Consider the following 276,849-nt stretch of genomic DNA (forward strand, 5'->3'; position numbering starts at 1 on the left):
TCCAGAAGTTTTGGTCATCCTGAATCCCTCTGTCTCTTCACACGCCCATACCTACATGGTTAACAAATTTTGTTGGTTCTACTTCCAGAATCTTTCCATCTCTCCAGTGCCCACAACGTGGTCCATCTGTCACCTCCCACCTGGACAAACATAGCAGCCTCCCTGGTCTCTGACCCTACCCCCAAAGGCAGTCACAGGGACTCACCACTTCTACCCCTCCCACACACACAGGAAGCAGGTGGCCTTGTCACCAGCAGGGTGATATCCGCTATTGCTTGCTTCTCTACTCCCCCACTGTTCCTCAGGACTTCTCTGGACCAAAGCCTTTTGCCAGACCCCTTCTAGCCCCTACCCACCATGGCCCCTTCCAGTGACATCCTGTTCCTGCTTTTGCTCCCAGGTGAAGCCAGTGGCTATGGGGGGTGGCAGGCACGGTATTTATGAAAAGGGTGGCTCAGGTGGCATCTGAAGGGAGGGGTGCTGAGAGCAGATCCTCCCAGTACCCCTTCCTTCCTCGAGATCCATTTGACTTCAGAGGCTGGTTCTCTGGGGAGAGAAACGGAGTCTGGAGCCTCTGCCTGTTAATCGCCCCATCTCCCTGCTGGGTCTGTCTCTACTTCTTCTTCTGATTTCCTATCTCTGTGTGTCTTTGGGAGCTCCCCTTCCCATCTGGCCGCTTTCTCATCTGCTCCCTCTGGAATGGAGGTTGCTTCTCAGGACACCACCTTTCCCTGCACCCTGTTTTGGGAACCACCTCTCCCTGCTGACCCGCCTTCCCTCTCTTTTCACAGTGGCTGTGGCTCTGACAACCCCAGGTGAGAAATCAGCACTCCTTCCCTTTTGCCATGGCCCTTCAGGTACTGCTTCTGTCCCTAAAGTGTGGCCTGAGGGTCCTGGAACACCCCAGGTCACCCCCTCACCTCTCACCCCCAAATCAGAGCCCCCAGAGGACCTGCAGCCCTCTCTGGGTCCCCGTATCACTGCTCTCATCACCAAATTGAAGCCCCAGGGACTCAGCCACCCCCCAGCCTTCTTTGGGAGTACCCACTAGGCCCGAAGCACCACCCATGTCTCTCTGTGCTGGGACACCCCCACCTGTCTCCAGTCCTCCACCTCCCCTTTCATCCCCCAAGTCAAACCCAGAGAATCTCAGACACCCGCCCCCCACCCCCCACACACCCCAGGGACTTCCTCTGTCCCATATGCCCAAAGTGCAGTCCTGAGGGTCTGGAACCCCCTCCCCCCACCTCAATCCCCTTCTGTCTGGGCGCCACCCACCAGGTTCCTGTTCCGGATGTGGGCCCCCCTCCCTGCCGATGCTGGTAGGCCTCATGGCCGCCGATTTGGTGGTGTCGCTGCTGATCGTTGCTGTGGTGTTTGTGTGTGCTTGCCCCCGCCGCAGGCCCACCCAAGGTGAGGGCAGAGACAGGATGGGGCCCGGAGGGGCTGATGGCCCTAGGGAGGGGGTCCCCAGGGAGGTGTCTCCCAGGGAAGCCCTGGAGGATATGCTGGGGAAACCCTGGGGGTGGTGCATGGGGGAACTCCTGAGGAAACCCCTGAGGCAGGGGGTCCCCAGGAAGGTGGAGACGTGGGTGGCTGGTAGGTGGTCAGGCCTCATGCTTTCTCTCCCCCCACCCCCAGAAGATGACAAAATCTACATGAACATGCCTGGCAGGGGCTGACCCCCTTGTAAGTGACACCTTTGACTTCTGACCCTCTCATCCTGCATTGTGTGTGGTGGCACAGGATACCCACTCCCGACTTGGGTTGGAATAAAGCAACTGAAATACCTCTAGTTCTGTTTGTTTGTTTGTTTGTTTTTTAAGATGTTTTGGGGGGGGGGCGCCTGGGTGGCTCCATCAGTTAAGCGTCTGACTCTTGACTTTGGCTCAGATCATAATCACGTGGTTGGTGAGATGGAGCCCCGCGTCTGCACTGACAGCTCAGCACCTGCCTGGGATTCTCGGTCTCCCTCTGTCTGCCCCTCCCCCACACTCTCTCAAAAATAAATAAATAAACATAAAAAAAAAAAAAAGATTGTAAGGGCGCCTGGGTGTGGGTGGCTCAGTCGGTTAAGCATCCAACTTTGGCTCAGGTCACGGTCTCGTGGTTCGTGGGTTCGAGCCCCATATGCTGATAGCTCGGAGTCTGGAGCCTACTTCAGATTCTGTGTCTCCCTCTCTGCCCCTCCCCTGCTCACGCTCTATCTCTCTCTGTGTCTCAAAAATAAATATTAAAAAAATTTTTAAAAACAATTTAAGTCATCTCCACAGCCGACGTGGGGCTTGAACTTACAACCCTGAGATCAAGAGTTGCACGCTCTTCCAACTGAGCCAGCCAGGTGCTCCAAAACACTTCCAGTTCTAAGTCTTCCTCAAAGAATCCCAGGGTCCCCAGAGCTTCCCTCCCTCCCAGGAACTTCACATATCCCCTGCTCCTTCAGCCCAGAGATCTGGAATAACTCAATAGTGTTTTTGTGTGCCATGTTTATTTGGGAGCAGTGGTGGAGAAAAGTCTGACATCTCAGGGAGAGCACTCTGGATCTGTATCTCGGTGGGAGGAGGAATAAGGTGCTGGGTAGGCATCAGGAATGACTGGATCCAGGCATCAGGTTGTTGACTGCTGTGGTTTGGGCTCATTTGTAATATGGCCTCTGTGTGTTGAGGTCACTGTAGACATCTGACCTCTGACCTTGGAGCTCCTAATGGGAGGGACAGGGTGGGAACCATTAGTGGAAGAGGTACACTGAATAAACTTAAAACAAAATTCATTCTTCTCCCAGTAGCCTGTAAAGCTCCTAGCAGCTTCGTCCACCTTGCAACCATGGAAGACATCTGGATTTTAATCAAGTGCATTCAGTCTTTCCCCTCCTGCTCTGCCTCACCATCATGTCCCAGCCTCAGGGCCTTTGTGTGTGCTGTTCTCTCTGCCTAGAACACAGGTTTCCTAGATATTCCCATGGATGGTTCCTTCTCCACCTGCAAGTCTCAGCTCATGTCACTTCCTCAGAGAAGCACTTCTTGATATACCCCATCTCATTTCTCCCCTCCACACGCACACCCCAGTCACTGCCACACCAGCTTTGTTTCCCTCGTGATACTTCCCCCAATGATATTATGTTAATTTGCTTCAAGTCCATCTCTCCAACTAGTACGTAAACTGTTGCTGTGTAGGTGCTCAACAAATTCTACCAAAGGGTAAATAAATTAGAATAACGCTTTCCCCCAAAATTTCACCGCCCCCGGTAACTGAAAATCTCCCTCATTCTTCTGGACCTCATGGAGCCAAACTCAAGATCCTTACACCTTACAAAAAGACTTTTTAATCCACAAGGGAAGCAGAGCAAAGCTGGCTGCAGGTAAGTAAGAGATTTCATAGAACAAGGCTCACAACTGAGGGGGAGGTTTATGGTCCAAAGAGACAGACTTCAGACTGAATCCCTGAAATCATATGCAAACGACTGGTCTGGGTGCACACCTCGATGGGAAGGGGTCTGTTCAGCTTCCATTAGATTCTCGCAGGAGCCCATGACCCCCAAAAGGGTTGAGAAGGACATTGACAGAGAGGCAAGAGAAGGAGAGATGCCTCCGTCTGCATGGGTGGTTCTTAAGAAGGGTTTCAAGGGTACTTGTACCGCCCCTAGATTATATGTACGATTTTGTAAATTTTTGTGTGGATTTTCTGAGGAATCTCTAGCTTTCATCAGCTTCTCAAAGCGATACAGGATCCCTCCTTCCAAAAAATTCTAAAACTCCTCTCTTCAGAGTTACTGAATTAGAGCTGAATTATATCCTCTTGCCCTTCTAAAAGCTTCTCCCAGAAATCATTCTGTCCTGAACAATTCAGTGCCTGCCTGAAGGTTAAGGCCTGCATTTGCCCTTGCAAAGGTAAAGCCATCCCTGGGTTTTCTCACACATTTTAAGCTGTGCGTAAGGTCATGATTGATCACTGAAAGCCCTTGTGGACAGATCACGAAAGCCCCGTTAGTCTTTGAGGGTTTGAAACGTTGCTGAGAAAGTGGCTTTAGGGTCTAGGTCCTAAAGGGACTGGGGAGGTGTTTAGGACAGACATGCACAGGGTAGGAGTGAGATGTGAGAAGCTGGGTTTCTCACCTGATATGGCGACTCTGTCTCCGTAATGCGCTGTTTCCTGGTCACTGCTGGGGGATGGGGAGTAGTGCAGGGTGCAGAGACAGTTAAGGTGGTGAATCAGGACAATTTTGTCCCTCCATCAATGTCCCTTTGGATGGTCGTGACTTGGGAGCTTACCCCTCCCTGCCAGGCAAGTCCTCAGAGGGCCCCAGGCTCTCCCCTGCCGGCCCCACTCACCGTCCACAGCCCCTCGCCCCCGAGGGAACAGCCGGCCCAGGGAGTACACAGCCAGGGCGATGAGGAGGGTCAGTACCAGGTCCCCCAGCACGATCCCCGCCAGCACACCGGGACTCACCACGGAGCAATTGCATTCTGAGAATGTGGCACAGGGGTTGTGGGGGCGGTCAGTGGGAGTTGGGAATTGGGAGGAGGTGTCAGCAGGGGTAGGTTTGGAAAGACTGGGGAACAGAGATGGGGAAGTCTTTGGGAGGCAGGGAGGGGAATTGCAGGGTCTAGGCCTACCGTTCTGTGCCTGGGCAGGGCTAAAACCTGAGGAGAGAAAAAGAAGGTAAACTGAGGCCTGGGGCTGTGACTGCAGGGTGGGCACAGAAGCTGGGGGGGCTGGGTCCTGATAGCTAGGAGATAAGAGTGGAGAATGATGTCTGGTGGGACCTGTGGGTCAGCGTCAAGGCCCCTGGACTGTACTACTTTTACCCTGACCTGCCCTGTTGCAACACCGTTAGAGCCCCCCCACCCCCGCTTCTGCCAGAGGCCAGATCTTGGGGGCCCAGGCTCTGGGAGAGACCCACAAGTTTTGGGGAGCTGGGATCTGCTTCCCTCCACCTCCCTTTTGATTCTCCTTCTACCCTGCTCTCTGCTCTGCTCCAAGCTGAGCCCAGGGATGGGGGAGGCAGTTGCAGAAGCCCCCAACTCACCACCCACAGTCAGGAGGAGAGGCAGGAACAGGAGCCTGTTGGAAGGTCCAAGGACCCCCATGACGCAGGTGACGCTGCTGGACACCAGAGTTCAAGGGCCGGTGGGATATGGTGTAGCGTCCAACCAAGTGAAGGAGGAAGTCTGAGGTGGGTGGTGGCAGGAGGGAGGAGGGGACAAGACAGGAGGAGGGACAGAGACAGATAATGCCAGAAAGAATCAGGCCAAGACGCTCCGGGGGCCACGCTATAGCCCCTAACTACCGGAACGTAAAAGGAAATGTGCCAACCCACCCCCACTCAGGGGTCAGCCATCGGTGTGACGGGAGAGTCAGTAGCTGTGACTGCCGTCAGCATTGCCTCTTCCTGGCTGGGCAGCCTTGAGCAAGCCATTCAACCTCTCTGGTCCTCAGTTTCTTTATCTGTAAAACGAGGAGTAAAATAGTACCTATTTTGTAGGGGTTTATGGGGATGGAATGAATTAATGTTTCTCGAACAGCGTCCCACACTTGTCAGCTTTTTATAAGCATCAGCTATAATTATTTGATACTCAGAGCCTTGTGGTGTTTACAGGATATTAAAAGAGAGCCATCAGGATATGGGCACTAATGAGCCGCAGGCACTCTGTCCTAAGTGTTAACTCATTTAACCCCCACAGCACCCTTCTGAGGTAGATGCTCTTATCCCCATTTTATAGAAAGGTAAAGACACTTGCCCAAGGTCACACAGGAAATAAAGGTGATAGTGAAATACAGGACCCAGGGACAGATATTCGACCCTTAGAAGAGAAAGAAAAAAAGAACCAAGACGAAAGAAAGATAAGGAAGGAGAAAGAGATGGCGAGGCTGAGAAAGAGAGAGAGAGAGAGAGAGGCAGGCAGTGACACCAAAACACACAGCACGGACACAGGATTGAGCGTTTGGGGTGAGGCAAGTGGGGGGACAACATGGTGACCACTGGGCCAGGCTGGGCTGCCCCACCAAATGAGGAAGTAGCTGGAAGTGAGGACAGAGGGAGGGCACCCAGGGGGAGACAGGGACTTCTAGGCCCCTACAGGAGCCTGAGCTGGGACTGGCTAGGAGGAACCTGAGGTTAAGGCACTGGGGGATGGGCCAGCGGCAGGAAGCCCCCCTCCCCCATCCAGGCGTCACACCCCGCGGCTCCCTGGGCCTGGGCTTAGGAGAGAAAAGGGGAACCTGGATGCTGGTCATGGGACAGGCTCCGAGTGGCCCTTTGTGGTGGGGGGATTTGGAGGCCAGAGGAGGGTCAGGGCCCAGTCCGAGGGAGCACCGGCTGCTAACAGCCTCCATCGCCCAGGCCTGGCCAAGTCTCCAACACCCCCACCCCTACCACCGCCAGGTCTGGAGTGAGCACGGAGAGAAGAGGCGAGCTGTGGAGGCCCTTCCAGCAGCACACTAGGCCTCAAGGTGGCTGAAGCTGAGCGAGCCGTGGTCTCAGTCAGCGACCACAGGAAGCTCTCAGCCTGGAGGGTCTTGAATCAGGCGTTTGTGGGCTCCCTCTGGCTGGGCAGGGGGAGCACACTGCAGGGGGCAGGGACCAAAGCAGGGGCCAGGCTGCCGCTACAGTCCAAAATATTGAGAGGATTTTGTGACGTCTACCGGAATAATGCCCGCGTGGCACCCTGTATGTGCTCAGTGAATATTCATCAGTATCCTCATCATTACAGTTATCGTCATCAGTACTTCAAGTCTCCAGTTCTGGGCTCCTCTTGATGAAAGTCCTCCCTCAACCCTTCAAACTCAGCCCCGCAACCCGGTCCTCCCGGCTCCAGCCAGGCCTGAGCCATCCCCGGAATCCAGTCTGACAGCGCGCTCATGCACCATCCAATCAAGCAGCTGCGGCCCTTGGGCTGGTGCTGGGTTCGAGTCCCAGAGCCTCCCCTTTCCACTGCTGAGATGTGGGGAAGTCCGAGCTCTCCCAAGGGAACTGACTGAGTTAGTGGCAGATATTTGTGGGAGGTGGGGTAGAGGCTCTTTACCAACCAGAAGTGAAGTATTTCAATATTTTAGCATCTCGTATGATCGCACCAGTACGGGCCGCAGGATGCTGGCCGGGGCTGGTCGGGCTGGGCTCTCAAGGGTGGGCGAACCATTGAGTGAAAGAAGGCTGTGATGGGGGGCACCCAGCTGACTGCGAGCCACCCTCACAGGGTGCCAGACTCCAGGAAGTGGGGCTGTTTCACCCTCCCTTGAGATCGGTAAAATGTCTCAATGTCTCCTGGCAGAAGCCCAAGAGTTGGGCAAGGCCCAGACTGACTTTGCCAGAAAGCAGGCAATGTGCCTAGCCTGTAACAAGCTTGCCTCTGTGGAAGATACAACCCCTCCTCGTGCTCCTTGCTTCCACTTTTGCCCCCTACAGCCCATCCTCCCCGTAACAACCAGAGGAAACTTGTAAAAAAAAATTTTTTTTAATGTTTATTTATTTTTGAGGCAATGCAAGAGACAGAGTGCAAGCAGCGGAGGAGCAGACAGAGGGAGACACAGAATCCGAAGCAAGCTCCGGGCTCTGAGCTGTCAGCCCAGAGCTGGACACGGGGCTCAAACTCACGAACCGTGAGATCGTGACCTGAGCCCAAGTCAGACACCCAACCGACTGAGCCACTCAGGCGCCCCGGAGGAAGCTTTTTTGAAAAGGCGGAGAACCAGTTTTGTAAATGGCCAAAATATTAGAACAGATAATGTCACAGAAGAAGGGATGTGAATGGCCCATAAGCCTGTGAAAAAGCGTCCAACATCATTCGTCATTAGGGAAACACGAATTAAAACCACAATGAAATACCACTACACATCCGCTGAAATGACTAAAATTAAAAAGACTGACCCTTGGGCGCCTGGGTGGCTCAGTCGGTTAAGCGTCCAACTTCAGCTCAGGTCATGATCTTGCGGTCTGTGAGTTCGAGCCCCGCGTCAGGCTCTGTGCTGACAGCTTGGAACCTGGAGCCTGCTTAGGATTCTGTGTCTCCGTCTCTCTCTGCCCCTCCCCCACTTGTGCTCTGTCTCTCTCTATCAAAAATAAATAAAATGTAAAAAAAATTTTTTTTAATTAAAAAATAAACAAAATAAAAAGACTGACCCTCTCAAGTGTCAGCAGAGATGTGGAGCAACTGGAAATCTCACACTGCTGGTGGAAATGAAAAAATAGAAACCTTATAAAGGTAAATATTCACCTACGCGGAGATCCAGCAATTCCACAGAAGCAGGCGTTTACCCAGGAGAAATAAAAGCATATATTTACATCAAGACCTGCCTATCTTTCTGTCCTCCCTTTCTCCCCCTCCTTTCCTCTCTTCCGCGACTCCAGCTACACTGGCCTTCTTGTTGTTTCTTGTATAAGTCAAGTGCACTCTCACCTCAGGGCCTTTGTACCTGCTGTTCCCTCTGCCTATGATGGTTTTCCCAAAGTCCATGTAGAACTGGCCACTCCTGGTCTTTCAGCTCTCAGCTCAAATGTTACACCCTCCCAGAGACCTCTCCCGCTCAAGTCACCCACCACCATCAATTTCATTTTCTTCCTGTATTTATCACACCTGAAATTCTCTGATTTATGTGTTCCCATTTTACTGTCCGCCACTTCCTCTAGAATAGAAATTCTATGAGAACAGGAACCTTTCTGCCGTGCTCACCGTTGTATTCTCAGCACATAAAGTAGATGCCCAGGAATTTTTTTTAAAGTTTATTTCATTTATTTAAGTAAATAAAGGTTATTTATTTATGCAGAGCTTGATCTCGCAGACCTGTGAGATCATGACCTGAGCTGAAATCAAGAGTCGGATGCTTAACCGACTAAGCCACCCAGGCTCCCCAGAAAATATTCTTTCAATATTGGACTAAATGGCCACCAGGAACAGGTTGGATTAAACGTGGCTCCTCATGTCTGCATCATGCTCTAAGGGTATCCCAGACATGCCCCCTGTTTCTTCTTGAATTAATCACTTGGCAGATAAGAATGCTAGGGTTCCCCCGATATCCTCCCGCTCCTTCTTCCACAAAATTTTTAGCAAGGCATCTGCCCACTAAACTAAAAACTGTATTTCCTGGCCTCCTTCGCATTTAGAGTGGCCATATAACTTTTTTCTGGCCAACGGGTAGCATGGGAGGTAAAGTGGCGATTTAAAAGGCAGAGCCTTTGTGGAGGAATGCACTCTACACTTCTCCCTGACTTTCTCATTTGCTGGAATTGGAATGTGGGAACCTTGGGACAAGTGGATGAGGGCAACATGACAAAAATGAAAGAGTAAGAAGATAGTGCTCATCACCTTGGAAGAGCCACACCAACCCCGGACTCTTACGTAAGGGAGAAATTTCTACCTTGTTTAAGACACTTGTGGTAGGTAGTCTCCAAAGATGGTCACCAAGAATTTCTTCCTCCCAATATGCACACGCCATCCCCCATACCAAAAGGTAGAGTCCCATTTTCCCTGCCCTTGAATCTGAGCTGACCTTGCAACTTGCATTGACAAAGAACGTGGTGGAAGGGATGCTGTGTCCGTTCTGAAGGGAGGCCTTAAGAATCCTTATAGATTCTGGTTTTGCTTTCTTGGAATCCAGCTGCCATGCTGTAAGGAAGTCCAAGCTCCCTTCCCAGAGAGTGAGGACACACAAAGAGGCCTTGGAGGTGAGACACCATGTGTGGAAAGAAAGGCCACTAGGAGAAGAATCAAGGCACCCCAGTCAACAGCAAGTGCCAAGGCCCCAGGAAGGTGAAAGAAGTAATCTGGATCTTTCTTGCCATGCCAGTCACTAGCCAAATGCAGCCACCTGAGTGACCCCAGGCAACACCATGTGGAGCAGAAGAGCCACCCAGTCGGCTGAAAGAATCATGAGAAATAATAAATTATTGTTGTTTTAAGTCCCTATGTTTTTAGATGGTCTGTTAGAAAACAATAGACAATGGAAACAGCACTGTTATTTTGGGGGCTTTATTACTACAACCAAATCTATGCTCCACCGAATACAGTTTCAAAAGCCCAACTTGAACTAGTTGAGGCTGGAGGGTGAAGATTGTGAAGATGTGGAGGTTAATACACAAGTGCTCTGAGGGAAAAACTAAGCAACCTAAACATCAGAGGAGAAGGGATGATGGAACGCTGGACAGATCCAGACTGACTCCAAGATTCTCCATAGCTTGCTTCCGCTTCTCTCTGGGCCAGCTTTGTTCAGCCCTCTCTGTTTCTTATGGAACTGCACAGTTTCTGTCATCAATAGCTCACTCTTGCTGAGCCAATGATTTAAAAGAGGAGAGGAGAGGAGAGGAGAGGAGAGGAGAGGAGAGGAAAGGAAAGGAAAGGAAAGGAAAGGAAAGGAAAGGAAAGGAAAGGAAAGGAAAGGAAATCCTGGGGGAGGCGCCTGGGCGGCTCAGTCAGTTAAGCTTCTGACTTCAGCTCAGATCATGATCTGGCAGTTCATGGGTTCAAGTCCTGAGTCAGGCTCTGTGCTGACAGCTTGGAGCCTGAGGCCCGCTTCGGATTCTGTGTCTCCCTCTCTCTCTGTCCCTCCCCCACTCGCGCTCTGTCTCTCTCTTTCAAAGATAAATAAACACTTAAAAATTAAAAGAAAATAAAAGAATCCTGGGAGAGGACTCAGCTTGGCTCAGCATGTATTCCCTGCATTTCCCAAACCAATCACCTGTGGCTGGTGTGGGGGGCAAAGTCTGTAAGAAAGTGGCAGGGTGCTTGAGAACACTGGGTTGGAGATGAAGGAGGACTGGTCCCTAAGCAGCATGTGGGGAATGCCCTTGGCTCCTCCCCCATACTCCCTCAGTATTCTCCACTTCCAGGCACACTACCTGGCTTACAACTTCCTGCACTGTGACTGTCTTCTCAAGGCCGCTTTCTGCAAGTTGGAGCTACCTATGCTCAGGTCCTGGCTCTGGTCATTAAACCAAGGTGACACCTGACCCAGATATAGCAGTCACAATTCTTCATTGCATTCGGTAGATGCCACTAACTCGTTTAAACAGCAAAGTGGGTGTGTTCAAGGATGTTAGGGAGACCACTGAATCTCTGGGAGTGCCACAGATCTGTCCCGGGGCTACACAAATCCTAATGCCACCCAGGAGTTTCTGCTAAGACTTCCGCCGCTATTCACATCGGAATCGATTTTACAGGTTGCTTCCTTTTTCTCTTCACTCTTTCAGATAAAATTCTGATGCAAATACCAAAACATTTACCGATAAAATATGCTGCATGACCACACAGAGGGGGAAAGGATCGGCCCTATGTGAATGGTCGTCGGGGTTAGAGAGATGGTTCAGGATTCCTCACACTCTTGTCTTCCTTCATTTCAAAATTCTCCAAATTAAAAATTTCTTGAAAACGTGGGTGCATTCGATTGGCAAAGTGCAGGACACATGCCTGCACACAGCTGCAAGGAAGGCCGGGAATTTCTGACTTCTGGACTGGGGAAGCTGAATTCATAAGGTAGGACATTCCCAAAATGTAGAGAAGATGTTCAAAAGACTCCAGACATCTGAACAGAAAGCATGAGAGATGTCCACAACACCAAAGGCACCAATCCGTAGGGCCTGCCTTCCCCTTCCCCGGCAAGATGAGAGTTTGATTCTTTAGTCAAAATAAAATGGAAAACCACAATGATATACCACTGCACATCTATTAGAATGGCAAACAGCAGGGGCCCCTGGGTGGCTCAGTTGGTTAAGCATCAGCTTCGGCTCAGGTCACGATCTCGCGGTCCATGAGTTTGAGCCCCAGGTCGGGCTCTGTGCTGACCGTTCAGAGCCTGGAGCCTGTTTCAGATTCTGTGTCTCCCTCTCGCTCTGACCCTCCCCCGTTCATGCTCTCTCTCTCTCAAAAATAAATAAGCGTTAAAAAAAATAAAATAATAATAAAAAAAAAGAATGGCAAACAGCAGCAGTTCTGACAATACCTAGAGCCGCCGAAGATGCCTAACAACGGGAACCGTCCTACACATTGCTGGTGGGAACGCAAAATGGTTCAGCCACTTAGGAAAAGTGGCAGTTTCTTATAAAGTTAAACACACGCTTATCATATGACCCAACAATCCTATTCCTAGATATTTACTCAAGAGAAGTCAAAACTTAAGTTCACACAAACACCAGTATGCCATATAAACAGTGGCTTTATTTATAATTGCCCCAGACTAAAAACAAGCCATGTTTTCTTCAGCGGATGAATGAATCATGGTACATCCACACAATGGAATACTATTCGGCAAGAAAAAGGAATGAACTACTGATAAACCCACAGGAGCACAAACAAATCTGAAGTACATCATGCTATGGGAAAGATGCCAGACTCAAAAGTCTACATACACAATTCTATCCATAGAACACTCTGGAAAAGGCAGCCTGGAGGGACAGAAATTGGATCGGTGCCTGCCAGGGGCTGGAAGTGGAGGCAGTGGTTGACCACAAAGGGGAGTGAGGGAAATTGGGGAGGGGAGGACAGTAGAATTCTCTATTTTTCTTGTGATGATTTCATGGTTGCATGCGTTTGTCGAAGTTCATAGAATAATACACTAAAAAGGATGTATTTTACTCTACGTAAACTCTACCTGAATAAAAAATTGTTTTAAAAAGATGAAAATTGGAAGCACCAAAGAAACTGGTAAAGCGGTTTCATGATGTCTTTATTTCCTACCAGTTTCAGTGTTGACAACTAAACAGATGTTTCCCGCTTTGGCTTGTGGGAAAGTGCTAGCAAGGACTGACTTGCAAGGCAAGTGAAGCACCATGCCAGCAATCAGCAAATATTGTTCTCTTCCCTTCTTCTATTAAAATGTAATTGGTAATTGGACATCTGGTCCCCTGGCCAAGACTGTGTTTCTCAGCCTCTTTGGAGCCAGATGAGGCCCTGGAACTGTCTTCTGGTCAATGGAATGCGGGAAGAAACAACTTCCAGGTTGTGTCCCTAAAGGCAAAAGTGTGTCCTCCCTTGCTCTATTCTCCCTCTTCGCAGGAATGTGGCCCCGACACTGTCAGTGAACAGACATCCTAGGCCACAACAGCTGGCTTTATATGTTTGTGAAAGGAAGGCCTTTAAAATATAATTAAAGCAATGCTCCATAGATTTATCAGTTGTGGTTCATCCATATCATAAATGCAGTCATTATAAATGAATTAGAAATCTACAATTTTAAGCCCCATGCAGGGCTTAAAATTTAAGGCACCCTTGGGGCGCCTGGGTGGCTTGGTCGGTTAAGCGTCCGACTTCGGCTCAGGTCATGATCTCACGGTCCGTGAGTTCGAGCCCCGCGTCGGGCTCTGTGCTGACGGCTCAGAGCCTGGAGCCTGTTTCAGATTCTGTGTCTCCCTCTCTCTCTGCCCCTCCCCTGTTCATGCTCTGTCTATCTCTGTCTCAAAAATAAATAAACGTTAAAAAAATTTAAAAAAAAGTTTAAGACACCCTTTACATTTGTTTTTTTTACAGAGAGTATCTTTAACTTATATAATCATAAATAAATAAAAATATTTTAATGTCAGAAAACACAACAAATAAAGGCAGTTTTGTGGAGGAAAAAAATACAGGACTTCTGCTGTCAATATTGGTGTTCTAAGAAATCAGAAAGCACCCTCCCCTGAAGAACAAATAAAAATATAGGTTTAGGGAGGCATCTGGGTGGCTCAGTCGTTTGAGTGTCTGACTCCGGCTGGGGTCATGATCTCGTGGTCTGTGAGTTCGAGCCCCGCGTCGGGCTCTGTGCTGACAGCTGAGAGCCTGGAGCCTGCTTCAGATTCTGTGTCTCCCTCTCTCTCTGCCCCTCCCTTCCTCATGCTCTGTCTCTCTCTCTCTCTGTGTCAAAAATAAATAAACATTAAAAAAAAATACAGGTTGAGGGGCGCCTGGGTGGCTCAGTTGGTTGAGTATCTGGCTCTTGATTTCGGCTCAGGTCATGATCTCACAGTTCGTGAGTTTGAGCCCTGCATCGGGCTCTGCGCTGATGGCATGGAGCCTGCTTCGGATTCTCTGTCCTCTCTCTCTGCCCCTCCCCAACTCATTCTCTCTCTCTCTCTCTCTCTCTCTCTCTCTCCCTCCCTCTCTTTCTCAAAACTAAAAATGCAGTTTGAAATATATAGGAAAAGTTACTAAAAGCAGCAAAGGACTAGTAAGAGGGTAAGGAAATAGCATCCAATATTCAAAATAAAACAAAAAGGGAGCCCAGAACTCAAATGCCTTCAGAACAAATGTCTTCACTATGTTCTGAAGACATGGTCCAATCCAGAAGACAGTTAGGAACTAGAGAGGCAAAAAGTAGAGGCCCAGGTCCACCCAGACTGGAGAGTGTGAACATCACTCTTCATTTTCAACTGGGATCTGAAGGCTTGTCACACTCAAGGTAAGAGTGAGCCAGAAATCACCTAGCCTTCATGTGAACTAACAGCTTATCCTTGTAGTCAGGTAAACCTACCTAAGTCAGGTAAACCTAGGTCTTGTCCTGGATGAATGTCCCCTCTGGAGTAACATACAGCCATATTAGGTCTTCAGATTCTTCCTACAAATCTTTTTTAAAAAAATTTTGGGTGGTTGGGGGTGCCTGGGTGGCTCAGTCAGTTAAGCATCCAACTTTGGTTTAGGTCATGATCTCATAGTTCATGAGTTCGAGCCCCACGTTGGGCTCTGTGCTGACAGCTTAGAGCCTGGAGCCTGCTTGGATTCTGTGTCTCCCTCTCTCTCAGCCCCTCCCCCACTCGTGCTCTGTCTCTCTGTGTCTCCCTCAAAAATAAATAAAAACATTAAAAAATTTTTTTAATGTCCCTCTTCCTACAAATCTAAGATATCATGAACAAGAATAGGCAGGATCAACAAAAATGACAACATACATGGAAACACTTCAGATGTCTGACCTATCATCCTGCCAATTTTTGCAAAGAATTTGTATTACCTGGAAATAAGCAGCTATATTCCCTTCGACTGCTCATCTATGACCTGACCTTATTGTTATACATCTGCTCTTTGCTCTGGAAAGTAACCCAGAAGATGACCCTCACAGTACAGAGGGCAAAATAAATTAGACACCAAAGCTAAGATTTCATTTCTCGGGGCTGCCTGGGTGGCTCAGTCAGTTAAGTGTCTGACTCTTGATTTCAGCTCAGCTCATGATCTAATGGTTTGTGAGATTGAGCCCCACATCAGGCTCTTTGCTTACAGCATGGAACCTGCTTGGGATTCTTTCTCTCCTTCCTTCTCTGTCCCTCCCCTGTTCGCACTTTCTCTTGCTCAAAATAAATAAATAAACTTTTTTTTTTTTTTTAAGATTTCAAGGTGCCTGGATGTCTCAGTTGGTTAAGTGACTCTTGGTTTCTTCAACAAATAAAAATAAAAATGTTTAAATGTTTATTTATTTTTGAGACAGAGAGAGAGAGAGAGAGCGGGGCAGGGGCAGAGAGAGAGGGGGACAGGGGATTGGAAGTGGAAGTGGGCCCTGCATGGATGGCTTCAGCGCTGACAGCAACGAACCCGATGTGGGGCTCGAACTCACTAAATCGGAGACCTGAGCCGAAGTTGGACGCTCAACTGACTGAGCCACCCAGGCACTCCTCAAAATAAAAATAAATTTTAAAAATATATTTCATTTCTTGGGGCGCCTGGGTGGCTCAGTCAGTTGAGCGTCCAACTTTAGCTCAGGTCATGATCTCACAGTTCGTGGGTCTGAGACCCACATTGGGCTCTGTGCTGATAGCTCAGAGCCTGGAGCCTGCTTCAGATTCTGTATCTCCCTCTCTCTCTGCTCCTCCCACATTCATGCCCTGGTTCTCTCTGTCTCTCAAAAATAAATAAAAGTTAAAAAAAATTTAAATATATTTCAATTCTCGGTTCACCTACGCTAGGAAAGAGCTGTGAGGTGAGTCTCCATTTCCCTTTTCTCCTTCTCACTGCCTGGAATGTGAGTGTGGTGGGAGCCATCTTGGGCCACGCAGGCCAGGGCACTCCCCTAGGAATGGTAGGACCATCGGTTAGACAGCCTAGATCTCTGATGCCATGAAATCTCCATACCATCACAATGAAACCCTGGACTATTTATACTTCATCTATTGGTGAAAGAGAAATAAAGTTCTACTTTGTTTAAGCCACTGTTATATTGAATTCTATTACAGGGTTCATATCCTACCTAACCTATATCCTATCTAAGTGTTCATTACACATGAGCAATTTCTCATGTTCCTAAAATCCCCTTAGAAATATCAGTCTAGGGGCGCCTGGGTGGCTCAGTGGGTTAAGCCTCTGACTCTTGATTTTGGCTCAGGTCATGATCTCGAAGAGCCTGCTTGGAATTCTTTCTCTCTTCTCTCTGCCCCTCGCCCCACCTCAAAACAAATAAATAAACATTTTTAAAAAAAGAACTATAACTCTTAATGGGTTTGTAATATTATATCTTCTTATTGAATTTATTGAATTTATCAATAACTTATTGAAGTTATTGAATTTTTATTAACTCGTGCATGTATTCATTTATTTAACACCTATTTGCCCAGGCCCCTGGATGGGTGATAGGTATGTAATAGTGAACAAAACTGCCCTCCTAGATCTTGGCTCCTAGTGGAGGGAGAAAGGCAATAAAGAAGAAAACTAATAAATATGACATTTCTATTTTCAGAGATAGCCAGCATGTTCCGAAATCTGTGGCAGAGACTGGCTAATTTGTCACTAAAACTGCTTCCCTCTGCTTCTTTGCATACAGCTGGACCACATTTCCCATCGTCCCTTGTACAGGCAACAACTCGAGCAAATGTGTTGTGATGGACCTCCAGGTGTGACCCTGAAAACCTCCCACTTGTGGCCCTCACCTCTTTCAACACCCACCGGTAGAGAGGACTGGGGGCAGGGGCAGGCCGACTAAAGGAGCCCAGAGCTGCCAGATGGGAGGAGCTTCAGTCCCAGGGTGACTCAGGGACAGAGACCCCCTACTGATTGCATTTACACTATGGTGTGAAGGAAAGAGATTGTATTAAGCCACTGAAATTTGGGCGTCTTTGGTTAACAAGAGCTTGTGGGGTGCCTGGGTGGCTCAGTCAGTTAAGCGTCTGACTTCAGCTCAGGTCATGATCTCCCTGTCCAACCTGAGTTCAGGCCCCTCATCGGGCTCTGTGCTGACAGCTCAGAGCCTGGAGCCTGTTTCAGATTCCGTGACTCTCTCTGCCTCTCCCCCACTCACATTCTGTCTCTCTGTCTCTGAAAAATGAATAAACCTTAAAAAAAATTTTTTTTAAATAAACTTAAAAATTTTTTTTTAAAAAGCTAGTAATTTGCCTTACCTAATATGTTCCATGAAGCAAAGATTCTGGAAGACTGCAAAAAATGGCTGCAATTTTTCAACCCTCTCTGTCTCCCTGCCTTTCACCATCTGACTTCAAGGCAACTCCCATCAAAGGGTGGAGTCTATTTCCCTGCCTTTGAATCTGAGTAGGTGTTGGGAACTGATGTGGTCAACAGAATGAGGAGCAAGGAATAGCAGGACAGTTGCCAGCGATAGCCAACTGATTCAGGCTGCCTGACCAAATAAATCCGGCGGGGTGGGGGGGGGGGGTGGAAATGCCTAGGAGGTCCCCCCACCCCTTCCCCATACAGTTATCATGGACTTCAGCATGCTGATAAAAATTCCAACAAAGCAGCTCGTCTAACTTTATTCAAGCCAGCGTTTCCCACGTTTCTTTTCGCAAGGAATCCCTTTACCTTCAAATGACATCCCATTTGATGGGGACACGGGATTATTTCCAATTTGTTTTTGGTTTTGGTCTGTTTTTTCTGTTATTATTAGAAAATGGTGCCATGGAAATCTCTTCAGTGAAATCTTTTCCCACTTGCTGGATTCTTTCAGAGGCTAAATTCCTAGACGTATAAATGGTGAATTAACAGATACACACATTTTTAGGCTTTGAACTCAGGCTGTCCAATCCTTCTCCAGAAGGGTCATTCCCATTCCCATCCCAACCGTGGTGAATGAAATCTCACATTTACCTGAACTCTCCTCAGCTATAGGGAACCACATTTCAAACATCTTTGCTGATTTGACAGGCAAAGGGATGTGTTTCAGTATTTCAAGTGGCAATTATTTGAACATTACTTTTTTTTCTATTTGTATTTCTTCTGTGAATTGTCTTTTCCTCTTATTTGCCCATCTTTTGGGTATTGGATTTTCATGTTAATTCCACATTGATATATTAATATCTTCATTACAATATGTTAACCATTTGCCAGTTTTGCCTGTCACGAGTATTTTTCTCCGGTATTTGCATAACCTCAATTTTAGTCATGCCCTTTTTGGACACATGGAATATTCAATTCTTTAAACAGTCAAATCCATCGGTCTTTTCCTTGGTGATTTGTTCTCCCGTTTTGAAGTTCAGGTAGTCTTTTCCAACCCAGAGGTTATTAAATATTTATTTCATCTTCAAGACTTTTATTGTGTAACTTTCTTCCCAGATTTTACCCTAGTCCGTCTGGAATTTATTTTTATTTGTCATGTAAGATGAGGCTCCAAATTGATATCTTCCCCCAAATGGCTGGAATATAAATCCAACTGGTATGACATTATAGTTCTGTTCTATAATACATTCTTGCTTTCTTTATTCTGTCTTTGGCCAGCCATTCCGGTAAGATACCCAGCATGACTGCTAGTTCATGGAAATCACATTTTAAGTTAGGTGAAGTCCGTGATTTTGTCTGCTTTATCACTCATGTATCTACAGGACCTAGAACAGAACCTGGTGCACAGCAGTTGAGTATCTCAGTGAATGTCTGGTGAAAGAATAAATGAGGGAATGAATGAGTGAATGAAAGAATGAGGGGATGAATGGATGCCTACAATATGCCAGCCTTAATCTGGGCAGTGAGTTTATTTATGTTGGGAATAACATCCTGCCCCTTTACTCCATAAGGCCCACAGAAAATAGGAAATAGTTCACTCAGCCTCTATCAGGTAGCTATTGCTGCATGACAAATTCCCAAAACTAGTGGCTTAAACAGCAACTATGTTATTATTTGCTCACTGTCCTGTGTTTTAAGAATTTGAATTGGACCCAACAGAGATGGTTTGTCTCTGCTCCACATGATGTCAGCTGAGGCTACAGCATCCAAGAAGGCTTCTTTATTCATGTTTCTGGTGTTTCAAGAAAAGCTCAAACGGCCGAGGGACAGCTAGAACAGAGGTCACAGATTCGGGGCTATCAATTCTCGCTATCTGGCTTCCTCAGTTCTCCATGTGGCTTTTCCACGTAATCACTCTGTGTGGCCTTTCCATGTGGTCTCCCCGACAGGGAGCTCAGCGCTCCTGAGTACACGAAAGCAAAAGCTGCCAAGCTTAAGACTGAGGCCAGAACTGGCAGAGGGTGACTTCTGTTACATTCTGTTGGTTAAAACAAGTCACATGTCCAAGGCAGAGGCAAGGGAGAGGACTGCGGGAGAGCGTGAGCAGTGAGGTATAGTTCTTTGGGAATCTCAGTATAACTGACTTCCACAATCCATTAAATGGCTCCTTACTGACCTTTCGCAAGGGTCAGGCAAGAAACAGATGCAATGGTGGGCCCCACAGACGCACTCTCCTAAAATGCAGTGAATGTATGGGCCCAGGCCGTTACTGGGCCCTGAGGCACGTGCCTCTCCCAACCTGAGACAGTACATGCTCAGGAAGGCTCCCAGGGAAGGCTTCCAATAAAGGTAACTACACACCTGTGTCTTAAGAGTAGAACACAGTCAGTGGAAGAGCATGTACAAAGGCACATAGGTAAGAAACCACTTGTGGGAATGCAAGCTGGTACAGCCACTCTGGAAAACAGTATGGAGGTTCCTCAAAAAACTAAAAATAGAACTACCCTACGGCCCAGCAATTGCACTACTAGGTATGTATCCAGGGATACAGGTGTGCTGTTTCAAAGGGACACGTGCACCCCCATGTTTATGGCAGCACTGTGGACAATAGCCAAAGTATGGAAAGAGCCCAAATGTCCATCGATGGATGAATGGATAAAGAAGGTGTGGTATATATAGACAATGGAGTATTACTCGGCAATCAAAAAGAAGGAAATCTTGCCATTTGCAACTACGTGGATGGAACTGGAGGGTATTGTGCTAAGCAAAATTAGTCAGAGAAAGACAAAAATCATACGACTTCACTCCTATGAGGACTTTAAGAGACAAAACAGAGGAACATAAGGGAAGGGAAACAAAAATAATATATAAAAACAGGGAGGGGGACAAAACAGAAGAGACCCGTAAATATGGAGAACAAACTGAGGGTTGCTGGAGGGGTTGTGGGAGGGGGGATGGGCTAAATGGGTCAGGGGCACTAAGGAATCTCCTCCTGAAATCATTGTTGCACTATATGCTAACTAATTTGGATGTCAATTAAAAAAAAATAAAAAATAAAACAAGTTAAAAAAAAACTACTTGGTGACTACTTCAACCATAGACAGCAGGAGAAGTGATGCTGTGTGACTTCAGAAGCTGAGTCAGAAAATGCTAAGCAGTTTCTTTCTGGATCTTTTGGGACACATGCTCTGGGAGAAGCCAGCCACCATGTAAGATTGCCATGCTGGAGTGGCCATGTGTATTTGCTCTGGTCAGCAGCCCACTGACCTCTCATCTGACGGTCAGCAACATTGCCAGATATGTGAGTGAGCCACCTGGGACACCAGGCCCGTCGCGTTTTCAAATGACTCCAGCCCACTCAACATCTGAGTTCAACCATATGATGGACACCAAGTAAGAACAGCCCCACACTGAGCCCTTCTTGAATAACGGATCCATAAAGTCAGAGGGAAAAGAAAATGGTTGACTTAAGCTGCTTAGTTTTTGGATAGTGTGTTATGCAGCAAAAGATAACTGAAACACTGGGGTCGCAAATTCTACCCTAACCCTAGTCCTACAGCAGCAAGACCTATAATGTGACTCAGTGAGGTGGGGACACCACGGCATGGTGGGGACCCTGGTTTGTCCGGGACCCCGTGCTGTACTGCTCTAGGCTGTATTTGCCCCCAGACCTGTTCCTCATCCTCCCCTTTCTGCCTGCATCCCAGGCCAGTTTCCAGCCTCTCCCTTTATCTGGATTTACCTGGGGTTCTGCCAACAGGAAGCAGTGGCAGGAGCCCAGCGAGTGGGAGCAGCAGGCCAAGGCAATTCTTCCCTCTCCCTGTGGTTGTGCCTCCCCACAGCTCCAGCCAGCTAGACAATCCTTCTGGGTCTCCAGCTTCTATGAGGTGACTTTGTCTCTGGGTCTGATGATGGTAACTCCTTCCTTTGTTCCTCCAGCCTGGAGTGACAGTGGCTTCCCACTGCTGCTAATTTCTGATTGCTTCACTGGCTCCTACTTGGCCCCTTAGCTCCTCCATCTGGTGCATAACCACCTCCATGTGTTAACGTCTCTCTTTTCTAATATCTGTACCTCCATCAGCTAAACCTTCATAGGTTTAGCAGCTCCAGCCTACTGTGCCCAAGGAGAAAAATGGCCTCCAGGGGTGCCTAGGTAGCTTAGTCAGTTAAGTGTCCAACTCTTGACCAACTCTCACAGTTCATGAGATCGAGGCCCACATCAGGCTCTGTGCTGATAGCACAGAGCCTACTCAGGATTCTCTCTCTCCCTCTCCCTCTGCTCCCCCTCAAAATAAATAAATAAAATACATAAATAAACATAAGAAAATAAAAGTGGGCTCCAAGTTGTCAGATATCCCAACACGACAGAAGGCAGAAATCAGGAGTGTCATCGGGGTGTTCCTATTTTTCAAACACTGTGGACGCCAGTGGTCCTCTGACTTCAGAGTAGGTAGAAGCCACAAGAGAGACTGAGGAGGAGCACTTCCTAGGTCAGTGAACAGACCTATCTTGAGCACCTACTATGTGCAGGTAGGAGCTGGGGACAAAGTGGTAAGCAAGAGAGGTGAATCCCTGCCCTTGTATGCTTACCACATTTAGTAGAGGAGACAAACAAATGAAGAAGAGGAAGAACAATGTGTGTAACATGCCACGCAGAAGGAGAGGTGGGTGATATGTGAATGTGGGCGTCGGGGAGTCAGGCTTCAGCTGGAGTGACACAAGGACAGCATTGAGATGGGGCATCTGAACTGAGAGACCTGAAGGACAAGAGAGCTAGACCTACACTACAAAGATCTGGGAGAACTCTATTCCCAGAAGAGGGGATGGCCATCACAAAGGCCCCGAGCCAGGAAAGAGCTGGGAGTGTGTGAGAACAGCGAGAAGAGATGGCTGGGGCCGAAAGAGTGAAAGGGAAGTTGGAGGACAATGTGAGGTTGAGGAGGCTGCAGAGGTCACGTGACGGAGGGCTGCAGCAGCCACAGGAAGGAGCTCGGAGTTTACTGTAAGTGCAGCGAGAAGCCATTGGAAGGTTTTACGCAGAGAAGTAATACGATCTGATTTATGTTTTTGAAAGACACCCCTTGCCCCTCCCCTCAAGCTGTGGTGAGAGGACTACAAGTAGGACACAAGATTAGAGGCGGGTTTGTTAGCAATTGTGGTGGTCCGTTTGGTGCCGAATGGGGCTCAGACCAGGGTGTTAACAGTGGAGGGGTGAGAAGTGGGTGGGTTTGGGAGAGTACTGCATCACAGAACGCAGAAGGGGAGTTTTCAGATGGGATTGGTCTGAAGGACTTGTTAAAATGCAGACAGCTGGGTCCTATATCCCCAGGGATTCCAGTTCAGTGGGTCTGGGCAGCAGAGAATTTGCAATTGTAACAAGTTATCATGCGCTGTTGCTGCTGCTACTGACCCAAAGATCACATTTTGAAAATCGCTAGGTCGAAACAATGCTAATAGAAATATAATGTAATATGTTTCTAATAGATTTATTTCTAGATATATTTCTAATAGAAATATAATGTATATAATAACATGTGTTATTTAAAAATCTCTAGTAGCCACATTTCAAAAGAAAAGTGAAAGTATTTTGACAAAATATTTCAATCATATATTTTATTATTAATATATCCCAAATACTATAGTTTCAATACATTATCAATGTCTTTAAAATTCTCAAGACATTTTACATTCTTTTTCTTTTTTTCTTTCTTTCTTTCTTCCTTTTTTTTTTTTTTTTTGTAGTAAATCTTTGAAATCCCAGTATGTATTTTATACTTAGAGCACATCTCAATTAGGACTAGCTAGCCTACTGTGTGACTAGTGCCTACTAATACTGGCCAGGACAGGATAGGCCCATCATGGCAGGATCATTGAGTTAAGGATAGAGAAGTGACTCTTGAGTTTGGCAATAGGGAAGAGCTTTAGCAACACAAAACTATTGGGGTTTTGTGTGTGTGTGAAAGAGAGGGAAAGAGATGAAGGGGAGAGCATGTAGACACTTCCCTCTTAAAGTTTGGCTGTGTTTTTATAATGGATGAGTCAGGCTGACAACTCTCAAACCCAACATGGATATTAATATCACAAGCAAAGAAACATCCAGACATTATTATGTGCCTCCTGATCGAAGAACTCAACATCACCCATGAAGCCTACTTACCCCCAAATTAAACCTGAATCTGGGGGTGCCTGGGTGACTCAGTCGGTTTAGCAACCAACTTCGGCTCAGGTCATGATCTCACAGTTCATGAGTTCAAGCCCTGCTTTGGGCTCTGTGCTTACAGCTCAGAGCCTGGAGTCTGCTTTGAATTCTGTGTCTCCCTCTCTCTCTCCCCCTCCCCTGATTATGCTCTGTCTCTCTCTCTCTCTCTCTCTCAAAAACAAATAAACATTTTTTAAAAATCAAAAAACAAAACACAAAACACCTGAATCTGACACAGCCTCTACATCTGTTTGCAGGATATACAGGAGACAGAAGAACATAACGAAGGACACCAAGTGCAACCAGCCAAATCAGACAGGTACCTTTGTGAGAGGTACCAACAAAATGCAATGCATAGATCCTGTTTGGATTCTGATCTGAACCAGTCAACAGTTAAGACATTTATAAGACAATCAGGGAAATCTGGAGACAGGTTGGATACTGAATAAAATTAAGAAATTATTTGTTTTTAGGTGTGATAAAGGTGTTATTTTTTTGAAAGAACCTTGTGTTTTAGAGATACATATAAAAGTATTTGTGGATGAAATATGCCGTCCGGGATTTGCTTTACACTAATTCTGCAGGGAGGGAGGCAGAAAAAATAAAACAGGATTGGCCATACGTTGATAATTGTTGAAGAAAGGTGCTGGGTACCTGGAGGGTCATTACCCCATTCTTCCCGTGTGCACGGTTGAACATTACCATAACAGGGTGGGGTTTTTGTTGTTTATTTTGTTCGTTTTTTCAAGGAGGGAGAGGGGGTAACTGTGAAGGAAAAGAGAAAAGAAGGGGAAGGGATTGTTTTCTTTTAAGACTGAAGCGCCTTGAACAGTCTCGAGAGCCGGCAAGGGTTAGTGGAGATTCAGGAGAGCCGCAGGCGGCTGAGCTGGCTCCAGGGCATACACAGCGGCGGGGGTCTGGTCTCGCAGTTCCCTGAGTAAGGGATTGCGCAGCACCCCACGCCCCCACGCCGTTGCTTTAAAGCGGCGGCGACTCCCGGGACTGAACAGCTGCTGCCCCTACCCACCCGCTAAGGTCCATCTGGCTAGACCAACCGCCCGCGCCGGCGCAGCATTTCCTCCACGGGGCGCGGGCCTCCGTTCCGCCACCCCACAATTCCCCGCGCTGCTCCGGAGGCGCGCTCTCGGTGGGGGTGAGGTCTCAGCCCCCAGATTTGAGCAAGGTGAGGCAGAGAGTGTCGCGTGGCCTTCTGGGAAATGCAGTTTACTTCCCAGGCTGGAAGCACCGCTTAAACCACCCACGAGACTACGTGCCCCACAATGCGCCGCGCGCGCAGCGGCTGAGCGGTGTGTTGCTGCCCCCAAGTGGCGACTGAGGGGTTGTGTCCCGACCTGGGAATAGTGCTGAGAGGAGCAGCAGCGGGGACGGGACTTGGGGACTCGGGGTTGCCCTGGGAACCTCTGGGAAGCCCATCCAGATGGTGAGGCTTCCAGACATGGGCCAAGGAAGAGTGGTGGTGGTGAAGAAGTTGGAGGTAGGGGCCACTACGAAGATTAAATGAAATCAGGACAGTAACTGTTGGCTCTATATTATCGTTATCATTATTACAGCTAGTACTTACAGAGTAAACACATCTGTGCCAGGCACTGCTCCCAGCTTCTTACATGAATTATCTTATTTAATCCTCCCAACAGCCATATGAGGTGCTATCAGCCAGCCCGCCTCTTGAAGGAATGAATGAAGAATGAAGTTGAGGCCCAAAGAAGGGAATAATTTGCCCATAGTCAATTCAACTGGTCTGTAACAGACCTGGGATTTGAACTTAGACTGTCAGGCTTCAGAGTCAGTACTTCTCTTCCTCAAGACTGCAACACCCTCTGATCATTCAGTTAAGTTATCCCAAGATACTAATTAGCACATGAATCAACTAAAAGTGGCTATTAGCATGTGGATCTTTTTGAGTTGGTAATTGTTGGTTGGTGTTCCTGCCCAAGTTTGTGATTTAGCCCTGCTCCAGGACAGAGTTTACAGTCAGCATAGATTTACAGTTTGCACATGAATCAGCACAGGTTTGTGTTCACAGAGATCGGATTTCTGATTAGCACTTGAGTCAACAGTGGTTTGTGTTAGGAGCTGGAATCATTAGGTTAATGATTAGCACACAGATCTGCACAGATAATAGATAGATCACACAGATAATACAGGGATTATGTTCAAACCTATGTACCCCCTTCTGGTCCAGGTGACTTCGTCCTCAAATGTTGCCCTCATCCCTTCACTGAACCTCCACTCCCAACCCCACCATCACACACAGGCAGGCAGACCTGGTGATTTCTTTGTCCCTGCCCTCTCCCCAATCTTGTTCATAATGGAATATCACAGTGACAAACACAGGTCCAGAAACTACCTGTTCTCTTTCTGCCTTATGAGGAGACAAAATTCCAAAGCCTGGACTGTGCCTGATTCACAGGTGTGTTCCCAGCACTGGGCCTGGCACATAGTGAGGGCTCAATAAATGCTTGGGGGGAAAAAAGTGTTGGATACTCACTATCATCTTTCAGCACTGACCTAGAGATTTATCAAATCAAGCCAGATTCACTTTGCCCTCAAAGGAGTCAAATTTGTGATCACCCACCCCAAAGGCCGGGACCAGGGTAGGTGGGTGGGTGGTCAGCGTGGGGCTGAGACATCTCCCTGGAGCAGGATTCGCTGTAGTGAATGGAAGGAGATCCCACAGCCTCTTCCTGCTGCTTCCCCCTGAGGTTGTGGATCTGGTGGTGGTTGATGTTGGGTCCATTATCATCCATACACTCTGCATAACTACGATGGCAGGAAGCTGCCCAGCCTGGGGATATGTTCTCAGCCCTCCTTGCATCTGGGGTGGCTATGTGATTAGTTCTCTCCAATAAAATACGGGCAGAAGGGAGGTTTATAGAGGGTCACTTCTGGGCCAAGCTTTTTAAGAAGCTGGTGAAACTTCTTTACCCTCTCTCCTCCCATTTGCCAGGTGGAAGCAGATAATTTGGAGCCCCAGGAAATGATGGAGGCACAAGATTAACCAGTCTGCTGTGTGAGTCACCAGATGGAGGACAGATGCCAACCAAGCAGGACACCTGTGGCAAGAAATCAACTATTGTGTGAAGTCACTGAAATCAAGGGAGTTCTTTGTTACAGTAGCTGACATTACACTTACTGATACTCCGACCCTTCCTCTCTGGGCCCCTGATATCAATAAACCTTGAGCACCCCCTGTCATTCTGTGAAATGAAACTCTAATCCCCAATTGTGGTGTTCCGGCTTTCACATAGCGTTTTCATACAGTGGCCCACTGGCTATATGTTTACTAATTAAAACTCATCGGTATATTCCACTCCATTCTTTGCCCAAATGTAAACTTGCCCCCATGTTCTTATGGAAGTCTTCTTCCACGTTGACAGGTGGAAGTCATTAAAGCAGACCCTGAGCCTCACGTTAGGTCTTCCACCATAGCTAAGCAGAACCTCATACACAGGATCTTGTGGTTGCCCTGTAGAAGTCAGTGCTTGCCTGGAACCCATCAGTCTGATTTACGGTGGTGGCTAGTGTATATGTTTGGGAGGGTGGGGAGTATGCACTCGTCTTCTTGCCCCTCTCTTTTGACCCATCCGTATGGAAATGCACCTTCCGACCTAATCTTTAAAGCCAGTTCCTAGTCTGGGGCATCTGGGTGGCTCAGTCTGTTAAGCATCTGACTCTTGATTTCAGCTCAGGTCATGATCTTGTAGTTTGTGGGTTCAAGCCCCACATCAGGCTCTGTGCTGATGGTGCAGAGCCTGTCTGGGATCCTCTCTCCCTCTCTCTCTGCCCTGCGCTCATGCTCTCTTTCTCTCAAAATAAATAAATAAACTTAAAAAAAAATGAAATGAATTCCCAGTCCTCAGTATCAATTCATGTGCTAATTACAAAGCTGAGCTAATTCCAATGAACCCCACTGGCTAGGCTTGGGTTGGCAGGGACTAGTTGAGGATAAGGGGACACCACCTCTATCCATGATTGCTCAAACAACCCCCAACTTGAAGAGGGCCTAAGTTTATTTGTAAAGTGATTTTTTAACAGACTTCATTGATTTGAATACCTTATAGGTATTTGATACGACTTTCTGAATGTTTCTTGTGTATATATGTGGGAATGTGGCTCACGCATGCAAGAGAGAATCTGTGCAGAATGTGTTTTTACACATATGATCTCTCACATGTCTGAGTGTGAGTCTGTGCATGTGTGTGTCCCCTATATTTGAACAGGAAGCCAGGTGTATATGTGTTCCATGCGCCTGCTGTATCTGTGTTCTGGTGAGCCTCTGAGTACGTGATGTGCATGTGTGAATATGGATGTGTCCCCCGTGTGTATTTGTGTATATTCAGGCAGATTCTGTGCATGCATATGAGCAGTCCTCTTCCCCCAAGGCCCCCTCAGCTCTCAGGCAGCTTAACCTCATTCTTCCTGCTGTGGCTGTTTCCGCTGCTTTTGTCCCCTTCTCCAGATGTTGTAATTAAGTAAATGCGGCAATTGAGTGGAACCCCCCAAAACACCATCCCATCAGGATACCCTTGCAGGAGCTAATGAGGGGTTACAGCACATGCAGACACATGCACGGTACTACTCGGGTATCGCAGGGACCCCCAGACTGCACATGCTATAGAATGAGGGCACACAAGCAATATAGAGGTCCCTTTGCCCACCTATGCTGTTCGTACTCATCCTTCAGGTCTCAGCATAAAGGTCCCCTCTCCAGGAAGCCTCCCTGACTGGGGCCTAGGGGGTGGGGGTGCCTAAAGGGTTGGATTCTTCTCTGGGGCCCCACACCCTTCTGCTTCCCCCGTCAGGAGCCCTGACCACTCTGGCCTGTGCTTTGCCATCAGAGTATTACTTTGCCCTGTGCTTCCCCTGTCACACCCTGGCCACTGTGGCCTGGGCCTCTGACATGACAGTCCCAATCTGTCTAGCCCAAGCTTCTCCTAGCGCAGCCCTGACCACGCTGGGCTGTCTGGAGATGTGTCTTTTTCCTTTTGAAATTTGAGCTCAATGAAAGCAAGACCTGACACTGCCTTGGTCACACTTCTGCTGCTGTGTCATTTAGCACACAACCATGCCCAGAAATCTACAGTAAATGTTGAGCCGGCATCTCTGCCTCTGCCCCTCTCTGCTCCCAAATCCCTCTTTATGTCTCTAAATATGCTGGTTTCTCTGGCACACACTTAAAATGCTAAGTCCCCTCAGTCCACTAGGTTTCGGCACAGCTGTGGTGGACAGCTCCATGCAGGTTGCAGAGCTCCCTGGTTTAACCCAGCGGTTCTCACAGTGTGGTCCCTGGACCAGCAGCATTAGCATCACTTGGGAACTTGTTAGAAATGCAAACGTTTGACCCCGCCTAGACGTATCAAATCAGAAACTCTGGGACTGGGGCCTGGAGATCTATTGTTAAGTTCAAGGCGATCCCCAAACAACTACAATGTTGAGGACCAGCGGGTTTAGTTCATGCAGGGCATCCCTCTCTGCTTTTCTGTCTCAGATCTCAGATGGCTCTCAGTACCACTCTCTCCCACCAAAGACACAACTATTACCCAAAGGGGTAACAACTGGTGGATAAATGCAGCAGGAAGAAATCTTGCAGGGGGTAATAAAAGAGGGGGGACCATCATTTTGATGTGTTCTGCAAGATTCCTTAATGTTCCCCAGCTGAAGTAAGCCCCAGTTGCCCAGAGCGGTAACCTGTTCTTCACCTGCAGCCTCTATTAACTTTCTTCATCCTCTGCCTCATTCTCCCCCAATCCCCTGCCCATTTCCCCCAAATCATCCAGTTCCACTGAACTCTAATTCCAGTGTGCTCTCGGATTGTCCCCCGGCATTTCCCTGTATCTCCCCCACCTCCACCACTTCTGTAGTGTCTCTGAGACTTCTACATCCTCTTTTTGAGTGTCTGAGTAACCAATATCCACTATGCTGGCCCAGGAGCACTGATGAACTTTGCTAATGATCTGGAAAGGCGGGCCCTAGAGCTGAGTTAATTTTAGCTGCAGTTTTTCAATACACATGAGTGGAAGGAGCCAAAAGTCTGTTCTGAAACCTTCAGCAGAGCTAGGGATGCCAGGGTGGATGTGCATCGATGTTCCTGCCCCCAACAAGGTTGCTTTACTCCTCTACTCAGAAGGGAGATCCCCAGGGGTGGTTTGTGACCATTCAGGTTCCCCCAGGGTTAGGGCCATGACCAAAGGCCAAGACTGTGTTCCCTTCAGACCAGGGGCCCCAAAGATCAGGTCCTCCATGTTGCTATCACCAAGTTCCCAGGGCAGGCATGCGGGCCACCACCCACATCTGTCCTCCTGCAATACCATGTGCCGGGAGACGTGTGGAACGCCCCACCCTTCCCTCCACTATCTTCTCACAATAGTCTGGACAGGCAGGCCCCACACCTGGTGAGTCATGTGTTAGTACATTTCTAGCAGAGTCCTCTGTGGGGCAGTGAACCTGAGTCAGTGAACCTGAAAGGGGAAGGCAGTGGACACACTTTTCTGGGTCAACCTGTCCAGCCCCCTGCCTCTGTCCCATTTCCTATCTTTTTCTTCCTCCATGGGATATCTGCCCAGTGTGTCTTTAGGTCTAAGCTATAACTCCAGAGGGCACAAGGTAGGGGAGCCAAGTTTTCCCCTTGCAGCCAGGGCAAGGAGGCTTGGGAAGGAGCAGTTTCTTCTCTGGCCTGAAAGATCAGGCTTGTTGCTGAACAGGGTCCAAGTAAGGAAATGCCACCCAGGAAAGGGCATCCCAGGGAGGTGGTGCTGAGACAAGGGGACAGGAGAGAGGCTTGGGGGGCCCGAGGCTTTGGGATGTAAGGCATATCCGGGGCTATGAATAAGAACTGGACACACACACACACACACACACACACACACACACATACACATAACCCATCTTCACAGTTGAGTTGCCCCAGTTCAGTATCTGCTACCCCCTCCCACCTACCCCCTCCACCCACCCATGTCTCTGTCTCTTTGACTTTTTCTATGTCTCTGTCTTTGTCTGTCTCTGTCTTGTCCTTATCTATTTCACTGTCTCTGTGTATTTCCCTCTCTCTTTGAATATTGTATCCTTCCATCTCTCTATCTGCCTCTCTCATTGTACTCCTGTCTCTCAGTCTAAGCCTGCTTATCTTTTTGTCTCTGTCTCTCTCAATCTGTGTGTCTCTTTGTCTCAGTCTCTGTGTCTCTCTCTGTGTCTCTCTGTATCCAAGGATTTTTTTCTTGCTCCCAAGCAACGCCAGGGCGACTCCATGGGAAGTGGGGCTGGAGGCGCGCCTTTGAGAGAGGGGGCTGCCTACACCTTTAAGCGCGGGCACGCGCAGGGCCTGCGCCTTTAAGCGCGGGCGCGCGCGAGGCCCTAGGTTCCCGGCGAGGAGGCCGCGGGAGCGCCCGGACCCGGCTTGCCTGCCCGGCCCCCGCCCGGCCCCCGCCCCGGCCCCGGCGGGGGAGGGGTCTCTGAACGCGGCCCCTCCCCCCTGCGCCCCCACCTGCGCTGCAGTGCCTCCACCCCGCGTGTCCCAGTCTGTCCGTCTGTCCTCGCCCAGGCCTCGCCCCACCCCGGCCCCCGGGGCTGCCTTGCCGCCCTCCCCACCGCATCCGCCCCCCTCCCTCCGGGTCAGTCCCCGCCGCAGCCCGGGAAGCAAGCCTGGACCACGCTGCCCCAAACCCAGGGCCGGCACCCCGACATCGGGGGGCCTGCACCCCGAGATCGGATCCAGAGATCTGGAAACCTGAGCCTGAGACCCTGATCTGGGGCTGGGACCCCAAGACCTGGAGCCTGAACACCTAATATCTGGGGCTGGAATCTCAACTTCAGTCTCTGGAACCCCAAGACTTGGAATATGGACCCCAAATTTTGGAGTCTGAACCTCAAGACTTTGCATCTAAAACCCCAAATCTGAAGCTGAACTCTGAATTCTGTGCCTGGGACCTTGAATCTGGGATCAGATTCCCATACCTATACTCTGGAACCCGCTATTTGGGACCTGAACTCTGAGATTTAGGCCTCAAATTCCAAGATCTGAACCCCGGTATTCCAAGGGGCCTAAACCTGAGTTTGAGCCTGAAGTCCTTGCTGCAAACCCGAATGCTGAAATTGGAGGTCTCTAGACCTCCAAATCTTGACTCAGCACCCCAATATCTGAACCCAGCACCCAAGTATTGGATTCCAGGACTGGGCTTGAGACTCAGACCCTAGACTCTTCATTTGGCTGTTTAGCATCCCAAGACCAGAGCTAGGAGACACTCGCTCTGACCAACCCAAACTGGAGCCTGGGTCTCTAAAATTGGCCCTTAGAAGCCGTGTATTTGGAGATCTAGGACCCCAAGTATCAAGGTCTGCAGACTCCATGGCCACAGATCTTGGCTGAGACACAGCACAGTCCCTCTGCAGAGGCCTTGGGGACAGAGAAGGGATGACCAGGTGCCCCCTCCAGAGACCTAGCCCCTGACCTCTTGGAGCCTGAGGACTCTGCTCCCTGGGGGGGGGCTTCCAGCTCAGGTAAGGCTATTGGGGGACCCTCATGCGGGGGAGGGACTTGGGAGGAACTTTGTGGCTGGGGGTGGAGGTAAGTGAGGGCTAGGTCCCCCTGGGCACCCTTGGGGTTTCCCCAGGAAACAGACACCCTACCACCACCACCAAGGGTTTGCCTCCAGCTCCTGCCGTGCCTCTCTGGACATTTATTCGACCAGCATTGCCCCTGTGACCTCTTCCCCAGTTGTTGGCACCTCCAGGTCTCTGATCTCTCACTCTGTTCTCCAGTTTCTTCCCACCATCTGTCTCATCTGTCTCTAGACACCTCTCCTAGCCACTGCTCCTCTCACTGACCATCTCTGTTCACCACTCCTCGCTCCGATCATCTTTGACACTTCTGTCCACCGCTTCTCTCTCAGGCCACCTCTGTCTACTGCTTCACTCAGTGACCACCTTTGACATCTCTGTCCGTCGTGCCTCTCTCTAATCATCTTTCACCAGCTCCTCGCTCTTGTCCACCCCTCACTCTAAGCGTTTGCCTGTCTCTGACCATCTTTTGCCATCACTCTTGCCCTCCGCCCACTGCCTACTCTGACTGCCAGTCTATGGCCATTCCAACCATCTCTGGCCCTTACCGACCACCTCTCTTCTCTCTGTCTCTCTTGAGTACTGGAATTCCCTAATCATTTCTAACATCTCTGGCTGCCTTTCCTCTCTGATGACCTCTCCCCGTACTCCTCTTCCTAATCAGCTGTCCTTATCTCCAGCTGTTTCTGACATGTCTGTCCTTTCCTCCTCTCTCTGACTGCCTCTCTGGCTTTTGACCATTTCTGACCATCTCTGATCATCTCTCTTAGGTCTCACCACCCCTGACTATGTGCCTTCCTTTGTCCACTTCTCATCTTCTTGACCATCTCTAACCACCTCCCTTCTCTGGTCATGTTTGACTACTTGTAGCCATTCCCACCACCCTGACCACTTCTTCCTTCTGGCCAGCTTTGGCCATCTCTTTGACCACATTTAAAACACTCTGGCTTCCCTTCTGCCCACTCCCCACCATTGTCTAACTGTCTCTGACCATCTCTAATTACCTCCCTTTCCTCTGACCATTTCTGCTCCCCGTGTCCCTCCATGACACATCCCTCTGAGTCTTTGACCATCTCTTCTGCCTTTCGATGTGTCTGACCACTCCCACTCCTCTCTCTGACCATCTTTGACCCAACTCTTTTGCTCTCAGCCCACTGTGACCTTCTCTCCTGGTCTTGGACCACCCTAATGCCCTCTGGCACCCCTCTTCTGGCCGCAGCCCGCCCTAATGCCTCCCTTCTTCCCTGTAGGCCGCCCTGCCCGAAATGGCCGTCCTTCCACTGCTCCTCTGCCTGCTGCCGCTGGCCCCCGCCTCGTCTCCATCCCAGCCAGCCGCACCCAGCCCGTGTCCCCGCCGCTGCCGCTGCCAGACGCAGTCCCTGCCCCTGAGCGTGCTGTGCCCGGGGGCAGGCCTTCTGTTCGTGCCACCCTCACTAGACCGCCGGGCAGCCGAGCTGCGCCTGGCGGACAACTTCATCGCGGCCGTGCGCCGCAGGGACCTGGCGAACATGACCGGCCTGCTGCATCTGAGCTTGTCGCGTAACACCATCCGCCACGTGGCAGCCGGCGCCTTTGCCGACCTGCGCGCCCTCCGTGCCCTGCACCTAGATGGGAACCGGCTGACCTCGCTGGGCGAGGGTCAGCTGCGCGGCCTGGTCAACTTGCGCCACCTCATCCTGAGCAACAACCAGCTGGCAGCCCTGGCGGCCGGTGCCCTGGATGACTGCGCCGAGACACTAGAGGATCTCGACCTCTCCTACAACAACCTGGAGCAGCTTCCCTGGGAGGCTTTGGGCCGCCTGGGCAATGTCAACACACTGGGCCTCGACCACAACCTGCTGGCCTCTGTGCCCGCTGGCGCCTTTTCCCGCCTGCACAAGTTGGCACGGCTGGACATGACCTCCAATCGCCTGACCACCATCCCGCCCGACCCACTTTTCTCCCGCCTGCCGCTGCTAGCCAGGCCCCGAGGCTCACCTGCCTCCGCCCTGGTGCTGGCCTTCGGTGGGAACCCGCTCCACTGCAACTGCGAGCTGGTGTGGCTGCGGAGGCTGGCCAGGGAGGATGACCTGGAGGCCTGTGCCTCCCCACCCGCTCTGGGTGGCCGCTACTTCTGGGCTGTGGGCGAGGAGGAATTTGTGTGCGAGCCCCCTGTGGTGACTCACCGCTCGCCACCGCTGGCAGTGCCTGCAGGTCGGCCAGCTGCCCTGCGCTGCCGGGCAGTGGGGGACCCTGAGCCCCGTGTGCGTTGGGTGTCACCCCAGGGCCGGCTGGTGGGCAATTCGAGCCGTGCTCGTGCCTTCCCTAATGGGACGTTGGAGCTGCTGGTCACTGAGCCGGGCGATGGTGGCATTTTCACTTGCATTGCGGCCAATGCAGCTGGTGAGGCCACCGCTGCTGTTGAGCTGACCGTGGGCCCCCCGCCACCCCCCCAGCTAGCCAACAGCACCAGTTGTGACCCCCCGCGGGACGGGGATCCTGATGCCCTCACCCCGCCCTCTGCTGCCTCTGCCTCTGCCTCCGCCTCCGCCAAGGCAGCTGACACTGCGCCCCCTACGGACCGTGGTGTCCAGGTGACTGAGCATGGGGCCACAGCTGCTCTTGTCCAGTGGCCAGATCAGCGGCCTATCCCGGGGATCCGCATGTACCAGATCCAGTACAACAGCTCAGCCGATGACATCCTCGTCTACAGGTGCAGGGTCCAGGCAGTGGGTAGCTTGGGTGGCAGACTGAGGTGGGGGGAGGGTTGGAAATACATCCATTGACACCCCAGGTTGCTGCACAGCTGAGAAATGAGGCTGAAGGTAAAAGAAATCTGGCAGCAGTGATAAAAAGAAATCAGGCAGCAAAAGTAAATAGTAACAGATGTAAAAAAGAAATCAGGCAGCAAGGGTAAAAAGTAATCAGGCCAGAAGAGTCCAAAGTTAATGGGGGGAGCCAGGTAGAGGGGTACAGACAAATCAAATATAAAGATAAAGAAAAACTAGTTGTTTCCAGATGACAGGGCTAGATGCAAACCGTGCTGTGAGAAGAAAAGGAGATCAAACAGGAAGGTACAGAGTTCACGGGGAAAATGAAATGAGGGGGCCCTGCTGCAAAGGAACTGAGGCCAGATTGAAAGGAAAAATGGGGGAGGAGGCTAAATAGGCTTTGGGTTTGTGCAGTGTGAACTCCACATGTTTAGTGTTCTAATGTGACATCTCAATTTTTGATTTTCTAAATCAAATCAAACCTAGTTCAAGCTCCACCTACTAGGTGAACAGGAACATTCACTTTGCCACCGTTGGGGATTCCCGTCTCTGTTCAGTTGTTGCAAACAGTAGAAGAAAACTTGGGGCTTATAAGCCCCAAGTAGTGGATCAGTACATCTTCTGCCCCCGAGCCGAGAGCATTTGGAACATCTGCTGTGGCCACATGTGGCCAGTAGTGGTGGCTCTGACACAGATGCTGCTGACACTTCTCACCCAAGTCTAACTTGCATGGATGGCTATGGACGCTTCCCTCTTCCCGCTGCCAGGCTAGGCCAAGGGTGCAGTCCCTGAGGCCTGGCTGTAGAGGATCGGGCTTCCCAGGGCCTGGGGCGTGCACCTTATAAACCCAGTTCCTGGGTCCACTTTCCTTCCCCAGGGGCCCACATCTCAAGAGATCGTCAATTGATTCCCCTTTCAGTCCTGGAAATCTAGTGAGCTATTCTGTTCCTTTTCTCAGACAGCAGCACTCCATGTAGGGAGAGTGGGCTCCATGGAGGGCCCCACGCCTGATAATCACACAAATCCTGTCCACTTTGCCTGGCAAGGATGAGACAAGTGCTCTTCTAGATAGCCACCCTCTCAGAGACAATCACAGAGTTCCCTGTAACTCCCTCATTAAAGCAGTTGAGGAATAAAGCAGGTTATACAACAAGTTAAATCTCCCACAGGGTGCTCTGCTGCAAAAGGAAATAAGTAGAGTTGGGTGCTAAGGATAAAAGGAAATGGGAAAGGTAAGGATAAATAAGAACCAGGCAACAGAGATAAGAAGGGAATCAAGAGACAGAGCTGGAGGAAGAAATAAGGCAACAGGGAGAAAAAGAAATCAGCTGTGATGACTGAGGCACATCAGTTTCATGAAAACGGAATCAGCTGACAGGGCTCACTGGAAAGCAGGCCCTAGATACAACAATAATAATAATAAGGCAATGGGGCTAGGGGGACATTCATTGGCAGGTTAGAAGGAAATCAGGCATCAGCAGCATGGGGGAATCGGGTGGTTAGATGAGAGAATTCTAGCTGTACGCTGGAGGAAAATCAGGCAGTTGGAAAAGGGAAATCAGGCCCAGACTGGAGGAGAGGCAGATGGGAAAGATGGGAAGTTGAGCGAGGGTGTAGAGAGAGACTGGGGGGTGGGACTGGAGGGAAGTTGGGCAGTGAGGCTCCAGTGAGGCAGCAGAGCAGAGAAACAGTGGGCAGCAGCCTGGGAGGGAATCTGGGCACTGGGGCTGGAGGGAGATTAAACTGGGGGATTTGAGCAGCAGGCGCCAGGAGCATAAGATGACCCAGAGGTTATCAGTCAGGCAGCTGAAGGGTATCAGATGAAAGGGAATTTGAGCAGTGGTGAGAGGGAACTCGGGTAGCAGCAGACTGGTGTGGGGGGGGGGGGGGAGGATTCGCCAGACTGCAGGGTTGGGGTAGAGTGCAGGGTGGGTGCCGGGCAGCCAGAGACCTGACCCCTGCCTGCCTGTCCCTCCAGGATGATTCCCGCCGACAGCCGCTCCTTCCTGTTGTCGGACCTGGCATCTGGCCGCACCTATGACCTGTGCGTGCTAGCGGTGTACGAGGACGGCGCCACCGGGCTGACGGCCACACGGCCAGTGGGCTGCTCCCGCTTCTCCACTGAGCCGGCGCTGCGGCCCTGTGGGGCCCCGCACGCACCCTTCCTGGGCGGCACCATGATCATCGCCCTTGGTGGAGTCATCGTGGCCTCGGTACTGGTCTTCATCTTCGTGCTGCTCATGCGCTACAAGGTGCACGGCGGCCAGCCCCCCGGCAAGGCCAAGGCACCTGCACCTGTCAGCAGCGTTTGTTCGCAGACCAACGGCGCCCTGGGCCCCACACCGGCCCCGCCTGCCCCTGAGCCTGCTGTGCCCAGGGCCCACACCGTGGTCCAGCTGGACTGTGAGCCCTGGAGGCCCAGCCACGAACCCACGGGACCCTAGCCTCACACCCACCTCTACGGCCCTTCTGGCCCCAGGGGTGGAAGGACCCAGGCACCCTGTGGGACCTGGCCTCAGACTCACCAAATTGCTCACGGTTTTTAAAACTCTGATGGGGAGGGTGTCGGGGGCACCGGGGCACAACAAGAAAGTCCTATTTTTCTAAGCTTGGGCCTAGGCCCTTGCCCTTGTCTCTGTCTGTGGGGTTTGGGGGGGATTGTGCAGGGGTCTGGAGTTGGGAATGCCTCCTCTGGGGAGAGACCCCTGCTCCATTCTGTCTGAGGTTCCTGGATGAGGCTAAGGATGGTCATCCATTCAGTCAACAGAATTCCCTGAGCGTGCTCCCTGGGCATGCCCTGTGCTGGATGATGCTGCCATGACCTAGACAGCCTCAAGCCCTTCTCAGACAGTGACAGTTTGGAGTGATCCAAGATGTGGTGATGAGGGAAGCCTAGGAGATTACGGGAGCCCAGGAAAGGTGCCTGACTCAGCCTAGGGTGTGGTCAGGGAAGCTTCCTGGAGGAAAGATGAGATCTGAGCATGACCTCCGAAGGAGATAATTAGGCCAAGAAGAAAGGGAAAGCTGTTCCCAGCACAGGGCCCAACACAAGCAAGGACTTAGTAAATGCCAGGCAGTGGAGGTACTGTGGTAGAAACAAGGCAGGAGAGGTGAGCGGAGTCCAGGACCTCCAGGCTGAAGATATCAGACTGGCCTGATAGTATTGGTGATCCATGGAGGATCTATGCAGAGGAGGGACAAGGGAGGGACTGGGCTTTAGGAAGATCTTTCCAGCTGTCATGAGGAGGGTGGACCAGAGGGGAAGACTGAAGCTGGGAGCCTGGGGGAAGCCAAGGCAGGCACCCAGGTGGGTAAGGACAAGGCTGGAGTGGGGCAGGGCTGGGGGAAAAGAGTAGGGGGTAGGTGAGAGAGGAAGCTGAATGGATGGGTTATGGAGCTGAAGGGCTTGTGGGGGAGGGAAGTGTCCAGGGTGAGGCCCAGGGCTCTGGCCAGGGGAGGGGACAGTGGAGCCACCTGATACAGAACCAGGAAGGACGTGCAGGTTTGGGGAAGATGCTGAAGCCAGGGGGGGACTTGGTGAATGTGGGGGGTGGGGACAGAGGACATCCGGGGGTGGCGGCCAGGAGACCTCGGGACCCTGGTCTGAGGCTGGAGCTGGGAACAGAAAAGAGGCTCTATCATCCGAGATGGGGAATGGGGAATGGAGACCATCAGGGTCATGAGACAGCCTATGGGACTTCCCATATTTAAGGGACAGGGAGAAAAACCTGACAGAGACTAAGCAGGAGCAGCAGATGGAGGGACAGAGTGAAGCAAACCAGGCAAGTCAGACCCAAGTGACAATTGTGTTTAATGATACCAAGGCCACAGTGACCTCAGTGAGAGCAGTGTCAGGGGGCTGGTTGGGCAGGTGCCAGATTCAGCTGATTTGAGAGTAGGAGGTAAGAAAGTGTAGTTAGGGAGTGTAGACCCTGTGATTCTGTGGGCCTAAGGCCTGGTCCAGATCAATCTATGTCTCTGCAAGGCTGGTCCTCACTCTGTCTTGGGCTGCCCTAGGTCCCTCTCAGGCACCAGACCTGGAGGTTTGGAAGCCCAAACCCTGGGCCTTGGTAACACCAGGCCTCATTGGAGATCCAGGAATGAGATGGGCAGTAAAAGGAATAGTGTTCTCTGGCCCCAGACCACCTGTGGTGGTGGGTCCAAAGGCAGAGATGGGGGTGGGGGAGAAGGACTTAAGTCCTCTGAGTGTTCTCTGGAGTGATGCTAGTGTGAGGGGCATGGTGAAGAGGGCCCAAGACTGGGCTGGCGATCCGCATGACCTGGTGCACATGACCTCGTCCTCATGGGAGAGAACCCTAGATTCTTTAACAGTTTTCTTGGTGGGTGTAGGCTTTGAAAATGATCTTCCATTGGCCATGGGAACAACCTGAGTCCCAGGGACCTGATCTGACTCCTGAGCAGCTCCTCCAGCAGCATAATGAGGTCCTTGTTTGTTACCCTCGGTGGCTGAGGTCAGGTGAAGCCAGCAGGGAGCGTCAGGTGTCTTGGCCAAGGGGGGCCTAGGGAGGGGGAAGATTGGAGATCTAGTGCCAGCTACAAAATACCAGTTGCTGGCATGAGGGGGAGCCAGAGCGCACCGTTCCTCAACCCTTTTTTTAAATTTAAACAATTTAGTGTGTGCCTACTCGTGCAGTGTACTGGGAATTCAGTACTGCGAAAATATAGGCACAGGTCCTGACCTCACATATCTCACCATTTGGTGGGGAAACAAATGTTAAATAATCACACAAGCAAGTGTAAAGCCGCTGTGGTGACGGGGAGGGGAGCCTTCAGGAGCGATTCATGGGAACTGTGAGACCCTATAACCAGGAGACCTGACCCAAGAAGAGAGATTGAGAGAGGCTTCCTGGAGGAAGTGACTACTCAGCTGAGATCTGAAGGATGCTCAGGTTGGAGTCAACTACACAGGGGGTGGAAAGGGTACCTCGTGCACATGCTGTTCAGAAGTGTAGGGGCTGAGGGATGCAGGGTGAATAAAAGGGACTGAAGTGGGTGCTGAGGTGGGGTGAGGGAAGGATGCTGTGTTGAGGCTGGAAAGTGTGAAGGCGGAGATGATGCAGGACCCTGTAGACTGCTGGGAAGAGTCCAGATTTTCTAAGTGATATGAGAAGCCGTTGGAGGTTTTGAACAGAGTCGTGCCCCCTGATCTTCAGGAAGCTCCAGTGGTAGGTCTATTTGCACACGGGGGACAGAAGTGAAGAAGGGAGCCCAGGGAAGGGGCCACTGTGGTAGTCCAGGCAGAGGGCTGACCCAGATCAGGTTGGGGCCTGAAGTGGATGGACTGGAGAGAGACTTGAGGCTACCTCACCAGAGGCCTCTATCCCCTATATGGAGGAGGACAATGTGGACCCTATCCAATAACCTAGCTCTTAGGCAAGACTGCAGAGACTGGCAGGAAGAGCTGTAGGGCCCTGGTGTCTGATACCAAGGATCCAGCCCTTAGATGAGGAAGCGTGGGAATTAAGAACCTTTTCCAGGTTCAGGTACCAAGCAGACAGTGGACGTCGGCTCTCCAAGGCACAGGCTGTGGCTGGTTGGAGGGAATGTGGACACGAGGAAATGCAGGCCTGGAAGGGGACACACACCAAGCAGTAGCTAATTACAAGTTTGGAAGAAAGGAATGTGGGAAAATATACATGCAGGCAGGCTAGTTCCTCTAGCATGGACCCCTCTGCCTCCGCAAGAGGGTGCCTGGACTATCCCCCAGCACCATGCAGGAACAGTACTACTATGGTCAAATGGTCACATGTATCTAGACTTTAAAGTTAAAATGTAGCTTGTCCAACACCGCCCGGCGGGGTGCACCAATTTCCTGAACGTAGGGAGGGCTACTACTCCTTCTGCGGCCCACCCCCTGTGTGGCTTTCAGAATGCCTTGCAGATTTTTGAGACCAGGTTCCCTGAAACCAAAGTTCCAGGCTATTGGAGCGTTTTCTCGAAGTAACTGTAGTCCTGATACCAGGACATTCCCCCGTCTGCATGCTGTCACATTCAACCTATGTGTCTGAGTGCGGCTAATCTAACGCAGGCCCCGAGTGTCTCGGTGTCTGTGATCCCTTCCTTGCAGGGCCTGAGCTAATGCCAGGCTTTCACAGCTCTGTCCATGGGCACATATATGGGAGAGTCAGATAAAGGGATCCTCCGAAAAGGGATGTTTCTCTTCCGGGTTGAACATGAGCCTGGCCTCTGCCTTTGATTCCTCCCTAGTGTCTGTCATGCTTCACAAAAGCAAGGATGGGTGGTCAGTGCTTGGTGTTGCCCAGACCTGTACAGGGTGATGCCGGGGACACGGTGGTGACCAACACAGCCCCACACCCCACCTTCACATAGTTCCAGTCCAGTGGAGGAAATACATCCTCACCAGGCAGTGGCATCCCAGGGTGGAGAGTGCCGGGATGGGGGCAGCACAGGCAAGATTGATTAAGACCTGTCTAAACCCAAGGGACTTTGGGAGCCCAGAATGGGCTCCTTACTGGGCCTGGCATAGGAGGTGGGGAGAGTCTATGATTTCCCGAATGCAGGGCCAGCTTCATAGCAGTATGACCTGTGCAGTCCCATAGCACCTCACATTTAGAAGGGCCCTGTGCTTGGCTGAACGCCCTGCTGTCGCCATCACAAAATTCTTAACAATTTTTGAACAAAGGACTCCACATTTTCATTTTGCACTGGGCCCTGCGTACGTGAGGAATACACAAAAAGAGCCAGGAGAAGAGAGGGTCTCCCAAGAAGAGAGAACATCGTGTGCAAAACACAAGAAAGGGAGAGAGGGTTGTACTCTTAGAGAGCTGGCCGAAGTTCTGTGTAGCTGGAGCACAGGGCAGAAGAAGGGGGGGTAGTGATGAGTGAGCCCAAGGAGTGGGTGGATGCCAGCCACCATGCTGAGGAGCTGTGACTCCTTTCCAGAGGCACTAGAGAGCCACCGGGGAGGAACTGGGTCAGGTTTGGACTTTAGAAAGATCTAGCTGTCTGTGATGGGAAGGGTGGCTAGGGACACATGGCAAAGAACAAGGCCAGGGTGGGAGGCTTGGCTGCCTCTGGAAGGGGTCACTGTGGGCAGGCTATGAAGGGCCTTGAAAACTTGGGTGACAGACACCCCAGTGCACCAGGAGACTGGCCAGGAGGCTCAGTGCCACAGACTGAATCTAGACCTACATTTTCACTCGAAGATTTTCACTGTTGGGGGGTTGCACAAGGGTAGGTTAATGGGTGCCACTGGTAAGTACTTGAAAATCTTTATATGAGAACTCACATGGATAGGCTGATGAAAGTGAATGCAAAATTGGCAAGAATGGAGAGTATAAAATGTGAGACTTCAAAGGACTTTATTCTGGGTATATTCTGGCTTCAACTCTGTGGAACCCCTGGAGTGCACTTCAACCCTCCCCAGTCCTCTGGTTAAAATGTCAGATCTTTGGGAACTTCCTCTTCATCCTAAATGCTGTGGCCCCCAGGGCTGGGAACTGATCCCCTTCCTGCTTCCGCGGTCACCTCCTTCTGGGGCGTCACCTCTCCACATGGCCCCAAGCTTCCGTTTTCCTTCTCTGCTGATGACCCCCACATCTCTGTCCCCAGCGCTGGCCCCTCTCCTAAACCTGGCTTCCCTCGGCTTCCTGGACAGCCCCCAGGCGTCTCACATCCACTGGATGCCTCATTGGCCTTAACCTCTTCCCAAACCTGCCCCTCTTCCCAGGTCCTCTCAGGGCAACCTCCACTCAGCCTCCTGAGCAGCCTTCCCACTTATTCTTCCTCCTTTTTCGACCCACTCCATTCTAGCTCTGGCCTCAACCACCTGGGTCCCTGCATCTCCCCCGTCCTGGGCCCCTGGCTTCAGTCTCCCACTCTGGTTCATGGAAACTTCGTAGAGCCAAAGCTGACCCTTCTCCACATAGAACTCTCTATGGCTCTCCTGGGTTCCTGGGACCAAGAGTTCCAGTTCAGCCTGGCGGTTTAGGCCTGCCCCCCTCCCCCTGCAACCAGCTCCCAGCTGCATCTCTAGCACATATGTTTCCTACCTCAGGCTGGAAGGAAATAAACACTCCCTGAAAGGTCCACCCTTTTACACACCAACGCTGTTCCCTGTGTCCTTGGTGGAGCCTTCCTTCACCTCCTCCCCTGGTATTGAAGAGAAGGGGAAGGATCTCAAGCAGGTGAGAAATGAAGCTATTGAGATAATTCCTTCCTGAATTCTCCCCCTACACTCCCTACCAAAGGCAAGGATTCTGGGGGGAGAAGGGAGCTAGGGCTGCAGGCTCCCAGAACCTGGGGGAGAAGGGGCTGGAAACTGTACCCAAGGTCCCTTGCCTTTCCTTGTCTGGAGTTCTAGCCTTGTCCGTCCTCCCGGATCCTCCATGGAGGGTGCAACTGCATTGTCCTCCAGCTCAGGACGTTCTGGAAGGAGGGGAGTCACGTGGAAGCCATTGTCTTCCCTTGGGGAGCTCCACCCCCTATCCTCCAGACCTCTATATCCAGCACATGGTGTCCTCTCTTGCCTCTGTCACTTTCTCTGCCACTTCTGCCACCTAGGAGTTCAGGTCCCCAGTCCCCTCCTCCCTCAGACACAGAAGTCCAGTGTCTATTCCCCTTCTTCCTCAGAATCTAGGAGTCCAGGCTCCTGCCCCCTCCTTCCCAGGACCCCAAAAGTTCAAGCCTGAAGCCTCTCTGTCCTTGGCAGGCTCAGGAGTCCTGTCCCTCTTTTCTTGGAAGCCATGGTATTCTTGCTCTGCCCACTTTGGTTTCCTAATTCACCTCCCCATATCTGTCCCTCCCCTTTTTTCTCTGTCCCTCCCCCTCTATTCCTCCATCTGCCCCTTCTCCCCGCTCCCACCCACATAATTAGACCTCATTACAATCGATGGCACCAAGTCAGAACGGAGCCAGTACTGATGGGGACATCCGGGTGTTGACCCAGGGAGGATGCTGAGGGCCAGGCCCAGGCATCTGGGACTATAAATGTCCCCACACTGTGGCCTCAGTCCAGCTCCTGCAGGTGAGACCTCCAGCCTTGCCTTTTTTTCCTGGGCTCTGAAGCCTGAGCCCTTCTCTGGGATTCCCCTTGTACCCTCTTCTGCTGCTGCAGTGCAAGGGTTTGGAGGCAGACTGGCAGGAGAGACTGAACCGACTGACTCATATCTGTCCATCCCCCTCCCCGGCCATGGATGCCCTCACACCTGCCCTTCTGTGCCTTGGTGCCCTGGGTTTCCTGTGGGGTAAGTGATCCATGAGGGATGCAGAAAACTGGTGAGCTGGTCTGGATCTGCAGCAGGGGACTGGCTGTGCTGGCTGGGGTTTGGGGCTGCCTGACATGGTTCTGTTAACAGAAGATTGACCATGGTGGAGCTTCGTGGGCCCTGGCCAGCTGAAACCAGGGACTATTTCCGTAGACTCTGTGGCAGGGAATTGGCCGAACCAGTTGTGGGAAGGGGGCTGAGCAGGCCTTTCTGCGGCAGATGGTTCAAAGGAAGCAACATTACTTTAAGTTAATATTTACCGGATATTGTTCCATGGCCTTTACATACATTATCTCCCCTAATATTTTCATAGCTCTGCCAAGACCTCCTTTTACAAATGAAGAAACTAAGGCCCAAAGAGGTCAGGTACCTTGCCCAAGTTGACATGGCTAGTGAGTGGCAGTCAGGATTAGAACCTGATGTATTTGGCGGCCAAATCCAACATTGTGCTGACTCCCTCCTTTACTCTCAGGCCCAACGGCTGCAGTTGTGGATTTCCAGGGCCGTTACTTCATCACGGCTTTCTTGGAGAATGGGGGCGCCGACAAGCCCAACTTCCGGCTGTACGTGTCGCCACCCCCGAAGGGGCCCCCGACGGCTGTGCAAGTGAGGGCGTATCCGGTGGGGGGACCGCCCTTTCGACGCGCGCTGAGCCTGCTGCCAGGCATCACTGCGTTGGTGCGGCTGCCCGGCGCCGTGGAACTGCAGGGCTCGCGGCGGGAAGCGGGCGGAGCGGTGCGCTTAGCAGCGTCTCGGCCGGTGGGAGTGACAGTGGTGAACGCACGTGGACGCGCATCCCTAGACACGGCACTAGCGCTTCCGCGCCGCCTGCTGGGTACTCGCTACGTGGTGGTGACGCCGTCGCTGCAGCCCCACGACCGGCACAAGGAGTTTGCGGTGGTAGCCGGCGCTAGGCCCACGCGCCTGCGCCTCACGCCTCCCGTGCCCATCCTGCTGGATGGCGTCGAGCATGCTGCCAGCCGGCCCCTCCTCGTACATCTTGAGCCCTTCCAGGCGCTGCAGGTGCAGAGCGCAGGTGACCTGTCAGGCACCCGCGTCGTGGCCACTCATCCCGTCGCGCTGCTGGCTGGCCACAGTTGCCTGCAAGCGAGAGATAAGGCCTGTGGCCACGTGTCCGAACAACTGCTGCCCCAGGATTACTGGGGCCGCGTCTACGCCGTGCCCCCGTTCGCGCCCGCGGCTCCGGGACCCAGAGATCATGTGTACGTGGCTGCTGACAGTTTGGGCAGCCTGAACTTCTGGGGGGGCGGTGCCAAAGGGGCGCGGGCTCTGGGCCTTGGGGCCGTGCTGCACTTCGCGGTGGACCCAGTGCGCCCCCTGGTGCTGCGCTCCTCCGCCCGCCTGCAGGTGCTTTTCCTGGCTGCGGCTGCGGCCCGCGGGGGCGTCGCATACAATCCCTTTTTCGCTCTCTTGCCCCCGGTGGACGCGTTCAGCCGCAGCTTCGCGCTCACCGCGCAGCCGGGCTTTTCCAACGTGGCGGTGCTCGTGGCGCGTGAGCCCACCCTGGTGCTCCTAGATCGGCAGCCGCTGCCCAACCTGCACTGGCGCCTCATCCCCGGCGGCCCCGAGCCGCCTCACGGGCAGCATTCTGGTCAAAGCCAGGCCCCCACTCAGGGTTTCGCCTGGACTGAGGTGGCATACGGGCCTGGGCAAGGAGTAGTGCACTTCCTGGAGACTCGCGGGACGCCCGTGGGAGTGCTTAGCTTCGGCACCGCCCCGGGCGCTGGCTTCGGGACCCAAGCCTCGCGGCAGCCAAGCGTGAGTGAGCGGCTCTCGCGCCCAAGACAATCGGAAGGTGAGCAGACGATGGGATTCCAGGATAGCAGGGGCGGAGAAAATCATAACACTACCTTCAATTGCTGACATAGCAGCCAGAGAGGCAGGTTTTAAATGCAAATCACTCCCTCCTCTACTCAGAATCTTTCCACGCAATTATTATTATACCCAGCGAAAGCAAAGTCCTTACAGTGTTTTATGTGGTCCCATACAATCTGCTTTCATTACCTTTCTGATCTCATCTCTTCTCACTCCTGCCCTTCCCTCACTCCATTCCAGCCATACTAGCCACCTTACTTTCTTCTCCCTCCTCCAGGGCCTCTACACAGACTGTCCCCATGATGTCTTTATGATAGTTCCCTCACCTCCTTCAGGTCTTTGCTCAAATGCCACCTTCTTATTGAGCTCAAATTGCTCAATTTAAAATCGTAATTTCTCATCCCTTACAAACTCTAGCCGTTCCCTGATTTCTTTCACAAGTCATATCACTTTCCATATACTTACTTATTCTTTTCCTCTGCCACCCATTAGTTCCTTGAGTTCAATGCTTTTTTATTTTAAGTAGGTTCTAAGATACACAATTAATTGTACAATTTTAAGTATACAGTCTGATGAATTTTTGCTCCCTGGAATTAGGGAGCTCCCCCCTCAATCTCTCCCAGTCTGGAAAAACAGTGGGGGACCAGGGAGGTGAGAGAAAAGAGAGAGAGGATAGTCAGAGAGAGACTGGAGTTTCTTAGAAATGAAAATGTGGACTTCAAATCATTTATTAAAATTGGCTTAGAGTTGGATTTTGGATCCAAAAGGCCTGGATTCAAATCCTACTACAAGCTGTGTGATCTTGGGCAAGTCAGGTCACCTCTCTGAACCTCAACTTTCTCCTCTATTAACTGGGGATAATAATACCAACACCTTCATAAGGTTGTTGTGGCATTAAAAAAAATGAGTTAATTGGGGTGCCTGGGTGGCTCAGTCAGTTGAGCGATCTACTTTGGCTCAGGTCATGACCTCACGGCTCGGGTCATGATCTCGCAGTTCCAGCCCCACGATGGGCTCTGTGCTGACAGCTCAGAGCCTGGGGCCTGTTTCGGATTCTGTGTCTCCCTTTCTCTCTGCCCCTCCCCGCTCATGCTCTGTCCCTGTCAAAAATGAGTAAGTGTTAAAAAAAATTATTTTTTAATGAGTCAATAGAAGAGTGCCTGGCATGCATAAATGTTTGCTATTATTAATTTTCCACATTTTTTAAAGATTTACTTTAGGCTAGACCTGTTCTAGGCGCTGGAGATGCAACAGTGTACAACGTAGAAATATTCCTACCCTAGGGAGCTGTTACTTTAGTCCATATTCTAATCCATTCCAAAACTCTGTATTCCGTTTGAATGGGAAATATGCAAACCCCTCAGAACAAAGTTATTTCTTAAAAGTTCACTTTGTATATATCTAGCTTCATGCATCAATAGCTATGAAAAAATAACTCACTTCCTGGGAAATAGGGTGATGGAGTGACTATATCCTCACAGAGCACACATGCGCGCGCGCGCACACACACACACAATTCTTTTGTTGTTGTTGTTTAAATGAATAGGTTTTTAAATTTTTTATTTAATTTATTTTTTTAATTTACATCCAAGTTAGTTAGCATATACTGCAACAATGATTTCAGGAGTAAATTCCTTAATGCCCCTTACCCATTTAGCCCATTCCCCCTTCCCACAACCCCTCCAGTAACCCTGTTTGTTCTCTGTATTTAAGAGTTTCTTATGTTTTGTTCCCCTCCCTGTTTTTGTATTATTTTTGCTTCCCTTCCCTTACGTTCATCTGTTTTGTATCTTGAAGTCTTCATATGAGTGAAGTCATATGATATTTGTCTTTCTCTGACTAACTTCGCTTAGCATAATACTCTCTAGTTCCATCCACATGGTTGCAAATGGCAAGATTTCATTCTTTTTGATTGCCGAGCAATACTCCATTGTGTATATATACACCACATCTTCTTTATCCATTCATCCATCAATGGACATTTGGGCTCTTTCCATACTTTGAAACAGCATACCTGTATCCCTTGGATAAATACCTAGTAGTACAATTGCTGGGTTGTAGGGTTAGTTCTATTTTTAATTTTTTAATGACTTATTTTTTTAATGTTTATATTTGAGAGAGAGACAGAGCATAAGCAAGGGAGGGGTAGAGAGAGGGAGGGACACAGAAACCAAAGCAGGCTCCAGGCTCTGAGCTGTCAGCACAGAGCCTGATGTGGGGCTCAAACCCATGAACCGTGAGATCATGACCTGAGCTGAAGTCAGATGCTTAACCAGCTGAGACACCCAGGCACCCCTCTATTTTTAATTTTTTGAGAAACTTCCATACTGTTTTCCAGAGTGGCTGCACCAGTTTGTATTCCCACTGGCTGTGCAAGAGATCCTCTTTTCTCCGCATCCTCCCCAACATCTGTTGTTGCCTGAGTTGTTAATGTGAGCCATTCTGACAGGTGTGAGGTGATAGCTCATTGTGACTTTGATTTGTATTTTCCTGATAACGAGTGATGTTGAGCATTTTTTCATGTGTCGGTTGGCCATCTGGATGTCTTCTTTGGAGAAGTGTCTATTCATGTCTTTTGCCCATTTCTTCACTGGGTTATTTGTGTTTTGGGTGTTCAGTTTGATAAGTTCTTTACAGATTCTGGATACTAACCCTTTATCTGATATGTCATTTGCAAATATCTTTTCCCATTCTGTCGGTTGCCTTTTAGTTTTGCTGATTGTTTCCTTCGCTGTACACACACACAATTCTTTTTTTTTTTTAACGTTTATTTATTTTTGAGACAGAGAGAGACAGAGCATGAACAGGGGAGGTGCAGAGAGAGAGGGAGACAAAGAATCTGAAACAGGCTCCAGGCTCTGAGCTGTCAGCACAGAGCCCGACGGGGGGCTCGAACTCACGGACTGTGAGATCATGACCTGAGCTGAAGTCAGACGCTTAACCGACCAAGCCACCCAGGCGCCCCCACACACAATTCTTAAGGCTGCTAGACGTGGCAGGCTGGAAGCCCTCACTGGCCAAAATCGACCCACAGATATGTTTAGATTTACTGGCACATAGACTTTTAAATAATTAATGTGGTGTCTTTAGAGGGAGTGTGTGCTCTCCAGCTCATCACAGCTCTGTTCTGTACCCACGTTGTGTTGGCCATTTCTGTATTGTCCTTCCGCCCCACCCTTCTCTTTCTGCTGATATAGGCCCACTTCATTTTAGATTTGGAACCCTGATAGCTTATGAATGTTGAGTCTCCAATTCCAGGAACCCTGGAGGCCTAGAGCATAGAGGCAGGAAAGGGATGAGGCCAAATGCCAGGATCCAGTTCTGTTGCATCATTTCATATCATCTCATCCCCAGATATTCTGAGTGAAGAAGATCTGAACCTTCCCACAGAATCCTATCCCCTCATAGAGTCTTCTCTGATGATGCCACTCCGGTTCCCAGGATCCTGTAAGGACCACGCATGCTCCGATGGGACCACATGTCATCTTGTAAAGCACAAACCTGAGTGTGTGGCCAGCACGAAGACCACATTTGGGTCTGACATCGTGTTCAGTTCCAAGACAATATCTCTGAAGGACCTCGAAACAGCGTCCATCTCTAGCTCTAAAACCATGGCAGTGGCCAAACCAGGATCAGAAAGCACACCTGAAGCAGAACCAGGACTTGTAGCAGTGACCATGGCTTATCCAGGGTTTGCACAAGAGGCTTTGAATGAACCTCAGCCTGAATCTATAGCTTTGGTTGAACCAGAACCTGGACTTCTGTCTGTAAAAGAACCAATTCCCGAAACCCTGACTGTGGCTTTATCGGCACCTGTACCTTTCCCCCTGCCAATGCCCATAGCCGAACCAGAGTCCAAACCCAAGATAGCGTCTGGGTCTAGGTCAGAAACTGTCTCAGTGGCCAAGTTGGGGCTCAAGGTGGTGGCAGGGACTGAACCAGGCTTAGAGGCTGTGACTATGGCAAAACAAGAACTTGAAACTGTGTCTGGGTCCAAAATGGCGTCTCAGGCCAAATCAGAGACAGTGGGTGTCTCTAGTAAGAGGCAGGGGGGCGTCCCAGGGGGTACCTGCTGGGCTTCCGGGCTACCATACATCTACACTTTTGATGGCTACTCTTTCCCTGTGCCTGGGGGATGTACCTACATCCTGAGCCATTGCCCTCAGGCCCTACCCAGTGGCCTCCCTGCCTTCCAGCTGTGGATCGCCTGCTCTGGAGGGAGGCATCCCCTGCGCTTTGTCACAATGCGCGCTTTTGGCATCACCATCACTGCTGTCAAACATGAGTTTGGCTTTGTCCGGGTAAGAATAATTATGTGTGGGATCCTGGGAAACTGTATCCTTGTCTGTCCCTCATTTTTGTCAACTCTACAGTGGAGGCAATTATATAGGTCCACAGTCCCTTATCCAAAAGGCTTGGGGCCAGGTGCATTTCAGATTTTGAAATTTCAAATGGTCATACCGTGCAAATGCCATATGTTATATGATAATCCCAATGGATGTCACATAATTACAAACATTAGTATCTCTGCAGTGAAATATCTGAATATTCACACTAACTGGGATAAATTAAGACCATAAGCGGCCATGTCATGAGTTCAGGTGAGCTTTTGGTGCCAATTACATTTTAACATCAAACACACGAAACATCTTTCAGTCTTCAGGCCGCTTTTGCATTTGGGGATTGTGGATAAGGGATAATGGATCTCTAGCCCTACCTTAACAGGTTCCTATGAAGCAGGAATAAGTTAACATATGAAAGGCACTTGGAACAGAGTCTACCTCATGGTAAGTGTCATATGAGGTGGGTTTGCTATGTTTATTGTCTCCTGACACAACTGGAACCTCTAAGTCCCCTGGGCTTTGGACGTATCCTAGGACCACATGCAGGTATGGACAGTGGCATGTCCACAGTTTCTCCTCGGGAAAGGTTTGAAGGCATTGCTCTGATTGGAAGGTTGTGGAGACTAGACTACATTTAATCAGGATTGCTAGAGAAAGCAAACCTATGAGGTTATGGACATACTGAGTCACTCCTCAGTACCATGTTAGAAAGAATGTGATCTAGAAACCTGATGGCCTGAGTTCAAATCCCAGGTTGACCACCTGTTATCTGTATGACCTTAGGCAAGTTATTTAACCTCTCTGAGCCTTAGTTTCTTCATCTGTGAAATCAGGATGATACAAAGACCTAAGTCATCAGACTGTGGTATGGATCAAATAGGCTCATGTGGGGCGCCTAGATGGCTCGGTCGGTTGGTTTGTCGAGTGTCTGACTTTGGCTCAGGTCATGATCTCACCGTTTGTGGGTTCGAGCCCCACATCAGGCTCTGTACTGATAGTGTGGAGCCTGCTGTTTGGGAGGCTCTCTCCCTCTCTCTGTCTGTCCCTCCTCCACTCATGCTTTCTCTCTCTCTTTCATAAATAAATAAATAAATAAATAAATAAATAAATAAATAAATCTTTTTTAAAAACGTTAAAAAAATAGGTATGGAAAGCTCAGAAGTATATGATGCTAGGACCTGATGCATGAGCCATGATGCTCCATACTCCCCTCCACATGCCACTTGGGAGCCCACCCTGTCACTCAGGAGTCAGGAGTTCCCCAAGTGCTCTTATGGCTCTCCAGAATCCAGCACCCCAACCCAGGTATCCAGTACCTTCAAATTCTCAGGACCTCAGATTTACACTGTCATCAAATAAGCCCCCATCTCCCAAGTACCTGACACTCCTGAGTTTCTTCATCAACTAAGGAATTTTTTTAATGTTTACTTATTTTGAGAGAGAGAGAGAGAGAGAGAGAGAGAGAGAGAGAGATCACATGCAGGGGAGGGGCAGAGAGAGAGAATCCTAAGCAGTCTCTGTGTTGTCAGCACAGAGCCCAACACAGGGCTCATCATGAAACATGAGATCACAACCTGAGCCAAAATCAAGAATTAGACACTTAATGGACTGAGTCACCCTGGCACCCTGGAATGTTTTATTTTTTTTTAATTTTTTTTTCAACGTTTATTTATTTTTGGGACAGAGAGAGACAGAGCATGAACGGGGGAGGGGCAGAGAGAGAGGGAGACACAGAATCGGAAACAGGCTCCAGGCTCCGAGCCATCAGCCCAGAGCCTGACGCGGGACTCGAACTCACGGACCGCGAGATCGTGACCTGGCTGAAGTCGGACGCTTAACCGACTGCGCCACCCAGGCGCCCCTGGAATGTTTTATTATTATGTACCAGACCTTGTTTAAGGCACTGAGGACATATCAGTGACCAAGACAGACAAAAATCCTTGTTCTCATGGTACTTATATTCTAACAGAGAGATATCAGTAATAAATATAAGTTAATTATGTAGTATTTTAGCAGGTGATACATGCTAAGGAGGAAAACATGGAGCAGAAAAGTGGCATCAGGATGTCTGAGAGTATAGTCTTAAGTAAGAGGGCCTCCCTGAGAAGATGAAACTTGAGCCAAGTCTTAAAAGAGGTGAGGGAGAGAGCCATGTGTGTATCTGAGAGAATTCTAGGCAGGGGGAACAGCAAATGCCTAAGGTGAGAATCTGACAGGCACGTTAGAGGAACAGCAAGAAGTCCAGGCTGAAGCAGAGGGAGGGATTGTGGTACAGAGGAGAGCGAGAGACCATGGGGGGCAGATTGCAACAACTTTGTCTTTTATTCTGTGTAAGGTGGAAGCCAAGGGAAGGTTGTGTGCAGAGGAGGGATGAAATACCACTTGGGTGTTAACAGGATCCCTGTGGCTTCCTTGTGGAGACCAGACTATGGGGCTTGTTCAGGATGCACTAAGAGACCAGTGAGGAGGTTGCTGAAATTGTCCAGGTAGGAGATGATGGTTGGACCAGGGTGGAGGCAGTGAGTGAGAGTAAAAGGTGGGTTGGTAACCTTCTTGGTGAACTGACACAAAAAATGGAAGTCCAATCCACATGACCTGGAAGCTCTCGGTGAAGGCTCTTGGTAATTGGGGGAAAGACACTGGGGTCCTGGATGAAGGCTCTCCTATTAACTGAAGTGGAATTACTTATCAAGATTCCTGAAAGGAAGGCTTCTGAGTTTTGCACGAGGTCACATCTGGGTATTGGAAACAAGACTCCTGGTTAGTGCATCGAGTGACATTCCAGCCAGAACAAAGCCTAAGAACAATGCCTCCAAACGTTCCCTGAGGAGAAATTGCAGACATGCCACTGGCCGCACGTGGTCCCAGGATATGTCCAAAGCTCACAGAATTTGGAGGTTCCAGATGCCAGGGTTAGGGGACATCAAACATAGCAAATCCTCCTCATATGACACTTAACCACGAGGTGAACTCTGTTCCAAGTTCTTTTCATATCTTAACTCATTTCCTCCTTACAGCTCCCAGACCCCCACTCCCTCGGTATCCCAACACCCAACCCCCTCAGCTTTCATCCCTCACCCCACCTTAAATGCTTAGGAATGTACCCTTTCTCTGGTGATTCCTGCTCTTGGGTCACCCCTGCAGGTGAACCAGCAGCGGCTTAGGCTGCCAGTGACGCTGCTCCACGGGAGGCTGCGGTTGTATTTCCGTAGCTCAGAACTATGGGCAGAGGCAGGTCTGGAGCAAGAGCCACCCGCACTGCGCCTAGTGTACGACTGGCAGCACGCCCTGTCTCTGCAAGTAACCGACGGCTACCGTGCACACGTGGTGGGCTTGTGCGGCAACTTCAACAGTGACCGGATCGATGATGTGGGCGGTCCAGACCTGCGCGCCTTCTTGCGCACTTGGACCCTGCAGCCGCCTGATGACCCATGCCACTCCCTCTGGGCTGCTCCCTGCACCAAGCCATCGTCCCCACCGAAGACCCCGGGGCCCTGTGCCATCCTGACAGCTCTGAATGGGCCCTTTAGCCATTGCCACCATGTGCTGAGTCCTGCACCCTTCGAGATCAGCTGCAGTGCTTGGATCTGCCCCTTCTCCAACAACCGACCAACTCTTTGCTTGATGCTCCAGGTCTACGCACATGCGTGTCAGCGCCTAGGTGTCAGCATCAACTCCTGGAGATCCCAGACCGGCTGCCGTGAGTGACCCTTAGATGCAAAAGGCTATGGGCTACTAGGGAAGGGGATTCTGGGACTTAGGGGTGGCACTCCCTGATGCTGGCTGGAGTTGATTCCTAGGACAAGGCTGCAGGGTCCCTGGGATGGGACTGCAGGGGCTCAGGAGGCAGGGTTCCTTGGGTCTGGGGATGGAGACTCCTCCACCCAGTGGTGGGATTTCTTGTTTCTGGGGGCTGGAACCCCTAGGTCTTGGGGTCAGGATTCTTTGGGTCCTGAGGGTGAAGGCTTCCAGGCCCTGGGATTCAGAATTAGTTAATTCTAAAAGGCAAGATTCCTGGATTTGGTGTATGGAAAAGTCCTCTAGGTAAGGAGGACTCCAGGGTCTGGGGTGAGAGTTCTGTGTCCCAGGGCCAGATTTTAAGGTTCTGAAAGAGGACTTCTGGCTTCTGATGATAGAAACTTCTTTACTCTGTGAGATGGAGATTGCTGGAAAGCCTCCATTCTAGGGGATGAGGACCCCCAGGATCCTGGGCACGACTCTTGGAAAATGAAGGCAGGAACATCTCCATTCTAGGGATGGCTAAATACTTAGGTCTCTGGAACCAGACTGGGAGGTCCTGATGTAAACACTCCTTCCCCCTCCATCTTTCTCCCCTTCTCCCCCCAGCTATCGAGTGCCCCCAAAATAGCCATTATGAGTTATGTGGCTCCTCCTGCCCAGAGACATGCTTGGGGCCCTTGGGAGCATCCTGCCCACTGCCCTGCGGGGAGACGTGCACCTGCAATCCTGGCTATGTTCGCAGCGGCCCAGCCTGTGTCCTCCGGCGCCCAGGGCCTGGTGGCTGTGGCTGCGTGCACCAGGGACGTCTGCTGGCACCAGGCGAGGCTTTATGGGAGGGTGTGGGCTGCACTCGCCGCCGCTGCCTCTGCCCAGCCTTAGGAGGGAGTGTGATCTGCACTGAGACGGGGTGCAGGCCGCATGAGCGCTGCGTTCTGTCACACAACCTGCGCACGTGTGTGCCCTCGAGCATGGCCACATGCGTGGTGGCTGGCAGAGGCCACTACATCACCTTTGATGGGCGCCGTTTTCGCTTCCCTGGCTCTTGCGTGTACCTGCTGAGCGGCCTCAGTTCTTCAGCGCCACAGGAGCTCGCTGACTTCCGTGTGCTCCTGGGCACCAGTCCTGATGGCGTCCCGAATAGCCTCGAAGTACACGTGTCTGGATTCCATCTGAGGCTGGACCCCAAGGAACCCGGTCGTGTCCTGGTGAGAAAACCCCAGCCCTGCCCACACATTCACCCTATGTCCTCTGACCCAGAGTCCTCATCTCAAGACTCCCAAACCTGATCCCAAGATCCCCCTAACCTCACCCTAGGGTCATACCTTGAGTTTTTGTCCTGTGACATTGGACCTTAAATCCAGTATCTTGCACCTCCTCCCTCTTGCCCCGTGATCTCTGACCCAGTCACCTAACTTTAACCCCCCCAAAACTAACCCCCAAATTAGAACTCAAGCCTTAACACTTTAGGAGCAAACCATCAGTCCAGAACCCCCTTTCCCAGTCCTCCATAATTTCCCCAGGAAAAGAAGTTTTGGTGCTGTTGGAAAGGCCACTCGGGAGGCACACGCGCTAGGTGCCAATGAAATAACACATAATGCACAAGAGTCCTTTTAAGGTAGATACAATAGGCATTACCATTTTCCAGATGAAGAAACTGCCCCAGAGAGGTGAGGCCATTGGCCCAAGGTCACACAGCTTATAAATACGAGAGTTAGTATTTAAACCTTGCCATTTTGGGCTCCAGGGTCTCTTATGCTGTCTCTGTAAATCATCAAAAAAATACATGACCTCAACTACTCATTTGTGAAATGTAATTCCAAGTTCACAATGACTCTGACACCACTTCAACATGACAAATTTTCTCATCAAGGTAGGAAAGACAAATAAAGATAGGGACACTGGGAGAGGAGCTGTGGGGCTGTGGGGGTGAGTATTCACCGACCACAGAGGACAGAACCCAGAGGCTCTCAGTAACTTTCTCTCCGCAGTTTGCCTTGGCCGTATTTTAAATTTCTTACTGAATTACCATTTTTAAATAAAGAAGGCTGGACTTATGGTATCTCTTGAGAAACTAGAAGCCCTGGCAACTAGTCACCTATTCTCATGGCCACGTATGTTTGGGACTTCCCTCTCTAGCGAGGGGCACATACTTTCTCTCTAGTTTGTCACAGTCCCCAGCACATCCCACCCTCTCCACTTTACTCATTTAGTTATTTGCCTGGCCCCTGAATGCACGTGAGTGAGGACCAGGTTTTATGCTTTTCTTGGGACCAGGGGCCTAGCCCTGACTACGGCTTTATGGGTGGCCCCAAGGGACCTTAATCCCAGAACCTAAGACCTCTCTGCCTTCCCAAGGAACACGGCCTACCCCAACACGTGCCAGGCACAATTACAAATCCTTACTTGATCCTTACAACAATTCTTTCCAGTGCATATTATTATTTCTCTCATTTTACAGAGAAGTTAAACAAATTGGCAAAGTGAGACAGTTAAACAAACCAGGAGCCAAGATTTGAGCCCAGGCGACATGGCTCCGAAGTCAAAGGACACTTAACTACCACACGTCACTGTCCTGCACATGTAGTTATGAAAATTGGACACGAAGCGGCCAATATTTGGTGTTTTTTCCTACAAATGCAGCAATTTCATATAGTTCAACCTAAGTGTTTGAGACAAATACTCCTGGCCTGGATTGTCTTGGAACAAAAACTCCTCGCCTTGACTCAAGAATTCTGGAACCTTCATTGTGAGCCCCAGTACACCAGAGCTTTCAGTCCTGATTCTGGGATCTTGAAACTCCAGTCCTGACCCAAGAATCCCATTCATTCATTCATTCATTCATTCACTCATTCATTCATTTAACAGTCACTTACTGAATACCTACTGTGTTCCAGGCACTATTCTAAGTTACATGTGTTAACTGAACTTTAGACCCAACTCTAGCCCCAGTCCCGGGCACCCCCTAAACCCAATCCAGGAATTCCAAATCCCCAGCTCCAAAAGCTTACAAACCCTCATCCCAAATTCTTATACCCCAGCCCCAGATGCTGTGGGCAAATATGGTTAGACCATGCACAGCAGCCTCAACATTTATATATGCTATGGACAGACCTCCCTTCCCTGAACCATTTGCATAGTATCCCGAAGCCCCTGCCATACCTAGAAATCCCAGCATCCCTAGGACTGTACAGCCTAACTTGACCTATGAGCCTCATTCACTCATCCATGCATTAGCTCAACAAATATTTATTGACCAGACATGTGCCAGACACTGCACATGTGTCACTTCCAGAAGCTGTGGCTTTCATCTCCCCAAATCTGATCCAGGAATACTATAGCCCCAAACCCCAGAATCCACAGTTCTCACCATCCAAGTATTTGTTGGAAAAAGTATCAGTATTGTGGACAGCACCCCAAGCTTTTATTTGTTGGGTTGGGGGTGGTCATTGTAGACAGTCCTTCAAAAAGACCTTCTGGGGGCCCTGCTCTTATACCCTTACCTAGGGACACTGGCATCCTTGGTAATGATACGGGGTCCCTAGAGCCCCACCTTGACATATCCTCTTTGCACAGGTGAATGGTGACTGGCAGAATCTACCATTCCGGGCTCTGAGCAACAATACACTCATCTTTCGCCATGGCTGGGACACTGTGGTCAGCTGTCCCTTTGGCCTGCGTGTGACCTATGCCCCTGGGATCCGCGTAGTACTGGATCTTCCAGCAGCATATAAGGGCCATGTGGTGGGGCTGTGCGCTGACTATAATGGGGACCCCATGAATGACCTCCAGGTGCCTGGAATCGTGCTGGGCACCAAGCTGCCTGAGGATGCAATGGCCTGGGCCTTTGGCCATAGATATTTGGTGGGTTCCTCGACTGGGTGCCTGGATGCTGCTGACAAGATGCCGCCACTGCCACCATCTTGTGTCACTCTGCCAACCACCAGCAGCCCAACCCACTTTGCCCACCCTTGTGACATCCTTTTGGACCCTCTGGGGCCCTTCCAGCTGTGCCATGAGATGCTGGCACCAAGCCCCTATGTCCAAGATTGCATGGTGGATGTGTGCCTGGGCACTGGACCCTGTCCCATGCTCAGCCTCTACTGTGAAACTTGCCAGCTGCTGGGTGGCCAAGTCTTCCAATGGCGGAATTCAAGCCTGTGCAGTGAGTGCCTAGGGATTCAGTCTAGCGTCTCTCTCTATCTTTGCTCATCTGGGGAACCTGGCCCCACTCTTTACTGAGATGCGGCTCCTTGGCTGTTGCTCATCCCAGAGTGCCAGCTCCTCCCTGCACAATGTATCCCTGAGACCCTGTACTTCCCACTGCACCAGCCTTCAGCCATCCCTCCACTCCCCACCAGACCCTCAACCTTTGCCCATGCTAAAGTGGCAGGTGTATTCTGATTTAAGTCCAGCCCCCCAACTCTTATGCTTCCCTCTTCTCAGCCCTGATTATGGTCCAACCCTTCAGCTCTTACCTCTCAGGGACTCAGACCTGTTCATGGTCCAGCCCCTAAGCTCTTATCCGTCCCAAGCCCTACAGATTAGCTATGCCTCATCAGAGGCATGGTTAACCACCACATCCTTAGCTATCTGAAGGTACCTGCAGCTCTGCCCAGGTAGAGCTTTGCCCCGGCAGGGCCCCAGGTACCCCATCCTAGCCCCAGAGTTAGGGAGTGAGAGTCCCAACAGCCACAGGCCGCAAAGTAACCTTCCATTCCTACTGGTTCCGCAGGCCCGCTGTGCCCCGCACACTCGCACTACACGCTGTGCGCTCCGGCTTGTTCTGTCACTTGCGCGGGGCTGGAGCCACCACCCGGCTGCGATCGCGCTGGGCACTGCCGTGAGGGCTGCGTATGCGACGCGGGCTTTGTGCTGAGTGGCGCTATCTGTGTGCCCACTGCTCAGTGCGGCTGCCTGAGCGCCGGCCGCTACTTGGAACCCGGCGCCCCGCTGCCGCCCCCTCCCACTGCGACCGGTCGCTGCTGCCGCTGTCACCCTGGCGGCCGGGTGGCCTGCAAACCCTGCCGCGCAGCCCGGGGCGGCCCAGGCCTCTGCTTTGTCACAGACGGACTCTATTATCGCACCTTCGACGGCACCACCTTCCACCTCCCGGGCGCCTGCACCTATTCATTGGTAGGCACGGGCACGGGTCGACTTCGGGGTGGGAGGCCCTTCGAGGTGGTGCTGGAGACAGGTCCACGGATGCCCAAACTCTGCCGCGTGCTGCTCCGCGCGCATGGCCACCGCTTCGGCTTAGACTGCGAGGACTGGGGATACATCACGGTGAGCCCCCGCCCTGTCACCCGCCTCCTTTCAGCTGCCTGGAAGTCTCTGTTCTGCCCGGTGGGATCTTTGAGTATCGCCTTCGATTTTCTCCTCTCTCCAACAACCTCATTTCCGACAATCTCCTCCTCCTCCCTTCTCTGCTTCCTCCCTCTCTCTGCCCCTTCCCCTTTCAATCCTTCTCTCAGTAGCTGGGTCTGCACATCCCTGTTCCATGCTGCTCAGGCTGTCTCTCCATCTTCCCTCGCCTCTTTCTCTGTCTACCACCCGTACCTACACCCCACCTGTCCCTCTCTCCCACCCCACAGTCTTCATCTCTCCTCTCTGCCTTTTTTCCTCCTCCACCTGGATCTCCATGCGCCCTCTCAGGCTCCACGTCTGCCATTACCTCTTACCAACGCCCACCTAGCCTTCCCTGACCCCTGCTCCAGGCTGCCCAAACCCCCTCTCTGGTGCCCCTACCTCACCACTGCCCTTCCTCTCCAGCTTTCCCGCTCTTTTTCTCTCCAAAGTGGTCCCTCTTCCTCTCTCCTCCTCCTCCTGTCCCCACATTCCCTCCCTCTTCTTCCCCAGCTCTACTGCCCCAACCCCCAGGTCCACAGATGCCCTCAGATCTCTCTTCGGTCCCTGAGTAAGGAATTTCCCCTCTGTCCCTGCACTCCAGGCCCACTTCACCACTCTCCCTCCCCTCACTCTCCTTCCCCTCTCCAGGTTCCCCCACACCTTCCCACTATACCCACACCCAAACACTGCCTTGAACGCCCTGCCCCTTGACCCCTCTCCTTCACCCCATGTCCTTCTTCACACTCCAGCAGTCCCTGCCCACTCTTCCCTTGTTCTGGCGCACCCACTGTCCGCACTACTCCTCTCCACTAGTCTTCTCCCAGTTCTTCCGGACCCGGACCTCCCCCCCTGACTCTAGGCTGCCCCACCCCTGCCCGCAGGTGGACGGCGTGCGGCGCTGTCTGCCTTTCGCGCTGAGCCGGGGCAGGGTGCGCGCCTTCGCGCGCGGCGCATCTGTGGTGCTCGCGGTGCGTGGAGGCCCGCGCCTGCTTTTCGGGCTCTGCTGCCACCTGAGCGTGGAGCTGCCTGCGGCCTACCGCGGCCTCACACGCGGCCTCTGCGGCAACTTCAACGGCAACGCGACGGATGACCTGCAGCTGCCCAGGCCCGGGCCCTGCGGCGCGCCGCGTCCCTGCCCGGGTTCGGGCTGCCTCCCGGCCACCGAGGACGCGGGTGCAGCGTGGCGTGGCGCTTGCGACGTCCTGCGCGAGCCCAGCGGCCCCCTGGCACCCTGCCACGCATTCCTGCCGCCGGAGGCCTTCTACCAGGCCTGCGTGGCCGACGTGGGCCGCGCCCGCGGGAACCACAAAGTGCTCTGTGCCTGCCTGCAAGCCTACGTGGCTGCCTGCCAGACGGCTGGTGCGGATATGCGGCCCTGGAGGGCTCCCAGCCTTTGCCGTATGTCCCCTGCCAGAGGGCTTTACGAGCCGCCCCCGCGGGGTGGGGTCCCAAAGCGGGAGACTGGTCTGGTCTTCAGTCATAACGCAGGTGTTAGTTGAGGACCTACTATGTGTCGGCCTATTTTAAGGACACAGCACCAAGCAGGACAGAGTCCCATGCACACTGTGGTTGGGAAAACAGATTTGATTTTATCCCTTAGGTAACGTTTACAGAGCACTCATTCAGTATCAGGCGCTGCGTTAAAATCCTAGTCCCTGGACCAGCAGCATCAGCTTGTTTACAGGGCTTGTTTACAATGCAATACTCAGGGCTTGTTTACAATGCAAAGTCTTGCCCTGCCCCAGACTTAATCAGAAACTCTGGAGTGGGAGCCACCAACCTGTTTTAACAAGCCCTCCAGGAGACCCGGATGCAAGACTAGATCTGAGAACCTGTATTGCGTGCTTGAAGTCAGCCCACTCTATCTTAGAACTGTTCTAGGAGATGGGATAATCGTCTGCCTCCTGTAGTTGAGGACACTGAGGCACAGAGAATCCCCCCAGATCTCACAGCCAGTAGGGGGCAGAACTGGCCTTTCCACCTGGCTCCAGAATCCTCTCTCTCAACCCCTATGCTATAGTGTCTCTCCAACAATAATGTAAAAATAGTTCCGGTAATAACATGAAAAGAACAGCTGACCTTACTGAATACACGTTCGGTGCTAAGCCCTCAATTCTCCCAACAGCCCCATCATGCAAGTACATTTTATGGATGAGGGAAACCAAGGCATAGGTGGTTAAGGAACTTGCTCAGTATCACCCACCTAGAAAATGACTTAGCTGGCATCTGAATATTTGTTCACTTAACAGGTTCTCATCAACTTCACGTTTCTATGTCCACGTGTATCCTCCATGATCCTCATGGACTCTTGGCCCCACCTCAATTTATCATTTTGGTGTCAGTGTCTCTCTCTTTCTGCCTCCAGGTTCAAATGTTCTTGCAGGGAATGTTTGTCTTGCTCTTAACTTACAGACCAATGGCCACCCTCACCTCTGTCTGTCAGGGTCATTTATCCAGCCCTGACCCAACCAGCCGGTCATGGGTACACAATGTGGCCACTATATCCAGCAGGACTCTTAATAGCGATGTCAGAATCCTAACTCAAACTGAGGGGAGAAAGAATAAATGATTTGGAGCACATATAACTGCAAAGACTGAGGGTGTTTCTATCTTCAGTCTTAGCTAGATTAAGAATTTTCAACTGCAGATTTAAAAAGTCCATTTTTCTCCCAGTCCATCTTCTTCCCTTCCATTCTCTCTCTGTTAGCTTTATTCTCAAGTAGATTCTCCTCTTGTGGTAGCCGCAAGGCTTTGGCAACTTCAAGCTGACAATTCTACCAGCTTCAGTGCCTTTGCAAAAATGTAACATCCTTTTCCCAGTGACCCCAGCTAAAGTCCCAGGCTCGCCACCCAAGGCTTCGCCTGTCCAATTATTGTGAACCAGAGGAGGGAAGAATAATCTGATTAGCCAGCCCTGGGGTTCTATACACAACCCTGGAACCTGGATGTGGAATCACCTCAGTCCACATGTTGAAAGTAAGGATGGATAGTTGCCAAAAAGCAAGCGGAGGTTATTATTGTCAGAAGGGCAGAGAGGCCAAGAAAAGACCTCCACCACTAGAATCCACTGACAGGTTCCTTATGGACCCAAACAAGCAGCATAGGAGGTGGGATCACTTGGTGGTTCAAGTAATGGTCAACACTTTCAACAGGGGCTGGGATTGCCGGGGAAAGACCCCCCTAAAAGACAAAGAGCAGGGAAGCCACATTAGTCATATCTAGGATGCACTTAAGCAGCTAGCACACTGCATAGTGCGCACTGTTCAATCACTGCCGGTTGTTACTGCTGTTAGGATTAATCTAAGGGGAGGTCTTCTGGGAACGATGCAATCTGAGGGTGCCGGGGAAGCGGAGGGCAGGCCCCTGGCTTGCCTGAGTCTGACAAGCCACCTCTCCACAGCCATGCGGTGCCCCCCACACAGCCACTACAGCCTGTGTGTGAACCCCTGTCCCGCGGCCTGTGCGGGTGTTCAGGAGGTGGTACAGCTCCCCACTCCCTGCGCTGAGGGCTGCGAGTGCGATGATGGATTCTTCCCCGCCAAGGGTGACTGCGTCCCTGTGGACCACTGTTCTTGCTTCCACGATGGCCTGTACTTCCCTGTGAGCATCCTCTTGGGCCCTTGTTAGAGGTTTATTTGGATCCTCTCATCTCAGAACCTTTGGCTACACCTTCCCTTCGATACCACCTCACCTTTCACCGCCTCTCCCTTCCTCCACAGCCTGGCCAGACTATCCTCATCAAGAATTGCTCCTCCTCCTGTACCTGCCACCTAGGGGAAGGTGTGGCCTGTGTCCCCTTCAGCTGCCCTACGGAGGAGGTCTGTGGCATCACAGATGGAGTCCTAGGCTGTCGATTGCAAGGTGCCCAGCGCTATAGTCTCAGGGGTCAGAGATTGGGGCATGACTCCTGCATCCTGGGAAGGAGGGGACTGGTGACCCAGACTCCTGGGACTCATAGGTCCTTGATCTTCTCTCTCCCCCACAGCCACCTTGGCCCCTGCCCCTAGCTCTGTGGCCCCACTGCTGGTTTCCCCACCATTGCTCCCCAGTCCCAGTCCCCAGTGCCCAGAAAACTCCCGCTTTGTTCCCTGTGGGTCTGCATGTCCAGCCACGTGTGCCAACCCCTCAGCCCCAGAGCACTGTAGCCGCCCCTGTGCTCCTACCTGCCAGTGCCTGCCTGGCTACCTGCTGCAGGACGGCCAGTGCATGCCCCCTGCACACTGCTCCTGCTTCCTGCACCAAGGCCGTACTTTCTGGACAGACAACTGTACTTGGCACTGCCGCTGCCCAACCCTTGGGGCCCTGGTGAGCAAACTTCCCCAGTGTTGGCCTGACAAGTGCCACGGTCACTGCAAGGCCTTCACGGGTGGCTGGTACCACTGCCTGTCAGCCCAGTCCTCACCCAGTCCCACTGTCCTGGAGAAGCCACTGGTGTGCACTGCCTCTGGAGACTTCTACTTCCACACATTTGGAGGAGCTCACTACGAATTCCCTGGCTCCTGTGTCTATCGCCTGGCGGGTCTCTGTGACACAACCCATGCTGACCTTGAGCCCTTCAGCCTGGATTTGACCCCACTGCTGCGGCCACGTGGCTGGGCCAAGGCCCTGACCCTCTTAGCCTGTGGCCTGAGGCTGGACCTGAGTCCAGAAGATCTCAACCACATCCGGGTGAGTTTTCAAAGGCTCCATACGTACCTACTGTCCCTCACCATGCCCATTACCCACAGGTAACCTGTAGACCGCTCTTTTCCTGCTGATACCCCCTTTATCAACTCTCTCACTGGTTCTCAGAGATGTCTACTCCAATTTCCTAGTGGCCCATTCATTGACTTGCCTGTTGATCCCTTCCCACAAACTTTCTATTTGAGACTTCTACCCTTGAGTCTCCTATTATTCTCCCATTAACCTTCCACCGAGTCCTCAGTTGACTCCCCTTTAACCCATAGACTCAGCCTTGACTTCCCCATTGGCCCTCTTTCTTTCTTTCTTTCTTTCTTTCTTTCTTTTTTCTTTTAATGTTTATTTATTTTTGAGAGAGTGCAAGCTGGCGAGGGGCAGAGAGAGAGGGGTAGACACAGAATCCAAAGCAAGCTCTGGGCTCTGAGCTGTCTGCACATAGCCCGAGGTAGGGCTCAAACTCACAAACCATGAGATCATGATCTGAGCCAAAGCTGAAGTCCGACGCTTAACTGACTGAGCCACCCAGGCGCCCGACCCTCCATTTCTCTCCCACTGAAAATCCCACGAACCCATTCATTGCCCCTCCTCCACTGATCCTACTACAGTTATATTGATTTGCCCCATTCACCCTATTTACTGTCCTCTTGACCTCCCCCCTCACCCCATAGATCTGTACTGAGCTATTTGTTGACCTTCCTAGTGATTCACTGACTGGCCCATTAATGCCATTTACATCTCTGTGGATTTTTCCATTGAGTTCCCAAGCCATTCCAATTCTCCCACTGAGCTTCCTATTGATATGGATTCCTCCACTGAATTCTCAGGGCTTTCCAATATCCCAATTGAGCCTGTCTTTGACTGAGTCTCACTCTTTAAGCCTTCCTGAGACTGTAACATTAACTCATTGACTCACTTTCTGACTCCACCCCCTCATTAACTCTAATCATCTAATCTCTACCACTGACACACTCACCCACCAAAGGTGGGATCCTTTAACTCACCCTTCATTTAGCCTCTACTGATGTTCCATTGAATCTCCTTGCGATTCCTATGACTACCCTGGTTAACCGATGTTCCCCTTGATCCTTCTCTGATCCTTCATTGGCATTTCCAAGAACTTCTGCGACAGCCACTACATCCTTCCCCTGCTGATACCTGCATGCCCTCCCTTGTAGGTGGACGGAATTCTGGAATCGCTGCCCTTCTTTCACGGCCACTGCCTTCGTGCCTACTACCAAGGCCGCCAGCTCTGTGTAGACACGGACTTCGGCCTCTCACTCACCTACGATTGGGACAGCCTGGCACGTGTAACGCTGCCGAGGCCCTACGGACCCTACCTGTGTGGACTCTGTGCCCAAAGAGGCCCGAGCAGCCCCACGGTGCCGTTGCCCGACATCTGGAAGGTGGCAGAAGTGCCAGGCTGTGGCCCAGTCTGCGGGCCCCTCTGCCACAACCAGTGTCCAGTATCCACGCGCACTCGATTCGCTGGAGACGCGTACTGCGGGCTGCTGGCGGGGGCCGAGGGTCCCTTGGGGCCATGCTACGCTGCGCTGGACCCGCTCCCATTCCTGGACAACTGCCTGGACGACGTGTGCCGCCACCACGGAGCCCGTCCCATCGTCTGCCGAGCCCTGGCCGCCTTCACTGTCGCCTGTCAGGCTCTGGATGTGCACCTGCGGCCGTGGAGGACGCCTGACTTCTGTCGTGAGTGTGCGGGGCTTGGCATACATAGTGGGTGAAGCTCCTAAGAGCTGGGATTTGGGACACCGAGGGACGGACGCGGGAGGACCAATGAAGAAGTTCAGGCCTGGGTGGGTGGAGCCAGGTGAAGAAGGGTAGGACTTGAAGAAGAGTTAGACCTGGATGGGGCAGCAGTTTAATTAACGAGATCTTCCTGTCTTTTGTGTCCGTCTCTTTTTCTGTCTGTCTCTCCCGTGCCTCTGTGTCTCTCTGTGTCTCCCTTTCTGCGCCTCACTATCTCTACCTGGTGTTCCCACTTTCCGTTCCTCGTCCTCTCTCCCCGCCATGTTGCTCTTCCACTCACCCCCACCCTCTATCCTCCCTCCGTCTCTGTCTTCCCGTCCTTTCTCTCTCCCGGCCTACCCCCTTTCTCTGTCCCCCGCTATTTCTTTCCCGCGTCTCTCCATCTCTTTCATTTCGCTCTGGCCCTCGCACCCCCGCGGGTCTCCCCAGCGTTACGGTGCCCGCCGCACTCGCACTATGAGCTGTGCGGCCCGTGCTGCCCAGCCACGTGCGCGGGCAGCGAGAGCCGCTCTGGCCGCGGCGCCTGCGGGAGCCGCTGCTGTGAGGGCTGCGTGTGCGACACGGGCTTCTTGCTAAGCGGCGCCGCCTGCGTGCCTGCGGCCAAGTGCGGCTGCTTTCGCGCCGGCCGCTACCGAGCTCTAGGCGCCGTCTGGTACCCGGGGCCAGGCTGCGCACGCCGCTGCCGCTGCCGCCCGGGCGGCGTGGTGACGTGCGCGCCGCGGCCGTGCGGGCGCGGGCGAGTGTGCGGCCTGCGCGGGGGCGTGCGCCGCTGCCTGCCCGACGGCCGAGGCAGCTGCGCCCTCGCCGGGACCGCGCACGTGCTCGCCTTCGACGGCCGCACGCACACGCTGCCCCCTCCCGCGCCCTTCTCTCCTGAGAGCTGCCTGCAAGTGCTCGCCCGCACCCCACGCCGGGGTCCCTGTTCCTTCAGCCTGGACGTGGCCCGCGATGGGGCCGGGCTACTCAGTCTGCACCTCAACCTCTCCGGGCACCACCTGCAGCTAGACCGCGCAGTTGTCGGCTTCATCACGGTAGGGGTTCACTGGACCGCGCCCACACCCCACCCTCTTCCTCCTGGAGGTTCCTCTGTTTCCCCCACCGTATGTAACGTGGGCGTGGCTGTCCCTTAAGACTTAAGAGATGGTGCAAATATGTGACAAGGTGGAAGCATTGCGTGGGACACAGTAATGGCTCACTAAAGGGTAGCTGTTCGATATGCATTATCACCTACTACCCAGGATTGAATAAAATTAGTCATTCAGGATTATTTCAGTAAATTGTATGGAGAGTCTCTCGGTGGTCCAGGAAAGGCCAGAGGATTTGATGATGACTAAGTCCTGGGAGAGCTCACATTCCTCCAGGGAAACAGATGATAAGTATATAAATAAGTAAAATAGGTGGTACATCCGATGATGAGTTTAGAACTGTAACGAAGAATAGGGGCACCTGGGTGGGTCAGTGGGTTAAGCGTCCAACTCTGGTTTCAGCTCAGGTCATGATCTCATAGTTGGTTGGTATGAGCCCCGCATTGGGCTCCACTACTGGCAGTGCCAGAGCCTGCTTGGGATTCTTACTCTCTCCCTCCTTCTCTGCCCCCCACCCCCCCCCCCCACCCCCAGCCCCACCTCATGCTGTCTATGACTCTCTCTCTCTCAAAAAAAAAAAGAAAGAAAGAAAAAGAAAACTATAAAGAAAAATAAAACAAGGAAGAGAGAGTACAGAAACAGTGTAAAGAGGTTTAGGATTTTGAATAAGGTGATGAGGAAGACTCTACTGACAAAGTAACATTTGAGTCACTGATCTGAAGGAGGTAAGGGAGAGCAAACCAGGCAGAGGGAACACAAAGTGCAAAGGTCAGGGAACTGGGATGGTTCCTGGTGTGTTGGAGGAATAGGAGGAAGTCAGTGTAGCTTGTGAGTGAGCAAGTAAGTGAGTAAGGGGTTGAGGAAGAGATAATGAGGTTGGAGAAGTGATGGGGCCAGATCACTAGGGCCTTCTAGGATGGGTGGGGATGAAAACTTAGGCAAAACAGTAGCAGAGAAAGCAGGAGTGTGGTGAGATTCGGCAGCCAGAAATAGAGAGAGCTTCAAAAAGAAGTGTGGTGAGACCTCATGAGGAAGAGAAGGCCAGAGAAAGGGCCCTGGGACCTATTTAGTGCTAATTATGTGCTAGGCACTGTTCTGAGCACTACTTGTACCATCTCATTTAATCTTCATAGCAACTGTATTAGTCAGCTAATGCTGCATAACAAGCTCAAAAAAAAATTCTCAGTGACTTACTCAGCCAGCTTTCTCACACATCTGTGAGTTGACTGGCATTTGGGTGGTCTTGGTCTAGGTCATTAAGCACTTCCCACATGCTGAGCATTTTTCTAAGTACTTTTTGTTGATTTATTTAATTCTCCCAACAGCCCTAGGAAGTAGGTACTTTGATCCTCCCATTTTACAAATAAAGAAACTAAAGTTCAGAGAGGCTAACTTTTCCACCCAACTCTCACAGTTCATTTGTGGCACAGCTGGGAGGGATGTCCAGGATACTGGGAGGCGTGGGAGCAGGCTCAACCTTCTCAGCCTCAGTCTTGACCCTTTCTTCCTCCCCAGGTGGATGGTGAACACTGCCGGCTGCCCTGGGTACTGCCGGGGGGCAGGGCCTGGGCCACGTTGGAGGGCCGCCACGTGGTGGTGCACACTGCCTGTGGGCTGCATATCATGTATGACTGGGGCAGCCAGGTGCGCCTAACTGTGCCTTCCACCTTCCACGGCCAGCTGGTGGGGCTCTGTGGGGCCTTTGGTGGCCAAGTTGGCCCCCTTGATGTGCCTCTAGACACAAGATCCTGGTCCAGGGGCCTGGTCACTAACCCCTGCCCACTGCCCCAGCCCAGTCTTGGCTTTAGCATCAGCTACCCCACGCAACTTGCCCAGATCTTCAATGCTCCCAAACTGTGTAGACTCCTACAGGCACCAGATGGTCCCTTTGGCCGCTGCCTGGGCCATATCAGCCCCAAGGCTTTCCTCAGGATATGCCTGCAAGACGTATGTCATACCCATGGTCAGGACCTTGGTCTCTGCGATGCCCTCACAGCATATACTGCAGCCTGTCAGGAAGCTGGCATCCCTGTGAAGCTTTGGAGGGGACCCAAGCTTTGCCGTGAGTGCTCTGGCTGGGTGTGGGTTGCCTCCAGGGCAGGTTGAAGGCAGCAGGAAGAGCCCCTTCTCTTGATGGGGATCAGAGCAGTCCTGATGTAGATGGAATTGACTAAGCAGTGTTGGGGGGAAGGGCATCCAAGGGAGAGAGAACTGGAATTTCAAAGGTGTGGAAGTTGAAAAATATCAGTGGGGGGACACCTGGGCGGCTCAGTCGGTTAGGCGTCTGACTTCAGCTCAGGTCATGATCTCATGGTTTGTGAGTTTGAGCCCCACATCGGGTTCTGTGCTGACAGCTCAGAGCCTGGAGCCTGCTTCGGATTCTGTGTTTCCCTCGCTTTCTGCCCCTGCCCCACTCACACTCTGTCTTTCTGTCTCTCAAAACTAAATCAATGTCTTAAAAAAAAATTTTTTTTAAAGCAGTGGGAAGCTAGCCTGACTGGGGCAAGAGGCAATAGGATTGGAGAGGGAAACTTGAGTCCTAAGCACCAGCCTTTGCCATCCATCTGCAGCTCTGACTTGTCCGCCTCGGAGCCACTACAGCATCTGCGCACGGACCTGTGATGGGGGCTGTGTCCAGCCTACCAGCCCTGCTCACTGTTCTACCCAATGCTATGAGGGCTGTGAGTGTGACCCTGGATTCATTTTTGACGGCACAGACTGTGTGTCTCAGGACCACTGCGGCTGCTTTCACAGTGGACGCTACATCCCTGTAAGAGAGGTCCCCAGGCATGGGTGGGTGGGTGCAAAGTTTCCCATATCTTGTCATAAAATGTTCTTCCCCAGGGGCACCTGGGTGGTACAGTTGGCTAACCATCTGACTCTTCATCTCAGCCCAAGTCTTTTTTTTTTTTTTTTTCAACGTTTATTTATTTTTGGGACAGAGAGAGACAGAGCATGAACGGGGGAGGGGCAGAGAGAGAGGGAGACACAGAATCGGAAACAGGCTCCAGGCTCTGAGCCATCAACCCAGGGCCCGACGCGGGGCTCGAACTCGTGGACCGCGAGATCGTGACCTGGCTGAAGTCGGACGCTTAACCGACTGCACCACCCAGGCGCCCCATCAGCCCAAGTCTTGATCTCAGGATCGTGATTTGAGCCACACATTGGGCTCTGTGCTGGGCATGAAGCCTACTTAAGAAAAAAAAAAAAAAGTTCCCTGGACCACACTATATCAGTCAGAATTTGCCATTGTAAATGAAGAAAATGATGCCAAGTATCTTAAATACAACAAGGAACATACCTACCTTTAATTGTTTAAATCTGAGGCTTTCACGCATGGCTGGATTCAGGGACTCAAATGATGTCACTAGAACTCAAGTTTCTTTCTGTCTTTCATCCCTGTCTTTTCCTTTTTCTATGATAGCTTCTATATCAAGTAGGATCTAGGTCCAAATGCTATAACAGTCTCAAAATTACAGTGGCTTAAATTTGATAGAAGCTTATTTCTCTCTCATGAACAGTCCAAGAATAACCAGCTTGGCTCATCCAAGTCAGGGACACAGGTTTCTTCTATCATGTGGTTCTACCTCCCCTGTAGTATTGTGATCATCTACTCCCCACCACATCTTCATTCAAGCAAGTTGGCCAGGAAAAAGAAGGGACAGGGAGGTCAGGCCCCGCTCTTTAAGGGCATAACCCAAAAGTAGCACATATCACTTCTGTTCATATCCCATTGGCCACAACTTCACGAAGGGACCCCATCTGGCTGCAGAGGAGGCTGGAAGGTGTATCTTTAGCTGGGTATCCCTGAATGCAGCCAAAAATTCTAATTCTGGGGAAGAAATGGAGAATGGATATTTGAAGACATGCATAGCCTCATTTTCAGATCACTTCTGCATGTTGGGTAGTGGTGGTCCCCTTCTTCTCCAAGTTTATGATGTACAGTTTAGCCATCTCAGTGGAAGGACAGACCCCTCTCTCAATAGTTCCAGCAGAAGTCCCAGTGCTGACTCCTATTGTCCCACTTGCCCATCCCTAAACCAGAGAGGCCAGGAAATATGGGGTACTCTGATTTGTCTCTGACTAGCTAGACCTGGGGCATGCGCCCAGAGCTGAAGCCAGAGGGTAGGTATATCACCTAAGAAACTCCACAGACAGAAAAGTGGGGCTAATTCCCCAAGGAAACTGGAAGGCTGTTACCAGAAGACCACAGATGGATGGACCCTCGGCAGGCAAAGCGTCCTCTTCAAGGCTTTGCAACTCCTTGAATCCATTCAGAGGTAAAGAAAAGCCCCCCAGGGGATGACTGACATAGTTGTCTTGGAGATTCGAGGCCACCAGATACGAAAAAATGATTGGTTAAACCCTAGTGGTGCCTGGGTGGCTCAGTCAGTGAAGCTTCTGACTTTGGCTCAGGTTATGACCTCACGGTTCGTGAGTTCAGGCCCCACATCAGGCTCTGCACTGGTGGTGTGGAGCCTGCTTGGGATTCTCCTTCTCTCTCTCTCTGTCTCTCTGTCTCTCTGTCTCTCTCTCTCTCTCTGCCCCTTTCCCACTTGCACTCTCACTCTCAAAATAAATACATAAACTTTAAACCCCAAACCAACCCCAGGAATGAATACATGCCCGCACTGGGAGGAACAGGGCATAAGAGCTGCTACAGCTGCCATTGCATGTCCTCTCCACGCTAGTACCGACACTGGCCACACATCAGAACTTGCAGAGAGCTCTTAAGGTTTTTCACACACCAGTGAAAAAAGCAGAGGGATTGTCCCAGATTGAAACAGACTTTAAAACCACAATAGTCAAACGCAGTACACAAAGCTTGATTATATACTAGTTGAAAAAGAACAGTTAATAGATATTTGGGGGACAATTGGAGAAATTCATCAAACTTTTTTTATTTTTGCCCATCTCAAAGAAAAACAGCTCAATGGATTTTTAATTTGTATTTGTCTTGTTAGGAGGTTGAGCATCTTTTCAAATGCCTAAGAAACATATTTCTTTTTCTATTAACTTTCTGAATAGCTTTGTTCATGTTTTTATATTGACTTATTGGTCTTTTTCTTTTTTATTTCTAGGAACTCTTTATATATTAAGGAACTTAGTCCTTCATGATATGTTTTATACATGTGCTTAGCTGTTTGTTGATATGGTTTTTTGAATTTGATTTTGAGTCTCTCTGTCTCTCTGCAGGTTGGGGAGGCACTGATCCTGCCTGGCTGCCAGGAACGCTGTATATGCTTGCATGGTCAAGGCCTCCAGTGCCAGCCCTTTTCCTGCCCACAGGGCACAGACTGCATCCTGGATGGGGGTGTGCGGTGGTGTGAGCCCAGGGAGGGTGCTACATGTCGCCTAGTGCCCGGGGGCCTCTTCACCACCTTTGATGGCTTCAGTGGGCTCACACCCATTCCTGTTATGTCCTGTGCCTATGAGCTAGCCGCATTGGTGGGTTCCAGGCCCCAGGATCCTGACTGGTTCCATGTCATTGCTGACTTCCTGCCCTGTCCTAGCTGCACTGCTCTCAAACCACGAGTGATCATCGGCTTCAGGGATGGCTGTGCAGCTGTGGGAACCAATCAGGAAATATGGGTAAGGGACTTCCTCAGTAAAAGCCAAGACTTTTTTATAATCTGGCACTGATCTCTGGGGCCTTTTGATCCCTCATTGGCATTCCATACCCTTTTAACATAGAACTCTCCCATCACTGTGCTCTCACATTGACCTCCGTTGGCTAAATGTCCTTGTCATGCTCTCCCATGACCCTCTCTAGACCCTATATAAACTTCACCCTGGACTTCTCAGGACCCACTGATCCCCCACATTGACTCAAGTGCTGCTCAACTCCTGGGAACTACTGACTGAGTAGTCATCTACTACTACTACTACTACTACTCCTCAGAGCTCTAGTAGGGGAAGCCCAGGTAGCCCAGGTAGAGTGATCAGGGCTGGAATGGGAGAAGCACAGGTAGAGTGTGGAAGCCCAGAGGAGATACTCTCAGTTTAGGAGACCAGTGAAGGCTTTCTGGAGAAGGTGACAAATGAGCTGAGACCTGATTTTAAGCTTGGGAAGAGAACAGAACAAGGCCAGGAAAACAGAGGGAGCATATTTGGGGAACAGTGGTGAAAATGAACTGTTGAGTTTAAAATAGCCCACTAAATGTCTTTGGACTTAGGGCCAGGGAGGTTGTTAGTGACTTAAGAAATCACAGCAGGGGGACAGCTCCTGGACTGCAGGTTTGAGGAATGGAGACAGCAGGAATAGACAGCTCTCTTGACAAGTTGTACATACAAACTGCCCTTGTCAAACAGGTGAGAGTAGAGATAAGCCAGGAAGAGGCAGAGGCCTTTTAAAACTGGTTTACCATTACGATTTTGTGATGGGAAAAACCCTGGGATGTTTAAGTGCTGATGGGAAGGAGCCAGACAAGGAGAGGTTGGAGATCCAGTGGGGAGAGAGGCCAGAGTGGAGAGCACCTGGCTCCCCCAAGACACGTGGAAAACAGAAGCAGAACTGGAATCTGGCAGGCAAAATGGATACTGTTTGTAAGTAAGAGGGAAACAAACCCGAAACCCCATGTTGAGAAATAGAAGGAGGCTACTGGTAAGAGTGGGAGGATGGTCCAGCAAGAGAGCAGCTAGGATTCTGCCACAACCCAGCTCAACCACAAAAAGTGGTGATTAGAACAGTACCATATAGGGTAGCAGCGAGGATTCATGCAGAGTGTGTGGCATATACGAAGTGCTCAGTAAATAGAAGCTCTTGGGGCGCCTGGCTGACTCCGTTGGAAGAGCTTAAGACTTGACCTGGGGGTTGTGAGTTGAGCCCCATGTTGAGTGTACAGAGTACTTAAAAGTAAATAAACTTAAGGGACACCTGGGTGGCTCAGTTGGTTAAGCATCTGACCCTTGATTTTGGCTCAGATCATGATCTCAGTTTGTGGAACTGAGCCCCACGTAGGGCTCTGCACCGACAGCATGGAGCCTGCTTGGGATTCTCTCCCTCCCTCCCTCTCTGCCCCTCCCCAGTTCTCTCTCTCTTTCTCTCAAATATAAACATTAAAAAAGTAAATAAACAAACAAAAATTTTTTAAACTGTGATTGCAGGTGCCTGGGTGGCTCAGTCAGTTAAACATCCTACTTTGGTTCAGGTCATGATTTCACAGTTCATGAGTTCGAGCCCTGTGTCAGGCTCTGTGTGTACAGGTCTGAGCCTGGGGACTGCTTCGGATTCTGTGTCTCTCTCTGCTCCTCCCCTGCTCATGCTGTCTCTGTCTCTCAAAAATAAGTAAACGTTGGGGCGCCTGGGTGGCGCAGTCGGTTAAGCGTCCGACTTCAGCCAGGTCACGATCTCGCGGTCCGTGAGTTCGAGCCCCGCATCGGGCTCTGTGCTGACAGCTCAGAGCCTGGAGCCTGTTTCCGATTCTGTGTCTCCCTCTCTCTCTGCCCCTCCCCCGTTCATGCTCTGTCTCTCTCTGTCCCAAAAATAAATAAACGTTGAAAAAAAAAATTAAAAAAAAAAATAAGTAAACGTTAAAAAAAAAAAAGCTGTGATTGCTCTTGCGGTCACTTTTATTAATGGAGAGGCAATATATAAAACAGAATGGTCAAGAACACAGGTCATGAAATCACACCCCTTTGGTTCAAAATTGGCTCTGCCGCTTACCAGCTATGTGAACCTGGGCAAGCTATGTTACTTCTCTGGGCCTCAGTTTCCTAATGAGTAAAAGGCAAGAGGCACCTAGGCATACAGTACTGACCTACCCTGTCAGAGTGTTGGTGAGGATTTAGTATCATTTATAAATTTAATATCATTAATTACATAATTAAGTTAGGTGACAGTATATTAAAATATCAATTACATTACATAATGCAATATACTGTCATACATTATCTTATAAAATAAATAACCAAATATTAAAGCACTTGGAATAGTGCCTGGCACAGAGTATGTGTAAACGGCTATTAGATTATGAAGACACAGGTGAGAGAAATGCAACTGGTTCTAGACACTTTGTTCTCTAAAGCTCCCTTTTAGGAAAGAGTTTATTATGGAAAATTTCAAGCATCACAAAAGAAGAGAGAATGGTGTGTCATGAAACTCTGTTACAGTTACAAATGTTTTGCCATTTTTGCTTTCATCTTTTCCTCCCACTCTTTGCTTTGTTCGTGCTGGAGGATTTGAAAGCAAATACCAGACCTTTTTCCTCTATCAAAGACCTGGGTATGCCATTTTGATAGGGACACCCGGCAGGATTCACAGTAGTTTCAGAGCCCCGCCTCCGGATTCGGGCCCTAATCCCCGCCCTTCACTCGCCTCCTCTCTGCAGGTGAATGGACAACCCGCCAGCCTCCCGGCGCAAGTGTGCAGGGGCGTGGTCGTACGCTGGGCTGAGGGCTCCCGAGTTGTTATCGAGCGGTCCCCCATGCTGCGGGTGCTGGTGGGGCCCGAGGGGGCTGTGTCCCTACGGGCCTCCCCCGCGCTACGAGGACGCCTCCGGGCAGCCTGCGGGAACTACAACGGAATTGCAGCCGACGACCTGATACTCCCAGGAGGACTCCGGGATGCCAGCCTAGTCGACGTGTTCCAGGCGTGCCGGGTTCGGGGCTTCAACAACTGGTGAGAACTTTACCTTCTCCTGCCCGGGGACCTGACTTCTCTCGGCAGAGGGCGCGACCAGCGCAACTCCCTGCGCCACAGGCTGCCTTTGGGGACTTGGAGCCCATACCCTCTCTCTGATGGTCTTCCCACAGCACGGAGAAGCTTGTTATTCCAGCCGTGACCCAACACTTCACCGTCTGACGCCGTACCTCCGCGTGTGCCCAGGGCTGGGACTCGTCCACCCCCCCACTCCCCCACCCTCGACGCACACCTGCCCTGGAGATGGGAACCCACGGACCTTCCTGAGACTGTTTTAATAAATAATTTATGACCAAAACCTGCTTGTGCCTATATCTTCTACTTCCCAGTGCCCCCGCGCCCTGGGGAACACAAAAGGTCCCAACCTATAGTTCTCGTTTCCCAAGACTCAGGAGTTAGGTCGGGACCCTGACCCCTTCCGACCCAAAACCTGAGTCCGAGCACCTAGCTCCCTCCTCCTTCGGGTCCCCAGAACTGCATTCCCCTCAAGGGCACAGATTTCCTCTGGGGCAGGCGGGGGAACCTGCAGCTCCGCCCCTGACCCACAATATTGTGACGTAACTGCATCGACAGCCAATCCGGCTCGACGGCGCCAGCTAGCCAAGGCAGGAAGCGGAAGTTTTGAAGCGCGCGGGCCGGAAGTGCCTGTTGCCTTGCACTGCCGTATCTCGCAAAGGTGCTGCTGCGCCACTGTTCTTCGGGCATTACCTGTGTGCGCCCTGGGCCCAGCTGCGGCCATGAGCCGGCCCAGCCGGCTGCAGAGGCAAATTCTGAGCTTGTACCGCGAGCTTCTGCGCGCAGGGCGCGGGAAGCCTGGCGCCGAGGCGCGGGTGCGGGCCGAGTTCCGGCAGCATGCTTGCCTGCCACGCTCCGACGTGCTGCGTATCGAGTACCTGTACCGCCGCGGGCGGCGCCAGCTGCAGCTGCTACGGTCGGGCCACGCCACTGCCATGGGTGCGTTCGTGCGTCAGCGGAGTCCAACCCAGGAGTCCAGCGGCGCGGGGGCGCCAGGGACCCAGCCTGACAATGGCGATGGTCCGAGGAATCCCCTTGACGGAATGAGGTCACCGGAGACACCCCCCGATGGACGGTGACAGGACGAGGAGTTTACCCGATAGCGCAGGGGAACCGGGGGCCCGCCTGACTGTGTGGGGGGACTAGGGAACCTGCCTGATGAAACGTGAAAGGTCTTAAGACCAGCTCATTGGATTGGGGAATCGGAGAGCCCTCCTAGCGACGTGGGGTGCCAGCGACCCCCGTGATAGATGGTGAGAGATGACCGACCTTGCACGATCCATGATAACGGGTCGAACTCTCATGAGGGTTTGGAGTGGCTCGGTTGCCGACTGGCTGAACTGTGTCAAGCTGAGAGCTCCTTACCCTAAAGCATGGGGAACCAAAACACCTGCCGTCGGATGGAAAAAAGAGACACCTTTCTATTTACCTCTGGCTCCCCTCTTCTGTATTTAACTCTGAGAAGAGCAGACTTTTTGCTGAGAATTTTGGGAAGATACCCTGATGGATGGTGAGAAGCCCCGAATCCCCTTTGGAAAACTTTCTTCCCGTTAATTGTGGCAGACTAGGACCTGTGGGGAAGGGGCTGGGGTATCTTACCCCATCTGATCAACTGAAGACCCGTCAAGACCTATACTTGAAGGTTCTGAGGGGAAACCCTGACTCCTGGGCCCTTCTCCTCCCAGGACTGTTGAACAAAAGGAATAAAATTGGAGATGTGATTACTTCCCTCTTGGTGGTCTTAAAGAGTTCATGTATTTGGGGATTTTTTTTAAAGGCCCTCACAAACCAAGAAGTGACCCTCTGGGAGGGGGAGGTATGGGGAGCTATCTGTTCTTCTCTGGAGCCCTCTGGACTAGCAGATTGGTTGAAGCAGCCTAGTTCATGCCCCTGGGCAGATCCATTGACCCACCGTGGTTTGACCCCAAAGAAACCCCAGTTGACTCCTTAATAGAAGGTAGGGAGGTAAGAGAGAAAATGGTGGAGCTCAGGAGGCCTGCCTGGAAACCCCTGAGGCAGTACTGGGGACCTCAAACCTGGCTGAAGAGTCCAGCCTCAGCTACAAGCTAGGACTTTTGTCAGCAAGGACCAGGTGTTGGGGAGGAGAGGTAGACCCATAGGCCCCAGGCGTACCTCCTCCCATATCTCTGTCCATTACATCTCTCCCGCATTACTCACCTCTCCCTCATGCTCACTCCTGGATCCAAGATCTTGAGTGCTAAGAAGCTCCAGGATGGGAGCTTCTGGCAGGGCTGCAGGCAGTGAGCAAGTTCCCACTGGGGCTGGGTAACCTGGGTCAGGAGGGGAGATGTTCTACCCAGGTACTACAGATGAACAGAATCTGTGTGGTAGAGGGAGTGAGGGAGGGGAGTGCCTGATGTGAGGGAGGCAGTTGTAGGTCAGTGGTGATTGAGAGCGTGGACTCTGGAACTGGAATGCTTTCATTTGGATCCGAGCTCCAACATGTACTACTAATTACATGATCATGGACCTGTGATTTAACCTCTTCGTGCCTCAGTACCCTTATCTGTGAAATGGGCATCATAATAGGGCCTTCCTCATGTGGCAGTTATAATAGAGTGAATTAAATACATGGTGTGGCACCAGATGATGTCCCAATTCTGTGACCCTCTCGCCTACTTGAGTCCACGTGGAGCTAAAGAAGAGGAGGCTTCCTGCTGTGAGCTCCTGTGCCTGCTCCTTTGCATGAGGGCTTTCTGGGAGTTACAGAATGTGGGTTAATGCGCTTGGGAGCAATCCTTAGCCTGGGGGGACAGCAGTCAGTGGATGAGTGCTCCAGCCTGCCTGTTGTCTGATGAGACAAGTGCAGGTCTATTCCCCAAGGTTCCTCAGAGGCCCCCTGTGGGACTGAGCCCCAGTCGCCCACAGCAGTTACCATTTCATGAGCACCTTTTCTGGCATATCCCCTGGCCTGTCTCACTCTCCCCACTCCCTAACTCCTGTCTCCTGGGATCATATCCCAAATAAACCTCCCCCAAGCCTTTGACTCAGAGTGTGCCAATGTTTACACATGGTTGATACTCTCTGTATTTGTGCTGTGTTTTTTTTTACTCTGCTAAGGCCCAGGGTCAATGCTTCTCAATCCTTTAGCCCTGTCAAACAGAAACCTCCTGGCCTAAGAAAATTGCGATAAAGGACTTATGGGGCTTGGGGTAATTTGGAGTATGTATTGTGGATTAGTAACATAATTGAATGGAGTGGCTAAATTTCCTGATTCTGATAACTACACTAGTGTAAGAGAATGCTCTTGTTCCTAAGAACTATACACCAGGGGTGCCTGGGTGAGTTGGTTGAGTGTCCAACTCTGGACTTCAGCTCAGGTCAGATCCAGGGTCATGCGATCAGGCCCTAAGTTGGGGGCCCATGTTGATCATGGAGCCTGCTTAAGATTCTCTCTCTCCCTCTGCCCCTCTCCTCAGCTGTGCTCTCTTTCAAAAAAAAAAAAAAAAAATTAAAAAGAACTATACACCAAAGTATTTAGGAGTAAAGAGTATCAATCATGTCTACAGTGTGCTTTCAAAATGTTCCAAAATATATGCACATACATAAACATACTATCAAGAGTGTAAATGGTGAAGCACATGGGGTAAAATGTTAGCCGTGAATCTGGGTGAAGGGTATATGGGAGTTTGATGTGCTAGTCTTAAAACTTTTCAGTAATTTGAAACAAAAAGTTACATGAACACAAAGGCCAATGATCATTTACATTTGGGCACCAGAGATCTTTACACACAGGGCACATTTTTACAGCAGATTTGAAAACAGTAAAGCCTGTTATTTTGAGACTTTATAAATCTCTTATGCATAGTTTAAAGGCGTAGCTTCACTGATCTAGCAATCAATTATAATTAAATTTCTGGATTTTTTACCTTTTAAAAAATTTTTTAATTGCTTATTTTTGAGAGAGAGAGAGAGACAGAATCTGAAGCAGACTCCAGGCTCTGAGCTATCAGCATAGAGCCTGATGCAGGGCTCTAACTCACAAGCCATGAGATCGTGACCTGAGCCAAAGTCAGATGCTTAACCGACTGAGCCACACAGGTGGCTTTTGTGAAATAATATCTGGTTCCCCTTACAGATTCTGATCTCCATTCTATTGGGAACGACAGTTCACTAGAATATGTTCTTGTCTTGGGTCACACACTCAGCTGTCCCAAGGGGCCGAGCCAGTGACCAGGCACGTGAAGTGACCTAGTGTGGCCTTAGGGAAGCGTGGGAAACTCACAGTACCTGATGAGGAGCCACTGGCCACACCAGCAAGTTACCACCATAATTATTTTTTTTTAAGACTTTATTTTTGAGTAGTCTTTACACTCAATGTGGGGCTCGAGTTCATAACCCCTCAAGAGTCGCGCGCTCTACCAACTGAGCCAGCCAGGCATCTTGTGTTACCACCACTCTTGCTCAGCTTCCTCCCTCATACAGCACTGGACAATTCTGGATATGAATTATGTGGAAGAATGACTAGGGTTTTCTTTACAGCAGTAAAAGTATTGTGATTTGATTTTAAAACAATCCTGATCTGGCAGTACTCCATGAATCGCTCGTGAGTAAAAGGATATGATGTCTAGAATTGGCTTCAAAGTAATCTGGAGAGAGGGGAGTGGGTGCCTGGGAGGACTGGCCCTGAGTTGATAATAACTGGAGCTGGTGATGAGCCCATGAGGACTTGTAATGCTGTCCCTTCTCTTTTTGTACAAGTTCAAAAAGTATCAGAATTGAAGTTGGGAAAACAAACTCCAGTGGTGCCCAGCCTAACTCACATCAGAAGTCCTCTCTGTGATCCACGAGGTCTCACCTGATCTGGCCCTGTCACTTCTCTCACCTCACCTTCTCCCACGCTCCCCTCCACCACTCATGTTCCAAACACACTGGCCTTCCCACGTGCCAGACACACTTCTATCTCTGGGCCTTTGCACTTTCCCCCTCTACCTATTATGATAACTGAGAGCAACCTGGGGCTTGAGCATTTGAAATGTGATTAGGGACTAGGGAGTTTTAAAATTTTTAAATAAATTTTGGGGCACCTGTGTGGCTCAGTTGGTTGAGCATCTGACTTTGGCTCAGGTCATGATCTCACAGTTTGTGAGTTCGAGCCCCATGTTGGGATCTGTGCTGACAGCTCAGAGCCTGGAGCCTGCTTTGGATTCTGTGTCTCCCTCTCTCTCTGCCCCTCCCCTGCTTGTGCTCTGTCTCTCTCTCAACCATAAATAAACATTTAAAAAATGTTTAAATAATAAGGATAAAAATTGTATAAATTTTAAATAATTGAAATGTAAAAACGAGCAGTGTAAAATGTTTTTTCCATTAAACACAATTTTATTGTTTTGGTAGCATTACCAGATTTCAAAGACTTCGTAAGAAAAAAGAATTATAAAATATCACATTATTTCTATATTGGTTACATATTATAATGATAGTATTTGGGGTCTATAAGGTTAAACAGTAAAAACTCAATTATTAAAATTAATTTTACCTGTTTCTACTGTTGACTATTAGAAAGTTTAAAATTAAAGCAGCTACTGAGGATGAGACCTCTGCCCAAATGCCAAAGATTTATCATTGTCGATATGTCAGGAGGGAATGTTGAGGCCACTTTTTAGGCAACAGGCTTGAGCAGTGGAAACTTGAGTGAAGCAAAAGGGCCCACAGTGACCACCAAACTGAATGCAGTCTCATTAAGTGACCTGCCTAGAAAGAATCATAGGCCCTAACTGACCAATGGGCTTCCCTCAACCAGGCACAGTTACCAAAAAAAGGAAAATTCCTTATGTCGCCATACTTCATCACTCCGCCCTGTAACTATAGTCCCTCACCACCGCCTCATGGCAGACAGTCTCTCCTTTGCTGTCCTGGCCGCTGCTCCCTTGCAGTGTATTCAATAAACATATCTCCTGTAAAAAATAATAATAATAAAATAAAATTGTATTTGTGCCTCATGTTACATCTGTCTTGGACAGCATTACTCTAGGAGTCCTGTGGCTTGTTTCCTCACTACAATTTGCTCTAATCACTTAATTACAACATAATGACATAATTATCTCCCTGATGCCTTCCTCAACCACCCTAATTAAATTGTACCCCCTTTCTCTTTGGCCGCTTTAGTTTCCTCCTTAGCACTTAATCACCAACTGACCTATTACAGATTTTACCTAGTTTTTAAAATTAATTTATTATTATTATTTAGTATTATTATTTATTACAGATTTTATTTACTGTTGATCTCCCCTATAGAATGTTGGCCCCATGGGGACAAGAATTTTCACCTGTTTTGTTCACTGCCCTGGTCCTGCTCTTTGACCAGGAACTGACTCAAAGCACTCAGTTTTGAATGAATGAATGAGTGGTACAGATTTGTCCCATTACTTGGTCAGTTGGGTCAGAATTGCCAAGACTCTGCTGGCCCTATTTATGGTGACACCAGGGAGACCATGCCTTTTCTTGGTTGGGGACAGCGTCTTGGTGTGGACAATATGCACTTGATGTGAAAACAGGTCAGGTTTGTGTTCTGGTTTTTCCAGAATCTGCTGCTTCCTGCCCCTCTCCCTCAGTGTCCATTCCCCCTTCTGGACAGCTCCTTGGTTTTCTTTGGAGACTCACTTCTCCCCCATTTTCAGCGCATATGATTCAGGGAGGGCTGACAGCAGCCCCCAGGAAAGCAGGTGACACGGGCCAGGGGAGCCAGCTTTGGGCTGTAAGGGAAGAGTGATTGTCCTGTTGGCTGCTGAATTGGTGGGATGTATGCTTAGAGGTTTTGAGGGGCATTCTGGCTACTGCTAGGTAAGAGTGAAGCCAAACCAGAGGAAAGAACTGGGAGAGATATCATTTGTGCCCCCGGATCCAGCTGTCCTTGCAGCCTGAACTTTTCAGTTATCCCCCCCAAATCAGTTCCCATTCCACTTAAATCAGTGGGAATTGGGCTTCAGCCTCTTGTTCCCTGTGTGGCCTCGGGCCAGGGCTTCCCCTTTATAGCCTCAGCTTCCATTCTGTTAAGTGGGGACACACCATTGGGTGGTTGTGAGCATTAAGGAAGGGATGTGTGTTTAGTGTACATCCAGGAGCCTCGCAAGGGTTCTGCCTCTGTTCTTGAGTCTAGTCCTGTTGAGTCTAGTCCTCTTGTCCTGATAGCATAAACTCTGAGGAGAAGATGAGCTTCGACACCTGAGGCTGGGGACTAGACTACAGGACTGAGCCCTGACAATTCAGCTTGGTGTCATCAGGACCCTGGGGAAGGGGGGTTTCATAATCCTACACCAGGGATGGCCCAGCCTGGGAGCCCACCATGTACAATGTTTGAATGGAGAACCTGTACGGATGCACCTGTGCCTCTTTGCCTGAGGAGCCTTGACAGGCAGAAGAGACTGGAAGTGGTGGGGAGTTAACATCTCCAGGAACAGTCCTTAACCAATGAGAGATGGAAGCTGGTACATAAATGGCACTTCTTCACCCTTTTGGTGGACCAACTTTGAGTGTGTCCCACATAGTCTTGCAGAGGTCCCTAGTGGGATGGTGCCCCAGATGCCCAGAGCAGCAACCAACTCATTAACTCCCTTCCCTGGCTCACTTTCCCACTCCCCTATCAGTCTGCCTAGGGGTCACCTCCCTAATAAACTACTTGTGCTTGAATCTTTGCCTCAGGGCCTGGGGGACCCCAATCCAAGATGGGCTGATTCAGTTCTGTGTTGTACACTCAAAGCAAAGAGATCTGTGGAGGGGGCTGCCCAGACACCAGGACTGCATCCCAAATTCTGAATTTTCAAACACCCAGTATCCTATTAATGTTTGTGCCTCCCTCAAGATTCATATGTTGAAGTCCTAATACCCCAATGTATTAGGAGGTGAGGCCTTTGGGAAATAATTATGTTGTGACAGTGAATTCCTCATAAAAGGAATTTGGAATCCTTATAAAAGAGAGCTCCCTGCCCCTTCTGTCATGTGAGGACATAGTGAGAAGGTGACCATCTATGAAGCAGAAAGCAGGCCCTCATCAGATAGCCACTCTGCTGGCACCTTGATCTTGGACTTCCCAGCCTCCAGAACTGTGAGAAATAAACTTCATTGTTTATAAGCCACCCAGTCTGTTATTTTGTTATAGCAGACCAAATGGACTAAGACACATCCTTGGACATTGACCATTTATTACATATGTCTGGGCCATGTTCTCAGATTGGGGGCGGACCATTGACATAGCTGAGCACCAGATGAGGTGTCCTGGCCAGTCGGGCAGGAGAGCAGCAGGACCCCCCTGACGGTGGCAGGAGCAATGTGGCACCCACGAGGAGAAGGAAGAGGAGGAGAATGAGGAAGGTCAGGGACCACCTGGATGCAGGAGGAGGGGCTCTGTGAAGAGAAATGCAATGTTGAAACTATGGTGCGCTGCCACTATGAGCCCCTGTACCCCCCACCCCCAGACCCATCTCCCGAGCATCTCACCCAGGGTCTACCTCCAACATCACATCCTGCAGGTTGGGAGATGCCTGCTTCTTGTCCTAAGGGGAGACAGCAGCCAGCAGCAGAATGGATGGAAGGGACACTTACTCTGGACTCTTCCTTCCTACCATAAGACCTATGGGGCTGAGTTTATTTTTCCTTCTTTCCTGGAACCCTCCCAACCCTCTCCGGTGTAGTGGATATCTGTGCCTGCCCTCCATCCAGTCTTCCTTCTCCTGGTAACAGTGGCTCAATTTGTACAGTGGGTGGAGGGTATCATGCCGACCCCCTCTCAGCCCTTCAGGTTCTTATGTGGCTGACCCCACACGTCTCCACTTCCATGACTGGGCATGTGAGCCAGATCTGGCCAATGAGAGCACTCCATCAGTTTGGCCACTGTGATTGGTTCAGGGTGCAGGCCATGACCCAAGCTGGGCAAGTGGGAGGCAGCCCTGGGACACTGCTGCCAGCAGGTAGGTGGCACCCTGCTTCTCCTTGGGTGGGCATACCAGTGGGAAATGAGTATTCAGTATTGGGCGAGTATTGGGGTGGCCATTTGCTGAGAAAGAATCCACCTTGGAGAAGTAGAGCCTGAAAGAGGAAAGGACTGAGCCCTGACAGCATTTGAGATCTCTTCAGCAGCACCCAGCCTTGTCAGTTACATAAAAAAAATTACATCCCCTTTTTTGTGTAATTCCATTTCGGTTAGGTTTCTGTCACTTGCCATCAAAATTCCAGAGTGATACAGCTGGCTGAGGACCATCTCACCTGAGGCTTCCGGAGCAGGGAGCGTCTTCGCTGACCTGCTAAGTGTTTCCGGTGGCTGAAGCCCGACATGAGCATGTCCTGTGGGGAAATAAAGGTGTGGGAGTTCTCAGAGAACTAGTGACAGACACAAAGTTGGGCAAAGGCCAAGACGGGGTTGTCACAGAGGTGAGATTCTGGGGGAAGAAAAATATCTCAGGGAGAGACAAGAGAGGGACAGAGCCGAAGAAACCGAGAAGAGACATTACTTATTCATTCACTCAACAAATATTTAATGAGGGTTCATTACATGCCGGCACTGTTCTAGAATCTGAGGATGTGGTGGGCATGCAAATAGGAAAAGTCCTGGCATCCCCGGAGCTTATATTCTAGCAAAGAGAGACTGTACATTAATAAATAAATGTACGATGTCAAGATGTGGTAAGTGCTGTTAGAAAATAAAGAGGTTAAGGAGTGATAACGTTTGGAGATCAGGACAGGCCCCTCTGAAGAGGTGAGATTTGGGGAGAGACGGGAATGAAGTGAGGAAGTGAGCTGGGCATGTGTCTGGGGGCTTTGAAATAGGAGTGAATTTGGAATGTTTGAAAAACCAGGAGGCTGAGATAGAGGAAGACACAGAGACCGAGAGAGGCAGGGGGAGGGAGGGAGGACAGCATTGAGACAGCAAGAAAGAGACACTGAGAGAGATAGAGGGAGACACAGAGCCACTGAGACCCCCTTGAAAGGGAAGTACCCTACTAGGAGGCACACAGAGGTATCCCAAGGGTGCCTGTGGAGGAAGGGTGTCCCCTACCTGCTCTCACCTCAAGGCCTTGTCCCCTGCCCTCGGGGACCCTGTGGCCACATAGCTCACAGGGAGCTCCTGGTGTCCAGGCTGTCTTTCGCCCCAAGGGCCTGAGGCCTCCAACATCCCCTGCCGGGTCCCACTCCAACTCTGCAGGAGTAGGGAGGCCACTGGGTGCCCAGGGCCCCCAGGCCCCACCAGGTCCTGGCCCGTCCAAGTCCCCCTCAACTTCCAAGTCCTGGTCCAGTGTACTGGCCTCCTCGAACACCTGGTCAGAGGACAGAGTCATGGGGGTTGTGGAATTGGTACCTTGGGTGGGGACTGCCAGGGTGGGCCATACCAGGCTGTAGCTGACCAGCTGGGCCTGCAGCCACCACAGTCGCCGAAAGATGCCGTCTCGGTGGGCTCTGAGGGCCCTCAAGACCTGCTCCAGGGATGCCCAGGCCTGAGGCTCACTCCGCTGTGCCAGCCCCTCACCGAATGCCAGCAGTGCATCTACACGCTCAGCTGCTCCACATAGGTCTGCCTGTAGGGCCTGGGGACAGAAGGTTGGACACCACTCCCACCCCCCACCCATACACCAGGAGCACCAGAGATCAGCTCCCTGGAGTTATATCCCTTCCCCCTTCTCTTACCCAGACACCTAGAACATGGAGTAAACGCATTTCCCATCCCAGGAAGCTGGTACCCATTCCTGAGGCCCCGCCCACCCTCCCATACCGATGCCTCCCACTGCCCACCTGCAGCTGGACCATCCCGCTCTGGGCTGATGCCCAGGGCCCCAAGCCTTGTTCTAGGTCCTGCAGCCGGAGGCCCAGCCCCAACAGGCAAAGGGATAGGCTGTCCTGCTCAGCCTCCAATACTTCCTGGCCAGAGATGAGGTGCTGGGGAACACAGGGGACTGAGTCAGGGTCGGTGGGCCAACCCAGACCTTGCCACCCCTCTTCCATTGCCACCCCTCTTCTGCAGGCTCCTTCTGTAGCAGAGTCCATCTCTGGTCTGCACCAGGGCTGCTCCCACCTGGAGTCCTTCCCAGTGGAGCCGGGCCTGGACGGAATCTCCAGGTTTTCAAGGCTCCTAGAAGTGTGGACATAAGGGGCCTGGGGGTCTGAACAGAGAGTGGGTGATGGGGCTGGATATCCCCACAAGGAATGGGACTTCACCAGGGTCAATGACGAGCTAATTCTCTCCCAGTTGGCAAAATAATAAAGATTTTCTATAGTGATTGGTAAAGAATCATTTTCTGGAGTGTCCCTCCCCCCACAGATGCCCAACACTTTTCCCGAATCATCACCTCATGCCCAGTTTGGAGGCCAAATTCTGGGGGAGAGGAGGTGGGGGCTGGCACAAGGGGGCCTGGATCACCTCAGCTCACCTCACGGTGTCTGCCCCCAGCTGGGTCCTCACTGGAAGAGGGTGCTGGCAATCTCAGGGGACCAGCAGCAGGCTCAGTGCCCCTCAGCCCACCCTGGAAGTGTTCGGGAGGGTCCAAGGAGTCTTGCCCCAGTTTCTGGGCCTGTTCTGGTCTGGGAGGTAGGAGGCATTGACAGGCCTCTGGCTGAGCCTAGGTGTCCATTATCCACCCTACCCTACCCCTGTCCTTAGGTGCCCCTCCCATGTCCCTAGGTGATCATAGCCATAGTACCTTCCCCCCTCAAAATGCCCCTGCTACTGCCTCCACCCTTTTGGGACCTAAGTTCCAAAGCCCAGCCCCTACCTGATTCTCTTCTCTCCAGATGCAGGGCAGATGGTGCATCTAGCAATGTCCAGTTCCCTAGGGGCTCCAGTGGGGTAGTTGAGGGGCTCTGAGGGGAATCTAGGGCCCAGAGGTGGGGGGAGGGCCATAGCTGGGAGCCTGGAGACAGAGAGTCAGTGAGGATCCCCAGTGAGAGCTCTTTTCCTGGCCAGGGGCATCCCCCCAGACCTCCTCAGCAGGACTCACACAGGCCTGAGGCAGCCAGAGGCCTGGGGGCAGGCTCAACTCCACCTCCTCACTAGCAGAACTGGACTCAGGTCATTTGATGCCCGGCTCAGGTGGCAGCAGCACCACTTAACTCCTTCTTCCCTAGCCCGCCAGTTAGCGGAACCTCCCAGGTTCACCCCACTCATCCCACCTAAGGGGTTTCCCGATACAACCCTGACCCCTCATGAGCCATGGATTCTGCCCCACTCAGGGACCTGTACATCTGACCCCAGGACCCACACCATCCAAGGTCCCAGACACCGTACCCCTCAGGAACCCGCATCTGCCCCCGCCCCACCCGCCCCCGGCCACTCCATCCAAAACCAAAGAAAGATTTTTGTTGGTTTATTTGAAATGGGGCCTCTTCCTGTAGTTCCCACAAAGTTACTGGGAAAATAAATAACCCGGGGGGGGGGGGGAGGGGGGAGCCATCTCTGCCCCAGGGTTCCAAGGTCACAGGGTCACAGCTGTCAGGAGGTGGAGAGCCCGGGAATGTGAGCAGGGCGGGCGCCTGGCATCACTTGCTGAGCAGGAGGCCGGTGCGCAGCACGCGGGGCACCCGGCGGATAGTCAGCGAGACGCGCGTGCCACGGACCAGGCTGGCTCCCGGCCGCGCAGATGGGCAGGCGGCGGCGTTGGGTGGCAGGGAGGTGGCGTCCAGCGCATCTACTCGGGCAGCTGCGATGCCGTGTAGGAGGCGCGTGTAGGCGGTGCCACGGAGCACCAGGAGGCTGCGCGGTTCCAGCAACAGCGAGGTGGTCGGCCGGGGTGGGGACCAGGGCTGCGGGACGGGATGAAGCTCAGCGGGCCCCTCAGAAGTCAAGGGGGGTAGTGGTCAGCAGAATTTAATGGTCAGCGGGGCAAGGGTCAGCGAGTTCCCAGGGGCAAAGGCTGAGGGGCAAGTGTGCTCCCACGGAGCTTTGCAGGGGAAATCCTACGTGTCTCAGTTAGTGGGGGGAGGGGGGAAGGGGGGCGGGGAGCGAGGGTAAGCAGTCTCTTCGGAGGGGGCAGGAACGTGTTTGCAGATGGGGCTAAGGGAATTGCAGCTGGGATCCCCAAGGGGTTGGGACTTAGACCCAGGGATCTGCAGTCCTAGGAAACGGTGGAACTGGACTGAGGGCTTGGCTGAAGCTAGGAGGGGTGGGGGTTGGGTAGTAACAGTGAGGTGGTGAGGAGCCAGTATGGTCTGGGCCTGTCTGCAGACATCGGGATGCTTGAGGACACCCACACACTGGAAGGGGATGTCAGCCTACCCAAGAGCATGTAGGGCTAAAAGGAGCAGCTGGGTGTTCAGGGGAGTTTCTGTGAACCATGAGGTATCAGAAATGCATCACTGAGAGAAAGGTCAGGGAAGCCACTGTCACGAGCAACCCCCACATAAGGGAGTCAGTATATCTGGGGGGTCCTTGAGCAATCAGTCATGGGTTGAGGCCCCAAGAAGAATCTGATGGTGTCCTTCAAGGCAGATCTACACTATTGGAGTGGCAGAGAGGTCTGTGTTGGGGAGCCTTGTGCAGCGGGCAAAGAGAGGATGTCTAAGAGGATGTCAGGAACAATCATGAGTAAATGGTGTTGGGGTATCCAAGGATATGGGTGTCTGTTGGGAGTATTGGGGAGTCTTACTTAGGTTATATGGACCTTGGGCCATTGGAGCACTCTGAACATGTGGGGCCAGGGGATCTGTGGGGCATCGGGGCATTCATTTAGCAGGTGAGGCTACTGGGGTGTCTATAGATATCATTTCTAGGGCACCCTGCAAATGGATGGGTCTGAAGTCTGGGAGGATATGGTGTGTACTCCTTGAGGGGACCGGGGAAGGTGTCTGGGAGAGTATCAGGGGTACCTTGGAAGCAGGAGGGACTGGGGCTTCTTGGAGGATGTGGGATGTCAGAATGCCCACGAGAGGCTGGGGCAGTGTCTCAGGGCCCACCTGCTCTGCGGGGTCATCGTCCTTTGGCTGCCGCGGCTCGTAGAGGTCCAGCATGGTGTGGGAGCCCAGGCTGATGGTGCTGACGGTCGGGTAGTAGAGTGGCCCGTCCTCGTGGGGCTGGGGAGTGGGCACCAGGGCTGGACAGGGCAGGAGTCCACACACCCCCCCACCCTCTGGGGCTCAAGGAGGGCACCCCAGCTTGGGATGAGGTGGTGAATGCCTGGTTGGGGTATGTGGCTGCTTAATGAGTAGAGGTGGGTCAACATAAGGCCCTGCCCCATGGTGGATCGGAAGTCTGGGGGTCGGGGTGAAGGTGTGTGGTTACCATGATGCCCTCCCCAGGCAGATACTGGTTCACAAGGACGTGGTTGGCTGGGAGACCTCCAAAAAGGCTGAGGTCAGATACTTTGTCCACGTAGCGCTGGAGCCACAGAGGCAGCCGCTCAGGAACCATCCCCCGGGGATGGGGGAGCCCACCTGGGAGAGGGGAATGGGGTCCTGAGGACACCCAACCAAGGAGCCCTGGCACCTGGAACCCCCATTAGGGATATTCTAGTGGTTGGCAGTACTCTGACCCTTGGGAACCTGTGACTCTGGAGATCACTACCCCACGCCTCCAAGGCTTCCTGACTTCTCCAAACCCCTGGACACTTTGAGATATCCCAACTTATCAGGAAATCCCTAACCTCTCAGAACCTCCACTCACCCCTCAGAATCCTCCTGGCCCTGGGAACCCCTTGAGCCCTCATGGACCCACTCAGTGTCTTGACTATCCAATCTGAGTCACCTGCCCCAGCCTATATCCCCAAATCACCCATGCCCCCAAGGCAGGGACACTTACCCCAATTCTGTAACTTCCTCCCAGAGAGCTGGGTCCACTTTGGCTTTGGGGCATTGAAGACCTAGGAGGTGGGGAGGGGATCAGTCCTTTTTCAGGACCACCCTCACTGATCCTACCACCCAGTTCAACATAGGGCCCTCTACTTGGGGTGGAAATGGGTCATCTCAGAATCTCTGGGATTATTCTCTGAGATAGAATGTTCCCAGGATTGTGTTGTTTGACCTCTACCCTGTGTCTACCAGGGTCAAGGAAAGGAACCAGAGCTACACAATCGTGGTCTGAAACTACTCAGAGCTCTGGGCTGGACTGGACTTTTTTAACCCAGCAAAGTGTGCACTCTGTAATTTCCTGAATCCTGGGCTATCTCAGCACAGCCCGACTTCTGGAACCTCTTTGCTCCTATCACCTGAGGGAGAAAATGTGCTAAGCTGGGCTGTCTCAGCATAGCAGAGAGTACTTTGAAAATGCTCCACTGCCGGGTGTCTGGGTAGCTCAGTTGGTTAAGTGTCTTGGCTCTTGATCTCGGCTCACATCATGATCTCACAGCTCTTGGGATTGAGCCTCGCTTCAGGCTCAGTGCTGAAGAGCAGAGCCTGTTTGGGATTCTCTCACTCCTTATCTCTCTGCCCCTCCCCCACTCACACCTCTCTCTCTCTCTCTCTCTCTCTCTCTCTCTCTCTCAAAATAAGAAAGAAGGGCGCCTGAGTGGCTCAGTCGGTTAAGTGCCTGACTTCGGTTCAGGTCATGATCTAGCGGTTTGTGAGTTAGAGCCCCGCCTTGGGCTCTGTGCTGACAGCTCAGAACCTGGAGCCTGCTTTGGATTCTGTGTCTCCCTCTCTCTCTGCCCCTCCCCTGCTCACAATCCATCTCTCTGTCTCTCAGAAACGAATAAATGTTTAAAAAAAGGAAGGATGGAAGGGAAAGAAAGAAAACTCTCCACAGCCAAGATCCCAAAGGTCTAGAACAGGCAATCTCCAAGAAATATGTACTCTATTCGATAATCTCATTCCTTTCACAGTTATGGGGCTGGAAGGGGCTATCTCAGCCCCCCAGAGTCTGTGTTCTGTAGCTAACTTATTCCTGGGACTCAAACTAGACAACACTAGTTGAGATAGCACAGGGAAGATCTGTGCTCTACGACTAACGGTCTGAGACTCCAAAGGATCTGAGCTTTTTAAATTCTTCTCTCCCTAAACCTTAAGAATAGAATACAGAATACTGGGCTATCTCAGCACAGGTGATTTGAGCTTAGTAACCTTATTCCCAAGACTCAGAGTGTATGCTGAGCCATCTCAGCAGAGGGAAGAATTTACTCTGTAGCATTCTGATGCCTGAGTTATGTCAGCACAGAAATCTGAAACTGCAAATTCCTAATTCCCCAAACCTCAAGGGCCTGAACCGGGCTATCTCAGCCTATGTTTATAACCTCCTTTTCTCTATGATAGCAGGATTGGGCTATCTCAGCACAGAGGGTATAAGACTTGTAACCGTGTTTCTAGCATAATGAATCTGATCTCAGTAACATCTGTTTTGAAGGCTGCACTGGGCTATCCCAGCACCGGGAGTCTGAGCTGCATAAGAACTAGCTTCCTCAGAATCAGTTTGGTTTCTTCTAAGCTTCCTGGGAAAAGCTCTGACACACCCCAGCAGGTCCTGAGAGAGGAAAAGGGAAGATGAGGGATGGGTGCTGGATGTCACTCTCTTTCCTGCCAGGATCTTTACTGTAGCCTTAGGGACTCTCACACAGAACCTGGAGATCGGGGAGGGATCTGGGAAGGAGGGAAAAACAAACCGGAAGGGTGTTGGGGTTACCTGTCGAAGCAAATACTCCTCCTCTTCCTTGGAGATGAAGTCAGGGACATAGTAGATTACAGGTGGTGCCTAGGATAGAGATCCCCATGAAGGTGTGGCCTTTCAACCTACACCGGGGCTCTAGTATCACTGAGCAGACCCTCCCTCTGAAGGGTCTCCAGATGTTCCCAAACAGGCTAGGGCCTGAAGTCAAAGGACTAATGCCCATTTTGGGGGTGGGAAGTGGGGGTGAGGGTGGGGCTGTACCCTGAGGGTAAGAATGAATTTGGAGGGAAGGAGCAGTCCAAGCCCACAAACTCAGGAGTCGGCCTGCCTATCCCCACTCTATCCCCCACCCTCTAGTCCCCACCTTCACCCTCTGCACCCCCAGTCTGACAACCTGTTCCACCCTGAATGGTTCCAGGGCTGGGACCCTGGCATCCTGATCCTCCATGGACACCAACTCCATGCACCCAGTCCTGTGGGGGAGGGGAGGATACTCTGAAGTCACCAAGCCTCCCACCCTCAGGCTATGATCCCATTTTCTGCTTTATCAAGGGCCAGGGCCTCACCTTGTCCCTACAGTGAAACTCACTTGGTTTCTAAAACCTGAGTCCTCAGCATCTCAAAAGCCACCCGGACACAGTGAGTACCCAGAACACTGCCCCAAACTTCATCCACAATGGCCCACGAAACTACACATTTCTGCCCCTTAAGCCTCTCACAGAGAATATCCTCTGACCTCACTGGGAGCCTTTCCCAAGAGCTCCACGCATAGCCTCCAGGGCTGCACCCCAAAGCCCCTTCAAACAGTTTGAGATGCCATCCTAACAACTTCAAATCTGCGACCATGAGTCTGGGTCTCTAACAACATTCAAACTCCCCATGCACCCTCCTGCCGCCTCAAGCCCTTTCAGATGCCCCATTCTGAACACCCGCGTGCCCCCAATCTGAGTCTCCTCAGACAGGTCCACTCTCAGTCTCCTCGGATCCCCCCACTCCGGACCCCTTCACACTTCCCCTCCCGAGCGCCCCTTCCCTGTAGCAACCTTGGGCCTTTAGTCCGGAGCTTGACTCCTCTCAAACCTTCTTCCCTACCTGAACCCCTTAGACTCTCCACCCCGAGTTTTCTAGAATTCCACACTCTGAGTTTCCCTGGACTCCCATCTGAGCTTCCCTAGATCCCCATTCTCAACCCTCTTGGACACCCATCTCCGCCCCCCAGCCACCCCCAAATCTGACCGTCCACCAGAGTACCCCTCCAATACCCGAATTAAACTACCCCATTCCCTTCCCAGTCACTTCCGCTCCACGTTCCTGACGCACGTTTTCTCAAACCAACGGGAACTCTCAAAGGTCCTAAGGGTCCGCCTTCCACCCAATCGGCGCTCTCACACGCTATTGCCCCGCCCCTTCACTCTCGTGTATGATAGGCTGCACCTCCTGGCCTCTGAGCCACTGAGGATCCTTCGGAGACGGGCCTTCATCTGGTACTGACCAATCAGAACTCCAGAACCCAACCCGCCCACACAGTGGAGTGGGCCCAGATGGGAGGGGTACCCTTGGAACGGGGCCAGATGGGAGGGGAACCCGCTGGAAGACTAGACTATCACAACGACTTCCCGCAGGCTGAATCATTCCATACCCCAGCTGCAGGGAGAATGGATTGAAGGAACGACTTCCTCCCTCGTACTTCCCCAGCAATACGGAGGGAGGCCCACAACTTTCCAAATACTGACCGTACACAGAGAAACCATAGAAACATCTTTATTGAAGGGGACAGGGGTCATGCTGAATTCAGGGACATGCAGTGAAGGGGCAGTCGTGAGCTGTCCTTGGTGGTCAGGGCCCCGGGTCCACCCTGGACCCCCTGGGCCTTCAGGTTCTCCCTCAGGCCGTTGGTCTGGCTCGAGTGCTGTGAGGTCCTTTGGGGCCAGTGACTCAGATTTGGTGTTTTGGACCTGTGACCAGAACATAGATTGAAATAGGGGTTCCAGGATTTGGGATCCCCTCAAGGCCTTGGGGCCCTTCATGTATTAGAGATGGAGGCTTTAGGATGTGGGGTTCCCTTGGGGCTGGGGCTCTTTGCATTTGGGTGTCTTGAGATCCAACGACTCAGGGCATTGAAGTGCTCCAGTTTCCAGGGATGAGAATTCCTGTTTGGGGTCTCCTGGTGCCTATGAAGTGGGCTTGAGGTGCCCTGGGAGCCCGGGATGCATATCCTCACTGCAGTCTCCTCCATCCCAGGCACAAGGACCTCCGTGATTGGGGTTTCCTGGGGGCTTGGGATTGAATTTTTTAATTTGGGATTCCCTGGGGATTTGGGGATTCCATGATTTGAGGATCCTGGTAGTTAGGGCCTTAGGATCCTCTAGGGGCTGTAGGACTTGGGGACACAGGGGAGTATGGGACTTGTACTCTGGGGTTTAGGATCCCGAGAGTGACAGAATGGGGCCTCTAAATTTTGGGGTCCCCCAAAGGGGGAAGTCGTTACTTAAAAAATAGAGAATTTTCTGGGAGCCTGACCAGCACAGGGGCTGTGGGCCATGTGGGGTGGGCTTCATACAAGGCACTGGGGGTTTCTTGAGGGCGCAGAGGGTAGGAAGACTTAGGGGTCCTGTAATTAGCACTTCCAGGACTGTTTTGGTGTCTGTAAATTGGGGGTGACAGTGGACTGGTTAATGTGTGTCTCTTCTGTAAGGACAGGGGTCTTTGTTAATGTAGGGAGTCTCTGATTGCAGTGTAAGCTTTTGGGGTGACCATGGGGGGTCACAACATCTTGAGGGGACTGATGTTAAATGTAGGTCTGTTACTCTGTTGCTCTGGAGGCATGACCTATGTTTATTTCAAGGGGACTTGACAGAGGAGGAGTCTTTGTTAATGGGGGAGGGTTCTGATCCAGTAATGAATGATTCAGGAATGTTCTGCTCTGGAGCATTATGTAGAGGTCACCATCATTTGAGGTGATGTGGAAATATGTTATTGGGGGTCTGCTCTGAGGGGTTGGGGATAGGGACTAGCCTGAAGGTGCTACACTCAAGGAATCTCTTTCTGGGTACCTTGGGGTCTGTATTTGGGGGTTATCATGAGGGAATCTGTTAATAATGGGGCCTCAGTGATCCAGGGCTGGCTAATGGGGTCTCTATTCTGGATGTGTTACTGGGAATCTCTATCTCAGGGTGATTCAGGGGCTCCTTGTGTCAGGAGATGCTAGAGGGGACTCTGTGACTCTGTCAGGTATCCAGGCCTCTAAGACTGCATCTCTGCCCTCAGCATCCAGGGAAACCAGCAGCAGAAGAGCAACCTGGAAAGGAGAATCATATCCATCACGCCTTGATGCAGGGAACATCTGGATTTGGCCTTTCTGGATTCTGTCTCTACTTGTCTGGCTATGCCCTCTCAGACTCCTGTGCCGTGGAAGGTGTTCTGCCTCCTCTACCTGCCCCATAAGGGTGAAAGTCCCCAGAATTCAGTGTGGGAGCTCACTCCCTAAAAACTGTTTCTGGGTAGGCTGATTAGCCACTAGTTTTCCTAACCTCTATTTCCAGCCCCAACCAGAAGTCCAGATCCCTGTGTCCACCAGCCTTGTGCAACCTCTCCCTGAACATCCTACAGGAGGTGGGCCAAGGGTTGGCTACACACCTGGAGATGGAGTTCTCTGATGCGATGTCCTTTGGGGTCCGGACTGTCGTGAAAGTGCGTTTGGGCTGTGTCACTGAAGGAGAGGGCAAGGTCTCAGGTGACAGGATGACAGACCCTCAATACCCAACCAGACTCCTTGTCATTAATACTTGTCCATGTCCCCAGTACCCACCTCGACTCCACATTCCAATACCCATCTGGACCTCTCATCAATAATATTCTGTGTCCCTCAATACCTACTCATGTCCCCAGTGCCTGCCCAGAGCCTTGTTGTTAACATCCCCATACCCCATAGCATCTATCCTCTTCAGGATCCTGTCTCATCATTTTCCTGGACCCCATGTCCCCTGTGAAATACTGGAGATTTTGCCACCAGCATATACCTGAAAACCCATGACCCTCCTATCCCCAAACCTTCACTCCTCCTCTACCTCTTACACTCCAGCCCCAACTCACTTGTCACTTGATGCACTTTTTTGGCTCCCACATTGTCCCCAGGGGGGTCAGTGGATCCACCAATCCTGGGGAGACATAAGAAGAGTAGGAGAAGTCAGAGTCACAAGAGGAGCTGAACCCATGGGGCCTATGCAGAAAGAGCTACGGTGTGGAGGTGGGTATCCACACTGTCCTGCTGGTACAAGAGGAAGAGACATCTAACAGGGGAATCAGGGTTCTGGGAAGTGCCCTGGGTTTGGGTTAGAGTTTGGGCTCACCTCTGAATTCGGGATGCTGGTGCAAAGACTCCATGCCGCGGGGGACAGGTAAAGTACCGGACACCGAAGACAGAGCCATCATGCTTTCCAGTGGGCTGGTCTAGCTCAATGCCATACCAGTAACCTGCAGCAGTAAGGTGTCAGGATGCCTCAAGGCCCTGCCTGCCTGCCCCCACCCTACCCCCCAGATCACTGTCCTCACCTGGGGCAAAGTCTGTCTTCCCATAGAAGCGCACAATCCCTTGCTTCTGGCCAGCAACAAGGACTTGGTCTCCAACCTCAGCCTTGGCTCCCTCTCGCTGCTGCAGGCTCCCCAGAGATGGGGATGACGGGGGCTTCTTCTTGCCTGGGGTAAAGGGTACATGGGGAGGGAGTGGGGCCCCCAGATGCCAGCCCTGGGGACCCCATGCCACCCAAAAAGACCCAAGGTAGAAACTCTGTCCTGGCTCCTGTCAGGAACTCTAGAGCCTTCCCAAGAACTGGGGGGCTTTAGGCTTGAAAGGAAACAATCTCAACTGTAAGAAAACTGGGGTTGGGGGTTAGGCATGAGGGTCAAGAACCTGGAGAACCCCCAAATCCTTTCTCAAAGCTGAAGTTATTTGGGTCAAAAGAAAAACTGAGTCACAAAAGTAAGGAGCCCAGAAATTATCCTTTTAAGGTGAAGGAAGTAGGGGCACCTTGGTGGTTCAGTCGGTTAAGCGTCTGACTCTTGATTTTGGCTCAGGTCGTGATCACAGGGTCATGAGATCAAGCTCTGCATCGGGCTCTTCATGGAGCCTGCTTAGGACTCTTTCTCCCCCCTTCTCTCTGCCCCTCACCTGCATGTACATGTGCACGGTCTCTCTCTCTCTCTCTCTCTCTCTCAAAATAAACATTTAAAAATAAATAAATAAAATGAAGGAAAGGGTTGGGTGTGAAGATAAATCAAGTCACTAAATCCAGGAACCCCACAGATTCTTCCCTAAAACTGGGGAAAAACCCCTGGGCCTGAGGGGAAACTAAGTCATAGAAAGCAGAGAACCCCCAGATCTTTTCAGGAACTGGGGGTGGGTGGGCAGTGCCAAGTCAAAGGAGAAACAGAGTCATAGAAGTGAAGAACTCAAGAGATTTTCTTCTAAAACAGGAGTTTGGGCCTGAGGATAAACTGAGTCACTGAAGCTGGGCTACCCACAGAATATCCTCACATTGGCTCTCCTCCTACCCAGAAGGCTCCCCTCTGACCTTTATGTTCCCTGCGGCCTTTCCCAGTGACACGGGAAAAGTCCATCCGAGGAGTCCGAGGTGTGGAGGTGACTGATGAGGGGGGTGCATCCACTACTTTGGAGATCTTGGACACAGAGGCAAAGAGACCTGCGGGGACAGAACGTGGGCTGGGAGCTGTCCAAGCCTCTGCCCTCTGCCCAGTCATCCTCTCCCTACCCCCATTACCCAGTCAGCAGCATCAGAACTACCGAGTGGACCCCACCACCACCCCATTTGAGCCCCAGGTGGGACTGACCCTGCTTGGGAGGGCAGATGAAGTACCGGACACCCCCAACACTGCCATCATTCTTGCCCTCGGGTTCATCCAGCTCCACGCCCACCCACTGGCCACTGGCGAACTCCGTGGTCCCGCAGAACCGAAGTGTGCCCGTCTGAGGAAACAAGGGAGGATATGGTTTGGCGGGGGTGGTCCTTGGGGGGCCATGACAGATCCCTGGCACAGCCCTGGTGAGTGGATGAGGGAGCCCTAAGCTCAAATCTGTTTGGACATTACCATTTATTGGCTATATGACTTAACATCACTGTGCCTCAGTGTCCTCATCTAAGAAATGGGAACAGAAATCACACCTACCTTATAGAATGGTTATAGAGCTTCCCTGTCCAATGCAATAAACAGACATTAGCCACATACAACAATTTAAATTAACTGAAATTAAAATTAAATTTAGTTTTCCTGGTTGCACTAGCCACATTTCAAGGGCTAGTAGCCACATGTGGCTTATGGCTACTTTACTAGACAATACAGACACAATATTTCCATCATCACAGAAAGGTCTACTGGACAGGGCTGTTATAGGCTCAGAACAGGGCCTGGTGCTGAGTGAGGGATCAGCGAGTGTTGACTATTATTGTCTTGTAACTTTGGTCAAATGACCTCCTAGGCCTTAGTTTCGTCTGCAAAATGGAGAGAATAACGCACCTTAGAGCCTGGCTGTCTGGTTGAAACATCTGTAATGTATGTACATTTGTTTAGTTGTGGTGAGCCCTCGTGGCTATTATCATCGTGTGAGGCTGCTTCACTCTCAAAGTTCTGGTTCCTTGCCTATAAAATGGGTGAATTAATAGTGCCTATTTTGGAGGATTGGTGTGGGGATCAGAATAGTGCCTGGCACACAGACAGCACTTGGAATGCACCAAGGCTTCTTCTAAGGGCTTTACAGATTTTAATTAGTTTAATCCTCATACAACCCGAGGTGGGTACTGTTACTAGCTCCATTTTACACATGAAGAAACTGATACCCAGAGAGGTGGGATCAGTGGCCGCAGGTCCCCCAGCTGGAAAGCAGGAAAGCTGAGGTTTGCCTGAGCTTCTAACCACTGTACTATACTGCTTCTCTCAGAGGCAGATTGTCATTATTGTTCTTATCTTCAAACCAAAGGTTTCACCTCTCTGAGCCTCCTACAGTCTTCTGGGTTCTATAATGGGAAGAGTCAACCCATTCTGCTTTCAGAATTGTCACATGGATTTGACAAGATCATGCACAGAAAGCTTTACAGGCAGGGCTGATGCATGCAAAACTCTTGATTAGGAAACGCAATGTGACTTTTACAGTTCCTCACTGTGTAAGAAACTAGATTCAAATTCCTTCCGGTGGCCTACATGTCTGGTATGATCCAGCCCCCTACTGACCTCTCCCCTTCATCCTCTGGTTACACTACCCCTTCCCTCCTCTTGGCCTCTGAACTTGCTGTCTCCTCTGTCTCCATATTGTTGTGTGTGAGCTCCCTCCTCTCTCAGCTCAGATATCAGCTCCTCAGAGAAGCCTTTGGAACACCCCAGCAGCTAAAACGGCATTTGCCAGGGGAAATTTACTAAATCCAAACTTTTTTAAGTTAAAAACAATTTTTTTTAAGTAATCACAGAGTCCAATGTGGCGCTCAAACTCATGACCCCAAGATCAAGAGTCATATGCTCTACTGACTGAGCCAGCCAGGCTCCCCTAAATCCAAGCATTTAATGGTTTTCAAAGCCTCTGTTGCTACCAGAAATTATCTTAACTGTGGATTTACTTTATTGGCTGTCTCTCATTAGAAAAGCTCCACAAGAGTGGGTCTGGGCTCACACACAGCCCTTTATTCCCAAGGAGAGGCTGGGTCCGCATAGAGACTGAGGGACACCAGATAAATAAATAAGTCAAAGTTGGAATACCTGGATAAATGAAGATTCTCTCTGCCCTTTGGGCCTTTATACCTGCTCCCTCTATGCGGGATCCCTTCTCCTTTTCTTCTCCTGACTCATTCCTCCTTATCTTGAAGCGGGTGCCTCCATCCCACAATACCCCTGATTGTCCTGACCTGTCCTTTTTTCCCAAAGTGCTGACGCCTCTGGGAGCAGAGGTGGGCCTTGACTGGGGATCACAAGGCCCAGGGTAACTCACAGGTGCAGAGCTGCACTGATCACTCTGTTTGTGCTACCTCATGACCGCCACGACTATTCTGGGCTGTCACTGTCAACTGATAGATCTGTCTTCCCTCCCTGGATTGAGAGCTCAGCCTTGGGGCAAAAGGAAGCACTCACAGAATGACTGTTAGATGAAATAAATACTGTAGGAATGATGGGGGTGGAGGGGTGGACAAAGGGGAGGGTCTACACTCTGTCCAAAGACCCAACTCTGAGGCACGAGGGCTGACTCCTGCTCTCCACACCTTTCCCCAGGCCCTGACCTTCTGGCCATCCAGCAGCACGCGGTCTCCCAGACGCAGGCCCAATGCACTGAGCATGAGATTGCCTGGGACGTTGTCATAGTTGGGTAGTGTGACCTTGGGGAGGGCACAGGAGAGTGGTACAGCCTCCTCCAGCAGTGTTCGCAGCTCCTTGGCCACCAGCGCTGCCTCTGCCTTGTCCAGGGACATGTCCATGGGGTCTGGGACCACCTCTGCTGGCACCTGTCCCTTTCGGTTCTGGGGGGCAATGGGAAAAAAGGAAGTGAGAATTCAGTGGCATAGGCTGTACCTCCACCGAGCCCAAGCTCCCAGAGACCCCTAGACCACGTAAAGCAAAGGCAGATCCAGGCCATCCCTTAGGCCATCATGGGAATAAGAAGGGGTGAGGCATTAAGTTGTAGACCACGTCCCCAGGGAAGTCCACCCTCAACCTCAGGCTGGGGATTTCAAGTAATTGAGAGTGGAACTAGGGGTGGAGCCAACAGGAAATGAAGGTCACACTTCAGTCTGTAGGTCATGCTCTCAGGGAGGCCATGTCCCCAAAGATCCCGAGCCTGGAATGAGACCATGTGAAGGATGAACATTGAAAATGGTCTCCTGTGGTACTGGGTCAGGTGTCCAACTGGGCCAATGGGGAATGAGGAGAGGCAGGGCTTCAGGAACACAGGCCATGTTTCCCCAGGATATCTGAGCCTGGAATAATGCAGAGTAACTGGTGTTGGAAATGGATGCTTTGGAGATCAAAGATCATACTGAGGGCTTATGGGGGGACCCAACCTTCTCATTCACAGAGAGTCTCAACTTTTTTCACGATCCTGAAATATTATCTACACACAGCCCCAGGGTCAGCCAAGATTGAAAGAAGATATTTGTTGCTGGGTAACCCTGGATAAATCACTTACTCTCTCAGCTTCAGTTTCTCTAATAGGGCTCATAATAGAGTTCACCTGACATATCATGAACACTAAGTAAACACCAGCTATCATTTCATTTGTTGAATGTATAGTAGATGATTTTTGTAATGAACTTCTAGAAACGCAAGCAGTTCTGGCCTCCCTCTCCTCCGCTGGCTGGGAAAGGGGGTGGGGAAGGAAGGAGAAGGAAGAGAATGGGGGCTGGGACAGGGATGTAGTACCCGCAGCGCCGGGTTGGCACCATGCTCCAGCAAACATTTGGCTGCGCCCAGGCACAGGTTGGAGGCAGCGATGTGCAGGGCTGAGCCGTGGTTGAAGTCACTGCACGTGGAGTTCACCACTGGGGTGTGGGAGAGAGGAGGGTTCCGGGTGAGTGGACTTGGCACCCCGCCCCCCGTAGGCCACCTTGCCACCTTAGAGTCCCCCAGCTCAAGTCCATCTCTTAACCCCGCAGACCCGAGTGCCTCCCACAGACTCGTGTTGCAGAGCCCAGCCCCTCCAGAAGGGTCCTGTCCAGCCCCTGAGATGGATGGGTCATGGATATCTGGACCCTGTCTCTCACACCTCCTACCTCCACCCTACCACCATCATCTCGGATCCCGGTCCCTTCTCCCTTCCCAGGCCAGACCTCAGTTCTGCCCCATCACTCAGCTGCCCTGCCTTCTTTACTTCATGTCTCCCCATCTCCCAGCACATCTTCTCCTGGCCCCCAGCACACAACAGAGGCACCCTCCTCCTGCTTCCAGCCCCCATCTTATCCTGGGTCCCATTCCCTCCAAGCCCCGACCCTCCCGGTCACCTCTCGGCCGGGCGCCCTTCAGCAGCACGCGCACAAGGTCGGGAACGTCGAAGTAGGCAGCGTAGTGAAGCGCATTCATGTTGGTCCAGCGGCTGCGCAGTGTTACGTCCGCACCCAGCGCCAGTAGCTGCTGTGAAAGGCGCACAGCCGCCGCAGGGTCCCCTGCACGACAGCCCAGGTCAGCTTGCGTCCCCTCCTCCAAAGCCTGGGCCCAGGGCGTGGGGAAGACCCTAGGCCTTAGGGACTGTGCTTTGGGATCTTAGGCTGCGGGTTCACGGTGGGGGTCTGAGGGCCAGGATTCTGGGTGATTCTGAGGGTGTCATGTCTGGGCGCCTAGGTTTGGGGGCTGGTGGCTTGGGGGTTTGGACCTTACCGACTCCATGGGCTCCAGCCTTGCATGCATAGTGGAGCAGTGTCATGTCGGTCAGCCCATCACGGTCATTCACATGGCAGCCTCGACGCAGAATCTGGGACGGAATCAGGGAGGTTTACCCAAATACATGAGGGACCCCATCCTCCCCCTCCCTGGCTTCCCAAGCGTCTTACCTCATTGCCGATGACATCAATCTTGTGCTGGACTTGGGGCACCCACTGGCGCACGATGGCGAACAGCTCAGGGATGGTGGTCTGCGGGTCAAAAAGAATCTCCTGGCACGCCGGGTCATTGGGGTCGAAGAACGTGAAGGCTAGGGCAGTGAGAAGTTCAAAGTCATCCCAGGCAAGCTGATCCCCTCTTTCCATCCTGAGGCAGGGGAGCTCTAGGCCTTTGCCTTTAATGCCCTCTAATGCATGGTCTCAAACCACATGGTGCATGGGCTACAGGCATTTTCTGTTGGCCAGCATAAGGTTTCAAAATCAGGAGGTTTCACAGAAAACTCTGCATGCCCCATGTGTCTGGAAAAGTTGGAAGATCTGGCAATCCCACAGAGCAGCAAACTGCACCCCTGGAAATGAGTGTGGAGGGAGTGCAGTACCTCGAGTCTGCATGCCCCTGGGAGGAGGGAGGCTGCCACTGCTCTAGCCCACCATTGCCCTGGCCGAGTATGGGCACAGTTTGGCTAAATCTCAAGTAAAAACAAAAAGCCAGATGGGGCGCCTGGGTGGCTCAGTCAGTTAAGCGTCCGACTTCAGCTCAGGTCACGATCTCACGGTCCGTGAGTTCGAGCCCCACGTCGGGCTCTGGGCTGATGGCTCAGAGCCTGGAGCCTGCTTCCGATTCTGTGTCTCCCTCCCTCTCTGCCCCTCCCCCGTTCATGCTCTGTCTCTCTCTCTGTCTCAAAAATAAACGTTAAAAAAAATTTTTTTTAAAAAAGCCAGAAAAGCTGGCTTTTCAGAAAAATATCCCCAATTTTTCAAATACTGTGTAGAACACATAAAACGTACCCATGGGCAGGATCCAACCTGTGGCCAGCCAGGGTGGTGCCCAGAGGAACTTCCATCTCCCCCTATCAGGCCGTGATGTGTGTTGCTTTCTGTGGTATTGTCAACACCCAGCACAGGGCCTGGCGCAGGGCAGGAACTCAGTGCATACTGAGTGAGTAAATGAATTCCCAGACGATACATAGCTCTGGATGTGTATCCGGATGATACACACCCACAGAGACAGCATCTCCAGGAATCAGCCTTTGTGTTCCTCTTTAAACCACAGTCCCGGCACACACAGCCCCCCTTGGCTCAGACCCTGCCCTGGCTCCCACCACACTCAAAGCACCGACCACTATTCTCTCCACAGCCCACGGGCCCTGCACAAACCGGAGGCCAGTGTGTTCTCTGCCCTCTCGCCCTCATTCATTCCACCCAGTCACACTGGCTCCTTCTGTCCTTCCAACACGCCAGGCAAATTCCTCTCAGGCACTTTGCGCTCGGCATTTTCCTTGCCCGGGACAGTCTTCCCTCAAGCCTTCTCAAGGTGTTGCAGGTTTTACTCAGATGTCACTTCTTCAGGGAGGCCTCCCCAGACCACTCTGTGTACATCAGCACCTCTGCCCTTCTCCATCTCCTGAGCTTTTTTATTGCCGTAATCACGGCACCTACCACTGCTTAACATTAACTTGTTTACTCCTTTTTCCTTCCCTTTCTCCTTCCCTCTTTTCCTGTCTCACTTGTCTCCCTCGCTAGGATGTAAGCACTGTGTTTCTGTGCTGCCTTGTTCACTCCCTTCTCCCCAAGGCCTGGCACAGCAGCTGGCATGCAGTAGGTGATCAATCAATCTCTGCAGAATTAATTGTACAACTTTGATACACAAATAGACAAGTTCTTCTCAGAGTCCATCATAGCCCCCTCTCTGTCCTAGACCACATTTCCAGATTCCTTCATGTTCAGTGGTCAAAGCCTCCTCGTTCTAGAAGCAAGATTCTGAGGGAGGTGAGGGTCAGGCAGGGAGCAGCCTACACTCTCTGACTTCCACCAGGGTACAGGCCCCAGCCACATCTAGACACATTTCCAAAGGAGATTTTCCAGTTCCCTGGGGTGGATTCGTCACCTGGGACACCCAGATAATGTTCTTATTTTTCTATCAGACTGAAGTCAACTTGTAGCCTCTCTGACCCACCTCTAGTGGGTGACATGAGCACAGATGCCATCCCTTCTTACCCTATCCTAGTGATGCCCACTCTTTGAACATGGTGCCTAGTTTTTGAACTTACAGCTGCTGGGCATTCCCAGACAACATCTTCTAAAAGCCTCCTCCACCCTCTCTACCCAGCAGCCAGAGGGAGCTTTTAAAAATATAAATCAGATCTGCTGCTCCTCTGCTTTTAAATACCTCCCTACCAACTGCTCTCTCCTCATCACACTTATCCAAAGTCCTCGCAGTGGACGCTAAGGCCCCCCCAGATCTAGTCATTGCCAAACCGTCACCTCGACTCCCATCACTCCCTTACTACAGCTCCAAGATTGCCTTTCGGTCCTGGCCCAGGGCTTTTGCACTTGCAAAAGATAGCCCGGAACTATCTTTCTCCAGCTCTCCTATGGCTGATTCCTTCTCATCCTCTGGGTCTCAGCTAAATGCTACCTTGTCAGAAAGACCCACTCTGACCACTCCGTCTCAAGGTGCTGCCCCCTGCCCCCCTTTTATATGTCCAACTTTTATTTCTTTCATAGCACTCACTCCATCTGAATGTATCTGATTGATCTATTATTTGTTCCCTTCTGAGAGCAGGGATGATGCCTGGGTCACTCACCATTAATATAGAAGATGATAGAGATCACCCAACATAAATCTTATCACAGACTAGTAGCAATGGATAAATATGCTTGGTGAATGATTAGACACTTTCAGTTTCTCCAAGAAAATACCCTCTCAGCTCCACACCTTCCTACCTTGGAGCCTTTACTCCTGCAGTTATCTCTCTGGGTACTCCCTTCCCTTGCCCCTTTCCCTTGTTAAACCCCAACTCATCCTTGGGTCTCCCTCAAATGTTACCCCTCATAGAAACCATGTCTTAAAAAGCTCTTGCAGCATCCCATTCTTGGCAAACACAATTCTCATCATGTCTTATAATTATATATTTATATTACATTATACTTATCTGTGTGGTTGCCATTGAGGCCTGTAAATTCTCTCAGGGCAACAACTGGGTCTGTCTGGCTCCATGCTTTGCCCCAGCTCCTAGCATAGAGCCAGGTCCACCACAGGCTTTCAGTAAATGTTTGTTGAATGACTAAATGATTGAATGATGTGTCATGAATCAAAGATTAGGATTATTCCAATTTCATTCTCCAACGGGTGAATGAATAAATTAACCAAAGGGGGATGCAATGGCCACCACTCACCCAGACCACTTTCAAATCACCCAGAATCTCCCCACCATCACCACCAGCAGAGCTCAGCCCAACCTCTCTGGCCACCCACGGCTCCAAACAAAATTGCAGGGTGGGGAGGATGGTTACCGTAGTCCTTGGGGAGGGGGGCAGGTGCCGAGGGGTGCACAACAGGCTTCTGCCGGCGCTCCTGGGTGGGGCTGGGGGCCTCAGGGACCAGCTCATCCTCTTCCTCCTCTTCTTCTTCCTCCCCGCGTAGTGGGGGGGCCATGGGAGCGGGATCTGTCTTAGTCATGGTCTTCAGTGGCCCTCCGGGGGGCGGGTGCAGATTTGGGGGCGGCTTTCAGGCCAATCCTGGAGACAGAGGCCAGTTACAGAGAGCCCCCAACAGGGTCTAGGGTCTGAGCCCCCAGAAGCTCCAAGGCCCCCAGTGACTCCCACACCCCCAGCTCTGGATTTTGGGCAATCATAGCGACGACCATCAGCCGTCAGAGGACCCTGGTATGCGGGCCCAGCGCCTACCACTTCCCCCCTCTTCCCCAGGTTCAGCCCCCCATTCTTCTCCTCCCGCGTCAAGCCCCTCAGTCTAGGCCGCCCCCTCCCCGGGTTTGTTTATCTCGGGATGCAGGATGCTTCGCCCCTCCCCTTCTCCGCGGGCCTCCCCTCTACCCATCTTACCTCGGACTGATGGGGCTGGGGACCAAAGCTGAGGCTGGGGAGACTGGAGTAATGGGGTGTCAGTGTTGGGGGAAGTGATGGGGGAGGAGAGGGAGACAGAAGGGGACGAGGCCCAGACGCCGACAGGGGATGGGGGTGGAGAAGGAGGGGCGCTGATGCGCATGCGCAGTGATACCCCCAACCAGGCGCGGGGGCGGAGATACTGGGAGGCTCCAGGCTTTGATGAAAGGGCTTGAGGCAGCGTCGTCGTGAAGAGGATAGACACGGAGCATGGAGAGAGAAAAGAAGAGATGGCCACGAAAAAGGATGTGAGACATCAAAACAGAAAGAGATGAAGCAGAGACAAGGGCAAGAAGGAGAGGGATGGGAAAGCGGGCACAGTTTTTTGTCCGTCCCCTTGGGACAGAGCCTTCCTTCCCGCAGGCCCACAAACCAGGCCAGTTAGGGCAGGGGTCTCAGTGTGGTGGTGGTTATGAGTGTTTTCCTCTCTCTGAGATCTCAGACCTGACCCTTCTCCATGGTCACCGCATATAAGGGGTGTCTCAGAGGGATGATTTTGTAGACTCCTTTCATCATCGAGGGTCATTAGTTACCGTGGTTATCATCACTGAGTGCTCAGAGAGCACTTACCAGGTTTAGAGAGGTTAAGCTACTTGCCCAAGGGCACACAGCAAGCAGATGCTGGAGCTAAGAAACCAGACAGCCTGCTGGAAACCAGACGGCCTGGCTGGAGAGTCTGGGCTCTTCATCACCATGCTACATATGGCTGTAGCAGTGTGTAGGGACCAGATCTGGCAATGAACCCCTCCAACCCTCTCGGAACCTGTATCTCCCCTTGGGGGAAGACCTCCTGGAGCCAGCTCAGAGTCCAAGCCTTCCTGGATCAATCACCCTGGTTTGGCTGTCACTCTTGCCTGGTGACCAGAGCTGGCACTGCCTACCACTCCAGCCCAAAGAGGACTGGGCTACTTTGTCTCCCGCCCCTCATCCTTCTAATGGGCAGGGCTAGTTTCATCCCTTGCCCCCCACCCCGGCCCTCATCCTGGTCTGTCCTTCATCCTCTCCCACCTGGACTGTGTTCTCCCTTACCCCACAACTTGCTCCCTATAATGCAGCCACAGGGACCTAACATATCATATCAGGGCCCTCCTCCATTCAGAGACATCTGCTTGCTGCACCTCGCTCTAGATAAAAGCTAGTGTTCTCAACCACAGCTCACAAGGCCCTAGGTGGACTTTCCACTATCATCTCTCCACCCTCTCCTCCTCTCACTCTCCCCCACATTCACTGCCCACCACGCTGACTTCCTTGCTCCTTCTCAGCCCAGGACCTTTGCACTGGCCGTTCCTTCTGCCCAGAATGCTCCTCCCCCAGATGCTTGGTTTCCTCTCTCCCCTAGTTTAGGATTTTACTTCTTGGCGCCTTTTCAGTGAGACCTTCTCCGCTCTATCTAAAATTGCATCCCCCACACATACTCCCTTCCCTGCTTCAGTTTTTACCATAGCAACACTGCCCTCCTCCAGCTGACACCCTAGATGTTGGGCACTTGCAGGGGGTGTGCTGCTCCCTGGAACATCCAGTCCGTATGCCTTCCAGGCCAGGTCCTTCTCATCCAGGTCTCTGCTCGAACATTGTCTCCTTAGAGTCCTCTTCTCCACCCATCTGCCAGTGCCACCCCCACTCCATTACATTTTCGTTTAGTCTTTACGGCGCTTATTACAATCTGAAATTATCTTGTTTATTAGTTGACTGGTTTATATTCTACTCAAGCAGAATAGAAACACCATGAGGGCAGGACTTTGTCAGCTGTGTTCACTGCTGTACACCCAGCTCAGCACCAGACTTCGCAAAGGGTATGAGAACCAGGTAGAATTCTCCCCAAATAAACAACTCTTGTTCTGCTCTGAGACTGTTTTACTGACTGCAAAGGTTCAAACTAGGAATGGCAGGAACCTGGCACCAAGGGGAACAGGGACTGATGAGGCTTGGGCCTTGGTCAGCCCCAAGGTTCAAGGGGTTCCTTAGGAGGGGGTACTTGGAACCAGACCCTTGAGGGAGCTGCAATGGCCCAGGCATGGGTGGTGGGGCTAGGCAGACCCATGTATGATGAGTGGCTCTTCCTCTGTCTTCTGTCAACCGGCCTCGCAACATTATCCATCCTGGTCCTTATGCACTGGGGGTCTGAGTGTCCAGGAGCTCGGGCTTGGCATCCAGTGTGAGAAGTGCAGGACTTTGGGCAAGGACCACACCTATGTCAGACCCTCCACAGATAATGGGACTCCTCACATCCAGGGAGCTGGGCATTCCCAGACAAAGAAGTGATAGAGATGGAGAACACAGGGGAATGAGGGGAGGGAAGAAGAGAGGGAAGGAAGGAAAAGGGGGGAAGAAATGGTGAGGAACATGGAGGGTGATGTGGGAGGGGGGTGTCAAGGAACACAGAGAGATGTGGGCAGAGATTTGTGGGGAGACAGGGAAACAAATGTGAGGCCAGAGAGACATTCATGGGGGAATAAAGAGGTATGGAGAAACAGGGAAATGGCGGGGGGGGGGGTGTCGAGAGACAGATATGGGGATAGGCAAACACAGGAGAAGACAGAGAGAGACATAGATGGGGGACACAGAAAGATGCAGATGAAGAGAGACATGGGGAAATGGAGAGACAGGAGGGAAGAGAGATGGGGCATCAGAAACATAAAGATGAATGTGGGAGGAGAGAGGAGGAGATTGAAACACGTGGATTGAATGGGGGCAGGGGAGGCAGAGAGACACTGTCGGCCCAGGGACCATGGCAGGCTGAAGAATCCCAGACCTGAGTCTGAGGTCTGTCCCTACACTCTGTATGTCCCTCTTGTGTCCCAGCATGGTTAGGCCACAGTCTCAAACACAAAGCCTCCAGGGGCAGCCACACTGCAGTTCTAGCTGACTGTTCCTAGCTGACTGCTGCTAAATCTGCTGAGCCTTCAGGAAAGACCAAAAATTATTTTAAAGCACCACTGAGGCCAGAAAAAATCGTATCTGTTAGCTGTGTACAACCTACTGGCCAGCAGGCAGAGACACCTTAGCCACAGAGCTACTTTGGGGGCTCCTTTTTGAAACCCCTTCCTATCTCTTGTCCAGGCAGGGCTGAGAGCCCTAGGACCTCAAAGTTGGCCCTAGGGTTTGAAGCAGGGAAAAGGCCTGGTCAAATTCTTAAAGACACAATGCCCTCCTCCAATATTCAGAAGTAAACTATAGGAGCAAAAGCGCCTTTAGATAGGGCTCGGGAGACTCTACTAGATGGGCTGCAAACTCACGCTCCACAGGGGCCAGGCAGGAGCTCTCTAGCCGTTTGAATCGAGGTTCTGCAACTTACTGGCTGCTTGACTTTGGGCGAGATTTGTGCCTGACTTTTCATCTGAAAAATGGGGACAACAGCAGTGCCAAGGTCACAGTGAGTTTTCAATAAGTTATTAACTCTGTCTGGCAAAGAGTAAAGGCCCCTTAAATATTATTAATATATGGAACAGCCATTACCCTGCTCTGACCAATAGTGGGTAGGCATTGCCAAACTGACTTTTTTTTCAAGAAAAGCCAGAAATGTGGAAACATGAATGAAATGTTCTGACTTTTAAATGAAAATAGATATGCCACGGGGGCCAGGTGGCCACATCACCAGGCAGAGCAGGTCCTGGTGCGCCCAGCCGGCAGGCTCTCCTTGCACAGCTGCTGCGCCAGCTGTTCTAGAGCCCGCAGCTGCACCTGGTGCTGCTCCTGGCGCCGCTGCAGCCTCCGCACACGACGTTGCAGTGCTCCCAGGATAGTGCCCAGCCCGGCCAGAGGGTGCTGGGCCCGAACTCCAGGCCGTGGCCTGGCAGGAGCAGGAGGAAGGATCAGGGGGGCCAGGAACACGGTGGCCGCGGGCTCGGGGCCTCTGGGTGCTGGCCCTAGTACCACAAGGTGCACAGGGCCAGGGGCCGAGAGAGCTGGGCCAGGGGTCGGGGGCGTGACGTCTGGTGGGGAGGGAGACACGACTCGCTTCTCGGTGCTTCGGGTACTCTGCTGCTTCTGGAAGACAAAGCATGGGGTGGGGGGCATCAGGGCCAGACTCCAAGGGGTACTGCCATCAGGTAAGGCCAGACCTCAAAGAGGGACTTCCCTCAGGAGAGAAGGGCATAGGGTCAGACTGGAGGAGGGACCTCCCTCAGGAGAGGAGGGCTGGGGATCAGACTCCATGGATTATTTCCAGGTGGGGAAGACTGGGGGTCAGACGCCAGTGGTGGGACCTCCCTTTGCTCACCTCAGTAGGTGGCGCTGGGGAGAAAATGGAGGGCACTGCATCAGGCCGCAGGTAGCGCACACCCCAGCGCCACTGGAAGCAGGAAGGTGTGAAGTGCTCACTGCACAGGTGCTGGTGGCAGCTGGGCACCCAGTCCTCATGGCCCATGTGCCGCAGCCAGGCCCGCAGCCGGGGGCCATCCTTCAGTGGGAACCTGCCAGGGGCAGTGGGGTTACGGGGTCAGTGGGGTTATGGGGTCAGCAATATCAGGTCCAGTCACAGCCCTCCCCGAGGACACACACATCGGGAGGTCCCTGGGCTCCAGACCTCTGTCTCCCCAGGCTAGAAGCTGTCCCTGCCTCCTACCCAGGCCCTACCACCAACCCACATCCCATTCTTCCACCTTTTAAACACCCAGCATCAGCCCACCTCTCCTACCTCTGTTGCCCCTTCCATTCAGCCTCCATCCTCTCCTGCCTGGGCTCTTGCAACAGCCTCCTCCCTGATCGCCCTTACCCACAGCCACTCTGCCCTCCCCCAACAATCTGCTCCTCTACATGAAGCTGAGAGAGTAGTTTATGAAACTGGACAAATCTACAAAGTGGGAGATTCTACATTCGTGGGGGTAGGGTGGGGTTATAGGTTAAAAGAGATTTAAGAAACATCCAGTTGCAGGTTATAGACCTCGTCTGCAACAAATCATTCCATAAAATGACATTTTAAAACAGTTGGGGAAGATTGAGCATGAATTGGGCACTGGATAGTTGTAAGAAATTAACTTTGCTAGGTATGATAATTGTCCTGGTTTATGTTTTTAAAATAGTCATCTGTTGGAAAAACATTCTGAAATATTTATGGGCAAAAGAACTAATATCTGGAATTTATTTTAAAATACTGCATTAAAGGGGCGCCTGGGTGGCTCAGTCAGTTGGGCGGCCAACTACAGCTCAGGTCATGATCTCACGGTCTGTGAGTTCGAACCCCACATCGGGCTCTGTGCTGACAGCTCAGAGCCTGGAGCCTGCTTCCAATTCTGTGTCTCCCTCTCTCTCTGCCCCTTCCCTGCTTGCTCTCTGTCTCTCTCTCTCAAAAATAATAAACATTAAAAATAAATAAATAAATAAATAAAATACTGCATTAAAGGGGTGCCTGGGTGGCTTAGTCGGTTGAGCATCCCACTCCTGGTTTTGGCTCAGGTCATGCTCTCACAGCTTCATGGGTTCGAGTCCCACATCGGGCTCTGCGTTGGTAACACAGAACCTGCTTGGGATTCTCTCTCTCTCCCTCTCTCTCTGACCCTCTCCCACTCATGCTGTCTCTCAAAATAAATAAATAAGCTTTAAAAATAAATAAATACTGCATTAAAGGTGTAAGTAGGTGGAGGGTAGATGAAAAAGATTGGCAAAATGTTGACAACTGGTGAATCTGAGTGATAGATATATGCGAATCCATTTATATAACTCTACTTTTTGGTGTATGCTTGAAAACACCTGATAAAGGTGGGTTTTTTTTTAATATTTATTTTTGAGAGAGAGAGTGCAAGTGGAGGAGGTGCACAGAGAGAGGGGACAGAGGATCAGAAGCGGGCTCTGCACTGACAGCAGAGAGCCTGATGCAGGGCTCGAACTCACAAACCATAAGAGCATGGCCTGAGCTGAAGTTGGACGCTTAACTGACTGAGCCACCCAGGCACCCCTGTTAAAAGGTTTTTAAACAACTCAACAACAACAAAAATAACCCCATTAAAAATGGGCAAAAGACTTGGGGCACCTGGGTGGCTCAGCTGGTTAAGTGTCTGACTCTGGATTTTGGCTTAGGTCATGATATCCTGGTTTGTGGGACAGAGCCCCAAGTCAGGCTCTGTGCTGACATTGTGGAGCCTCCTTGAGATTCTCTCTCTCTCTCTCTCTCTCTCTCTCTCTCTCTCTCTCTGCCCCTCTCTCTCTCAGAATAAACAAACTTAAAAAAAAAGTTTTAAATTAAAAAAAAAACAAACAGTGGTGCCTGGGTAGCTCAGTCAGTTATTTGTCTGAGTCTTAATTTTGGCTCAGGTCATGATCTCACTGTTTGTGGGTTTGAGCCCTGCATCAGGCTGTGCTGACAGCCTGCTTCAGATTCTGTGTCTCCCTCTCTCTCTCAAAAATAAACCTTAAAATTTTTTTTAAATGGTTGATATGGTAGATTTTATATTACATGTATTTTGCAATTAAAAGTAAAAATTAAAAAATTAACGTTTAAAAAAATGAATGAAATAAAAGCTTTCCCTGTGGGAGTGGGTGGGGATTATCTGAGACTCCAGACTGCCCACAATGGAGACCTCATTTTCCAGCTTCATTTGCAGCCAGGGGCGGCCACATAATTGAGTTCTGGACCATTTGTCCTGTGGCAGCTGTCAGAAACCGGGAGACATTAAAGGTTTATTTTAAGCCGTTAAATTTTGAGATAGTTTGTTATGTAGCATTAGATAACTAGTATGGTCAGTCATCCACATTCTACCTGCACAGTATCTTCTATATCTGCCACATGATTGACTTAATATTTTTCTTAAAACTGACCAACTTTAAGTATTTAACAAAGATACCTCGAAGAGAAAACTTTACACCACAATTTAAGATGGAAAAACCAGTATTGGGGCACCTGGGAGACTCAACTGATTGATCTCTCAGGTCATGATCCCAGAGTTGTGGAATGGAGCCCTGTGTTGGGTTCTGTGCTGAGTGTGGAGCCTGCTTGATTCTCTCTCTCCCTCTGCCACTATCCCTGGCTCTCTCTCTCTCTCTCTCTCTCTCGCTCTCTCTCGCTCTCTCTCTCTCTCAAATTAAAAAAAAAAAAAAAAAAAAAAGAAGTCATACAGTTCTGTTAAAAAAAAAAAGAAAAGTAAAGAAAACCGTATCAATTCCATGAACAGGAGTTGACGAAAAAAAACAGCAAGATACCTTCATCTGCTGAGGGCTTTGAGACCTGCTCTTTGTTAAAAGGGCAGAGCAAGGGTGTTAGAGAGTGCGGGACAACACCATCCCTAGGAGACAAGGTAACAAACTCGGGCACAAAAGGAACACTATGGAACCCTAAAACAGAACGTGGAGGCACTCTATGAACTGACATGCTATTGTCGGGCATACACGTTATCTGAAAAAAGCAAAGTTCCAAACAGAGCAGATCAGCTTTTAGTAATTGTGGCAGGCTCAGTAATGGCCTCCAAAAGATATCCATGTTCCAATCCCTGGAACTTGTGAATACTACGTTGCATGACAAAAGGTGTGATTAAGTTAATGGTCCTGAGATGGGAAGTCATCCTGGATCTTTCATTTGGGCCCTAAATGCAATTACAGGTATCCTTGTAAGAGGGAGGCTGAGAAGATGTTACCTCAGATGAAAGCGGAGAAGGCGATGTGAGCACAAAGGCAGAGATTGGAATGATGTGGTCACCAGAAACTAACTGGAAGAGGCAAGAAATGGATTCTCTTACAGCCTCACAGGGAGTGCAACCCTGCCAAGGCCTTGATTCTGGCCCAGTAAAACCGGCTTGCACTTCTGGTCTCCAGAATTGTGAGAGAATAATTTCTGCTGTATTAAGCCATCAAGTTTGTTTCAGTTTCCACAGGAAATTAATACAGTAATAAAGGGTGAAATTAGAACATATATTCAGATTTGCTTGTATATGCATAAAGAAACTGGGAAGGCAGGGGCGCCTGGGTGGCTCAGTCAGTTAAGTGCCTGACTCTTGATTTGGGCTCAGGTCATACTCTCAGTGTTCATTGGATCGAGCCCTGTGTTGGGCTCTGTGCTGCTAATGTGAAGCCTGCTTGGGATTCTCTTTCTCCCTCTCTCTGCCCCTCCACCACTCACGTATAAGTGCTGTCTCTCAAAATAAAGAAATAAACATTATTTCAAAATTAAGAAAAAAAGAAAAAGAAACTAGGAAGGATACATAAAAAAGGAGTTGGGTAGGATGGACAGAGATGGGGGTGGGAGCAAGAGTTCTCAGCCAAAAGGCAGACAGACAGGGCAAGGGGGGGGGGGCGGGGGCGGCACAGCTAGTGCAAGAGGACAGAGGGGCTGACTCAGAAGAGCTGTGGCACCCAAAGAGCAGAACCCCAGGGCACACAGCCAGGAACTCTGGCTGCTGCAGTCCCTTTCGTCTCTGTTTGGGATCCAAATCCTCTCATCAACCCCATTCTGCCTGGACACACACAAGAAATCTCTTGCAGCAGCCCCCTTCTTGGCAAACCCTGCCCCCTTCTTGGCAAACACTGACAAGTGACTACTCCACTTGCCCTTTTCTTCTTCCTTACTAGCGAAATTCCAACTTTAGTTGAGGTCATAAAGTGCCATGCTAAAAGACTATGTTTCCCAAGTTCCTTTGTGTAGGTGGGGCCATGTAACTAGGTTCTGGCCAATGAATACTTTTGTGTTGTGTAAGAAAATCTGGAATGGTACCTGAAAGGCGAGGGGGTTCTCACATGGATCAGAGCAGCTCAAGGGGCAAAGGAGGAAAGTACAAAATCTCTTCCTAACTTGGTCTTTTTCTTATTCTTCTTTATTCCTCTGAATGGCAACATTTATAATGGACTCTGTAAAAATCTACCGTAAGTGGACAGTGTCCTCCTTTTCTATAGAACAGTTTAGTCTTGTTAGTCATCCTTCTAGATCATGGAGTGGCATATGCTGTTAGAAGTTCTTTTCAAAAGAAAAAAAAAGAAGTTCTTTTCTTCCTTACTAACAATCAATCCTAATGGTCTTCAGGGTGGTTAAATGCCTAGCTAAAAGACTACATTTCCTAGTTTCCTCTGTAGTTGGAGGGTGACCAATGATGGAGAACTCACCATTGGGTGGGGTTTCTGGGAAGGCTTTCTAGAGGGGGCTAATTCAGTTTGCAGTTGGAGCCCCTTTTGCTCTTCTTCCCTTTTCTTCTTCCCAGGAATGATACATGGCACTTGGTAGCCATCTTGGATGGAAGCTACATACTAAGGATGACAGGACAGAAAGAGAGGAACCTCAACCTTAACGATTGTGGACATGTCACACTGGTGCTGGTCTGTCAACCTCTGTATTTGTTTTATATGAGAGAAAAATAAACTCTTGGTAGATTATGTTATTGTTCAAAATATTTGCTGCCCTTCCTCACTTGAAGATTATATCTCTACTCCAAAGACTTGAGGCTTGCCATAGACTTGCTTTGGCCAAATGACTGAAAGTGACATGGGCCACTTCTTTTTTTTTTTTAATGTTTATTTGAGAGAGAGAGAGAGAGAGAGAGAAAGAGAGAGAGAAAAAGAGAGAGAGAGTGAGCAGAGGAGGGGCAGAGAGAGGAAGAGAGAGAATCCAAAGCAGGCTCCATGCTGTAAGCTCAGAGCCCAACGTGGGGCTCGATCTCACAAATTGTGAGATCATGACCTGAGCCGAAATCAAGTCAGACACTTAACTTACTGAGCCACCCAGGTGCCCCTGGGCCACTTCTAAATATAAAGTTTGTCGGGAGCCAATGGGTGATTCTCCCTTTCTCTTTTCCCCCTCCTATAAGACCAGCAATATTCCATGTAGGAGAGGCTCCTTCAGCCTGAGGCCCCAGTTAAGATATTGTAGAGTAGGTCCACAAATGATCTGCAGAGGACATAGTGTGAGTGAGAAATAAACCTTCGCTGTAGTAAGCCATTGAGATTTTGCATTTGTTACTGCAGCATAATTTAAACACACTCTATCCTATAATCTCCATAATTTTTTTTTAGCCAGTAATATTTCGTGACTTTCTTACTGCCAACGAAATGCAATTCCTGATAGGTCCCCCATGAGAGATGACTCTCATACGTGCCTGAAAGGGCCTAAAATAGAACTAATGAATGTTTCCTTTGGCTGCCTGGCAGGCTCTTCTTATTCCCTGGCAGCCACATCCCTCTTTGTTTCTCCTTCTCCTTTTGCCTTCTCCTGAATCTCCTTTGGAAATAGCCCCTCGCCAAACTCTTAACTATGTGGCTTCTGCAAAACTGACTCGAGGTGAGTCTAGAGATGGAAATGGGTTAGCCTGTGTGAGGGACAGCCTGATTGCCATTGGTGGGATTTATTTAATTTTTTAAATTATTTATTTATTTTGAGAGAGTGTGGGTGCACACCCCTGTGCACATGTGGCAGAGGGGCAGAGAGAATCCCAAGCAGGCTGCTGCTGTCAGTACGGAACCCAACAGAGGGCTCGATCCCACAAACCATGAGATCATGGCCTGAGCAGAAACCAAGAGTCAGACATTTAACTGACTGAGCCCCTGGGCGCCCCTGATGGGATTTAAACAACACAGATATAAAGTGATCTTTATGAAGCCATATGGCTGCTCTGCACAGTCGTCATTATTCTCATTATTATATGTGAAGCATTTAGAACAGTTCCTGGCATATAGTAAGTGCTCTCCAAGTTCTTGTTCTTGTAAGGGCCACAAGAGTGGAAGCAGGGAGGTCAGGAAGCAGCTCTCACAATGTCTCAGTAATAGATATGACAACCTGAATAGCAGAGGTAATGAGAAATGGTCAGACTGGAAATGTAGGGTTTTTTTTTTGTTGTTGTTGTTATTTCCTAATAGTTTAGTTAGGAGTTTCCCATTTGCATTTATAACTGTATTGCCAAGGTGTTAGGGGTTTTATTTTGATTGGGTGGAGATGTGTTTGGGAGGTAAAGTCAAAGGATGGGTTAATGGACCTGACTGGGGGCAGTGGTGCTGAAGAAAGGATCAGGAGTGACTCCCAGGTTGTGTGTTCGGTTCTTCAATGTTTGACCCTTCACTTATCCATGAGTTGTCAGGACAGGAACAGGATTTCTCAGGGTCCTTTGTGTCCAGCAGGGATTTCCTTTCTCCAGGAGACACTCAAGAGTTACTGAATTCATAAACAATGCCAGAACAATATATTTTATAAAGCAAATCTGGACACACTGATTTAGGTTTGAAGACTCCTCTGCATTATTCCTATTCTGTACCAGGGCCCCTCAACTGACATGGGCTGCTAGGTTTCCTTAGGAAAGCCATCTGAAATGCATTAATCAAATTCATCCAACCAATATTTACTGAGCACCCACTATGCGCCAGGCACTGTTCTAGGGCTGGAGAAATACCAGAGAGCAAGGCAGAGAAAAATCTCTGCCTTCATAGAGTGATATTCTAGTAGGGAAGACCATAAATGAATACATCAAATATGTGACATGCCAAATAGTGGTAAGCATTAAAGGGAAAAATAAAACAGGAGGTGGATAGGGAGAATACGTATGTTATCTGGGAAAGGGTTATCATTTTACATAAAGTGGTGGTCATAAAGGTAAGAACTTTCCATGCAGAAGGAAAAGCACACAATCAGCAAAACTAAAAGGCAACCGACAGAATGGGAGAAGATATTTGCAAATGACATATCAGATACAGGGTTAGTATCCAAAATCTATAAAGAACTTATCAAACTCAACACCCAAAAAATAAATAATCCAGTGAAGAAATGGGCAAAAGACATGAATAGACACTTTTCCAAAGAAGACGTCCAGATGGCCAACCGACATATGAAAAAATGCTCAACATCACTCATTATCAGGAAAATACAGATCAAAACCACAATGAGATACCACCTCACACCTGTCAGAATGGCTAACATTAACAACTCAGGCAACAACAGATGTTAGTGAGGATGTGGAGAAAGAGGATCTCTTTTGCATTGTTGGCGGGAATGCAAACTGGTGCAGCCACTCTGGAAAACAGTATGGAGGTTCCTCAAAAAACTAAAAATAGAACTACCCTATGACCCAGCAATTGCACTACTAGGCATTTATCCATGAGATATAGGTGTGCTGTTTCAAAGGGACACATGCATCCCATGTTTACAGCAGCACTATCAACAATAGCTAAAGTATGGAAAGAGCCCAAATGTCCATCAATGGATAAATGGATAAAGAAAATGTGGTATATATATATACACACACACACACACACACACACACACACACACACACACACAATGGAGTATTACTCGGCAATCAGAAAGAAGGAAATCTTGCCATTTGCAACTACGTGGATGGAACTGGAGGGTATTATGCTAAGTGAAATTAGTCAGAGAAAGACAAAAATCATATGACTTCACTCATATGAGGACTTTAAGAGACAAAACAGATGAACATAAGGGAAGGGAAACAAAAATAATATAAAAACAGGGAGGGGGACAAAACAGAAGAGACTCATAAATATGGAGAACAAACTGAGGGTTGTTGGAGGGGTTGTGGGGGGGGGATGGACTAAATGGGTAAGGGGCACTAACGAATCTCCTCCTGAAATCATTGTTGCACTATATGCTAACTAATCTGGATGTAAATTTTAAAAAATAAAAAATAAAATTTAAAAAAAAAGAAGGAAAAGCACAAAGCCCCTGGGGCAACAATGTGCCTGGCATGCTAGAGGAACATCGAGTAGCCAGTGATGCTGGAGAACAGTGGTAAGGGGGAAGAAGGAGGAGGGAGATGAGTCATACAGAGACTGGAGATCGAGCTCCTGTAGGGCTTTGTAGGCCTTTCTGTCTGCTCCAGCCTCACCTTGTCTTTTATGAGTGACGTGGGAGCCAGGGGAGGGATCTGAACAGAGGAGGACTCTGATCTGACTCAGGTGTACACAAGTTCCCTGTGACTGTGTGTGGAGATCAGAATGTGGGAGTGGGTTGATCAATGAAGAGGCTACTAAAATGGTGCAGTCAGGAGGTGGTAATGGCCAGAACCAGAATGGAGGCAGAGAAGGGGGTTAGAAGTGGTCAATTCTGGATAGATTTTTAAAGGGAGAGCCCACAGGATCTGCTGACACACTGGACGAGGAATGAATGTGTCCTGGCTGATTCAGACTAAGGCCCCCAGGGACACACCTGTAGTCAGAGAAAGTCAGGTTTATGTACCACAGCAATGAGGGAAACTGCACACCAGAGGTACTATAAGGAGTCTCACCAAACAAAGGAAAAGACAGGGTTATTATTTGGATTTGGGGGAAGGGGTGAAATGTAAATGAAATTGTTTAGCTAGGCTTAAAGCAAAGCAGAGTGTGTGTGAAGGGATAAATACTAGGTCTGCATTGCAAAGTGAGTCCAGAGTCCTGTCTCCTTGGAAGCAATACAGTTTAGGTCAATGTGGAAAACTGTGTCCAGAAATGCCTTACCTGAAGCTCTGCCCCTGGACTGTAAACTGAGGCTGCTTCTCATTGTAAAAATGACTTAACTCCCCCAGGTGTTCAGTGAGATGTTTCATTTTTACCGATATAATCTCAAACAGCAAAGTTTATCATCGTCCATGTTTTTACAATGTTTTAAAAGTAGACTCCATGCCCAACATAGGGCTTGAGCTCACGACCCTGAGATCAAGTGTCTCCATCTACTGAGCCAGCCAGGCACCCCAATAGTCTAGGATTTTAGAGAACAAAGTTTCCTAGTAAAAAGCTCAAAGAAGGGGGATTTTTTCACTTTACTTCTGCTGCATGTCCCTGTGAAAAATATAGAAATATTTTTTCCTATTAGCTCTTCAGCCCGCCTTTCCCATGTCTTTTATTCCAGCCGGGGAATAATAAAGAGGAAGACAGATTTTTTAAAATTATCTTTGTTTTTTTACAGTTCAAGCTAATTTTTACTTTAAGTGTGAGGAAAGAAAAGATGTCAGTAGAGAGATGTGAGTAGATGTGAGTAGAAAGAAAAGTGTGAGTAGAGAGATGACTCTAAGGTTTCTGGCCTAAACAACAGGTAAGATGAAGTAAGTTATTAACCGAGACAGGAAGGGTTGTGGAGGGTTCGGGAGGGAGACAAGATCAGGAGCTCAGTTTCCGATGTTTTGCGTTTGAGATACCTCAACTTCGTGGAGATGGCAAGCGGGCAGTTGTAGGCCCCTCCCTACGGTCCCACTTCTTCCGCTCGCCCCTTTCACTACCTGTAGTTAATCGTCTACACCTGCGCTTTAGCACATCTGCGCCTTTGCATGTTCTGTGCTTACTGCTGAAAATACCGTCTCTTCACTTTGCTAACCCTGTTTCTAGATACCTGCGGGCTGGACCAGTGCCGGGCAAAGGGGCAGTTATCCTCGGGCCCCGCCCCCGCAAGCCCCGCCCCGCAAGCCCCGCCCCGCACTTGCGCTCACTTGTAGAAGCTCACAGGGCGGTTGTCAGCGCCCAGTCGGCCCGCAGTGTTGGAGCAGTTCGGAGCACGGCAATACTTGGGCATGGCTGTTCAAGCCTGTTGAGTCCTGCCCAGTCTGCAGCCGCACTTTGCTCCTCGCGAAGCTCCACAGAACTCGGCCCCACCCGCGCGCTCTCTGCCCGCCTCACGTGATGGCCCTTGAAGCCTCATCACGTGCGGGGAAGGGGAGAGGGCGGCTGCGCACTACGCGCCCAGTGGCGCTACCACAACTACGCCCTGTCACGTGGCAAATGGGGAAAAGCGAGTAGGACGGCACAAAGCCAGTTCTTAGCCACTCTGACCTTATCTTGTGCTGGGAGACAGGTGATGTCACGGCTTTTCTGAGCCTGCGCCAAGTGGTCGGTCTCTTTCGGCCCCACCCTACCCTTATATCCGGGTGACTATCCACTGCGTGTGCGGGGGAAGTGCTGCAAAAAGCGAACTGAGGGCTTTGGAGGCTTTGGCCTTAGCTACGTAAAAGTTAAAACCTAAACGTTTGTTAATGATGAAAACAGACCGCAATAAAAATGCCATTTTGTTTAATCAGGCAGCAAGTAAACTAGCTATGGATCCACCCTGCCAGACACTTCGCTCCGCCTCTCAGCCCTCATTGGTCAAAACCTCCGCTCGGTAGCCCTGACATTGGCCAGGCCCGGGGCCTACCGCGTCCAATGGGCGGCGGCGCCGGCTTTCCCGCGGGCCGTTTGCTCTTTGAGCGGGCCGTGGAGGCGTGGGCGGCAGTTGGGGAGTGCAACGGTTGTCCTGCTCCGGCGCGACGATGGCGGCCTTGGGGCCCGGAGGCTACGCGCGGAACGATGCAGTCGAGAAGCTGCCATCCGTCACGGTGGGAGTTCCGACGCGGAGGAACCAGTGCTCTCCGCCTCCCGCTCCCCACCTGTGTCTCCGGCGGCGGACCCGACTCTCGGCGGCGCCGGAGGACACGGTGCACAACCGGGTGAGGAGCTGTTTGCCTTGCCCACTCCAGTTCCAGGCTCCCTCCCAAGCTCCCCTGGACCCGCCCTTAGATCGTTGGCCCCGCCTATCAACCCTCGCCAAGTCTTCTCTAGCCCGTTTCGTCTCCTACGTCCCGCCCCGTTAGCCAAGGCTCCTCCCACTCTCCCTTCTCTCTCAGGTACCCATCATTTCTAGCCCACCTGTCAACCCCGACTCCCTTAGCCCTTGGACCATTTTCGGGGTTCTCTCTGGACCCTTACCTCAGTGTATTTTAGTTCTGCTGATCACCTCCTAGGCCCGCCTTCCTACGTATCCCTTCAGTCACCTTTGGATGTCTCTCTGGGCCCTTCCATTTTTGTGACCTCGCCCCACGCTGGATCTTTAGGGTCCCTACCAGTGTTCAGTATCGAACCCTACCTATCTAAACTGTCCCTCAGCGCTATTCCGCCTTCCCTCCTCACCTGCCTTCTCTTTACTTCTCACTTACCAACGTGGGATTCTTATTCCATATTGCCACCCTAAATTATGGAGAACATGTGAATAATTGTAAAATCTCAGCAACGCTTCCTGCGGGAGGGAGTACAGAATAGTTCCCTAAGTCTTTAGACATAGGAACAAAGATTTTGGAGTAGACAGAAGGAATTCCATTAGCACAGCAGCAATTAAAAAAAAATTGTTCTCCAACTCTCTGAGCTACGAAGTCTGTTTTTATAAAACAGAAGTATTAATAACCATACCATGGGGTTGCAGGGAGCAGGAATGAAATGGTGACTATGACCTGCTTGGCAGAGTCCAGTTAGAGAGTGGAAACATGGTAGCTGCTGGTGGATCTTCTTCCTGCCACATGGCTTCCTGCTGCGCTCTGATTATATCACCCCTTTCTGGCTGCAGTTCCTGGTGGCCCCTGCCCACCTCTCTGGCTATACCTCCATGGTCCTCTCTCTCAAATGTTCAGTCACACAAGCCTGCTTTCTGTTTTCCTGAGGCTCCAAGCTCTTTACCACCTCCTAAGTGTTTGCTGAGTCCTCTTGGGTTTTTGCTGCAGTCCATCCGACTGGCTCCTCATCCCTCAAGTCTCAGCCTGCATATCCCTACCCTGAGAGGCCTTCCCCCAGCCTAAAACAGACACTTACTTTAATCTCTCACCTAGCACCCTGTACTTCACAGCCCTTACCTTGTAGGTTCCTGAAAGTACCTTGTGAGCACTAAACTGCATAAAATAGAGGAATGACAATAGCAATTTCAGAGAGGCAGTAAGTAATGTGCACTCTTAACGAGTGCAACCTCTGGACCCAGAATGCCTGGGCTTAAACCTTAATTCTGTTGTTGTTGTTCTTTGTCTCCCCCTCCTCTTCCTCTTCTTCCTCCACCCCTTCCCACCCTCCCCCCCCTTCTCTCTCCATGCCCAGCATGGAGCCCAATGCAGGGCCTGAACTCATGACCCTGAGATCAAGACCTGAGCTGAGATCAAGAGTTGGACTCTTAACTGACTGAGCCACTTAGGCACCCCAGTTCTGTTCTTCTTGTTATGAACTTTTCTGTGCCTCAGTGTCCTTATCTGTAAGATGAAGATAATAATATAAATATTCCCTTGTAAGGTGTTTGTGAGGATTAAGTGAGCTCACATATGTTAAGCATTAGAACAATACCTGGCGCATTGTAAATTCTCTATTAGTGGTAGCTACTACTGTTTTGATTGTGTATTTTTGGGTAATTGATGTCATTAATTTTTCTTGTTTGGTGGCACAGAGTCCATCTGGCTTACAAAAGATCTACTCTAAAAATGACCATTATATTATATTAATGCCCAGTAATGCTGATTGACAGATATAAAAACGATGTGAGTGCCATTGCCTGATTGCTTGGGTTAGAGTCCTGGTATGGCTCCGTCCTGGATGGGTTACCTCTCTGAGCCTCTTTATATCCTCGTCTGTAATATGGAGATGATGACAATAATGACCATATCACAGGGTTATTGTGAGTATTAGATGAGTCGGTAGAGTTACAGGTATTTAAACAGTGCCTAGCTCCTGGTAAATGCTCAGTAAGTGTTAGCTATCATTATGCTATGCCTCTCATTTCTGATACCAAGGACTTGCTTGAGAATGTTTTACTTTAATACTAATTAGAAACTAGTCTATTCCAGGGGTGCCTGGGTGGCTCAGTTGATTGAGCATCTGACTTCAGCTTGGGTCATGATCTCACAGTTCATGGGTTCAAGCCCCACATTGGGTTCTGTGTTGACAGCTCAGAGCCTGGAGCCTGCTTCAGATTCTGTGTCTCCCTCTCTCTCTGCCCTTTGCCCACTCATGCCCTGTCTCTCTGTCTCTCAAAAATGAATAAACATTAAGAAAAAAAAGAAACTAGTCTTTCATTTTGAAAGAAAGCATGAAAGTATCACAATTCTATTAGTCTATACTCTAAATTGTTTTAATCAACCACAATAGAGATTTGCTCATTTAAATTACTTTGCTTAGATAATTTTAAAACTTTCAATGTGATTGTTCACTTGTTTCTTTGCTTGTTGAACCTCTAGGCTGTAAATTTGTTGAGGGAATAGATGGTGTCCACTCTTGCTCACGCCTGTGTCTCCCCTGCAGGGCCCAACATATGGACTGGCTTTGGAGCCAGAGACTAGCTGGGTTTGTATCCCAACTTTGTCACTCCACAGGCATGGGATCTTGGGCCTCAATGTCCCCATCTGTAAAATGGGGTGATAATAGTGCCTTCTTTCCTTGGGTTGTGAGGCTTCGAATTTTTCATCCTTGTAAAATATTTAGAAACTTATTCAGAGGTCACCTTCTCAATGAGGACTTCTCTCTTCCCTATACTCCCAATCTCCTTCCCTGCTTTATTTTTCTCTTCTGCTCCTATCAGCACCTGGCATCTGTTTTACATGTTTGTTCTGTTTATTTTTTATGTCCTCCATCCCATCATGATTAGGATGTGAGCTCCAGGAGGGTAGGGGTTTTTGTCTGTCTTCCTCATCGTTCTGTGTCCTTCAAAGGAATGTTGAGAAGAACAAATGTTAGCTGTTGGTCACACGACTGTAGAAGTTCAGTTAGTATTAGATGTAACAGGGACTGAATGGGTGGCGGAGGCAGTGGTGCCACGGAGGGCCTACTGGGACATGTCCTTCTGACTTGGACATTTCCCCCACAGGTGTCGCTCGAGAAGGTGCTCGGCATCACAGCCCAGAACAGCAGTGGCCTGACCTGTGACCCCAGCACAGGCCATGTGGCCTACCTGGCAGGGTGAGTGAGTGGGCGGGCCTTGGCTTTTCTGGCTGTAGGATGCAGGTAAGCTGCCTACCCCTGAGGACTGTGGAGAGGCCCATCTAGGTCTAGAACAGCACCGGCATGTGGTGAGCACCATGAAAGCCTTATTGTGACTGCAGATGGGAGGTGGTGGCGATTCTGGGAAATACCCAAGCCATGGTGTCAGACAGCCTGGATTTGTGTCCCAGCTCCACCGTGTGCTCTTCTGTGAACCCCTGCTGCTTCGTCCATAAAACACAACTAGGAATATCCTCCTTTTGGGTAGTTGAGAGGACTGGAAGATCTCCTCCTGTTTATTCCATAAATACTGATCTAGCCTGGCACTGTTCTAGGCGCCAAAGACCCCTCCACTCCTGGAGGGCAGGGGCAGATCTGTAGTCCTTCCTAATGAATAATATCTGTCTGTCATTGAGTCTTTACAATGCAGTCCAGGATAGAGGACAAGGGTGGGCTCTTGAATCTGTTATGGATTCATATCCCCACTCTGTTCCTGACCTGCTGGGTGGTCCTGGGCAAAGGATTTTCCCTCTCTGGGCTTCAAGTTTCCTCATCTACAAGAGGGAGCTAAGATTTCCGACTTTACCTGTCATTTGTGAGGATTTAAAGAGATTGTGCACATAAGGTCTTTATTAGCCAGTGCCTGACAGAAGAAGTGTTGGTTTCTATTTAAGAATATATTATCTAATAACTTGAAGTGTCCTAAGATTCTCAGCATTAGACACCTGGAGAAGGAGGAGAGAATCTTCTGTTCAGAGCCTTATTTATGTGTGGGCTCTTCTGTTGGGAATAGAATCATCCCTGGACCCCAATACTCCCCTCAGTTTGGGCACATTTCCCTCTTTCTCCCCAGCTGTGTGGTGGTGATTTTGAACCCCAAGGAGAACAAGCAGCAGCACATTTTTAACACTGCCAGGTAGGCTGGGGCCTGGACATTGGGTAGGGGTGGGGTGAGGGTCCCGGCGCACACCCCCTTTCCCGCATGGCTTGGGAGTTCGTAGGTGGGTAACTAAGTCATTCACTCACCCGTCGGTTCAGCGACGTTGTTGCTTTGTGCTAGGTAGTGTTCCAGGTGCTGGGGACAGTGAACAAAAGACATGAGAATCTCTGCTCTTGTAGAGCTGACAGTCCAGCAGGGAAGACAGACTAAACCAGTTGGCAAATTACTAGTCAACTCTGACCATCGCTATGGGGGAAATAACGAGGATGTGTTAGGGCAGGTTTGCAGGCAGAAAATGGAGAAAAACCATATCAGAGGTCTCGGGGAGGGCCTCTTGGAGGCTGAGACCTGAAAGAAGTAAGGGAGTGACCCCCGCAAAAGTGTAGGGGGCGTCTTCCAGATAGAAGGAACAGCAAGGGCAAAAGGCCCTGCAGTGAGTAAGAATCTTGGTTTTTTGAGGAGCAGCCGGAGATTCTTTTGCCTGGAATTGGAGGAGGGAGCAAAGGGGAGAGGAGGCTGAAACAGAAACCGCTTCTGGGTCTTAACAATTGTTTAACTTTTCACATTGAAATCATTTTTTTTTTTTTAATTTTTTTTTTTTTTTTTAACGTTTATTTATTTTTGGGACAGAGAGAGACAGAGCATGAACGGGGGAGGGGCAGAGAGAGAGGGAGACACAGAATCGGAAACAGGCTCCAGGCTCTGAGCCATCAGCCCAGAGCCCGACACGGGGCTCGAACTCACGGACCGCGAGATCGTGACCTGGCTGAAGTCGGACGCTTAACCGACTGCGCCACCCAGGCGCCCCTGAAATCATTTTAGATTTTAAAGAACAATACAAAGAATGCCTGTCTATCTTTCACTCATTTTCCCCAGATGTTGACCTTTTACCATATTTGCTTTATCATTCTCAGTCTATATACATAGTAATTTTTTTTTTTTTGAACCATTTGAGAGTAAATTGGGGACATGATACCCCTGTGCCTCTAAATATTTCAGTGTGGATTTCCTGGGCATGGGGTGGGCATTATCCTTCAAAACCACAGTACATTCAACAAAGTCAGGAAGTTAAAACTGGTACATCACTACCAACTAAGCCTCTTTCAAGTTTTACCATTTACCCCAAGAATGTTCTTTACAGCAAAAGAATTCTGTCCAGAATCACACGTTGCTCAGTTGTCTCTTTGGTCTTCTTCAGTCTGAAGCAGTTCCTTTGTCTTTTCTTGACTTTTATGACCTTGACACTTGAGGATGACAGGCCAGGTATTTTGTAGAAGGCTCCACCCTTTGGGTTTGTCTGATGTTTCCTCATAGATATACTGAGGTTCTGCATCTTTGGCAGGAACACCTCAGAAAGAATGCTGCATCCTCCTCAGTGCGTTCTGTCAGGCGGTGCATGATATTGACCTCTCTTAAGACCAGTGGTGTTCCCTTGGGCCCTTGGTTAAGGTGGTGTCTGCCAGGCTTTTCCACTGTGAAGCTTCTCTTTTCCCCCGGTGACTAGTGAGTATGTTGTGGGGAGCGTCTCTGAAACTGCATGTATCACCCTGTTCCTCACCACACTTTCGTTCATGCTTCTTAGCATGGCTTTGACATTTTTCAAAGCCTCTGCAGGGAATTCCGATGGCCAGGGCTTTGCCCTGTCAGGTAACTTGGGCAGGACTTCCCTGTGTTGAGGTCTCCTTGTCTCAAAACTGGCTGAGAGACCTGAGTTCATGGAGCATGCTTGAGGAATTAGTGCAGCGATGCCCATAGAGCATTTTGTGGAGGACCGGGCGCAGGGTCAGGGCACACAACAGGCTAGGAGTGGCTGCAGTCAACAGAAACCCACGAGCATGGCTTCAAACACAAGGGCATGCTCTTTGTGCTCGAAAGAAGTCTGGAGGTGAGGACCCAGGGGCTGGTGTCTCTGCAAGCCTCAGGAACCCCAGTCTGCCTGTCTTCTTGTTCCACCGTGCCTGTTGTGAGGCCTCTGTACTTGAGGTTGTCTCCTGGTCCAAGATGGAGTTCTGGCTGTCATGTCCATTATTCAGAAGGGGAACGATTGGGGATCAGGACAAAGAGTTGCCTTTGAGAAGCTTTTCTGGAAATCCCACATGCGTTTCAGTTTACTTCTCACCGGCCAGACTAAATCACGTAGCTGTACCTGTGTAGAGAGGCGAGGAAATGTACTCCAGCTGGAGACACTGCCATTCTAATTAAAATTTGGCTTCTGTCGGCCAGGAAGGACGGGCAGGTGGCGATCGGGTAGGCAGCTTGCCTTGTGTGCTGCCCTAGGAGTTGTGGGAAGCCACCAGAGAGTTAGGTGATGATGATAAGTGTTCTGTAAGATTGTCAGAGACTCAGAGACATTCGCTTAGTTACCTACACACCAACTAACTCACGTGAGGGAGACCATTACTAGACCATTAAGGAACACAGGTAAAATAGGATTAAAAGAGAGAGTGGAGGGGCACCTGATGGGCTCAGTTAGTTGGGCGACTGATTTCTGTTCAGGTCATGATCCTAGAGTTGTGGAGCCCAGTCCCACGTTGGGCTCCGAGCTGAGCGTGGAGCCTGCTTGAGATTCTTTCTCTCCCCTCCTCTCCCCAGCTTGTGTGTGTGTGCTCTCTCTCCTCTCTCAAATAAAAAGGAGAGAGGGGGGAGAGGAAAAAAACAACGTAGTGTGGGAACCATGAAACTTGCTGCTAGAAAAAACATGCAAACTACTCTGGTCATTCAGTCCTTGTGCAGGCTAGAGAGAAACATGTTGGCTGTTCATGGGTTTTCCAGAACACTTTGAGTGTTTAGCAGTGGAGCACATGCTGTCTCAGTGTGATGTCTGCCAGTACCACCCCCCCTACAGTTAGGACAGATCGGTACCATTTCCTGCACCTGAATTCTCAGGGTTACAGGGTGGGTGGGGCCTTAGGGAGCCCACCCCTGCTGAGCAAGAGGAAAGGAAGGCCCTTGTACAGTGACCACCCTATCTATGTTTGGGGACTTTGCTTTTACGCCTGGTTTCCTGTGCCACTGACCCACTTCTGTCAGTGGGGAATGCAGGGAACGCGCTGTATGCTGTGCTGGGCACATGGGCAACATTGGCTCTGTGGGAGCTGCTGGCACTCACCTCTCCTGGCCTCTTTCAAGGCTTGGGAGCAAGGAGTGGGCAGAGTTCTGTGAGCACAGCCAGGCTGGGGTCTGGCTGCCTACCCTCCTTGGAACCAATGACTGGCGCCTTTCCCTTCCCTCAGGAAGTCGCTGAGTGCTCTGGCCTTCTCCCCTGATGGGAAGTACATAGTGACGGGGGAGGTGAGTTGTGTTTGTGAGTGGGTGGGGAGGGATCTTGGGGCCATTCCTTCTACCCCACAGTAGGTGTGGGAAGCCCCTAGAATAGCTTCTTCCTGGGCCAGAAAGCCCCATGGCAGATGGGGGAGGTGGCTTTGGGGCATACTGGGGCAATGCCAATTTTAGCCCCAATAGCCCTTCCAGCCCCTCCTGGTACAGATCCCAGCAGCAGTAATGGCCCAACCTTCCCCAGAACGGGCACAGGCCTGCTGTGCGCATCTGGGATGTGGATGAGAAGAATCAGGTGGCAGAGATGCTGGGCCATAAGTACGGCGTGGCCTGTGTGGCCTTCTCCCCCAATATGAAGCACATCGTGTCTATGGGCTACCAGCACGACATGGTACTCAACGTCTGGGACTGGAAGGTGAGAAGACTGGTGGGGGTACCCTGCAGCTCAGGCATTGAGCGAACTTAAATGAGATAATTTGGTAAAGTGTTCATTTATCCGGAAAATATTTATTGAGCACCTAGTGCATGCTGATCCCAGTTTTAGACACTTACTGTGAAGCATACGACAAGCTCTAACTAGTAGAATTACGTAATTATTCTCATACTGACCAGCTGTGACCTTGAGCAAGTGACTTTACTTATCTGTGGGTCCCTTTCCTCATCTGTAAAAGGGATACGTTAGCATCTCCCTTGTTGAGTTGTGAGAATTCAGTGAGTTAATATGCACTGAAGGCTGGATTTGGGAACAGCTAGGGGAGGACTTGGAGGTGGCAGAAGTGGGTGGCAAATCCTGGCTCTGTTCACAACGTGCTGTGTGATCTTGAGCACATGACATCACCTCTCTGAGCCTGGCAGAGGTGGGGAGAAGCACCTACCATATAGGACAATGGAGAGGATTTCATCCTGCAAAGGCTCTGCCACGTGTGAGCTGTAGAGCTGGGACTCTTGGGGAGAGCTCTGGAACTTACTCACGCATGGAAACCTTTCCAAACCTCAGTCTCCTCTGATTAGTAAAGATAAGAGTGCCACATGTAGGTTTCCCCAAGGGCCCAGAGGGCCCCAGGAAAACTGACCTGGAGCAGGGGATGGCTGAGTGATACAGGGCTCAGGCACAGGCACAAATGATCCAATGGCTGGGTGCTAGCGTGAACTTCTGTGCATTGATTCTTCCAGAAAGACATTGTGGTGGCTTCCAACAAGGTATCATGCAGGGTCATCGCCCTCTCTTTCTCAGAGGACAGCAGCTATTTTGTCACCGTAGGGAATCGGCATGTGAGGTTCTGGTTCTTGGAAGTCTCCACTGAAGCAAAGGTAGGTTTCTGCCCCTGTCCCCTTATCCAGGACTGGCGGTTAACCGTTAGGGGCAGTGTGGACTCCTGTTTCTACCTGAGATTTGGAGCCAGTGATCTCAGAGGTTGTCTGGCCTCTGGTTCAGCTTCTGCTTCTGGGCCTGCTCAGACAGCTCAGACAGCTCAGGTGCTGTCAGGCCCTGCTGGGAAATCTCCCGACACACAGACCCTGGGGCCAGACCTCTTTTCTGGACTGCCACCTTCCAGCCACTCTGCCTAGAAGTGTCTGTTCTGCTTTTTTCTTCCTTTCTCCTCCATTTGGAGGAATGCCTTCGAGCCCTTCTGTTTAGCTATGTGTCATATCGTCTGGTCATGAGAGTCCCATTGTGACCTTGCTGGGGTCGAGGCCATGCGGACAGTGTCTTACTATGCCCTGCTGTGCCTCCAGGTGACGGGCACGGTGCCCCTCGTAGGGCGTTCAGGCATCCTGGGAGAGCTGCACAACAACATCTTCTGTGGCGTGGCTTGTGGCCGGGGCCAGATGGCAGGCAATACCTTCTGTGTGTCCTACTCGGGCCTCCTCTGCCAGTTCAATGAGAAGAGGGTGCTGGAGAAGTGGATCAACCTGAAGGTACCCCACCCTCCCTGTCTGCCATCAGTGGGGAAAACACTCTTCCCAGGACATGTGTCTCTAGGGACATTCAGTAATGTCCCTGCCGGGTAGTTGATTCCACTAACTCTGGGTTTAACCTCTCAAAAGTTCTGCTTGTGAGACTTTTGGTGAGTAACTTTCCCTCAATGAGCCTCAGTTTCCTCATCTGTAAAATGGAAATCCTGCTGCCTACCTCACAGAGTTAATAAGGGAGTCCCATGAGATAATATATAGAAGGTGCTCAGCACAGTGCCTGGTACCCTGTAATGGGGTCAAGGTTACAATCGCTCTCCTGTCACTGTTTGATCCAGTTCCCATTTTTCTTCTTCACTGAGCACTCTTAACTGGTGGGAGGACTGCATTTTTTTTTTAATCTAAGGTATGATTGACTTCATTTTTCAGTCAAAAAAGACTATGTTAAAAATACATAACTTTTTTTTAAGTTTATTTATTTTGAGAGAGAGAGAGTGTGAGCAGGGGAGGGGCATAGAGAGAGAGGGAGAGAGAGAACCCAATCAGGCTCCACACTATCAGCACAGAGCCCGTTGCAGGGCTCAGTCTTGCGAACCATGAGATCACGACCTGAGCCGAAACTAAGAGTGGGGTGCTTACCTGACTGAGCCACTGAGGTGCTCTTAAAACATTTTATTTGTTTTTTAAAAAATTTTTTTGAATGTTTATTTTTGAAGGAGAGAGAGAGAGAGAGCATGAGCAGTGGAGGAGCAGAGAGAAAGGGAGACACAGAATCCAAAGTGGGCTCCAGGCTCTGAGCTGTCAGCACAGAACCTGACATGGGGATGGAACTCACAAACCATGAGATCATGACCTGAGCCGAAGTCAGATGCTTAACCGACTGAGCCACCCAGGCGCCCCTCTTATAACATTTTAAACCAAAGGATGGGGGCTTCTGGGTCGCTCAGTTGGTTAAGCATCCAACTCCTGATCTCAGCTCAGGTCATGATCTCACAGTTCGTGGGATTGAGCCCCGAGTTGGGCTCTAGGCTGACGGTGTGAGTCTGCTTAGGATTCTTCTCTGCCCCTTCCCACTCTCATTCTCTCTCTCTCAAAATAAATAAATAAAAACTTATAAATAAATAAATAAACAAACAAATAAAATAAAGGATGTTACATCTATAAATTGCAGAACTACTTTTCTTCAGGATCTGAGGGTTTGAATCCAAACTGTCTTCCTGTTCTGAGACTGGATGCCCATTGGCTATCAGCAGGAGCATAATGGTTTTCCCTCCTTTTCCTACTCCTGATTTTTTTTTTTTTTTTTTTTTTTTTTTGAGAGAAAAGAGCATGTGAGTCGGGAAGGGGCAGAGAGAGAATCCCAAGCAGTGCAGAGCCTGATGTGGGGCTCCATCTCCCCTGTGAGATTGACCTGAGCTGAGATCAGGAGTTGGACACTTAACCGACTGAGCCACCCAGGCACCCCATCCCACTTCTGCTCTTGTGGCTCCCCTCCAGAACTCACCTTTAGGGTTAAAGGAATGGTGTCAGGCCTGTGGAAGAATTCAGAGTTTCATCTGTTTTTCCTAATTGGTTAAACATCATTCGTTTTTTTCTCGTCTGAATCCTCTTTCTAGAACTTTGGCAGCTTAAGCAAGTCCAAAGCTTTTGACAGATGGATGGTTAGCCCCTGAGCAGTTGTCATAAATGACAACTTATAAATTAAGTTCCTCTAGACTTGGACAAACTCCTGTAATGTGTATCCAGAGGTCTGGCACTTCCTGCCCTGTCCATCTGTGTGTTCTGGCAGGATAGATGGCCCAATTGTCTTTCCTGTATACGGTAACATTTTTCTGTGTTGCTCTGAAGTATAATCTCTATGAAGTTGTTTTCAAACAATAAGGAGTAAAATGTAAGCCTCATATTCAACCCTGTTACTGCAAATTACCTATCTGAAGTCACTATCTGCTGAACAGATTATTTTCCACACACAGCTGAGTTCCTCTGTAAACAATAACAATTCTGTCATAATTTGTGCCTCTGTCTGCCTGCTGGCATGTTTCTTTCAATGGTGACTGCTACATCCTGATTTCAAAAGTCTTAAAATTTGCTAAAATAGACTTCTTAGACCCAAAGAACTAAAAGGCTTCTCTGGAGGCTGTTCTGTTAGTCCCTGTGTCCCTGAACTGGGCCACATGGAACACCAAGTACACTTGTGTTCCCTTTGCCCCCACAGGTCTCTCTGTCTTCCTGCCTGTGTGTCAGCCAGGAGCTCATCTTTTGCGGCTGCACAGATGGGATAGTCCGCATCTTCCAGGCCCACAGCCTGCAGTACCTCGCGAACCTGCCCAAACCGCACTACCTTGGGGTGGACGTGGCCCAGGGCTTGGAGCCCAGGTACTGCCCAGCAGGGGGAAGGAGAGGAGCCCACTCAGTCTGTCCACTGACATTCACTCATGCTTCCGGCCCCATCTACCTATCTGGCCAGCCCTGGGCTGGAAGGAGACAGCTATAACGAGGCAGCAAAATCTCTGCCACCGTGAAGTCTGCAGTCTAGTGAGGGAGCTTGATGATAAGCAAGTACACAAACGAGACCATTTCAGATAGTCGTAAATGCTGTGGTGAAATAAAGCAGGGACTCAGAAAGGAAAGTGCCCGGGGATGGGGCTGTGTTGATTGGCAGCCAGGGGAAGCGTCTTTGATGAGAGGGAGCCAGCTGTGTGGAGAGCTGGGTCCCAAGAGCAAGTGTAAAGACCTGAAGGGAAAAACACCCTGGGCTTGGTGTGTTGCAGGAACAGCTAGGGACTGTGTGATCAGAGCCTAGTGTACCAGGGGAAGATGTTGGGAGACAGGTCTGAACATTTATGGAGACTGGCAGGAGAAGCTTCCTTCCAATAAAGGAAGTCTTTTCTGATGTCAGTGGGCAGCCTGATTTCAGGCATTGGCATTGGTTATATGGTCAGGCCTTGAGCATTAGATCCCTCTGGCTGCCATGTTGAGAGGGGGTGGAAGGGCTGAGCTGTGCTGTATCTTCCCCTTTGATGTAAGGCTGTTTGGTGTCTGTAAAACGTAGGACCTACCTCTCATGGAGACTGGGAATTCAGTGTTGCTAAAGCTCTCAGATCGGCGTGTCATAGATGCTCAGTAAACTGTAGCCTTTGTAGGGAGGCCCCAGGTCAGGGGACAGCTCCCCAGCCCCTTGCATAGGGATTTTTGATCACATGTTGGTGGGGCCAATGAGAGAGAACTGAGAACTGATGGTATGTGCCCATCATCCTTCCATGCTCAGAGAGAGGATGGAGCTTGGGTTGGATTAGATGAAGGGAGAGAGATGTCAACAGGAGTCAAAAATTCAAATGTTCTCAGGGGCCAGCCAGAAGCTTCCAGTTTACAACCTTTGGACTAGAAGCAAAAGCAAAGGAACTGGGAGGGAGGAAGGAGGAGTGGAGTTGGAGTGGGAGATGGACCACTCATCCTTCCATGCTCAGAGAGAGGATGGAGCTTGGGTTGGATTAGATGAAGGGAGAGAGATGTCAACAGGAGTCAAAAATTCAAATGTTCTCAGGGGCCAGCCAGAAGCTTCCAGTTTACAACCTTTGGACTAGAAGCAAAAGCAAAGGAACTGGGAGGGAGGAAGGAGGAGTGGAGTTGGAGTGGGAGATGGACCACTCCAAATATAAGGAATGGCATTGCCAAGCAAGAGGCAGCTAGCTCAAGTGTCACCAGGAGCAGCTGTCACTACTCACAGTGACATTGATGGTGACTGATGGCACATGTGGCCTTGTTAGCTTCCTCTTCCACAGAAAGGCAGAAGCAGTCTACCCGGATACGGTGGCACTGACCTTCGACCCCATCCATCAGTGGCTGTCCTGCGTGTATAAGGACCACAGCATCTACATCTGGGATGTCAAAGACATCAACAAAGTAGGCAAGATGTGGTCGGAGCTCTTCCACAGCTCCTACGTCTGGAACGTGGAGGTGAGTCCCTGTTTTCTTCCCTCTGTTCCTGCTCGGCTCCCATCTGGGGCTCATCTGGGGAAAGCTTCCGCAGTTTAGGGAACCCATTCAGCTCTTCCTTCACAAGATCCCAACTTTGTGCCAGATGCTGTTCTATCTAGGTGCTGGAGACATAGCTGGGAAGGAAACTGATGAAAGTCCTGCATTCGGGGGGGAGAGTAAACCCACACGTCATCAACACCAACCAAGCAGCATTACCTCTCCAAAGAAAAATAAAACAGCGTAGGGCAAAAGGGATCAAGGGTGCTATTCTAGAGAGGGGAATGATCAGGGAAGTCCTGAGGACATGACATTCAAGCAGAGACCTGCAGGAAGCGAGGCATGTGGCCACTGGGGAGAACAGTGTCAAGAGCATGTGTACCTTGGAGAGCTTGCTGTGGAGGCCATTTGTGTAGTTTAGTGCTTTTCTAAGTGTTGAAGTTTTCTGAGAATGAGTCTTTGGGATGTTTTCATTCTCTAAAGCTGTTCTAAGTCCTTGCACATAAGACAACCGGTGGGGAAATAGTTGTATTCTACCTTTTTTTTCTTTTTTTGTCCTTCAGATTTCTTACTGATAGAGCACTTGTCCTAGAGAAATTATGTTTTTGGTGGCCCAGTTCAAAACTGGGAGAAATAACTTGATCCGTTTGAATAAGCATTATTTAGCCCTTTGACTGCTTGAATCCATCTGCCTTCGTAGATCTGAGTTTTCTGCTGATAGCACTTTTCTCTTAACAAGCATGTTGTTTAAATAACTTTAAATTTTTGTGTATAAATATATTCTCCTTGAAAAGCAGGTGAAATATTTCAAAGCTAAAGACTGTTTTGATCACTTCCCTATCCCCCAATCCTCTCTCTCACCCTCACCTTTGTTGTTGGTTTAGTATATGCTCTTTCAGTTCATTTTCTTTGCATCCACCTGTTATTTATATATCTGTCTCTTCAACAAAAATATCTGTGGGTGCATCTTTTTATCAGTTCTGGAAAGAACAGCCAGTACAGACTTAATAATTGCCTCTACCCTGTTCTTTCTCTTCATCTGTAACTCCAATGTCCTATCTCTATCCCTCATACCTTTTATAAATAGAACAGATCTAGAAAACCACACAAAAGAAATGTACAGTTTATTAATTATTGTTAGCAGCTATTGGTGCTCAATGCATAGATCCATTTATTCCTTGGGGGTTGCAATATGGTGATATTCTAATTCTATCATTTCTTTTTATTAGTTGGACTACTTATATGAAGAAACAATTCCCCTCATCTACCATTTGGTCACCCAGTGGTACACTTCATATAGGAAAGGCAGGATAAATGCTTGATTCTTTCCCTTTATTTACCAGTTTTCAAGATAATGAATTGGTTCCCTGTCCTCTAAAGGTAACTAGTTGTTTTTATTTAATATCATTCTAAACTCATATATGTAAATATATTGGATATATTTTAATCCATTGCAATTATTAACATTATTAAAGCTCAAATTGTCCCATCTTTGACCAGTGGGAGCCTCTTTAAGTTGGCTCCTGAGTCCTTTGGACATGACCCTAGTAATCTTTCTTTGGTAGCTTCCTTGCTATTGGAGATGACGAGATGTTCCAGTTGCATCTTGTACATTTCCTGTCCCAGACCTGGAATCAACCATTTCTTTTTTTTAAAATTTTTTTTTTTTTTTTTAACATTTATTTATTTTTGAGACAGAGAAAGACAGAGCATGAACGGGGGAGGGGCAGAGAGAGAGGGAGACACAGAATCAGAAACAGGCTCCAGGCTCTGAGCCATCAGCCCAGAGCCCGACGCGGGGCTCGAACTCACGGACCGCGAGATCGTGACCTGGCTGAAGTCGGACGCTTAACCGACTGCGCCACCCAGGCGCCCCTGGAATCAACCATTTCTTGAAGAAGCCCTGAGTTTTTGTTTTGTTTTCAGTGTGAACTGGTATTTCAAATTCACTGTCTGAGTGCTGGGGATGCTCATAGGTATTGGATTGATCCTTCCAGAATCCTAAAGACATGGGGGCTGATGGAATTAGGATATCTCCCCAGTTAATCATTTACTTATTCCCACATTATATGTACAACAGTCTGAGAATGACGATTACTCAATTTTGAAAAGAGTTTAAAACAATTTTTTTGCCTATGTTCTCTCCATTCACCCCCATTTTTAAAAATAGTTATACTATTTCTGTGTGATTTGATCATTATATACCATTACATACCACATTCTCTTCCTTATGACCCCATTTATTTGGGGGAGGGTAATAAGTGTACATATATATTGTGGTAAAATACACATAGCATAAAATTCACCATTTAAATAATTTTAAAATGTACAATTCAGTGGCATTCAATACATTCACAATGTTATACAACCATCCCTACTATCCAGCACTGGAACATTTTCATCACCTCAAAAGGAAACTCTGTACCCAAGCAATCAATCCCTTTTCCCACTTCCCCAACCCTTTCTGCCGCTATGACTTTGCCTGTTCTGAATATTTCATACAAATGGAAAAATAAAATATGTAGACTCTGTGTCTGGATTCTTTCACTTAATGTTTTCAAGGTTTATCCACGTGGTTACTTACATGTTTCAGTACTTCATTCCTTTTTTAGGGTTGAATAATATCCCATTGTATGGATATACCATGTTTTGTTTATCTGTTCATCAATTGATGGATATTTGTGTTGTTTCCATCCTCTGGCTTTATGAATAGTGCTGCTATGAACGTTCATGTACAAGCTTTGTTTGAACATCTGTTTTCAGTTCTTTTGGGTGGTATACCTGGTGGGCAGAATTGCTGGGTCATATGGTAATTCTGTGTTTAACTTTTTGAGGAACCCCCAAACTTTTCCCAGCAGCTGCATCATTTTACATTCCCACTAGCCATCCTCCACATCCTTACCAACACTGGTTTTTTTTTTTGATTTTTGAAGTATAGCCATCTTAGTGTTTGTGAAATGGTAGTATATTGTGGTTTTGACTTGCATTTCCCTAATGGTTAATGATACTGAATTTCTTTTTATGTGCTAGTTGGTAATTTGTATATCTTTGAAGAAATATCTATTCAAATATTTTGTCCAGTTTTTACTTGGGTTGTCTTTTTGCTTTTGAATTGTAAGAGTTCTTTACATATTCTGGATATCCTTATTAGATATATGATTTACAAATATTTTCTTCCATTTTTATGTTATCCACTTTCTTGTATCCTTTGATGTACAAAGATTTTTAATTTTGATAAAGTTCAATTTAGTTTTTTCTTTTATTGCTTGTATCTTTGGTGTCATAACTAAAAAACCATTGCCAAATCCACAACCATGAAGATTTACTTTTCTTCTAAGGGTTTTATTATTTTAGCTCTTCCATTTAGGTCTTTGGTCTCTTTTGAGTTAATTTTTGTTAACTTTTATACTTGAAGCAAGGGTCCAGCTTCATTATTTTGCATGTGGGTATATAATTCCAGCACTGTTTATTGAACAGACTATTCTTTCCCCTTGGATAATCTTGGCACACTTGTCAAAAATCAATTGACCATAGATGTATGGATTTAATTTTGTACCCTCAGTTATATTCCATTGATGTATGTCTATCTCTATGCCAATGGCACAGAATTTTGATTACTGTAGCTTTGTAATAAGTTTTGAAATTAGGAAGTGTGTTTCCTACAACTTTGTTCTTCTTTATCAATATTGGCACTATTTGGGATCAGCTTTTCTGTTTCTGAAAAAAAAAAACAAAAAACAAAAAAACAACCTTATCTCCATTGTAATTTTTATCTTCTTGGCAGCCCTTGGTTTACTTTGCTCTTCTTTTCTAGTTCCTTAAGGTGAGACATTATTGATTTGAGACTTTCTTGATGGAGGCATTTACAGCTATAAATTTCCCTCTGAGTATTGCTTTTGCTGCATTCCATAAGTTTTGGTATATTGTGTTTTCATTTTCACTTGTGTCAAAGTATTTTCTAATTTCCCTTTGATTTCTTCACTGATCCATTGGTTGTGTAACAGTGCGTGATTTAATATTCACATATTTGTTAATTCTCCAAATTTCCTTCTGTTAGTTGTAATTTCATTCTGACTGTCGTTAGATTGTTTGTGTGATTACAGTCTTTTAAAATGTATTGACTTCTTGGGGCGCCTGGGTGGCGCAGTCGGTTAAGCGTCCGACTTCAGCCAGGTCACGATCTCGCGGTCCGCGAGTTTGAGCCCCGCGTCGGGCTCTGGGCTGATGGCTCAGAGCCTGGAGCCTGTTTCCGATTCTGTGTCTCCCTCTCTCTCTACCCTCCCCCGTTCATGCTCTGTCTTTCTCTGTTCCAATAATAAAAATAAAAACGTTAAAAAATAATAATAAAAAAAATAAAATGTATTGACTTCTTTTGTTACCTTATAGGTGGTCTATTCTGGAGAATGCTCCATGTTTACTTGAGAAGAATGTGGGTTATGCCATTATTGGGTGGAGTATTCTTTACATATCTGTTAGTCTGTTTGGTTTATAGTGTTTTTCTAGTCCTCTATTTCCTTATTGATAATTTCTTATAACTATCTTTTGTTGAAAATGGAATGTTGAAGTCTTCAACTGTTATAATGCTGTTTCCAATTCTGTCAGTTTTTGCTTCGTGTATTTTGGTTCTCTGCTCTTATGTGTGTATGTTTGTGTTATATCTTCTTGATGGTTGGCCCCTTTATCAATATATAATGCCCTTCTTTGTCACTTGTAACAGTTTTTAAAAATTTTTTAAAAAATATTTATTTTTGAAAGAGAGAGAGACAGAGTGTGAGTGTGGGGATGAGGGGGCGGGGAGCAGAGAGAGAGGGAGACACAGAATCTGAAGCAGGCTCCAGGCCCTGAGTTGTCAGCACAGAGCCCAACAGGGGCTTGAACCCATGAGCATTGAGCTCATGAACTGATCGAAAGAGGGATGCTCAACTGACTGAGCCACCCAGGCACCCCCACTTGTAACAGTTTTTGACTTAAACTCTATTTTGTCTGATACTACTATATACATGCAAATTTCTTTTCTGGTTACTATTTGTATGGAGTATCTTTTTTTTTTTTAATATATGAAATTTATTGTCAAATTGGTTTCCATACAACACCCAGTGCTCATCCCAAAAGATGCCCTCTTCAATGCCCATCACCTGCCCTTCCCTCCTTCCCAGTCCCCCATCAACCCTCAGTTTGTTCTCAGTTTTTAAGAGTCTCTTATGCTTTGGCTTTCTCCCACTCTAACCTCATTTTTTTTTTCCCCTTCCCCTCCCCTATGGGTTTCTGTTAAGTTTCTCAGGATCCACATAAGAGTGAAAACATATGGTATCTGTCTTTCTCTGTATGGCTTGTTTCACTTAGCATAACACTCTCCAGTTCCATCCACATTGCTACAAAGGTCCATATTTCATTCTTTCTCATTGCCACGTAGTACTCCTGTATGGAGTATCTTTTTACATACCTTTACTTTCACCCTGTATGTGTCTGGATATAAAGTAGCCTCTTATGGACAACAGAGAGTTGGATCTTTTTTTAATGAAGTCTGCCAATAATTTCCTTTTTATTAGAGAGTTTAATCCCTTTACATTTAAGGTAATTACTCCTAAGATGGGATTTATTTTTATTTTCTTCTTTTCTTGCCTATCTCATAATTTTTTTTGTTGAAACCTAGATATTTTGATTTTTATAATGTGATGACTCTGGAAATCAAATTCTTCTCCTCCATGCTGGGGTTTGTTGTGTGGGTTGTAGTTGTTTAGTGGTTTTTCTGAACTGTTTTTGTAAAGATTGTGTTGTTTTTCATGTGTAGTCACTTAAGTCTTTCCATTATCTGAGATGTCGGCTGTCGTGATTTGACAGCAGTTTCCTTATATGTCAAAATGCAGCAGCTTCTTTCTTTTTTAAGCTCTCCCTGGTTATTGTAAGTTAGATTCCAGAGTTCTGAAAAAGTTGATTCTGACAGTTTTTTGGAGCTTAAGTTTGCTTTGGTGGAGGGATAGCTTTTTGGAGTTCTCCCCGCTGTGCCGTTTTCAGTGATGTCACTTGACCACCCTCATTTATTCTTTGTTCCACGAGTAACTATATATTTAATCTATGTTGATGTCTCTAGTTGTTTTTGTTGTCTGGAGCTCCTTCTTTTTTTTTTTTTTAATTTTTTTTTCAACGTTTATTTTTGGGACAGAGAGAGACAGAGCATGAACGGGGGAGGGGCAGAGAGAGAGGGAGACACAGAATCGGAAACAGGCTCCAGGCTCTGAGCCATCAGCCCAGAGCTCGACGCGGGGCTCGAACTCACGGACCGCGAGATCGTGACCTGGCTGAAGTCGGACGCTTAACCGACTGCGCCACCCAGGCGCCCCTTTTTTTTTTTTTTTTTTTGAGAGAGAGCACGGGGGAGGGGCAGAGAGAGGGGGACAGAGGATCTGAAACAGGCTCTGCACTGACAGCACAGAGCCCGTGGACCTCAAACTCACGAGCCATGAGATCATGATCTGAGCCAAAGTCAGACGCTTAACTGACTGAGCCAACCAGGTGCCCCTGGAGCTCATTCTTTAGGAGATTTGTCAGGAACAGTTCATGGGGACAGTATCTCCCAATATGAGTTTTTGCATATTGGTAAGTTTATATTTGCCCTTTATACTTGAAAGTCACTCCTGCTGGATAGAAAATGTTTGGCTCATGTTTTCTTTCCTTGTCTCTCTTAAATACATTATTTCATTTTCTTATGGTTATTGAAATGTCTGATTGTTTTCCCTTTTAAGTCACTTTCTGTGCTTGCCTAGAAGCCCAAAGGATTTCTTTCTTTTACTTTTAGGCCTAGTAATGTTACTCTAGAGTATATCTTAGTATTGGTTTTTATAGGTAGACATATTCCTGCTGTATACATTTTAGTATTTCTGTTCCCTTGATTTGGTTTTCTTCAGGGATTTCTATTATCTATATGTTGGATTCTCATTGCCTAGCTCCAGTAGTGTCACTTTTTCTCAAATCCTTTTAGTTCTTTCATCATTTGTTTTATTTTTAATAATTTCCCCCTTTTAGGGGCGCCTGGGTGGCTCAGTTGGTTAAGTGTCCGACTCTTGGTTTCAGTTATGTCATGTGATCTCATGGTTTGTGGGTTTAAGCCCCCCATTCTGCCTCATGCTGACAGTGTGGAGCCTGCTTGGGATTCTCTCTCTCTCTGCCCCTCCCCCTCTGGCCCCCTCTGTCTCTCTCTCAAAATAAATAAATAAACTTAAAAGATAAAAAAAAAAAGCCCCCTTTTTACCTATTTCTTCATGCCTTACCTTTTTGTGTTTATTCGCTTTTGGATTCCTTCTAATTTGGTTTTTATTCCTGAAATGATCTCTTCATTTATTTCTAACTCTGAATTCTGTCATCTTGTTTCTGAATTTCCTAATTGGGAAATTGTTTTGTTTTGGGGAAATATGTTTCTGGTGTGCTTTCTTTCTTTTCCTTTTATTTTAAAGGGTAACTTTGTTTGGGACTGGAGTTTGGTCCTTTTTTGTTTTCATTTTTAGAAATGGTATAGTTCATGGGGCACCTGGCTGGCTCAGTCCGTAGAGCCATGATCTGAGGGTCATGAGTTTGAACACCACCTTGGGTGTAGAGATTACTTAAATAAAAATAAAAACAGAAGTTGGTGTGGTTGAGGGCAGATTTTCTAGCTTCCCAAGAAAGGATTCCATCTTCTATGATTTTTATACTATTTAAAAAAATATGGCAGCTTGCTTTCTGATATTTCCTTATTATGTTCCTATTTATGTGTTGTGCCCCTACCTTTTTCTAAGCCTCCTCTTTACTCTGGCTCTCCAGTGTCTATTACCTTTTTCTAAGCCTTTCTTTACTCTGGCTCTCCAGTGTCTATCCTGATCAGTCTTGTTTTCCTTCTGGGTGGGCCTTTGGCCATGGGTGAGAGCCATGGCAGGTCAGTGTTAAGAGTTCACAGGATCTTCACAGCTCCAGCCCCTTCCGACCTAATTGCCAAAACACACACTCAACCACTGTTGGAGTGGATAAAACCCTCCCAGTTTGAACTGCTGTTCAATTTGAACTGTTGTACTTTCCCTGTGAATACCCGTTGGCTACTTTGGGGTTATCCTTTGTTGGGTAACCACAGAGTTACTCAAAGAACAACAACAAAGTTGCTTCCTTCTGTGTTCTCTCATATACATGTTGACAAACTACTGGAGGTATTTAGTCCCTACCTGCTTGTATTTTGGGAGTTATGAGAATATCGTATCACCTAATTTTGCTGTAAGTGTTGTCTGTGGGGTTTTGGTTTTGATATCTGGTTGCTCATTTTGATGTGGCGATTTTAGATTAAAAATCTGTGCTACTGCTGTTATCATTTCCTCAGAACCCGGTTTTCCAGATTTGAAATCTCTCTATATGTCATCTTTTTGATTGTCTGACCTGCATTTTGCTTCTAGAAATAGTTCTATTTTGTTGTTTTTCAGCCCTGCTTGGTTAGTCTTTATAGTTTATGGTCGGCTAGTCATACTTTTACTCTTGTCAAAGCTCTTCTATTTCTTTAAGCATGTTAAACATAGTTATTTTATGTTCTGTGTGATAATTCCAGTATTTGAAGCTGGATGGCTATTTCTGCTGCTTCTTGCTCATGGTACCTTGTTTCCTTTTGTGCTTAGTGATTTTTGATGGAGCTGCCCATTTGCCTTGGAAATTTACGTGTGGGGATGTTTCATGGCCTGGGCTGAAGATGGGGCATGGACAATATATAGTAGCATTCGGTGTCCTTGTTTTCTTGTTCATTTTTAACATAGAAGGCATTACGCCTTGCCTGTTTATCTGCCACATACTTTTTGTCACCAAAATGCACTAGTATATCATAATGCTGCCACTGACATGGTTGTAATGAATCGCCCTTTGCCTTGTTCTCTGGGGACTGTAGGTGTATCCGGAGTTTGAAGATCAGAGAGCTTGTCTGCCATCAGGATCTTTTCTTACTTGCTCCTCAGACAACACCATCCGCTTTTGGAACATGGATAGCAGCCCTGACTCTCACTGGCAGAAAAATATCTTCAGTAATGTGAGTGGCTCAATTATGAACCATATTTTAGGAGGAACTGAGACAAACTTTAAGTAGGATATAGGGACAAGAGGGGGTCTTATGGACCTTGGTGTTAAGTTTCACTGAGGGCAAGAAGCAGGAAGCAAGACCGGTCACACTCTGTCGCCCTCTCTCTCGTCTCTCACTCTCTCCCTCTTTTTCTTTCTGAGGTAGTGTGGTCTGTCCTCTTTGCTTCTCTCTGCCCATCAGCTCCTGCGTTCTAGGTGTGTCAACACAGCTACTCCAGGCAACCTGACATATTCAGTAGAAATGAAATTGTTCCCCAGGTCTTGAGTCAGAACTCTCTGGAAGAACACCTGACAGACCAAATCAGGGAGGGGCTTCCCCTGTCTAGCTAACTGCCACACAGGGAAGCCTTGGGTGAGGGTGCTGGCAGCGTCCCAAAGAGAGCCATGATGTTGGGAGGGCTGAAGAAATGGTTGATATTGCTAGGTCAGTGAGGGAGCTTCTCTTAGGAGCTGAGATCTGATTCATGCATTCATTTATTCTGCAGATGCTTAGTTAGATCTATGCTAGGTGCTATGCTGCATGCTGGGGACACATCAGTGACTAAGACCCTCCTTCTGCCCTTGTGGCTCCCACAGTCTAGAAGGGAGAGGCACCAATAACTGCACAAATTATGGTATAATCATAAGCATGATAAGCATGGAAATAAATTGTGAAGTGTTAGTAGGATATGTAACAGTGTCATCTGATTTTATCTGTAGTGTGAGGGGCAGTTTCCTGGAGGAGGAGACAACTGAGCTGAGATGTGGAGGATAGGGATGAGCAAAGAGGGGAGGGGAGAGTGTCCTACACCAAGGGAATAGCCTGTGCAAAGGCCCTGAGGTGAGAAAGAGTTTGGGGAGTTGGAAAACCTGAGCAGTCACTGTGGCTGGAACAAAACAGGCCCTTAATGCAGGGTGTGTGTAGTAGGTGCCCTTTTACTCCCCTCACCCCCCCCCCCCACCCAGTACTACCACCTTCTCTTCTGCACCTGTGTGATATACATGTTATATTTGTCTGCATACAATAGAAAAACCCAAAGCCAAGAGGAAAAGTTTGGTTTTCTGACTCATAAAAATAGTCTGGAGGTCACCAGTCCAGGCTGTTTTGGCAGCTGCAGGAAGCCCTTAGAGACCCGAGAGCCTTTAGCTGTCCACACTGCCATTTTGGAGTCATCCTTGTCCTTGTCATCCAGTATGGCTGCAGGAGCTCCAGGCAGCAGGACGGAGGAAAAGGAAGCAGAGTGTTCTCACTTGTTTCATATCTCATTGACCAGAATGTATCCACAGAGCCTCACCCAGCTGCCAGGGGGACTAGGAAACAGTCACTCTGAGTAGTGAAGGTCAGATTTGGAGTTCTGGAGCTAATGAAGGACGGGAGGCCGGCTGTGGGGAGACAGGACTGCAGAGGTGCTTTGGCGCTTCCAGAGCACTGACCTCAGCCCTCTCCCTCCGCAGACCCTGCTGAAGGTAGTGTACGTAGAGAATGACATCCAGCACCTGCAGGACACGTCGCACTTCCCAGACCGGGGGGGTGAGAACGGGACGCCTGTGGACGTGAAAGCTGGGGTGCGGGTCATGCAGGTCAGTCCTGATGGCCAGCACTTGGCTTCAGGCGACCGAAGTGGAAATCTGAGGCAAGTGAGCCCTGGAGGGTGATTAGCAGACACTTCCCAGGTCAGGCTTGGATACTCGGTGGTGTGAAGGAGCCCTGGCCTCGCCACCCCCGCCGGCCCACTGGGAATGAGGGACTGTGACTAGCAAGCTGGAAAGCAGCTGTCCCTGACGACTTTAAGCTAAGAAGCGTCTTCCGGAGGGCTGACATAGGGCAGCCACGGGGACCTCCGCAGCTGGGGCTTGTGAACTGTGCCCATGTTGTAGACAGGCACACATGTGTGACCTTAGGGTAGGGGGACAGTTCTGGACAGAGAGGATGCCAGCTGGAGCGTGGGGGGTCCTGGTGGCATGGGGGGGGGGGGCAGGAGGATGGGACATATGAGGGCTCAGGCTGTTTTCCCACACTGTAGAGGTTTTTTAAGATGTCACCGGCCCAATAGGCGCTGACAGAATATGAACCTCATCACGAGATTTAAGTTGACGAATGACAGCTATGACCACTTGGGTGCTGAGACTGGAGGAGTGAAAGGGATAGGGAGCCGGAGAGCAGGTGCTCCATGAAGGGGCAGCCACCGTGTGGCAGCAGGAGTGCAGGCTGCATTGTCACATGTTCCCATCGTCCAAGTAGAGCAAAGGGCTGAGTTTTCTCTGTGAAATTCTTTGATTTTTAAATGCTGGCAACTGTTTGGACACCAATCACCGTGTGAGGCAAACCGAATGTGTCCGTGGGCCGTTCACACTGACTGCGCTCTGCTGTGAATGGTGAAAACAGCAGCGAGCCAACATGGACGTAGCACTCCTCCCTGACTGGCCACTGGCTTGACACTTACCCCTTTCACCCACCCTCTGGTGGAAATGCTGCTCTTAGCAGCTGGTTTCTAGATGGGTTAACTGAGGCAGGAGAGGCCAGTGGCTAAGCTAAGATGACAGGTAGAGTGAAGGACGTGGAGTGACTGTCTCTTATGTCATCCTAGAGAGCGGGTTGTTTGGTTTCAGTTGGAGAGAATGAGGAAAGTTTAGATTTGAGAGTCTTTAAGAATGAGAGATAGGAATCAAATGTCCCATACCTATAGGTCCTATCCTTGAGCATGACCTCTGACCCCTGGCCCCTGCCCCACCCCCAGGAATCACCTCTGATATAGCCCTGTCCTAACCCCTGTTCTCCCAGAGGACTGTCCTAGTCCTGGCCCATGGAACCATAAGGGGCTGGGTGCTGCTTAGGTGGTCCAGGCTTGGCACTGCTACCTTTAAGATAGCTGGTTTCTAGAGGAGAAGAATGATTGGGCATCTAGATTAGCTGGCCGGGGCAGGAATTTCCCACATTGCCCGGCGGGCTGCTCTGACCTTTTCTAGCAGTTGCAGAACACCTAGCGCTGAGGGGTGGGGGCTCCGGGCAGGGTACAGCGGACAGCGTATGTCTCCCAGGATCCACGAGCTACATTTCATGGACGAGCTGGTCAAGGTGGAGGCCCATGATGCTGAGGTGCTGTGCCTGGAGTACTCCAAGCCTGAGACAGGTAAACCTGTGTGGGGTGAGGGGCAGGTAGGGGGAAAGCAGGAGAGCATTCCCCCCCTGGCCAAGCCACAGAAATGAGTGGTTGATGTCTCGTGGGGCTGTGAGTGACAGCTGGCAGTCCTGTGTGTAGTAAGCCCTGTCACCGGGCCCTGAGACCAGGGTAGCCAGGACTCTAGAATGCAAGACTTGGGCAGGCAAGACTGGGCTTGACTTGCTTACCCTGGTCCCCAGAGCTCTGAATAGCTTTGAGGTGAAAGAGGTGAGTGTTGAATGAGAGAAAGTATGAATGAGCTCATCCTCTGCTGGAAAAAAGAGAGCAACAGTTATATTATATATCACAGATCAACCATATTATTTTGAAAAAGTTCAATGCCTACAGAAAAATTGCAAGAGTATTAGAATGAATACCCATATTCTTTTCACCCAGATTCCTCAGGGTTTTTTCTTTTAAATTCTATCTGACCCTATGACTGTATATATGACTTTACCTGTTTCCCCATCTCCACTTCTATCTCTGTGTTTGTGCACGTGTGTGTCCCTATGCACACGGACATAAAATATTCTCACATACATTTCTTTGGCTAACTTGTTTGAGACTAAGTTGAAGGCATGATCTTTCACTCTTCGATGTGTCTGTGAGCATTTCTTAGGAATGAGGATATCCATTTACAGGACCATGTGCACTTATCAAATATGGAGGTTTCAGGGCACCTGGGTGACTCAGTCGATTAAGCATCTGACTCTGGATTTAGGCTTAGGTCATGATCTCACAGTTCATGAGTTCAAGCCCCACATCAGGCCCTATGCTGACAGCATGGAGCTGGCTTGGGATTTTCTCTCTCTTGCTCTCTGTCTGCCCCTCCCCTGTTCGTGTTCTCTCACTCTCTCAAAATAAATAAATAAACTTAAAAAAAAAAAAAAATGGGAGGTTTCACTTTATATGGTTCTGTTATCTCCTCCGTGGTCCTTACTCCCAGTTTGCCGGCTATCCCAGTATTGTCCTTCGTAGCACCTTTGTTTTTCCAGTCCAGGTTCACAATTTAGTTTTCATAGCTCTTTTGTCACCTTTTTTTCTGGAACATTTCCACAGCCTTACTTTGTCTTTGTGATTTGACTTTCTGCAGAGTATAGGCCATTTTACAGAATTTCCTTCAGTTTGGGTTTGTCTGTTTTCCTCATGATTTGATTCTGCTGATACATTTTTGGCAGGAATAGAACATTTTGGCAGGAATAGATATGTTAGCAATCTTTCCCATACTCTTTTCTCCTTATTTGTTTCCCTGCACCCTCTGTCCCTGCACCCTCTGTCCCACCAGTTTTTCTTTTCTTTTCTTCTCTTTTTTTAAGTTTATTTATTTTGAGAGAGAGAGAAAGAGGGAGAGACAGCAAGCAAGCAGGGCAGGGGCAGAGAGAGAGAATCCCAAGCAGGCTCTGCACTGTCAGTGCAGAGCCCGACACGGGACTCGAAGTCAGGAACCATGAGATCATGACCTGAGCCGAAGTCGGATGCTTTACTGTCTGAGTCACCCAGGCACCACCCACCAGTTTTTCTTCAAAACTCTTTTCATTCAGTACATCCTTCATGAACTCCCCTCCACCTCAAGTCACGTGTTAGCCCTCAGACATGCGAGGCGACCTGGGTTGGCACTGTCTGAGGGGGCCAGCAGGGAAGACCCATTGGCAGAAGGAAGTGTGGCAGCGGGTTGTCAGTAGGGCCTGGACGAGACCCAGGTAGCCGGAGTTCAGAGAGTGAAGGAGCAGTGTTCTGGGGAGGCTGAGAAGTTGGCTGGGCTTCACATGGCAGCCAAAGAGTTGGCCTTGGCAGGAAGGAGTGCCGGGCTCTGCTGGGATGTCTGCTGTGGGCACAGGTGGCAGAGCGTCCATGTACATCAAGATTCATCCCCCCGAACTGGGCATGAGATGTGAAGTGCCAAGGTTTGAGGGGCTCTGGGGAGAGACTGCAGAGCTGGGGGAACGGCCCCTTGCGGGCTTTGAGGCCAGGTGGCTGCAGTCACAGCACCAAAGACCCCTTTTTCGAGGCCTGGAAAGCTCAGTCACATTGTTCTCTGGGAGGCCAAGGCATCGGGCAGCCTCCTGAGAACCCAGTGCCACCCTGTCCACTCACAGGACTGACCTTGCTGGCCTCAGCCAGTCGGGACCGACTGATCCACGTGCTGAATGTGGAGAAGAACTACAACCTGGAGCAGACCCTGGACGACCACTCCTCCTCCATCACGGCCATCAAGTTTGCTGGTGAGTCCTTTCCTTCCTGCCTCGCCTGCCTTGGTTGGTGCACCCCTTTGGCTACACGTAATAACAAGACTCCCTTTAGTTTGAACAAAAAAGGAAAAAGCAAGCTCTGGATTCAGGCCCAGCTGGATCCAAAGGTTGATTTATTCTACTATTATTATTTTTTAAAATCATCAAGACTCCCTCTGTCAGCTACACCTTTCTGTGGTGGGCAGCATCTGGGTGTCACTGTGCCACTCGAAGGAGATTTCCCCTCTTCCTATCAATTTTGGCAGAAATTGGTTGCTGAATTCCCTTGTGCAGGCTTGAGGCACCTGCCCTTTTCAGAACAGTTATCGGTGCCAGGGCTTTAGGGTGTTTTCTTGGGCCAGGTCTGACTCACGTGCCCCCAGCCCACACCTGCCTCCACCCCTGATCCAGAAGGACTGACATTAGGTGAATGCCATTCACCAAAAAGAAATTGGGGTGCCAATCCTGTGAGAGGACCGCGGGATGGGCACTGGTGACTTTGGCAGAAAAATAGGTGACTGCAAAGGTTGCCAGGAGCTAATTCTGTGCTGGGGAGGATCCTTGCACTGCAGTTAGTCCATTCCTTACCTCATTTACAGCGAGAGTCACACAGCAGTAGGTGCAGGCTTAGGATCTTGCCTTGGGCTGCCCTCCAAAGTGCATCCTCAGCCAGGAAATCAAAGGGATTCCCTTTAGACTCAAAAGATTCAGTATGAAGGTTTGGTCCTAAGGAATTCCAAGGGGAGAGGAGGCAGGTCCTATGAGATTTAATTGATCAGAACCCAAGAGCATATTCAAAACTATATTCCAGAAGAATGTACTCATGAAGAGAATACATCTATGTAGTCATTCCAAGTTCTTGACTATGAAGAAGTTTTTTTTTTTACATATAATCTTGTGACTGAGAATGTATTAATGTCCCTTGATCCTCCCCGCTTTCTGCCCTACCTCTCCGTAGCCAAAACAAGTTAACAGTGGACAAAAACAAGTTAACAATGTTTGACGTGTCTTGATGAAGACAACCAAAGCTGATCAGCTAAAACTTTCAGACATCTTTAAAAACCTGTTCATTCCATGGGATAGAGTTAGTTAGAATAAATCAGCAAGTCTAGCAGTTTGGCCAGCAGTGACATCAACTTTCACGAATGGTCTAGATCCAAGAGAGGTGATGACTGGCCAAGGGGTGGCCCAGGAGTTGGTCCTTAAGGCCATCTCTTGAAAGGTGTGGGCTTTCATTAGAACCCCCAGCCAGTCTGAGAGGGTGTAACTCCTAACCCTAGTTCCTGAGTGCCCTGCTGTGGCTGAGCTATGCTCAAAACGCTGATAATTTTAGTATAAACTGGGCTCCAGCCAGTCGAAACCTGACTGAAACTGCCCTGCTAAGATAAGATTCAGTCTTTAACAGTTTTATCTGAAAAATATCCAAATAAATGAATACAATACAGATAGTTTACAGAACAGTACAATGAACTTCCACATCAAGGTACTTAATCAGTACATATGAACTAGAACAGACACACTCATTGTTTATAACCAGTGACTTGTGTCCTAACAGTGCTAGGTCCTTGGACTCCCCACCCCAGGTTAAGAAGCAGAACATTACCAGTAACTTACAGGCCTCTTTGGGTCCCTCCCAGGTTACACTTCCACCCCAACACAGGGCTCACTGCCTTCTGTGAGCCAGTGACTCCTGCTTGAGTAACATCTTAACTTGTGCATCAGGCCTGAGCCCTTTCAAATGTCCTGCAGTGAAGCAAGGACACTGCTTAGATCTGTGCTTAGCAAGGCTCTAAGTGTTTTGTATCTGTTCTGTCTTTATATTCTCACCAGAACTCTAAGGTATTTGCTGTTATTATTCTAATTCTATAAAGAAAGAAGAAAAGCAAGGATATTTATAGTGCTTACTGGGTGCAGCCACTGTTCCACAGGCTTCACACAACTTCGTGGGGGCAAGGGCTGTCATAGGCCTGTTGTACAGACAGGAAACTGAGGCATGGAAAGGAAGCCCGGGTTTGGAGCACAGTGTTTAGCCAGAGAATGCCTGGGTCTAATACTGGTCCTGTCCGGACTCTCTGTGCTCTAGAACAAGGACTGGGTGACTCTAAGCCCCTGGGTTCACAATTGTACAGTGGGGTGGCTAGTGAGCCATCAGAAGGGGATGCGCGATGCGCATGTGGCAATGGGGCCTGGCCTGAAGTACGTGTGGGTGTTCTGATTGTTCATGATGGCATGAGCCTCCCAACCCTCTGCGTGTCTCCACTTGCTCCCCGCTTTGGTCCCGCCTCCACACTGCTGCCCGAATCACCTTTCCAAATCCCAAATCAGACGTGGTGCCCCTTCCGTGTCTCTGACATGTTTCCCTGTCTGCCCTTGCTCTGCAGAGACCTGCCAGGCCACTGCTCCACCTGTACCCCCCTCATACACACAGCTTACATCTTGGAGTCCTACCTGCACCCAGCACCCACTCTCCTCCTCCGGGAATCCGGAGTTCCCTTGCAGTGAGTTCCCTGGCTAGGATCCCTGGCCCCAGTCAGACTCAGCAGGGGCCCAGCCTTGCCTAATGCACTACCTCCTTCTCCTCCAGGCAATAGAGACATCCAGATGATCAGCTGTGGGGCTGACAAGAGCATCTACTTCCGCAGTGCCCAGCAGGTAGAGTGGGTTGGCCTCCTTGAGGGCTGGGGTGGGAAACTTGTCAGGGGTGTCCTCTGAAGGCCCTGCCTGCCCTGCCAGGCCTCAGATGGACTACACTTTGTCCGTACCCACCACGTGGCAGAGAAGACCACCTTGTATGACATGGACATCGACATCACCCAAAAGTATGTGGCCGTGGCCTGCCAGGACCGCAATGTGAGGTGAGGAGCTGGGCTCTTAGCCCAGCCTGGTTTCTGAGTAGGACCTGTGTAAGATCTAGTCGGTTCTGTCTGCTCATGATCTCCCTGCTCTCTTCCCCCTCCTCATCTGGACCCTAAAGAGCTGGGTTGGGTAGAGGGACCCAGCAAGTGTTTCTTAGGAACTGGGCTCACCCAGGCCCAGCCTCCGGGTCAGCAGAGGGTTCCTGCTGGGTCTCCAGAAGCCCATGTGGGGTGACTAGGAGGCGCTGATGTGGTTCATAAATTCATTCATTCACCTACATTCCCTGAGTACCTGTCTGGGAGGGTAGTGCAGGAGACACAGCAGTGAGCAGGGCAGCCCCAGGCCCTGCCTTCATGGAGCTCACAGTCCGAGGGAGGAGAGGTGGACACCTCACTAGACAGTGACACCAGGGAGCGGTCAGGGCTAGGGGAGCCCAGTGGATCTGGGGGACCCTGGGGAAACCCCTGATCCTACCTGGGGATCAAGCAGGGCTTGATGGAAAGAACATCTGAACTGAGACTGGGAAGGATGTGGAGGAGTGAGCCGGGGGAGGGGAGAGAGGGATTGTGCAGAGGGGAGAGCATGTGCACAAAGGTTCTCCACCCTTTCACTTGCTCATTCAGATTGAGTGCCAGCACTCCGCTTGCTCTGTAGTGAGGAAGACAGATGTTAACAGACATTAACTCAATGGATACCCCAATACATAACTTATCTGACCTCAGCCTGAGAGGACATCTCATTTTCTGAGATGGTATTTCGGTCCAGGCATCAGATGGGAGATAAGAGGTGGCAAGGGGCCTCCAGGAGAGAGGAAGATGGTAGGTAAGGCTAGGACCAGAATGCAAGAGGGGGCAGGTGGGCAGGGCCACCACTGGCCACATTATGCCCCCACCTCTCCAGAGTCTACAACACCGTGAATGGGAAGCAGAAGAAGTGCTACAAGGGCTCCCAGGGTGACGAAGGGTCCCTGCTAAAGGTGAGTAGCTGGGGCCCCTGGTGTGAAAACTACACACATCCCCCCTGTCTGTCAGCTGCCCTCATGGGCCACCCAAGACATGTGTCATCCTGGGTACCCGATCAAAGGATCACAGGCTGGCACCCACTCCGGCCTAGCTGACCAGGGTTGCCTGGGAACTGGGGGTATCACAGACTGTTTTACCTTTATTTACTGAGCCCTTTTCCCAAGTGGGGACATTTAAGTGGCTTCTGTTTTCAGTGGCCACGGTGTGGTGGGAACAACCAAAGACCTGGGCTCCCTTATCAGACTTGCTCCCTGCTGTGTTATCAGGACAAGACTGGGGGACCTTCTCAGAGCCTCTGAAGTAAGGGGGTTGTGTTGAGTTCAGGCTTTAAGGTGAGACTCTCAGCTCTGCCTCAGGCTATGACCTGGGCACGTGTCATCTCCTCTGGAGCCTGTCTCATCGCCTGTAAAATGCAGCTAGAAAGAGGCCCTATCATAGGGTTGTTCTCTGGAAGAAATCAGTTTGCACACGCAGAGTGTTTAGCACAGAGCCTGGGTGGTAACTTTTTCACCCATGAAATGGAGGCAGGAGTTCTTATCCTAAGCAGGGCATATGTCCTGAGGGCACCTGGGATGAGTCAGCGTGCCAGGCATCCCTCATGAGAGGGTCCTCTGTCAGTGGAGGCTGTGACATTTGACCCAGGCCTCGCCATAGTGAAGAAGCAGGCAGTCTGTCATGTGGGTCCTCTTCTCGGCAGGTCCACGTGGACCCCTCAGGCACCTTCTTGGCCACTAGCTGCTCTGACAAAAGCATCTCAGTGATTGACTTTTACTCGGGCGAGTGCATTGCCAAGATGTTTGGCCATTCAGGTGGGTGTGCCTCCCTACGTGGGACACCTCCCCATGCGTCCCCACACGGCCTTGTGACTCAGAAGGCCTGTGTGGCTTCTTTGCTCTGCTTTCAGAAATCGTAACTGGCATGAAGTTCACCTATGACTGTCGTCACTTGATCACAGTATCTGGAGACAGGTGGGAAAGGCCTGGAGACTGCCCTTGGCTGGCCTCCCCCTGGGAGTGGGCAGGACCTGTACTGTGGGGAGTGCAGGGGCTCAGACAGTGGGAGCACCGTGCTCCTGGCCTGCCTGTGCAGAGTTCCGCCGAGGGTTCCAGCTTACTGCTCTCTCCTTTGACAGCATGTACCTGGGTGTCACACCCAGCCCTGAGTTCAAACCCCAGATCTGCCACTTAATTTCCTTGTGACCTTGAGAACCTTGAGCAGGTCATTTCCCATCTGTTGTTTTTTTTCTCTCTCTTTTTAATGTTTATTTTTTGAGAGAGAGAGAGACAGAGTGTAAGTGGGGGAGGAGCAGAGAGAGAGGGAGACACAGAATCTGAAACAGGCTCCAGGCTTCAAGCTGTCAGCATAGAGCCTGACGTGGGGCTCGAACTCAGGACCAGCGGGATCATGACCTAGGCCGAAGTCGGACGCCCAACCGACTGAGCCACCCAGGTGCCCCAGGTCATTTCCCATCTTAAGCCTCAGTTTGCTCCACCAACTACCTCAAAAAATTGTATAGTGAGAATCAAATGGGGATATAAACTCCTTAGCTCATGGTTGGTGGCCAAGGAAGTCCCTTTTGTCTCTCCCTTCAGTTTATTTCAGTCCTTCTCCAGCCCCCTTCCTTGAGTCTTGAGGTCTTCAGAACAGGTCATGGTTTGGTGGAATGGTCTGGACCTGCTCAGGGGTAGACCTGACATGGCCTGGAACCCCTGCACTAAGCTGGTGGGGTGTGTTTTCTGGGAGGGGCCAGGGAATTGGAGTCTTGGCTATGGTAACGTAGGTGGCTTCCAGGGTCAGATGGCTTCCGTGTTCACTATTCCCCCTCCTTCCACATCTCTCTTCGGCCTCTGCAGCTGTGTGTTCATCTGGCACCTGGGCCCAGAGATCACTAACTGCATGAAGCAGCACTTGCTGGAGATCGACCACCGGGAGCAGCAGCAGCAGAACATGAGGGACGGGAAGTGGAGGAGCCAGCCCAGGTCCTGGCAGTGATCCGGCCGTCCCCCACTTGTCTGTCTGCTAGAGGAATGTCTTCCTGCCCTGGGCCCCGTGAGGAGTGAGGCTGAAGACATAGCCGTGGCCAGCACAGCCGTAGGCCCTGCCCTTTGTGCACCTGTGGCCGAACTGGGGAGACAGACTTTGAACAGAAAGTTATGGTAGTACATGTGAGAAGGGGCTTGAAGTGGAAGAGCGAAGTGCCTGGAGAGCCTGTGAGCACTGCGATGGAGGGAAGCTCGGGGGACTTTGGGGACCAGAGGAGGCAGAGGAGGCCCCTGACCCAGTGTGCAGTGGGGAGGGACGTAGTCAGGGAAGGCTCCAGTGGAACTGAAGTGTCTTTTTGTTCTTTAAAGCCTTCATGCTGCAAGACCAGTTTTATTTGGAGTGAATTCATGTTCTAACTTTTGGTTGGGGGTTTAGTTTGGAGGTCTCAGCTGAGTGGGAGATTTGAGGGTTTATTCTCTCTTCTGCCTCTAGCGCTGTCCTTGTCTTTCTCTGTCTTGAGGCTTTGTCATTGCCTCCCAAAGGGACCAGGCCTTAACATGAGCTTCCTGTCCTACAGTGGTCTTGGAGGTATTGTAGACCTAGGTACCAAGCGAATGAGCAGCTCCCTTTGGCTCCAGGTTTTGAGGCTTACACCCTGTCCTGGGTGCCCTCCAGTGCCTATCTCGTGTCATGTGTGTTTTAGGCTCCTGTGCTCCAAAGGAGATGAAACCTCATTGCTACTCCTACACACACTTCCCAGAAGAGAACCCAGCAGCTTAGTACTCAAGCCCCACTATCTGCTGTGCTTTCTGTCCCATCGCTGTGACTCTGAGAGAGTTTATCTTATTTTTTGAGCCCAGCCTTGTTACATTTCATTCATTGTGGTGGTGTTTCCAGCAGAGCGGGTGTGGCAGGTGAGACCTCCCAGCATCATCTTGACAAGGAGTCAGTAATGAGTTCATATGGAAGCTAGCACAGGGCCCAGCCTGAGGCAGATCCCTGTCCCTCCCACCACCACCCCATTTACCTATTTCTCTCCTTGTTGCCCTCATTTCTGGCTTCAGGCAGGAGACCTATGCATCCGTGCCCAGCGAGATTTGCTCCTTAAGCCCTGGAGAGCAGACGGAGGATGAGCTGGAGGAAGAGTGCGAACCGGAAGAGTTGCTGAAGACGCCATCCAAAGAGAGCTTGGACCCAGGTTGGGAAGGGGGCCCATCCAGAGGGGCCCTATTTTGAACTTGCAGCGTAGGCATCACTGCTGGGTTTCGCCCACTACTTGGTTTCCAGGGCCTGGAGGTGAAGCTCAATGATCCTATTAGTCAGTACTCTCACAGTGTAATAGCAACTGGACTCTCATTGGCTTCAGCTGGGAAGAGAATTTATTGGGTCATGGACCTGAAAATTGGAGTATTGGCTTTGGGCAGTAGCTGGATTCCAGTCACCAGGTGATGTTAAAGAAACAGATTTTTCTCCGTCTTTTGGCTCTGCTTTTCTCCTATGTTGTCTTTGCTCTCAGGCAGACTCTGCCTCTCCTGGGGGCAAAGATTCCCCCAGCAGTGCTAGGTGTTAAAACTCTATATAGAGAAGAGAGCACCTCTTTCCCAGTAGCTGAAGCAAAATCCTGAGGTCGTGAGTCGTGTTTCTGGTGTGAGTTCCGGTGTGCTTCTGAGTCAGTTGCCGTGATTGGCCAGGCCGGAGTCATGTGGTCATCCCTGAGGGCAGAGGTTTAACTCAGCTCCACTTGAGCCACCTGTCCAAAAAGGGTGGGTGGGGGTGTAAGGGCTGTCCCAGGGGAAAAACAGGGTGCTGTTGACCAAAAGACATCAGATTCTGTTGTTCAGGTGAAAGGAGAATAGTAGCTCGATGACTTCAAAGCAGGCCAGACTTCCTCTAAATTTCTGCCCTTCCGCATATCACCTTGGCTTAGGCCCTCATGGTTGCAAGATGGCTGCTTAAGTTGCAGGCATCATAGGCCTCATAGCACACGGCAGTCCCTCCTACAGTCTCCTCTAGAGAGGAAACTTGCCCAGAAGCCCCCGGCAGGCTTCTCTCGGGTCCCATTGGCCATGGTTGCTCCAGCTAAGAGAGGCCGGGTGCTGTCAGTGTGGGGCAGGGGCCTCTGCCAGCAGGGGAGAGCAGACAGTAGCTGACTAGACAGCTGACTGATAGGCAACAGTAATGTAAGAATTCAGCCTTGGAAAAAAGGGTAAGCAAATCTTCTTTGTTGCCACCCTCACAACCCAATCCCATGTCCTCTGCAGGGTGGCTGTTTTATGTTTGGTATGAATCCTTATAGGCCTCTTTCTGAACATTAATGTACGTATGTACACAGCCATCAGAACACATCGTATTTATGTACATAAGTTGTATTCTACTGTAGACACCATTCTGTATCTTTTCCCTCTCAAAATTATCAACCTGTATGTTGGTGGATACAAAACAGAGGCCTCCCTCTTTTAACCAGCAGGATAATAGGATATTTTTAAAATGATATTCGCCTCTGGATGGACATTTAGGGTTTAGACTATACACCATTGCAAGTGATGCCATGCTGACCACTCCAAGGCCTACTCCTTGGGCATGTGTGAGTGTTTCTCCAGGACAGAGGCAAGGGCTGGCACTGCTGGGCCCTGGGGTTAGCACGTTTTTTTATTTTAAGAGAACCCCAAAGGCCCTCCAAATCCAGCAGTCAGTGTTAAGCCATTCATTCTCCCACACTTTTGCCAATACTTGATACTATGAAGCTTTTTAGTTTGAGCTAGTCATGGGTAAAACATTGTGTGAATTTGCATTTTCCTGACAATTAGTTAAGTTTGAGCATCTTTTGGTATGTCTGTGTTTCTTATAGACATGTGTCTTTGGAGAATTGCCTGTTTTTATATATGTTGCCTGTTTATCTATTGGGTTATTTATTCTCTTTTCATGGATTCCACATGTCTCTCCAGACCCTCGGTGTCTGCTGACCAATGGCAAGCTGCCACTCTGGGCAAAGCGGCTGGTGAGTCTGCCCGGAGACCGGGACACCCAGGGCTGACAAAGCAGGGGTGCTCTCCTTCATGCTCTTCATTCTTCTGGGAGCCCGTTTCCCTTTCTGGGTCTGTCCTTTCCATGTAGAACCCCATCATCCTTCCAGTCTCAGCTTGGGCAGCCCTTCATTCCTATAACATACATAGTGAACACCTACCCTGTGCCAGGCTTACTCTGACCATTAGATACAGCAGTGAGCAAGGCAGACAAAATGTCGGTCTTCATGGGCTCATTTTCTAGTGTGGAAGATGGACAGTATCCACATTAAACAGGTAAGTTGTACAGTATTTGGGAAGCCGATAAGGTCTGTGGAGGAAAAAAAGAGAGAATCTCAGGAAAATAACAAGTGTTGGGGGAAAAGCGCAATAATTTTAGCATAAACAGAAAAGGCCTCACTGAGAAGATGCTATTTGAATAGAGTTGAAGCAAGGGAGAAATGCAGATCCTGGGGAAGAATGTTCCAGGCAGAGAGAATAGTATGCAGGACAAAGGCCATGCGGCAGGATTGTGCTCCGCATGTTCAAGGAAGTACAGGGAGGCCCAGCTGCCAGGGTTGAGGGTGAATGAGGGGCAGAGAGTGGGGAGAGGGGCTCAGAGAAGTAATGGGGGCCAGATGGTATGACACTATGTGGGCTGCGGTGCGTTCCCTAAACATTCCTTATTGTCCTCCCCACTTATTTCTCCCCTCCCTGGCACTGAGTGAGATGGAGACAAAGGAGGGCTCTGAGTTGAGGAAGGCCATGACCTAGTGCAAGTGTGATCATGAGGGGCAAGTGGGGGACCGGGAGGGGACTGTTGGGATAATCCAGACAGAGGAGGTTGGAGACTGGAACAGGGGGAAGAAACGGTTGGATTCTGGATGGATGTTGAAGGTGCAACCAAATGACTGGGTGTGAGAGAAAGAAAGGGACCAAGATGATTGAATGGCTGATTGTTTACTTGGGGGAGGGGCAGGCTAGGAGCTGGTGGGTTAGAAGCAGGCAGCAGAATCCTACAGCCTAGGTTGGATGATTTATTTCAGGAATAATGCCAGTCCTCAGATTAAAACCTATTAGCTCCTCGGGGAAGTCCTCCCTGCCTTCCCGTCCCCTGCAGACCAGGTCTGTCAAGACCCCAGGCTTCCCCTTAATCAGTGAATACTACAAGTAGGGTTACATTCAACAAATATTCATAGCACACTTATTCTGCACAGGCTCTAAGTCTTTTATATGTATTATCTATTTAGTCCCCTTTGAAGTGTAGGAGCTCTTCATATCACTATTTCACAGATGGAGAAACTGAGGCCCAAAGAGGTTAAGTAACTTATCCAGGGTTACACAGATGGGAAGTATAAGACGTGGGCAGGCTGGCTCCAGAGCCTGAGTTCTCAAACACCCACCCTCCGCTGTCTCTCAAGCTATAATCTTATTTGGAGGCAGTGCTGGGCAGGACCAGGGGGGGAGAAATGGCCACATCGGGGATGTGTTCGGATGGCAGAGCTGACAGAATTTGCTGAAGAAATACAATGTGGAAGGGAACCTGGGTGGCTCAGTCGGTTAAGCGTCCAACTCTTGATTTCAGCTCAGGTCATGATCTCAAGTTTCATGAGTTTGAGCCCCGTGTTAAGCTCTGTGCTGACAGCTTGGAGCCTGCTTGGAATTCTTTTCTCCCTCTCTCTCTGCCCTTCCCTCGCTTGCTCTATCTCAAAATAAATAAACATTAAAAAACAATACAATGTGGAGTATGGGGGACAACATAAGAATGAAAGATGAGCTCAAGGTTTGGGGCCTGAGCAGCAGGATAACTGAGACAGGAAAGGCTTCAGGAGGAGCCGATCTGGGGGGAAGATCAGGAGTTGTTTTCAACATGTTCACTTTGAAATATCACTAGGAATCCATACAGATGTAGAGCAGTTGCCTATGCATTTCTGAAATTTAACAGAGAGCTTCAGGCTAGAGATGTTTATCTGGAAGTTGTTGCTGAGTGGTGTTTAAAGCCTAGAGACTGAGGGGCACCTGGGTGGCTCAGTTGGTTGAGCGTCTGACTTCGGCTCAGGTCATGATTTCACAGCTCGTGAGTTCGAGCCCGTCAGGCTCTGTGCTGACATCTCAGAGCCTGAAGCCTGCTTTGAATTCTGTGTCTCCCTCTCTCTCTCTCTCTCTCTCTCTCTCTCTCTCTCTCTCTCTCTCTGCCCCTCCCTGCTCACACTCTGTGTCTCTCTCTCAAAAATAAAAATAAAACATTAAAAAAAGCTGGATGCGGGGCGCCTGGGTGGCGCAGTCGGTTAAGCGTCCGACTTCAGCCAGGTCACGATCTCGTGGTCCGTGAGTTCGAGCCCCGCGTCGGGCTCTGGGCTGATGGCTCGGAGCCTGGAGCCTGTTTCCGATTCTGTGTCTCCCTCTCTCTCTGCCCCTCCCCCGTTCATGCTCTGTCTCTCTCTGTCCCAAAAATAAATAAACGTTGAAAAAAAAAATAAAAAAAAAACAAAAAAACAAAAGCTGGATGCAGACTGGATGGAGTCCATGTGGTGTCCCTGGTCCCCCATTGGAGTTGGTGAGCTCTTGGCTAGCTGCCTGACCATCCCCTGTCACCCTCAGCTAGGAGACGATGATGTGGCAGATGGCTCAGCCTTCCATGCCAAGCGCAGCTACAAACCACATGGCCGCTGGGCAGAGCGGGCTGACCAGGAGCCCCTCAAGACCATCCTGGATGCCCGGAACCTGGATTGCTACTTTACCCCCATGAAGCCCGAGAGCCTGGAGGACTCTATTCTGGATACAGTGGAGCCCCAGAGCCTGGTGGGACTGCTGAGTGAGGTACAGACCACCCCTGCCCAGCCAGCAGACCCTGCACCGTGACTGCCCACCCAGGGCTTGGGGCCTCAGCATGCTTATTTTGAAAATGAGGCTGAGTATCCCTCTCTAGGGGTGCGAGGTGATTACATGACATGGTGGAAGGCAAGAGGGTGAGGCCCTGGGTCTGGTGCAAGTGAGACTTTCCAGGGCAGACCAGGAGTCTGGGAGGTGGGTCACTTGGGGGGTAAAAGCTTGGGCCCGAGAGCAAGCCTGTGCCTGGCTGGGGAGTATTTGAGCAGGTAGAGGCCTGGCCCTACCCCTTCCTAGCTGTGTGATGACTTACCTCAAGGCTTGCTTCTCTGGGCTTCTGCTTTCAAGCGCCTGGCTGACTCAGTCAGTGGAGCATGCACTCTTAATCTTGGGGTTGTGCATTCGAGCTCCATGTTGGGCATAGAGGTTACTTAAAAATAAAATCTTAAAAACAAACAAAACAAAACAAGAAAAAAAGACCTCTAAAAAATGGTCATAAGAAGAATATTCTCAGAAGGCTTTGATAGGAATCCAGTGCTAAGAAGTGGGCCTGGGCCCTCAGAAGTGCTTGAGGCAACTTCAACTCTTGTTCTCTTATCTTCCAAACAAAATTACTTTTTATTCTATTGTATAAACTTTCTTTTCTATTGTAGCATAATACACATACAGTTGTGTGTACAAACCCTATGCTGTTTGAGAAGAAGAGCTTGACAAATTGTTACCTATGTATGCACTTAGGTATCCACCACCCAAGCCAAAATAGAGTATTTTATACCTCCTGGAAGACATCCCCTCTTGTGCCCCTCCTAATCAGTACCCCCTCCCTGCAGAGGCAACCAGCCTTCTGACCTCCCACCAAAGATTAGTTTGCCTGTTCTTGAACTCCATACAGACAGAATCTTAGAGGGTTGGAGCTATATTGATTCCTTATCTGTAAAGGGGCTGGTGATCGTGCGGGAGGAGCATAGAGTGAACTCAAGATGAGCACATAACTTGGCCCAGGCCCTGGCTCAAAATGAGTGTCCAGCAGTGGGGGCTGCCATCATGACCGACATCTTCACTGTTCTCACTGGTGTTGGCGGAACACCTGGTGGCTTGAAAAGGGCCCTGGTTGCCGTAGCTGCTTGAAACGGCTGTGCTCTCTTCATCCCACAGTTGGAGAGTCCCCAGGAGGATGGCTGTGGGCATCCCTCCTTCCTGCCCCTACAGAGGGAGTCCCCTGAGGACAGGGAGCTCATCGTCTACTCCCTGGAGGCAGAAGTGACGGTCACAGAGACAGACAGGTGGGTCTCCTTTGCACCAAGGGGAGCCTTAGAAGAAGCCTGGGTTACAGGCATGCCCTGGAAGAACTGCTCCCCGCTCTCCCAGTGGGCCTGTGGGGCAGGGCTGCAAGGTCTGAGGGGCACAGGAGCCTGGCCCTGCAGCCTCAGCCACAGCCTTAGCTTCCCTGGTTCCAGGCAGAAGGTGCAGGGAGCCTTTGCAGAGGAGAGACGAGCAGTGCTCCCAGTGGGAACAGGGTGCAGATGTGTAGGGGTTCGGGTGGGGGGCCACTGTATACTAACATGAGTGTGTTCGCTCATTTGCCCCACCTCCACTGGCGCTGCAGCAAGTATTGCACGAAGACGACCGAGGCGGGGCCCGGAGAGCAGCAAGGAGACGCCTCCCTCAGCGTCTCCTCCATCAGCTCCAAGGATCAGAGCCCACCTGAGGGTGAGTGGGGGCCAGTAGAGACCCTGCAGTAGTTTGTCCGTCCAGCCAGGCCCCTTTCTGAGTATCTGTGGTGACCTTGACTCGGTCTTCCTGAAGCTCAGAGTCTATCACAGAGACAGACATTGTCCCTGCTGGTACCTGAGGATTCTGGAGCCCAACTGCCCACTGGCAGGAGCCCAGCTCTACCCTTTCCTTGAAGTGTAAACTTGCCGGTCCTTACAAATGGAGGGCGGGTATTATCACCCCCATCATCCAGATGGGAAAACTGAAGCCCTGGGAGCCTGAGCCACTTACCTGACTCACCCATTACGGGCCTAGCTTTGGGCTCCTGACTCCCGCTCTGCTCCTCCAGACTCGGGGGAGTCAGAGGCCGACTTGGAGTGCAGCTTCGCCACCATCCATTCCTCCCCTCCACGGCCAGAGCCAGACCCTCAGTTTGACATGATGCTGCCCCCCACACTGGGTAAGCAAGGGCCAGAGGTGGGGCGGGCAACGCGTGGGGATGGTCATGATATATAACCACTCTCCCCACGTCGGCCCTGCACTCGGTGCCCACTAAGTGTCAGTGTCCTCAACCAGGAGACAGAGCCATTAGCCTCTTGGCCTAGTGGCAGCAGGGTGTGTGACCGGCGAGTCCAGCTTTCTCCATTGTTAAGTGTCTGGCATGTTTGGGCGTCTGCCGTGACTCATGGTGTTGACAGTTCTCTTCTGCCCGCCTTCTCGCCTCCCCTTCGCCTCTCCCCAGGATGCCCAGGGACCGCAGAAGAGCTGTCCCAGCCCGAGGTGCCAGGTATATCCAACAGCTCCCTGCCCCAGACCCCTGAGCAGGAGAAGTTCCTCCGCCAGCACTTCGAGACGCTCACTGATGCTCACTCTGAGGGTAGGGCAGTGCCTGGGCGGCCGTCCAGCACTGGGCACAGCACGGGTGTCACAGGGTGGAGCCTCCACGGCTGGCAAGGGGGCAGAAGGGCTTACATTTTATCTTCAGGACAGAGCCGCACAGGCTCTTCTCCGAGCTGCGTTTGCTCCCAAGGCGTGTGTGTGTGTGGTCGACTGAAGGCGTTTCTAAGGGTCCACCTGCTAGTCTGCGGGTCTTTCTGGGTCCAGGGCTGGGTGGCTGGAGGGATTCTGAGGGCTCCCCTGGCATCTTCCCCTAGAGCTCTTCCATGGATCCCTGAGAGACTTGGAGGCCTCTGAGACTGAGGACTTTTTCAATCCCCGGTTGAGCATCTCAGCCCAGTTCCTCTCACGCCTCCAGAAGACATCCAGGTAGGAGCTGGTGAACCCCCACCCTACCTTCCAACTCTGTCCCCTAGGGCGGGGCCACGTCCCCTCAACAACCCCCAGGACAGCCACAACCACCTGGTCTCCTTCCCACAGGTTCACCCACACCTTCCCTGCCCGGCTGCCCCGGCACCTTGTGAAGTCCCCAGAGGTCAAACTCACGGACCCTGGGGGCAGTCAGCCCAGAGCAGAGCCCCCGAGAGCAGACGCTGGCCACACCTCCCCAGGCAGAACCAACGTGAGTACTGGGGCCGCTCCCCCAGGACTTGGGGCTGGGAGTCCAGAGGCCTCGTCCTAACCTCATGGCTGTGCTTGCAGGTCCCCCCTGGGAAAAAGCCTGAGGAGCCCGTTGAGATCCTAGAGGCCTGGTGCCCACTGAGTGAGTGCTCCCATCCACAGATAAACAACCCCAGATGCCCATCTGAGCCACGGGGCAGTGGGGATGGACAGGGTCTACTCAGACCCTGAAGCCACCTGGGGTGGGCCCCTATCTGTCAGCCCTACAGTGGGACGTGAGAGTGAAGCAGCTGCTTCCTTTACAGCCCCCTGCCTCACAGGTCCGGCACCCTGTGCCCCCTCCTCCTCAGTGCTGCCCACCGACAGGAAGCCTTCGACACCCACAGCCCTGCCCACTCCAGGCCTGGCTCAGGGTGTCCACAGCCCCTCCATCCACTCATACATGGAGGCCACTGCCAGCTCCCGTGCCAAGATGTCACGCAGCATCTCCCTCGAGGACAGTGAGGGCCCTGTGCTGGCTGAGCTGGCCAGGCCCCTCCGCAGGCCCTCATCAGTCGGGGAGCTGGCATCCCTGGGCCAGGAGCTCCAGGCCAACCCCACCACGGCAGCACTCAGTTCTAACAGTGAGGGCCGAGAACCTGTCCTGCCCTCCTGGGGCAACCATGAGGCCCGGGCGAGTCTGAAGCTGACCCTGTCGAGCATCTGTGACAGGCTCTTGCTACCCCCTTCCCCAGTGGAACCTGTGGCCACCCAGCCCAGTGTCACCATCGCAACAGCCACCTTCTCGGCCTCCAGCCCCGTGGATGCAAGCACCCTGGGGCTCCACAAATCCACCTTCCTCCCAAGGCTCCTGGCCCCTGAGCCCCTCAATACCCCTGCCCACCCCAACAGCACCCCACTTCCAGAGGCCAGGCCTGGGGTCCCTGGCAGCATCACCTCCGTCCTGGAGACAACCCCTGGTGAGTTGACCACTCTTGGGACATGGGATTGTCCCCCAAGCTCAGCCCATGTACCAGGTGGCTTGGCTCCAAAGGTGGGTGCTTGACCCAGCCACAGGGGCTGTGCCATTCATTCATTCATTTACTTAAATATTTAGTGAGCACTTCGTATATGTTGGGCTTTGTTCTAGACCCTAGACACATGGGTTTGGCGGTCAACAAGACTGCAAAGAATTGACACCTTAACTGGGGCCAGACTAAATGTAAAGGAAAATGTTAAATGTTTCACAAAGTGGTGTGTGCTAAGGACAGAAATAAGAGAAACGGTTTAGGGATTGGGGGCTGGGGGGACAGGCAATGGTTACAGTTTTAAGCAGGATAATGAGAAAAGCTTCAGGGAGAAGGGGGCATTTGAGCAGAGTCCTGCAGGAGGGGAGGGAAGGGAGCCTGAGGGACTGAGGGAAGTGTTCCAGGCAGAGGGATAAGAATTGGGATCAGCCCAGCCACCCCGGCCTCTCTTAGACCAGCTAGAAAGAGGAGGTGCCTTTCTCACTCTGTCCCCTCTACCCTACCCCCAGATGCACTCAGTCTGGCCCAGGGCAACCTTGGACACTGGGAGGAGCCTAGGGTGCCAGCCAGGGTCCTGCCCTCAGCTTGCCTAGACCTGAGCACTGTGAGTACCATCGTGCACAGACTGCAGACTGCCTTCCAGGAAGCCCTGGACCTTTACAACGTGGTGAGCCAAGCCCCAGGGTCGGGAGAGGGCTGGGGGGTGAGGGGGCCGGACTGCCTGGACTGAGGAACCCCTGACAAGGTTGGTACCCCCTTGCAGATGGTCTCCCGTGACGAGGTGAGCAGTGAGCAGCAGCAGGCACGGACTGAACTGGCCTCCACCTTTGTTTGGATCCATAGCCAGTTAGAAGCCAGTGACTGGCTGGTTGGAACTGATGTGGCCGTGGCCCAGGCCCAGCCCAGCCCAAGGTCCTCCTCCCCACCTACATTGTGCCCCCTGGCCAGCCCAGATTTGCATGCCCTGCTGGAACACTACTCGGAGCTGCTGGTGCAGGCTGTGCGGAGGAAGGCACGGGGGGATTGAGGGCCAGGAGCCTGCTCTCCACTACAGCCCTGCTGCTTCTGAAGAAATAGACATTTTAAGCAAATAAACTGACAGTTTAGAGGAATGGTTCCTGGTGCCTGTCTGCATCCACAAAGCCCCCTTGAGGTGGATGCGGGGAAGGAGGGTAGGGAGGAGACTAGCCCAGGGAACATGAGCGGATAAACTTTGGAAGGGATGAAATTTGTATGCAGCAGGTGTTGGCCTAGCATTGTAGCCTCACCTGCCCTTCCTCTTCCTGTCTCACCTGGGGGACATCAGCCCCAGTGCCCTCCCTGCCTTGTTTTAGGACTCCATCAATGGGACCAACATTCCCAAGAAATTTGGGAACCGCAATAATGATCCCAGCACCTGGATCCATATTGCCTACGTAGCCCTCTGAGCTGCTGTGGGGTCTGTTGTCCTTGCCCAGTGAGGCCCAGCTATTCCCCAAGGAGCCGCCAGCGCTTCCACTCTGCCCCCTACTGATACCCAAGAACCCACTGGAGCCACTGCCATCACCGTGTGCCAGACCATGGTTCCCGGTACACACACTGCCACGCCACTGGATCATGGTCCCTAGGCCAAGCCCAGCTGGATCCTGTGAGGTCCAGGCTTTTGTCCCTAATTACAGCAGGGGAAATGGACCAGCAGGCTCACTCACTGGACACTGGGGCAGCATGGCCAGTCCATCTAGCAGCTGGAACAAGTAGCTTCCCCAGCAGGAGGACTACAACTAGACTCGTCCCATGGGCTCCCAGCTCTGGTACCAGCTTCCCTAGGCAGCAGGCATCTGGCTGTGTGGCGCGTCTGCCAAGAAGGCCACTCTTGTGACCACAAAAGTCCCTGCTGTCCCAACTCTCTCTAAAAATTTTTTTTTCAACGTTTATTTATTTTTGGGACAGAGAGAGACAGAACATGAACGGGGGAGGGGCAGAGAGAGAGGGAGACACAGAATCGGAAACAGGCTCCAGGCTCTGAGCCATCGGCCCAGAGCCTGACGCGGGGCTCAAACTCACGGACCGCGAGATCGTGACCTTGCTGAAGTCGGATGCTTAACCGACTGCGCCACCCAGGCGCCCCCCAACTCTCTCTAAAAAGGAAGCCAGCAAGGGCAGGGTCCTCGCCGAAAGCACAGCCCTGCCATGTGGCTTGCTGTGGCCTGAACCACCACTTCCCTGAGTTCCTCTCTGCTCTGTTTGGTGGTCATGGCCCACTAGAAACAAGCTTAGATCCACTCTTGTCCAGGGTACCACAGAGCTCAGACTCAAACCTAGGCTTGCCTGGTGGCAGAGCCAGACACTTCAGCATAAAGACATGGCCCTGCGCTGTCTCCATAAACAATTACACGCATCAGAATCAACTGTGCAGTTCAAAAAAATCCTGCCGGGTACCTGTGTCGGTTCTGTGTGTGAGGGGTAGGGTGAGGAGCAAGACAAGATAAGCAAAGCATCTGCCCTCATGGCATTAGCCTTCTAGAGAGCGAAACCAGAATTAAGATGTCACTGTGCTGGCTTGGCTGATGGGTCAGGGAAGGCCTTTCTGAGGTGACATTTGAGCTGAGGCTTGAGAGAAGGCACGGGTCATTGTGGGCATCTTGGGAAAGTATCCAGGCAGACAACAGTGGATGCAAATGCCCCATCGGGGGGATGAAATACATGTGTAAGGAATGCAGTGAGCCAGGAGAGGAGATGGGAGGAAGAACAAGGCTCCAGGGGGCAGGGCCTTGTTTCACAACATTTAAATCCAAGAAATACAACACAATTTTCCCCCCAAATAAGATGCCTGGGCTTGGTATTTGAAATGTCAGATGTTATTTCTCAATGCTCCCTCTCCCTGCCCAAGGGAGCCCGGGAGGTCCAGGACTCAGGTGGGCTGGACCTCTGACGGGAGGTTCCCTGACCTGCCCAGCCCCACAGGTTACAGACCACTGGGGCCCACTGTCCTTGCCTCTGCCTAGCTTGGCCACGGTCACCTAAGATCCCTGATGCGAAGCTTGGCAGCCAGGCCCCCGGACACCCAGAGGACTGTCTTGAGTCGTGCCCCTCATGGAATGTACCCCTCCCACCCTGTATCATAATTAAGCCTTCAACTCCCTAGTAGCAAATCACTGGCTTATAGGGTTCCAAGCTGTAGGGACATTTGCTACTCTTGACTATATTCGTGCTCCATTAACCCCTGAGTCTTGAGTTCTGCCCTCCAGCTTAGCGGGCTCTCTCATAGCTGCAACATGGCTGCCGTACCAGCCCTCAGCAGTACACCTACCCAGCCAGGAACAAAGGCATGAAGGAAGGCAGCCACCAGCATAGTGAGAACAGTGCTAAGCCTCCCTAGACACCTCCCCTTTCAGAGCGATTGCAGGCAAGAGGAATGGAGATTGCTTTCATTTTCTTGGACCAGCCGTCTCTCCTGTTCTGGGCATGTGGCTGCTCAAACAAAATTGGGTTCTCTCAGCACAATAGGAGGGTGCGCTGGTAGGGAGGACCCAGGGTGCCTGCCACTCTCCACCCAATGCCAAGCTCTTCAGCTCTAGAAGGACCAGACTTTCTCTCCTCAACAAAACAGCTGGTTAAGAAACCACTGCTGATGAATGTGTGTGAGTGTGGTTTGTGGACTGACAGGGTCCCAGGAAGAAGAGGACAGCATGCTCACATGGGATATTTCAGAGAGTTTAGTAAAGGGATCATTTGCAAAGAAGTGGGCATGGAACAGGGAAATCATAGGGCTGGTACAGTACCCTGAGCTGGCACCAGAGGTGAGCTATTCCTCCCACCCTGGCCTTGAGGTGCAAGGGAGCCAAGTGGAAACCAGAAGAGCCGATACTGGAGAGAGAGCTGTCCTAGGGAAGCTGTGTCCTTGGCAACTCCATAGGGGAAGAGTTGGAGGAATCCTTTCTCCCATCTTCTGTGGGGCTCCCCACTGTCAAAATCCTGGGAGCCAGGGGGCACAGGAACCCAGATGATGTGGTCCACCCAGGTCAGTCTCCCAGGACACAGAGCAGGGAGGAAGGGGACAGAAAGGGCCTTAGGGAAAATAAAGACACCCAGCCCCCGGATTTCTTCCCTAATGTGTTTTCAATGACACAGGAACCAGTTGCCCTGAAACATGCTGTTGGGCACGGAGAACTGGGCACCTGAAAGAGACAAAATGGCTCCACCTAACCATTTGCCAGCTCATTCTTCAGTGCAACTTGCACCCTGTACTCCACGCTGGACAGATCCCAGATACTGGGCTGCCAGACCTGTGCCGGACACACCAGTCATGGCTGCACGAAATCCAACAATTGTGAGATGGAGACACTGAAAATTCCATTTTACAGATGGGCTGACTGAAACTCCGATGCTTGCCTAACCACCTCTCAAGACTTCCTAACAACCACCCTGTTTATATGTTGCATGCTAAGCATTCTCCCCACATGATCTACATAGGCCTCTGACACAAACCAGCCAAGGGAGACACATTAGTTCTATCTTCCAGATGAAGAAACCGAGGCTCAGCAAGAAGTGACTTGTCTGGGTCCTGCTGAGGTAAAGTGGAAAAACTCTGCCTCCTTTGCTGCCCCAAATGAATGAGCAGGACTGACTCTCAGGGAATGTGAAGAAATGAAATAATGCTCCTCTCACCACCAAGCCTTTATATAGACTGTTCCCTCTGCCTGGAACACCCTCCCTTTTACCTGAAACCTTATCTTCCTTCAGGGCTCACACCCAGACAGTCATCTCTGAACCTTTAAGCTGGATCGGGAGCCTCTTCTGGGCTCCCATGAGCTCCCTGAGTTTTCTCTATTACAGTTTGGATCACTTTGCCTGTGCATTCCCCATCATAGCCTTGGTCATTCTGGGTTGTCACTGGTGGGTCTGTCTCCTCCATGGACTAATTTACGTGCTCATTTTTAATGTTGAGCTAGACCTGGCCTATAGCTGGAGTTCAGGAAATTGCTGAGTGGATAAATGAGAGAAAGTAACTGCACAGAGAATATGCAACATCCTTAACCAGTGGTTAAGGGGTCAGACAATGATCAGTCTAGAACACAGACAGGACAGAGTGTTAGGGTGGGGTTCTGGGAGCCCCTGGCTGTGTCACGTGACCCCCTTTGGTTCCTGGACTGTGGGAGAGCGGGGGAGTGGTGTCCCAGGCAATCACTAGGAGCTGGACTATTAACACACCAATATTTTAAAATCTGCTACATCTGAACAGTGTTTCTGGCTGAACATCAGTTCTTGGCATCTAATAATCAGAGGTGGAGCTTCCTGCTGGAAGATACACAGCCCGCGTCCTCACTTTGTCCTTACCTACTGGACCCTGCTGTTCCTCCACCCTCTGGGGCAAGCAATCACAGCCACCACCCCCCTCTCCTGCTTCTCAGACAGCTGCTGTGATTTGAATAACCAAGTAGGTTGTTGGATGTCCGGTGGTGACTGATTTGCCTGGCAAACAGACCCCTCAGGTCCTTGGCCCAGCTGCTACTTTGAGAAGACAGCCTTCCTGGAGTCTCTTTTTCTTTTCCCCACATGCAGCAGCTAGCTAGGCTCTAATCTTGCCCTTGCTTGACCTTCTGGGGGGTCCCAGCACTTGGCTGCCCCTGGTGGCTAGAGAGTGCCCTCAGGAACCTGGTGTAGGAGAAGGGGGAGGAATGGTAGGTCCCATCTGAGGCAGAGGTAACTGGAGCCAGCTAAGTCCCTGGGCTTGTCACAAAATTTGCATGGAGAGAATGCAGGTCCTCTGTGGCTCCCCCTTCCCTTCCCTCTTCCCTCCTAGTCATCCTGGGGCTGAGGTGTGACCGCAGGTGGAGGAGGCAGTCGTGCGTGGAGTGCCATCTCACCATTCCGGGAGGTGATGCCCCGTGTCTTCCTGGTCAGGAGTCGGCGTCCACAGCCATCCAACTGGGGCCACTTGCCTGACCAGCTCCGGGGAGATGCCTATGTCCCAGGTGGGCCCCTCACTGGGCCTGGAGGCGAAGGGCAGGTAAGACACAAAGCATCACCGTGTCTGGCTTCTCTCCTCAGACTGCAGCAACCAGCGGGGCCCATCAGCACACCAGTCTTCTGGCCTTGGGGACTCTTGGGCAGCGGTGAGTCTGCAGCTGGACCACAAGACCCTGCTTCGTTTCATCCCTGCCCACTCTCAGCCTGACTGCCTCTCACTCCCTTGAGCCCATTTGCTCATGCCCCCTCCACCCCCCCAGCCTCAGGACCTTTCCACCTGTTGTTCTCACTGCTGGAAATGCCTTTGCTTTCTTGGTAGAGATGTTAGGCTTCATCCCAGGCACCCTTTCCCTAAGCTGGGCAGCCACATTTCCTATCCCCAGAGATCTCTCTGTCCAGTGGGAGCAGAACAAGATTCAAGCCAAGTGGATGGTGATTTCCTTTATGTCAGGATCAGACAAGGTGACAGGAGCAAGGATAGGGGAAGACTAGGGACTCTCAGAAGGGATATTCAGCTGTGCATGCCCTGGAAGTAGGAAAACACTAGCCAGAAGATAAAGGTGACAGATTATTTCAGTATTTATTGAAAGCCAGGAACTGTTTTAGGCAATTGCTATTTAGCAAGAATAAGACAAAAATTCCTTCCTGGAGCTTATAATCTGTTGGGGGCTTGACAAGAAAAAAACTAGAAAACTAGAAAAATGTCATGTTGGGAGATGTATAAATGGAGAAATAAAGCAAGGTAAAGGCAATGGGGGTCAGGGAAGGCCTCGGAGACAGGGTGGCATTTGCACACACGAATAGCAGGCAGTCTCTGGCCTTCCCAGACCTTCTTGGTTCCTGGTTCTAGTTTTTCCATTTGCTCCAGCCAGGGGGTCTAACTCCCATGTCCCTCCCACAGCCTATGCAGGGCAGTCTGGCCTCCACTCCCAGGGGCCCTGGGACACTTGGCTGCCCACTCTGCCCCAAGGCCTTCCCTTTGCAGCGCATGCTGACACGGCACCTCAAGTGCCACAGCCCTGCACGCCGCCACGTGTGCCGCTGCTGTGGCAAGGGCTTTCACGATGCCTTCGACCTCAAGCGCCACATGAGGACTCACACTGGTGAGGAGCGGCAGGGACAGAGAAGGCCAGCTGGGTCCCGGGAGGGTCTGGGATGAAATGGAGAGAGGTGCCCAGGATATGGAGTTTCCAGTGTTTGTGTATATGGGGTGGAGACTCAGCCATCAGACTGATCCCAGTCAGGTGGGTGTACGGTGACGCGAGGGTAGAGGCGTGAATGAGGACAGTAGTGGATACATGGATCTAGATTGAAGGTGCAAGGTAAAGCCTCCTCCTTCGCCCCTGGGGAAGGAATATCCTGATGAGGAGGGTGGGAACACAGGTATCTGGTCCTGTTTGTAGCAGGTGGAGGTAGAAAATGGTGGGACAGACCGAGGAGTCCGGACAACTTGGAGTAGGAATGGGGGAATGCTCATGGAGGTTAAGGTGGGGAGACTTTAGCTTGGAGGCCATTGTCCTGTCTGTCCTCTCCCCCTCTGCCCACCTGTGCAGGGATCCGGCCATTCCGCTGTGGAGCTTGCGGGAAAGCATTTACTCAGCGCTGCTCACTTGAAGCTCATCTTGCTAAGGTGCACGGGCAGCCAGCCAGCTACGCTTATCGTGAGCGCCGGGAGAAGCTGCATGTGTGTGAGGACTGTGGCTTCACATGCTCGCGGCCTGACACCTATGTGCAGCACCGTGCCCTGCACTGTGTTGAGACTGTGCACCCACACAACACATGAGAGGCAAATAAATGCAGGAAATGCACGCACAGAACACAGTATTTATTACACGTGGGAAAGGATGATTCACTCCGTCCAGCGGTGGCCACAGTGTGGGGCCGTGCACACATAGTACAAGCGCATGGCGTCCTGGCAGAAAGGTTGCCCGGTTAGGAAGGGTACAACATGGAACCTCCATCCAGCAGAGCCTCACCCCAAGATAACAGGCAAAGGGGCTTTCCCCATTGGTAATGGTCCAGCTCAGTACGCCAGGAAGGGCAGGGTTCCCCCAAATGTTGGTATCCCCACCCCCGGTAAGGACCAAGCCTGGGATACCCAGAAAGCCTTCCTCCTGCCACTCACCTCGGCACGGGCACTATGTGACTGGAAGAACACCGCCTCCTTGTGGCCACACCTGAGAGGGCAGTCAGCCACTCAGCCTACCATCCCCTTCCCTCCTCCCTTCACCCGGTGAGGACGAGCCACTTCCATCCCCAATATGAACGGCGCGCTCACTTTTGGCACGGGTGGTCCTCGGTCCGCGGCAACGTGGGGTCCTGGGACACGTCAGCGATGATCTGGGTCAGTTCGCTGAGGGAACAGAGGGCGAATAATCATGCCCAGACCAGGTCTCTCAAGCCAACAACCCCTTCCCCAGGCTCTGAGTCCTGCCACTCACTCCACTTCGTGCGTGATTTTGTTGACGTAGATGCAGCTGTTGTCGGCTTCCTGCTGGTAATCACAATTCCGGCACTACGAAAGGGCAAGGGTTGCGGGAAAGGGCTTACGGGGAGGTCTCGGAAGGGATTGGAAGGGAAGGCTGGGTTTTCCCCAGAGGTCAGGAATGACTACAGCATGGAGTTTCAAAGCTGGTATAATGGGGTATACCGAGAATCACCTCGGGGATGGCAAGACAGTGGGGGTTCACTCGTGGGACAGTCAGGAGGCAAGACCAAAACACGTAAGGGGCGTAAAAAGAAGTAAGGGTCATGTGGAGTAAGATGGGGCCACACTGGGAACAGGCGGATGCCTCTGGAAAGACCCCGGCGCTCCGTGGGCTCGTGCTCACCGCGTAGAGCAGAATGCGGTTCTCCTTGTCCTCCTTGGGATAAAGCATGTTGTTACTGTGGGGAGGGAAGAGACAGAGGTCAGTCCTGGGGCCACTACTTGCCCCCCTTACACACTCGCAGCCCCGGCCTCACCATTCCTGGCAGAATCGAATACCCACGAAACCCGGCTCATAGGTCCCGTCCGGTTCCATAGCTACGCACCGCCCGCCAAGCCTTCCGCGCTTGCTCCACCGCGCGACCGGTCGCGGGAAGGATCAAGCCTAGTTGCTTCGCCAAGAGAGGGGCGGAGCTGCGCACATGCTCTGGCTTCTAGCTGGTTTGTGCTTGTCTCTGTGCTCCGAGGTTCGATTAATAACTTGCTTCAGTTTTTTGATATTCTGCAGTAACTGCTTCCAATTTCTGGGCCTTACTTCCCCAGTTTGTAGAACAGTATGGTACGAGAGCCAGGAATACGATGCTTCACGTAATTTGCAAAGCGCCGACCATAAATGAAGCCACGGCTCTTTGCAGGCTGAAGGCCAGTGCACATGCGCGGATGGGGTACCTCCTGCCAGTCCTTCCCCTGGGCTTCACCCTTCTCCCGCCTGGGCCGTTTCCCGGGCTGCTATTGGAAGAACTGCGCACATGGAAGACCTCTCAGGATTGGCTGGGGCTACCCAAGAACACGGGAGATCCCTCTTCCTGGCGTGGAAAAGAGACGGCGGCGATTGGCGGACCCTGCTTGGGGGAGAGCATGGATTGGCTAGGTCGTGAGCAGGGGGAGGGGCTGATATCCCAGAAGCGGCGGCGGCGGCTGCGGAGCCGGTGTGAGGCGACTAACCCGGCTGCGGACCCCGGCACAAGCGGCGAGATGGAGGTGACGGGCTTGTCGGCGCCCACAGTGACCGTTTTCATCAGCAGCTCTCTCAACAGCTTCCGCTCTGAGAAGCGGTACAGTCGCAGCCTCACCATAGCTGAGTTCAAGGTGTGGCCGTGGGGGCGGGGCCCGGGGGCGGGGCAAGGAAGAAATGGAGGGGCTTTCCGAACGCGGGGAGGGGCCAGAGATAAACAGAGGTTGGACAGATTGGGGACGGGACCTAGCTGGGTGGGCCCAGAGGGAGTCTGAGTATTCAGAAATTGGGGACGATGCCAGGAAAATCAGAGGTTGCATAGGGCATGACCAAAGATAACCAGGTGTGTCCTAAATTGTGTCTTAGAGGAGCAAGGATGGGGTAATGGTTATTGTTACAAGGGGTGGAGCCTCGGGGCTCCTGACTGGTTCAGTTGGTAGAGCCCGCGACTCTTGGTCTCGGGTTCGTGAATTCGAGCCCCGTGTTAGGCTTAGCGTTTACTTAAAAATTTTTTTTAATTTGCAAGTACGTACCTTAAAAAGGGGGAGGGGGTGGAGCCCCAGGGCAGAGGGTGGGGTCGCTGACAGCCTTTCACCTACTGCTCCCTGCGCAGTGTAAACTAGAGCTGGTGGTGGGCAGTCCTGCATCTTGCATGGAACTGGAGCTGTATGGAGCTGACGACAAGTTCTACAGCAAGCTGGATCAGGAGGATGCACTGCTGGGCTCATACCCCGTAGACGACGGCTGCCGCATCCACGTGAGGCCTCCCCGCCATTTATTTATTTGTTGAACAAATACTTGCTGTACGTTGCCCTGTGTGATAACCAAGATAGGCCCTACTTTCATGGAGCCCCCAGTCCTGCATGGAGAGAGACAGAGCCATCACGGGACAGTGACAGCCAGAGTGGTGTGGGGAAAGCCCAGGGGACTGGGGATGCCCAGCGAGGTGCCTGACTCCTGGAAGTATGAGAAGGGGCTTCTTGAAGGAAGGGACGCCTGAGCTGAGACCTGAAGGATGAGGAAAGGTGACCTAGGGTAAGGGGTGGGAGGGGTATGCCAGGTGGGGGGAACAGTGTACAGAGGTATAGAGTGTGAGGTGGGTCAGGGTGAGTGATGAGACTGGACATGTTGGGAGAAGTTGAGGACCTCTGCATTCATCAACTCACATCATCCTCTCTCCTCCCCTTATTCCTCAGACATCCCAGCATCCCAGGTGGGTTCCACCTCTGGGCCTTTGCAAGTGGTTCTTTTTTATATGGCTTCACATGGCTCACTCCTCCCTTCCAGTCTTTACTTAAATGTCACCCTCCAAGTGTGAGGCCTTCATTGACCTCAGTATAAAATTTAAATCTCTTCTCTTTTCAATTTTATTTGATTTTTGTCTTTAGCTCCTAGCACCCTGTGACATATTGTGCATTTCCTCCAGCACCTGGAATAATGCCTAGTACTGAGAAGATGCCCAGTGAATCATTGTTGAGTACTGAGCTGAGTCCATAAAATAAGACTTGGAAGGTGGTGTAATTAACCCCATTTTGCAGAAGACAAAACAGCTTCAGAATGGAATTTACTTTCCTAAGGATGAACTGTAGTTAGAATTTTCACCTCAGTCTGCATGACTCTGCAAGTCAGTGTGCTCAGAGAACTGGTCCATAACTCTGTGTTATGCCAGGGGTATAGCTGTGAGCCAAGTCTGAAGAGGCCTCTGTTTTAGTTCTGTACAGTGTGTGAGGTAGATGTTAGCTAAATATTCATAGGAACAAATATGAAATGTCAGAGACATGAAGGCCATATAGGAAGAGATCACAGAGCTGGGAGAGCCGGTACTGGGAGGACTTCCTGGAGAGGGTGATGCCTGAGCAGAGTCCTGAAGAATAGGAAGAATTAACTGAAAAAGGGAAAAGAGCACTCCAGCGAAAGAGCCCACCATGTGCAAACACTGAGGTGGAAGGGAGCACAGTTAGGTACAGGCACTGAGGAGTGGCCTCTCCTTTGGTAGGAGGAAGTGAGAGCCAGGGGAGGGCTTTGAGCCAGGAGGGTCCTGGTCTGACCCAGGTGCTCACAGGCTCCCTTTGACTGTGTGTGGGAAGACAGACAGAGTAGGGAGACCAGGGAGGAGGCTGCTTCCATAGTCCAGGTGGTGTGGTAGGTACCGGATCATAGTGGGAACTGGTCAGGGTAGTGCTGGGCCCACAGGACTGAGACTTTGGGCTGACACAGGCAGCCTCAGCCTCCAGATGCTAGTGGGTCAGGCATAGAATGGCATAGGGCCATCCTCAAACAGGAGGTTTTCACACATGGGTTCAGGTGTAGACAGGCCTCTAACTTCTGAGGTCATTTAAGAAAGGTTTCCCAGGGGCACCTGGGTGGCTCAGCTGGTTGAGCGTCCGACTTCGGCTCAGGTCATGATCTCGCAGTTTGTGAGTTCGGGCCCCGAGTTGGGCTCTGTGCTGACAGCTCAGAGCCTGCAGCCTGCTTAGAATTCTGTGTCTCCCTCTCTTTCTGTGCCCCTCCCCTGCTCATACTCTGCCTCTCTCTGTCTCTCAAACATAAGTAAATGTTTAAAAAAAAATTTTTTTTAAAAGAAAGGTTTCCCAGAAGTGGAGCCTCTAGAGAATTTGTTTTACACTATTTTCCTCTTTATGAATATTACCTGTATTTGAAATACCTGGCTGGCTCGGTCGGTAGAGCATATGATTCTTGATTTTAGGGTTGTAAGTTCAAGCCCCACATTGGGCATAAAGTTTACTTAGAAAAAAATTATATGTTTAACATATATGTGTTGTTTAAAATAATAGTAACCTCAAACTTACAAAATCCTTAATACACAAAGTAGAAATTCATAGTGATCCTGACCAGAGATAAGGGCCATTTCTATTTTGCTATGTTAGGCCAATGGCTCAGGCCAAACTACCTTAGAGTCTTTGCTGACCCCTCTCTTTACCTCACACCCACATCCCATCCAACAGCAAATCCTGTGGACTCCACCTACAAAATCTGTCTAGAGTCTACACTTGTCTCCCCCACAACCCCTGCCCTGGCCCAGCCTCCATCCTCCCTCTCCTGGACACCACAGCAGCCTGTCCCTGGCCCCCCTCAGTCTGCTACCCACCTGCAGCCAGAGGGAGCCTGTGATGCCCTGAATCAGGTCGGGCCCTCCTCGCCCAGGGCCACCCCTGGGTAAAATGCCCCATGGCTTTTTCTCATTACTCAAAGCCAGATGCCCCTGGCTTTTACTTATTCTGGGTAAAAGCCAAAGTCTGTAGTGATCTGATGTGTCTCCACTATTCCCTGTCTGTCTCCGCTTCAGCCATGATGGCTTCCATGCTATTCCTGAAAAGGGTTAAGGACATTTCTGCACCCGAGACTTGGTGCCGTATGTTCCTTCTTAGCCTTTAGGCCTTGGCTCAGACATCCCCTCCTTTCAGAAGCCTTCTCTGACCACCCTCTCATGCTCCTTAAACGTCTTTGTGGTATTTATGTACATAGGACCTTGTCATCATCTGGTGTAATGCATGCACATGTTTGTTTATGGTTGGTGTCCCAGCAGAATGAGCACTCCTTGAGGGCAAGGGTTTATCTGTTTTTGCACTGTGTCCCTGGCACCCAGCACAGAGCCCAGCTGGATGCTGTGGAAGAGCTTAGCAAGCAATGAGTGAATGAATATTGGGGGTGGTACAGGAAGAGATGCTTCAGAGTCTGGAGGTTGGGGCCAGCTTAGGAGGGTCCCAGAGGCCTAGAGAGGACAGCTGTGCTGCCTAAAAGTCTTGTGAGGAAGACCTGAGCTCTGCCCTTCAGTTCCAGTGACTTAGAGATCATCACTGATGGTGGTGGCACCATGTGGGGATTGTCTGGGGGAAGATCCAGCCTCTAAGGAGGGGTGGGGGTGAAGAACGGGAGATGGCCAGTGTGGACACTTGTTCTCATCCCTTCTGCTAGGCTCAGGAGAGGGGAGAAGGTCTGGGTAAAGGTGAGGGTAAAGGAGTAAAGGAATGTGGTTTTTCCGAGACAGAGAGACTTAAATCTAGGGAATACTCCAATGTATAGGCCCCTGCCCCCAGCATCCCAAGCCTCCCAGTCCAGACCTTATCCCCACTGACCTCGCTCCCCTCACTATAGGTCATTGACCACAGTGGTGCCCGCCTTGGGGAATATGAGGATGTGTCCAAGGTGGAGAAATACCAGATCTCACAAGAAGCCTATGACCAGAGGCAAGGTACAGGCACATAACGATGGATGAGGGCATATGGGGGCCAGAGGGAGTGTGTGCGGGTGGGCAGAAGTTGGGGGGCAGACAGGGACACTGGGAGGAGGTCGGTGGTGTGATCAGTGCAGGCACACAGACCTGGGCGAGTAGAGGGCATGGATAAGGTTGGTGTGTGGACAGATGGGGTTTGGGGAACAGCTGTAGGGGCACAAGTGTGGGGTATGAATAGGTGCTGGGAGATGTGAGGGAATGTAGGCAGGCAGACGGCCTGAGAGGGAAGTCTGGGAGGGGGGGTTAATGTGGGGGGAGGTAGTGAGTTATCACATGGGGGCATGAGCAGAACAGATCAGAATGTGTAGACACTGGTAAGAATGGTAAGACAAGGAGAGGCTGGGCGGAGGGAATGTAATACTGAAGGGACATGGGAAGAAGGGGTGATACCATGACTGGAAGCAGGCATCTTCCTTTTAGGTTCTGGATTATGGGGAGGCTCCAGGGGTTCTGGGGAGAAGCCAGGGCTATAGTGGGAGATTTGGGGGGCTTGGGCAGTAGCCCTCCAACACTCAGAGCAGAAGAGTTTCTCTCTGAATGTTGGTTCTGTGTGGGTGGAAGGTTATCTCATCAGGCCAGGGGCCACACCAGGAAAACCATGTCTAACCCTGTCCCCCACCCCACTCTCAGACTCCGTCCGCTCCTTCCTGAAGCGCAGCAAGCTAGGCCGATACAATGAAGAGGAGCGGGCACAGCAAGAGGCCGAGGCCACCCAGCGCCTGAACGAGGAGAAGACCCAGGCCAGTGCCATCTCTGTGGGCAGCCGCTGTGAAGTGCGGGCGCCTGGGCAGCCCCCTCGCCGGGGCACCGTCATGTATGTAGGTACGTGGCCCACTGAGGCCTTCTGCCCTGCCCTGGGATGGACAGTGCTGGGGACCCAGCCCTCGAGGAGATCCCAGTGCAGTGGGGGAGACTGACCCAGCAATGACAGTGACAGCCCAGAGTGTTCATGGCAGGGAAGTGGGAAGCAGAGGCAGAACAATGTGGGTTGTGATGGCGGAGGCAGAGGCCAGAGGGATTAGTTCTGAGGTGAAAGCACAGGGCACAGTGTCGGGGCTGAGATGGGGAAGGCACGGGCAAAAGGGATGTGGGAAGCTTGGGGGTGCTGTGTGAGCTGAGAGGCAGTACCAGAACCTTCCTCAAGAGTGATCCAGCAGGCTTCCTAGGGGAAGGATTGTCTGAAGGAAAGGGTGAAAGGGGGAAGAGTGTTCCAGCCAGAGGGCATAGCGAGTGCAAAGGGCATGAGCAAGAATAGGCTGGGCCTGTCTGAGGCAGCATGGCTAGTGGGGAGGAAATGAGATGAGACGTAATAAGTGAGGTCTGGACATGGGCAAGGCTGGACCGTGCAGGGCCTTGAAGACAGTGGAGAGCAGTGTGGGGTTTTTTTTTAGAACAGCTTTATTGAGATATAATTCATATACCATAAAACTTATCCCCTTAAAGTACACAATTCATTGGTTTTAAGTGTGTTCACAGAATTGTTCACCCCCCTCCCCCACTCCCGCCCAGTCCTAGGCAGATCTTGTCTCTATAGAGCTGCCTATTTTGGATGTTTCATATAAATGGAATCATATAATATGTGTAATCCATGTAAATGGAATCATGTAAACCATGTAATACATGCTCTTTTGTGACTGGCTTGTTTCACTTAGCATAATGTTCTCAAAATTCATCTGTGTTGTAGCGTGTATCAATGCTTCACTTCTTTTTATAGTCAGATACTACCACATTGATTGGCTATACCACGTCTTACATACTTGTTCTTCAGTGGATGGATGTTTGGGTCCTTTCCACTTTTTGTCTATTATGAAAAATTCTGCTGTGGACTTCCTTGTATAAGTTTTTGTGTGGACACATATTTTCATGTTTCTACACAAAGGAGTGGAATTGTTGGTCCCATGGTAACTCTGTTTAACCTTTTGAGGAACTACCACATTGTTTTCCACAGCAGCTACACCATGTGTGTTCCCACCAGCAGTGTGTGAGGGCTCCAGTTTCTCAAATCCTCACCAACACTTATTGTTTGTCTTTTTAATTATAGCCATTTTAGTGGCTATGACATGGGACAGCATTATGGGCTTAATTTGCATTTCTTTGATGGCTAATGATATTAACCATATTTATTTTATTTTGAGAACTGTCCAGATCCTTTGCGCATTTTTTAATTGGGTCGTTTGTTTTTATTTTTTTTTAATAATATTTATTTATTTTTGAGAGAGAGAGGGAGAGAGAGACAGAATGTGAGTGAGGGAGGAACAGAGAGACAGGGAGACACAGAATCCAAAGCAGGTTCCAGCCTCTGAGCTGTCAGCACAGAGCCCGACGCGGGGCTCAAACTCATGAACCCTGAGTTCATGACCTGAGCCAAAATCAGACGCTTAACCTACTGAGCCACCCAGGCGCCCCAAGGATTGTTTAGTTTTTGTTGTTAAGTTGTGTATTAGTTTTCTGGGGCTGCCATAACAAAGTAACCACACACCGGGTGGCTTAAACAACAAAAATTTATGTCTCTCATTTCTGGAGGCTGAAGTCCCAATATCAAGGCGTTGGCAGGTTTGGTTTCTTCCGAGGCCTCTCTGCTTGGCTTGCAGATGGCTGCCTTCTTGCCGTGGCTTCACATGGTCTTCTCTCTGTGTGTGGGCACATCCCTGGTGTCTCTTGGTGTGTCCAAATGTTTCCTCCTCTTACAAAGACACCAGTCAGATCAGATTCATTTAATCTTAACTAACTTAATCACCTTTTTAAAGACCCAGTCTCCAAATACAGTCACATTCTGAGGTACTGAAGGTTAGGGTGCCAACAGTGAATTTTGGCACAGTTCAGCCCATAAGTTCTAAGAGTTCTTTACGTATTCTACATACAATTCCCTTATCAAAAACATGATTTGCAAATATTTTCTCGCATTCTGGGGGTCTGTTGCCTTTTTACTTTTCTTGATAGTGTCCTTTGAAGCATAACATTTTTTAATTTTTTTGAAGTCCAATTTATTTTTTCTTTTGTCGCTTATGCTTTTGGTATTGTATCTAAGAAACCAGTGCCTAATGTAAGGTCACAAAGGTTTACTCCTGTATTTTCTTCTAGAAGTTTTATAGTGTTATGTTTTACATATAGGTCTTAGGCCCATTTTGAGTTAATTGTTGTATGTAATGTGAGATAGGAGTCCAACTTCCTTCTCTTGCGTGTGGATATCTAGTTGTCCCAGAATTACTTGTTGAAAAGCCTATTCTTTCCTCATTGAATAGTCTTGGCACCCTTGTCAAAAATCATTTGTGGGGCGCCAGAGTGGCTCAACCAGTTAAGTGTCTGACTTTCGATTTCGGCTCAGGTCATGATCTCTTGATTTGTGAGTTTGATCCCCACATCTGGCTCTGTGCTGACAGTCCAGAGCCTCCTTGGGATTCTCTAACTCCCTCTCTCTCTCTGCCCCTACCCCTCTTGTTCTGTAAGTTAAATAAATAACTTAAAAAAAAAAAAAAACTTAAAAAAATAGTTTGTTCATAAGCAGTGTGGATTTTACACTGAGTGGGATGGGCAGCCTTTGAGGAATGTAGGGCAAGGTAGCAGTGCTGTTTACTTTAGATTTTTAGAAAGACTCCTCTGACTGGGGGTATTGAGTAAATTGGGAATCCGGGCTAGGAACAGCAAGACCAGTGAAGGGGGCTACTGTATTAGTTTGGGCAGGAGATGGAGATGGTCCGGGGTGGTAGCAAGGAGTGGTTTTTGCCAGGACAGGTTTTATACTCAGTGGGTAGGCATGAATCTGGAGTGATTCAGAGGTTTTGTTGGAATTTCCTCCCTGGGCAGGACTCACAGATTTCAAGCGTGGCTACTGGATTGGCGTCCGCTACGATGAGCCACTAGGGAAAAATGATGGCAGGTAATGAGTGGTCTGGTTCAGCCATCTGTGTGTGTGTCTGTGCCCGTGTCTGTACATGCGTATGTGTGCTTCTGTGTCTAAGTGCATATGGTGAGCCTGTCCATCTTAGCATCTGGGGTGGGAGCCGTGTTGGGGCCCCTCTGACAACTGCCTCCCTCATCATGCCCTGCAGCGTGAATGGGAAACGCTACTTCGAATGCCAGGCCAAGTACGGTGCCTTCGTCAAGCCATCGGTTGTGACAGTGGGGGACTTTCCCGAGGAAGACTACGGGTTGGATGAGATGTGACACCCAAGGAAAGGCATCCCCCTGCTCCAACTAACTCGACTTCTTATTGCCCTTCCCTGTGTGTGCCCATGGCCCTATTTCCTGAGCCCATTTTTATTTTATTCACCTTGTCATTGACTTTTGAGACTCATGCATTAAATTTGCTGGAAACCGGGAAGTGTTGGAGGACTTGATGATAATAGGAGGGATTGGAGGTGCCTGTCTAGGTGAGGGTGAAATAGGAGGTGGGTAAAGTAGAGGTTGGGCAGGATGAAGCTTTATCCCTTAGCTAGTAGCTGGGGGCCCATGAGACTATTTTTCATCCTAATAAGTTAGTATAATGTTTTGTTGCTATAAAAAAGGGGCCCAAAATATAATAGTAGCTTAAACAAGGTAGTTTTGGTTTTTTTTTTTTTAAATAGGCTCCACACCCATTGAGGTGCTTTAACTCATGACCCTGAGATTAAGACCTGAGCTGAGATCAAGAGTTGGACACTTAACCAACTGAGCCACCCAGGTACTTCTTATTCAAGGTAGTTTATTTCTCCTGTAAAGTCTCATGTAATCACCAGCACTGGTATGGTGATCCTTCTGTGTCAGAGGCCAGTCTCCATCTATGTATCTTGTTGCTGTCCCATCTCCTTCTCATGATTCCCACATCATCTGCTACAGGCACCAGGGAGAGGGGAAGGGGAAGGATACCTCTTGCCTTTAAGGACTACGTGCGACTCAGGGTGCCGGGTGGCTCAGTCGGTTAAGCACCCAATTCTTCATTTCAGCTCAGGTCATGATCTTGTCATTGGTGGGATCGAGCCCCACATTAGGCTTTGTGCCGGTAGTGTAGAGCCTGTTTGGGATTCTCTCTCCCTTTCTCTCTGCCGCTCTGCCTGCTTGTGCACATGCACTTGCTCACTCTCTAAATACACATTAAAAAAAAAAAAAAAAAAGGACTATGTGCAACTCAAAACTTGTTTCTATTTCCAGGGCGCTTGGGTGGTTCAATTGGTTAAGCATCTGACTCTGATTTCAGCTCAGGTCCTGATCTCACAGTTGTGAGATTGAACCCCACATCAGGTTCCACACTGAGTGTGGAGTCTGCTTGAGAGTCTCTAAATAAATAAATAAATAAATAAATCCAAAAAACTAAAAACAAAACAAATAACTTGTTTCTATTTCATTGGCCAGAATTTTGTCTCATGGCCACTTGTAGTTGCAAAGGTGACTGGGAAATGTAGTTTTTATTCTGGGCAGCATGTTCCTAGCCAAGTGTCAGAAGTTCCTATATTACAGAAGATGGGGAGAAGGGATATTGGGGTCAATAAGTAGTTCTACCACAGTTTCTGTGGGTGGGAGATCCTAATTGTTCACTTAATAATACTTTTATTGTACATGCAGAAGCCCCTTGTTAGCTCCTTGAAGTAATTCCTGGTGGGGTGCCTATTTGGGGGATTCTACTTAATTGTTGCAATTACTTAATTATAACTTCTAGAGAAAGAGTTGGCAGCAGCAGGCACAACCACAGTGAGAAGAATGAGGTTGAACTGTTGAAGAGTTGAGGGGATCCTCAGGGGAAACTGCTGACATCCACAAACAGCTTGTTATATACATACTTTGATGCCCACCATAATGGACACAGACACTTACATACACAGAACACACACACCTGGACTCACAAACACTGGAGACATACTCAAAACACAGAGACTCACACTCAAACATGAGAGGTTATAGTGCACACAGATTCTCTCACACACGGGGAAGCCACACAGGAAACATTGAGACTCACATCAGACACCCACCAGTTATAGATCTGCACCTATACATATACACACATCACTGAAATTGTCAACGTACGAAAAAAAAGAACCAAAAAAACATTACTTTAAAAAAAAAAAGATCCCAAGGCTTAGGCCCCTATGGTGTCAGGGAATTGTCAGAGTGAGGAGACTTAGAGGGGGTGTCCCCCAGCTTCCCAACCAGTACCTACCAGCTTGAGTTCAGCCAGAGTCCATGAACCTTGGTTTCATAAGACCTCAGTTCATTGCAAATGAAAGACAGTAAATATCCAATATTCTACATTTTTTGAGCCTCCACTGTATGTCAGGCCTGATAGGGAGAACATATTCATTAATTGGACACAGTCCTTGCTTGGGAGTTAAAGACAGACAAATAGATAATTACAAAGCATTGTCTCTTTTTTTTAAACTGTGATACTTAATAATGAATAAGGTTGAAAAAAATAATAATGAATAAGGTTGCTGGCAGTGGGGGAAGGAGAACAAAAATCACTAAATCCTCCAGGTGGTCCTGGTATGAGAGAAAGAATGGGGTAGGGACATTTGAATAGAAATCACCTGAACAAAAAGGGATCGGGCTTTGTAGGCCTGATATAACCCCTTTGGTGATTCATGCCCATCAGGAACCTGATCACTGTGCTCAAACTTAGGCTGAATGCAACCTTTGTTCTGGAGCTCAGCTACATCAGTAACTGAACATGCTTAATGGCCTGCGGGAGTTGATTCATGTACCAGTTACAAATTTGGATTATTCAGTAGGTTAAGAGAGGTGGTATAACCTTACTGAGGAAGAGCACAGGCTCTGAAGCAGGAAGCCTGGATTCAAACCCCAGCTCTTTCACGCAGCCACTGGGTGACTGAACAAGTATTCCTCTGTGGATTTGAGCTTCATTCCTATAAAGTGGGTCTGAATACATTACTTCCCCGAAACGAGCATTAAATGAGCTAATATATATTAAGCGCTTAAATCAACTCCAGCCATATAGGTAAATGCTTAGTATTAGCTGTAGATATTATAATAACTACATGCATCCAACATTAGTAATGCTGACTTTATTTAATCCTCAAAGCGGGACCTGCCACTAATTTCTTCACCTTAATTTCTTACCTCACCCCATCTTTCCACGTCTGGCGTCATCCTCTCTGGAAGGGATTCCCAGAGGTTCCCAGACCCACACTAGCTTCCCAAGTCCCTGCAACCTCAGGCGTCCCTAGCTTCGGCACCATCCCAGACACGGGCAATAACCACTCAGCCGCCACGTGGGGGCAGCAGTGCACCGCTCAGCGAACTGCGCGCAGCGTCATGTAAAGCGCCGAGTCTCTCAGGCACTGGGCGGGCGCTCCAGCCTGGCACGCGAACTTCATTTCCCAGAAAACCATGCGACAACCTTAGCCTCATTTTGCTCCTGTCTGGAAGCGCAAGTCTTGCTCCCTCCCAGCTGCGCGGGGAATTGAGGGGCGAAGGGATTTGGGCTTTTCCGTGGAGGACGATGTTGCGCAGGCGTGGAGGGCTGCAGAGCCCGTCTGAGTTTAATCGGAGAATGGGAACCGATGTCCCGGTGGGGGCGCCAGAGCTGACTTTCTGGCTTCTTGGAAGAACCGAGAACAGGTCACTTTGTGGCTGGGAGTTGGCTGGGCCATCTTCCCTCCTTCCTGCTTTCCTGCATCTCGACCGGTTGGTCATTCACTCTCCAGGCCTGTGGTCGGCAATCAAGCCAGGTGAAGGCGCTCATATCTTAAATGAAACAATATCCCCTTTACCTTCTTTTCTCTCTCCCAAACAGTTAAATCTTTTCCCCCGACATATAAAGGGATTTTAAATTAGAATAGTTAAGGATTTCTCAAGTACCCATCACCCAGCTGTATGTTTGTCAAACATATGGCCGTGTTTTATTTACTCGGCTTTCTCTTCTCCTCTCCCATTATTTTAAAGCAAATCTCACGCAATATATCATCTCATTTGGAAGTGTTTCTGTATGTATCTCTCTAAAAGATAGTTTCAGTTACACCAAAATTATCTAATATAATTATTTAATATCGTGTAATATAATTATTTAATATCTAATATAGGTCAGTATTCAGAAGTCCCTGGTGGTTGCATAAATCTTTTTTTTTTAATGTTTATTTTTGAGAGAGAGAGAGAGAGAGAGAGAGAGGGCATGAGTGGGGGAGGGGCAGAGAGAGGGAGCCCCAGAATCCAAAGCAGGCTCCAGGCTCTGAGCTGTCAGTACAGAGACCATCCCAGGGCTAGAACCCATGAAAGGTAAGATTGTGACCTGAGCCAAAGTCCCATGCTTAACCGGCTGAGCCACCTGGTTGCCCCATTCATAAATGTCTTTTTACTGTTGGTTTGTTCAAATCAGAATCCAAGCAAGGTTCACACACAGCATTTGATTGACATCTAAGTCTCTTATTCTATAACATTTCCTCCTCCCTCTCAGTCTTCTTGTGGGATTTCTTACAGTCTGATTTGGCTGGTTGTACCTCTTGGTATCCTTCAATATGTTCTTCTATTCCGGTGTGTTCTATAAACTGCTTGGTTCAAAAACTGGGTTAGATGCAGGTTCAATTTTCCAGGTAAATACACTTTCTGGATGGTGTTTGAGTTCTTCCATCAGGAGGTACCTATGTGCCTCTTGAGTTTGCAACTCCTGTTGTGTTGGTCCTAAAATACGTTTACAGGGGTGTCTGGGTGGCTCAGTCGGTTAAGCGTCCTACTCTTGACTGCAGCTCAGGTCACAACCTCATGGTGAGTTTTAGCCCGGCCTCTGGCTCTGCGCTGACATCACAGAGCCTTCTTGGGATTCGCTCTCTCCCTCTCTGTCTGCCTCTCCCCTGTTCACACTCTCTCTCTCTCTCAAAATAACTAAAGTTTTTTTAAAAAGTTTTTAAAAATCTTAAAGTAAAATATGTTCATAAGTTGTTTGACACTTCTCTTTTTTTTAATTTTTTTTAACTTTTATTTTTTTGTGAGAGACAGAGAGCAGGAGTCGGGGAGGGGCAAAGAGAGAGAGAGACACAGAATCCGAAGTAGGCTCCAGGCTCTGAGCTGGCAGCACCGGGCCCCACACGGGGCTCAAACTCACAAACAGATCATGACCTGAGCTGAAGTTGGATGCTCAAACGACTGAGCCACCCAGGCGCCCCTTGACACTTCTCTTTTTAAGAGCCCTCTCCTTGAGTGTGGATTGGACTTAGTGCCCCACTTCTAAGGAAGAGAGCATGGCAGAAGTAATGGTGTATGACTTTCATGTTTTTTTGTTTTTTGTTTCTTGTTTTTTGAGAGCTAGAGAACAAGCAGGGGAGGGGCAAAGAGGGAGACAGAGAATCCCAAACAGGTCCCACGGCTGTCAGCGCAGAGCCTGACACCGGGCTTAAACCCAGCAACCAGGAGATCACAACCCGAGCCAAAATCAAGAGTCAGACGCCTAACCTCCTGAGCCACCCAGGCATCCCAGTGCATGACTTCTAAGACCAGGTCATAAAAGCCGTTGTATTGGGATCACTTGCTTGGGGAGAAGCCAGCTGCCCGTAATTGTGATGACACTCATGCAGCCCTATAGGGAAGTCCATGTGGCAAGGAACTGAGGTCTGTGAAGGGTCTGCGAGGAATTGAGGCCCCCTCTTGGAAGCTGATCCTCCACACTAGTCAAGCCAAGAGGTAACTGCAGTCCTGACCAACAACCCAACTGCATCCCATGAGAGATCCCGAGCCAGAATCACCCAGTTATGCCACTCCTGAATTCGTGACCCAAAGAAAATGAGATAATAGGTTGTTTTAAGCTGTTAGATTTTCAGGGTGCCTGGATGACTCAGTTGGAAGAGCCTGCAGCTCTGGATCTCAGGGTTGTGAGTTCAAGCCCCATATTGGGTGAAGAGATTACATATATACATAAGCTTTAAGCCTTTAAATTTTGGTTTTAATTTGTTAGCAGCAATAGGTACTTAATGCACCTGTGTTCTAATTACCTATTGTTGGATTAAGTATTACCTAAACCTCAGCAACTTAAAACAGACATGTTTTTCCTACATTTTTGCAGATGACGAATTTAGGAAGGGGGTGCCTTAGTGGCTCAGGAGGTTAAGCATCTTGCTATCGATTTCAGCTCAGGTCATGATCTCGTGACTGGTAGGATTGACCCCCACATCAGGCCCTGCACTGATAGTGCAGAGCCTGCTTGGGATTCTCTCTCTCACTCTCTCTCTCTCTCTCTGCCCTTCCCCCATGCACACACGTGCATGCGTGCCTGCATGCTCTCTCTCTCAAAATAAATAACATCTAAAAATAAAGAATTTATGAGGCACCTGGGTGGCTCAGTCGGTTAGGCATCCAACTTCGGCTTAGGTCATGATCTCACAGTTTGTGGGTTCAAGCCCCGCTTCAGGCTCTGTGCTGACAGCTCAGAGCCTGGAGCCTGTTTCAGATTCTGTGTCTCCCTCTCTCTCTGCCCCTCCCCCACTTGTGCTCTGTCTCTCTCACTCTCAAAAATAAATAAACATTAAAAATTAAAAAAAAAAAAGAATTTAGGAGGGGCTTGACTTAAGATCTCTCATGTGTTTGAGTCAGAAGTTGGCTGGGATTGGAGTCATCTCAAGGCTTGACTAGGCTGGATGTCCAAAGTGACTCAGCAACTTGGCCGACAGTGACACTGGCTGTTGGCAGGGAACTCAGCAGGAACTAAAAACAGAGCACCTCTATACCAAAGCACCTCTCTACATGGCCTTCCAGCACTGCAGTCTCAGGGTAGCTGGATTTTTACATGGTAGCTGGCTTTCTGCAGAGTGAGTGTTCTAGGAGAACCAGGCAAAGCTGCATGGTCTTTTCTGACCTTAGAAGTCACACAGTATCACTCTGCTGCTATCTCTTGATCTAAGTGAACACAAACCCACCCAGATTCAAGAGGAAGACACATAGTTTCCAATTCTTGATGCAAGGAATGTGAAGGCTTTGGTGGTCAAGTTTTTAAAACAGTTACACCTTGCTGTACAGAACTTTTTTTTTTTTTTGGTAATGTCTATACCCAACATGGGGCTGGAACTCACAACCCTGAGATCAAGAGTCACATCCTCTTCTGACTGAGTCAGCCAGGTTCCCCTACAGAAAACATTCTTTAAGGCACTAACTTGGGTCCTTTTCTCTCCTCATTCTACACATTCTTCTCTGATCTATTCTTGTGACTTTGATCACCATCTACATGCAATTCCCAGGTCTATCTCCAGCCTAGATACTTTCCTGATGTACATAGTGGTTGCCAACAGGACAGCTCCCTGCTCCTGCATTAGATGTTGCTTAGATACCTTAAAAACCAGGCTGTGCCAGTGTAAGTTCCTGAGCCACAGAATCATGAAAAATAACAAAAAAATTATTGTTGCTTTTTTAAAATGTCTATTTATTTTTGAGAGAGAGAGAGAGCATGAGCAGGGGAAAGGGAGAGAGAGAGGGAGACACAGAATCTGAAGTAGGCTACAGGCTCTGAGCTGTCAGCACAAAGCCCAATGTGGGGCTTGAACTCACGAACTATGAGGTCATGACCTGAGCTGAATTCAGATGCCCGACTGACTGAACCATGCAGGTGCCCCTAAAATTATTGTTGCTTTAAGCTACTAATTTTGGGTAATTTGTTATGCAGCAAAGGCTAACTGATACATGATTAAGGAAATGTTTCCTGTCTACCTGTGGGTTTTGCGAAAGGGACTATATGTTTTTCACAACATAAACAATCACAATGCCAGCACAGGGCCTGGCATATTGTATTCATTCACCCATCCATCTACTCATTCAATCTTGTATTCATTTATTCATTCATTCAACACATTTATTGAGATCCTGCCATGTTGCAGGAACCTTACTAGGTACTGTTGCTATGGCAGTACCAAAACAGACAAAGTCCCTGTCCTCATGGAGTTCACATAATTTAAAGCATTTATTTGGGGAAAAATAGCAGTTTGGAATCCCATTTTACATGCTATGACAAAATAGATTCCAACTGGATTTGAGCAATATGTGTGTGGGGGGTAATTGCATGAAAATGTAAAGGTTTTTAACAGCAAATACTGAATGACCTCTGTATGGAGAAAGATGTTCTGAACTTCAACATAGTGGGGGAACAGACCATCAAGGAAAAGACTGATGAATTTGGCTATACAAAGAGCTGAATATTTTATATGTCCAAAAAAGGCATAGGCAAAATTAAATATGCATTAGAGAAGTATATTTGCAACAAAAGTGATAGGCAATTGATTAACACCCTTAATGAATGGAGATATTAACAAAGTAATGTGAAATTAACATGAAAAGCCAATAAATGAAAATAGGCATAGAATATGAAAAGAAATATCAATGGCCAAAAAAATCATGAAAGCCATGTTCACCTAAAAATGTTACTTAAAAATACTGGGACACCTCTTTTTTTTAAAGATTTTATTTTTTAAAGTAATCACTATACCCAATGTGGGGCTCAAACTTAAAACCCCAAGATCAAGAGTCACATGCTCCACTGACTGAGCTAGCCAGATGCCCTGAAGGACTCCTTCTTTTGTCTGACAAATCAGCAAAGATGCTTAAACTATGGTTTCGCAAGGCTGAAGACAATTCAGGGCAATAAGAAATTCCATCCACCAAGGTTGGGATGTGAGTGGCAACAACCTTTCTGGAGAATGACAGAGATGAATCCAAAGCCTGAAAATATGGACATCTATTGATCCATCACTGACATTCCTAGGAATTTAGCCCCTGAAAATAATGAGGGAAGTGGGTAAATATTTTACTGAAAGGATTTTCATGGCACTATATATATATATGTATATATATATATATATATATATATATATATATATATATATATTTTTTTTTTTTTTTTTTTATAAAAAAGAAAGAGGGGCGCATGGATGGCTTAGTCAGTTGAGCATCTGACTTTGGTTCGGGTCATGATCTCACAGTTTGGTTCATGAGTTCAAGCCTCACATTGGGCTCTCTGCTGCCAGCACAGAGTCTGCTCTGGATCCTCTGTTTCCCTCTCTCTCTGCCCCTCCCCAGCTCACACGTTTTTGTTTTTTGTTCTCTCTCTCTCTCTCCCAAAAATAAGTAAATATAAAAGAATGAAAGAAAGAAAGAAAGAAAGAAAGAAAGAAAGAAAGAAAGAAAAAGAAGGAAGGAAGGAAGGAAGGAAGGAAGGAAGGAAGGAAAAGAAATTCTGTTCAAGCAGAATTTAACAACGTTATAGGAAGTGTTACAAATGCTCAAATATTAAAGGGTTCCTTGATAAAAGAAATGTGGATTTTGCTGGCTTAAACAAAGATGAGCTGCTTTATTATAAGAATTTTCATTAATATGATAGATTCCATGATAATATACAAGAGGGAATATCCTAGGCATTATTTTCTGAATTTATTTGGTCCTGGAGCCTGTAACAGTTAGCTACTGCTGTGTAACAAACCACACCCAAATTTCGTGGCTCAAAACAATAACCATTTATTATTCTCACAAGTCTATGCTGAGTGGTTCTGCTGATCTGGGTCTGGCATAGTTGATCTTGGCTGAGCCTTCTTGTCGACCTGTTTTCATGGAGGAGCTAGAATCCAGACAGTGAAAGAGGGGGAAAACATAGGCTTCTTGAGGCCTAGGCTGGGAAGTATTACACTGTTCTTTCACCTCACTCTGTTGGTCAATGACAAGGCCAGTGTAGCTTCAAGGCGTTGGGAAATAGACTTCAGCCCTTGACATGAGAAGCTACAGAGTCAATTTGTACAAGGTAAGGGGGGAGGGGGGGTGGTGAGGAATGGAAAATAAGGCAGTTTTTGCAGTCAGTCTACCACAGAGCCCTTTCTTCCTGCACTACATTAATTAAATTCAATAAAGCTAGCTGCTGTTAACTGAAGAACCTCCAAAACTCAGTGGCTTAATAAATTAATTTTTTTAATTCACACCATAGTCCAGTGCAAGTCAGTGGGGTCACTCTGCTCCACAGAGTCTTTTAGAGACCCAGCCTCTTTCCATCTTCTGTCTTGGCCCCCCTCTGGGTTCTCAGAGTCCTTCCTGTTGAGCCAGTGGGTATTTTTGTTTGTTGTTGTTGTTTTTTAATGTTTGTTTATTTTTGAGAGAAAGAGACAGAATGCCAGTGGGTTAGGAGCAGAGAGAGGGAGACACAGAAGCAGAAGCCGGCTCCAGGCTCCGAGCTGTCAGCACAGAGCCTGAAGCAGGGCTCGAACTCATGAACTGTGAGATCATGACCTGAGCGGAAGTTGGATGCTCAACCGAATGAGCCACCCAGGCGCCCCTGTTTGTTTGGTTTTTAAGTAGGCTCCACACCCAACATAGGGCTTGAACTCATGACCCTGAGATCAAGGGGCACCTGGGTGGCTCAGTCTGTTGGGTGTCTGACTTCGGCTCAGGTCACAATCTCACAGCTTGTGAGTTTGAGCCCTACATCAAGCTCTGTGCCGACAGCTCAGAGCCTGCATCCTGCTTGGGATTCTTTGGCTCCCTTTCTCTCTGCCCCTCCCCCACTCACGTTTTGTCTCTCTCCTTCAAAAATAGATAAACATTAAAAAAAATTAAAAAGAAAAAAAGAAGAGTCACATGGTCTAGGTCTCAGCCAGCCAGGAAGCACCCCCACCCCCAATGTGGGAGGTTTTTAAGGTCAGACCTGGAGGTTGAACACCACACATGCCATTGGCTAGAAGTCAGTTATAGGTCCATATAAAATTGCAAGGGACAATAGGAAATATAGTTCAGCTGTGTGTGAAAAAACAAAGGGAAGCAGTTTTGGTGAGCAATTAGCTAACCTCTGCCACACGTTTTGGGACATGCTATATCTGAAAATAGAGATGGGTTATGTTTGTTTCCTTGTTCATTGCCTATCTCCCTCTACTAGGATATGACCATTACATCCCCATCACTTATCCAGGGGTATGGGCATGGATATAGTAAGCACTCAATGAATATATGTAGAATAAATGAATGAAAAAAATTCTAGTAATTTTCAGATGACGCAATGTTTTGGACACACTAAAAATGATATTTTTAGGAACATGGGAATTGCTCAGGGTATGTATAATGGGCGCTGTGGATTAAATAGAATTTAATATAAACCCTCTAACAGAACTCAGTAGGGCAGCAGAGGCTTAAATAAAATTAGGTGTTCTTTCTTTCCCATGGTAGCCTGATGTAAGCAGTCCTGGGCTGATAACAAAGCTTAGTATCAGGTGCCCAGACAGCTTCAATCGATGGCCCTGCCATCCCTAGGGGAGTGCCCTGGCCTGCATGGTCCAAGATGGCTCCCACCACATCCACATTCCAGGCAGTGAGAAAGAGAAAGAGGAAATGAAAACTCACTCTGATGCTTCTTCAGAGCACAACCAAGAAATGAAATCCTAGTTTTAGTGTTTAATTTATTCTGCCTTATGGAGTATGACAGTCATCTCCTTGGTTACTTTTCAGGGCAAAAGCTGTTAGAGCTGATGTCTAACAACGAGGTCGGGTCACGGGTGAGCAATGGGTGAGCAATCGAAGGGAATAACCAAGTTCCAGGTTAATGCAAGTTGTTTGCAAGTTGATGAGCAGGATGCAAATTGCATATGCAAATTTTATACATTATTAGAAATATATAAAAATAATTCCAGGACAAAAAATCAAATGAGAAATATAACTACATAGAAGTTGTCTTTGAGGGGCATCTGGGTGGCTCAGTCGTTAAGCATCTGACTTCAGCTCAGGTCATGATCTCACAGTTCTTGAGCTTGAGTCCTACATCGGGTTGAGCTTCAGCCCCCCCTTTGGCTGAGCCTGCTTCTCTCTCTCTCTCTCTCTCTCTCTCTCCCCCCTTCTCCCTCTGCCCCTCCTGGGATTCTCTCTCTCTCTCTCTCTCTGCCCCTCGCTCACTTGCAGCCTCCCCTCTCTTAAATAAACAAATAAATAAATAAATGAATAAAACAAAAAAATGTTGTCTTTGAAAAGTGGGTGAATTTTTCCTTTTAATTTTTCTCTTGCTGTATTTTATACGTTTTCTACAATGGGCAGGCATTACCAGGTATTTTAAATATTTTTAATTATGAAATATAGCACACCTACAGACAGAGAAAAAATAAAGATGCACAGTGTACAGGATCATTTTAACGTGAACACCCAAGTATCAGAGTGATCAGGCTGGATAGGGGTGGAATGCCGGAGAAAGTACCTGCTTTAGCTGGAGCAGGAGGCAGGAGGGAATTACCAAGGAAAGCTTTAGGGAGGGGAGCCATCTGAACCATGAGGAAGCCTCAAAGATGAGGAAGGTTTGTTGTGCAACCATGAAAGCACCTACTCTATTGACTGGTTTTCATTCTAATGAGGAAGTCTGAATTATATAAATAATCCCCCAAAGGATGATGATGATGATGATGATGATGAATAGCTAAGAATTATTGACCATGTGTCCCGTGCCTAGCTTTGAGCTGGGTGATGCTGGGGACATAGTAGTCCCTAAGATAGCCCTGCCCTCCATCATAAGGCCTTCAATCCAGTCCAGGAAACAAACATTATTGATCACTACTGATTTTAATTTGTTACGATATCTTGGGGAAGAAGTTTGGGGAATCTTAGGAGCATATAACAGGCAACCTGCTCCAGTCTGCGATAGGGGAGGTCAAGAAAGACTTCTTTGATGAAGTGCAATCACCGAAACAACTCCAAAGCAAGAAGGGTAGGAGAGCAGTCCCTGGGTGGCTCAGTTGGTTAAGCATCCAACTCTTGGTTTTGGCTCAGGTCATGATCTCACGGTTTCATGGGTTCAAGGTCTACGTCGAGCTCTGTGCTGGCATTGTGGAGCTTGCTTGGGATCCTCTCTCTCCCTCTCTCTGCCCCTCCCCCACTCACACTGTCTCTGTCTCTCTCAAATAAACAAACAAACAAACTTAAAGGGGAGGGGTGGTACGAGAAACGTTCTTGCAGGGACACAGCCTATGCAAGAGCCTGGCAGCAGGGAGTCTGGGAAGAAGAGTGGGGATAGAGTGATGGTTAATTTTTTCTGTCTGGCATACAGCGTTCCTCCATATTTGCTATGTCTGTGAGGGTGTTTCCAAGCAAGATTATCATCTGAATTGGTAGACTGACTAAAGCAAACTGGCCTCCCCAATGCTTGGAGGCATACTCTAAATCTTTGAGGGTCTGAATAGAACCAGAGACTGCTGAGGGAATAAGTTGAGTTCTGCCTGACTGTGGCACTGGAACATTGGTCTTCTGCACTCAGACTGGGATTTATACCATTGGCTCCCCTGGTTTGTGGACCTCCAGACTTGGACCAGGACTTACACCACTGGCTGTCCTGGGTCTCCAGCTCGTAGACAGCAGACTGTGGGACTTCTCAGCCACCGTAATAGTGTGCCGATTCCTTATAATAAATCTCTTTCTCCTATTTGTTCTATATATTCTGTTTCTCTGGAGAATCCTGACTAATACACCATTAAACAACGGGCAACGGAGGGACATTAGTCTGGATTAGTCATCACATGACTATTTGGCATCAACCATGCTTGGGTTTAGACTCTGCCATCCCTTCAGGCGGGTGACACCACCTCTCTGAACCTCCACTTCCTCCTGCTCGTTCCTTCAGCAGAGTTGTGAGCAGCCCTCCAATACCTGCCTGTACAGCAGTTACCCCAGCTGGGTCATCAAGGCCTCAGGAGGTATTAGCTGGGTTATGGCTATTGTCCGTTTATTCACCGGTGGCATTGTAACACGAACATCGTTAAGGCAGCAAATTGTGAGGATTAAAAGCATGAGCTACAGAGCCAGCCTTCCTGAGTTCAGATCTTTTTTTTTTTTTTTTTTTAATAGGCTGTACACCCAGTAAGGCTTGAATTCACAACCCCAAGATCAAGAGTCACATGCTCTACCAACTGAGCCAGATAGGCACCCTGCTGAGTTCAAATCTTGACTCTGGCACTCACTAGCTGTGTGATCTTGGGCAAGTAATCCCATCTCTCCCCTCATTGACATGATATAGTAACACTTCTACCTGCATCAGTCAGAATAGGCTGGAATATGCTGTGGTAAGAAATGAGCCCTAGACCTTAGTGGACTAACTCCTCAAATTTTATTTCTTGCACATAGAAACAGGCATGTCCTCCATGCCATGGCTTAGTGACCCAGTTAGCTTCCTTCATGTGGCACCTCTGTGCTTGCCTGACTCCCAGTATTGCCTAGGCAGGAGATGAGACCATAGAGCATCCTGTATTGGCTTTTAGATTTATTTATTTATATTATTATTATTATTATTATTATTATTATTTTACATCAGACAGGTAATGTGCCAACATTGTAACAAGGTTTAAGGGTGGCTGGCACATGTCACATAACAGCATGAACATCCAATCATCACACCTATGAACTACAAAAGGATCTAAATGCTACATTTAAAAGTGACATTCCTGGGGCACCTGGCTGGCTTAGTCTGTAGAGCATGTGAGTCTGCGCTGTTTGATCTCTGGGCCATGAGTACGAGCCCCACACTGGGTACAGAGATTACTTAAAAAATCAAATAAGGGGCGCCTGGCTGGCTTAGTGGGTGGAGCACGTGACTCTTGATCTTAGGGATGTAAATTTTTTTTTTTTTAATTTTTTTTTTTCAACTTTAATTTATTTTTGGGACAGAGAGAGACAGAGCATGAACGGGGGAGGGGCAGAGAGAGAAGGAGACACAGAATCGGAAACAGGCTCCAGGCTCTGAGCCATCAGCCCAGAGCCCGACGCGGGGCTCGAACTCACGGACCGCGAGATGGTGACCTGGCTGAAGTCGGATGCTTAACCGACTGCGCCACCCAGGCGCCCCTCAGGGATGTAAATTTAAGCCCCATGTTGGGTATAGAGATTACTTAAAAATAAAATCTTGAAATATTAAATAGAGGCACCTGGGTGGCTCAGTTGGTTAAGCATCCGACTCTTGATTTCGGCTCAGGTTGTAATCTCAAGGTCATGAGATCGGACTCTGTGTTCGGCTCCATGCTAACCATGGAGCCTGCTTGGGATTCTGTCTCTTCCACTCTCTCTGCCCTTCTCCCGCTTGCATTTTTTCTCTCTCTCTAAAAAATAAATAGGCATTTAAAGAAAATAAAAATAAATAAAACAAAATTAAAAAATAAGTAAAAGTGACACTCCCAATATTTCCATTCATATTTTATTGGCCAAAACAAGTCACATAACCATGCCTGAGGTCAAAGAAATCTGGGAGATGGTGGACGACTTTAGTAACGCTTGCTGTACTATCTCATTGATGGTGCTGAAATTCAATGAGAAAACTCACACAAAACATTTCATTCTTCAACAAATATTTACTGAGTACCAAAGACGTGCCAGGCACTGTTCTAGGAACCAGGTACACAGCAGTGAGCAAGAGACAGAAATCCTTTGAGGAGCTAACATTCTAGTGGGAGAGAAAGACAAGGAACAGGATAAATAAGTAAACTATACACTATGTTAGCAGATGATAAATGATAAAGGCAGTGGGGGGTGGGATGGGGAGTGTGTGTGTGTGGGGTGAAATCAGAGATCTGAAAGGACCTTCCTGAGACCACTATGTGTGCAGACTTGAGGCACTGAGAGGTGAGGCACTTAAGGTGCAGCTAGAGAGGGCCTTGGTAATGGGGTAGCAGCCCTCAAGTGCACCAGGAAACAGGCTGTTTGGATATGGCTGCACTCACTTGCTGAGCCTCCCTGTCTGTGTTCAGCTGGGAACATCCAGGGTAAGCTGCCAGTAGGGCTTCTTCTCACTTTCTTAAGAGAGGTAACAGGACAGATCACTAGCATGAGGACTTTGACTTTTACCAGGAGAGAGGTACAGCCAGAGGAGGGCCCAGTCAGGTCAGGGCCTGACTCAGGGTGTCACAGGCTCCGTCTGGCTCTGGGTGGGATGCCCACTGTGAGGGCAGGCATGGGAGCAGGGAGCCTGGGGAGGGGCTACTGTGGTGACCAGGAAGAAGAGGGTGGAGGCCTAGCCAGGGCAGGGGCAGTGCAGGGGAAGAGAGTTTAGATTCTGTTGGTGGAGTCAACAAGGTTTCCTGACAGGTTGGAGTAGGTGTGAAAGAAAGGTCAGGGATGATCTGGGGGTGTCTAGTCTCAGTCACTGGAAGGACAGGGAAGGTGGGGAGGGAGTATATTTGGGAGGAAGTCAGAAGCTTAGTTTAGGATGTGTGCAGTTTGAGACAATTATAAGACAGCACCCATCCTCCCCCCCCCCCCCCCCCCCCCCCCCCGCCCAGAAGGTGAGTAGCATGCAGGTTGTAGGAGCCTGATGTCTGGGTTGAAGACAGAAATTTGGATATTAATAGCCTAGAGACAGAATATAAACCATGCATGTGGGGCAGATCCTCTATGACATGAGTGGGATCCAGAGGAGCAAGGCCTGAGACTTGGAACTTGCCAGGATTAAGAGGTCAGGGAGACAGACCTAGGTGACAACAAATGGGATAAGATGGCAGTGTGTGTTACAAGGAAGTATAAGTTACAAGCAGGTGACAGCAAGCCTCACCTAGTCATGGGTGGGGGTGGAGACTGGGAGTGCTTCCTAGAAGAGGTGACTCCTGAGCCGACACCAAAGCCTGAGTACATACATCACCAGGCAAAAAAGGCAGGAGTGTTCCAAGTAGAGGTCACAGCCCATGCAAAGGCTGGCAGCAAGTGAGCCGCTGGAGAGGGCAGAGAGCGGAAGCTTTCCAGTCTGGCAGGGAAGGGTGCGGTGAGAAGGGAATCCGGATTAGTCATCATCAAGTTTTGGCATTAGCCAAGCCCAGGTTCACACCTGGTCCTGCCATCCTCTGTGACCCGAGGCAAGTGACCCGGCCTCTATGTTTTCTCTCCAAGTTCCTGCCTCATAGGCAAGTCTTGTATAGCAATTCTTTGGCTTGGCTGCAACTGCATTTTTGTCTGTTGTGATCTTGTTATCTGAGATATTATCATATTAATTACATTATTTATTTTATTTTTTTTTAGTAATCTCTACACCCAGTGTGGGGCTCAAACTCATAACCCCGAGATCAAGAGTTACAGGCTCTTCCAACTCAGCCAGCTAGGCGCCCCAATATTAATTATATTACGGAAGAGTCAAATACATTAAGGTAGTGGTTAAGGTTACAGGCTAGGGAGTTTATGCTCAGTTTATTTCTTTGTAAAATGGAAATACTGAATTCACCCATTCCATAGGACTGTTATGAAGGCATATGAAGATATACATAAGTGCTTAGGAGAGTGCTTGGCCTGTATTTTTATCAGTGTTGTCAGTCAGTCAACCACCTGCGGAATCCAGGTGGGCTACAGGAGGGAACAGCATGGGTACAGACACACAAAATTACTCTTTACTCAGCGTTTAACTACTTAATTCTGAAGGGAGCTTGGGAACACTTTTACTCATTTTAAAGATTAAAGATTTTAAATCATTAAAGATTTTAAAGATTAAAAAAATCCTTAAAAAAATAAAATCCTTGCTCAGAGCCCAAAGGATCCGTTAGGAAATGGCAGAGTCAGGATTCAAACTCAAGCTAAGCCAGACTCCAGGGGAGATTCTAAACGCTAGACTTGGGATTAAACTCCATCTGAGTAGCCCTGAAATTTGGAGGTTGGAGCGTGAGAAAGGTCTCCAAAGGAGACTTCAGTCGCTATTTTCCCGGACAGCTTCTGCATTCCCCCCACCTCTCACCCTTAACCCGCTCTTGGGAACATCTAGCCTCAAAAGCCAAGACGTGGCCAGAGGGACTCTTCCTGTGCCCGGGCCCCTCTTTAGAGATGGGAAGAATGAGGCGACACTTGGTGACCCTGACTCGGGATAAGAGGGTGCGGGATTGGAGGAGGCAGAGACAGCTTTTGCAGGCGGCAAAGTCCTACCCGCACGACTGACCGCCATCCGGGCTGCTGCAGGGTCCCCGGGCAAGCCTTAGCCCCCTACCCCAAATGCGGGCACTTGTCCCCGGGCTGTGGGCCATACAAAATTCAGGGTCTCCGGATGTTTTGTCGCGACAAGGCTAGGAGCCGAGTGCTAGAGTCCCTTTTCCAGCGGACCGAAAATCGCAGCGGCCGCGTGGAGGCTGGCTTTGGGGCGAAAACTCACACTGCAACACTAGGGTGTGATCTCGGGCACGGTGACTGCAATCCCCCCGGATTTCTTCAACAGAGCCGGAGACTAGGGTAAGACCTCAGAGCTGTGAAGCCAGGGCGGGGACAGAACCCACCGTCCTGGAAACCAGCAGGGCGGAGCTGTGGCCGCCGCATCTCGTTTTGTGAGGCGGATCCGGATCACGCACGCGCAGCTTCAATGCCGGCGCTAGGACCGCGCGGATGCATGCTTGGCCACGCCGCAGTGCTTAACCCGGTCCAGGCCGCCTGAGTCACGAGCCCCGCCCTACGGAGCCGGACGCGGCCGGAGGCCCGGGAGCAGCACAGGCGAACGGACCCGCGGACCTGTGAGCTAGGCGGTGAGCGCCCGATTTGGATTATCCCTGTGCTCTGTAATCCCGGCCCTTGCGGCCCCAGATTCCACGAGACCCTTAAATCTCGGCCTCAGGGGTCTCCCAGACCCATGATCTCAGATTTGAAGCCCCAGTCTGTCCGATCCCTATCCCGCCCCGGGGACTTTTCCACCCTCAGTTTTAGGATCTAAAATACGAGCCCTTGGATTTGAGAGGTACCCCACAAATTCTGACCAGGGTGGGATCTCCAGAACCACGATCCTTACTTAGATCCGTGTTCCCAATTCTAATGGGAACCCTGTTATCCCGGGCCCCGGGATTCACATCCACAATTTTGACCCGAGCCCACAGAACCAGCGGTGACACTGTAATCCCTCTCCTGGGAGTACCTAAACCCTCAAGCCCACATTCTGGATTTCCTAAACCCTGACCCGGAAGCCTCCGGGTCGGGAATCTCTGATCCGCGCCCCTGACCCGCCCAAGATCCCGAAGTCCAGTTCTGAGGCTCAAGTCTCAGATTCGAGTGGCCAGACACGTCAAACTTGTGGCCCTCATCTTGAGAACCCCACCAGAACCGGGACCTCTACCCTTAATGATGCCTATGCATAGACTCAGTCCAGGGTCCTTCAAGCCAGAGATCCTTTGGACCCCGAGGGGATTTCAAGATCCTCCTTCCCTATCCCACTCCTCCAAGAACTACCTTCCTCCGGAAGCCCAGACCCCATCCCAAATGGACCTTCAAGTCCCAGCGGGAGGATAAGTTCCCGCCCGGAGGCCTCATATTACTACCCCAAGTGCAGCTGCCAGAAATGCCTATTTTTGTGGGGAGGGAGCGGGCTCAATGGCGATGCGGCCTATTGACCCCTTTTTTCCCCCTCAGGAATCTAAATTCGCAGCCATGTTCCTGGTTAACTCGTTCTTGAAGGGAGGCGGCGGCGGGGGAGGTGGGGGCCTGGGCGGAGGCCTGGGGAATGTGATCGGAGGCCTGATCAGCGGGGCCGGAGGAGGAGGCGGAGGCGGCGGCGGCGGCGGCGGCGGAGGAGGCGGTGGCGGAACTGCCATGCGCATCCTGGGCGGGGTTATTAGCGCCATCAGGTAAGGGGGGGGGCCTGAGGAGGGGAGGGGCCTGGCGGAGAAGCATGTCCCACCTGCATAGATTGAGGTAGTCTGGGGACTGACCTGCATCCTTAATTAGGCTGGGCGGGGCCTGGGCTGGGGTTAGAGGAGGGCCCCTCCCGAGGGGGCGGGCCGTAGTGAGGCTAATGGCAGTTCAGGAGGCGGGGCTTGTCATGGGCGGAGTCTGACAGTTGAGGGGATATTGTGATGGGACGCGGCTGGGTTTTGGGAGGTGGGGCTTAATGGGTCTGGGCGAGGCCCGCTTCCCGCTAGCCTGGAAACGAACGTTAAGAGGGTGGAGCCAATGAGGCTGGGAGTGGCTTCATGGGGGCAAGGCTTGTCTTAGGGTTGGGGCAAGGCCGTCGTAGGTGTGTCAGTGAGGAAGTAGACGCAGAAGAGGCCGAGGCCTGATGGGATAGGGGAAATGTTCTTGAAGGGGCTGGGTCCGTCTCGGAACTGGCTGGATTAAAACAGAAATACGTCCTGGTGGAGGTAGAGCAGGTTGTCGTTAGGTGCCACTAGGCCCCTAACCTTGGCCACCCCTCGAAGGGGTGGGAACTCGTGGAGCTGGGGTGGGATGTTGGGAAGACACCGGGGTTTAGGAAGCCAGGAGATGGAGTAGGTTCCTAGACAGGACCTGAGGAGGTTAGCTAACCTGGGAAGCTGGGTTAGCGCTTCCATGAAGCAGCCCTCAAAGGGGCTGGGTCTATTGAAGTATCTGCTATAGGGCAGTGTGCTCTGGCAGGAGCGGGACCTACTGTGGGGGGCGGGCCTGTAGGTTTCCTGCCAGGTGCAACCAGGGCAGCAAAGATAGGGGTAGATGAAGACAAGGACAAATGAGGCAGGCAGAGGGGGCAGGTATGGAGAGTAGTGGTAGGGAGGTTGAAGGGTTGGGGCGTGGGGTCTGGCACTGTCTATGGAGGCCCCGCCCCTTAGCGCTAACTCCCTTACTCCTCTCTCCAGTGAGGCAGCTGCACAATACAACCCAGAGCCTCCGGTAAGCCACCCTCCACAATCAAAGACCTTGCTTCTCACTCCAAGGCCTTTTTCATCACCCATCCTTGTCCCCTTTGTCTTATAAAATTCTTCTCATTTAGTTTCTCCCTTGTTGTGTCCCCGAATTTAGTCATGGGTCTTAGCTATATCCACTCCCTCTTCACTGACCACCTCTCATTCCTTTGATCATCCAGTCACCCAGCCCCCTCTGACTTTCCCACCTAGGGCTGTTCTGGCCAGGGCACCCCTCCCCCACTTGCTCTGAGATCTCCTCCCTCTACAGCCTCCACGCACCCATTACTCCAACATTGAGGCCAATGAGAGTGAGGAGGTCCGGCAGTTCCGGAGGCTCTTTGCCCAGCTGGCTGGAGATGTAAGTAACCCTGGGCTCCCATCCTTGTCCTAACTTCCATGCCTTCCTTTGGGCTGCCCTTGCATGCACACTCAACAACTGCAATATCCAAAGAATCCCCATTCTGCCTCATGACACTCTTCCCTTTTAACCATCCCCGGCTTCTCCCTACAGGACATGGAGGTCAGTGCTACAGAACTCATGAACATTCTCAACAAGGTCGTAACCCGACGTGAGTGATTGGGGTCAACACACAGGGCAGGTTTAAAGTCATGGGTGCTGGCTGGGGTAGCTGTGTCCTCTGGCCTCTGACTTTCAACCTGTCTCCCACAGACCCTGATCTGAAAACTGATGGTTTTGGCATTGACACATGTCGCAGCATGGTGGCCGTGATGGATGTATCCTTGGGGCAATCTAGAGGAAGTTTTGGATGAAGAAGGAGTTTTGTGGGAGCACAGTTGGGACAGTCAGGGTGTAGCTTTCAAACCCACAATGTGGACATGCATATATATCAGAACACACATCCACTACCACACATCCAGACATGTGGCAATAAATAGTAACATCACCTGTCACTTCACAGCCATCCTGTTAAACAGGCAGAATTGTTATAGTCCATTTTATAGATGAAGAAACTGAGACTCAGAGAGAGGCAATCATTTGTCTGAAGTTATAAGTAAAGGGTAAGCGCCAGGATAGGAATTTGGACTCGGGTCTTTTAGGCTTGAGGACCCAAGCTTATTTCTTGCCTTCCTGCCTTCCTTCCTTTTTTTATTTTTATTTATTTTAGACAGAGAGAGAGAGAGAGAGAGAGCAGGGGAGATGGGCAGAGGGAGAGAGAAAATCCCAAGCGGACTCTGCACTCAGTGCATAGCCTGGGATTGTGACCTGAGCCAAAACCAAGAGTCAGACATTCAACTGATTGAGCCACCCAGGCGCCCCTCTTTTTTTTTTTTTTTTTTTTAAAGTAAGCACTATACCCAGTGTGGGGCTTGAACTCATGACTCTGAGATCAAGAGTAGCATGCTCTACCGACTGAGCCAGCCAGGTGCCCCAAGAACCCAAGCTTATAACTGTTATAGTTGTGCCCATATACATGTACATGTATACAAGGGCATACCCGTATACATGAAGATATGTGAAGGCATGGTCAAAGGAACACATGCATGTTTACACATGGGCCAGTCATTAGCTGATCTTGGATATGTGCACGCTCAGCACATAGGGAAAATGTAGACACACATATTGTCATGTGGTCACATACATGTGTTGCACAGTTACATAATCTTGGCTGTGCCACTTAACAAGGTTACTGAGCCTCTCTGTGCCTCAGTCTGCTTGTCTACAAAATGAGGTAAATGATTATGGTGACACCTGATTTGGAGCACCACCCAAAGGTTTAGCACACTGCATAGCGCTTAGTACTAAATGGTCTGTACACATTAGCTGCTACTGTGATCTGTAGATTTTCATCTCTGAATCTGTTTCTTTCTCTGTGACTGGGGAATAATACTGGTAGGCCAGTGTCTTAAGAATTTAGTGAGAAAAGTAATGTTCCTGAGAAGCTTAGCACTGCCTGGCATGTGTTAGGTAACTTGATAAAATCTTGGCTGTCCTTGTTATTGAGAGTTTATCAAATACTAGCCTCTGAGCTAAGGGCTTTATCTCATTCTGTTTTTATCACAAACCCAGCGGGTGTTTATTATCACCTTTCCTTAGAATTCTAAGACCCTTGTTTTTCACATGTCCTGACATTTATGAAATTGAATTGCTATTACGAATTTTATAAATGAGGAGTTAGCAACTATTTTCAGGTAAGGAATTTATAGTTTAGAGAAGTTCAATATAATTCCCCATGGATATGTTTAAATTGGAAATATAGGGGCACCTGGCTAGATCAGTTAGTGGAGCATGTGACTTTTGATCTTGGGGTTGTAAATTCGAGCCCCATGTTAGGTGTAGAGATTACTTAAAAGTAAAATCTTGAGGCACCTGGGTGGCTCAGTTGGTTAAGTGTCTGACTTGCTCAGATCATGATCTCATAATTTGTGAGTTCAAGCCCCATGTCAGGCTCTGTGCTAACAGCTCAGAGCCTGGAGCCTTCTTCAGATTCTGTGTCTCCCTCCCTCTGCCCTCCCCCACTCACATTCTGTTTCTCTCTCTCTCTCTCTCTCTCTCTCTCTCTCTCTCTCAAAAAATAAATAAACATTAAAAAAATAAAAAATAAAATCTTAAAAAATATATGAACTAAACTACGTATGGATAAAAAGAAAAGTAAAACCATATCCAAGGTGACATGATTGGGGTGGGATGGGAGCTAGGGTTTTAGCCCAGGTCCCCCTGCTTGGTCATCATTCCATTGCATACAGTGCATGCCTCTGGGTACAACCATCACACTATTCTTAACACCCTTCTACCAGAGTGACACCACAGGCAAGCTGGGCTTCCAAGAATTCAAGTACTTGTGGAACAACATCAAAAAGTGGCAGGTGCGTGGTAACCTCACACTCCTAACATAGAGACCCTCAAGCCATGAAGATGCCATGCCCCACGATGTTCAGTTGACTTCTTCCCTCCCTGTCCCCACAGGCCATATATAAACAGTTTGATGTTGACCGTTCAGGTACCATTGGCAGCAGTGAACTCCCAGCAGCCTTTGAGGCGGCAGGTACGGCTGGCAGGGACATGGTTGGACTGGGTGGGGGGATGGGTAAGCCCCTAGTGCGCTGGTCTGAGGGTGAGTCCCAGGGGTGGGAGTGGGTTGGGCCTTGTGGGCCTCACACCTGAGAAATGAAACCATTCTCAGGGTTCCACCTGAATGAACATCTCTACAACATGATCATCCGACGCTACTCAGATGAAGGAGGGAACATGGATTTTGACAACTTCATCAGCTGCCTGGTCAGGCTGGATGCTATGTTCCGTGAGTGATATACCCCAGCTCTCTTCCTGGGTGGGGATTTGTTCTACCTCCTATGGGCGAGGTCTTCTCTGAGTCTGGCCCTGAGGCAAGCAGCTCCAGTGAGCGAAACACCCCCAGTTCCCACCCTCACGTCACTCACAGTCCACTGGAGGAGAGGCAAATCACCAGACAGTGACAGCTCAGAATGGTTACATTTGGGGTAGGGAAGCTCAGGGCAGAGTGATCGAGCGTGAGAGGAGAAGCTCAGGGCCAAGTGGGTTTAGATTTATGAATGGGGACTATTCATAAATAGTGGACGATTTGAACCTAGGAGGTACCCGATGCAGACTAAGGGATCAAGAGAGCTTCCTGGAGGAAGACACATGTGAATTGGGGCCTGAGGGACGAGGAATAACTCTAGGGGTAGAGGGGAGACAAGTGTTCCTCTTGGAATAACTCATGCGAAGGCCAACAAGGGAAGGTGCTTTTGGTGTTTTTTGTTGAATTCCATTCTCAATGCTGGAAAGGGGGTAGGGTGCAGAGACAAAGGCTGGGAGGGGTTAGCAGGGGCTAGATTGTGAGGGCTCTTATGACCATGATTGCATTGAATCCTTAAGACTACCCTGAGAAATGGGAGTTACTGGCCCCATTTTCTGGAGGAGGAACCTGGGGTTCAAGGAGGCAAAACTGCTTGCTCACAGCCACTCAGCTAGGAAGTTGCAAAGCCAGAATTTGAACTTGGATCTGAGAGAACTGAGTGAAAGGAAGTAGAGCAGTGGGCATGGTCAGGCCATGCAGGGCTGTGAGTGTCACGTTCAGGGGTGTTCAGACATTACTGGGGGGCATTGGAGAGCTATAACAGGTTCTAGACAGAGGAAGGACAGGGCCAGATTTGGTTTTAGGAAGATCCTCTAGCCTCATGAGAGCCCAGGAAGGGCAAAGCATTAAAACCTTGGGCCGAGAAAAAGGGGCATGTATGTCAAGGACATGAAGGGGAAGGTGGGAATGGACAATAAGGGCAGATGATTCCAAAAGTCACATATGAGAAGGCCTAAGAAATGGCTATTGGCAATAGTAAGTGTAGTGAGTGCAGTGTCTGGGACACTACGTGTGTGGACACCTGAGGGTATAACTGAGTGGTGAGTGAGAGAGGGAGCACAGACAGTGTAGGCTCAGGATTGCTTAGGTTTGGCTATGGGTGGGGAACATGAGTCAGGTTTCAGGGCAGGAGTGGGGACCATACCAGACTGTAAGAGCAGGAAGAGGAGGAGAGCTAGGCCCTTAGAGGTTTATGCAAGGCTAGGGCTTGGGCAGAGGTGGGGCACAGGTCATATGGAGGCCATTATTGAGGGGGCTCACAGCCTGGGTTCCAATCCTGATGTTCCTAGGGCACATTACTTCACATCTCTGGCCCTGTTTGAAAATGACAATCTGGGCGCCTGGATGGTTCAGTCAGTCAGTGCAGAGCCTGCTTTTGAATCCTCTGTCCTTCCTCCACTCATGCTCTTTCTCTCAAAAAATAAATAAAACATAAAAAAAATGACACCTCACAAAATTTAATTAAATCAATTAATACATGGAAAGCACTTTATGCAGTGCTTGGCACAGAGTAAGAACTCAATAAGTGCTTGCCATTATTTTTTTCACGTGTGTGTGTGTGTGTGTGTGTGTATTATTGAGTAAATGACATCCAATGTGGGGGCTTGAACTCATGCCCCTGAAATGCTGCAGTCAAGAGTCGAATGCTCCACCAACTGAACCAGCCAGGTGCCCCAAGTGCTAGTATCATCATCTCATGTATTAGTATATTTTTATCCTTTTTTTAAAAGATTTTATTATTTTTCTAATGTTTATTTACTTTTTGAGAGAGAGAGAGAGAGAGCAAGAGAGCATGCAAGTGGGGGAGGGGCAGAGAGAGAAGGAGACAGATAATCTGAAGTAGGCTCCACACTATCAGCGCAGAGCCTGACTCAGGGCTCCAACTCACGAGCCGTGAGAGCATGACCTGAGCCAAACACAACTGACTGAGCCACCCAGCCACTCCTAAGATTTTATTTTTAAGTTATCTCCACACCCAACATGGGGCTCGAACTCAGAATCCCAAGATCAAGAGTCGCATGCTCTACTGACCGACCCGGGCTGTATATTTTTATCCTAAAAGCCGAATCCCCATCCCTTTCCTTCTCTAGGTGCCTTCAAATCTCTTGACAAGGATGGCACTGGACAAATTCAAGTGAACATCCAGGAGGTAAGAACCCCCACTCTGGGATGTGGATGTCTGGCAGGGGACTCCCTCCTCTCAACCCCATGTACCAGCTCTGAGCTTGGACTCCCGCCCTCCTATTTTCCCAACAACCCCAGGGTCAAGGCAGAGAATGTGTCTGCTAGTATTCCGTTCTCTGCTCCTCACTCTGTGCCTTTCTCTCCGCAGTGGCTGCAGCTGACGATGTATTCCTGAATGAGAACCCCAGACCTGCCCCCTCATTGCCTTGCTATAGGAGTCCCCTTGGATTCTTCCGTCTCTCCCAGGGCTGAGCCAGTCTGCAGTGTCGCCTTCATGGGTCCTATTGGCCCACAGGTCTTTCGGTTCCCCCAGCCCTTGGCACTCGGCTTTTCAGTTAACAGCCAGGGCCCAACATGCCCCGACATGCCATGCCCTGAGTTACCCCTGGCTCTGAGACACTCTAACACACCCTGCTCCAAGGGTTACCCCACGCCCAGCACACCCATCCCACACCCACTCCATAACCCCTCTCATGTACATGTGCCAAACCCAACAGTTATGTTGCTTCCACACCCCAAGGGCCCTTCCCTCAGTTTTGGGAGGCTCCCTCCAGTCCCTACACACTCTGGCACACCTGTTCACAGTTACTACCCTGGCCGAACTCCAGGCCATAATGGGCCCAGGCGCCCCTGTGCCTTTGTCTCTACTCTGCTCTCAGCCTGCCAGGCCCAGGAGGAAATAAAAGCACCCCAGTTGCTGCTGTCTCTGAGATCTGCCTCCTGTTTTGAGAGTTGAGTGGTGGCTCTGTCTCTATCAGGGGCAGAGGGAAGTCTAGGTCCTAGGAGGCAGGGGTGGTTTTGTCTGTCTCCCATGTCTGTCCTCAGGCCTGGATCTGCATGTTTCCTAGTCCTTTTCTTATCTATGTCTTTTTTCTCATACTGGATTCTAGTTGAGCCGGAGCCTCATTCTTGCTGAGATCTCTCACAGATCCTGTGGAGACTGAGACTGGGACCCATAAGCCTGGGCAATTTCTGCTTCTGCTGCAAGAGCCAGGCTCTTGGGAGGTCTCAGTACCACCCCTGGCTCTGTCCCCCAAGGCCATGTTTGCCCCCTCTCTGCTCTGTCCTGAGTGAGTCTGCCCTCAGTTGCCTCTGCCTCTGTTGTGTCATGGGCCAAACTTAGTATCTTCCTTCCCACCCTCAAACCTCTGCAGGGAGAGGGGCTGCCATCCCAGAATCCAGAGGCCCTGTCGAACAGGGGACACAACCCCAGACTCCCAGGTCCGGAGAGGCAGCCCAGGGGTGCTGTTTGGGGTCCCCAGCCCCTCAGGAGGGCTGAGAGGCAGCGACATCATAGGAGTAGGCTTGTAGTAGCAGTGATCCTCTAGCATGAGGGACTCCAGGCTGGGACAATGTGCTGTCCATAGTGTAGAGATTCCTTGCTGGTGGGAAAATGGGTTTGGGGGGCATACAAATAGAGGCCGCGGTTGGGCTGGGTTCCCCAAGAAGCCAACACATTTATTGATGCTTGTTCAGGTCCTGCAGGCTTCTTGTCTCACTTGTTGTGAGGGAAGGAGGCCCAGCCAAGGCAGTACAGGCTATAGACGGTGCCTAGAGAGGGAGTATGGTGACAAAGAGTGAGATCCTAATTGCTTCCCTGAACCCCATCTCAGGCTTTGAAGGCCCTGTGTAGGCTCCTTATCACCAGTCTGGATCCTATCCCCAGATCAGGCTCCAGCTCCCTTCCTAAACTGCACTTCAGGTACAGAATCCCCTAGCCTTGATCCAGACCAGGCTTCCAGCTTTCTCCACAATTCCTGCCTTGGCCCCCCCCACACCCGCTCCTGGGACAGGAGCCCAAGCTCTAGGTGCTACCTTCCTATATGCCAGCGTGGACTCCTGGACGATCCCCAAACCTGGCCAGCCCAGAACCCAATCCTCCTCCCTAAGCCCCTGCCCAGTCACTAGCCCTCTCCCCAGACCTCAGCCCAGGAACCAGCCCGTTTTTCACTCCAGCTCGAGCCCCGCCCCCCCCCCCCCCCCCCCCCCGCATCCCTCCCCGCACAGTTCAGGCCCACAAGGCCCTGCACTCACCCCCTAGACACAGGCCCATGGTCAGTCGATACAGGATGTTGTCTGTTGCCCCGCCCTTCAAGTGTACTGGGAGGTCATTGTCCGCCTGTGGGAGCGACCAATGAGAAAGGGGTGCACGTTGCTCTGTGGACTGTATTCCCCGGCTGCCCCTACTCGGCTCAAGGACCAAGCTTGGGGGTCAGGGTTCTTCCCTTCGCCCCGCCTCCGCTCCTCCTACCTGGAAGACTTTCTGTTTCTCAGCCACTCGGTTCTCAAAGCGGTTCCGGGCGGTTGAGCTGAAAGAGCGAACCAGTGCTTGGGAGACCTGGCAGGGGAGGGAGTGGATGGGTATTGGAAACACCTGAAAGGGCTCCCCGAAGGGGTCCGGCTGTTGGGGGGTGGGGTGAAGAGTCGGGCTTTCAAGAGGCCCCGACACTGGGACGGCTCTATTCCTTGCGAGAGTCTCAAAAGCTAGATCCGAACCGCCAGCACGAGGAAAGGAAGGGGTCCCGTCAAGAAAGCCCAGAAAAAAGGGCTCGCGCCTAGAGGGTCTGACTGAGAGGTTCCCGGATTGTTTAGAGGGTCCTGGAAGAGGGGGGAGGGGGGCAGATGGGAGACTTGTTCTGCGTGTCCAAGTCCGGGGGTGTTTTTGGGGGCGAGGGTTTCCTGGATTAATGGGAGGAGCCCAGGTCCCAGGAATGATCCACTCCTGGATCTGGGTGCTTAGTGGGGATTCCATACTGCCTAAGAAGTGAGGGGGAGGGGAAGCGGTGTTAAGTTCCCAGGGCCTAGGTCCGAGATGTTAAAGGAACCCTAGATGAAGGAAAGAAGCTCAAACTGGGGCATTGGGCCATGTTGGGGGTTCCCGGTTGTCTCAGAACCCCTTGGATTAGAAGGGGGGGGGTTGAGGGTCCCAGACTGTTTAGGAGGTAGTCCCAAAGTCTGAAGGGGGCTCACGTTCCAAGGCCCCAGATCCCGGGATGTTCAGTGAGTCTCGTTATAGGGGCGAGGGCTTCCGGGTTGGGGTCCCCGGCCCAGCTCTTGGGGGCCCTCACCCGCAGGGCCCTCATTCTGCGTCTTCCTCTTCGGCCGGCCGGAGTCACCTCCCCTCTCAGCCCAAGGACACACAGGGCCCTCCCCTCCCCGGGAATTGCAGGCCACGCCCTCCGCACGCCGCGGGACAGCTGGTCCCGGGGTCAGTGGTGGCGGGCGGGGTGTGGGGGGAAGTCGAACAAATCTGGCAGCCAGATTCACATTTGTCCAACAGACGCGGGGAGAAGAGGCTCCAATCCCGCCCCCGTACCAAAATGTTTAAAGCATTCTCTGTTCCTTGGAATTTCTACTGGTCCAAGTGGAGAGGAAAACGGAATGTGTTTTTGGTTGGTTTCTTCGGAGATACTCGTCCAGGGCAAGTGCAATTCCTCCCCCAGGGTCTCTCAGATCCGTCCTAAGTGGGTGATGGCACCTCAGAGCCTTACTTAGCGTATCTGTAAAATGGGGACTAAGTCTGGATCTTCCTCAAAGGTTTGTCAAGATCATTAAATGAACTAGAACAGCGTAACTGAGCTAACAGTTATAATTGAGGTAATAACTTGCAAAATTATTGCATAACTGGACTAATAACTATTGCACAGAAACAAATAAGACCTTACTCTTACTGTTTTCTAGCGGTAAGCTTGTTAAAAAATTTAACCTCGTAAATTTGAAGATCTGAAAGACTTTCATTAAACGATTCATGAATTGGGCAGCATCCTAACAGGTTTATGTATCAAATATTTTTATACTTAGCTAATTTTCATTTTACCATGGAAAATTTCAAACAGAAAAAAGCAGAGAGAAAGGTACAATGAACCTCCATCTTGGACCCATCACCTGCTTCAACAATTACCACCATTATGTTTTTCTTGTATTTGCCCCGTTCACCTCCTTTTTTCCCTTTCTTGAAGTATTTTAAAGCAAATTTCAAGATTCAAGATCATATTTCATATTTACATACGCATCTCTAACAGCTAAGGGCTTGAAAAAAAGGAAAAACCTGACAATCCACAATTTATGGATTGAATCTTGGATTAGGAAAAACCATTTAAATTGTTTTCTTTTTATTTGTGGGACTGTGGGTAAATTTTCAAAAAGGTCTGTGGATTAGACAATAATATTGTGTCAGTGTTAATTTCCTGATTTCGATAATTGTGCAGCAGTTATAGGATGTCCTTGTTTTTAGGAAATAACATGCTGAAGTATTTGGGAGTAAAGGGTTTCATATCTAACTTATTACCCTAAGATGGCTAAGAAGCAAATTATATGTCTATATTCATATCTATTTGACCCTGATGTGCTGCCAGAGTTAAGTACAGTTGCCCTAATGGTTTTAGTCGTTGATGAAGTTTTGGGGTGATGGTGGGGTGGTCCAGAGCCAACGACCAACAAAGAATTCTTGAAGACATCTTTCCTGCCAAAAAAGGTGATCGTGATAAAGCATGGGGGACAGGACCCACGGGTAGGAAGGGCTGAACTGGGGTTGTGACAGGTAAGTCATTATATACCCTCAGGTTGGGAGGGGGTCAGAGATAGAGTAAGTTTCTAAGGAATTTTGGAAGCAAGGTTTCCAGGACCTTGAGGGACTAGCTGTTGCTAGGGAAACACCATTTATTACTGTTTAATAAAACTTCAGTCATGAGACCCTTTAGATGCATGGGGAGGGACATAAGTTTGGAGTATGATTGCCAGCATATATCTTGGGGCAATTGAGATAAAGGAAGTAGACTTACAGGATCCTCAAGGTTGGGATAATGTTAAGCCAAGGTTCTCTTTTGCCCCCAACAAAGTGTCATCCTTGAGGCAGCAGAGCTCCTAGAGGGAGGTCACTCTGCCGGTCTCAAGGACTTGTCAGTGGACAGTAAAGGAATTTAGTTTTTCATTTGCCTTTGTTTCCCACATCACCATGGCAAGCTCTTAAAAACCCTTTCCTTTGTTTTTGGCTAACCAGGAGTGTCTGAGGAATATCGCACGTATTCCACTTGGGGCGTGCACATGCACTCTTGCTCCAGCCTATAATTTGCCCTCAGCTTGCCCGGAGCTCCCTCATCAGTCATGATTGTGGCATAGTCTAAAAGGGTTTAACAACCTCTTTTAAAGAACACTTTTACAACAATTAAATTCCCTTAACATTTTCAAACTAGGCTTGTAAATTTAATACGTTAGATGTTTCCATTTAAGAGCCACAGTAGGCTAATTTACCAGATGAAGCTTTGCTCAATACTTAATATAAGTTTTATGACTTTAGAATTATAAACTTATAAATGTGTTAAATCTTATATTCCATTAATCATTCCAATAGTGTATGTAAACAGTAAGGTTTCAACTAAAAGTCAGTCTTAGACATTAACTGGATTCCATATTTTAAGTTGGAATTATAAAGCTGACCTGTTATTTGAATAGACCAATTTATCTTAACATTATAAATACTTAAAATACTAAATATTAACAGATTACCTAAAACAAAACAATTTAATACCATGGTTTCAACTGTCTTCAATATTTCTTTTTTTTAAGTGTTTCTTAAAGTAACATTTATTTATTTATTTTTTTAAAGTTTATTTATTTTTGAGAGAGAGAGGGAAATAGGGAAAGAGAATGGGAGGGGCAGAGAGAGCAGGGGAGGGGGAGGGAGAGAGAGAGAGAGAGAGAGAGAGAGAGAGAGAGAGAGAGAATCCTAAGCAGTCTCCTGACAGTGTGGAGCCTGATGCAGGGCTTGAACTCACGAACCTCAAGATCTTGACCTGAGCTGAAATCAAGAATTGGAGGTTTAACCAACTGAGGCACCCAGGTGCCCTAAAAGTAACACTTACAAAAAAAAAAAAAAAAAAAAAAAAAAGCTGGGGCACCTGGTGGCTCAGTTGGTTAAGCGTCTGACTTTGGCTCAGGTCATGATGTCACAGTTTGTGAGTTTGAGCCCCACATCAAGCTCTGTGCTGACAGCTCAGAGCCTGGAACCTGCTTGAGATTCTGTGTCTCCCTCTCTTTCTCCCTCTCTCTCCCCTGCTCACACTCTGTCTCTCTCTGTCTCCCAATAATAAATACACATTTAAAAAAATTTTTTAAAAAGCATATTTATTTATTGAGGGAGAGAGCACAGGGGAGGGGCCAAGAGAAAGGGAGAGAGAATCTCAAGCAGGCTCCATGCTTTCAGCACAGAGCCCAATTTGGGGCTTGATTTCCTAAACTGTGTGATCATGACCAGAGCAGAGATCAAGAGTTAGGACACTTAACTGACTGAGCTACCCAGGCACTCCATTAAATATTTTTTTACATAATATTTCTATACCCATTTTTTATTAATTCAAAATCTTCCCAAGGTTAGACAATGCTTACCTACATTGTAAGATGCTTGATATCACACTATCATGCATCATAAGGGAAATGCAAATTAAAGTTCATTTATTTTGAAAGAGAGAGTGTGAGCAGGGGAGGGGCAGGGAGCAAGAGGATCCTAAGCAGGCTCTGTGCTGCCAGCACAGACCCCAACACAGGCTCGAACCTAGGAACCGTGAGATCATGACGTCAGCCAAAGCCAAGAGTCAGACGCTCAACTGACTGAACCACACAGGTGCCCTGGGAAATGCAAATTAAAACCACAATGGGATACCACCACATACCTACTGGATGGCCAAGATGAAAAAGACTGATCATACCAAATGTTAATGAGGATGTGGAACAATTTTAATTCTCATATGTTGCTGTCCATTCAGGACATTAATTCACTAGGTTAAAAAGGGAAATTTAATATAAAGAATTATTGGGGCGCCTGAGTGGCTCAGTTGAGCATCTGACTTTGGCTCAGGTCATGATCTCATGGTTTGTGAGTTCGAGCCCCACATTGGGCTCTCTACTGTCAGTGAAGAACCCGCTTCAGATCCTCTGTCTCCCTCTCTCTCTGCCCCTCTCTCACTCATGCTCTCTCTCTCAAAAGTAAATAAACATTAAAAAATTTTTTAAAGAATTATTAATTATGATAAAAGAGTAAATGATCTAAGGAAACCCTATATGGTACCCTAGAAATGAAGGAAGAGTAACCAAAGAAAGAGAAAGTCAAAAGGAGAAGTCCTTGTGGGAGAAGGCATGATTTGGCCATGGGATGGTGGAGAAGTTTGCCAGCTCATATCTAAGGAGTGGTTGGCTGGCTCAGTAGAGCACAAGACTCTTAATCTCAGGGTTGTGAGTTTAAGCCCTGAGGTTAAGGTTGGGCGTGGAACCTACTTAAAATAACTCATATCTAAAAGTATTTTTAAAAGGGAGGGGGGTGGTGTCTGGGTGGCTCAGTCAGTTGAGCGTCCGAGTCAATTTTGTCTTAGGTCATGATCCCAGGGTGTGGTATCGAGCCCCACATCTGGCTCCTCAATGAGTGTGGAGCCTATATAAGATTCTCTCTCTTTCCCTCTGCCCCCTCTCCCTGACTTGATCTCTCTTCCTCTAAAAAAAAATTAAAAGGGAGGGGAGCAGAAGAAGAGAGAGAATGGTTAGAATAAAAACCTTCATGTCACAAGTGTAGAGGAAATATGCAGTTTTCCTTTCTGTAGTTGGTCAGATGATGAGAGTTGATGTCCAAAGCTTTCTTCTTTTATTTTAAATGTTTATTTGTTTTTGAGAGAGACAGAGAGCAGGGAAGGGGCAGAGGGAGAGGGAGAGAGAATCCTAAGCAGACTCTGCACTGTCAGTGCAGAGCCCGACACAGGCCTTGAACCCATGAACTGTGAGACTATGACCTGAGCCAAAACCAAGAGTCAGATGCTTAACCAACTGAGCCACCCAGGTGCCCCTCAAAATTTTTTTCTTTATTTATCCTTTCCATCTTTCCCTGGCCCTCAGCAACAACCTCAACTGCTCTGGGTTCTTTAAAAAAATTTTTTTAACCTTTTATTTTATTTTTTAAGAGACAGAGAGGGACAGAGCATGAATAGGGGAGGGGCAGAGAGAGGGGGAGACACAGATTCCAAAACAGGCTCCAGGCTCTGAGACGTCAGCACAGAGCCCAATGCGGGGCTGGAACCCACTAACTGAGAGTGTTACCTGAGCCAAAGTCAGATGCTCAACTGACTGAGCGACCCAGGCGCCTCAGTCAACTGCTCTGGGTTCTTTACATGGTAGAGTTGAAGTTGACCCAAACTTTCATTCCCAAAGGATTTGAGCATCCTGTGTTTTTTCAGTTGTAATTTTACATTAACCTTTACTATTGGGCATGGAAGTACTAAGAGGCCCCAGAGAATCCCCTGGAATCCAGACATAGTCTTCCTTGCCTCCATTGTGTAGAAGCAGCCCAGTTTCACCTGGGTAATTGGGATCAATCATTCCAGCCAATAGATTAGCCACCTTCCTCTCTTTTGTTTTTGCCCACTGGTTCAGTGGCACAGGGTCCCAAAATGTCCAGGCGGAAGTCTTATCTTCTAACTCAGTGAATCCACTGCAGGCACAGCATGACTCCCTGTGGGGACTAAGATCTCCAAACTAGCAGAGCTTGAAGTTGTAGAGGAGAGAAGCAAACATTCTTCTCTTCAAGTGAGTTCTTAGTTACCATTGTGAGAGGAGCCTTTCCAATTCACTTCCTCCACTTGATTCCCAGACCCATAGATTCTGGCTGTGGGACAAACAGCACCATGCAGTGTTCTCTGATTCAAAGCATGCAGCACCTCCTGTAAGATGGACAGGGTAGTGTTTCCCACTTGGCTCTGTCACTGAGTCATTAAGTCATTCCACTTTTCTTTTTTGTTTTTAAATTTATTTATTTTGAGAGAGAGGGAGAGGGAGAGGGAGAGGGAGAGGGAGAGGGAGAGGGAGAGGGAGAGAAGCACACATGACCCGGGAGGGGCAGAGAGAAAGGGAGAAAGAGAATCCCAAGCAAATCCCACAAACTGTGGGATCCTGACCCAAGCTGAAATCAAGAGTCAGATGCTCAACTGACTGAGCCACCCAGGGGCCCCAAATCATTGTACTTTTCAGTTAGGCAAGTTGCAACTGGGAGTAGGGGTATATATGAGACCAGTTTATTCCATGGGCATGAGCCTGTTGCTGCATTTCCTTCATTTTTTTTTAAGTTTATTTATTTATTTATTTTGAGAGAGAACCAGTGAGGAAAGGACAGAGAGAGAGGGGGACAGAGGATCCAAAGCAGGCTCGTATTCTGAGAAGTCCATCCACACGCTTGATCCCCAAACTTCCTTGTCCCTAATCTTTCAATCTTGTCCCTTCTAAGTTCTGACCATCCATCCAAACCTTTGGTAAGTGCCCATAAATTAGTATACATCCATAATCCTGTCACTTCTCATTCCGGACAATGAACAACCAAATGTACTCTTTCACGTTTTGCCCTCTGTCCTTCAGGTTCATCCCTGAGTGAGCCTAGCCTGCTGCAGCTGTCCCCTTTCCGATGGTACCAGCCTATTGTGAAGACAGTAAACCAGGTTCACATTTGTTCCTCAGTTAGCTGGTCACCAGGGACACACCAGAGGACAAGGCTTGGGTTCAGGAAGAGGAGGCAATGTAATAGGAGTTAGTGTTGGAGTAATAGAACAATTTGTACTACATACTGTTGACGACAGAGCGGGGCGAGGGGCACAGGGAGAAAGAATCTTTTTTTTAAATTTTATTTTTAACATTTATTCATTTTTGAGAGTGAGAGAGACAGACCATGAGCGGGGGAGGGGCAGAGAGCGAGGGAGACACAGAATCCGAAGCAGGCTCCAGGCTCTGAGCTCTCAGCACAGAGCCCAATGCGGTACTTGAGTAGTTGACAACATAGTGCTTTGACAATTCTATACATCGCTTGATGCTCACCTTTTTTTTTTTTTCCTCAGAGCTGGGGGAGGCATAGAAAGAGAGACAGAGAATGTTGTTGGGTTTTTTTTTTTTTTTTTAATGTTTAGTTTATTTTTGAACAAGCACGGGAAAGGCAGCGAGGGAGGCAGAATATGAAGCAGGCTCCACACCTGAGCTGTCAGCACAGAGCCCGACGTGGGGCTCAAATTTATAAACCATGAGATCATGACTTGAGCCCGAAGTCAGGTGCTTAACCGAATGAACCACCCAGGTGCATGCATTTCCACCTCACTGAAGTCCCCACCAGCCCCTTATATCTATTTCACTTGTTCATATTCCTTGCCCTGTCCTCGTAGGCATGTGAATTTGCCCCTCAGGGGACAGGGCTTGGCGTGGCTGCTTCCAACTTTAGGGTTGCTTCCTGCTTCTCCATTCATAATTACTGAGGAGGAATCCTGGGTCTCCCTTCCATCCACCTCTTTTCCCCAGCACCTTCACCTTGGTCCAGGCCACCATGTCATCTCCCTCCTGGTTCATTGCACCGGTCTCCCGGCATTGATCTGTAGGCACAGAGCTGCCTCCTTCTCATTTTTAAGCAGAGAAAAATTTTTCTTTGTCTCTTGCCCATGGGCTGTCCAGCTGCTCCCATAGGACAACTGACCTGGTTTCATCACATCACCCTAAGAGTAAGGACTAGGGCAAAGGGAGCTGATGTACTTTTTTACTTTGAGGTATTTAATACGAAATCTATCTCTGACCCATCATACTCACATGCACATTCACAGTAAAATTAATAAAGATGAATATTAAAAACCCAACAATGTGATTCAGTCACATTCTACATTATCTGCTTCTTTCTGTCCTGAAACCAACAAGGTCTGCTTATTTCTCATTTCTGCTGTCCTCTAATGTTGGCTTGCAATTGTCTCTTTAGTGACTCTTGTGGCATGATCTGTTAAGTTTCAGATTATAATAGTCTACTGACCAACCTTTCCTATAGTTTTTGTTCAAAATGCTGAGAGAGAGGACTTGATTGTTTCAGACCATCTTTCTGTGTGAGGCCTTCTCATTGGTCTCCAGCAGCCTAGGAATGGCTAACTCCAGTCAGCACGGACAGGATGTCTCAACTACTAGGCAGCAGGAAAGGTGGGAGTGGGGATGGGGTGCAAAGCAAGCAATGATTGGCTCCTTTAGCACAGTGGAGTCTCCTTTTACCTGGATTTGTTCGCATCAGTGCCTGAGGTGAAAATAGTGTATAGTTAAAACTTCCTTGAAAATATCTAGGGACACCTGGCTGGCTCAGTTGGTTGAGTGTCCAACTCTTGATCTCAGCTCAGGTCATGATCCCAGGGGTTGTGGAATCCAGAGCCCCATCGGGCTCTCCGGTGAGCGTGGAGCCTGCTTAAGATTCTCTCTCTTTTGGGGCGCCTGGGTGGCGCAGTCGGTTAAGCGTCCGACTTCAGCCAGGTCACGATCTTGTGGTCCATGAGTTCAAGCCCCGCGTCGGGCTCTGGGCTGATGGCTCAGAGCCTGGAGCCTGTTTCCGATTCTGTGTCTCCCTCTCTCTCTGCCCCTCCCCCGTTCATGCTCTGTCTCTCTCTGTCCCAAAAATAAATAAAAACGTTGAAAAAAAATTTAAAAAAAAAAAAAAAAAAAAAAAAAAAAAAAAAAAAAAAAAAAAAAAGATTCTCTCTCTTTTGGGGCGCTGGGTGGCTCATTCAGTTGAGTATCCAACTTCGGCTCAGGTCACGATCTCACAGTTTGTGGATTTAAGTGCCATGTCAGGCTCTGTGCTGACAGTTCAGAGCCTGGAGCCTGCTTCGGATTCTGTGTCTCCCTCTCTCTCTGCCCCTACCCCACTTGCGCTCTGTCTCTCAAAAATGAATAAACGTTAAAAAAAAAGAAAAAAAATATGATACCATATTGGAAGGTAAGATACCATTTTTATTGTGTCAAGCACAGTCCTTTTTTTTATTGTGTCAAGCAACATGGGAGGCCATGTTGAAACAGATTGCTGTGACTTTGGCTAACCATCAGTGTCAGGTTTGGATTTAGGGACCATGTTGTATGAAAAATATACTCAACTCACACTCAACCAGGTGAGATATGGGAACCAAGGAAACAGATTATGTCCATATCTTATACTCACTCGGGAGTATATGCTGTTCACTCATTGACTGGAATGGAGGTCAGCATAATTTTTCTTGTTTAATTGGGTATTCTTTTTTTTTTTTTACATTTATTTTTGAGAAACAGAGTGAGACAAAGCGTGAGCGGCGGAGGGGCAGAGAGAGAAGGAGATGCAGAATCTGAAGCCGGCTCTAGGCTCCAAGCTGTCAGCACAGAGCCTGATGTGGGGCTCGAACCCACAAACCGTGAGATCATGACCTGAGCTGAAGTCGGGTGCTCAACCGACTAAGCCACCCAGGCGCCCCTAAACGGGTATTGTTTTATGATTTTTTGGTTTATTGTGAATCCATATTGTTGACCCCACACTTGTCAAACATGCATACAAAATTCCTCAGCTTCATAGCAACTGTCTTTGCTGCTTCCTATCTTACCCCCGTCTCTGCGCTCAATTTGTCTCCCTGGAAAACAGTGTAGTTGTTCTATTTATCTGTTGACTTTAGACTCCGTTGCATCCCCAGCATCTGGCACATGGGTGAACTTGGTAAATATTTGTTGAAGGAAATATAATCCAAATGTTCTCTAATTTGATCACTCCCACCCATTCAATAAAGAAGGCCCTCTGTGCTTCTCTTTCAGCTGTCTCCTAGATATTCCTGGGTGTCCCCAGGGAGTGGCCACATTTGTGCCACTCACCCAGCTGTCACTGTCATGTGCAGCTGTAGTGTCAGTGTTCAGGAAAGAAAATAGAAATCGATGTAGGGTTGGGGCGCCTGGGTGGCTCAGTTGGTTGTGCGTCTGACTTCGGCTGAGGTCATGATCTCTTGATTCGTGAGTTCGAGCCCTGAGTTGGGCTCTGTGCTGACAGCTCAGAGCCTGGAGCCTGCTTCAGATTCTGTGTCTCCCTCTCTCTCTGCCCCTCCGCTGCTCATGCTCTGTCTCTCTCTCTCTCTCTCTCAAAAATAAATACATGTTTAAAAAAATTAAAAAAAAGAAATTGATGTAGGGGCTGACTACCAGAAAGGTTGGATAGACTGAGGAGTGTCTTCTACTCAGGATTGCTGCCTAATTTGTGGAGACTCTACAAAATGAAAATATGGGACCCTTTGAAACAGCAGGAAGAAATTAAAATACTAATAATATTTTAGTATTAAAATAAAAATATTAAAATACCATTAAAAATACTAATACATAGGGGCACCTGGGTGGCTCAGTTGGTTGAGTGTCAGACTCTTAATTTCGGCTCAGGTTATAATCTCGTGGTCATGTGGTTGTGGGATTGAGTCCCATGTTGGGCTCTGCGCAGACAGCATGGAGCCTGCTTGGGATTCTGTCTCCCTCTCTCTGCCCCTCCCCGGCTCATTCTCTCTCTCTTAAAAATAAACGTTTAAAAAATAGTAATATATAAAGCTTTTTTCTTTCTTCCATGATCTCTGTCAACCTGTGGTGGTATTTTATTTTATTTTTTTTTAATTTTTTTTCAACGTTTATTTATTTTTGGGACAGAGAGAGACAGAGCATGAACAGGGGAGGGGCAGAGAGAGAGGGAGACACAGAATCAGAAACAGGCTCCAGGCTCTGAGCCATCAGCCCAGAGCCTGATGCGGGGCTTGAATTCACGGACCGCGAGATCGTGACCTGGCTGAAGTCGGACACTTAACCGACTGCGCCACCCAGGCGCCCCCTGTGGTGGTGTTTTAAATTTGCTATTTAGGGGCGCCTGGGTGACTCAGTTGCGCATCTGACTTTGACTCAGGTCATGATCTTACAGTTCGTGAGTTCACGTCCCACATCGGGCTCTATACTGACAGCTCGGAGGCTGCTTTGGATTCTGTGTCTTCCTCTCTCTGCCCTACCCCGGCTTGTGCATGCACGTGCTCTTTGTCTCTCTCTCTCAAAAATAAAATAAAATAAAAATCAACAGGGAAGTAAATAAATAGTAAATAAGTAAGTAAGTACATTTGCTACTTAATGCTGTGGTCCATAGGGCAGTGGAGACTCCTGTGGTGAGCAGAAACACAGGCATCTGGGGCACCTGCCGTGCAGCTTTATGTATGCCTACAAATGTGCCTAATGACAGCATTTGTCATTAACCAGACTGCCCACTGGCTTCTGGCTTCCCTCCTCCCCACCAGCCACTGGACCAGCTCCTTGTGGACTTGGCCAGAGATGAAGTCGAACCAGGCATCTCTCCTTCCCATGGGCTTGCTGTCCAGGGTAATGCAACTTGTGTGCCAAGCAGAGCCAGGGATCAAGGTGGACAAAACATCCCTTCCTGCTGGGTTACCTGCTGAATGTGTGCCATGGCATGCAGACTGCAGAGAGGGGAGCTGTCACCCTGCCCTGCCCTCAAAGGTTATAGACAATGGATGGTATTGGACCTTGATTTTCCCTATGCCCTTGCATGGGCCCTCAGGCCCCCGGGCCCAGGGAGGCAGAACAGGCCAAGAGCCTGACTCAGGGAGAGTGGTGGGAGGAGAGCACACACAGGAGTCAGGCCCCAGGTCCCCGGTGCAGGCTCTACGGTCCCATCAGATTTCACTTACAAACATATTTAAAGATGCCATTATTCAGAACTTCAAAACAGCAACTGCAGAGCATTAACCCCCCAAGCACGGAGCCCTGAGTGTGGGGCCCTGCGCAGCTGCCCTGAACACGTCTTGTTTCCAGGCTAGCGACCTGGGAATGACTCGACATCTAAAAGCTGACCTTGGAAAGCTGCCGCTGTAAAGTGGCCCCTGCAGGGATGAGGTTGAGAACACACCCCTGTAGCCCTCACCTGGAGTCAGGAAGTCCAGATCAAGAAGCCGTCACTGCTGTCCTTGCTCAGATCTCCTTCAGGAATGGTTTTGTCAACTTGAAGTCCAACTCCTGGTTTTGGCTCAGGTCATGATCTCACAGTTCATGAGTTCAAGCCCCCATTCAGGCTCTGCTGGTGGGGAGCCTGCTTGGGATTCTCTCCTTCTCCCTCTCTGCCCCTCCCCCCACCCTCTTAAAATAAATAAATAAACTTAAAAAAAAGGGGGGGGGGGCTCAAACTCTGGATAAAGAGCCAGCTGGGGATATAAACTATGCTGCCCTGTATTAGCTAGCATGAAGACTTTGTTGCTAAAACAAAAAGGCAACAAAATACTGTGGTTTAAAGAACGCAACTTAATATACCAGCCAAACTCCGTATGTAGACCTTATTTGGATCTTGATATGAACAAACAGTAAAAGAAAAAATTGTGACATTTTTGAGACAATTGGAAACTTGAACAATGATTGACTTTTCCCTCAACATTTTATTACCCAAAATTTCAAAGATACAGAAAACGTGAGGCATCTTAGAGTGAACACTCATATACTTACCACCTAGATTCTACAACAAACATTTTGCTACATTTGCTTTATCATACAACTAGCCATCTATACCTCTATCAATCCATAGCTTTTTTGATGTATTTCAAAGTAGATTGCAGATATCAGTATTCTTTCCCCAAATACTTCAGCGTGTGTCACTAACTGGACTGCCTGGATATTTCATCATAGAAATAATTTGAAATTTTTATATGTGTTAGGGTTACTGTGGTTATGTTTTTTAAAAAAGTCTGTATTTTAGAAATATATACTTAGGGGTGCCTGGCTGGCTCTATTAGTGGAGCATGTGAGTCTTGGTCTCCAGGTTGTGAGTTTGAGCCCCACATTGGGTGTAGAGATGACTTAAAAAAAATCTTAAAAAAAAATACTGAAATATTTTTTGGTACCCCAAAATGTAGCAGCTTCAAACAACACTTACTATCTTACAGTTTTTATGGATCAGGAATCTGGGGATGGTTTAGCCAAGCCATAGTCAACTGCTCAGGGTAAAGATGGGGCAGGAACCCACCAGGATTTGCCAGTTGTGGTCAGTGTCCAGAAACAATCTTTGGTGTCATTCTGCTGCCATCTTGTGGCAGACCTGGAAACATCGCCCCTCCCTTCTGGACCTTCCCACACTAATCCTGTTGGATGCAGTTTTAGGACTTGATTCTTGAAACCTGTAACTTTTAGGTGCGCCTGGCTGGCTCGGTTGGTAGAGCATGTGGCTCTTGATCTCGGGATTGTGAGCTCAAGCCCCACATTGGGTGTAGAGATTACTTAAAATCTTTCAGGGGGCACTAGGGTGGCTCAATCGTTAAACATCAGACTCTCGGTTTCGGCTCAGGTCATGATCTGAGCCCCACATGAGGTTTTGAGCCCCACATGAGGTTCTGCGCTGGCAGCGTGGAGCCTGCTTGGGATTCTCTTTCTCTACCCCTCCCTCACTTGCACTTTCTCAAAATAAATAAATACACTTAAAAAAATAATATCTTTAGGGGCACCTTGGTGGCTCAGTCAGTTGAATGTTGGACTCCTGATTTTGGCTCAGGTCATGATCTCGCAGTTCAGGAGACTGAGCCCCACGCTGGGCTCTGTGCTGACAGTGTGGAGCCTGCTTGGGACTCTCTCTCCATCTCTTCTCTGCCCCTCACGTAGGCACACTCTCTCCCCAAATAGATAAACTTTAAAAAAATCTTTTAAGGAGCACCTGGGTGTCTCAGTTGTGCGTCTGACTTCGGCTCAGGTCATGATCTCATGGTTTGTGAGTTGGAGCCCCGCATCAGGCTCTGTGCTGACAGCTCGGAGCCTGGAGCCTACTTCAGATTCTGTGTCTCCCCCTCTCTGCCTCTCCCCCACTCTCTGTCTCTCCCAAAAATAAACAAACATTTATTTTATTTTTAATTTTTATCCCTCCCAAAATAAACACTTAAAAAAATCTTTTAAAAAATAAAAATAAAATCTTTAGAAAAAAACACTTTTAACTTCTATTTACCCAATTGCTGAATAGATCATAAATTCACATGGCTTAAAATTCATAAGGGTGAATAGGGAGAGAAATATTTTTCTCCTGAGAACTCCTGAGTTCCTCTCCAAGTGGACAATTCCATGTTATTTGTATCTCGTATCTCCTCCCAGGGAAATTTTATGTGTATACGAAAAACAAAAGCAAAAAAAAAAAAAAGAAAAAAAAAAGAAAAAAGAAAAATCCAGCACCCCCCAAAAACACAATAACGACACCCCCAAAATATACTCAGCCTTCCCAAGCATAAAAGAATACTTCATTCCTAAAATCAGCAGATTCATTCAACAATATTAGTGCTGATTTGAACAAACAATATGCATATGTTTTCAACTAACAAAAAACAGAAAAATACATGTGATCCGATGAGGAAATGTGAACATTGCCTGGATATTTTATTGTATTAACAAATTAATGTTAATTGTTTAGGTGCGATAGGGAGTTATCACTTAAAGATGCAATCTGAAGTACTTATGGATGAAATGGTATGATGTCTTGGTTTGATCTGAAACCCATCATGGGGGAAAAGTGAGTGGGAGTGTAGATGAAGCAAGTTTGCTGAGGCTGGGTAATAGAAATGGGGAGGGGTATTCATTATTCTGATTGCTCTAGGTTTGTGTATGTTTGAAATTTTCCATGATGAAAAATTGAATTATATTTCCTGAGTGCCTACTGTGTGCTGGGCACTGTTGTAGACACAGCAGTGAAGAAAACAGAAAAAACCCATCATTCACATAGCTTACATTCTGGTGGGATAATGATAGCTAACATTCATTGAGGACTTACCAAACGCTAGACTGTTGTAAACTTGTTGGAGTACCTATCAGTACATAAATACCTTCCTCACTCCTGGTATTGCTTTACAAGGTGCCTTGTATTCAGTGTATGGATCCTCCACAATTCATTTTGCTAAGATTAAGTGGGCAGACAGGATTTTAAACAATATTTGCTGTTGTATTTCATTCAAACTACCTTAACATTGTTCTTTTCCATATATTGCAATAAAGCTGGTGATTGCTGTTGTTTTGCTTGTCATAATTTCCTTCGGAGTCCTTGACTATATTGCACATGTTGAAACATATAATTTCCCCTTGTACTTTTAGTGCAATCCATTAAGAATGCCAAGAGTAGGGGTGCCTGGGCGGCTCAGTTAAGCCTCTGACTCTTGATTTCGGCTCAGGTCATGACCTCAGGGTTCGTGAGTTCCAGCCCCGCATCAGGCTCTCTGCTGTCAGCACAGAGACTGCTTCAGATCCTCTGTCCCTCTCTTTCTCTGCCCATCCCCTGCTCTTTCTCCCTCTCAAAAATAAATAAACTTAAAAAAAATGCCAAGAGTAACAGTTAAATGTGCCAATTTTGTTTGCCAAACAGCAGCTTTCAAAATATTTGTCAAATGAAATTACTTAAAAAAATTTTTTTTAAACATTTATTCATATTTTGAGAGACAAAGTGTGAGTGGGGGAGGGGCAGAGAGAGAGGGAGACAGAATCCAAAGAAGGCTCCAGGCTCTGAACTGACAGCACAGAGCCCGATGCAGGGCTCGAACTCACAGACTGTGAGATCATGACCTGAGCTGAAGTTGGACGCTTAACCGACTGAGCCACCCAGGGGCCCCATGAAATTACTCTTCAAGTAGGAAAATGTGTAACTCATTACTGAGTTCAGTTCACCTACTTTGTATTGTCCCTCATGACAATTATATTCAGGAGGGTGGTAGCTCCAATCTTTGAACAAAATACATTATTTCAAAAATTCAGCTCTTTGATGAGCTTTATTTGAGCAATTCTTGCTGAATTTTCAAAGCCATTAATGAGATTCAGTAGAATCTCTTTGGGTGCCAAAGCCTTGTTATATGAAGAATTGAGGCTACAATTCTTCCAACAATGTAATAGTTCCACTGTGTTTTCTGGTTATGCTTGTAGGTCCGTCACTTGTAATTCTTTTCAAATTTTGCCAGTTTAATGCATACTGATTAACAATGTCTTTTCTAATCCTATTTAAGTATATTCAGTCTTGTGAATATGAGGTTAAATTTAAATACAGTTAAACCTCCATCAAGTTTATCTTTTTTTTTTTTTTTTATTTTTTTTCAACGTTTTTTATTTATTTTTGGGACAGAGAGAGAGCATGAACGGGGGAGGGGCAGAGAGAGAGAGGGAGACACAGAATCGGAAACAGGCTCCAGGCTCTGAGCCATCAGCCCAGAGCCTGACGCGGGGCTCGAACTCACGGACCGCGAGATCGTGACCTGACTGAAGTCGGACGCTTAACCGACTGTGCCACCCAGGCACCCCAAATTTATCTTGCCTGATGTGTTACATTAGTGGAAGGTATTGTGAAGTGCGGAGTGTTAGTGCTCTAAGGAGACTCTAAGTGTTCTAAGACTATCAAATCTATGTCAGACTTCATTGCCTAAAAAGAATTGTGTATATTCACAAGAATTGGGATGCTGGCTTATTATCAAATGGTAGCCTAGAGATGATAAATACAGTCATCACTGAGAGGTAGGGTTTTATCAGTTGATTTATCACTGAAAAATTATACACATCATGAAATATACCAAAATCGGGGTGCCTGAGTGGCTCAGTTAGTTAAGCACACATCTGACTTCGACTGAGGTCATGATCTCACGGTTTGTGAATTCAAGCCCCACATCGGGCTTGCTGCTGTCGGCACAGAGCCCGCTTCAGATCCTCTGTCCACTTCTCTCTTTGCTCCTCCCCCACTCATGCTCTCACTCTCTCAAAATAAATAAACTTTATTAAGGGCTTTAAAAGTAAATAAATGAATAAACAAACAAGCCAAAATAGAGTATAAATACTGATAAAATAAATAAATAAATAAATATTGACTGATATCTTGCCATGCCAAATGCAAATAAATACAATAAAAACAAGACTTTTTTCATTAACAGTCATAACACAATTAAAATATTGAGCTGAGGGGCACCTGGGTGGCTCAGTTGGGTTAAGCATCTGACTCTTCATTTCTGCTCAGGTCATGGTCTCACGGTTTGTGAGTTTGAGCCCCACCCACACCGGGCTCTGTGCTGGCAGTGTGGAGGCTGCTTGGGATTCTCTCTCTCCCCACCTCTCTCTGTCCCTACCCCGCTCATGTGTGTGTGTGTGTGTGTGTGTGTACACACACACACTCTCTCTCTCTCTCTCTCAAAATAAATACATAGCTTTTTAAAAAAATAAAAAATAAAATTAAAAAAATTGAGCTGAGAACGTTGATCTTTTTCTTCCTCTGAAAATATTGGAAAGGCTCATGGTCCACAGAAAGCAGACTTTAAGAGGTCTACATTCAGGATGTTTCACAGGTAGTGCCACAGAATCGGCATCTGTTGGGAGAATGAAGGCAACAGAACTGGATGGGGGCAGAAGTCCAGTTGCAATGCAACAGCCACAAGGCCTTAGTAACCCCCCACAAGTCTCCGTGGAACTGGGATGGGATGGCCCTGCAGAGCTGCCCATGGGCAGTAGGGCTAAGCCTTTACATCTGTACCCATGGGATGAGGGCCATTATTGCAGGAAGGGCTAAGTGGAAGTTCCTACAACTTCTATTGCCTTCCAAGACAGTAAATGGCAAGCAATACTGCACCCTTGAAGGAATTATAGAAAGTAATCCTGCAATTAAAGACCTGAGAGAATGGGTCGCCTAGGTGGCTCAGTCGTTGAGCATCTGTTTTCAATTCAGGTCATGATTTCACAGTTGGTGAGTTCCAGCCCCATGTCAGGCTCTGTGCTGACAGCTCAGAGCCTGGAGCCTGCTACAGATTCTGTGTCTCCCTCTCTCTCTGCCCCTCCCCCACTCACCCTCTGTCTCTCTCTCTCTCTCTCTCAAAAATTAAATAAATGTTAAGAAAATTAAAAAAAAAAAAAAAAGACCTGAGAGAAGCAAGGGTGGTGATACCTACCACATCTTCACTTAATTCACCAGTTTGGCTGCATTGTCAACTTAACCTGATGGTGGCTCCAACTGTAGCTCCTGGCCCACACGCAGTATTTTTACTAGAAAAAAAAAAATCAGCATATCCCCAGGTACTTGGGCTGCAGCTATTGACCTGGCTAATGCCTTTTTCTCTATACCAATTTGGAAGAACTACCAGAAGCAATTTTCTTTTACCTTTATACCTTCACAGCGTTGCCTCAGGGTTATGTCAACTCTCCTGCTCTTTGACATAAAATAGTTTGCAGAACTTGATCATCCTGACATTCCACAAAAGATCATCCAGGTGCCCTCCATGGTAACTTTTTAGTCAGTCAGTATTTATTATGTCAGTAATTTTTTTTTTTCAACGTTTATTTATTTTTGGGACAGAGAGAGACAGAGCATGAACGGGGGAGGGGCAGAGAGAGAGGGAGACACAGAATCGGAAATAGGCTCCAGGCTCTGAGCTGTCAGCCCAGAGCCCACGCGGGGCTCGAACTCCCAGACCCAGAGACCGTGACCTGGCCGAAGTCGGACGCCCAACCGACCGCGCCACCCAGGCGCCCTATGTCAGTAATTTTTTAAGTAGACTTCATGCCCAGTGCAGAGTCCAATGCAGGGCTTGAATTCAGGACCCTGAGGTCAAGACTTGAGCTGAGATCAAGAGTTGGATGCTCAACTGAGCCACCCAGGTGCCCCAATGTATAGTAACTTCCAAGTGTGGAATTTTATATCTGTAACTAGCTTAAAAATTGTAGGGGGGGTTTGGTAAAGTGAAGGTTTCCCACCTGCATATTCCCACAAAAATATTCTATCATTTGCTTAATTTATTAATTCAAATTTTCTACCTATTATTACTTATTATTTGTTCAACAAATATCTGACTGCCTCTTAGGAGCACAGTAGCAGATACAATTCTCAACACATCAATGATTTAGAATTATGGTAAGAGTTGTGCGAATTCAGTCAACTTTTAAAAAATACAAACAGGGGCACCTGGGTGGCTCAGTCCGACTTCGGCTTGGGTCATGATCTTGCGGTTTGTGAGTTCGAGCCCTGCTTTGGGCTCTGTGCTGACAGCTCAGGGCCTGGAGCCTGCTTTGGATTCTGTGTCTTCCTCTCTTTGTCCCTCCCCCACTCACACTGTGTCTGTCTCTCTCTCACAAATAAACATTAAAAAAAATTTTTTTTTAACTTAAAAGCTAAGAGGAAACATGCAAAAATGATAACATTCATGTTTGAGTGAAGGTACTAAAAATGTTTTCTCCTTATAGTTTTCTATACTCTCTATATTCTTCTATTGAGCATTTTTACTTTTTATAAGGACAAGACAAAAAATTGTTTTAAAGATTCCTATTAAGAAAAAAAAAACGATTCTTAAAACCTTTCATACTTTTGTTCCTAGCATTGCCACTTTTTGTGTTAGCACCATGCATTTTACAGATTACCTGAAAAAACACGATTTTTCCTCTTCACAGCCACACATTTGTGAAGTTGTACGTGCACATGAAACTCTGCCCTATCTTGCCCTTGTAATTTAGGATTCTTCATTTATGAGGCCTTGGACAAGCTAATTAATTTCTTTGACTCTCAATTTCTTTATCTTTTAAAGTAGGGGGGGGCGGGAAAGAAGTGAAGCCAGAGACATAAATGACAATGTATGCAAATAACAAAGCAGGGAACACTTGGTGAATTTCAGGCACTGTGCTAGGAACTTTACACACATTTGTTCGTCTCAAAAATAGCTCTTTTTTTTTTTTTCAACGTTTATTTATTTTTGGGACAGAGAGAGACAGAGCATGAACGGGGGAGGGGCAGAGAGAGAGGGAGACACAGAATCGGAAACAGGCTCCAGGCTCTGAGCCATCAGCCCAGAGCCCGACGCGGGGCTCGAACTCACGGACCGCGAGATCGTGACCTGGCTGAAGTCGGACGCTTAACCGACTGCGCCACCCAGGCGCCCCAAAAATAGCTTTTAAGTAAGAAGAATATGGCTAGTCCATTATTAAATGAACAAAGCATATGAACATACAATTAATTTATTTAACAAATATTTATTGAGCAGCTACTATGTTTCAGGCACCATGCTAAAAGCAATACCAATGGTCAATAAATACATGAACAAATGGTCATCTGTCTTAATCATAGTGAAAGGAATACAAGTGAAAACCAAGGTAACTTCCATTTTTCACCCATCAAATGGTCTACACATTTAAAATAAAATGTTTTCTCCAGGATTAGATGAATGTGGTGTTTTGGGATCTCTGCTACTGTGGGCAGATGCATGGAGGCATAATTGTCTTGAAGGCACTTAAGCAATGTGTCTAAACAAGCTGTCTAAAAATGTCCAACCAGAGAATGAAGCACTCCTAGTCATTTGTGGCTTCTGTATACCACTTGGGAATGTACCAAAACAAAAACAAAACAAAACAGAACAAAATAACAACAACAACAACACAAAAATGACTCCTTGGAAAATGGCTACTTCAAGGTGGGAGGTAGGGTATGAACAAGATGAGCCTGGAACATTTGTGGCAGACTGCAAGCAAGTGATCAAAGACTACTGCGGTCATATCAAAAGGACAGAGGAGCCAGGGGAAGGGGCTCCCACATTCCAAACGTGAATGTTTGAGTATCAATGAGAGTACAACCTAATTGTATTTAATCAATTTGAGTATCAATGAGAGTACAACCTAATTGTATTTAAATATATTAAATATGCTACACACACAGACCTAAACTCATAGGTTATCATGGCAGAATGCTAGGGAACCAACTCATTATTTTGAAACCAGTAAAGAGAAAGAAAGAAGCGTTTATCTCGCCTTTACTTACAGTAATAGGGAAAACCACGTAGCAGTTAAAGGGGAGTTTTTCTTCATAAAAATATCCTGGCTAATAAAAGAAGAAATAGGATACCATTCCGTAATCCTTAGTGGATTAATAGATCAATTGAACAATGGTTGCTAACATCATAAAAAGACACCTCAGTGTTGTGTCTCAATACTAACCACCTGTAAATAGTCTTAGCCAAACACAACAAAACACCTCTTCAATCTGATCAAGCCTCTAGATACCAACTACCAATTTATGGGCAATACCAATAATAGAGGAGCATGTTAAACTACACCAGGGATTCAGTCAGCAAAAACTAGGCTCTGAGAAAATCTACAAGGCAAATGATCTAGTTTCTTCATAAAATAAATTACCAGGGGGGTAAAAAAGGATAAGGAAGAATGCACTGACAGAGACTTAAGAGATGTAACAACTGCATTTTGTAGACATAATTTGGATCTCAATTAACTTAAAAAATTTTTGGTTTTGCATTTATTTATTTTCGAGAGACAGAGACAGAACGTGAGCAGGGGAGGGGTAGAGAGAAAAGGAGATGCAGAATCTGAAGCAGGCTCCAGGCTCTGAGCAAGCTGTCAGCACAGAACCTGACGTGGGGCTCAAACCCACGAACTGTGAGATCATGACCTGAGCTGAAGTTGAACACTTGACTGACTGAGCCACCCAGGTGCCCCTCAATTAACTGTAAAAAAAAATTGGCATTTATGAAACAATTAGAAATGGGAACACTGACCATCATCGTATGTGTAATGACAGTATTGCCATTTTTTTTTAAGGAGTGAAAATCGTCTCTCAAGTTGTGATATACTGTAGATACATACTGAAATATTTATAGATTAAATGATGTTGCCGGGATTTACTTCAAAACTAACATGAGGGTGGAGGAGTGGGTGGAGATACAGACACAACAAGATGGGCCATGAGCTAATAATTACTGAAGCTGGTGATGGGGGCACTGGAGGTACATTATAAGATTTTGTGTAAACAGAGAGTTTTAAAAATGTATATACATTTTGATCTAGCACTTCCACTTTCAGGAATGTATCTTAAAGAGATAGCACACATATAGAAAATAATTTATGTGCAAGGATATTTATTATACAATTGTTTGAAAGCAAAATTAATGGAAAAAACTAAATTGACAGGATAAATTATGAAACACATATACTATGCAGCTGTTAAGGAAGAATAAGGCAGCTATATATGTATCAATATGATCCAATTTCAAGGTGTATGGATAAGCAAAAATAACAAGTATAGAAATTTGCTACCATTTATGTAAAAATCTTTTTTATAAAGAGTGTTATGTGTATGTCCACACTTAGGCAAACATAAAAATCAGGCAGTACACACAAGAACTTGACAGCAGTGATAGGTACATAGAGTAACAGCAGAGATGGAGTAGAGATTATATACCAAATTGTAACTTTAAGATATTTATCCTATGAGTGTGCTGTTACTATTCAAAGTGACACTTTTTAACGTCATAGCTTTGAACTCCTCCAAATGTACACTGTAATCATTAAACCACTTAAAATGACATACAGAACACTACTTCCTAATCCTGTGTAGGCAGTGACACACGCAGAAAATACAGGTGCTTTAGTCAACAGTCTGGATGACTGAGAAGATGGAAGGCATCGGGACACAACAGGCCCTGTGCCCCAGCCACTGCCTGGACTGAGGGGATGTTTCCTTAAGATTCCCCAGATTCATTCACAGGCTGTGATCCGTGTATCGCTAGGGTTGGATCAGGGCTCTCTCCCCTACCATTGTCATCTCCTGGAGTTATATCAAAATTCTGAAAACATAATTAATCCACAACTGGTGAAATTCTAGACATTCTACTTAACATTAGCTTGTAACTTTAGCCCCATGTCAGGCTCTGTGCTGACAGCTCAGATCCTGGAGCCTGCTTCAGATTCTCCCTCTCTCTCTGTCCCTTCTCCACTCGCACTCTTTCTCAAAAATAAACATTAAAAAAAATTTTTTTTTTAATTAGCTTCTAACTTTGAAGAGATTGGATTCAATTAGCAGCAATTTTATTTATATTTATTTTCACAAATGATGATCATCTACAATTTGTTTCTTGGGAGCTATCCTTTTTTTTTTTTTTTATCATAGTTTTATTTAGCCTTGGAAATGAACTGGCAAGCTTCTCTCAGGGATTATCTATCTGTTCCTTGAAGTTTTAGTAGGCTAAACTGTTTTTAAAGGGAAGAGCTTTGATGTCTTTTTATGTCCTTCTGCAATCATTCAGGTATTCCATGTCTTCTTAAACCAGTTTTGATACTTTTGTAGAAATCCATTCTCTTTAAATTTCCAAATACATTAAAGCCAGGCATAGTAGCTATTTAAAAGAAATACCCACCCCTTCCTTATTCATAAGGCTAAATGTTTTTCTTCTAGTTCAGAGTTGTCAGTCTTCCATCTTATTATATTGTTAAATAAACAACCTTCAGATTCAGCCTACTGTTGTTTTTTACTTTTTATTTTTAATTATCATTCTTACTATTGATATGGGTTTATGTGGTAATTTCTCTCTAATTTTTAGAGTTGACCATTCATCCATTCAATAGGCTTAGTATGTGACTGGCAATGAGTAAGTGCTGGAGATCTACATTTGGAGAACAAAGCCCTTACCTTCAATCCTGGGGTGACAGGAACATAGCTTTGGCTGTACGGAACTGGTTTTGATGTATAGAATTTTTTGACTGCTCTTGAGTTATACTTGGAAGTGGCTTTAGATTTCTAAGTGGGTCGATTTCTTTTGGCTACTCTTCTGTTAATTTCTAATCTTGTGACTTCCTAGCTTTCAATATCATGCAGACCTTCTTATGCTAATTATACTTTACTACTGTTTTCCAGAATGAATTATTGTTAACAAGTGGTTATGAAGGCTTTTTGTTATTTGGCACATTCATAAGGCCCTTCTCTCACATGAACTCCTTAACAGTAATACTGTTATAAATTAACAACAATAACTAATATTTATTGAACTATATATAGGGTTTATAAAAAATATCTGATAGTCCTCAGGAGAACTCTATCAGGTAAGTATAATGATTACTGCTTAAAAATAAGTAAACTGAGAAACAGGAAGATTGCATAATTTGTTCAATGCTATACAGTCGGTAACTGGTAGAACTGAGATAATACTAAATAATATGTATATCATGGTAAAAGGCACATTCAGAAAATACCTTAATAGGGTCATTTTCTCTTAGGAATTCTCAGAAGTTTAACACATTTTGTGTGGTAACAGAAAGGTTTTCTATAGTCACATTAATATTTTTTTCAGCATAAGTTTTCTGATGCTTAGTAAGCAGTGAGTGTGAGGCAAAAAGAATTCCTGCATTTATTGAATTTTCTTCTGGTAGGAATAATCCCATGTTCCGTAATGGAAATGACAAGTGAGGGTTTTCTGACATGAATCACATTACATTACACATTACCTAATATTGAGTCAGGTGTGAAATCCATGTAAAGGCTTTCCTATACCCTTAACATTCAAGGCTTTCTAACCAGTATGGATCCTGTAGTGTTCGATGAGCTGCGAGCCAAGAATAAAGGCCTGCCCACATTCTCTACATTCATAAGGTTTGATACCAGGATGAATTCTCTGATGTTCAGTAAGTTGTGAACTACGAATAAAGGCCATTCCACATTCCCTACATTGATAGGGTTTCTCACAAGTATGAATTCGCTGATGATGAGTCAGTTGTGAAACACGGATAAAGGCTTTCCCACATTCCTTACATTCATAGGGTTTGTCACCTGTATGAATTCTTTGATGTTGAATAAGGTATGAACTACGACTAAAGGCCTTCCCACAGTCCTTACATTCATAGGGTCTGTCACCAGTATGAACCCTCTGATGTCGTGTAAGCTGTGCATGTTGTCTAAAAGCCTTCCCACATTCCTTACATTCGTAGGGTTTCTCCCCAGAATGAATTCTTTGATGTCGAGTAACTTCTGAGCTATGAATAAAGCCCTTCCCACATTCCTTACACTCATAGGGTTTCTCACCAGTATGAATCCTCTGGTGGACAGTAAGCTGTGAATGCTGTCTGAAGGCTTTCCCACATTCTTTACACTGATAGGGTCTTGCACCTGTATGAATTCTCCGATGAACAGTAAGTTGTGAGCCACGAATAAAAGCCTTCCCACAGTCTTTACATACATAGGGTTTCTCACCCGTGTGAGTTCTTTGATGCAGAATAAGTTGTGAATGCTGTCTAAAGGTCTTTCCACATTCTTTACATTCATAGGGTTTGACACCAGTATGAAGTCTTTGATGTAGAATAAGTTCTGAAGTACGACCAAAGGCCTTCCCACATTCCTTACAATCATAAGGTTTCTCACCTGTATGAATTCTCTGATGTTGAACAAGGTGTGAGGCACGACTAAAGGTCTTCCCACATTCCTTACAGTCAAATGGTTTTTCACCAGTATGAGTTTTCTGATGCTGAATAAGGTGTGAGCCACGGCTAAATGCTTTCCCACACTCATTACATTCGATCAGTTTTTCACCAATCTCATTGTTCTGATGTAAAGTGAGGGATGTATGATGCTCAAAAGTGGGCATGTTTTCATATGTGATTTTTACTTGCTTGAAACAGCATTCCTGAGTTACTCGTTGTCTTTCAAATTGGCCTTTGCATTCCCAGTCATCTCCAAAACTGGAGCCCTCAAAATCACAGCATTTAAGGCTTTCCATGATCTCCCAATTGAATGACTCCACTTCAAAAATATCTTTTTGTGGAAATTTCTCACACCTGGACTCCAGCTCTGAAAAAGAAAAAGAGAAAGAAAGAAAAGAAAAAAAAAGAAAAGAAAATACAAGCAAGCTTCATTAAGAGAAACAAAAAATTTTATAGCTGACTAGAGAGACAAAATGAAAATAACCTTAAAAAGTGAATGGCTTATGTAAGTCTCAAATATTGCTGTGCAATTTCTAAAGAGTACATGAAAGCACAAATATGATGAGGTGCCAGAAGGGAGCAAAAGAAATTAAGCTGGGTGTTCTTAATTTTTATATAGGTCTCTCTTCCACATCTTGCACCTGCCTTCATAATACTTTTATCAGTTGTAATTAGATTTTCATTTACTTATTCATCTATTGATCTTTTTGTTTTGTTCCTCCTAAATATCCCCAAAGGTAAAAATACAGCCTTTCTCACTAGCTTTTGTAACCAAACCCTAGTATATAATAAACTTTTAATAATGGGTTGTTTGATGAACAAATACTGCATTCTAGAGACAGATAAGTAGAACACAATAGAAAGCCAGAAAGAGACTGGAGTTTATATGGAAATTGAATTTATTATAAAGGTGGTATTTCAAAGGGGAAAAGGATAATTTTTGTAATAAATAAAGTTTGGACAACAGGATACTCATTTGGAAAAAGATAAAAGTGTATCTATCACCAAAAACCATAAAATACCTAAGAATAAACCTAACCGAAGAGGTGAAAAATCTATACACTGAAAACTATAGAAAGCTTATGAAAGAAATTGAAGAAGACACACACAAAAAAAGGAAAAACATTGCATGCTCATGGGTGGGAAGAACAAATATTGTTAAAATGCCAATACAAAGCAAACTACATATCCAATGCAATCCCTATAAAAATAACACCAGCATTCTTCACAGAGCTAGAACAGAAATCCTAAAATTTGCATGGAATCAGAAAATACCCCGAATAGCCAAAGCGATCCTGAAAAAGAAAACCAAATCTGGAGGCATCACAATCCCGGACTTCAAGCTGTACTACAAAGCTTGACAAGTACCATCAAGTACCATCAAGACAGTATGGTACTGGCACAAGAACAGACACATAGACCAATGAAGTACATAGATCTCTACAGAACAGAGAACCCAGAAATGGACCCACAAACATTTGGCCAACTAATCTTTGACAAAGCAGGGAAGAATATCCAATGGAAAAGAGACACTCTCTTCAGCAAATGGTGTTGGGAAAACTGGAGAGCAACATGCAGAAGAATGAACAAGGGCCACTTTCTTACACCATACACAAAAATAAACTCAAAATGGAGGAAAGACCTAAACATAAGACAGGAAGCCATCAAAATCCTACAGGAGAAAACAGGCAACAACCTGTTTGACCTCAGCCACAGCAACTTCTTATGTGACATGTCTACAGAGACAAGGGAAATGAAAGCAAAAATGAACTGTTGGGGCCTCATCAAGACAAAAAGCTTCTGCACAGTGAAGGAAACAATCAGCAAAACTAAAAGGCAAACAATGGAATGGGAGAAGATATTTGCAAATGACATATCAAATAAAGGGTTATTATCCAAAATCTATAAAGAACTTATCAAATTCAACAGCCAAAAAACAAATAATCCAGTAAAGAAATAGGCAAAAAACATGAATAGACACTTTTCCAAAGAAGACATCCAGAGGGCTAATAGACACATTAAAAGATGCTCAACATCACTCATCATCAGGGAAATACAAATCAAAACCACAATTAGATATCACCTCACACCTGTCAGAATGGCCAAAATTAACAACTCAGGCAACAACAGATGTTGGTGAGGATACAGAGAAAAAGGAACCCTTTTGCACTGCTGGTGGGGATGCAAACTGGTGCAGCCACTTTGGAAAACAGTATGGAGGTTCCTCAAAAAATTAAAAATAGAACTACCCTATGACCCAGCAATTACACTACTAGGTGCTTATCCAAAGGATACAGGAGTGCTGCTCCAAAGGGGTGCATGCACCATCGACAATAGCCAAAGTATGGAAAGAACCCAAATGTCCACTGACTGATGAATGGATAAAGAAGATGTGGTGTGTATATACAATGGAATATTACTTGGCAATCAAAAAAAAAAAAAAAAAAGAAATCTTGCCATTTGCAGCAATGTGGATGGAGCTAGAGTGTATTTAAAAAAAATTTTTTTTAACATTTATTTATTATTGAGAAACAGAGAGAGACAGAGCATGAGTATGGGAGGGGCAGAGAGAAGGGGAGACAGAATCTGAAGCAGGCTCCAAGCTCTGAGCTGTCAGCATAGAGCCTGATGCGGAGCTTGAACTCGCAAACTGCGAGATCATGACCTGAGCTGAAGTCAGATACTTAACTGACTGAGCCACCCAGGTGCCCTAGAGTATATTATGTTAAGCAAAATAAGTCAGTTAGAGAAAGACAAATATCATATGATTTCACTCATATGTGGAATTTAAGATATAAAACAGATGAACATAAAGGAAGGGAAGCAAAAATAATATAAAAACAGGAGAGAGACAAACCATAAGAGACAAATGCAGAGAACAAACTGAGGGTTGCTAGAGGGGTTTTGGGTGGGGGGATGGGCTAAATGGGCTAAGGAGGACGTTTGTTAGGATGAGAACTGGGTGTTACATGTAAGTGATGAATCACTAAATTCTATTCCTGAAATCATTATTACACTATATGTTAACTTGGATGTAAATTAAAAAAAATAAAAATAAATAAATTAGATACAAATTTGTCATTTAAAAAAAAATGTATCCATATGTTATGCCACCATATACCAGAACAAACTCCAAGTAGAGTTTTAATGTTAAAAGAAAATGGAAACCATACAAATACTAGGAGGAACCAAAGTAGATACTTTATAACCTAGGTATGGGGAAACCTAACAATGAAACAATGACTCAAATTCCAAAAGGAACCAAAGCGAAGACTAGTAAATTCCATATGTAAAGGTGAAAAACAAAAGAAAAAAAAACTTGCACATGAACAAAAAACACCAAAAGTAAGATCAAAAGACAAGTGACAGGAAAATACTTAAAACTTAAAAAAAATTTTTTTTTAAATGTTTATTTATTTTTGAGAGATAGAGTGAAGTAGAGGAGGGGCAGAGAGAGAGGGAGACACAGAATCTGAAGCAGGCTCTAGGCTCTGAGCTGTCAGCACAGAACCCAACATGGGGCTCGAACCCATGAACCATGAGATCATGACCTGAGCCAAAGTTGGACGCTCAACCAACTGAGCTATCCAGGTACCCCCTTAAACTTATATAGCAGGTAATGGGATAATCTTTATGATTTATGAAAAGTTCTTTAAAAATTGAGAAAATATTCTCAAAAAAGTTAATCATACAATTATCATCTGATCCAACAATCCCACTCTTAGGTATATACCCAAAAGAAGTGAAAACAGGCACTTAAATACTTGTATATCCATGGTCACAGGAACATTATTCACAATAGTCAAAAGGTAGAAAGAATCCAAGCATCCATCAACAGACAAATGGATAAACAGAATGTGGTATATACACACAGTGGAAAACACTCAGCTTTTCTAAAAATTCTGGTAACATGGATGAACCTTGAAAACATTATGCTACATGAAATACATGAGATACCTAGAATAGTCACATTTATAAAGACAGGAAGTAGAACAGAGGTAACTAGGGGCTGGGAGAAAGGGAAAATAGACAGTCATTGTTTCACGGATAGAGTTTTTATTTGGGATAATGAGTAAGTTCTGGGGTAGTGGTGATGGGTGCCCAACACTAGGAATGTAATTAATGCTACTGGATTGTATACTTAAAAATGGCTAGGGAAGCCTGGGTGGCTCAGTTGGTTAAGCATCTGACTCTTTGATTTCGTCTCAGGTCATGATCTCATGGTTTGTGGGTTCAAGCCTCATGTTGGGCTCTGTGCTGTCAGCATGGAGCCTGCTTGGGATTCTCTCTCCCCCCTCTCTCTGCCCCTCCCCTGCTTGCGCATGTGCATGCTCTGTCTCAAAATAAATAAATAGGGGTGCCTGGGTGCCTCAGCTGGTTAAACATCTGACTTCGGCTCAGGTCATGATCTCACGGTTCATGGGTTTGAGCCCCGAATCAGGCTCTGTGCTGACAGCTCAGAGCCTTGAGCCTGCTGTGGATTCTTGGTCTTCCTCTTTCTCTGCTCCCACCAGCTTCTCCCTCTCCCTCTCCCTCTCTCTCTCTCTCTCTCTCTCTCAAAAATAAAAAATAAAACATTAAAAAAATAATAATAAATTTATGATATATAAGAACAACAATAGTATGAAACTAGAATTCCAGATCATTAAAACAAAATCAGAATGGGGTGAGGGTGAGGATGAATCTAGGCAAGGGCCAACAAACTTTTTCTGGAAAGGACCAGATAGTAAATGTTTTAGGCTTTGTGGACCACATAAGGTGTCTGTAGCATATGCATGCATGCATGTGGGTGTGTGTCCGTCTGTCTGTCTATCTATCTTTAAGCCCTATCTATCTATCTATCTATCTATCTATCTATCTATCTATCTATCCTTAGGCCCTTTCAAAATGTAGAAACTATTCTTAGTTTGTAGGTGGTACAAGAAGTGGCCACGGGCTGGATCTGACCCATTGATTGTAGTTTGCCAAACCCTGGTAAGGCACAGGGAAGTAAAATATGGTAAAAGTCTTACTTTGCTCAGAAAAAGACATTCAAAGATGCTATTTCATACCATTCTCCAATAAAAGAAACCAGGGCTTCTTTGAGGAATGGCTGGGGCAGGAAAAATACAAGATAAACCTGAAACATGCTGTGGTAAAATAAGGAAGTCCTCAAAACAGAATGAGGACATGTCAAGAGAACCCAGGGACAACCTGAAGGTGTTCCCAATGGCCAAAGCTTGAATAATTTGAACAACAAAATAAATAATGTATTTATTTTGTTCAATTGTACTGGGCTACAACCCATAGAATATAATAAATACCCATGAGCCCATATTAATAAAAATAAATCACTGAATAAATAAATGAATGGGAGAGGGGGAAGGGACAGCTTTTTCTGACAGAATTCCAATTAATAAATTTAGAAGGAATAAGGTACAAAGAAAATCAACACGAGGCAACACTATTGTAATAACTGCTACAGAGAAGATCCACCAATGGATGCTAAAATCAGTAGGCAAAATGTATATTCTCAAAGTATCTCCCCCCAAGATAATTACCAATTACAGATGGGAAAATAGTAACTTTATAGGGACAAACACGAGAGACACTACCTTAACCAAGTGATCAAGTTTAACACCACCAGTATTAAACCATGTTAACACCAAGTACTCTCCACAATAGTACTCATCAAAAGTATCAAGGTCATGAAAGACTGAAGAACTATCACAGATTAGAAGATGCTAAGGAGACACAATAACTAAATGTAACAGGGGATCTGGGACTGGATCCTAGGACAGAAAGAGAACATTAGGGGAAAATCTGACAAAATTCTAATAACATCTATATTGGTTAATACTACTGTACCAATGGTAATTTCCTAGTTTTGATAACTGTACTATGGTTATGTAAAATGTTAACATTAGTGGAAGCTGGGGGAAAGGCATATGGGAATTCTAACAATTTTGCTAGTTTTCTATAAGCCTAAAAATTATTCAAAATAAAAAAGTTAAAAACTTTACTAAAAAGAAAAAAATTCTATTTCAGTCTTGACGTAGGTAAAGAAACACAGTTTTAAAAGTACATTTTAAATTTATTATTTATTTATTTATTTATTTATTTAGTGAGCGCTGATACATGCAAGTGGGGCAGGGGCAGAGAGAGAGGGAGAGAAAGAACCCCAAGCAGGCTCTACACACAGCAAGGAGCCCTAAGCAGGGCTCAATCTCACTACTGGGATGTCACGGCCTGAGACAATATCAAGAGTCAGATGCTTAACCTACTGAACCACCAAGGTACCCCAATTTTTAAAAGTCATATTAAAGACTATTCTTTCAAAGCAATAGGAAGTACAACTTTAAAATCATTTGAGGGTAGAAAGAGGGATAACCAAAGGTGAGCAGAATGGAAATAGCCAGAAATAGAAGTGAAGAACAGAACATATGAAATAAAATGACAGGAATAAGAATAGACACATTAGTCATTACAATAATGAGAACAGATTGAATCCCCTTATTAAAGTGAAAGAATCTTGGATTGATTCAAAGAAGAAACTCTAACAGAATCTTGAGTACATGGACACACTTCAAGTGGCTGTGACTTTTTAAAAAAAGGATACGCAAAGATATGTCATAATTTTTAGACCAAAAAAAGAGGGTAGAAAAAATATAATTCAAGTTTTACAAAAATGTAAAATACAATGACATTACATATAATACAAGAAACAGTTCTTAGAACTTCATAGCACCAGTACAGAGAAAGTTAAAAGGACATGCAGATTTGAGCGCCTAAGTGGCTCAGTTGGTTAAGTGTCTGACTTCGGCTCAGGTCATTATCTCACAGTTTGTGGGTTCAAGCCCTGCATTAGGCTCTCTGCTGTCAGCACAGAGCCCTCTTTGAATCCTCTTCACCCTCCCTTTGTGCCCTTCCCCAGCATAAATAAACATTAAAAAACAAAACAAAAAAAAGGACATGCAGATTCTAAATCATATAATCAAAACGATCAGAGATAAACAGAGAGGCAAGTTTCCTTTCCAAGTAACACTAGTTTTAAATATATGTAGGGGTGCCTGGGTGGCTCAGTTGGTGAAGTGTCTGACTTCGGCTCAGTTCACGACCTTGCAGCTCGTGAGTTCGAGTCCTGCGTCGGGCTCTGTGCTGACAGCTCAGAGCCTGGAGCCTGCTTCCAATTCTGTGTCTCCCTCTCTCACTACCCCTCCCCCACTCTCTTACTCTCTTTCAAAAATAAATAAACATTAAAAATTAAAAAAAAAATAAATAAATATATGTAGAGAACATTTTCCAAAATTGGAACAACTTGACCTAGTGATGACATTGGAAGAGAAAAGTCAGTGGTAGGATTTCTTCTTTGGAAAATTCCTGCTAACACATTAATTCCATTCTCATTTAAAATATCCTACTGGCTGGTTCAGTCAGTATAGCATGGGAATCTTGATCTCAGGGTTGTGATTCCAGCCCTATGTTGAGGGTAGAGATTACTTAAAAATTAAATCTTTAAAATGAAACAAACAGGGGCGCCTGGGTGGCTCAGTCGGTTGGGCGGCTGACTTCGGCTCAGGTCATGATCTCGCGGTCTGTGAGTTCGAGCCCCGCGTCGGGCTCTGCGCTGACAGCTCAGAGCCTGGAGCCTGTTTCAGATTCTGTGTCTCCCTCTCTCTGACCCTCCCCTGTTCATGCTCTGTCTCTCCCTGTCTCAAAAATAAATAAAACGTTAAAAAAAAAAATTAAAAAAAAAATAAATAAATAAAATGAAACAAACAAATATATAAAATATCCTATGAGAAAGAAGGTAAAGACCTTTTTTTTTGTTTTATTTTGAGGGAGAGTATGAACACAAGTGAGGAGGGGCAGAGAGACAGGGAGAGAGAAAAAATCTGTGCTGTCACAACAAAGCCTGATGTGGGGCTCGATCCCACAAACTGTGAGATCATGACCAGAGTTGAGATCAAGAGTCAGACACTTAACCCACTGAACCACCCAGTCTCCCCAAAGACATTTTCATATGGTCAAAAACAGAATTTATTGAACAGACCTACACAAAAGGAAATTTTTAGGTGTTCTTTAGATAGAGAAAAAAATAATCCCAATGAAAATAAATAAATAACTACAACAACAGAGGAGTTGGGGGGGGGGGTAACTGGTAAGTATTCAAAGATACCAGTATTGCCCAGCAAGTGCCAATTAATAATACTTGATAACTTTTATTTAATGGTCACTACTGCCTGGCATTGTTCTGGGCATTTCACATTATTAACTCCTATAACAACCATAATAATTACATGAAGGGGGCTCTATTTTTATCTCATTTGCAAAGGAGAAAACTGAAGCACAGAGATTTTAAGCAATTTACCTAAACTCACAGATTCAGTAATTGGCAGAGCTAAGATTTGAACTCAATCTGATTCCCAAGTCAGTCCCTTAGCCATTACATGACCTTACCTCTCAAACATTTAGAGAATAAATGAATTGCTGAATTGGGTAAAATGAGCTGTTTTAAGAAAATAAGTATTTAAAAAAAATTTTTAATGTTTATTTTTGAAAGAAAGAGAATGAGAGTGGGGGAGGGGCAGAGAGAGAGGGAGACACAGAACCCGAAGCAGGTTCCAGGCTCTGAGCTGTCAGCACAGATCCCAACCCTGAGCTCGAAACCACAAACTGGGAGATCATGACCTGAGCTGAAGTTGGACGCTTAGCCGACTGAGCCACCCAGGAGCCCCGAAAGTATTTTTTAAGGGATGAAGATGCTTGCAGGAAAAAGAATCCAAAGTACAGGTAAAAGTGGAGCAAAAGGGGAAAAAGGGAGCATGTTCTTTTTGAAGTGGGAGGAAAATATGCAAGAAGAAAGGATAATGGGGGTAAGGGCAAGGTTCCCTTGGGAGCTGAGGCTGACACAATCTCTGCTCTTTGTGTCTTCATGTCTCAGGCTGTTCTACAGTTTTCAGTACACCTTGGAGGGGAGCCTCTCAGTAATGACTTAAGTTACTGCTGTCAGTTGACTCACCTACTGGCTATTATCATTCCCAATGACCTCCCCCCACTAGATCACCCCTCACTCACCTGGACACCATGGTCCTGTCACGTCATTTGCAATCATCCAGGGTTCTCTCCCTTGTTCCAGTAAGGAAATGAGGTCAGGCTTAGAAATGGAAAGTCCTGTTAATAGGAAAAGAAATGGAGCATAATTGTCCTGTTCCAAAATTCAAACACAGTCCCTTGGTCACCAAGGAAAGAGACAATTATGAAGGAAGGAATGAAGGAAGGTGTAAAGTTTGTCCAAAGGACAGGAAGACAGAGGTGCTAATGGAACTACCCCTTTGCACATCCATAAACCACAAAGAATTCCCTTGGAAACAGAGAGCAGAAATTTAGCCAGAAACCTATAGGTCTCCCTAGAAATTCACTGTGAAGAAACCAGAAATTCCAGAAGGCTAGTCCTGAGTTATTTAGAGTAGATAGCTATGGTGGTCATTCTCCATTTGCCCTCTCCTCCCCACTCAATCCATTCCTTGCTCTGTGCCCCACACAGAGGGACTGTACTATCCTGGCTCTGTGGTTTCTCATTGGGTTTGGCATATGGAAGCATCAGCAGAAGGCCAATGGGTAGGATGAGAGAGCTCAGGGTATTTATCCTTTTCCCTCTCTCCTCTGACCCAGGAGTTTTGGAGGCAGCTACAGTTGCTGCCAGCCAGGCCCTTCTCCATGACTCTAGCTCTCACCATTGTCCAGGGGCAGTTTCCTCCCTTTACCTTTTCCTGCCAGAGGTGATAACAACCTATCACTGTGACAGTCCCTGGAAGCTTCATTTCCTGTCTGGCCCTAGATTATACAACATCCTTACCTAGTGACACCAAGTTACTGAAGTTCTCCAGAGTCACATCCCTGTACAAGTTTCTCTGGGCAGGTTCCAGGCACTTCCATTCTTCCTGAGAAAACTCTATGGCCACATCCCTGAATGTTACCAGGCCCTGAAATAATAAACCCATGCATTACTAGTAAATGAGAGGGCTTTTATTTTTTACATTTATTACAAAATTTTTCAAAAAATATACCAAAGTATACAGAGTAGTATGACCCCCATGAATCCATTGCTCTGCTTCAACAATTAGTAAGACTTTGCAAGACTTTTCAAATCTTGTTTTATTTCCTTTTTTTTTTTAACCCCTCGTGTATTTTGAGGCAGATCTTACATACCAAATACCAAACATCATAGTATTTTATCCATAAATACTTTAGTACCTAGCAGATTAGCCCTTTTTTTTTTTTAAAAAAAAGCATATAACAACCAGAATATCATTATTATACTTAATAAAATTAACAATAACTTCCTAATAACCAGATCAAGTTTCAAATTGCCCCAATCTTCTCAAAAGTAATTTTTTACAGTTGGTTTGTTCAAATCAAGATTCAAATTAAATCCACACATTGCATTTAGTGGGTAGGTTTCCTTAAGTCTCTAGAATCTATAAGAGCCCCTAGAAACCCTTCAAAAATTTTTATTGCTATTTATTTATTAATTAAAGAAACATTTGAATCAGTAGAATCTCCCACATTCTTGGCTGATTGCATCTTCATGGAACAGTTTAAAATGTTGCTTTACTTCCATACTTTCTGTGAAAAGGTAGTTAGATCTGGAGGCCTGATTCACATTGTTTTTTGGAGGGGCAGGAATATGTCAGAGGTGGTGCTGGGTACTTCCTATAGCTTCCATCAGGAGGCACATAATAACTGTACCATTTTTAATGAGGTTAAAATTGATGAGTAGGTTCAGGTATTGACAACCTGACTCATCCAGGAAAACGTCTGTAAGATAGAAAGAGAAGATATGGAGAAGGGCACTGTAGGAAGGAGGTGATCAAGCCAGCAAGCTATGGAGGAGTGCCTATGCCATGAAGGTAGTATAATAAGCACATTTATTTGGCTAGAGGCCTACATTCATTTCAATATTCCTGTAACTGGAACTAAAACCTCTTTCATACAGTAGGACTCTTCTATATTCTACAAGGGCCTGGGAACGAGCAAAATCTAGCGAAGTGGGATCTTACAAATAAACAAAATAGCATATACAAAATACACAGCAAACAAAAGCCTTGCCAATAATAAAGACTTTTAAAAATGAATCCTTTACCCTTTCTCCATGGAGAGAGAGAGAAAAAAAAAAGATAGGATCCAAAATGTCTTATAAATCTCTATCTTAAAATATAGGACTGGGATGCAGATTACTTAAAAAAAAAAAAAGTAAAAGAAAGTAAAACTCCAAACCACAAAATTGGGAGAAAATATTTACAAATCTTATAACTGGTAAGGATTCAGTATATATAAAGAAGTCTTACAATTCAACAATAAAAAAAAATTAAAAACTAAGCAAAGAATTTGATTTCTCCAAAGAAGATATACAGATGGCCAATAAGCATATGAAAAGATGTTCAATACCACTAATCATTAGGGAAATGAAAATCAAAATAACAATAAGATGCCACTTCATGTCCTTTAGGATGGCTATTACCAAAAAAGACAAAATAACACATGTTGGTGAGGATGTGGAGAAATCAGAACACATTGCTGACAGGTATGTAAAATGCGGCAGCCACTTTGGAAAAGTTTTGGCAGTTTCTCAAAATGTTAAACATAGAATTATGTAGGTACAGAGAAACGAAAACGTTATGTCCACCCCAAAACCCTGGTATACACCAATGTTCACAGCAGCGTTATTCATGATAGCCAAAAAGCAGAAATAACCCAAATGTCCATAAACTGATGAACTAAAGAAAAAGGTAAACTAAATAAACAAAAGAATAAAATTTGGTATAAAAATGAATGAAGTACTGATAAATGTTACAACATGGATGAAGCTTGAAAACATACTACACGAAAAAAGCCAGACACAAAAGAGCAAATACTGTAAGATTCTACTCATAGGAGATCTCCCGAATAGGCAAATCCATAGAGATAGAAAAGTAAATTAGCAGTTGCCAGTGGATGAGGAGGAGTGGTTGAGAGGGACTAATGCAAATGGGATTTCTTTTGGGGGTAATAAAAATGTTCTAAAATGGATTGTGCTGATGGTTGTAGAACTCTATAAATACACTAAACACCACAGAACTTTACACTTATATGGGTGAATTTCCTTGTACAAAATTATATATACAGTAAATAAAACTGTTAGGGGCAGAGAAAGAGGGAGAGAGAGAGAATCCTAAGCAGACTCTGTGCTGACAGCAGGGCTCAATCCAATGAACTGTGAGATCATGACCTGAGCTGATACCAAGAGTCGGATGTTTAACCGCCTGAGCCACCCAGGCACCCCTCAGAGAACTCTGTTAATGCTGGCTATATTTATCGATAATTACCAGGTTAGAAATTAAAAGTGAGAAATTTTAAAATATTAATTTATTAATTTATTTAAGTAACCAATAATAAACCTGTTACATGTTAACATAACATACAGTTTATGAAAAAAAAATTATTGTCAAAAAAACTTAATAGCTTTGTTTTACATTTTTGCAATCTCTTTAATGACTGGCTGAAAAAAAGACACTTGGATTTTCACATCTACTTCTGCATTCAGTCTGTTGGGATAACATATATCATATAGCTTCTAAGAAACTCCATTGTACAGTAATTGGAGAGTATGAGTCAGAAAGGCAAATAACATGTTGGTATTATCTCTTGAGAGGGTGTCAGAGTCTTCCTGCTTGGAGAACTGCTAATCTAGTGCTACACAATTTAACATGAATGATTTGAAAGCACATTGTGTTGAATGAAAAAAATCTGGTCAAAAATATAGAGTAAGATAACTTCACAAAAATTTGAAAACAGAACACTCAGCAGTATATTGCTTACTATGCATTCATATATGGTAAAACTATTATAAAAATCAAAGGACTGGGGGCGCCTGGGTGGCTCGGTCGGTTAAGCGTCCGACTTCGGCTCAGGTCATGACCTCACGGTCTGTGAGTTCGAGCCCCGCGTCGGGCTCTGTGCTGACAGCTCAGAGCCTGGAGCCTGCTTCCGATTCTGTGTCTCCCTCTCTCTCTGCCCCTCCCCCGTTCATGCTCTGTCTCTCTCTGTCTCAAAAATAAATAAACGTTAAAAAAAAAATTTAAAAAAAATCAAAAGACTGATAAACACAAAATCGAAGGCAAGCATAACCATTGGTAGGAACAGTAATGCAGTGTGGAAAGGAATATGATCTGGGAAGGGAATATGGGATGCTTAGATGGTACATTAGTCTAAGTAATGAGTACATCAATACTTTTTTATTACTTTTAAAGTTTATCTATTTTGAGAGAGAGAGAGAGAGAGAGAGTGCATTAGCAAGTACGGGAGGGACAGAAAGAGGAGAGAGAGAGGATCCCAAGCAGACTCTGTGCTGACAGGGCTCGAACCCATAAGCTGGGAGATCACAACCTGAGCCAAAGATGGATGCTTAATCAACTGAGCTACCCAGGCACCCCAATACTTTATTATTTTTTATTATTTTTTACACCATATACATGTTATAGATATGTTTTTATATATATTCTTTGGTAGTATGAAATATTTATTATATTTATTTATTTATTTTTATGATTTTTAAAGATGTAACATTTAAAAATAAAGGATGGGGCGCCTGGGTGGTGCAGTCGGTTAAGCATCCGACTTCAGCCAGGTCACGATCTCTCGGTCCGTGAGTTCGAGCCCCGCGTCGGGCTCTGGGCTGATGGCCCAGAGCCTGGAGCCTGTTTCCGATTCTGTGTCTCCCTCTCTCTCTGCCCCTCCCCCGTTCATGCTCTGTCTCTCTCTGTCCCAAAAATAAATAAACGTTGAAAAAAAAATAAAAATAAAAATAAAAATAAAGGAAACCACCTAGATTAATGGAAAAGATCAAAGTTATCTCATCTTTGGCCCCACTCAACCAGGGTTCTGATAAAGGGGGCTCTCACATTTCTTATAAGACAATATATTTCTGCTCCACTGTTGCTCTGGTAAGAGCCATGTGTCCATATGTCTACACTGTTGGAGAAGAGAGAGCCACTAAGGGAAGTGGAACACCATCACCCATCCCTGGAATGGAGGAACTGGGAACAAGAATGGGGCTCAGTGAGATAGGGAAGTTTCAGGATAAAGAACACAAATCATGTTCACATGATTTGAAAGGAAGAGAGATTATTTCAAGGATAGAGGAAATTTCAGCTTACCTGTGCCATGGCTTTCAGAACTACCTGGGCTGCTCTGATTTCTTTAGATTCTTCTCTTGGGCAAGTGCAGAGTCCTGAAAAAGCAGAGTAGGGGGAAAAAAGGGGAAATCTCTCATAAACTGAGCTTGCCTGAGCACTCCTAAATAGACGACCTTAACACAACTGTACTTCCAATGTCCTGCTCTGCTTCCCTTGTCCTCCCCCTTGTCCCACCACACAACACTAATATCAAGAACTACAGAGTTAACAAAACCCAGCCCCTCCCTAAACTCCAGGGAAACTAAAAAATGGATTCAAAGAAGATACGCTCCAGCACTCACATAGAATCCTACCACCTCAGCAGGAGGGATTCCAGCCTGAACATTCCCCCATCTTGCTGATGCTAATCTATACCCTACACGGGGACTAGTTGGCTCCCACCTGTTCCAAGCTGATCTTCCTCTACAGCTGCTGCAAAGAGTGTCAAGACTCAGACTTGCTTACTTTATCCTCTAAAGATGAGGACAGTACCCACAGGTTACAAACATAGCATACCTGTGCAGGCCAAACCTTGAGAAAAAGATATCCCTAAAACTAAGTCTTCCCGCTTCTCTGAGCTCAACAGGCAAAACCTCTTGGGTACTTCTTTGGCTCTACTTCCTCCTTCTAAGTCTAGAAAGGAACACCACCTACACCAGAGGCCTCATCAAAGACTCCAGCCCTGCCTGGACTCACCAGACAGGAGCAAGAAAATAATAGTAAACAGGTATCTTAAAGCACACCTGCATATCCAGAGTATTGACCTGAATGGGAGCTCAATTTATAGAAGCCTCTTGGGCCAGCACTCCTAATCTTCCATCTAAGCCTTCCCTACTGCTTTCCTGCAGAATATCACCTCTAGTATTTGTTAAGGGTGGAGTTCTATGGAAAATGGCCTGTACTTCAAAGTAATGAGAACTCAGGTGTTTTTTTTTAAGTTTATTTATTTTGAGAGAGAGAGAACGCGCGCATGCAAGCGAGCACGGGGGAGGGGCAGAGAGACAGGAAGAGAGAGAGAATCTTAAGCAGGTTCCGAGTTGTTAGTGCAGAGCTGGATATGGGGCTCGATCTCGCAAACTGTGACATCATGACCTGAACTGAGATCGAGTTGGACACTTAACCAACTGAATCTCCCAGGTACCCTGAGAACTCAGGGGTTTTAAGGAGGACAGTAATGCTGGTTCTAATCAGAGGTGCAAGAAGCTTCCCATGGTTTGTGGGTGGGGTGGGTGAGAAGGAAGACTAATTTTCTCAATGCAGTGGGGTCAAGGAAAATGTCCTCTACGTTGTAGAATATGAATTGGGACTTCAAAATCAGAGAATTTTAATAGGCAGAAGAGGTGGGGCGCCTGGGTGGCTCAGTCGGTTAAGCGTCCGACTTCAGCTCAGGTCACGATCTCGCGGTCCGTGAGTTCGATCCCCGCGTCGGACTCTGGGCTGATGATGGCCCAGAGCCTGGAGCCTGCTTCCGATTCTGTGTCTCCCTCTCTCTCTGACCCTCCCCCGTTCATGCTCTGCCTCTCTCTGTCTCAAAAATAAATAAACATTAAAAAAAAAAAATAGGCAGAAGAGGTACAGAAGAGTATTCTGATCTATGAATAAAAGTGACAAAAATAGTGGACCAAAAGTATATGGTGTATTTGGGGAGCAGAGAATAATTTGGAATGACTTGTGTAGTTTGGGGAAAGGTCTAGACTAGTGCTGTCCACCACATCTTTCTGTGATGATGGAAATCTTCACATCTGTACCCTCAATAATTTGGCATTAGCCACATGCACTAAGTATGTAAAAAGTGTCTAGTAGGACTGAGGAACTGGATTTTTCTCTAAATTTTTAATTATATTTAAATTTAATTCGTTTTAGAATCTAGAGGAAGTTTACGCTGGTGATGACATCAGGGGTTGGAAAATGAAGGCGAATGAGTGAAATAAAATAACAATGAGGACAAAGACCAGGCATCATCATCACTGTGACTGGCACCTGCCATGCTGTCTGGAGGAGAAGGGTCCAATGACTACTAACTGAATATATAAATGTTTGTTTTTCACCCATTAATGAATGGAAGGCCACTGAAGAATTTAAAGAGGGAAATGATAGGGTCAATATGGCCAGAATATTTTATTGGAGAGGAGTAAAACTGGAGACAGAGAGATCAACTGAGAGGTGCTTATACTTTTGCAAGCAAACAAAGGACCTGATGAAGGATAATGGCAGTGAAGATAAAAAGGAAGGTATAATTTCAAGGTGTACAGAAGTAAAATCAACAAGCTCTGGCATCTGATTAGATATGGAGATGGAGAAAGAGGAGTCAAAAATTCTTTCAGATTTACTGAGCTCCTACCTCAATTGGCATGGTTCTAGGTGTGAGGAAGATAATAAATCCAGTCCCTGTCCCAGTGGATCTCACATTCTAATGGAAAGAGACAATAACAAATATTGATATACTGACATTGATACTCCTATTTATATGTCGGGTGGCCCAAATTCTATGTAAAAAAATTAAGAAGCGTTAGAGGATAGGGAGCTTTGGGGAAATGGAAGGTGGCCTGAGAAGGCTTTTCATTGAGAAGGTGATATGTAAGCACTGAGTGAGTGGAGTGATAAATGCAGGTATCTAAGAGTATAGGGAACAGTAACTGCAAAGGCCTCAAGGCAGGAGCAGAGTTTCTTTGATTAATAAAGGGGACTAAGGTAGCTGGAATGGAGTGTGCAAGAGAAAGTCAGCAGCTCATTTGGGTGACAGAGGTGTCTGGAAGCTGATCACATGGGGCTTGTGGGCCACTGTAAGAACTTTGCTTTTTATTCTTGAATAAGACAGGAAGCCACTAAAGGTTTAAGACAAGGAATGGCACACTCTGATTTACATTTAAAGGGATCATGCAAAGAAAGTGAAGGAAGAAGACAAGGGGAGGGAAGCAGGGAGACCAGTGAGAAGGTAGGTAACTGTAGTAATCCAGGCAAGGGGTGAGGGTGGCTTGCATTAGGGATGGTGGTGGTGGTGGGAGTGATGAGACTTGATCAGATTAGACATTCTCTGAAGGTAGAGCTGATGGGATTTGTTGATTTTAGGTATAAAAGAAAAAAAAAAAAGGAGGAAGAAGCCATAATGATGCTAAGGTATTTGGCTTGAGGAAATGGAAGTATGAAGTTGTCATTTTTTAACACAAAGAACCCTGAGAGGAGCAGGTCTGAATAAACCAATTATGAGTTCTGTTTCAGACTCTAATACTTGAGATTATTATAACATATCACAGACACAGTGGGCTCTAGCTGTGTAAACTTCCAACAAGGCAATGTTAACAGAAATTAAACTATGTATGTCCTCTGATGAAGCAATTCCACAGCTGAGACTATCCAAAAGATGTGTGTGGGCTACATGATGGAGACACTGCTGACACTGGAAACAACTTGGAAAAGAACTTAAAAAGGAGGATTGGTTAAATAAATAAATTACAGTATATCCACACAGTGGGAACACTGTTGCCATAAAATGAACACATATATTTGTTGGTGTTAAGATGTTAAACAATGCTGGACAAAAAAGGTAGCTAATGAAGTAGTATAATCCTATTTTTATAGGAAAAATATACATACGTTCTATATATGCGTGTGTGTGTGCACAGAAGATGGACTGAAAGAATTTTCAATTACATTTTTACATTTGTCTCTGTGTGTATAATTACAGGGGGAATCTTGGTTTTTTTCTATATTTTCAAGTTTTCCCTTAAGCATATGTTTTATAATCATAAATAATTTATACCTTCCTCTTTGTTCAGGGGGGTGAATTATAAAAGGAAATATGAATGGAATGATTCATGAGTGACAGTGAGGTGTTTTGGGGAACTTATATGCTGAAGGAGATTGATTTTCTCTATAGTTCTACAGCCTTTTAGGGGCTTGTTCTCAAATAATAACATAAAGCTCCTGAATGCCCACAGAAGTGAGCTTTCATATGAAAGCCTTCCATTTTTGTTAGTCTGCTCACTCACCTGTGCACAGACCTCTTGTCAACCCTCAATCCAGGATATCCTCCTTGCTCCAAAGAGAAATCACATTTAATTTACAGAAGCAACTTCCTACACACACAAAAAGAAATGGGTCTTAGCCAGTGTGGGAGACATTAATTTAATTACTATTATTTCCCCATTATTCAGTTTTCCTCTCCTTCTGGGTACATAGATGACATGTTCCAGACTCTTGCAGTTAGGCAAGGCCATAAACTGGTTTTGTCCAATGGAATCTGAGCTGTGGTGATGTGTGTCACTTCAATCTGAGGCACTGACAGGACTGCATAATTCTCTAGTTTTTCTATTCCCTGATGTGTGGCTAGGGAGACCATGTGTTTCAGATGGTATAGCTATAGATTGGTGGAATCTACTTTGGTCTGGGACTCTGCCTACATGGATGCGTGTGGACATCCATGGGGACGCCTGAGTGGCTTAGTCAGTTAGGTGTCCAACTTTGGCTCAGGTCATGATCTCACAGTTCATAGGTTTGAGCCCCGCATTGGGCTCTGTGCTGACAGCCCAGATCCTGGAGCCTGCTTCAGATTATGTGTTTCCCCCTCTCTCTGCCCCTCCCTCGCTTATGCTCTGTCTCTCTCTCAAAAGTACATAAACGTTACAAAAAAAAAAAAAAAAAAAGTCAGAGGAAACTTCAGAAATAACAGAGCAGAGCTGTTAATTTCCAACTCCATACACCTCAAAGGGATTTTTCACAAACATACGATGTGAAACACAAGGCCCCAAAGAGAGAGATTATGAGTTATAGGATAAGGTGATCTTGACCTAGCAAAACCATGCTTCTCCACATCCTACCATCAAATCTTTGTGCAATCCTTCTGAGCAAAGTTTAGCCATCCATATACCACTTGGTGAAGCTTGAAGCTACATCCCTGGATTTTCTCTATCTAAATTGATAGACATTCTTATTCTTTAGAGGCCAAAGGTCCCACATCACACAGGGACTGGGAGAAGTTGCCAGGTCATGAAAATTAGACATATAGAGATATCTCCACCTTAACATTAGTAATCTATTCCTAAAAAGCAATCATTCTGTGCAAGAACTCTAACCAGAGCCTTTTTCCTACTATTTAAAATGTGAAAAATATAATGCATCACATTTTAACACAAAGCACCCAAATAATTTCCTAAAACATAATTGAACACACAAAAAAAATCTACATATAATAAAGTATTGTATTAGGGGCGCCTGGGTGGCTCAGTCGGTTAAGTGTCCAACTTCAGCTCAGGTCATGATCTTGGGGTCTGTGAGTTCGAGCCCCACATTAGTCTCTGTGCTGACAGCTCAGAGCCTGGAGCCTGCTTCAGATTCTGTCTCCCTGTCTCTCTGCCCCTCCCTGGCTCAACTCTGTCTCTCTCTCTCTCAAAAATAAATAAACATTAAAAAAATTAAAAAAAAATAAAGTATTGTATTAGATTGTAATTTTCTTAAAACATTACTTCTTGATCACCAATTATTAACAACTAGTTGCTCTGAGCATCATGAACATCAGCATATCCCTTTTGTTAACACACCAATCTATGTACCTGTCAAAATATTTGCATGATTGATGTTTTATTAATTGTATTTCTTTTTTTCTTTAATGTTTATTTTATTTTTGAGAGAGAGAGAGAGCATGAGTAGGGGAGGGATAGAGAGAGAGAGGGAGACACAGAATCCCAAGCAGGCTCTAGGTTCTGAGCTGTTAGCACAGAGCCTGACACAGGGCTCTAACCCACGAACTGCAAGATCGTGACCTGAGCTGAAGTCAAACGTCCAACTGATCGAGCTGCCCAGGCACACCCTTATATGCTATATTTTAAATGATGTATTGAATTTTATTGATGTAAACATACATTTCCCCAGTATAAACATCAACCAAAAATCATTACAATGAGATATATACATTTTCAGGCAATATTCAGTTTTCTGAGTAAGACAAGAGCAGGGAGTTTAACTAAATGAAAGATTTCTATGAAACAGTAATTCTAAGTACTCACAAATTTAGTAGTAATATAATAGCTAATAACAACATAAAAATGTTGCAGGTATGGTTAAATGGAAAAAAAAAAAAAAAAAGGTTACAAATGTGCTCATGTGCTCCTATCTGTAAAATACACAGATACATCAATACAGACAATATAGACAGACAAATTACATGAAAAATGTCTAGGAAGTTTTGTCTTTAAAGATTACTTTGGTTATTGCGGGCTATGATCTTCAATGTTCTTTGTTTTACTAAAGTGTATGTTTTTTCAATAATTATGTATTAGTTTTTAAATTATTTTTAAGTTCTGATAAATGTAAGCTATCTCTAAGTAGCACATAAAAAAGAAAATACTTACTTTTTTTTAAGCAATCTTCCCTTGAACATAAAATAATAGCTTAGGATATTCTAAAAATAGTTGTATTTTCACAGAATCGCTTTTGTTTTTGCTTTTGCAGCTCCCAGTAGTTGCAAACTTCTTGATTTGGTAACTATATTCATGTCCTGCCTGGAAAAGAATGAAAAGTCATTAGTATATTACATATATATGTATTATGTATAACGGTATATAACAGTGTGTAACAGTGCTTCCTTTCAGCTCTTCTTGCCAGATGAGTCTATTATGCTTCTGTACCTGCCCCACTTTTCTCTAAACAGCTACAAACTTAGCTTGCCCCATTGGTCATACTTTGGATTTCTGATGATTAGAATGATGAAAACTACAAGTATTGGGGTGCCTGGGTGGCTCAGTTGGTGAAGTGTCTGACTTCGGCTCAGGTCATGATCTCATGGCTTGTGGGTTTGAGCCCTGCATTGGGCTCTGCACCGACAGAATGAAACGCTTGCTTTGGATCCTGTCTCTCCCTTTCTCTCTGCCCCTCCCCTGCTCACTCATGCTTGTTCTCTCTCTCTCTCTCAAAATAAATATTAAAAAAAATAAAATTTAAATTAAAAAACTGCACGTCTTGTATAGGACTCAAGAAAACTAATTTACCTCCACAGAGCTCTTATGAGATCAGTTTGACTTAGACATGGTCAATATGACAATGGTCAATAATATGGTCATGGTCATGGTCAATAAGACAATGACTGTTCTGGTCACACAAGTTATCTCCCTCTTATGAATTATCACAGCATTACTATCAGGATAAAATAGTGCTCTTTATTATCCTTTACTTTGAATATCTGTATACTACTTTTGTCTCACCTATTATGTTATTTGCACTTTAAAAGTAAATAAAGACTATAACTTTTATTTTTTCCCTTAAGTAATCTCCACACCCAACATGGGGCTCGAACTCACAGCCCTGAGATCAAGAGTCGAATGCTCCACCAACTAAGCTAGCCAGGCACACAGAGACTATGACTTAAAAAAAAAAAAAATTCTTTTTAAAGTTTATTTATTTTGAGAGAAAGAGTGAGAGAGCGAGAGAGGTGTCTGGGAGGGGCAGAGAGAGAAGCCCAAGTAGGCTTCATGCCGTTGGTGAGGAGCCCAACACAGGATTGCAACTCTCAAACCATGAGAGTATGACCTGAGCCGAAATCAAGAGTCAGATGCTTAACCAACTGAGCCACCCAGGAGCCCCGAGACTATAACTTTTAAAAAGCAACTTGTCTCCCTGAGTTCTAGATTAGGATTTTACACCTTTGAAAATTCTTAATAAATTTCTAATGTCCCAAAGGAATCCATTATAAAAATATGTGAGTGGTATGTGAGCCACCTGGGTGGCTTAGTTGGCTGAGCATCCAACTTGCTCAGGTCATGATCTCGTGGTCCATGAGTTTGAGCCCTGCATTGGGCTCTGTGCTGACAGCTCAGAGCCTGGGGCCTGCTTCAGAATCTGTGTCTCCCTCTCTCTGCCCCTCCCTCACTCATGCTCTGTCTCTCTCTCTCTCTCTCTCTCTCTCTCTCTCTCTCTCTCTGTGAAAAAGAAATAAACTTGAAAACTATGTGAGTGGCATGCACAAAAACACTTTTGGGAATAGCTCATAACTAAATTATAGAAATACAAATTCTCTTTAGTAGGCAAAAATGAAAAAATTAGGGTTATCTTGATAATGAAATACTAACGTTTATTTACTTTTGAGAGACAGAGCTCAAGCGGGGAGGGGGAGAGAGAGGGAGACACAGAATCTGAAGCAGGCTCCAGGTTCTGAGCTGTCAGCACATGGCCCGACGTGGGGCTCAAACTCACAGACTGTGAGATCATGACCTGAGCCGAAGTTGGACACTTAACCGACTGAGCCACCCAGGTTCCCCCATGTAATGAAATAATACATAGTGACTATAAAATACAACATTACCATGAAATACATTATTAAATAATAAAGGCAAGTTACAGAATTTATACACAAGTGATACCCCTCTATAAAATCCCATAGACGGGGTGCCTGGGTGGTGCACTCGGTTAAGCGTCCGACTTCAGCCAGGTCACGATCTCGCGGTCCGTGAGTTCGAGCCCCGCGTCAGGCTCTGGGCTGATGGCTCAGAGCCTGGAGCCTGTTTCCAATTCTGTGTCTCCCTCTCTCTCTGCCCCTCCCCCGCTCATGCTCTCTCTCTCTCTCTCTCTCTCTCTCTGTCCCGAAAATAAACGTTGAAAAAAAAATCCCATAGAAAAATATTTGAAGTATATCCACCAAAATATTAAGAATATTTATTTCTGGATGAAGGAATTTTTAGCAAATTTCTATTTTTACATTAACCTTATATTTTTCACAAGAAAAATCATAAAAATATTGTTTCCATTTAAAAATAAATAACCAGGGGCACCTGGGTGGCTCAGCCAACTTAAGCTTCAGACACTTGATTTCGGCTCAGGTCATGATCTCACAGTTTTGAGACTGAGCTCTGTGTGGGGCCCCTGCATTGAGCTCTGGCACTGGGTACAGAGCATGTTTAAGATTCTCCTTCTCCCTCCGCCCTTCCCCACCGTCTCTCTCTCTCTCTCTCTCTTAAAAAAAACAAAAAACAAAAAAACCCTACGAAACCAAACCAAAAATAAATAACCATAGTTGTAGATAGTATTTATTTTCCTGGTAGTAGAAAAAATTAGGAAAAAATGAGACAATGTTTATGACATGAATGGGATCAAGAAAAGAAATTAGTGTGATTGAAACCAATAACAACTAAAAGTTCTTTAACAGTCCTTTAAATGTTGATTCATATTTCTTGATACATTGGTATGGCTTCATTATCAAAAATATTCTGTGAATGACCAATTTTCAAGAAAGTTCAAATTAAATAAAACAGCATATGTAAAGTAGAAAGAATGGTGCCAGACACACAGCGAGCTTCTCCATTCAATCACTAATTAGAAGATTTTTGGGTAGGATCTTTGCAAAACCTGAGCACTTTTTAATTTATCATTTTGTTTATGACATCCTTTTCATTGTTCTCATTAAAGCTTTGTAAGCACATTGTTTATTAGCTGGATGAATATAATAGATGATGGAACATTCCTCTTCTCTTTCCCTACTGTTGGGTGCAAATTTGAGACATCTCAAAGGCTATTATCAGGTATTATTATCCTTGGTTTTAAATTTTCAGGGGTCATGAGTATCTTTGAAAATCTTCTGGAATATGGCACCTAGGTGGTTCAGTTGGTTGGGCGTCCAATTCTTGATTTCGGCTCAGGTCATGATCTCAGGGTTATGGGATTGAGCCCCTCATTGGGTTCCATGCTGAGTGTGGAGCCTGCCTAAGATTTCCCCCTCCCCACCAGAATTGGGTCGTCCACCCCCAATTCATGTGTTGAAGTCCTAACCCCTAATGTCACCGTATTCGAAGACAGGGCCATTGTGGAAGACACACCAGAGCTTGTTTTTTTTCTCTCTCTGTGAAGATACAGCAAGATGGTGGACAACTGTAAGCCAAAAAGAGAGCCCAACTAGAAACCATCTATGCTGACATCCTGATCTCAGAATTCCAGCTTCCATAACTGTGAACAGTCTCAGCTGATCAAGATAGATGCCAATATTGCCTAACGTGATACACAGAGTCAATGGAATCCTTATCAAAACCCAATGATACTATTTTTTGCAGAAATAGAAAAATTCATCATAAAATACACACAGAATCTGAAGGAGCAGTCTTTTTTGGTTTTGTTTTTGAGAAAGAGTGGGCACAAGTGAACGAGAGGCAGAGAAAGAGGGAGACAGAGAGAGAATCCCATGAGGGGCAGAGAGAGAATCCCACGCTGACAGCACAGAGCCTGAAGTGAGGCTCCTTCGAGCTTACCCAAAGTGGGGCTTCTCTGAGCCCACCTGAAGTGGGGCTTGAACTCACGAACTGTGAGATCATGACCTGATCCAAAGTTGGATACTTAATGGACTGAGCCACCTATATGCCCTTGAAGGTACAGTCTTGAAAAACAACAAAGTTGGAGGTCTCTCAATTCCTGATTTCAAAACTTATTACAAAGCTATGGTATTCAAAACAGTGTGGTACTGCCACGAAGTCAGATACCTAGACCAGTGACATAGAATGGAAACCCTCACATATATGGTCAAATAGTTTTCAACAAGAAGACCCAAGACCATTCAATGGGAAAAAGGACAGTCTTTTCAACAAATAGTATTGGGAAAACTGGATATCCGTATGCAAAAGAATGAAGTTGGATCCCTATCTAATACCATATACAAAAACTAACTCAAAATGTATAACAGTTCCAAACATAACAACTAAAACTATAAAACTCTTTGAAGAAACATAAGGAAAAATTTTCACAATATTGGATTTAATTAATTAATTAAATGATTTATTGGGTATGACAAAGAAAGCACAGACAACAAAAGAAAAAATAGATGTATTGTGGACTTTATCAAAATTAAAAAACTTCTGTGCATCTTACTTTTTAAGAGTAAAAAGGCAATCCATGGACTGGGAACAAATGTCTATAAGTCATGTATCTAAAAAGGGATTGATACTTACAATTGATACTTACTTACAAAACTCTTACAATGTAGCAAGGAAAAACAATCTGATTAAAATTACATCTTTCTCCAAAGATATTCAAATGGCCGATAAACACATAAAAAGATCCCCAACATCATCAATTGTTAGGAAAAGGCACATCAAAACCACAGTGAGGGGGGCACCTGGGTGGTTCAGTTGGTTAAGCCTCAGAGTTCCACTCAGGTCATGATCTCACGGGGAGTTTGAGTCCTGAGTCTGGCTGTGTGTTGACAGCTCGGAGCCTGGACCTCACTTCTGATTCTCTGTCTCGCTCTCTCAAAAATAAATAAAAATTAAAAAACAAAAAACACTGCAATGATGGGTGACTGGCTGGCCTAGTCACAGAGCACGGGATTCTTGATCTTAGGATCATGAGTTTGAGCCCCACACTGGGTGTAGAGACAGTTAAATAAAAAAAATAAGTGACTGTAAGCCAGCTGAGTGACTGCGTAGATCTTTTGTTTAATTATGGCTTTTAGAACCATGGTAATGTTTCATGCATTCAAAAAATAATTACAATCAACCAGGATGTATATGTGTGTGTAAAGCCAAAATAAAATACAAAAAGTAACAAATGAATTTATCTATGTTATAAGTAACATCACCATGCAGAAAGGTATAGGGAAAGGTGTCCTTTTACTATATACTGTAAGACTAAAAATAAAAAGCGGTATATGAGGTATGGGAGTGTAGGTTAGCAATTTTTAAAAAATGTTTTATATACTTTTGAGTGTGCACGAGAGAGAGAGAGAGACAGAGAGAGAGAGAGAGAGAGAGAGACAGAGAGAGAGAGAGAGAGACAGAGAGAGACAGAGCGCGAGCGCACAAGCAGGCCAGGGGCAGAGAGAGAGGGGAACAGAGGATCCAAAGCAGACTCCATGCTGACAGGAGACAGCCTGACGTGGGGCTCAAACTCATGAACTGTGAAATCATGACCTGAGCTGAAATCAAGAGTAGGATGCTAAACCAACTAAGCCATCCAGGCACCCCTCTAAATATGATTTTCTAATAAAAGGAGCCAGTTTTCTCTGGGAAATGTGCACGTTCCAGAACTGGGGCTGGGACAGTGTAAGCAGAAAGAGTTAGGGGTCCCTGGGGAAAAAAGAGACAGACATAGCTTTTTTGCTATAAGAAAAGTCATTTCAGGCTCCTGGCCATCTTGCGAAAGAAAGTAAGAACAGCCACTATCAGGCCGGGAGATAACTTAATCATATCAGGGACAACAAATTGGCTGCTAAAACTAACAGTGCTGATTCAAAAGTGAAGAAAACTAACTTGATGTATACATTCTTGGGTTATATTTTCAGGATTTAAACCCCTTTGAGAACTCAGATACCAGACCAATTGATGATGCCGTCCTTTGCCAGCCCTCATGACTTTGACCTAGACTCTTTTTTTTTAATGTTTGTTTATTTTTGAGACAGAGAGAGACATACAGACAGACAGAGTGGGAGCACAGGAGGGCCAGAGAGAGAGGGACACAGAACCCAAAGCAGGCTCTAGGCTCTGAGCTGTCAGCACAGAGCCTAACATAGGGGTCGAACTCACAAATTGGGATTCATGACCTGAGCCAATCAGATGCTCACCCGACCAAACCACCCAGGTGCCCCTGGACTCAGTCATTTTAAGATGACTTTTACCCCAATTCCATGCTATATTCCCCATTGTACAAGGCCCTTAAGATGTATGCACCCTTAGTGTAAAACTTCCCCAATTCTATTGTTCAGGGAGACACTGCTTTGGGGAAGATCCCTGGTGTTCTCCTTTACTTAGCAGAAGTAAAACTCTTCCTTCTCCTATTTTTTGGCTGGTTGTGTGTTTTGGCTTGACACCCACCAAGAGGTAAACCCAGTTTCGGATAACAAAATAGCCTGGAACATCTTGTGTTACCAGAAAATATGGCAGTACTAAAAAAAACAATAAAGGGAACACACTGAAAGGACACACTAAAAAGTCAACTTGAAGGAGCTCCCAGTGGCCAAACCTCGAGTTATTTAAGGAATAAAATAGTGATAGTAATGAAATGCAACCTACAGAATTAAAAAAAAAAAATCCAATCTATACTTACATAAATAATTTAGTAAATAAATAAGTCAGGGAGAAGGAATATCTCCTTCTGACAGTAGTATTCTCCTTGGCAAATGTAGAAGGAAGGATGGAAATTTGGGGGGCACCTGGGTGGCTCAGTCGGTTAAGCATCTGACTTTGGCTCTGGTTTGTGGGTTTGAGTACCACAACAGGCTCTGTGCTGACAGCTTAGAACCTGCCTTGGATTCTGTGTCTCCCTCTCTCTGCCCCACTCCCACTCATGCACTCTCTCTCTCTCTCAAAAATAAATAAACATTAAAAATTTTTTTCTTAATTTTTTTTGGTGTTTATTTTTGAGACGGAGACAGAGCACAAGCAGGGGAGGGGCAGAGAGAGAGGGAGACATAGAATCTGAAGCAGGCTCCAGGCTGAGCTGTCAGCACAGAGCCCGACGTGGGGCTTGAACTCACAAACCCGCAAGATCATGACGTGAGCCGAAGCCAGATGCTTAACTGACTGAGCCACACAGGCGCCCCTAAAAAAATTTTTCTTAAGTCACCATTTGGCAAATAGCCAGTAATGACATTTTCAGGGGAAAATTATCAATGAGTGTTAAGATTTGCAGGTGGAAGTAGGATGAGAAACAGGATATTTATATAGGCTTAAGGTATTTCTCAAGACACATATTAATTATAATGGGGGAAATGGCAACTTTGCAGTGGAGAAATCAGACAGCCACTTTAACCAAGTGATTAAAGTTACCACTAGTAATGAGGCAAATTGATCTCTTAGGTCTCACAATAGGACGTCTTGAGAACACATCACTTTTGGGGTATGCTTGTCCCAAAAGCATACCCTGAATTTAATTACAAGGAAGCATGTGACAATCTCAAATAGGGGAACATTCTACGCTGCATAGTTTATAAAACAAATGGTCAATACCTTTTAAAAGTGTCAAGGTCAAGTGAGACAAAAACCGAGGAACAAGAAGACTAAGAAGACTTATCAACTAGCTGCAACATATGATCTTGGATTGGATCCTCGTGCAGAAAAAGGACACTAAGGGACACTGATGAAATTTGAATAAAGCTTGTAGATGAGTTAGTAGTAATGTATCAGTGTTAATCTCCTGGTTTTTATCATGTACTGTGATTATGTAAAATGGTAACGATGTAGAGAACAAAGGCAAAAGAAATGTAGATAAAATTAAATTTCCTTGGGGCGCCTGGGTGGCGCAGTCGGTTAAGCTCCGACTTCAGCCAGGTCACGATCTTGCGGTCTGTGAGTTCGAGCCCCGCGTCGGGCTCTGGGCTGATGGCTCAGAGCCTGGAGCCTGTTTCCGATTCTGTGTCTCCCTCTCTCTCTGCCCTTCCCCCGTTCATGCTCTGTCTCTCCCTGTCCCAAAAATAAATAAACGTTGAAAAAAAAAATTAAATTTCCTTATAACTTGCAGCCCATTGACAAATACCTGAGGCGGGTGGGTATAACATTCCTCAGGAAACTCCTGATCTTAATGTTAATGCCTTGCTGGAGAGAAAAACCACTTAGTTTGACAATAGTCAGGTCTCCATGATCCTGTAAGTCTTAACATATGAAAATCCTTTCGGGACCTTCCTTTGTCTTTACCTTCCCCAACTCCACAGTGTATAATCAATTGCTCCTCACAATCCCAGTGCAGCTCTTTCTACCCATGGGGCCTATCTCTGTGCTATAACAAAACCAGCTTTTTGTACTTCATGTTTCACGAATTCTTTCTCGACCATTCCCTCATGAACCCCCTTCAAATGGAGAAGTAGGTTAAGAGTATGTGGGAATTCTATTTTTGCAACAGTTTTAAGTCTAAAACTAATTCAAAATGAAAAGTTGAAAAAAAATGTTTAACGAACATTAGGTGTGCAGGGAATAGGGGGTATATGAACCTTTCAGTTCATTTCGAGGGCTCCCAATAATTTACTCCAATGGCAAATACTGGAGACCAGGTCACTTTGTGGGGGAGGGGGAGTTAGGCAAGAAGTTTCAGAACAAGAAAAGAATGTCATGAAAAACAAGGGTCTCAGGGAAGGAAGAAAACCTCATGCACCTTGAACTTCGCTTTTGGATGTTCAATAGCAATTTTTTCCTTTTCCTCTCAACATCTCTCTTGGAGAAGACTTCGAAAAAAAAAAAAAAAGAGATAGTAAGCAGGACATTTTGACCTCCGCACAAGAGACAGAAGTCGGATAAGACTGGATAACATGTCCAATACCAGTGTCACTGGGAGAGGCTGAGGCAATCACTGTCCAGGGCCACAGTCTGTTCTAACTTCACAGGTTCTGCAAGGGTCAGGACACTGGAGTTACAGGCACCTCCTGCCAGCACATTTGGTGCTACACAAATGGTGTCACACAAACACACATCCACTCTTGAAACATACAAGACACAACCACACAATCACAGACATCTCCATGCCCTTATACTCACCCACTAAAAAGACACACACAGTCACACAATCTATTAACCACCATGACACACAAAGTCACTCATATAGTCACAGCTTGCCCACACCAATACTCGCAAATGTCTCACACAATCACATACCCCCTTGGGGGATATACAGAAGCACTGGCACTCCGGCCCAACCAACGTCATAACTGAACATTCACTCCGGAGACACAGTCACATTCACACAGGCAAACACACGTTACCCTCAAACACACAGCACCACACACTGCCACCGTCTCAGACACACTCCATGGGACACAAGAGGGATACACACACGCGTTGTCACCACACAGTCACAGACACACAACTACACAAACTACCACACGTGGCTACCATATCATGCAACCAAAACCATACGATCACCTTGGAGACATATAATCATAACCGCACAGACGCCTTCACCTGTCTCACAGTCACAACCACACTCACATCCCCCCAAGAACAAGGCGTACAGTCACAAGCAGATATCACCCCCCACAGTCGCAAGGACCCCACACCCCAACACACAGTATCCCACATGGTTACACAAACACAACCAGACTTACACCCTGGAGACAGGCGGCCACAGCCACACACTCACAGTCACCCACCCCCGGTCACGCAGCCCCAAAGACTCATTCTCAATCCGGCATTCTCAACCCGCTCCCGCCAGCGCGCACAGACCAGAGGCTCTGGACACGCCCCGTCCCCGCCCCGGACTCCCAGACCCCTCACCTTCTGCCTCCCCTTGGTCGCGTCCGGGTCCCTGCAGAGCTAACGATCTCGCCACGACGTCAAGGAAAGCGTAACGTCGGCCGCTTTGGACTCTGGGAAACGTAGTCCAAAGCTAGACCAGACACATGCAAGATGGTGTCCTCATACCTCAGGGCCTGAGTTTGGCCCGTTTGATACTGCGCTCGCGGAGCTTCAAAGACGGACTCCCTCCTCCAAACCTCCCACCAGGCTTGAACTGATTTTTTTCCAAAGCGGGACTACTCACCCCGCGAACCCCATCATCACAGGAAAAGGCAGCCAAGTTCATGTGGGACAGAGTGCTGACCAGCAAAGCCTTAAGGGAAATGTAGTTCAAGGCCGGAAAAGCGGCCTTGCTGTTAACAGAAGGTAATCAAATACCAGCCTGGGCCAGGCCGCGGTGACCGTGTGGGCCGCGTCGCGGAGACTTCTGGGAGCTCTTGCTCGCCATCGGAGTGCGCAGGCGCAGCGCGCCGAGTGGACATTTTGGTCTTTGTCCGCGGGTCAGTCCGGCCCCTGGGTCCACGTGGCGCGAAAGTAGGAGGTGGGATGTGGGCGTCTTGGGCCGGTCGGGTCGGGGAGGTTGAAGGGGAGGTTTCTGAATCTATTGGGGCGCGGCGCGGGGATGGGGAGTGGGTTTTAGAGCTTCTGGCCTACATGTGGGGTGGGGGTGGGGGTCTCTGAGGAGGGTTCGAGCGTGTGTGACCCTGAGTTTGTCCGCAAGTTTGACTGGATGTTGGGATTTTTGAGAAACTGTGGGTGCAGGATTGTATATGGCTGCATCTGAGGGGGAGATATAGACCAACATTGAGGTAATACTGAGTCGCACTTCCCTTGTCGAAAGTGCTGGTAAATACGGTGCCATCTTCGCGGAGTATGTTTATTTGAATGTTTAAAGGGGGAAAAAAACTAAGTGGTAAATTAAAAGTGAGTTTTTACATAAAAAGGCATTTACTTTTAATTGGAGCAGAATGTAGATCACCGTGATTTCTTATTTTTTAAGCAAACAAGAATATTTCAAAGGCACTTTTTGTTGTGAGGGAGCTGCAGGCGATCTCAAATCCTCTGATCTTCAGGTTATTTTAATAGCGCTACTATTAAGTACTAGACTAAATATCGACGTTACACTTTGAGCAGCAGTGTCATATGATACAGAAAGCCTAGGATTAGAGTCAAGGGTTTGGAGTTCTAGGCTAGGCACAGTTATCCTAATTCTTTGAGGAAAATTTAGTTGTTGCAATGTTTATCCGTTAGTCTGACCTAGATTCGAAGTGTCCTAACTCCTAAATGAATCGAGGTGTTCCCAGATTGAGTGGATTCTGTAAAGAAATAAAGACAATTCGATCTGCAAAGATGCTTTTTCTAAGGAATCCCCACGGTCCTCCTTGGCGTAATAATAAATGAGATTTAAAGTTATTGGGCACCAATTTAATATCTACAAATCGATAGTATTCAAATACACAACAGCCAGTTAGAAGACCTAATAGAAGAAAACTATTTACAATAGCAATAAAAAAATTGAGAAATAATGTGCAAAGCTATTATTTCCAAAGCGGGACTAAAAAGTGCTAAGAGGCATAACATGAGATGTTATTTAATAGATACATCGTGTGTTTCAACAGGAAGATGTCCTAAAGAAGCGTGTGTAGATTTAAGTGAATGTATTAATTCAGTGTGATCCTAATAATAGTATCTATGGCTTTTTGGGGGGTGGGGGAGAACTAGATAAGCTGATTCTGTACTTCACATGGAAAAATAAAGTAGAATACAGAGTACAACTCTGAAAAAGAAAAGCAGGGTGTGGGGAGGCAGGAGTCCAGTGCTAATGCATTTTTATTTTTTAATTCCAGTATAGTTAACATACAGTGTTACAGGTTTCAGGTGTACAATATAGTGATTCAGTAATTCTGTGTATTACTCAGTGCTCATCAAGATAAGTGTACTCTTAATCCCTTACAGTTATTTCACCCATCCCCCACCCACCCACCTCCCCTCTGGTAACCATCTGTTTGTTCTCTATAGTTAAGAATCTGTTTTTTGGTTTGTCTCTTTTTTTCCCCTTTGTTCCTTTGTTTTGTTTCTTAAATTCCACAGATAAGTGAAATCATATGGTATTTGTCTTTCTCTGACTTACTTGGCTTAGCATTATACTCTCAAAATCCATCCATCTAATGGTAATGTATTTTAAGATCTAAAGCCTCAGAAATTAAAATCGTGTTGGTGTTAGCACGAAGCAGGCCGATGAAGGGAAATTCGGCAACATCTATACTAACTACAAATGTATTTTCTTTTTGACGTGTCTATTTCACATCTGGAAATTAATCCTACAAGTATACATACCTGCATTTGCTTAAAATGATACGGGTACAATCTTGCTCATTGCTGCAGTGTTTGGTATAGGAAAAGATGAGCGAGCCATCACTAAGAGATTGGTTTGAAAAATTAGATCCACCTATACAATAGAATAATACACAGGTATACAAAAGAATAAGGAGGAAGCTTTCTGTATACTGACACTGAAGTAACTAAGATGCCTGATGTATGGTATGCTTCATTTGAAGTAAGAAGGGGCAGAAATAAGAATATATATTTGAATTTGTTTCCATTAGAAAACTCAAAAGATACACAAGAAACTAATAAATGGCTATCTCTGTTTGGGGTAGTAATACTGGGATAGGTGGGGCAAGGGCAAATACCCTTTTATGTTTGTTTTCTAAGTATATGAATTTAGTATTTAAAAGTTAAAGTCTTTCTTTTTTTTTCCTTTAAAGGAGGACATAGGCTGTAGAGCCAGACTGTTAGTTCTTTCCTGTGCCACTTTGCACCTCGGTTTACTTAAGCCTGTGCCTGTTTCTCATTTGATAATAGAGAAAAATAATAGTATCTGATTCACAGGGTGGTTGGTTGTGCAGATTGAGGAGTTCTGAGTGCCTGGTGTGTAGTAAGTAATGGCTAAGTGTTAAATAGCAGTATTATTACTATCTGCAAAATAATAGTTCCTTAGAAATAGTACAGCCACTTGTACTATTTCTGGTGGGAATTTCTTAAAGATTCAGATATATAGATGTTCTTTTTTTATTTCCATGTTTATTTAATTTTATTTAAAAAAATTTTTTAATGTTTATTCATTTTTGAGAGAGACACACCACTGCAAGTGGGGGAGGGGCAGAGGGAGAGGGAGACATAAAATGGAAGCAGGCTCCAGGCTCTGAGCTGTCAGCACAGAACCCAACATGGGGCCTGAGTCGAACCTGAACCCACGAGGCATGAACGGAAGTCGGACGCTCAAACTGACTGAGGCACCCCAGGGGCCCTTTATTTTTTAAACGTTTATTTTTGAGAGGGAGAGCTCATGCCAAAGAGTGTGGGGGAGGGGCACAGAGAGAGAGGGACAGAGGATCCCCCGTGATCTGTGCTGACGGCAGACAGCTCGATAGGGGCTGGAACTCAAGAGCTGTGAGATCATGACCCAAGTTGGATCCTTAACCTACTGAGCCACCCAGGTGCCCCTATTTTATTTTTTTAATGTTTATTTTTGAGAGAGAGAGAGAGTTCCTGCACACAAATGGGGAAGGGGCAGAGAGAGAGAGAGAGGGAGACAGAATCTGATGCAGGCTCTAGGCTCCCTGTCACCTTGGCTGGAACTCACAAATCTTGAGATCATGACCTGAACCAAAGTCGACCGCTTAACTGACTGAGCTACCCGGGAGCCCCTATTTCCGTGTTTAAACTTTTTTTTTTTTTTTAAACATTTCAATTTATAACTGGAATGAAGAAGTTAGATTTCTGTGTTCAAGTTATATTCATCTGTAGAAAACCATCATTATCTTTTTCATGAGAATGTTCTTTGATTTCTGTGATGGTTACTTTCTCATGGTTCTAATTCAGAACCTCTGATGATATTTATTAAAAATCACAATTGTGACATTTTTGGCCAGATGTATCAGAGATGATCTTCAAATTGCATAACATCAGGAGAGACATAGGATATGACGACTGGTCCATCATTAGTGATTGCATTTTCCCCAAAATGTAATCTGTATGGATTTACTTTGGTACCATACTAATGTTCATTTCCCATCAATTTAGTAGATAGGTTTTACTCTGATAAATAATCCTTGGTTAAATCAGTTTCTTCAGGGGTTGAAAAGCAATGATTTTCTAGTTTTTTAAAATTTCTTTTCCATTTGCTGACCTCAAATTGTTTCAAATTTTTCTGACCTTTAAGCATCATTACAAAGTGTTCTAGTAACTGCCACGAATTTTCTTTCTGATACTCCTATTACCACAGTTTTAGCTGATGGGTGGTCCTCCAAGCTCCTGCTGGTTCATTTTGACTTGTTGCTGTTTAACTTTGAAACTTTTATGCACTCCAAGCCCACTTTGTACCTTTCCTGTTACATTTGGAATTGGCTATTTCTCACAAGGAGCTCTGGTTCCCTTTATTAGAGGATGGTATTAGCGATGTTCTCATTTCTGCAGCGGTAATGTTCCAAGGCATTTCAGTGATAGAGCTAGAAAATCCATTTTTAAAAATACAGGTTTGTATAAGTTTCTAATTCAAGTTAAATTGTATGATATTTTTACCTAATAATTAGCTCCTAATTGTATAATAAAAATTTTGGAACATGTTAACATAATTTCTTATTTTCTTTGTCTTATCTTGCAGTATAAGAAACATGGTTTCAAAATAACATTACTGGTAGTAGTAGTAACCATGAACAACATACTTCATCACATGAAAAATTTCTTTGTAGCTATTTTTGTCACTAGACTGTATTCCACTAAAGATGTATAGTTACTTTTTTGTTCTAAAGCCTTTTGAAATAAATTCTTTCTTTGAGGAACTATTTTACCAAGTTAATGTATAGTTGGGTTCATGTGTTTCAATTTGCCTTCCTGTTCAGGGACTGCTTTTTATTTTTTTTTTTAAGTTTAATTTTTTTTTAATGTTTATTCATTTTTGAGAGAGAGAGACAGTGTGAGCAGGGGAGGGGCAGAGAGAGGGAGACACAGAACTTGAAGCAGGCTCCAGGTTCTGCACTGTCAGCACAGAGCCCAACATGGGGCTCGAACTCAGGAACCGTGAGATTATGACCCGAGCTAAATAAAGTCAGATGTTTAACCCACTGAGCCACCCAGGCACCCTCAGGGACTGCCTTTTAAAAAATGGATTTATTTTAAAAAGTAACTAATGGCTAAAGCCAGTAACTACCTGGCTGGCTCAGTAGAGCATGTGACCCTTGATCTTGGAATTGTGAGTATGAACCCTACTCTGGGTGTAGAGATTACATTTTTTAAAATCTTAAACAAATAAAAACTAAAAATAAAAAGAAACTAATGTATTTCTGTGATTCAACAAAAAAATAAATCTCACAGAGATACCTCATCTATTCTGCCCTCCCCCATCACATTCTTCTTTGTCTCATTCAAGTATAGTTTCTTGTTTATCCTTTAAGTGGATTTTTTGTTTGTTGAGCCACAAACAAAGGGTTCCCTCCTACCCGCACCCTCCTTTCATAAAAGATAGCATACTATATGCATCTTACTCCTCACTTAACCACATGCCGTGGTTTCTTTGTGTTTTTGTTTGTTTTTTCATTTTAACTGCTATATAAATGAGATACCATTTGTGCATTTACCACGGTTAATTCAATTGTTGGACATCTGTTCAACATTTGGGTTGTTTTCAATCTTTTGCTGTTGCTAACTGCAATAATGAATAATTTTGCTGTGTCATTTTGTACTTAATGCAGGAGTATCTCTAAACTAGATTGCTGTAAGTGGAATACCATATAACTAGGTATTTACACTGCCACTAGCAATGTACAAGAGCACCTTCTCTGCTAGAACCTTACCATTGGAGTGTAGTGTTGAATACTTTTTGCCAAAGGCATAACTGAAAATTGGTATCTCAGTATAGGTCTTATTATCCTTTATGGGGGAGGCTGAATATCTTCCATATGCTTAAGGGTTTCATGTATTTTTCTGGGAAGTGTCTGTTCATATCCTTTTCCTCATTTTTCTGTGGGGGTCCCATTTTCTTCTAGTAGCTGTACATTAAATAGGTTAGCCCTATGTTGAATGAGTTGTAATTTTCAAGTTAAAAAATTTGTTTTGACATTGTTCGTTTATTTTTTTAAAGATTTTATTTTTTTAATGTTGATTCATTTATTTTTGAGAGAGAGAGCACAAGTGGGGGAGGGACAGAGAGAGAGACACAGAATGTGAAGTAGGCTCCAGGCTCTGAGCTGAGCCAGGAACCGTGAGATCATGACCTGAGTGGAAGTCAGACACTGAGCCACCCAGGTGCACTTTAAAGATTTTATTTTTAAGTAATCTCTACACCCAATGTGGGGCTCAAACTCACAACTCTGAAATCAAGAGTTGTATACTCTACTGACTGATCCCGCCAGGTGCCCCAAGATGTCCATTCTTAATTCTGCTTTCTTTTCATTCCCTCCTTTTGAGTGACCTTTTCGTTACTCAGTGTCTCTTTTAATTGTTATTTTCTTTTTTTAAATTTCTTTTTTCTTCAACGTTTTTATTTATTTTTGGGACAGAGAGAGACAGAGCATGAACGGGGGAGGGGCAGAGAGAGAGGGAGACACAGAATCGGAAACAGGCTCCAGGCTCCGAGCCATCAGCCCAGAGCCTGACGCGGGGCTCAAACTCACGGACCGCGAGATCGTGACCTGGCTGAAGTCGGCCACTTAACCGACTGCGCCACCCAGGCGCCCCTAAATTTTTTGTAATTTCAAGATATTATTTAAATTCCAGACTTCACCACTTTAATATATAACATCCAGTGCTCATCACAATAAGTGCCCACCTTAATAGCCATTACCCGTTTAACCCATTCTCCCCCCTCCTCTCCAGCAACCTTCACTTTGTTCTCTGTAGTTAAGAGTTTTTTTGTTTTTTTTTTTTTTAATGTTTATTTTTGAGAGAGAGTGCAAACGGGAGGGGCCAGCGAGGGGTGGGGGGGCGGGGACAGAATCCAAAGTGGGCTCTGCACTGACAGCGGTGAGCCCGATGTGGGATTTGAACTCAAAAACCATGAGATCATGACCTGAGCCGAAGTCGAATGCTTAACCGACCGAACCGCCCACGCGTCCCAAGAGTCTATTTTTGTTGTGTTCTTTATATAGCTTTGTTAGCTTATTTTATTTTATTTTATTTTATTTTAGAGAGAGTGTGAGCAGGGGAGAGTGGCAGAGATAGAGAATATTAAGTGGACTCCATGCTCAGTGTGGAGCCCAACATGGGGCTCAATCCCATGACCCTGGATCATGACCTGAGCCAAAATCAAGAGTCGGATGCCCAACTGACTGAGCCACCCAGGTGGCCCAGCTTTGCTTCCTTTTTAAAGTTTTTGTCTTTTGGAAAAATTCATTTTGTTTTCATTTCTTAATTGCTTTGTGGCAGTTATTTTTCAGGTGAGTTTGCTCAACTGTTGGAAATTGTGCTGTTTGTTTTCCCTCTTTTTGTTATAGTATCCTTATATGGATACAAACAATTATTTTGTTTACTTATGTTTGTGAGAAATTTTCTGAGACTAGTACCAGGAAAAAGGAAGCATAGGAGCATTTTATGCTTCAGAGCTCACCTGCCTCTTTTAGTATTAAAAACAAAGGAGTTCCTTACCTCCTCTGGCTCAGTGACCCTAACCTGGTTGAAGCCAACTTCTATCTCTATCTGCCTTTTTCCCATAATTCTTCACAGTACTTGCCTTCTAGGATGATATATTCACCTTTAGAAGTTGCTAAATCTGGGGATGCCCTACTCCCAAGTATTTTTTAAGCCTACTCCTTTCCCCACAGTCCTTTTCTGTTTAATCTAGGTCTTGCTTTCATCAGTTTCCTTTAGGGTGAGGCCTTACTCATTCAGTAAAGAATTACTAGCTGAAGATTTCTGAGCTTTTTAAGTTTTGGAATACCCTGAAGAATTCCCAGTTTTTCCTAGGTTTCTTTGCAACTTTCTATGTAAGCTTCTTTTTTGGTTCTACATGGAATTGGGAGGGGTTTTTTGGTCCCTGGTTTTGTTGTTCATTATGAGACTGAGTTGTAACAGTTCTCACTGCCATTCTGAGAATGAGTATTTGCTAATTATTTCTGAGATCTGTTCTCTCAAAGATTTCTTACCATTGTGTAGTCTTTTTTGCTGTACCTACCATAGTGTTGTAGTTCCTGTACCATATTTGTTATTTTGGGTGTTTGGGGCTACACATACATAATTTGGAGTGAAGAGATTGTACTAGTTTTACAGCCCCATTATTCTTGATATATTGTATGGTTTTCAGGAGAAGTACTTGAAAGACTCAAAACTAATCAGCTACCATGTTCTTTGAAAACCTTTCCTTGCCTCCTCCATTGTTGGTGTTCATAGGATTCTGTCCTTGACTATCTTTTTCATATACTGTGTATATTCTCTAAGCAGTCACAGTCACATTCTACCTCTGTCTTCAGCAGCACTGGTATTCTGACAGCTGATAAATTGCCATTTCCTTCCTCAGCCTATCTGAGCTCCTTATGTATGTGTGCAGTTGCCTAATGGATATTACCTGCCTGCATGTTGCTCAGAAACCTGACACTCTGGATGTCCAGAATATCAAACTTGATCTCCTTTCTCCTGCAAGGTTGTCTTCAGCCAACCCACCTTCTCCTGTTTCTCTCTGTGTACATTAATGTTTAAATCACTTTCTTAGCCTTCCATCTCTGCCACAACCCAGCACAAATTGGTGACCAAGCCTTCTCAACATACATAGTAATAGTGTGTATCTGTGTAAGTAGTAACTTACGTTTTTTAGGATTTTGTCTTTTTAAAAAAATGTTTATTTTGAGAGAGAGAGCAGGGGAGGGGCAGAGAGAGAGGGGGGGAGAGAGAATCCTAAGCAAGCTCTGCACTGTCCACGCAGAGCCTGACTC

General features: G+C 47.9%; 17 protein-coding genes, 1 long non-coding RNA gene and 1 other non-coding gene across 38 annotated transcripts in view; 10 read left to right on the top strand and 9 right to left on the bottom strand.

Moving 5' to 3' along the window:
* The first annotated feature begins 230 nt into the window (after positions 1-230).
* On the top strand, positions 231-1,795 carry HCST (hematopoietic cell signal transducer). 2 transcript variants are annotated; one of them, XM_047836997.1, is made up of 4 exons: positions 231-400; positions 792-815; positions 1,282-1,413; positions 1,645-1,795. In XM_047836997.1, the coding sequence occupies exons 1-4, from the start codon at positions 358-360 to the stop codon at positions 1,680-1,682; spliced, it is 237 nt and encodes a 78-aa protein (XP_047692953.1). In that variant the 5' UTR covers positions 231-357; the 3' UTR covers positions 1,683-1,795. The 2 variants fall into 2 exon arrangements, with proteins under 2 accessions (XP_047692953.1, XP_047692952.1); XM_047836996.1 differs by having other exon boundaries at positions 240-400; positions 1,642-1,795.
* A 674-nt stretch (positions 1,796-2,469) lies between these two features.
* TYROBP (transmembrane immune signaling adaptor TYROBP) lies at positions 2,470-5,186 on the bottom strand. Of its 2 annotated transcripts, none has more exons than XM_047836983.1 (5): positions 5,027-5,186; positions 4,614-4,640; positions 4,329-4,463; positions 4,113-4,156; positions 2,470-2,701 (listed from the first exon to the last, which is right to left on the bottom strand). In XM_047836983.1, the coding sequence occupies exons 1-5, from the start codon at positions 5,085-5,087 to the stop codon at positions 2,636-2,638; spliced, it is 333 nt and encodes a 110-aa protein (XP_047692939.1). In that variant the 5' UTR covers positions 5,088-5,186; the 3' UTR covers positions 2,470-2,635. The 2 variants fall into 2 exon arrangements, with proteins under 2 accessions (XP_047692939.1, XP_047692938.1); XM_047836982.1 differs by having other exon boundaries at positions 4,113-4,159; positions 5,027-5,185.
* Positions 5,187-22,103: 16,917 nt separating this feature from the next.
* LOC125153632 (uncharacterized) lies at positions 22,104-27,105 on the top strand. The gene is made up of 3 exons (XR_007147527.1): positions 22,104-22,329; positions 23,784-23,845; positions 25,182-27,105. It is a non-coding gene; the product is annotated as an uncharacterized LOC125153632 (long non-coding RNA).
* A 3,797-nt stretch (positions 27,106-30,902) lies between these two features.
* Positions 30,903-37,457, top strand: LRFN3 (leucine rich repeat and fibronectin type III domain containing 3). Its single transcript, XM_047836796.1, has 3 exons — positions 30,903-32,040; positions 33,351-34,792; positions 36,829-37,457. Exons 2-3 carry the CDS (start codon positions 33,366-33,368, stop codon positions 37,292-37,294), a joined length of 1,893 nt encoding a protein of 630 aa, XP_047692752.1. The 5' UTR covers positions 30,903-32,040; positions 33,351-33,365; the 3' UTR covers positions 37,295-37,457.
* A 6,565-nt stretch (positions 37,458-44,022) lies between these two features.
* On the top strand, positions 44,023-75,832 carry LOC125152562 (IgGFc-binding protein-like). Its single transcript, XM_047834641.1, has 18 exons — positions 44,023-44,077; positions 44,571-45,914; positions 49,289-50,235; positions 53,422-53,977; positions 54,625-55,223; positions 57,592-58,180; positions 58,751-59,301; positions 60,246-60,762; positions 62,765-62,964; positions 63,084-63,225; positions 63,350-64,032; positions 65,220-65,748; positions 66,238-66,839; positions 68,409-68,955; positions 69,464-69,663; positions 72,090-72,485; positions 75,224-75,513; positions 75,648-75,832. Exons 1-18 carry the CDS (start codon positions 44,023-44,025, stop codon positions 75,694-75,696), a joined length of 8,796 nt encoding a protein of 2,931 aa, XP_047690597.1. The 3' UTR covers positions 75,697-75,832.
* A 322-nt stretch (positions 75,833-76,154) lies between these two features.
* Positions 76,155-77,273, top strand: SDHAF1 (succinate dehydrogenase complex assembly factor 1). The gene has a single exon (XM_047836981.1). It carries the CDS (start codon positions 76,272-76,274, stop codon positions 76,626-76,628), a length of 357 nt encoding a protein of 118 aa, XP_047692937.1. The 5' UTR covers positions 76,155-76,271; the 3' UTR covers positions 76,629-77,273.
* A 6,451-nt stretch (positions 77,274-83,724) lies between these two features.
* Positions 83,725-87,700, bottom strand: SYNE4 (spectrin repeat containing nuclear envelope family member 4). Of its 5 annotated transcripts, XM_047836917.1 has the most exons (8): positions 87,267-87,700; positions 86,925-87,075; positions 86,290-86,433; positions 85,890-86,084; positions 85,569-85,817; positions 84,769-84,873; positions 84,004-84,059; positions 83,725-83,910 (listed from the first exon to the last, which is right to left on the bottom strand). In XM_047836917.1, exons 1-8 carry the CDS (start codon positions 87,392-87,394, stop codon positions 83,733-83,735), a joined length of 1,206 nt encoding a protein of 401 aa, XP_047692873.1. In that variant the 5' UTR covers positions 87,395-87,700; the 3' UTR covers positions 83,725-83,732. The 5 variants fall into 5 exon arrangements, 3 of the variants coding, with proteins under 3 accessions (XP_047692873.1, XP_047692871.1, XP_047692872.1); XM_047836915.1 differs by having other exon boundaries at positions 84,769-84,846; positions 85,569-86,084; XM_047836916.1 differs by having other exon boundaries at positions 83,769-83,910; positions 84,004-84,124; positions 84,769-84,846; positions 85,569-86,084.
* Positions 87,701-87,841: 141 nt separating this feature from the next.
* On the bottom strand, positions 87,842-93,395 carry ALKBH6 (alkB homolog 6). Of its 6 annotated transcripts, none has more exons than XM_047836934.1 (7): positions 93,343-93,395; positions 92,475-92,553; positions 92,096-92,164; positions 90,284-90,344; positions 89,768-89,940; positions 89,443-89,559; positions 87,842-88,293 (listed from the first exon to the last, which is right to left on the bottom strand). In XM_047836934.1, exons 2-7 carry the CDS (start codon positions 92,541-92,543, stop codon positions 88,030-88,032), a joined length of 753 nt encoding a protein of 250 aa, XP_047692890.1. In that variant the 5' UTR covers positions 92,544-92,553; positions 93,343-93,395; the 3' UTR covers positions 87,842-88,029. The 6 variants fall into 6 exon arrangements, with proteins under 6 accessions (XP_047692890.1, XP_047692892.1, XP_047692891.1 ...); XM_047836936.1 differs by lacking the exon at positions 93,343-93,395 and adding an exon at positions 93,317-93,333; XM_047836935.1 differs by lacking the exon at positions 93,343-93,395 and adding an exon at positions 93,124-93,310.
* Positions 93,396-93,825: 430 nt separating this feature from the next.
* Positions 93,826-108,101, bottom strand: CLIP3 (CAP-Gly domain containing linker protein 3). The gene is made up of 14 exons (XM_047836860.1): positions 106,510-108,101; positions 105,961-106,185; positions 102,616-102,755; positions 102,443-102,536; positions 102,070-102,231; positions 101,492-101,610; positions 100,357-100,593; positions 97,928-98,063; positions 97,651-97,779; positions 96,632-96,775; positions 96,430-96,553; positions 96,173-96,237; positions 95,717-95,789; positions 93,826-95,378 (listed from the first exon to the last, which is right to left on the bottom strand). Exons 2-14 carry the CDS (start codon positions 106,124-106,126, stop codon positions 95,324-95,326), a joined length of 1,644 nt encoding a protein of 547 aa, XP_047692816.1. The 5' UTR covers positions 106,127-106,185; positions 106,510-108,101; the 3' UTR covers positions 93,826-95,323.
* A 124-nt stretch (positions 108,102-108,225) lies between these two features.
* On the bottom strand, positions 108,226-121,105 carry THAP8 (THAP domain containing 8). The gene is made up of 3 exons (XM_047836960.1): positions 120,888-121,105; positions 110,789-110,981; positions 108,226-110,556 (listed from the first exon to the last, which is right to left on the bottom strand). Exons 1-3 carry the CDS (start codon positions 120,968-120,970, stop codon positions 110,161-110,163), a joined length of 672 nt encoding a protein of 223 aa, XP_047692916.1. The 5' UTR covers positions 120,971-121,105; the 3' UTR covers positions 108,226-110,160.
* An 82-nt stretch (positions 121,106-121,187) lies between these two features.
* On the top strand, positions 121,188-166,750 carry WDR62 (WD repeat domain 62). 2 transcript variants are annotated; one of them, XM_047836732.1, is made up of 33 exons: positions 121,188-121,249; positions 121,473-121,880; positions 125,042-125,133; positions 126,008-126,070; positions 129,328-129,385; positions 129,615-129,785; positions 130,544-130,681; positions 131,108-131,290; positions 133,500-133,660; positions 135,052-135,241; positions 144,153-144,290; positions 145,775-145,953; positions 147,359-147,450; positions 149,577-149,702; positions 152,293-152,360; positions 152,442-152,563; positions 153,465-153,540; positions 154,284-154,395; positions 154,491-154,554; positions 155,440-155,565; positions 156,634-156,767; positions 158,515-158,567; positions 161,173-161,391; positions 162,556-162,683; positions 163,007-163,110; positions 163,463-163,573; positions 163,856-163,990; positions 164,268-164,379; positions 164,491-164,632; positions 164,713-164,773; positions 164,937-165,590; positions 166,148-166,305; positions 166,384-166,750. In XM_047836732.1, exons 2-33 carry the CDS (start codon positions 121,704-121,706, stop codon positions 166,663-166,665), a joined length of 4,629 nt encoding a protein of 1,542 aa, XP_047692688.1. In that variant the 5' UTR covers positions 121,188-121,249; positions 121,473-121,703; the 3' UTR covers positions 166,666-166,750. The 2 variants fall into 2 exon arrangements, with proteins under 2 accessions (XP_047692688.1, XP_047692689.1); XM_047836733.1 differs by lacking the exon at positions 121,188-121,249 and having other exon boundaries at positions 121,493-121,880; positions 166,402-166,750.
* Positions 166,751-171,460: 4,710 nt separating this feature from the next.
* OVOL3 (ovo like zinc finger 3) lies at positions 171,461-173,370 on the top strand. Its single transcript, XM_047836964.1, has 4 exons — positions 171,461-171,592; positions 171,669-171,733; positions 172,489-172,690; positions 173,141-173,370. Exons 1-4 carry the CDS (start codon positions 171,499-171,501, stop codon positions 173,368-173,370), a joined length of 591 nt encoding a protein of 196 aa, XP_047692920.1. The 5' UTR covers positions 171,461-171,498.
* A 21-nt stretch (positions 173,371-173,391) lies between these two features.
* Positions 173,392-174,760, bottom strand: POLR2I (RNA polymerase II subunit I). Of its 2 annotated transcripts, none has more exons than XM_047836974.1 (6): positions 174,621-174,760; positions 174,419-174,473; positions 174,029-174,102; positions 173,866-173,940; positions 173,713-173,764; positions 173,392-173,499 (listed from the first exon to the last, which is right to left on the bottom strand). In XM_047836974.1, exons 2-6 carry the CDS (start codon positions 174,464-174,466, stop codon positions 173,437-173,439), a joined length of 312 nt encoding a protein of 103 aa, XP_047692930.1. In that variant the 5' UTR covers positions 174,467-174,473; positions 174,621-174,760; the 3' UTR covers positions 173,392-173,436. The 2 variants fall into 2 exon arrangements, with proteins under 2 accessions (XP_047692930.1, XP_047692929.1); XM_047836973.1 differs by having other exon boundaries at positions 174,552-174,657.
* Positions 174,761-174,873: 113 nt separating this feature from the next.
* Positions 174,874-183,822, top strand: TBCB (tubulin folding cofactor B). Of its 2 annotated transcripts, none has more exons than XM_047836924.1 (6): positions 174,874-175,383; positions 175,863-176,006; positions 179,366-179,462; positions 180,135-180,326; positions 183,309-183,381; positions 183,554-183,822. In XM_047836924.1, exons 1-6 carry the CDS (start codon positions 174,874-174,876, stop codon positions 183,666-183,668), a joined length of 1,131 nt encoding a protein of 376 aa, XP_047692880.1. In that variant the 3' UTR covers positions 183,669-183,822. The 2 variants fall into 2 exon arrangements, with proteins under 2 accessions (XP_047692880.1, XP_047692881.1); XM_047836925.1 differs by lacking the exon at positions 174,874-175,383 and adding an exon at positions 175,573-175,592.
* Positions 183,823-197,712: 13,890 nt separating this feature from the next.
* On the bottom strand, positions 197,713-197,820 carry LOC125153837 (small nucleolar RNA U13). Its single transcript, XR_007147587.1, has one exon. It is a non-coding gene; the product is annotated as a small nucleolar RNA U13 (small nucleolar RNA).
* Positions 197,821-201,739: 3,919 nt separating this feature from the next.
* CAPNS1 (calpain small subunit 1) lies at positions 201,740-210,233 on the top strand. 2 transcript variants are annotated; one of them, XM_047836945.1, is made up of 11 exons: positions 201,740-201,880; positions 202,755-202,969; positions 203,954-203,987; positions 204,270-204,359; positions 204,513-204,570; positions 204,672-204,736; positions 206,759-206,827; positions 206,928-207,006; positions 207,145-207,261; positions 209,430-209,488; positions 209,672-210,233. In XM_047836945.1, exons 2-11 carry the CDS (start codon positions 202,773-202,775, stop codon positions 209,696-209,698), a joined length of 795 nt encoding a protein of 264 aa, XP_047692901.1. In that variant the 5' UTR covers positions 201,740-201,880; positions 202,755-202,772; the 3' UTR covers positions 209,699-210,233. The 2 variants fall into 2 exon arrangements, with proteins under 2 accessions (XP_047692901.1, XP_047692902.1); XM_047836946.1 differs by lacking the exons at positions 201,740-201,880; positions 202,755-202,969 and adding an exon at positions 203,396-203,482.
* Positions 210,234-210,960: 727 nt separating this feature from the next.
* On the bottom strand, positions 210,961-212,669 carry LOC125153611 (cytochrome c oxidase subunit 7A1, mitochondrial). Of its 3 annotated transcripts, none has more exons than XM_047836986.1 (4): positions 212,592-212,669; positions 211,775-211,861; positions 211,558-211,642; positions 210,961-211,074 (listed from the first exon to the last, which is right to left on the bottom strand). In XM_047836986.1, exons 1-4 carry the CDS (start codon positions 212,604-212,606, stop codon positions 211,019-211,021), a joined length of 243 nt encoding a protein of 80 aa, XP_047692942.1. In that variant the 5' UTR covers positions 212,607-212,669; the 3' UTR covers positions 210,961-211,018. The 3 variants fall into 3 exon arrangements, with proteins under 3 accessions (XP_047692942.1, XP_047692941.1, XP_047692943.1); XM_047836985.1 differs by having other exon boundaries at positions 211,775-211,832; positions 212,494-212,622; XM_047836987.1 differs by lacking the exon at positions 210,961-211,074 and having other exon boundaries at positions 211,589-211,642; positions 212,494-212,624.
* A 23,795-nt stretch (positions 212,670-236,464) lies between these two features.
* Positions 236,465-267,969, bottom strand: ZNF565 (zinc finger protein 565). The gene is made up of 8 exons (XM_047836880.1): positions 267,905-267,969; positions 258,086-258,235; positions 255,728-255,814; positions 254,080-254,148; positions 251,721-251,794; positions 247,382-247,508; positions 246,601-246,696; positions 236,465-237,910 (listed from the first exon to the last, which is right to left on the bottom strand). Exons 5-8 carry the CDS (start codon positions 251,727-251,729, stop codon positions 236,640-236,642), a joined length of 1,503 nt encoding a protein of 500 aa, XP_047692836.1. The 5' UTR covers positions 251,730-251,794; positions 254,080-254,148; positions 255,728-255,814; positions 258,086-258,235; positions 267,905-267,969; the 3' UTR covers positions 236,465-236,639.
* Positions 267,970-268,317: 348 nt separating this feature from the next.
* Positions 268,318-276,849, top strand: part of ZNF146 (zinc finger protein 146) — a 25,068-nt gene continuing 16,536 nt past the window's right edge. The window contains exon 1 of one of the 3 annotated variants that reach the window (XM_047836941.1): positions 268,318-268,466. The gene's annotated coding sequence lies outside the window, so the exon portion shown is untranslated. The remainder of the gene's footprint in view (positions 268,467-276,849) is intronic. The other 2 variants (XM_047836942.1, XM_047836943.1) reach the window with 2 other exon arrangements.

The sequence above is a fragment of the Prionailurus viverrinus genome, chromosome E2, assembly GCF_022837055.1.
Source record: "Prionailurus viverrinus isolate Anna chromosome E2, UM_Priviv_1.0, whole genome shotgun sequence".
Lineage (NCBI taxonomy): Eukaryota > Metazoa > Chordata > Mammalia > Carnivora > Felidae > Prionailurus > Prionailurus viverrinus.

Excerpts from the sequence above, each read along its gene's own strand:
- WDR62 (XM_047836732.1), top strand. The coding sequence starts at position 121,704 with ATGGCGGCCTTGGGGCCCGGAGGCTACGCGCGGAACGATGCAGTCGAG. Across the intron at positions 129,786-130,543 it reads TCAACGTCTGGGACTGGAAG|AAAGACATTGTGGTGGCTTC; the intron begins GTGAGAAGACTG and ends TGATTCTTCCAG. Across the intron at positions 144,291-145,774 it reads AGAAAAATATCTTCAGTAAT|ACCCTGCTGAAGGTAGTGTA; the intron begins GTGAGTGGCTCA and ends CTCCCTCCGCAG.
- CLIP3 (XM_047836860.1), bottom strand. The coding sequence starts at position 106,126 with ATGACTAAGACAGATCCCGCTCCCATGGCCCCCCCACTACGCGGGGAG. Across the intron at positions 102,756-105,960 it reads CCCCCTCCCCAAGGACTACG|CCTTCACGTTCTTCGACCCC; the intron begins GTAACCATCCTC and ends TCACTGCCCTAG. Across the intron at positions 96,554-96,631 it reads GAAGACAGACTTTGCCCCAG|GTTACTGGTATGGCATTGAG; the intron begins GTGAGGACAGTG and ends TTACTGCTGCAG.
- HCST (XM_047836996.1), top strand. The coding sequence starts at position 358 with ATGGCCCCTTCCAGTGACATCCTGTTCCTGCTTTTGCTCCCAG. Across the intron at positions 401-791 it reads GTTCCTGCTTTTGCTCCCAG|TGGCTGTGGCTCTGACAACC; the intron begins GTGAAGCCAGTG and ends CTCTTTTCACAG. Across the intron at positions 1,414-1,641 it reads CCGCCGCAGGCCCACCCAAG|AAGATGACAAAATCTACATG; the intron begins GTGAGGGCAGAG and ends CCCCACCCCCAG.
- THAP8 (XM_047836960.1), bottom strand. The coding sequence starts at position 120,970 with ATGCCCAAGTATTGCCGTGCTCCGAACTGCTCCAACACTGCGGGCCGA. Across the intron at positions 110,982-120,887 it reads CGCCCTGTGAGCTTCTACAA|GTTCCCACTGAAGGATGGCC; the intron begins GTGAGCGCAAGT and ends TGCCCCTGGCAG. Across the intron at positions 110,557-110,788 it reads CCCCAGCGCCACCTACTGAG|AAGCAGCAGAGTACCCGAAG; the intron begins GTGAGCAAAGGG and ends TTTGTCTTCCAG.
- SYNE4 (XM_047836915.1), bottom strand. The coding sequence starts at position 87,394 with ATGGCCCTCCCCCCACCTCTGGGCCCTAGATTCCCCTCAGAGCCCCTC. Across the intron at positions 84,847-85,568 it reads GCAGGGGACAAGGCCTTGAG|GACATGCTCATGTCGGGCTT; the intron begins GTGAGAGCAGGT and ends ATTTCCCCACAG. Across the intron at positions 84,060-84,768 it reads CCCTGCTCCGGAAGCCTCAG|GACAAGAAGCAGGCATCTCC; the intron begins GTGAGATGGTCC and ends GTCTCCCCTTAG.
- OVOL3 (XM_047836964.1), top strand. The coding sequence starts at position 171,499 with ATGCCCCGTGTCTTCCTGGTCAGGAGTCGGCGTCCACAGCCATCCAAC. Across the intron at positions 171,593-171,668 it reads GGGAGATGCCTATGTCCCAG|ACTGCAGCAACCAGCGGGGC; the intron begins GTGGGCCCCTCA and ends TTCTCTCCTCAG. Across the intron at positions 172,691-173,140 it reads CCACATGAGGACTCACACTG|GGATCCGGCCATTCCGCTGT; the intron begins GTGAGGAGCGGC and ends CCACCTGTGCAG.
- LOC125153611 (XM_047836985.1), bottom strand. The coding sequence starts at position 212,606 with ATGAGGGCCCTGCGGGTGAGGGCCCCCAAGAGCTGGGCCGGGGACCCC. Across the intron at positions 211,833-212,493 it reads GGGATCTGGGGCCTTGGAAC|CTCAACCGCCCGGAACCGCT; the intron begins GTGAGCCCCCTT and ends TCGCTCTTTCAG. Across the intron at positions 211,075-211,557 it reads CATGGGCCTGTGTCTAGGGG|GCACCGTCTATAGCCTGTAC; the intron begins GTGAGTGCAGGG and ends CTCCCTCTCTAG.
- SDHAF1 (XM_047836981.1), top strand. The coding sequence starts at position 76,272 with ATGAGCCGGCCCAGCCGGCTGCAGAGGCAAATTCTGAGCTTGTACCGC.
- LOC125152562 (XM_047834641.1), top strand. The coding sequence starts at position 44,023 with ATGGATGCCCTCACACCTGCCCTTCTGTGCCTTGGTGCCCTGGGTTTC. Across the intron at positions 63,226-63,349 it reads CCTAGGCTGTCGATTGCAAG|CCACCTTGGCCCCTGCCCCT; the intron begins GTGCCCAGCGCT and ends TCTCCCCCACAG. Across the intron at positions 66,840-68,408 it reads CAGTTGTCGGCTTCATCACG|GTGGATGGTGAACACTGCCG; the intron begins GTAGGGGTTCAC and ends CTTCCTCCCCAG.
- TYROBP (XM_047836982.1), bottom strand. The coding sequence starts at position 5,087 with ATGGGGGTCCTTGGACCTTCCAACAGGCTCCTGTTCCTGCCTCTCCTC. Across the intron at positions 4,641-5,026 it reads TCTCCTCCTGACTGTGGGTG|GTTTTAGCCCTGCCCAGGCA; the intron begins GTGAGTTGGGGG and ends TTCTCTCCTCAG. Across the intron at positions 4,464-4,613 it reads CCCTGCCCAGGCACAGAACG|AATGCAATTGCTCCGTGGTG; the intron begins GTAGGCCTAGAC and ends CCACATTCTCAG.
- ALKBH6 (XM_047836932.1), bottom strand. The coding sequence starts at position 92,926 with ATGGTCGCAGATTTGAAGTTGTTAGGATGGCATCTCAAACTGTTTGAA. Across the intron at positions 92,165-92,474 it reads AACCATTCAGGGTGGAACAG|GCACCACCTGTAATCTACTA; the intron begins GTTGTCAGACTG and ends TCTCTATCCTAG. Across the intron at positions 88,294-89,442 it reads ACGATGACCCCGCAGAGCAG|CCCTGGTCCCCACCCCGGCC; the intron begins GTGGGCCCTGAG and ends CCCGTCCCGCAG.
- LRFN3 (XM_047836796.1), top strand. The coding sequence starts at position 33,366 with ATGGCCGTCCTTCCACTGCTCCTCTGCCTGCTGCCGCTGGCCCCCGCC. Across the intron at positions 34,793-36,828 it reads GATGACATCCTCGTCTACAG|GATGATTCCCGCCGACAGCC; the intron begins GTGCAGGGTCCA and ends CTGTCCCTCCAG.
- CAPNS1 (XM_047836945.1), top strand. The coding sequence starts at position 202,773 with ATGTTCCTGGTTAACTCGTTCTTGAAGGGAGGCGGCGGCGGGGGAGGT. Across the intron at positions 204,737-206,758 it reads GCATGGTGGCCGTGATGGAT|AGTGACACCACAGGCAAGCT; the intron begins GTATCCTTGGGG and ends CCCTTCTACCAG. Across the intron at positions 209,489-209,671 it reads TTCAAGTGAACATCCAGGAG|TGGCTGCAGCTGACGATGTA; the intron begins GTAAGAACCCCC and ends TTCTCTCCGCAG.
- ZNF565 (XM_047836880.1), bottom strand. Across the intron at positions 246,697-247,381 it reads CAGTAACTTGGTGTCACTAG|GACTTTCCATTTCTAAGCCT; the intron begins GTAAGGATGTTG and ends TCCTATTAACAG. Across the intron at positions 237,911-246,600 it reads GACAGGACCATGGTGTCCAG|AGCTGGAGTCCAGGTGTGAG; the intron begins GTGAGTGAGGGG and ends TTTCTTTTTCAG.
- POLR2I (XM_047836973.1), bottom strand. The coding sequence starts at position 174,610 with ATGGAACCGGACGGGACCTATGAGCCGGGTTTCGTGGGTATTCGATTC. Across the intron at positions 173,941-174,028 it reads AAAATCACGCACGAAGTGGA|CGAACTGACCCAGATCATCG; the intron begins GTGAGTGGCAGG and ends CTGTTCCCTCAG. Across the intron at positions 173,765-173,865 it reads GAGGACCACCCGTGCCAAAA|GTGTGGCCACAAGGAGGCGG; the intron begins GTGAGCGCGCCG and ends CTGCCCTCTCAG.
- TBCB (XM_047836924.1), top strand. The coding sequence starts at position 174,874 with ATGCTTCACGTAATTTGCAAAGCGCCGACCATAAATGAAGCCACGGCT. Across the intron at positions 176,007-179,365 it reads ACGACGGCTGCCGCATCCAC|GTCATTGACCACAGTGGTGC; the intron begins GTGAGGCCTCCC and ends CCCTCACTATAG. Across the intron at positions 183,382-183,553 it reads CTAGGGAAAAATGATGGCAG|CGTGAATGGGAAACGCTACT; the intron begins GTAATGAGTGGT and ends CATGCCCTGCAG.